This window comes from Ixodes scapularis, unplaced genomic scaffold (assembly GCF_016920785.2).
Source record: "Ixodes scapularis isolate PalLabHiFi unplaced genomic scaffold, ASM1692078v2 PGA_scaffold44__24_contigs__length_19508400, whole genome shotgun sequence".
In the NCBI taxonomy this organism is placed as follows: Eukaryota; Metazoa; Arthropoda; class Arachnida; order Ixodida; family Ixodidae; genus Ixodes; species Ixodes scapularis.
The window spans coordinates 4,691,538-4,960,815 of NW_024609873.1; the positions used below are offsets into that span (position 1 = coordinate 4,691,538).

At 47.0% G+C, this 269,278-nt stretch overlaps 2 protein-coding genes and 1 non-coding gene across 3 annotated transcripts; all 3 read right to left on the reverse strand.

The window, feature by feature from the left end:
- Window positions 1-10,443: 10,443 nt before the first annotated feature.
- LOC8030520 (protein unc-80 homolog) lies at window positions 10,444-242,336 on the reverse strand. Its single transcript, XM_042293095.1, has 55 exons — window positions 242,087-242,336; window positions 239,013-239,061; window positions 238,918-238,938; window positions 238,757-238,836; window positions 236,574-236,796; window positions 232,861-233,116; window positions 229,732-229,826; window positions 217,589-217,690; window positions 202,301-202,464; window positions 199,567-199,818; window positions 196,102-196,651; window positions 194,932-195,123; window positions 189,298-189,509; window positions 182,032-182,163; window positions 170,942-171,051; window positions 154,410-154,600; window positions 150,243-150,391; window positions 147,448-147,592; window positions 144,705-144,876; window positions 135,323-135,598; window positions 131,570-131,760; window positions 125,391-125,603; window positions 121,070-121,205; window positions 117,921-118,187; window positions 114,221-114,346; window positions 110,921-111,085; window positions 108,678-108,883; window positions 90,207-90,326; window positions 90,025-90,114; window positions 87,822-88,061; window positions 86,521-86,659; window positions 82,922-83,030; window positions 82,087-82,159; window positions 77,774-77,908; window positions 71,833-72,019; window positions 68,885-69,028; window positions 64,747-64,931; window positions 63,239-63,322; window positions 63,081-63,149; window positions 61,690-61,788; window positions 61,506-61,602; window positions 59,685-59,839; window positions 52,177-52,323; window positions 50,315-50,359; window positions 48,967-49,151; window positions 43,221-43,350; window positions 43,057-43,122; window positions 37,929-38,147; window positions 36,240-36,397; window positions 31,085-31,195; window positions 25,257-25,488; window positions 22,114-22,317; window positions 21,278-21,373; window positions 13,533-13,703; window positions 10,444-10,635 (listed from the first exon to the last, which is right to left on the reverse strand). Exons 1-55 carry the CDS (start codon window positions 242,176-242,178, stop codon window positions 10,444-10,446), a joined length of 8,649 nt encoding a protein of 2,882 aa, XP_042149029.1. The 5' UTR covers window positions 242,179-242,336.
- Window positions 77,029-77,110, reverse strand: Trnas-aga. The gene has a single exon. It is a non-coding gene; the product is annotated as a tRNA-Ser (tRNA).
- Window positions 242,337-259,173: 16,837 nt separating the features above from the next.
- Window positions 259,174-264,606, reverse strand: LOC115314396 (heparan-sulfate 6-O-sulfotransferase 3-B; the record flags this gene model as incomplete). Its single annotated transcript, XM_029973447.4, is given in 2 exon segments — window positions 259,174-261,867; window positions 264,072-264,606. Coding segments are annotated over 2 exon segments (1,161 nt in total). The 3' UTR covers window positions 259,174-261,200.
- Between the last annotated feature and the right edge of the window lie 4,672 nt (window positions 264,607-269,278).

The window sequence follows — 269,278 nt, forward strand, 5'->3', positions numbered from 1 at the left end:
CTCCCCACTCGTGTACAAGCTGACAAACTTGCAATCAAGAAAAGTCGGTGGGCCGGTACATGTGTGCGATCTGAAACCCTACCATGAGAGGGAAAACGGGGCCAACGAGCAAACTCAGCCCCCGCAAAAACATGCACCCGCAGCGCGAGATAACGCCGACGATGAACAACAGGCGTCTCGCTACAATCTGCGTAGACGGAGGAACTATTATCCGAAGTTTTCGTAGAGGCAGCCCCATTAAGTGGCGAAATGTCACATTAAGGGAAGTGCAAAGCACAATACACCTGCTGCCTTCGCGAACGCGCCAGACACCATTGTTTACTGGCAAGCAGTGACCTACATACGTCACCTCAGCGTTCGCTCCCGGATGAACCCGTAGGGGAATCCCCCAAACACGGCTTCCGAGGGAAAGGGTACGCGTAACTGCCATTGGTCAGTTATTGCCACCTACGCTCACGTGTGCCACATGTCAACGCAAGAGCGCGGTGCGAGCGTCGTCACAAGCGGTCGGAGACCAAGTGGTCATTCTACCGCAGCACGCTCCGCACCTACGAAGAGGACCTCCAGCCTTTGCTTCGCGCCGTTCGTGAGCTGCTGTCTCCTGGCTACGGCAGTTCAGCGGCGTCCAGGGACCACAGCTGCGCGTGACTCGTCAGGCGGCCCCGCTACCCCAGCCGGCCGCGGACCAAACCAGCAGCCCGTCGTTTTCGTGGGCCGTCGGGATCGTTTCCAGTGAGGGACTGCCGGCTCATCATCTTCGTGACGCCCGCCGCGGTCGGAAAGCTCGCCGACCAGGGACCGGCTGTTCCCGTTCGTCCGGAAACAAGTCCCAAGGGCCCCAGGGACCTGGCGCAGTTCGCCCAACAGGGCTCGTGGGCCACGCACTACATCGGCAGTCCACCGGGACCTGGCCGCCCTCAACGTGCTCGTCGACGAACACGGCTGCTACAAGGTCGCCGACTTCGGCCTCTCCAGGAGCATTACGGACTCCGAGACGGACGTGTACCACCAGTACACGTACCACCAGTGCGGTGGATGGCTCCGGAGTGCTTCTGCCTTCATGTATTCCCCTTCAAGTCCGACGCCTGGGCTGTCGGAATGCGGCTGTGGGACATTCGTCAGTTCGGGCTCGACGCCCTACCCCGGCTTGGGTGCTCAGGAGGTGACCCGCCACGTGCGCGGCGGTCACGGGATGACGCAACCGATCGACTGCAGCTGGGAGCTGTACCGCTGTACGAACTTTTGGACCATGGACCAATGAGCCGGGCTGTTGTGTCCCGTGGCGGCCTTTTTCTTTTTTTTTTTCTTATTTTAGTCTTGTTGTGTGTTTGTGTTGGTCCACCCGTTTGCGGGTGACTATTGGCTAAGGAGGGGGGAGTGTGGGGATTGTGATCCCTCAACATTCTGTCGCGTCAGCGTTTTGGCGCGCCTTGGCGGCCGCGCCGACGTAGCGAGAGGTGGCGCTGCTTACCACTGTGAGTGGTAAGCAGCGCCACCTCTCGAGTCTCTCGACTGAGTTGCGGTGAGCGGACGTGTTTCCTGGTTCTCCTCGAGCATCCGAAGCTAAGTGCCAGTTTTTCTTCTTTTCTCTCTCTTTTTTTGAGAGTTGATTGGAAGTGACTATGCGGTAGCAGTATTAGGTTTGAACAGCAGCAGTTAACGTTAGTTTCGCAAAGTAGGCTCTGTTTGAATTTTTGGCGGGAAGGGACGGTTTGTTCCCGGTCTAGACATGGGTCTAGATTTGGGTCGGCATGACAAGGGTGGGGACGAGTTGGTGCAGTGCGAGGGGTGTGGGAGGTGGTGTTACCTGGAGGAGACGGGTTTCGGGAGCCTGGAGGTGGCGGCGGAGGTGAGTTTCGAGTGTCGGCTTTGTGTGAAGCTTCAGCAGGTAACTGGGGAATGGGAGGGTAGAGTTCGGGAGATTGAGGCCCAGCTTAAGGCAGAAGGAGAGAAGCGGGTGGGTCTCGAGGCCCAGGTAGAGGAGCTGACTAGGCAGCTTAATCATGAGAGGGAGCAGCGGGTCGGCCTCGAGAAGCAGGCGGAAGAGCTGGGGGAAGTATGGAAGGCGGGTTTAGAGGAGCGTAAGAGGGAGTGTGACAGTAGGGTAGAGCGCCTGGAAGGGGTAATTCGAGCGAGTGAGAGTAGCGAGGGAAGAAAGGAGGAAGTGTCAGTTCTAGCGGGACGAACCACCAGTCTGCAGGCTGGGGTCCCTGGTGGTCGGGAGTCCGGCCTGTTGGCAGGCGGGCTCGACGACGCTGGAGAGCTGATTGAACCTCAGCTCAATGGCGCCTTCGAGCAGCAGGCGTCGGGCAGTCAGGTGACAGGAGATAAGTCGCAGGACAAAGGCGCGCAGGCACCAGGGGGATCTAGGGTACTGGTAGTGGGGAGCTCTAACGTAGCACGGGTTAGGAGGGGTGTACATAACAGGGTGAAGGGAGACCAGAGGGTAACCGTAGAGGTCCAGCCAGGGAAGTGTATGGTGGATGCTATGACCGCAGCACGTGAGGGGGTGTGGGATAACCGGGAGGGAAGGAACCTAGTAATAGTTCATGCGGGGCTTAATGATGTGCTGAAGGGTAGGAGCCAGAACCTCGGAAAGCAGCTAAACGTGGGAATACGTAAGCTGAGGGACGTGTCTGAGAATGTGCATGTGGTTGTGTGCACCATTCCAGAAGTTCGGGGGCAGTCCGGGTTAACGGAGAGGAGGGTTGTCGAAGCCAACGGAGTAATTAAGGGTATGAGTCGACAGCTTCGGTACGACGTAATGGAAGTAAACAGAGAAGTGTACGAGGCTGGCTCCCGCCCTTTTGCAGATGGCATTCACTACAGTGAGGCCACGGGTTACAGGGTGGGGGATAGGATGGGCCGCACGGTGACTGCTTTTTTGGGGGGACCGAGGGCCCTGGGGGCACTGAAGTAACTGAAAACCCAACAAAGTCAGGAGAGGCACCCAGGGTTAAAAAGAGGAGAAAACGTAAGAACAGGTATAAAAAATCAGCACAATCAGACATTGGATATATTAACATGCAGGGTGGTAGAAATAGGTTAAAATGGGAAGAGGTAGAGGAGCAACTAAGAAAGGAGGATTTAATGGTGTATGGGTTTGTGGAAACACATCTCAGAGACATGGAGCAGCCACCTTGCAACCCTGACTATGTGTGGGAAGAATGCAACAGAATGGAGGGAACAAGGAAGGGAGGTGGAATTGGAGCATTCATTAAGAAGAATATGAACTTTCAAAGGATCAGAAAGGAGTGCGCCGAACATTTGTGGCTGAAAGGAAAAGTCGCTGGGGAATCAACAGTCCTTGGAGTGGTTTACTTATGGACAGGGACAGGTGCTAAAGAGGAAAACAGAAAAATGATTGATTGCATATCAAGAGACATTAGTGAACTAGGGGAAGGCTCCGAAATAATTATTATGGGAGACATGAATGCCCATATTGAGGGTCTGGATGGGTATACGGACTCAACTGGAAGCATATTACTAGAACTGGTGGAAAAACATGACTTAGTTTTATGTAATACCAGTCAGAAGTGTGACGGGCACATAACTTGGGAAACTGGCAATCTGCATTCAACTATAGATTACGTACTCATGTCACACAAAATATATGGTAAGTTACAAGTAATGAAAATAGATGAAGAAGGTTCCAAAAGTCTTGGTAGTGATCACAAACGTATTAAGCTGAATTTTGCCAGAGAAGTAAATGCTGAAACTAGACAACATAATTCAAAGCAAACTTTCTGCAGTGACAAAGAGTTGGAAATAGTTGCTGAAAGAATAGAGGCAGCAGTTTCAGGGCAACGGCATACAGATTGGACCTATGAGGGCCTAACTAGGCTTTTTTCTCTAGAACTAGACAAAGTTAAGAGTAAACGAAAGGGGAAGCAAGGACATAGACCAAAAAGTTGGTGGGACAAAGAAGTGAAGCAAGCGATACAAAAACGTCAGGAAGCCTCTAGAGAACACAGGTATTCCAAGCGTAGTGGGGAGTCCGAAACGGAAGTAAAAAGAAAATGGGACAATTTTGTAACATGTCGCCGAGAGGCATCCAGTTTGATCAATGCGAAAATTCAGAGAAAGGGTGAGGAATGGATGAGTAATGTAAGTAAGAAAGATAGAAATGCTGCCAAGAAGTTTTGGGAGCACTTGAACTCACTCGGTGAAACAACGCAAGCTAGACAGAGGTTTATACTCTCGCATCAGGGAGATCAATTAGAGGGAGATGATGCGATACAATATATAGGAGCAGTGATGGAGGAGAAATTTCGGGAACGGGTACATGTGGAAGATAGGAGAACCGAAGGAAGTAGCAGTCCAGTTTGTGACATCGCGGATTTTAGACAAAGAGAATGGGAAAAGGCGGAACGAAGAGTCCCTAGTGGCACGTCGACAGGCACAGATGGTATCCCTATCAAGCTGGTGAAGAATTTGGGTCCTAAATCTAAGGCAAAACTAAGGGAGGTAGTGAGTACCATGATAACAAAAGGAAATATTCCAGATGAATGGAGGCTTAGTAGGATGAGTATGATATATAAGGGAAAGGGAGATAAGTCTGATATTAGGAATTATCGTCCTATAACCGTGACACCGGTTATTTACAGGTTGGTAATGCAGATTATAAAGAACAGACTGGAGGAATGGGTAGATTGCGAGGGCATACTGGGCGAGTTACAGAACGGGTTTCGAAAACAAAGAAGGTTGGAGGACAACTTATTTTCTCTAACACAGTGTATAGAAATAGCGCAAAAAGAAAACAGACAGCTCTGGCTGGCATTTCTGGATATCAAGGGTGCCTATGACAATGTGAAGCAAAGAAACCTGTGGGACATAATGGAGAACTTAAACCTAGATGAAGGACTAACAGCACTATTAAGGAACATTTACAAAGATAACAAGGTGATTATAACATGGGAAGGAAAGGCGACAGGGAAAATAGAGATAAGACGAGGCCTTAGGCAGGGGTGCCCGTTATCGCCTTTGCTGTTTATGTTGTATCTGAGAGGATTGGAGGATAGACTAGAGAAGAGTGGGCTTGGGTTCAACCTTTCTTACAGTAAGCTAGGCCAAAAAATTCAGCAATCCTTACCGGGATTGATGTATGCGGACGATATTGTACTAATGGCTAACAACAGGACAGAGTTGCAGGAATTAATGAGCATCTGTGGTAGGGAAGGAGAGGAATTAGGTTTAGAATTCAGTAGCGAAAAATCGGCAGTCATGATTTTTAACGAGGATGAAGTTGAGAGGCTGAAGATACAGAATATTACAGTTGAGAGAGCTAGTAAATACAAGTATCTAGGAGTATGGATATGTGATGGTGCAGAATATCTCAGAGACCATGAAAAGTATATAATAGGTAAGGGCAACAGAAATGCAGCTGTAATGAAAAATAGAGCACTTTGGAATTACAACAGGTATGAGGTGGTGAGAGAGGTTTGGAAAGGGGTCATGGTGCCTGGCTTGACTTTTGGAAACGCAGTGCTATGCATGAAATCCGAAGTGCATGCGAAACTAGAAATAAAACATCGCGGAGTAGGTAGACTGGCTTTGGGGGCGCATTGCAAAACGCCAAACCAGGGAGTACAAGGAGACATGGGATGGGCATCATTTGAGAGCAGGGAAGCGGTGAGCAAGGTAGAATTTGAGGATAGGTTGAGGCTAATGGATGGGGAGCAATGGGCACGAAAGGTTTTCAGCTATTTATACATGAGGAGTGTAGACACAAAGTGGAGACAGCGCACTAGGAAATTAAGAGGAAGGTTTTTGGGCTATAGCGAAGATACGGAAGAGCAAGTCTCAGTTAAGAAGAAAGTTAAGGCCACAGAAAGAGATCGGTGGCTAGAGGGAATGCAGACAAAGACTGCTCTGGAAAGCTATAGATTAAACAAAAGAGTTATTGCCAAAGAAAGCATTTATGACAATTCTAGGGGAAGCTCATTGCTGTTTGAGGCAAGAACTGGTGTTCTGCGAACCAGAACATACAGAGTGAAGTACCAGGAAATTGATACAGTGTGCACTGCTTGTGGAGAGGAGGACGAGACGGCTGAGCACTTGATACTCTACTGTAAAGGGCTTCACCCTATGCCTACCGAAGACAACATAGATTTAATAAAGTCATTGGGTTTTAGAGACAGCGAAGGGAGAGTGGATTTCAAGACTGTAGAGATTACCAAGCAAAGATTAAGTGAATGGTGGCAGAAATCGAGAGAAAACTAGGTATTTTCTTAATCACTGATGGCAAGGGGGTTTCATAGCCTCACTTTCTTTGCACTGCGGAGTGAATATAGATTTCACATTTAAATATTCTAAGCTTAAATGGTAAAACAAAATGGCTAGGTGGCGTAAGCTACCGCCCGATCCAAAGGGCTCAGCCGTATTCATCCATCATCCATCCATCCAGTGGCTTCCTCCTCTCCCCCTTGGGGCGATTTCCGTAACGAACCCCCGCACAAAGGAGATCGACGTGTCGCTCCTTGATTGGCCACTTCGCCCCCGCCGTTATCTTAAAACCAGCGGACAGCAGTCTCGCTTGTCTCTTCTTCCTGGGATTCGGCGGCGGCGACAACGGGGAGCCTTCCGGCGCACCGGTGAGCGTTTATACCCCGTACTTTGTACCTTTGTGAACGACCGTTCGGCCGTGGGCGATCTCCACACCGACGGCGTTCACCAGCTTATAGTCGCTGTTTTGTTGTTATTTTGTTTCATTGTAAATAAACAGAGTTTATCACCGTTACCAACGTGACTGGTGTCTGTCTGCGCTCAACGAGCAGCATGCCACGCGAGTACGAACCCGCTTCGCGGTAGAGCGTCTCGCCGCGAACGTGGAACTCCCAAAGGCAGTGGCCCAAAGGAGAACCACAACATCCAGGACCTTTCTACGCCTGCCGTTCGTCGGAGCCTCATCCCACTAGGCCTTTCTAATATGCGCCGTTTTTTCCGCCGCTTGGTGGCGGGTATGTCGACGGGCCATTTGAGAGCAGGGAAGCGGTGAGCAAGGTAGAATTTGAGGATAGGTTGAGGCTAATGGATGGGGAGCAATGGGCACGAAAGGTTTTCAGCTATTTATACGTGAGGAGTGTAGACACAAAGTGGAGACAGCGCACTAGGAAATTAAGAGGAAGGTTTTTGGGCTATAGCGAAGATACGGAAGAGCAAGTCTCAGTTAAGAAGAAAGTTAAGGCCACAGAAAGAGATCGGTGGCTAGAGGGAATGCAGACAAAGACTGCTCTGGAAAGCTATAGATTAAACAAAAGAGTTATTGCCAAAGAAAGCATTTATGACAATTCTAGGGGAAGCTCATTGCTGTTTGAGGCAAGAACGGGTGTTCTGCGAACCAGAACATACAGAGTGAAGTACCAGGAAATTGATACAGTGTGCACTGCTTGTGGAGAGGAGGACGAGACGGCTGAGCACTTGATACTCTACTGTAAAGGGCTTCACCCTATGCCTACCGAAGACAACATAGATTTAATAAAGTCATTGGGTTTTAGAGACAGCGAAGGGAGAGTGGATTTCAAGACTGTAGAGATTACCAAGCAAAGATTAAGTGAATGGTGGCAGAAATCGAGAGAAAACTAGGTATTTTCTTAATCACTGATGGCAAGGGGGTTTCATAGCCTCACTTTCTTTGCACTGCGGAGTGAATATAGATTTCACATTTAAATATTCTAAGCTTAAATGGTAAAACAAAATGGCTAGGTGGCGTAAGCTACCGCCCGATCCAAAGGGCTCAGCCGTATTCATCCATCCATCCATCCATTTCTTGTTTCCATACTTTATAAACTGCATTTGTTTCTTTTCTGATTTAAAATGCTGAACAAAAACTACTTTTATAAATAACAGAAAAGGCTTGCGCCACTTATAAGTTTATTAAGGTATTTCGGCACCGCAGGTTGCCCCTGTCGGTGGAGGAGGTTTCCGCGTTGTCTCGTTAAAATATGACGCACTGATATTTAGTTACTCTCTCCGTACCCGCTGGCTCGCCCGAACCCCAAGAGATGTGGAAACTGCAAAAAAGGTAGACGCTTAAATATGATTGCAGGGTTCTTTGAAGTGCATCAATACAAATATGTTGGTCTTTTAAAAAGTTGAGTATGGTTGGCAGTGTACAGTGTAGACCGCATATAACGTATGTCTCGGGAGTCGCGAAAATCCGCACTATAAGCGGTACCGCACTATAACCAAAACATCAATTTTTCAGGCCAAAATACATGCCATGAGACAACTTACCTTTGTAAAAGAATTTATTTTATGTTAGATGAAAAAGTAAGCTTAGTTTGAGGAAGGTCTTTATATCACCAGACTAGTACAGTTCTGTCTCAAGTGTGTCACACATTTTGAAAGAAATGAGCGGCTTTTGCCTGGCGCAGCCTTTTAACGGCGTCGCGGGTTGTGGACGGACGTTGCGAGCGTTCAGGATTGCCAACCCTAATCACTTTTCTCCTGAGATGAAAACACGTGAAAATTCGCATCCTTCATACGGTACGCGCCAGTAATACCTTGAACTTCAGTACACGCATGAAATGCGCCAAATAAGAAATCCGGGCGATGGTCGAGGACGCAAATGCTTAGAAATCACCACTGTAGTCGAAGTAAACAAACACGACGACACGGGCGTTTCTGCCGTCTTGAGAGCGCCGCCACGACGTCGCCGCACGAGTAGGTGGATCTTCCCTTCTAGTACGTGCTGGGTTATCAAAGCGACACAAAACGAAAATTCACAGTCAAGGATTGCGCTTTTACGCAGAACGACGAGATGCACGCCATCTACGACGACGATCACAACCGACGCCATGTTTGCGGAATAGAAGCAGCCGGTCCGCGACCGGCATGCAACGCGCGCGAACACTTCTCCTCGACCTGCGATTGGTCTGTCGTTGCGGTTGTTTGTTTCTTTGTTTCCAACGCAGCAGAGAGACGCACGCACGAGAACGCCTCGTGCGTGCGTCCCTCCGTCTCTATGGCAACTGAAGCCTCTCTCTTCGCTTCTCCCCACGTTTTCGAGCAACTTCCTTGCCCCGCGAGTGCAGCTTGTGGCTCGCGCCGTCAGCGCCGTTATCTAGTGTCGCACAGGGAAGCGAGCTCGCTGCTCCGGTCGTCGGCGCGGTCGGCGGGCTGTGCCAAAAACCGCACTATAACCGGTATTTCCCTTCGCGCGCCTGCATTTTAAGCGGTATGTAATTACATGGAGTTCTATGGGAGGTGAACCGGTGGTTTAAAAAAACCGCGTTATACCCGGTCCTGCACTATAAGCGGTTATGTTGTAAGTGGTCTATACTGTATACTGTAACATTTGAAGCCCACAGTTTGTTCTAGGACGAGGTACTCTCAGGGATCCGGCACTACGACTCCATATACCATATTTGTAACACTTGGGTCTAGAAAACTGCGGTAATGGGCGGTTAAAACATTTCAGGGATGCTGCGTATACTGTCACAAGTTGCAATATTCTGGTACTTTTATTACTTTATGCTTATCAAAAAAGTGGATCAGTGTGTCCGTAATAAGACGCATTGGCTATGACTCGGATTGCTTTCTTATGCAATAAAAAAAGTTTATTAAGGTTTGTACTAATCGTGGTTGCCCACACTAGGTGACAATAGGATATATGAGAATTGAACAATGCATTATAAATTAAGAGTTGAACACTAGATGGTAACATATGGAAATGTTTATATAGAAAACATATGATATTCGAGAGTTTAAGCGTAAGATTTTGAATATAGGAGTCCCATAACATATAATCATGAAAAATTACACAAAATTTTTTTAACGGTGTTTACAAATTCAATTTTTGAAGAGTTCAACATTAACTTTGCATTAGCATTGCACACTGTACCCTTTGATTTAAAGATAATCTCTTTTGTTTTGTTTGCGTTTATTTCTAAAGAATTTGAGACAGTCCATAAACTAAGTTTTTTCAGAGATGTTTGCATTGGCAACTAATCTATCAATGTTGTTTTCTGAAAAAAATATACTAGTATCGTCAGCATAAATGACAAATGAGGTGTTACTTGCAATAGCAACTATATCATTTATAAAAAAAATTAAAAAGCAATGCTCCTAAGGCACTACCTTGAGGTACCCCTGTTCGGACCGCTTTCAGAATTGGAGAAAATTCGCTGGTTCCAACTGTTTGCATCCGACAGCTCAAGTAGCTCTCAACTAGTACAAGAGAATGCCCTCGAATTCCACAAAAATTTAGTTTTTTTAATAGATTTTATGATTCAACCGGTCAAAAGCTTTTGAGAAATTTGTAAAAATTCCTGACTAGGTTACATGCTACACATTGAAAGCAACTGAGGTATCGTGCTTATCCCCAGGAACTCATTTTGTACATTGTTTCTTGTTACAGAACTACTATGTTTATGTGCAAAATACTACTATGTACAGATGAGTGGAGCTTATTTCTAAATGTAACAAGGAAAGACCTCTCCTTCAGTATGGCGAGTATAAGAGATTCAATTTTCTTTCTCCGAATGCATGCAGACAGCACATCAACCCACCTTTGACTCCGCTGCTGACCCGTATGCAGAGCGGAAGAATGAAATTCATCAAAAAAATTTCCGTCTTGTCTGTGCTTGACAGGATAGACGATCCTCCACAGATGCTTTCGAGAGAGAGCGACTCCTGCACCAAAACCGGCCCACATTAAGATCGGAATGCATATGTTGTGCCAAAAAATGAAAGACGTTTACAGATCGCTGTAATGCGAAACTGGAGGAGAAGGGGAGGGTACGGAGGGGAGGGTATGCCACTCCTTTTCCTCCATACCCTCCTCCTCCTCCCCTCCTTTTGTCTTAACTCCTCCTCCCACTAAATTTAGTGGGTGAAGTTTCCCCGCTAAATTTAGAGGGGGAAATTGACGTCACGTAACCTCAACACCAATTCAGTTTCCCCGCTATATTTTGTGGGGAAAATGATGTAATATGACTTTCTGTCACGTCACCCATGAGCAAATTCAGTTTCTTCGCTAGAATTAGCGGGGCAGTACAACACCAATTCAATTTCCTGACAAATTTAGCGGGGCAGTACATCGACATCGACGCCGCACAACGCCGAAACGGGCGCCCACGAGCTGCGCTCTAAAATGCTTAATTATAATGTGACCTTCAAATGATTTCATACCCTTCGCCCCTCATAATGAGATAATGATCAGACTCTGCAAAAAGTAGCACATTTTGAAAACCAGAGGCCTAGTACATTTTCAGACAATGCTTCACAAACTTTTATTAACGTTAACGGGCTGTAGCCAGCACTCAAACATCACCGAGGAATGCGCCATACCAAACTCTATAATCCATTGCCAGAGAAGTATATAGTTAAAATATATTAGCATGCCCAATATTCTTTGAACACTGCAAAGGAGCTTAGCCAGATGGGTAGTTCATGACACCACAGCATCATTCAATTAGCCGCCACTGGGAATTAAGAGCAGCACTCTTGGTCAGTATTAGCTAACCCAATAAGGAAGGCTAGAAATCCTTGTATCCCAACTACAAAGCATCGCATAAAAAAAGTACCTTTAACTGCACATGTTTTTACTTCGCTAGTTACACCTTTATGCATGGTGTGAATGGAACCCCCAGTTCATGACTGACACGCTTTCTAAAGAAGCACGTGCTATAGCAACAGTCCAAACTAGGTACAGTCGGGAGCAAAAGTTTGCGGGGCACGGGAGCGCGTGCCGAAATGCATCGCCGCGCCGTCCGACGGCGCGCCGCCGCATTAAGGAGCCGCGCTCTGCGCATGTGCGCCTTTCGTGCTCGCTATCATGTCTCTTTCGCTCGTTTCTTTCCAACGCACACCTGATAACACGAGTCGGCGCCAGGGGCGCGAGTTAGCGCTTCGCTGGCTGTCAGGCTGGGCGTCTGCTTCAGCCGCCTCAGCCGCCGCGCTTTGTGACGGAGCTCGCGGGGGGGGGGGGGGGGGGGGGGGGGGCTTGGGATTTTAACGCTTAGTCACCCAGCGCGGCTGCTGAGGCAGCTGAAGAGGACGCAAGGCATGACAGCCAGCGAAACGGCAACTTGCGCCCCTGGCGCCGATTCCGGTTATCACGAGTGAGTCGGACAGGAACGAGCGAAAGAGACATGGCTGCCAGCACCAAGGGTGCGCATGCTCAAAGCGCGGCTTTTTGATGCGGCGGCGCGCCGTTGCACGGCGCGGCGATGCATTTCGGCACGCGCTCCCGTGCCCCGCAAACTTTTGCTCTCGACTGTACAGCAATACGTGAAAACATCTTTGCGTTTAGCTCTGTGCCTCCCCATTCTCACCCACTCTTCGTTCGAGCCCTACACTGGTACCACGCCAGCCCTAGATTGGCAACATACTGGACATAGACCGGCTCAACAAAGAAAATACGACGGCCCTACATGGTTACCACAGCGGGCATACATTGGTTCTACACTGGCCCTGTAGTGACACTATGCCAGCCCTGCACTGGCATTACACTGGCCATACACTGATGTCACACTGGCACTAGACTGGCATTATAGCAGCCCTACACCGGTACCACATTGGTCCTGGTCCTAGAATGGTCCTGCCTGCGCACTACACTGGCATTATAGCAGCCCTACAGCGGTACCACACTGGTCCTAGAATGGTACTGCCTGGGCACTACACTGGCTCTACACCGGCCATAGATTGATGTCACACTGGCACTACACTGGCATTATAGCAGCCCTACAGCGGTACCACACTGGTCCTAGAATGTTCTTGCCTAGGCACTACACTGGCTTTACACCGGCCATACATTGATGTCACACTGGCACTACACTGGCATTATAGCAGCCCTACAGCGGTACCACACTGGTCTTAGAATGGTCTTGCCTGGGCACTACACTGGCATTATAGCAGCCCTACAGCGGTATCACACTGGTCCTAAAATGGTCTTGCCTGGGCACTTCACTGGCTTTACACCGGCCATACATTGATGTCACACTGGCACTACACTGGCATTATAGCAGCCCTATAGCGGTACCACACCGGTCTTAGAATGGTCCTGCCTGGGCACTACACTGGCATTATAGCAGCCCTACAGCGGTATCACACTGGTCCTAGAATGGTCTTGCCTGGGCACTACACTGGCTTTACACCGGCCATATATTGATGTCACACTGGCACTACACTGGCATTATAGCAGCCCTACAGCGGTACCACACTGGTCCTAGAATGGTCTTGCCTGGGCACTACACTGGCATTATAGCAGCCCTACAGCGGTACCACACTGGTCCTAGAATGGTCTTGCCTGGGCACTACACTGGCTTTACACCGGCCATACATTGATGTCACACTGGCACTACACTGGCATTATAGCAGCCCTACAGCGGTACCACACTGGTCCTAGAATGGTCTTGCCTGGGCACTACACTGGCATTACACCGGCCATACATTGATGCCACACTGGCATTATAGCAGCCCTACAGCGGTACCACACTGGTTCTAGAATGGTCCTGCCTGGGCACTACACTGGCTTCACACCGGCCAATATACCGCTCTACTGCACTGTGAGTGGGAAAGAGAGTCACCCCGAGGGCGATCATCTGCATGGTGACGAGGCGCACGGCCACCGAGCAGAAGCCCGGAGGCGGGGACTGAGCCAGGGCTGCGGCAGAGACCGACACGTTGCCGCTGCTCTCGGCTACCAGCGAGGCGTTCTGATCTCCCACGATGATGCTCTGGCAGATGGCGACCAGCGACTGCAAAGGAGCCAACACAGGCCGATCTTGTCCACGCCCAAGCCACTACTTGCAGATGTTCCGAAGCATGTTTGCAACTACGTCAAAGAAACATTCAAATTTCAAAAGAACAAGAAAATTGTTTGAGCTGTCACTTGACACAACAATGACTCCTTGGTTTGCACATGCATTGCTTGAACCCGCACAATCGGTTTGAATCTTTTCTTGCAGGAAAAGTGTGTGGCGTGTCTTTGTGTTCAGCACTCAGTAGCTTTGCCTCATTTGCTGTAAAAGCTTTGTTCAAATATCCTGGGTGATTATAACCTGTTGTGGTGGAAAACAGAAGTACAGTTGAACCTCAATTTAACGAAACCCGACTTTACGAATTTCCCGATTTGACGAACAAATTCGGATTCCCCATGCAGTCTATGCGCGAAGTCTTCCTTCCTCGATTTTACGAAGGTCCCGATTTAACGAAATAATTAGCGGGTCCCGGTGACTTTGTTAAATCGAGGTTCAATTGTACACGTAAAATTCTGGTCATAACCATGTTCAACATGACGAAAAAGAGCCTCAGATAAACAGGGATGAAAAACGGGTAAAGAACATGACAGGACAACGGCCTGTCCATGTTCCCTTCATAACCATGTTCCCTAAAAAACATTAAACTCCCCCAATTTTTTTTTAAAAATGTGCCTGGATAGAAAACGTTTGTCATAATGTATGTCACATACATCCTAATGCACATAACGTCATAATGTATGTATGTCGTAATGTACGTCAATTTCATGGTTCTATTTCGGGTCCACGTGCCAAAAGAGAAGCTGCATGTTCTGGAATCATCGCTCACTTAAAATGAGTCTCGTAACATTTCGCAGAAACTTTATTTTGTGACATATGTGCCCTAAACAGACACTTACGGTGACATGCGACATGACGTCACCCGCTACGCTTGCTTGGGGAAGGAAAAACAAACAAAAAGAGGCTGTAGAGTCACAGCTTTTAATACCTGACTCACACAAAAAGAAATACTTCGCGCTCTGAATGAAAACAATGGGCGCGCCACAGAACCAAGCACAGCGAGTGCGAGTTGCTCGTGCAGACTCTCGCTCTGGCTCGCTCAGTAGATCTCGGGAGCCGGTGAGACAACAATAAAAAGAAGAGATGCCTTTCGCCTAAGCTCCGGGCCGGACGTCTCAAATTCTTTTCTGGCAACTTCGAACACCGCCAACAAATTGGTGACCCGGACGTCCGACCAACATGGACCGGAACACAGACAGCTCTTCCAGCGGCGATAGAACCTTTTCCACCACCCAGCTCCGCCTTCCAGCTTTTTGGGTGAAGAATCCTCAGGCCTGGTTCTCGCTGCATAACCACACAGGAATCCCGTTACTATCATGCGGTTTCTGCCCTACCCCCCGAAGTGGCCAATGAGCTGGATGACGTCCTGGCGCTTCCTCCTCCGGAGAACGCCTACGACCACATCAAGGAAATTATCCTCGCCAGGAAGACAGCATTCGAGGCATCGCGGATACAACAGCTCCTGACCACCGAGGAACTGGGCGACCGGCGACCCTCCCAGTTGCTTCACCGCATGCGCCAACTTCTAGGTGAGCAAGCTCCTGATCAGAACCTCCCAATTCTACGGGAACTGTTCCTTCAACGCTTGCCTCAAGGGATCCGCATGACCCTTGCACCAGCTACGGACCTACCACTAGATCGCCTTGCCGAAATGGCGGACCGCGTTGCCGAATATGCTGCGCCAACCATGTCATGCGTTACGGACAACGACCACCAGTGCTGCTCCATCCGAGCCCTTGAGGCCCACGTTGACGCTCTAACAACCACCATCGCAGAACTCAGCACAACGCGTAGACACCCATATCGTCCGCCATGTCATAGTCCGTCTCGACGCCGCAGTTCTCCTCGACGACGCGATTCTTCGCAACAACGCGCTAGCGATTCCTGCTGGTACCACCAGAAATTCGGCAACCGAGCTTTGAAGTGCCAACAGCCATGCAATTGGCAGGGAAACGCCCCGGCCAGTCACTAGAAGTGGCGAGTGACGCTGGCCCAACAGCAAGCCATCTCTTTTTCATTACCGAGAAAATATCTGGAATACGCTTGCTAGTTGACACCGGAGCGGAAATGTCCATCCTTCCGCCAACGCCAGCTCAAAAACGACACCCATTATCCGGCCGCCACCTAGTTGCAGCAAATGGCTCAAACATCCCTACCTACGGAATGCGCTCTGTGACTTTGGACTTGGGGCTACGCAGAATTTTTCGGTGGATCTTCACCATCGCCGACGTGGATCTTCACCATGGCCGACGAGAGTAAGATTTGGGTTTTCGTTGGACGTGGAAGATTTGTTTTATTCTATTCCCCATGATAAACTGTATGCAGCAGTAAGCGATTGCATTGATGCCAACGGAAGGGTTAATTTTCAGAACAACTGCGGAACAACAGCAGAGGCATTCTTAGAACTCCTGAGATTCTACCTCTGTTCCAAAGCAGTCTCCTTCGATGGAAATTCCTACTTACAGAAGAGAGGAATCTGCATAGGTTCCTGCGTTGCACCTGTTTTATGCGACGTTTATCTGTCACATTGTGATCAGGCTATTGCTAAGAATATTTCAACCAACCAAGTCTCGCGTATCTTTCTATATGTCGACGATTACCTGGTTCTCCTCCCTTTTCGTCCCGATGAATGTGACAGTCATCCTATCGACAGTGTGCGTGCCACATTTCTGGAACAAGCTGAACAGCTCAACTTTACCATTGAGGTACCAACGGACGGCATCCTACAGTTTTTAGAACTGCAGATTACTTTCAACAAGAACCAGACCTGCTGCATGTACCACCCACGTTTAAAAAACGGCTATTGCGCTATGACTCATCCCATTCCAAACTTGTAAAGCGAGGCATAGTGTCTAATTGCTTAAGCATGGCGCTAAACAAGTCATGTGAGCACAGAGCAAAATCAAGCTTCGAATTACAAGTGGCTCGTTTGAAAGCTTCGGGGTACCCCTTTCCAGTTCTGACTGACATCGCCGAGAAGTTATTGACAACAAACAAAAGAAGAGAAAAAATAAAAGAGAAGAGACGCCGTCCGGCTGTGGTGCCTTACATCCACAAGATTTCGCACAACATGAAGAAGATAGCATCCACGTTAGAAGTCCAAGTCGTCCTGTCGGCACCGGATAAATTAAAGCGAATGTGCCCAAAAATCAACAATGTCAAGCAACAACATTATGAATGCAACATAAACCACAAGCACCAGTATGTCGACTGCAACAGCAGAGTGGTGTATGAAATCCCTTTCACATGCGGGAAAGTGTATATAGGACAGACTGGACGTTGCATAAACACACGACTGAGAGAACATGCCCTGATCCTGCAGTCAACACCTTCTGGACATTTAGCCATGCATGTGCGAGATTGCTCCTGCACACCTTTGCTTTCAAACACAAAAGTGATCAGACGTTTTAAAGAAAAGAGGAACAGGGAAATCTATGAAGCACAGACCATACAAGCCAATGGAGAAAAATGCGTCTCCGCACCATCTTCGGCGTTGACGGACAAAGAGGTTCAGTACTTGAACCACTATACATAATCACGTTTGCACGTGAGCGCGTGAGGTGGTGCACCGGGTGGGTCTATGCGCTCGCGCCGGTATAGCTTTGGCTGTGGTCCCTGTTGGATGTGAAAAGGTAAATAAGCTGTACGAGGCACTGATCGGCGGCCTTTGGACGATCACTCTTTCCTTTTTTTTTCTATTAATTTTATATCCAATTTTTTATTCTCAATTTGTCTCCCACGGTCCGGGGTTATTTTCTACGCCTTCAGAATAGTATCGTATAGAGTTCAAAATCATTACCTTTGTTTAATTTTTACTAATTTCGTTTTGGTCTGATGCGTTTTAATCTTTCTAGTCTAACAATCTTCTTAGAGCGCCCGGTTAGAAAAAGACCTATTTTTTCTTCTTTTTTCAACTCCAGACACTTCCCTCACCTTCTTCCTTAACGTTGTATATAAAACCGTCAGTTGTGAGTTAGCGCCTGTCCTGTCCACTTCTTCGTCTGTCCTCGTCCTAGCGCTATTTGTAATTTAATTATGTATAACCAACTAGCCCGCCAGAATATTTTAATTCTTGTCGCACTTCGACCTAGACGTCAGCGTGCACCACCGATGTCTCATTGACAACAAGACTCGTTTCGTTGTAAATGGTGTAGCCACAAACCAGACTTCCCTTGGGATCAAAAACATCCTCCCAGCTTCAGGATTCGCAGACATCCTCGGCGCATTCCCGGAAATTACAAAGACCTCCAACATGGCAAAGCCACCGCCACATGGGGTGACGCACCACATCATCACCTCTGGCCCGCCTACCTTTGCACGCCCTCGACGCCTATCTGGCGAATGCCTCAGGATAGCCCGCCAAGAATTCGAGCATATGCTCGAGTTAGGCATCATCCGGCCATCCAACAGCGCTTGGGCAATGCCTCTACACATGGTGCCCAAGAAAGATCCGGGCGACTGGAGACCCTGCGGGGATTACCGGGCACTCAACTCACAAACCCAACCTGACTGGTACCCACTACCCCATATCCATGACTTTACTGAACATCTTGCTGGAACATCCATCTACAGCAAGATCGATTTAGTCAAGGCGAACCATCACGTTCCAATCTAATCAGAGGACATCCCGAAGACGGCCATCACTACTCCCTTCGGCCTATTCGAGTACATCCGGATGCCTTTTGGATTGCGAAATTCCGCCCAGACATTTCAGGAGGTTCATCCACGAAGTTCTATCTGGGTTACCTTTCGTTGTTGCTTACGTGGATGACCTGTTGGTGGCGAGCAAGTCACACGAAGAACACAGCACACACCTGTGCTTGCTTTTTGAACGACTCCGCGACTGCGGTCTTACCATTAATGTGACGAAGCGCGTTTTTGGCGTGACATCCTTAGATTTTCTGGGGCACCGCATGACAACCACGGGCATCGAACCCCTTCATTCCAAGGTGCAAGTCATTCGTGACTACCCACAACCGCAATCTCTACACAAGCTGCGGGAGTTCCTAGGGCTCATCAACTTTCACAGGCACTTCATTCCACACTGCGCTCAACCATCAAGCCCCTACCGACTTGCTCCGCGGCCCCAAGAAATCTTCGACGCCAATACCATGGACGCCAGATGCGGAGGTTGCCTTCACCGCGGTCAAGAATGCCCTGGCTGAGGCCACACTCCTTGTGCACCCCATGCCAAACGCACCAACGCATGTCATGGTCGACGCGTCCGATGTCGCCGTAGGAGCAGTGCTTCAGCAATACGGCGATCATCAGTGGCTCCCACTGGGTTTCTTTTCCCAAAAACTCAACCCAGCCGAAACACGGTACAGCACGTCTGGACGCAAATTTTTTGCAATCTACGCAACCATCCGCCACTTCCGGTACTTCTTAGAAGGCTGAGCTTTCCACGTGCTCACCGACCACAAGTCACTGATCTACGCATTCGTCAGCAATCACCACTCCTACTCCACCAGAGAAATTCGTCACCTGGCCTACATATCGGAATTCACTACCGATCTCCGCCATGTCGTTGGAGCGCAAAACATGCCAGCAGATGCACTTTCCCGCATTGACGCCATCTCCTCGTCTCCTGTTGTCAATTTCCCGGAATTGGCCTTGGCACAACTGGAAGACACCGAGCTACAAGATCTACAGGCATCTTCCACATCCCTTCAACTACAACCCGTCAGATTACCACTGGCCACCTGCGAGATCATCTGCAATGTATCTACCTCCACACCACGACCCTATATTCCAGAAAAATTTCGGCAAGCCATCTTCCACACTATCCATGACCTAAATCATCCCGGTATCCGTGCTACGCAGCGTCTCGTTACATCACGGTACGTCTGGCCCCGAATGAACTCTGACATCCGTCTGTGGACGAAAACATGCAACAGATGTCAACAATCTAAAGTGCTTCGCCACACAAAAACACTAACGCACACATTTTGTCCACCGGATGCCAGATTCGATCATGAACACATTGACATAGTAGGCCCCCTACCATCATCAAACGAATTTCGATACATACTCTCATGTGTGGACAAATTTACACGATGGCCAGAGGCCGTTCCGCTCGCCGACATCACAGCGGAAACAGTCGCTCACGCCTTCATCTCCATCTGGATCGCGCGTTTCGGCTGTCCGTCGACCATTACAACCGACCGCGGCCGACAATTCCAATACGCCTTCTTCACAGCCCTCACCAAGATATTGGGTGTCAGACACGTGCACACAACAGCCTATCATCCTGCTGCCAATGGCCTGGTTGAAAGGCTGCATCGACAGCTCAAAGCAGCGCTAATGACAAAAGAAGATCGAACCCATTGGGTTAATCACCTTCCTCTTGTCCTTCTTGGAATTCGTGCCACTTTCAAAGCCGACATCGACTGCACCTCAGCTGAACTCGTTTATGAAACCACACTTCGATAACCTGGAGAATTTCTAACCTGCATACCCTCTGAACCGACGGACATCCCATCATACCTTCAGGACATGAAGACATTTTTCAATTCCCTGCGTCCAGTCTCACCTAGACACTCAAACTCTTGGCACATATTTATTAGTGACGATCTCAATACATGCAAACATGTACTCGTAAGAAGGGACGCAGTACGACCACCTCTTACGCCACCGTATGATGGTCCATTTGAGGTACTTTCACGAACGGACAAGACCTGCACCATCGACATCAACGGGCGCCACGTGTCATCACGCTGGACAGAGTCAAGCCAGCATACTTGGCCTCTACAGTGACAGCCCCCGTCATTATGCCCGTTCCACCACCTAGTGCAACAAACACCACCACCTCCCGTCCTCCACACCCGCCAAACAAAATCGTTACGTGGAGCTCAACGAAACTTTCTGCTCCACGCCACTAGGGGGGGGGGGGGGGGGATTCTGTAGAGTCGCAGCTCTTAATACCTGACTCAAACAAAAAGAAATACTTCGTGCTCTGAATGAAAACAATGGGCGCGCCACAGAACCGAGCACAGCGAGCGCGAGTTGCTCGTGCAGACTGTCGCTCTGGCTCGCTCAGTAGATCTCGGGAGCCGGTGTCACAACAATAAAAAGAAGAAGAGATGCCTTTCGCCTAAGCTCCGGGCCGGACGTCTCAAATTCTTTTCCGGCAACTTCGAACACCGCCGACAAGATGGTGATGACATTTGGCTCAATATTGGCGATGCCAACGCCATGGCCTTGACTGCACTCTTGGTTGCCCCTCGATTCGCCCGCTAGAGTCAGCTGATTTCGGCAGCTTGGCGCGTTGCAAAGTTTGCCAGACCGTTTAAGAAACATTTAGACAGAACTAGGTTGTAATATTTGACATGTTTGACATGATACTGAAGAGGCCTACATTGTTTGTTTTTTTTCAAAAACGAAAATGAAGTGGAGTTGCCCTTCAACAAGCAACTCTGAAGACCTGCAAGTGCACTGGGCTGAGGGTAAGGCCCTAGAGGAACAAAACGGCTAGACAAAATGTGTGAGCATTCAATTGCCAAAGCAGCCCTCACCTTGAGGTGTGGCAGATGGGCAATGTATGGGTGCTTGAACAGGGTCATGTAGACCCCCTTGAGAAGGTTGCGAGCTGCTTCCCAGTCAACCAGCCTCTGCAACGTTGGGACAGAGTGCTTCAGTATCCATCTTGTGTATTTCTAAGCATGAAATGCTCACGGCTGGCCTTTAGATCATCAACCTATGCACAACGCCTACATTCTTTTTCAAGTTCAAGCAGACATTAAAATAGAAGGCAGGAAGGCTAAACTCTGCTTATCTCTAAGTGATTTCAAAACCTGGATTTTAGTTTGAGAATTGGCTTCAGACGCTGCTCCAATCTGGACTTTGGCTTGCCTGGCTTTTAACCGAGACGCTTTGGCATCCAGTAACACTGACATGAAAAGGGACCACACAAATTTTCCAGTTTAACGAGATTCAACTACCATAGTACTTTTCTTTGCACGTCCCAGGAACCTGGAAGCAAGCATGAAAACCTTGCACCTAATATTACTTTGCAAGCAACTCGGAGGGTTGCTTGCAATATTCAGTGGGTCTGGTGCATTACCAGACCCACTGAACAATGCTTTGAATTTTCTTTTACCGCAGCCCCTGCTGCAACGCACGCTCTCTTCACTGAAGAAGGGGGAGGAATCGCCCTAGTAGAGAAGGCCCATGCATTATGTTATCATTTGTGTATCCCTGACGTGCCAGTGGCAGATGCATGCATCTGGTGCTGCTGCCTGCTACCGTGGCGCTCGTCGTGAGGCGCTGCAAGACGAGCTTGCGGCAACGCGTTTCACTCGTCACTTTACCCCCCTGACCAAGCCGGGCAGAGGCTGAATTGGGGCCGCACCCGTATGGCCGGCTTCTTGGCGATCTTGGTGAAGGTCTTGTCGAGCCGGCGTATGACCATAATGAGTGCCGGGCGCATGGCCTCCTGGGCCCACTCCGACTGCGGGAGCACCTCGTTGAGGTAGCGCCGCAGGCCCCGGCACGCCATCGTCTGGGGGTCGTAAGGGGCCATCTTGAGCAGGCTGTGGGCCACTTCGGCTAGTCGCTGCAAGATGCAGGGAAAAGCCAAGCCGGGGTGAGTTGGCTGATCGGTGCGGGTATCTCTCGACACAATTGACCGTTGGGCTACCTGGTTACCCATCACGAAAATCAAAAAGCGCAAAGCTTGTCTTTGTTATGGGGGCTTTGCCGCGCAACGTTGGCTCCAAGGAGACATTTTTTAGAACCAGCAAAGGCTGTACAACGGTGCTGCTATACCGTAGGGTTATCACAGGATTAGTTCCCTAGCACGGGCCATTAGCTCACGAAGGAGTGTCAGCAGACAGCACTGCTGTTGGCAGTTGAGAACTGTATGCACAGCACATTACTGTGAAGCCCAAAGCCCTCAGACGAGGAAGGTCTATCACAGCGAAAATAAGGCGAGGAAAAAAGTGTCTAGAGAGTCGGTATATATTTTGAAGTTCAACATTGCGTGACGTCCTGGCAGAATGATTGCGTACCTATTTGTGCTGACCTTATTTTGGTGGAGACGGACTTTGACCTTGCATCTTTGAACTTATGCTCCACGGTTACATTTGAGGATATGGGGTGTTCGCTGACCTTGAGAGATCTGAATGGGTTACTACTTTTGTTCTCGTTTAGATTTTTTTTGTCTGAACGAACTTTTTTGTAAGCAAAACAATTTTCTTTTGTTATTTCCATCGTTTTCCTTTCGCATGCCAGTACTTCGATTTTGGGGTTGCGGAAAGTGGGGAGGAAATATGTCAGCAAAGTGAGGTGTCTTTCCCTTCTTTGTTTTACTTTGTCATGGACGTCCTCCAACCATATGGTCCATGGCTGTGTCATGTTGGTAGGATGAGTAATGGAATAATGTTTGTGGATCGCAGAGTTCGCGTTGGGGCATTTTTAGGGGTGGGTGAACACTGTGTTTTTGTGGAAATCACTATCCGCCTCAAAAAGAGGTGGGCAATGACTCGGGAATGGAACATGGCCCTCAATATTACGGTAAATTTTAAAAAATATGATATGGACCAGGGATGGGCAAAATACATGCAAATATGTATTGAAATACAAATACAAAATACTTCGTCAAAAATGTATTAAATTACAAATCTAATTACATTTCCAAAAAAACATTTAAGTACAAGATACAAATACAACCAAATGTATTTGGTCTCCTCCAAATACTTTTCCGAATACATTCCTCAAAATTTGCGTCAGCGACTTAAGGGCACCTGCAACGGGTTTCTGGATATCTCATTTTAATTTTGCATCGCACACTCTGGAGTTAGTGTGCGAGGCTCTAGTAACGTGACAGAAACATAATCACAAAAAAATTTACTCAGCTTGGACGTAATAGGTGAAAAAAGTACAGAGCTTCAAGCAGCTTTTTTTGTCGATTACATTTTGGTATAGACAAACAAAGAACCGAGACGACCAAGACGCGCAGCACTAACCAGAGAATTTTTTATTGTTGCAACTCGCACCAGTTACAAAAATCTGGACGACCCGCGCATTTAGAATGTTCCAGGCAAAAGTATGGATGGAAATCAGGCTGGAAAGCATCACAAGTTGTCACAGGCACTTATTTAGTCAGTCTGCCTGTGAACGTCGATTTCGTCACTATTCTTGCCCTGGACTAGCACCGTAACCACGAAGTCACTAAACGCTTGTGCTTGATTTAGAGACACTGCATTCGGTGCAGAACATAGTTTTCTTCCTGCTCTGGACACGTCTTAGGATGAGCAAATTGAGTCGTGACAAAAAATTTGAGGGATGTATTTTTGCCAACAAAATTGTATTTTATTACAATTGTATTTGAAATACCCTCGTTTTAGTATTTAAATACACACGTCAAATACATTACCCAACTTGTAATTAAATACAAATGCAAAATACACAAAGTATCTGAAATACGCATTTCAAATACTTGTATTTGAAATACTGCCCATCCCTGATTTGGACCTTCATTGCACAATCTGACGTGAAAACAGCCTGTATAGACAAAAGCAAATAACAGCCTAACTTTATGCCGTACACCCAGGTAGGTAAGGAGCGCAAATTCACTCTTATTCGTAAAGCCACGATGTCAGTAACGCCAGGATAATGAGTGGAAGCGAATGGCTGGCATAGTATAATATGAATCCTCTTGAGGGGCATTTGCTGCTGAATTCTTAACCTCTCATTGACTACAGCATGGGTATTAAAACTGGGCTCCTAGAAGCCATAGGGTTCTCCGAGATCCCAGATTTCCTTGGTTGCCCCAGGCCTCCAAGTGTTCTCCCAGTTTAATCAAGCTGTCCACTGATGCATAACTATGTGCCCAGCATTCTCTAATATGTGCATTGTTCTTCCCAAAGACTATGGGCTTCTGCGGCATTCCATAGCATCAATGACAAGACTAGGAGGGGTTACTCGGCTACCGTGCGACAGAGATAAGAATTTCTCAAGATGAAAAAGTTTCAGAACTCCTCGGGCCTCAAACTCCTTAAACACAAAGTTGGGGACAGAGTTTACGGAGTGCACCGATCAAATCCTTGAGACAATTACGGCACACTTTTGTCTCCGAAGACCAATCGGCGCGCTACGCCAACTTTCGGCTTCAACTTCGTGTTTGATGAGTCTGGAGCCTCTGGGCTGTGGCAGCACCCCAAACATGCAAACCGAAAAGATACCCGGCAGCTGCGTCCATGTGACACCACCCAGGATGCAAGGCTTGCGCTTTCCCCCCAACATCTCCAGTTGAACCACGCAGCCCCGCCTAGCTTGCGTCAGCAACGCTGCCAGTGCGTCTCGTAACGAGCGTGACGCCAATGGGCAGCGACGCCAAGACGAAATTGACTGCCACTTTTCTGCATCTCTCGTCGAGCATTGGCGTGCCTGCCACTCGGGGCAAGTCGGCAGTCTGCTAATGATGATGTCGTGCAGAGGCCTCATCTTCCGGGTGGTATTGTGCCGCAAAGGAGGACCGAGCGGGCGACCCACCAGGTGACACTTGACGTCGAGCAACTCGGTGGCCTTGCTGGGCAGGTCCGGGATCTTCTTGCTGAGGTCGGCCAGGCGGGCCGAGCACTTGGTGAGGAACTCGGCCACCACGCACAGGAGAGTGTCCCTCGGCTGGCGGAACTCCAGTCGCACCAGGTCGCTGTCCTCGTCCTCCCCACGCTCGTAGCCCAGGGCGGGCTTGCGCGCCCCGTACAGTGTCTCGTTCACAAACCTGCAGGGGGGACCGAGCGTGGCCTCACCCTAAGTGTCCTAGATAACGAGAAGGTTGTACCAGATTTTTTATCTGACACACCACGGGCCAGCGCAGGGCAGGTAATGCAGAAGCTCGAAATGAAATGCATTGCAAATGTTTGTGTGCGACATTGGAGGAAGTCTTTATCTATCCATGTCTTTGCCCCAAACACAGCACCAAATGGTGGGGTTTTGGCTTACCCTATTTCGAGTGTCGACAGAGCTGCTTTCAGTAGTAAACACCAGAAAGCGTCGTTCCGTTATCTATATCATTTTTCAGGGGCGAAGCTCCTTAGGGTCTAGCCTTGTCTGTCCGGCGTCCATGCTCACATCGATTGCCATCCCATCTGTCTTCTTAAAAAAAGAAAAAATGTTTGCCCAGTCGACAGGATTCGAACCTGTGCGGGGAGACTCCAATGGATTTCTAGTCCATCGCCTTAAAGGGCAACTCCGCTTAATATCAAAAATTTTGAGATAGTGGCCGATTTTGCTTTTTGAAGCACTCAAAAACAATCCCCAATCCTTTGTTTCGCGAAAAATAAAATATTTTTCCTGTAATTTTACTCTAGCCATGATCACAAACCGAAACCAAAACGGTGGCAAAGCCGGACAACATTGTATATTCGGCATCACTAAGCATGTACACCCACGTGATATACAAGGGGAAGAAGAAGCTCCCCTCTTATCAGGATCCTCCTTTGTGCCTCCTGGATTAGCACAGGCGTCGCTATTCTCCTCCCAGAAGATTATAGAAGATTAACCTGTCACTCAAAATTCTTACAAAAGCAGCTTCCCTCTCCTCCTTTTACTTGGTGTTCAAAAGTATGCGACGTAACACAAGCCGCGCTCAACGAGGCGATCGGCTTATCAGTAGTATCAATAGACCTTTACTGCAAGTGCGCCGCCATCTTGAATTGACGTCACTTCCAGTATGGGCGAAAAAATTGTTTTGCCTTTGCCACGCCAATAGAAGGCATTTCGGATATAAGCGTAACCGTCACACTTTCTCTTTTTGCCTCCCCTTTATTTTTTTACTATTTGCAGGTTGAAACGTTGGATTATTTTTTCGTCGCCCATACCGGATACGCCTATTAGGAGGCTGGGGGCGAGAGTACACAAAAAAGGTCTATAGTCGAGCGCCGGGCCGGCCGAGCGCGTCACTCACGTCTTTCACGGCGCTGGCGCCACCCGTGCTCTCCCCGAGAAAAAAAACAAAATTGAAAAAAAAAAAAAAAGAAGCTGTACATGTTTGATGACGTCGCGGACGTGCCGGGAGAAGGAATTTAGAGGAAGCGGAAATGCAGCCGGGCAGTGTTGTTTGGCCCGCACGTCTCATCCAAAACCAGCGGATTCGTGCTTGTCAAACTTTGACAGCGATTTTAATGAACTTCTAGGCGGAATTCCGTCGTAATATTTGCCATGGGGGTTTTGTAGATGATAACAAAGAGAACTGTATAGTTTTGCACTACTGGAAAAGAAGCGGAGTTGCCCTTTAAGGGGAGACACCCCCTGGGAGGGTCAATTTTTGAACCCTTGGCTTAAAATTAATGAAATTTGCAGGGTAGGCTGGTGGTCATGCTAGAGGGTGCATAACAAAATTTTAGGTCTGTCGGACAATTGGGAAGGAAATTAGGGCAGCTTCTATCAGCAACACCCCTACACTGTTTAGTTAATCTATCGTCAGAAAACTATCACAATACAGTGTAGACCACTTACAACGTAACCGCTTATAGTGCAGGACCGGGTATAACGGAGTTTTTTTAAACCACCGGTTCGCCTCCCATAGAACTCCATGTAATTACATACCGCTTAAAACGCAGGCGCGCGACGGGAAATACCGGTTATAGTGCGGTTTCTGGCACAGCCCGCCGACCGCGCCGCCGACCGGAGCAGCGAGCACGCTTGCCTGTGCGACACTAGATAACGGCGCTGACGGCGCGAGCCGCAAGCGTTGCGCAAGCGGCACTCGCGGGGCAAGGAGGGTGCTCGAAGAAGCGGGAGAAGCGAGGAGAAAGGCTTCAGTTGCCCTAGCGACGGAGGGACGCACGCACGTGTCGTTCACGTGCGTGCGTCCCTCCACTGCGTTGGAAACCAACAACCGCAACGACAGGAGAAGTGTTCGCGCGCGTTGCATGCTTGTCGCGGGCCGGCTGCTTCTATCCGCGAACAAGGCGTCGGTTGTGATTAACTTTGTGATCGTCGTCGTAGACGGCGTTCATCTCATCGTTCCGCGTAAAAGCGCTATCCTTGAGTGTGAATTTTCGTCGTGTGTCGCTATGATAACCCGGCACGTATCCACCTACTCGAGCGGCGATGTCGTGGCGGCGCTCGAGTCGGCAGAAACGCCCGTGCCGTCGTGTTTGTTTACTTCGACTACAGTGGTGATTTCTAAGCATTTGTGTCCTCGAACATCGCCCGGATTTCTTATTTGGCGCATGAAATGCGTGTGCTCAAGCGCAAGGTATTACTGGCGCGTACCGTATGAAGGATGCGAATTTTCACGCGTTTTCATCTCCGGAGAAAAGTGATTAGGGTTAGCAATCCTGAACGCTCGCAACATCCGTCCGCAACCCGCGACGCCGCTAAGAGGCTGCGCCAGGCAAAAGCCGCTCATTTGTTTCAAAATGTGTGACACACTTGAGAGGCTTGAGAGAGAAGTGTACTAGTCTGGTGAAATAAAGACTTTCCTCAAACTAAGCTTTATTTTTCATCTAACGTAGAAATAAATTCTTTTACAAAGGTAAGTTGTCTGATGGCATGTATTTTGGCCTGAAAAATTGATGTTTTGGTTATAGTGCGGTACCGCTTATAGTGCGGATTTTCGCGACTCCCGCGACATACGTTATATGTAGAGCACTATATAGCTCCTACGGAGCAGAGTAGCGCAATCCTTTGAACCCCGTGTTTTGCCGACAACATGGCCGACAGAGCGGCTCGGCGCGAGTCACGTGGTACTCAGGGTTCCAGAAGGCAGCCCGCCCTATGGGAGAATACATGGAGATCGACATAACACGGCTGATTAAAAAACTAACGGCGAGTTCAAATTTTTCAAAACTAGCCTGTCGTGAAGTTAGTAAAGCGCTAAACACTTTATCAAAGTTTTAATAATATCGGATGCGTGTGCAAATTTTGAGAAGGCAATTTCCAAGGCAATGGCGTTTGAAGCAGACGATTTTTGCTCGCAGCGGAGATGGGCTTTTCGGGTTGGCCGGAGCGGGTCACGTGAATGGTGTGACGTCGCCGTGTCGTCTGCTGCATGATGCCGCTCAGGCAATTTTTTAAAAAAAGTTACGTCCTTGTATGGCACAAAACCTATCGCATATTATTCTAAAATGTTTCATTATTATGTCAAAAATGATTTCCATTCCGAAAATCCCCACAAAACTGAAGAAACAACGATTTTCTCACGTTCTCCATGCATTTCTGACCGCAGTTGGAACCTCCGGGCGTTCGCCGCTAGTCGCCGAGAGACGGCGTTCTAGATTGCGCTACTCTGCTCCGAAGGAGCTATATAGTGCTCTAGTTATATGCGGTCTACACTGTATTAAAGATTTTTATTCGCTAGGTATGTATCAGAATGCCTAAAGGGTGCGCCTATGGAAAGGTTTTTGTAAAAAGTAATTGATTTCTATCAATTGTCTCTTCTGCGAAATTGGTCAACTTTTTGGTCTTCTGTGTCTCCGACAAAATGTCAACATTTTTTTATAAAAGACATCCATAAAGTGAAAAACAAACTCCATAGGCGCATTCCTTATTAAATTTCAGTCTGGAAAAGTGAAGAATGAGCCTTGCTTGTATTTCCAGTCTCAAACGATAGATTGACTAAAATGGAATTTATACAAAAAAGTGGAATGGAGAAAAATGTGTTCAAAGTGCTTCAAACCCTACCTTTCCTTTAGCTTTGGTGGACAGAAAATAATTTATAAAAAATTAACTATGAAGTGTAAACTAGTGAAAATTTCTGGGAATACTCTCTGGGTGTAGATGGATGTAAATATGTAATTTTTCAAAATCAATGTTTTTTGAAGAATCTTTTTTTCTCCGGGTAGTGTCCCCCCTTAACCACTCGGCCACGACTGCGGGACGAGTTGGGGGCTCTGAGATGTGGTAGTAACTCAAGAGCTCGGGTTTCTGTCGTAGATGAAACGTTGCATGTAGTCGCTCAACGTCTATACAGGAGAGGGCGCTGCAGTCAAATGCGTATATAAATTGCATTAAACTTTGCGTGCATTGGCTCAACGTTTATAGACGAGAGGGCGCTGCGGTGAAATGTTCAACTGCGTATACAACCACGTTCCATACCACACACTCTCTTTCTGACATGGATGAAAACGAACGAAAAGCTCAGCATGCTGCAGCTCAGCGTATGAGCCCCACCAGAGCTTTGCTCCAATCAACATCATTCACCACGTGGAGATGCAGTCATTTTCTTGCTATTAACCCCTTTTGCTTAACATTCCACAGTCACATTCCTGGAGGTTGAGTGTTCGCTGCCGTCTCGATCCAAGAGTTGGTTACAGCTTGTGTGTTAGCAATTTTTCCTTTTCTTTGTTTTACTGAAAACGGACTTGCTCAAGTTTATTGACAAAACAAAGCTTTATTCTGTTATCTCTTATCACTCTTCTTTTGCACAGACGTCCTCCGACCTTGGGCTCGCCTTAATCAGGGAGGATGCATAGACAAAGTAAAGTTTCTTTGTCGTGGATGTCCACCAACCTTATGGTCTCCGATTTCAACGTCGGAAGAGAATGGGTGTTTGCAGATCACAAGGTTCACGAGGTATTTGAAGGGGTGGGCGATGACTCCAAGTCGTTTTGGAAACTAATTCATTTACTTTGCCCAGAAAGTCGGGTGCGTGATGAATTGGTGTTGGGCAATGACTGAAAATATTACAGTTATTTGTTCAGACTAATAAATCGGGATCCTAATAAAGCGAGTTACCCCGCACATTACCAGGCGATGGCCTTACGAAGCACGAGTGTTTAGCACCTTCTAGACAGCAAGGCCGTACCGCTAGATATTTTATGCTCTACCAAACGCTAGTACAGGGCACAAATCGAGCACAAGTGCTGCGTCAATGTTCGGCCAAGACTTGCGTTCAATCCCACGAGTCCCAGCTTAATGATGAAGCAGAAATTGTTTCCAATCTTTGTACCGAACTGACCCCACTATATGACATAAAAATTCAGCAGTATGGTCTTGCTGTCTAGGCTGTTGGTACATTGCGCAAACTGCTGGCATCAAATTATACCGGTTCCGAAATTTGAGTTTAAGTGTTATCAACTGCATTGGAACTGCTTGTGACCGCTTACAATGACAGAGTGCACTGGTACCACCTATCGGATTGCTCTGGAACACTTTCGATGTATGCATATTGTTGGTATATCATGTTGTGTTGTTAATGTACATCATGCTGGTACATCATGTGAACTAACACCATGATAGATGGTGTTAGTGTGTTCTCTCGTTGTAAGCTGTTGCAAGCAATTAAAACGGAATCGATCACACTCGAAAGCATTTGTGCGAGCCAGCCTGGAAGTAGGCACTGAGTCAGGCTTCGAGTGCAGCTGTCTCACCTGGACGGCAGGTCCTCCTCGACTTCGAAGGGAGGCGAACAAGCACCTCGTGAGGCATTCTTGATGCTAGAACCCCTCAGGTCAATCGCTTTCTGAGGCCCCGTATAGTTCCTGCAGAGAACAAGGTAAGAATTAAAACTGACAGGCTGCCTTTCGCCTTGGCTCCGGCTGTCTCAGCAAAATAAATCGCCGAGAATGGGCAATAAAACTTTGCAGTCGTATTTCAAACAATCGATTAAATCGCCATATGCGGAATTGTGTTTTATGATAGATGCAGTGGATGCTAAATCCAATCTTGGCCTTCCGGGCATGCAATGCCATGTCTAGCACTACTACGTCCCCCTTTTCTAATATTCATTTTCTTTTTTCTCGTTGCTTTTTGGAAGCTTTTGCAACTGCCAAACCTTCTCGAAGTGTCTCAAAGTCTTTTTTTCCTGCCGCTTCAATTATTTTTCTTTGCAGTTGTTTCGCGTGATTGGCAGAAGCTTAGGGTACAGTTGTTTGGCAGGTGGCTAAGAGTTAAATGATTCTAAACTTTTTTGTAGGCATGGGCGAATAGAGCATTTGGGGTCCGAATCGAATTCGAAGCGAATAGTGATTTTGATCAAATAATTTCGAATCAAATAGTTCAAATAGTACAAGCAAAAAATACCGCAAGATATGTTTAAACTATAGTTTTATATTTTCCCTTATTTGGCATTAGATATACTGTAATTGTTAATTCCAAGTGTATTGAGTTCGGTAGCACGAAAGAGTCAAAACGGTCAGAAGCTTGCGCCACCTGGTTGTAAATCCAAGCCAGAGTAAGTCAAACCCGTTTATATCCAACTCACAAAGATAAGTCTACCAGTTCGATATAGCAGGTAATTCTATATAAAAGTTTTAATGAATTTGACTCTCAAAAATCCACTTTCTGCTGAAATATTACACAATGAAGTAGTCTTGCATCTTCTGCTGCTTTTTCTTCATTGCAACCGCGATAACGATATTTTTCTACACTATCGACGGACTCCAAAATGCTGAGGCCGTTGCCTTCTTTATTCGCGCATTAGCGCCGAACTATGCCGAGAGCACGGAGCACGTCCAACGGGACCACCTTCTGCAGAGCGCCGCTTTGCTCTGCAAGTTGGCTTTACCCTAAAACAGGTGGTTGTGTTGGGGGAAGCCAACTAACAAAGCAAGCTGGCTTTTTTTTTTTTTTTCTTTTTTTTGGGCGGTTGCGTCAATTTGGAAGAAAAAATATGGAATTGTAGTAGACCGTTTTTTTCTCCTCCGCCCATGGCGGAGGAGAAAAACTGTGCAGATGAGGCTGGCGGCGCGCAGCTGCGCATGCGCGCCGCCAGCCTTATTGTCGAATACTTAAATTCGATTCGAAGTGAATGCCGAATAGAACAGAATTCGATTGGCTATTCGTAATAACCGAATATTCGCCTATTCCTACTTTTTTGCCTAAATTCTGTCTAGAATTTTACGCCCATTTGTTGTGTTACACAACAAAAATAAAACCACACTTAATTTGCGTCCCTCTGGAGTCATTAGAGGGGCCACAGCATGCTCAGTCCCCCCCGCTGTGCACGCCTATGGCTGCCAGATAGGTTAGTTGAGCTTCCCTCTGCTCACTAATTTTTTTTTATGAATTGATGTTATCATTGTTGCAACGAATTACTGTTACTGCTGAGCAGCGCTGTCTCGTTTTTGGTGGATGCGACAAGCTTCAATACACCTTAGTCCTATCAAAATACATTTAAGTTCAATGGTGAAGCAATGTCACTGTGATAATTTTTCATTGGTGAAGAGCTATCCGGTATAAATTGTTATCTGGACATACGACACACGATGTCAACGTGCAGTATGCATTCCCAAACTCGGAAAGTGGATGATGCAGCCCTGCGTTCATCGGCACTTACCTGGACGGAAGTGGAGTAAATTTAAGACGCCAGTATCATTGCGTTTTGTAAAGAGGATACCAATGTATGGAAGTTGGGATAACATCCACTTCAACTGAAGAAAACATGTTTTCAAAAGAGCGTTGGAGACCTTGCGGCGGCGTCTCACACCGTTAATGCCTCGCTGGCGAATGTTAGCTTGCATCGCCTGTGAAGCGGGTGCCTGAAGGCACGATCGAAGAGGCTCATCGTTAAAAATAATTTCTCAACAACAAAAAGTACTTTTTTAATATTTTAAATCTTAAAGGGATACTTCAACGAAACTTGAAATATTCCTGTCGTGTTCAAAAATAGGTTGAATATGATCCACAATATCCGTAAATGACAATCGCACGCTTGTATTTTGAGCCTGGTGGCTGTATTTTTCGTTATAAACGGCCAACTCTGGCAAGCGCTCGGAGAAGGCCCAGCGGAGACCACGTGACATCCAACGCAACCATGACGTAGGTCGTCTCAGGACGAGCAAAGCTAAGGCGAGGCTGACGACGAGAGGATGGCCTATTAGTTTCAGCCACCGAAGCGGCTGCTTTTGTACGAATTTTGAGTGACGGGATAATCTTCTGTAATCTTGTAGGGGGACAATAGCGACTTCTGCGACACACAAAAGGCATTCTCGGAAAGAGGGGGGTCCCCCCTGCCCCTCTTCTCTCGTCGTGGCCGGAGGCGAGACAACCTCCGTCACTAGCTGTCAAGGTTCCTGGACGGGCATTACAAGCGAGGCGTTAGCGACATCCACCAGATGATCTTTGCTAATCATTTCATTTGTTTCAAAATTCCTTTTCGTGACCTTTTTAAACAAGATATTGGTATGTTCGATGTGATGCTGCTCCTTTGAACACATATAGACCAAAAAATGAGCGCCGAAATTTCGTTGTAGTATCCCCTTAAACAGATGAGGTGGATTAAAATTTTGACGATTTTGAAAGTTCCGGGCAGTGATGCCCATATTACTTTTAATGCAAAAGCATTAACTGTTCCATGGAGTGAACGGACGCCATCAGCTTTGAAGCCACGCCAAACGTTGGCCAAACGGTACCTAAAATCCCCTTTCCCAAGTGAAGCCGAATTCTGATGGATTATGCTCCCATTGGCTGGCACGCATCATCAAGGAACCAAGCTCCCATTGGCTCTCGTGCAACGTAATTTAAAAAAAGGCCTCCATGGCGACGCAGCGCACGCAGCGGTGTGGCCGTCGGTAAGGGGAGGGAGCGGTGGCGGCAGAGCCAGAGCCTGTCCGGGCAGACTCCAGAGTGGCCGCACAGCCGAGCTCAGCGCGGCACAGCCACTTCAGAAAAGCGCGCGTTCGGCCATTCTACGACGACATGTGGCCGTCCACGCCACTACGCCACAGACGAACTAAGGGGGCGGAGTGCCTGGGTGTCCTCGGACTTTTTCTTCTACGATTTGATGTTATTGTTGTAAGCCTTTACCATTAATCTTGTTTTTTGATTTTTGCACTTGTCCTTTGCAATTTGTTTTTGCATATTTTCTTACGGCCCCCCTACTGTAATGCATCCTGGACATCATAGGTATCAAATAAATAAATAAATTGGGTGACAGCTTGGAACACATAGCCTGATGGTGGCCAGACGGACATATGCAAAAGAACCACAAAAAATAACAAAGTGAAAAACCTCAGTAAAAAGTGGGGAGGCGTGGCAGTTCTTGTTTTACTTTTCATCTCAGTTGGATCCCACGGCGAATTCCACTTGCAAAGTGATTGCTCATTGCCCTATGTCAAACTTGCTCGATTAGTCCAACACACGTATGATGGCACAAAGGTGGCAAAACACTGGCTGTCATTTATTTCTCAAACTTCTTGATCTTGAGGAATGCCCATTTAACTTGTTCAGAAGTCGGGGAACCCGTCTGGGTCTTGGCATTGATGCAGTAAAGCAGTGCAGGTGCTTACAGATCTTTTAACCAATAATTCACATACTAGGAAGCATTTGGCACATAGCTCAATGAAAGGGTCAGATTGTCTGCACTAGTGCTTAAATTGGAAGAACACTTTACTTAGGGGCAAGGACCGCCAAAGAAATTTGCGAGCTCGGGGAAGCCCCGAAGGTGCTCTGGGGAATCCCTGGGCTCCGAGGGACCCTCGCTATACATGGTTCCTTCTGAATGTGCGGGTGAGGGAGAGGAGGGCGTTTCGGTTATTAGGGGGCCTCGAGCTGCACGTGGACCCTCGATGAACCTCATGATGCTCGCAAACCGCAGCTTGGCCACCCATGACCAACCCACTGTATCGATTTTAGCAGGCTCCATAGCGGGAGGCAACATTTTTGGATCCAAGTCAGTCAACGGGCTTCCTAGAACGCCTGGCGCTTTTTCGTGCCGCGTCCACTTGGTGTAACTTGTTACGCTATCAGCACGGCCCATATGGAAAGGAGTGACGGAACCGGTGGAACGTTGGGATGCCCATTGCCTGCGGTGGAAGGTGGTTCTAGTGTGGTTTTTATGGCGAACACAAAGTTTGCACAAAAAGAGTGTCGTTCGAAAAAGGTTGTTTTCCGTTGTTCGGGAGGAGCTATGAATGCTATCTGCCCGTACCTGCTCACGTTCGAACAACAAAGAAGGACCGTTTTAAAGCGACAGCTGTTATGGGCTCTATCCACAACTGGAAATGACATCCGTTGTTGATGTTACAGTCATAATTGTTGCCGTTGTCGATGTTGTAGTCGGCCTAGTAGGGCGTCCGTAGATGTTACCAAATCCTTAAAGATCACCCGCCGCCTGTGGGAATCGAACCTGGGTCCACTGTGTGCAAAGAGGAGACGCCACCGCAGAGCTACGCCACAACGTTAACCACCCACTTTAAACTTGGGGTTCTTGTAGTACCCAGTGCCCACAGCACGTGCTCTCTGAAAAAATACTAAGAAAAAGCCGATAACAAAACGCCGTCGTAACACCATCAATGCCAAGACCTCGTGCCGGGAGACACGTTTTCACACGCTCCGGAACAAAAAAGAAATAAAAGCATTCGGAACAAAATGGTCAGATACCTATTTTGTTCCGAATGCTTTTGTTCACACATCCCATGGTGCGTGAACGTGAAGCTGATGCCCAACGACTTCGCCGTGACGTGTCCCAACTATCGTTGTGACTGCGCTGTCGATTAGCGCGGGACTGCTCAATGTTTTTTTAACATCGCTCTTCGTGGATCTTGTCATCCGACGGATTTAAGAGCGTCGATGGGAAGTGCCCACCTGGTGAGGGCTTCACAGTTGCTGATGAGTGTCTTCATGCAGACGGACACGCTGTGGATCATCTGCAGCTCCGTGCGGGGACCCCCAGGCGTTTCCTTCCTCGTCGTCAGTGACTGCAGATGGTGCAGGTAAAAGGGCAGCACCGCCTCCAGGATTGTCTGCGCATCCATTTCAGCACGGTGAAATAGAGGTGCCATCAGAACTTCCTGGGTGAACTTAAAGCAGTGATAAGATAAAACTTGCTGCTGCTCGACGTAACAAAAAGGCATAGAAATTAAGATTGAATGCATCGTATTATGTTTCGGTGTTACTAAATGTCTCCAATCTTCCAGTACCCCTAAGGTCTTCTACAAATCGTCCGCACGTGCAGACTATGATTTGTGAAGTAGATGGCATTTTTTCTGCCATAGTTACTCCTATAATTTCGTCACTTGATGGTCCACGAAATGTGCAGCTACAAGAAGCCGAGGAAAACTAACGAGTCTTTCAAAATGCCGACGGAACCCAACGACAGGTGTGTTAGCTGGCACCTGCCTTAAAACACTGAGCAAGTTCCCACCCACAATTTGGAGGCAATCTAAAAAAATTGGGGGATGGGAGCTTGTCAGGTCTACAAGCAAAAATCCAGAAGATGCACCGACAGGGCGAGCTTTGCCGCTTTGCACCAGGGTGCTTGGAGAAGCTGCCAACGAGGAGGAGCAACTCGGTTAGCTATGCTCCATTTCACCTTACGACCAACCGCAGCAATTGGTACGAGCTATCCCAGCCAATCGAGCGCTGCGAGCACACCCCGTGATTATGCACCCCCTCCGTCGTCACACCGCTCCCAAAGGTCAAGTGACACTTAGATGGAACCAAACCAGCTCCAACGGCTCGTAGCATCTGCTGCGAACAGTCATAAGGTAAAACAAAGGATAGAAGGACTAGGATGTCTGGGGTGGGTGCTCGATATGTCCTTCGGTCAGCTTTCAAACATTTTAAAAGTGGCAGCTGGGCACTATATTTCTGACGCGGGCGTCTGCTCAGTCTTTTATGGCATCACTATTTCGGCACTACGATGTTTGGAATGCGTCTTCGACCGGCGTGTTTTGCGACCTATACCGCCCGTGCATCCAAAAGGGATCCTGAAGTGGCAATGTATTACGTTGCAGGGGTCGACGTGTCATGCTGTCAGATGTCACAATCCTGGTGGTTGGGCTTTGCTCAACTGCACAGATTGAGACATCCAATGGCACATTCTGGTAAAAGGTACGAGCGAATGCGAGTACGTACCACTGTTGTCACAGAGTCTCAACTTTTGGCTGCTCAAGTTTCCACAAACTTCAGACCGGACTGCGACCTGCGGCGTAACTGGCGTTTGCCGTATACGCCTCCACTGGTCTGCCACCGCCAGGATGGTGGCAGGCAACGGCACGAAACTTCTACGCCGTCGTCGAGTGGAAATTGGAGGACCACATTCGAGAGCACGGTAAATTCACTGGTCCTCGCCATTAAATTGCAGATGCCCCCCGGTTTCAGTTCTTCCCTCCGTTCAATCCAGACTCTCTACCCCCTTTTAAGTTATAAAAAGAGCCGATTAAGCGTCAAAGGGCACTTCTCCACCTGAACTCGGCCGGTGCAGCCACTGTGCCCCAAAGCAGTTGGTACTCGTCAAAAACGCGAATGGTATCGAGAGCCTCCAATGCCCACCAGCATCTGGTGTCCCCGATGAGAGTCCGAGGCGTAGGACACGACGGTGACGCAGAGGGAGACGGCGTCCAGAATGGTCAGGGTGTCCGGGTCCATCTGGTAGCAGAAGTCCAGTGCCCGCAAGGGCTTCTCTGCATCCACCAGCTCCAGGATATCCAGGGGATCTACAATGTACTGGGCCAGGGACTGCAGCAGCTGGAACAGGGCCTTGGGCTGCATCTGCGCACAAAAGGGCACTCACTTCATTTCAATTTATTGCTCCTCAAGGCCCGAAGGCATTACAAAAGAGGAGCAGAGAAAAAATATTGGACAACAAAATACAAATTATAAGTTACCGTGTTTATTCAAATATGTCACCTTTTCTTTTTTTTCTTGGAAATGTCAAAAATTAAGGGATGACCTATAATTGCGACCAGAGAATTTCGACCTGCATTTGCGACCAAATTTCGCGACCCTGCCGAACGCATGGAGCTATCGAGTAACCGAGCCAGTGTTGCCGTAGCGCTGCTCGCGTTGCTTCTTGTTTCAAGAAGTTTATGGTGCACAAAAACAACCAAAACTGCAGCAGCCGGCGGCCCGTGGTCTGCCGTGGCTGCTAATCACGCGCATCCTTCGGGCATTGGGTTCCTTGCCTGTCCCCGGCTGGCGCAGCTCGCACATGCCCCTCGCGACGCAAAGGAGGAAGAAGAGGGAGGGGTACGTGACGCGCCCAATGGCCCAACACATGCCACGCTTGGCCACGCACTTTGCCCCCTCCCCTCCTTTTCACCTCCCTCCCCCTCACAGATGTGCAGCAAAACAAAATATGGAGGTTACTTTCGTTTCTTGCAGCTCGCAACGTCGCTCGCATCTTCGTATTTGGCCTTTCGTCGCTTTGCCGATTTCCACCTTCTTTCGTTTCTTGTTGTCGTCATTTTTCAACGGTGTCAGCACTTTAAAGCGCGTTCACACCAGCGATGCGATCAAGTCGCGCGATAACTTTAATCGCAAAAGTGACCATCGCGGAAAAAAAGCGACGCGATTTGAGCAGTCGCTACCTGACCTGACTTTTTGCGATGCGATCTAGTCGCGGAGCGGCTGAGCCAGTCAGCGGAGTTTGAAGCGAGAGTTTTCGAGAAGCAACCCGCCATCGAAGGTGTTGGACTCGCTGATTGCGCACGCCAGTGTGACCATCTAATTTTTTTTCGATGCGATCTAGTTGCATCGCGCGACTGATTTACATCACCGGTGTGACTGTGCCTTTAGACGAAGCTATAGACGACGATATGTCCAGAGCTTCTGATGGCAATGAAGTTTTCGGCATCACGCTGTGATTTAGCTGTAAGCGCTGTAAATAAAAGTTTGTTTGATTCTTTAGTCAAAACTTTCCTCTTTTTTTTAAAAAAAAAAAAAGGCAAATCTATGTTTGATTTTTTTTTTAGGTGATTCTAAGGCATTTATTTATATTTGGTGTCGACTTATATTGGAGTAATTACGGTTGGCAAAATCTACAAGAATATATAATTATTAATGGCAGTTCTAAAAAAACTTCATAATGGAGACAATTGTCCCAGTAATAAGGTTCCTGTTCTGGGACGTACGGGGGATGAAAGACGAATGAAACGTTGTTGTGATCGAACTTGGGATGCCGACCTTGTGCTGATGATCGGGACGAGAGAAAACATAAACAGGGCAGTCATCAATGGGTCGCATGGAATGGAATTACGAAAAGTAATTTTATGAAATAAAGAAAGGCGAGCAACTTTTCGGCAAAAGAACAAGGGTGACAGTGAGAGGGTGATTTTCATGCTGGTGACGCTAGCAGTGCAGTGGCAGTTTGTGAGAATAAAATGAGCAGATCTGTTCTGGGTGGCTTCCAATGCAAGAATGAGAGTGGCTCGCCCATTCGTACGGGGTTCGACTGCCACCGGCAGCACTGGCTGCCTCAAACTGCAAAATCAGGTTTAGTTTCATCTTTCAGAACTTAGGGTTGCACACCTTATAGCTAGGGTTTTGTTTGAGCATGGGCTTCCAAACTGGGTTCCTAGGAACCTAGGGATTCCCCATAGTACCCTCATGCAGGAATGTGCGATTATTCAAATTTTCTAATACAGTATAGACCACTTACAACGTAACCGCTTATAGTGCAGGACCGGGTATAACGCGGTTTTTTTAAACCACCGGTTCACCTCCCATAGAACTCCATGTAATTACATACCGCTTAAAATGCAGGCACGCGAAGGGAAATACCGGTTATAGTGCGGTTTCTGGCACAGCCCGCCGACCGCGCCGACGACTGGAGCAGCGAGCACGCTTCCCTGTGCAACACTAGATAACGGCGCTGACGGCGCGAGACGCAAGTTGGCCGCAAGCGGCACTGGCGGGGCAAGGAGGTTGCTCGAAGAAGCGGGAAGAAGCGAAGAGAGAGGTTTCAGTTGCCATAGCGACAGAGGGACGCACGCACGTGTTGTTCACGTGCGTGCGTCCCTCCGCTGTGTTGCAAACAAAGAAACAAACAACAGCAACGACAGACCAATCACAGGTCGAGGAAAAGTGTTCGCGCACGTTGCATGCCGGTCGCGGGCCGGCTGCTTCTATCCGCAAAGATGGCGTCAGTTGTGATCGTCGTCGTAGACGGCGTTCATCTCATCGTTCTGCGTAAAAGCGCTATCCTTGACTGTGAATTTTCGTTGTGTGTCGCTATGATAACCCAGCACGTACTAGAAGGGAAGATCCAACTACGCGTGCGGCGATGTCGTGGCGGTGCTCTCAAGACGGCAGAAATGCCCGTGTCGTCGTGTTTTACTTCGACTAGAGTGGTGATTTCTAAGCATTTGTGTCCTCGAACATCGCCCGAATTTCTTATTTGGCGCATTTCATGCGTGTGCTCAAGTTCAAGGTATTACTGGCGCGTACCGTATGAAGGATGCGAATTTTCACGCGTTTCAATCTCTGGAGAAAAGTGATTAGGGTTAGCAATCCTGAACACTCGCAACGTTTGTCCGAAACCCGTGACGCCGTTAAAAGGCTGCATTAGGCAAAAGCCGCTCATTTCTTTCAAAATGTGTGACACACTTCAGACAGAACTGTACTAGTCTGGTTAAATAAAGACTTCCATCAAACTAAGCTTTATTTTGCATCTAACATAAAATAAATTCTTTTACAAAGGTAAGTTGTCTCATGGCATGTATTTTGGCCTGAAAATTGATATTTTGGTTATAGCGCGGTACCGCTTGTAGTGCGGATTTTCGCGACTCCTGCGACATACGTTATATGCGGTCTACACTGTAGTAGTTTCGATTAAAACGCTGCTCAGTATCCGATTCAAGATGAACTGCTATATTGATATTTTTCTAAGTGTTGATTGCGGTGGGTTAGCCCCGTTGAGTGTGCTTCTTACAGAGCACTGGTGGGATGCGGAGAAGCAACATCTGCAGAGCTGGCGTCCGCAGGTGTTGCTTCTCCACAGTGCTCCAGTGCTCGATAAGAAGTGCGCTCAACAGGGCTAAACTGCCGCGATCAATGCTTAGAAAAATACCAATATCGCAGTTCATCTCGAACCGAATACTGAACACCATACTATTCTAAACTACTATTAGAAAATTAAACAGTGGCTATTATACAAGAGTATAGGTTAGGCAGAGATGTCCTGACAATTTGCACTCAATATTAATGACCATCTTTTTTTTTTCTTTTCTAAAATTCGAGATTTAATAAAGGATATTTGCATATAGCAAGAGGATTTATAAATCCTCGCAATTAGGTATAGCCGGACACCTCTATTGGTTTATTTGTAAGTCGAGTCTGTTGTTTACTTGCCATCCCAACGTAGGCTTTGGACTTTCTGAGCCATGTTTTATGAATCTAGTTCAATTAAAGTTAACTTAAAAATGGCCAAGTGGAAGGTTAGGGATAACCTTCACTGCTTCAACTGAGTTTTTTTAGGCATGTTGCAGTAGTGAAAGGCTTGGAAAAACTATTTGATATTCAATTCGAAAATACTCAGTCAGAACTACTATTCACTTCGAATCTGCTTCGAACTCAAAATCTACTATTCACACACGCCCTCACAGCTTCTTTGGCTTTCAAATTTCTAGTTTAAGTGTTAATTTAGCAGGCCTAAGCCACCAAGTGATGAACTATGAGTGAAAAGCTAATTAGTGTGTGCATTATTGCTTGCGAGTTCTGTAAGCTTCTGCAGTGCTATAGACAAACTCAACTCTGTTATGTCATGGCGCAGTGGTGGCACGTCGAGCACATTTCCGGTCTGGGGCTGTGGGCAGAAGTCACCATGCGAGACCTGCATCCCTTCGTTGTTTTGAAAGAAACCAGATAAAACCTGCCTTCTTGACAAAATGACGCAACTGAGGCTCTACCAAGAGTCAAGAAAGGTTTGAAGGTCAGTTTTCATGTGCTCGGTTCGTCCAAGAACGTGGATATGTGCCGTGCATTATCGGATCACGATTGCTTGGGCGGGAAGCACTTTGGGTTAAATTCACGAATACTTCTGGTCATCAGATTTATTTGTTTTGTTCCAACATGAATGCGGGAAAACCGTCAAGTTGTACGGACCACCTGCGGACTACGTTCAGCGCGTCTTTAAGTTCAAACGGCCACCTGATCGTTCGAACTGTCGTCTGCTCTTTCAAATGTGTCTGTTGGTCGTTTGCTCTTTCAGACGACACCGGCCCGTAGACCAAACGTTGGCCCGGTAATTGCGATAAAAGTGCAGGTCTCAGAAGACTTTTAAGTTTGAAGCAGGCTCGGTGTAAACAGTAGATACAAAGAGATGTTGATCAGTGTTACTAGTGGCCACCATCGACTTGTTATTTCTGATTCACTCGGTCCAATTCTGCTTGCGATTTTCAGTATCCACGTCGACCAACCCAGCTACGGTTTACGCTTTTGGAGCCCGAGCAACGTCGCGACTGAAAATTGCGAGTGGAATTCATGCGAATCAGGCTTTAGCGTCTAGCTCTTGTGCTCCAACCTGCTGCTACGCAGACTTCCACGCCTGCGACGCTCTGTTGTTATCTTCTGTATCCTTTTTGATTTGGCACAAGTTTGCCACATTAAATGTCAAGTTTCTTTCGTTATTGACCGCTTCATCAATCATCATTCGTGACGCGATGCTCTTTGAAGTACTTGCCTTGTTTGCATCTCCGAAGTTACTGTTAACATCAAGGTCCAACAGCGGTGCAACGCTACCAAACATCTGCAAAAGATGCAAGATACAAGGTCAAGAAGTGCAGAAATGCACATAAAACGAATCAATGCAAACATTTTTTTATAGCTTTGTGAAAAAATGCAAACCTGGAGAATGAAGGGTTTCCTGTGCATGATATAGAACTGCTTGCAGATGAACTCCACTGTCCTGCACAGCAGTCCATTGGTCTGATGGTTGGAGTAGATTTGGAGGATAGTCGGCATAATCAGCAAATAACTGCAAGGAAAGTGGACAATGTTTGATTATGCCTGTTATGTGCACCAGGTTAAACAAAAAAACACAAATGTGATGCGAAAATATCTTGGACACTTAAAGGTTTTGAAATAAAATATTTGTTACATCGGATGGGAAGGCTTTTATTTTTAATGTGAATTTCCACGTGAGCTTTCTTATAACAAAAAATTTTATTGCCAAAGGTGCATTCATGCAGTAAAAAGTGCCCCTCTTAAAGTGAAAAGCATATATTTGAATACCGTAAAATAGCGCGGAAGTACCTACTTCGTTCCAGACGCCCACTATTAACATTTCCCAAACTTTGGATTTCTTCAAATTATTTGCTAAGCGCCCATGATTTGACCAGGGTCTTAATGTAATGTAAATTAATTTTTATGTTAGGCCATAAGGTCACTATTGTATAAATGAAAGACTGCGTCACGCTTGTATATTCACATTCACGGGTGCAGCTGCATTTAACTCCTCATAACTCGCATTTATATATTTCTAACAGTTCACATAGAAGGTTAACGCTTCTGGGGTGTGCATACTCGATCAAGCTGAAACTTCTCATGAACATGAGCCCATATTTTAGTGTTGAGGGAATATTCTAATTTTTGAGTACAGTTGCCAACCGATTTTTCAGACTTTGCAGGGACCGAAGAAATGTCTGAATAATAGAGCAGTCCGAAGAATCAGCAGATTAAAAGCTTGTCTTTCTTACATCTAAGCGGGATTGAAAAAGCCGTTAATAGTGCCTTGTTTCAGGTTACGTTTGTGGGCCTTGTTTCAGGTTACGCCTGTTTGTGTTCGGTCTCTTTCTATCATCTTGAGAATTGCTGCCTTCTTTCCTAGCATTGTGGTCAAGCACTTTCCGCATTTCTTAGCGACACTTCGCAGTGGCAGAAGAACAGACGGGGCCATGACGTCCAAGCCTGCGTAGTTCGAAAACATAATTAATTCATCGAGACAAGATGAGAGGTGCAAGTCCATGACTGCAATGGCGAATGAACGAAGCGAAATGGTAACACTGATGTTGATAATGATGCACAGCTAGAGAAAAAGAAGCTGTATAGCATCACCTAGCAGAAGGACTTGGCAGTACTCAAGCAGCGCTGCCAAACCAAGCCAATCCATGTGCAGCCAACATAGAATCCAAAATGGTGGCTTCTCGGTGGTGTTTCCCGCTGATTGCTCGCAACGATTTTGTCAAAAAAATCGAACTTTCGGACTTTAAGCTGACCGAAACATTGGTTGTGAATATGCAATCTTTTTAGCGGGAAGGTCGCAGTTTCTCCTTTAGGTTCGAAATATCTATTAAGTCCGAATTATTGGCATCCGAAAAATAGGTCAGCGACTGTAGTAGTTTTGAATAATATGCTGTTCAGTATTTCAGTGGTGGTCCAGCCATTTTAGGTTTTGGAGCAATTTTTGGAGCAAGAAAAACCCAATTTTGGAGCAATTCGTATCCCATAAACTCCCCTTTTGGAGCAGGGAAAAGCTTGTTTTGGAGCACCTTGGTATCAGGAAAACTAAACATTTTGGAGCAGCATGAACATAGAGCAGTTCTGTGCCATGTCTTTATTATTATATATATATTACGGCTGCCGAAAGTCCGAAACTATAGCGATTTATTAAACATGTTTGTAAGCTCTATTCTGAGTTCGCACGCAGTGCGACAGTATGACAACCTAGGGGTGACCAATCGTTTACGGCATTTGACATGAAAAGGAACACGCAACAATTCGCAACAAGGAAATCAAGCAACGACCACGCGATCGAAAAGAGTACCACGTTCGGTATTGATGCCGCTGGTCTGCCGGTGAACGAGCGTCCGAGCAAATTTCTACTATGGGGTCTGTAACTTAAAACGCGCATGCAGAAAAAAAAACTACTCACGTTGGCTCCTCTTTAAGAGGACTTAGTAGTGGCGATGCAGAAATGAACAGCCACAACGCCGCATATCAAAACGGTCGCAACAAAACAATAATGCGCAATAATGCCACTGGGCCGGAAACCTGAATTGGATTGTGATGGCTATGGTAACGGCTCTACCCTTTATATCGGGGGGGCAGCTTGCACCTGCTTGCACCACCTAGAGCACTATATTGCTCTATGGTGCTCTAGCACCACCTAGCCTAGAAAATAAAACTCCCCCGGGTTGCCAGCCGAAAACGCCATTCTTCCAAAAAAGGATTCGTTCACGGACCGACTAGCCCTTTTTGGCGCAGTTTGGCGCCGTTTGGCGCAGTTTGGCGCAATTTGTGTCCTTAGGCGCAGCAAGGCGCAGGTAAAGGAGAATTTATCAAAATGGCGCAATTGGCGCAGCTGGACCACCCCTGGTATTTGCTTCGAGTTGAACTGCAATATTCATATTTTTCGAAGAGTTGGTCGCAGCGGGTTAGCCCCGTTGAGTGTGCTTCTCACCGAGCACCGGTGCGCTGCAAGAAAGCAATACCCGAAAAGCCCGTGAACTTCGCGGGTATGCACCGAGAAACTGAGGGGGAGGAGGAGACGAGAGTGCACAAGGACGTCGGAATGCAAAGCTCCGATTCGAATGAATAGTGGGCGAACCTAACGCCAGCAGCCTTTGCCTCCACCGCACTCGTCGAACGCATTCGCATTTGAGAGCCAGACGTCGGACGCCGGCGTTACACGTTCTAATGCGTTCGTTGAGGGCACTGGAGAGAAGGACCGCATTTGTCTGCACTGCACTCGTCGAACGCATTCTAATGCGAAAGCCGGCGTTCTGCGTTATAACGCATTCAAATTTGAAGTAGAAGTATGCATATAGCAAGCAGATTTATAAATTCCTTCGATTAGGACAACTGCGACTTTAGATGCCACAGTTCATATATACAGTGCAGTCCACGTATAACAATAATGACAAAACCAAACAATACAATCGTTATAACCGATTATCGTTGAATCTGGAATAGAAACTGAAAATACAGTTAGTGTGCAAGCGAGCTGGTGATAGTTAATCATGATGTTTAGAGGCCGAGACTGTGGTGAGGAAAAAATAGGAAATTTCGAAGTCAAAGAAAAAAGGCACAAAAGAAGAAAGGTACAGGAGAAAGGCACAGGAGAAGCTGAGCTTTTCTACTCTAGAAACTGATCGTTATATGCAGTTTATCGTTATATCTGGTATTATTATAAGCGGATTGCAGTGTCGTAGTTATATTAAAATAACTGAGCTCTGAAGTGGAAAAGTGGAAGGTTGAGAACATCCTTCATGAGTTCAACTGAACTTCCGTTTAAGCAAGGTGCATAGTAGTGATAGACAGAGAAACTATTCAATATTCAATTCGATTGACCAAAACCACTATTTGCTTCGAACTCAAAATTCACTATATTTGCAAATGATTGCCACATTTACATCAAACAAAATCCATAATGCAGATCCATAGGGAAGCATAAACACGGCATCCATTACTACAAGCATCACTGACGAGCAATGTGCCTCGTGAGAAAGCAGAATTTGCGAAGCCGAACTTGACAAGTAGTAGACAGTAGTAGAAATAGAAGACCCTCTGTATGAAACAGGGCAATCAGGGATGCAGACGAGGTACAACGGCGTAACACTACATATTAGCGCAAACAAGTGATCTCCACTCTTCCCTCTCTTCTCTTAGAAGTAAAAAGCTGCAACAAAAACTGTTTGTGTGGTGGGAAGTCCTCATTCAAGGCACTTACCTAAGCAGTAATCATTGGTGCCCACCAATACTCTGTCTGAGTGAAAAGCTGAGAAAAGTGCCGAAGTTGTGTTTGCAATAGCCGCGCCGCACAGTGCATTACATCCCTACAGCATAGGTTCCCAGACTCGGCTCCTAGGAACTTGGGGGTTCCTCGGAGTACCCTCATGAGTTCCCCGAACCCCCGAATTTCCTTGACCACCCCTGTCCCTAGCAAAGCATTCTTCCAGTTTATTCCCTATTTTAATGAATCTGATCTACTTACTGATAGATAACCATGAGCCAAACATTTCCCAGTGTGCACATTATTCTTCGCAAGGTCTGCAAGCTTCTGCACTGTGACCGTATGACTCGAGAGCGAACAACGTCAAAGCGCCAACGGGAAAGAGTGCGACACAAAAGCGTGTGCCATTGGAGAACATGACACGAGAGTGCGCAACCAGTCGAGTGTGCGTTTGAGAGCACATGGGCGCACTGTGGAAGGTTTCAAGGATGATATTTGCAATTATGCAGCTACCCAAGCCAGTGTACCTCAGAGCTTGCTATTCGATTAAAGATGGCAGCATCCAAGAGGTCGTGTTATGCCGGCTCGACAGAAGTGTTGGGACAGTTCTGTGTGGCTTTTGTTTTCAGAAACGGTGCTTTTAGAAACTCTTGGCACAATGATATCTTGTATAATAATAATAAAAAAACTATTCATGTACATTTATATTTAAAATTGATTTTGGATGTATTTTCTGCCAATTAGGTATGTATGAGCAAGAATTAAAAATGCCTCAAAGGTAACCTGATAGGGCAGAACGTAAGGGCGGGAGTGAGCTGGTGTATATTAAACATTTCAGTGATAAACTTGAGACTGAGGTATTGACAGACGACAAGGAAGAGAAGGAGAATGTCTCAAACACAGCTGTGTTTGAGACATTCTCCTTCTCTTCCTTGTTGTCGTCTGTCATTACCCCAGTCTCGGGTTCTTCACTAAAATGTTTAACCTCATAGGTTATGGCCACCACCAGATTTCGACGCCTATTACAAACAGATACCCCAGTTTGGCTAGTAATAACTCAATCTAACACCTTGTCACAGCACAGGCAAGGGTAGACAGATCCTGGCCAGAATGATCCCGTTCAAAATGATCCCGGACAAAATTACGCAACGACATGAATCTTAGTCTATAGCGGTGGTTCTCAAATGGGGTTCTGCAGAGCCGCTGGGGTCCGTGAAGCCATTTTAGGGGTTTGTCAAGCCCTCACCTCAACTACGCCCTTCCCTCTTTTCTTAAAAAAAAAAGTTATTTCCAAACACTGGCTAGGTGGTGCTAGTTACCACCCATTATAAAGGGTATGTCCTTACCATCTATCCATCCATTCATCCTTTTACTTGACAACTCTCACTTTTCCTGTCTATAAAAGTAAAGGATGGAATTTTTACACTGCAATCAGTTGTCTTATTTTACACCTCCCCCCCCTTTCCCCTTCCCCCGCTGGCATGGGGTCTCCCATAACTTCGGCAAGTCCCCAAGCTGTCTCCGACACATCCATGCTTGAGAACCACTGGTCTACAGGGTTAGATTCGGCCATTTTTCTAACACATCGTACGATTCCATCTTGCATGTAACTGCTGACACAAAAAAATTTTTTTTTTTTTTTTGCAATGTTACAATTTATTTATTGGCCCCATTAGTGCTCTCGTGACTCGAGCTCAACTAGTTGCGCTTTCTTGTTGTGCGCCCTTAAGCTAGCAGGGGTTTCCCAGTTGCCATTGAAGGCAGGTGGGGGTTCCTCGAGATCTAAAAGCTCGAGAACCCCTGCCCCACAGCACCCAGAAACAAGTAAGCAAGGTTTAGACTGTCTCCAGAGGACAGCATGGGATAAACCATGCAGACGAAACGCCCAGGCAGATGAAACGCTCAGAGAGCAGGCCTCACCCATTGGAGGCAAAGATGTTCCTAAACTGGTGTGCCGCGTTGATGTAGGTGGCCATGCAGAGGCGGAGGATGGTGGCATCCTCCGGGTGGAGCACCAGCGCCCCGTTGACCACGTTGAGAAACAGGTGGATGTCCGACGAGTGGGCGAAGAACCCCGCCATCGCCTCGAACATTCGAGCCATCAGCTGCAAGAAGGGTGCACGGCCATCGTCGTAGGGGCAAGCGAGGTGGAGAGAGCTTTGGTGGCCAACTGAGGCACACGTCTCTTGACCCGTCAAAACAAGGACCACCGAATGTTTCTGGAGTACCGCCTTGCATGGCGTCCCCTTGAGCTAATCGAGCTTTCTGATTGACGTATGCTGGCTATGTTGAGGTTGAGAAAAAAGTCGGAAACAAAGCATTTAGGAGAGAGCTCTGAACAGGTGTTGAATTTGAACAGCTCGGTATGAGACGCACGTGGTCGTTTCCGCTAGGGCTTTTTACATCGATGTCCACGCAACCTGGTCCGGATGTAGAAAACCCGAGACTGAGGTAAAAGCAGGGAAACTCGGTGGAAGAAAGAAGACAGGGGAAAAGAATGTCTCAGAGACATTTTTGAGACATTCTTTTCCCTGTCTTTGTTCTTCGACCCAGTTTCCCTGCTTTTACCACAGTTTCGGGTTTTCTACATCATGATCAACATCCACCAGCTCGCCTGCGCAGTCACTGTTTTTTCATTGATAACCTGGTCCGCCAAAAAAAAATGCCGCCCCAATTCAATTGCAAGGGGCCACCGTTTTGCAGCCCTCAAGCTCAGCTCCGAGATGTGGTTCTGAAACATATCTTGGAAATCTTTGGTACGCTGGAAACAATTAGTCGCCCCAGTTGACACCATACTTCGGACAATCCAAGTGACGACAGGAAACCGAACAAAGCGTGCAAGGGGGAGAGTGTTGACAAGAAAAAGTTAAATTTTGACTCGGCTTGTACGATACACTCCTCAACACCCAGCCAACAAAATAAAAGTATGGCATGTCTGTGAACCGAAGTACAGTTTTTCTAAACCATCAGCCAGGAAGGGGTAGTGTTCTTTAAAATAAGCAAGCCATAGGAGGGCTGCACTCTCATAAATTAATTTTTTCAATAAGTAAAAAAAAAACAGTTTCTCAAGAGTACTACTTGGGATTTTAGTGTTCACTGGAACACAAGGCACCTGATACTAGAAATAAAATATTTAAAGTATTGCTATGTTTCTATTTTCAATATTAAAACAAAATAATCTCTAATTAATTTCACGCTATCCAATAAGACAAATAAAACATAGTAAAGTGTCCTAAGAGTGCAAGAAATACAAACGCTTCATGCTCACTTTCACCCAGACCATCTTGTGCAGTGTATCCATTCCTAGAAGTTCCTGTTGGAGGCAGAAAAGAAAGAACCAATAAAAATAGGCTCCATCATTCTCACCAACCCTCCTCATTAACCATGACAGGAGCTTGATTTGTCCTTCTCGAGAAGAAGGGCTCAAACTTTAAAGCGAAGCAGAAATAATGTCCATTATGTCTACGCGCAAGGTGAGGATACAAAATGTTCAGCGTCTTTGGAGCTGCACTCAGCGTTTATTTTTTACGTTTTCGAAGCTCGGGAATGTCTCTCCCGACTTGTCCAGGTTCGATTCCTCTAGCAGGATGCATAGATTTCTCTCTTTGTAACTAATTATTATTATTAATTACGGACATCTACTTTATTAGCTCACATTGCCATAGTAACTGTGTGACTGTTTTTCGTATGCTAGCTACGCTCATCTCGGGATAAGGGGCATTCGTCGAAAGACAATCTATAATAGGGCAACTCACAGCAGGGCAATTCGTCACATGGGGCAATTCGTCACTGGGACAGCTTGTTGAGAAAAATGACTGCATCTCCACGTGGTGAATGATGTTGATTGGGGCCAAGTTCTGGTGGTGGTGACGATACTGATTTTGTTTATAGGTAGTGCTGATGTCAGGAAGAGAATGTGTGGTATGGAACGTGGTTATATACGCATTTTAGCATTTGACCGCAGCGCCCTCTCGTCTATAAACGTTGAGCCAACGCATGCAAAGTTTAACGCGATTATATACACATTTGACCGCAGCGCCCTCTCCTGTATAGATGTTGAGCGGCTACATGCACCGTTTCATCCATGACATCCCCAGCTCAATTACTGCCACATCTCGGAGCTTCCTACTCGTCCCGCAGTCGTGGCCGAGTGGTTAAGGTGATGGACTAGAAATCCATTGGGGCCTCCCCGCACAGGTTCGAATCCTGTCGACTACGCAAACATTTTTTCTTTTTTTAAGAAGACAGATGGGATGGCATTCGATGTGGGCACAGACGCCGGACGGACAAGGCTAGGCCCTAAAGAGCTTCGCCCTTAAAACCAGAAATAATGTTTGAAGCTCTTGTTGCTCCTAGCTTTTTTAGCGTTCAGTCTTTTTCGTTATTCAGCTTCAATGTAGTGTCATCTTTAGCCTTTTGTTTCCTTTTAAGTTGATAAACATTTTAATTGACTTTGAAAGCATAGAATATAAAACTTTCTGGTCTCCTTTGTTAACTACCTCCAAGTTTTCTCAGTGCATGCATGACACAGAGACTGCACACATGCAATACGGAAAGAATGTAGCTCGTCCACAGGCATGACACGGACCAACTGCGCATTCGCTACACGGAAAGAATGTTGCTTGTCTACGTGAGTGATACAGAACAGTGCATCTGTGACACGGAAAGAATGTAGCTTGTCCACATGAGCGACACAGACTGCACATGCCCGACCATTTGCCATCCATTTTTCCATTAGCGACTGAAAGAGGTGCCAAGATTGTGGTGGACAAGACATAATTAGTCAGTGTCTATTAGAAATTAGTAGAAGTCTCAAATCTTGTGTCGAAAAAAAAATAATTAAATCATGAAAGGGGGTCACTGGTTATTGTACTCACTTGGAAGAACTCAATAAACATCAGAAATGCTACAAAAATAATAAGTATCTGTTACTAGTTTGACAAATTATCATAGTGATAAACTGCCCTATGACGTATTGCCCTATGTGACGAATAGCCACAGCTTTCAGTTGACGTGCGAAAAATTGTCGTTCGACGAACGGTTCTACAGCCGCTCATCTCATAGGAACCAGCCCAATAACACATTCCAATTTAATAATGAGAGCCAGTCAGATAACGGAGGCAAGCTCACTTTTCCGAACTTGCCGGTGTAGAGCTCGAAGTCAGCCTCCAGGGCCTTCCGGGGAAACGAGGGCAGCTTGGTGAGCTCGTCATGCAGGAACAGGACCCTCGGCGCCAGCTGGTGGCTGGTCCTCAGGATGGCCAGGCTCATCAGAACCTGCCACACGAGACCAGAAGTTTAATAGGAAAGAAGACACATGCCTTGTGACCTCGCAAGCTGCAATCTCACGAGGCATGCACTGGTGTCTTCGTTGTGAGTCAAGCATGACCAAGACACCAGTGCACGGAGGAAGACACCAGCGCGTGCCTCGCAACTTCGCGAGGCATGCACTGGTGCTTTTGTCACAAAACGAGCGCAACAAAAATACCAGTGCATGGAGGAAGACGCCGGTGCATGCCTCGTGACCTTGCGAGCTGCAACCTCGTGAGGCATGCACTAGTGTCTTTGTTGTGAGGCAATCACAACCAAGACACCCTTGCAATCTCAAAGGGCATGTACTGCTGTCTTTGTTGCGAAGCAAGCGCAACAAAAACACCAGTGCACGGAGGAAGACACCAGTGCATGTTTCGTGACCTCGCAAACCACAACCTATTAAGGCATGCACTGGTGTCTTTGTAGCAGGCCAAGTGCCACCAAGACACCAGTGCGTGACTCACAACCTTACAGGGCATGTACTGGTGTCTTTGTTGCAAAGCAAGGCAAAGAAAATACCAGTGTATAGAAGAGACATAGAGTGGTGTCTTAGTCGAGGGGCAAGCGTGACAAAGAGACCAGTGTTTACTTTGTGGCAAGCACACACCTTATGCTTGCCTCATAACGAGCGTATGACAATCCATTGGCCATTTTGGGCCGAAAATACTGTCTTCTTTTACATTTTCGTGCAGCTGCCAAGCCTTCAGTATCCCTACCATGTCAGACTGTGATACTGTATGCTGCTAGCTAGCTATTGCAAACACAAATGTCTCAAAATCTGACCTACCATCCTATGGAGACGCAGTTGCAATCGTGTCTGCCACGAATAAAGCTGTGTTTTTGGCTGAGATTGAGGTTATCAGAAACAAATGCAGCCGGCCAAACACAGTGCTAGATGATAAGGCAGCGACTCACGCAAAACCTAAAAATGTGTGACAGTGCAGTATTTTATTAGAAAATGGCTAATGGCAAGCTGAAGTGCGAGCTGAAATGCAAAATTAAATGCCTCGGGAGATGGCCCCTAAGCAACTCGTCCAACATTGCCATGAAGTGTGCACCACCCTCAAATTTTCAAATTAAATGACCTTCCCTGGTTTGCACAAACTATAAATTTCCCAAAAGATTTAGTGAAACAAAATGCATTCAACCTGACTAATGACATTACCGTAAAATACCGTGAGAGTGCCCACCCCACTTTCATTGAAAACTGTCTTATTCTAGACATGGGCTCTTGTCCGGCCAAATCAATAAAAATCAAGACGGCCAATAAGACGCTTTGAAGGCAGGGTGAACGGAATTAGAACGAGCAAATTTATTGTCAAATATTATTCCCGCCACTGCTGTTGGTGGTCTCGTGGCTGCTGCAACAGAGTGGATATGTTCGACTTTGGAAGGGGTGGGCGCTTAACGTATGATTTTCAGAATTCCCAAGTTTGGGAAATATTAATAGTGGGCACTTGTACGAAGTGGGCGCTTCTGCCAGTATACACCTTTCCAAGAAACACTCGACCCCAAGGGCAACAAACCGTTTTTGAGCCGAGTCACTGGGTTTGAGGCTAGACTCTCACCGACGTCCCCGCTAACTCCAATTGAGTGGACTGTGATTTCGATAGGCGCAGTTTCAAACACTGCTGGCGGTTAAATTCTCGTCTTTTCCCACTGTACTTTGTGTTTCATGGTGTGTGTATTTTCCTGACGACATTAAGACAGCATTGCACCCCAATTGAAAAAACAAAAAAGCAAAAAAAAGACTAATCTATTTTTGTTGGGTATGCACGCGACAGAATGAATGCAAGTGGAATGTTAGTTGTAGTTTCTTTTTTTTTGTGATAAGTTTCGACAGCGCCGTCCGATCAGCCACTTGTCACACGACAAAGTGCTTAGCTGCTGAAAGTAATTTACAACAGGAGATAGCCGAAAGACATGCATTTTTCATGCTCACAACTAACGAGTTTACAGGTGGACAGGACATGGACATACAATTTAGCAAGTGTTAACATTTGAACAACATATTGATCGTACCACACGATGCAGCATTATCTGAAAAGAATTTATTTGAGAAAGATCTCAAATAACATAGTCACAGCCGACGACAGTCATATCTTGACGATCAGATCAAATCCAATACGACTCCATTTTGGGGCATGTTTTGGGGAGAGCTTCCTTTTTTCATACCAGCACCAAGGCAAAGGAATAGGCGCGACTGACTCCAATCCGAACATCTCTTTTTGGCAATGACTGAGAAGGACTCTACGTAGATTATTGCTGGGAGGGGGGAGAAAAGTTGCCATTGTTCACAAAATCGCATCGAGGGCCGTTCGACGTCCTTCACCTCCCTCGTTTCCCGTGAATGTAGAGCAGAAATCCATGAATGGCAGGCACTCACCAGCCCTAATTCTCACAGTGGAAAATAACCCAGAAAGAGTATGCAGCATGCATCAGAAAAATTAAGTGGAAACTTTAAAGAGGGGCCAGAAAACGTTGAATGCAAAAACGCAAAACATAGATCGAGAATCGCGCTGAGCGGATTTCCACAGTCCAAGAGAGTGGAAGGAAATTTCTAGCTGATAGAGGGTGCAAGAGTCCCACCAGCCACATCAGCAACATAGTGGCGGCCTAGGAGCGTTTTTTGGAAAGGTGTATACAGTCGCCGACCGATTTTTTGGCCACTCATAATTCGGACTTGTTCAATATTCTGGACCTAAGGGAGGAACCGTGACCTATTCGATAGAAATACAGTCGAACCCGGATATATCCAATTCAAAGGGGATCACAAAAATAGTTTGATATATCAATAATTTGATATACAAAAATATGTTAAATTAAGCACGAGTTGAAATTTCCTGGCATCTCGGCTAATACCGAAGGTCACAATAAGCGGTTGCTTACCCAACATCCAAGACCTGCTAAATACAGTAGAGTGTAGTTGGCAAAGACCGCAAACACCACCGCGCTTACACGCGCCTGGCCGGGACCCTCCACACAGCATAAACGGCTAAACACAAAAATAATTAAAAAAAAAAACAATGAAAGAAAAACGAAAAAGCAGGACACATAAAAAAAAGTTGAAAGTCACAAAAAGAAAGCTTACTAAATTCAGGCAGCAAAAACAGAAAAGAAAAAAAGAAGAAAAAAAAAATGGGTAAAGCAATAACTGCTACCTTCCGACTGTGGGCACTCCTTGCCCTCCCTACGTGCATGCATGTGCCCTTCCCCTTGCTTTTGCCATCCTCCACTTTTTTTTTTAGAGCGCAGCTCTTAGGGGCCTGTTTCCGGCTTGAGCGGCGTCGCCGTCGGCGTCGCCGTCGGCGTAACCGCGCGGTGCATTATGGGAAATGTCCCATAATGCACCGCGCGAGCCCCCCACCGGGGTCACGTGACCTCGTGGGGGCACGTGACCCCCCCCCCCCCCCCCCCCGAGGTCACGTGACCCCCGAGGCCACGTGACCTTGAGGGGGGTCACGTGACCCCCGAGGCCACGTGACTCCCCGAGGTCACGTGACCCCCCGCCGATGTCGCATGACCCCCGATGACGTCATCATCACTGATGACGTCATCATCACTGATGACGTCATCGTCATTGATGACGTCATTAGTGACGTCACCGGCATCCACATCGTCATCGTCATCATCACTGATGACGTCACCGGCATCCGCATCGTCATCATCACTGACGACCTCACCGACATCCGCATCGTCATCATCACTGATGACGTCATCAGTGACGTCACTGATGTCGTCACCGGCATCCACATCGTCATCATCACTGATGACGTCATCAGCGACGTCACTGATGACGTCACCGACATTCGCATCGTCATCATCACTGGTGAAGTCATCAGTGACGTCACTAATGACGTCATCGGTATCCGCATCGTCATCGTCACTGATGACGTCATCAGTGACGTCAGTGATGACATCTTCGGCATTGGGGGAGCGGGTCACGTGACCCCCAAGGTCACGTGACCCCCCCCTGGTTAGTTGAACCCCCCCCCCCCAGTACCCTTCCCTCCTCCTCCTCAAGAGCTGCGCTCTAATTCGGCGTTACATGGAGTTGTAAGCGGCTTTCACATTTTTTTTTTTATTTTTACAGTTCATTGTTTTTTTGTTTTTTTTTACAACTGCTCTTTCGCTGCGTATCTTACTGCATGTATACTGGCTTGGCGGTCTGCAAGCCCCGCAACGCAAGCGATGTGCTCGCCACCGGCGCCATTGGATCGCGGGAAAAGCCATGGGCAGCCGGGCTTCATTCGCTATATCGAGTGTCCCCGCCATGGGAGTTCAATACAAAAAGACAACGCTCCTATAGTTTTACATGTGATTTTGAAAGGGATGTTTGAACTGTTTGATATAAACAATTCAAAATACCCCAGTGTGATATAACTGGGCTCGACTGTAGTGCATAATCACAACCAGTGTTTCATAGAGCTTAAAGATCGATCAATAGTTAGATTTTTTGGACTTAATCGTCCCAAGCGATCAGCGGGAACCACCCCTGAGAAGCCGCCATTTTAGATTCTATGTTGGCTGTACATAGAATGGCTTGGTTTGGCTACGGTGGCTAGAAGGCCGCCGTAGTTCGGCAGTTTCTAGCCACCATAGTTTGGCAGCGCTATTTGAGTACTGCTAAGTCCTTCTGCTAGGTGACTCATTGCTAGAGATTTTTTTTCTTTAATTGCCATCATTATCGTTATCATTGTTACCATTTTGCATTGTTATTTCTCCATTCTGCAGCCATGGACTTGCACCTCTCATCTTGTCTCGGTAAATCATGTTTTCGGACTACGTTGACTTGGACATCATGGCCCTATCTGTTCTTCTGCCACCATGAAGTGTCGCTAAGAAGCGTGGAAAGTACTTGACCATAATGCTAGGAAAGAAGGCAGTGGTTCTCAAGCTAATAAGAAGTTGCCGAACACAAGACAACTTTTTTAAGCCCGCTTAGACATAATACAGTAAAACCTTGTTATAACAAAGTTGAAGGAGCGGACGTAATTATTTCATTATAACCATTAGTTTGTTATAGTCAACGTCCATTTTTTCCCACTATTAGCAAGCAAGGGGAATTATGATTGCTTTGTTATATCCATTAGTTTGTTATATCCCATTTTGTTATAACGAGGTTTTACTGTAAAGGGAAGCTTTTAATCTGCAGGTTTTTCGTACTGATCTATTATTCTGACATTTTTTCGGTCCCTGCAAAGTCCGAACAATCGGTCGGCGACAGTATTACGGTAATGCGAGACTAGGTCCACATTTTTATGCATAGCATTGAGGCACAGCAATGAAAAATATTTAGGCTATTACATCAGCATGCAAGTAGATAATATTGTTCTATCATACTGCTACTATCCTACCGACTTTGCTTATTCGTTGTCGTGTAAAACACTAGCAAGATGTTCAGCAATGTCTCCAAGTAGCATCTCATATTATTAAAACAATGCAAAGTTAGACAATCTTCACAACTGCCACAGTTCCGGGACTGTAGACCTAAGTGCATGTTGACATTGCAGCATACAGTCAAACCCAGATATATCGAATTCAAAGGGGATCGTAAAACAGTTCGATATATCGATAATTTGATATACAAAAATATGGTAACTTAAGCTCCCATTGAAATTTCCACGCGTCCCTGCAAATACCGAAGGCCGCGACAAGCGGGACCTTACCAAATAGAGCCTCTGAGCCGCTAAATACAGTAGAGCTTAGTCGGTGAAGATCACAAACACCGCCGCGTTTACGCGACGGTGTTTGTGATCGTTTACGCCTGGCCACGACCTCCTCGCAGACGCCAACAAAACACGAAAATAATTTAAAAACAAATAAAAAAACGGAAAAAGCGAGCAGCGAGCCGTATAAAAAAAAGAAACTCTCGATTCATAGAAGAAAGTTTAGCAAGCAACAAAAAAGGAACCTCACTAAATTCAGGCAGCAAAAAAAAAAAAAAAGCAAAAAATGGGCAAAGCAAAAACGGCAAAAGAAAAAGGTAAACAAAGATTAGGCATTCAAAGTGCGATTGTTCAACTGTTGTCGTTAACACACTCGACTTGACGAAAACTTCTTTTTTTTTGTCTATTTTATATTGGGGCTAAAGAGTCGTGCAGCGACAGCGGTGTTCGGGGAAAGAGTGCACGCTACCGTTCCAACAGCGAGCATTCTCTGCCCTCCCTACACGTACGCGTGCCCTTTACCTTAATTTTGACATCCTCCACCTTTTCTTTTTTTTTTTTTACGGTTGTTTGTCTTTTTTCTATAACCGCTCTTTCGCTGCATACCCGTGTGCGTATGCTGGCTTGGCGGTCTGCCAGCCCTGCAACGCCGAGCTGTGTGCTCGCCACCGACATAATCTGACTTCAGGAGAAGCGATAGGCGGCCGTGCTTTGTTCGCTACATTCAAACCCGTTTATAACGAAAAGCAGGGAACGCTATGATCAGTTCGATATAGCAAGTAATTCGATATAGCAAAAAAACATTTACAACGGATTTCCCCGATGCGTTTGTTTAAGGCGAGAGCTTCTTTCTCCTTTCTTCGCTTCCCCCTTGTAACAACACGCTGGAATAATTTTTCTGTTTTTTTTTTTTGCATGCATGCAGAGTATCCTTTTTAGCTCATCTTCCCTTCTGAATCGCTTCTCTTCGTGGGCAACCGTTTCGGGATGACAAGTTTTTTTTTTTTTTCTGCGCGTGCACGCAGATTGTGTTTTTTAGCTTTCTCCCCTTCTGAATCGCTCCGCTTCCCTTCGCTCAATTTTGTTCGCCATCCGAGTTTTTGGAATTTTCTTTCTTTCCTACTTTTTTTGAAGGTGGAGCGAAGGGACAGGCTAGAAGACGATTGTTTGCTCGTTTTTAGAAACATTGCCAGGGGGAAAAAGTTCAATATAGCCAATATGTTGTTCGTTATAAAAAGTAATTTTTACATTGATTTGTATTTAAATTTACCGTGAGTTCGATATCAACAGTAATTCGCTGTATGTGGGTTCGTTCTAAACAGGTTTCACTGTATATCGAGTGTCCTCGTCATGGGAGTTCGATACAGAAAAACAGCGCTCCTATACTATTACCTGTGATTTTCAAGGGGATGTTTGAACTGTTTGATATAAACAATAATTCGAAATACCCGGGTGTGATATAACCAGGCTCGACAGTATACACAACATAAAAAAAGTTGACTGAAGGTGATATAAACATAATATGCGCAACACTAGCAATGTTAGTAAAGCAAACAAGCTTCACAACTTTAGAATCAATTATGCAACAGAAAACTGCCAAGACCCTTTTTAAATAAGATCACTATCAGACGAACACTAAGAGCCAAGAAATTTTACCTTGCCAACTTCAACGAAATGCAGGTAAAATGCCTGCTGCTGCCCGGCCTGGAACGCTTCCTCCGGATCCATTTTGAGGAGGGTCAGTTGAGGATACTGCGACCGCTTGAAGAAGTAGAAGTCTCGGACAAAGGCGCTGGGGTTGTGCATCTGGTCTTCACGGGCAAGAGAAAGAATGCCGCAGAGACGGTAAATCTCGGTGCACATGGCAAGGCATGTCAGCAGGGTCAAACTACAGCCACCATGATCATGAACCGAATGAGAACTCGTCCCGTCAGCGACTGTAAATAAGGTACGCCTCACAGTAACAATGATTTGGCCATCTTATACCTCAAATAATACAGTATAGACCACTTACAACGTAACCGCTTATAGTGCAGGACCGGGTATAACGCGGTTTTTTTAAACCACCGGTTCGCCTCCCATAGAACTCCATGTAATTACATACCGCTTAAAATGCAGGCGCGCGACGGGAAATACCGGTTATAGTGCGGTTCCTGGCACAGCCCGCCGACCGCGCCGACGACCGGAGCAGCGAGCACGCTTCCCTGTGCGACACTATAGATAACGGCGCGAGCCGCAAACGGCACTCGCGGGGCAAGGAGGTTGCTCGGAGAAGCGAAGAGAGAGGCTTCATTTGCCATAGCGACGGAAGGACGCACTAGGGTGCCTACATGTTTCCGCTCCGCTAGCGGAGCGGCGGAAACATGTAGGCACCCTAGGACGCACGCACGTGTCATTCATGTGCGTGCCTCCCTCCGCTGCGTTGGAAACAAACAACCGAAACGACAGACCAATCGCGGGTCGAGAAGTGCTCGCGCGCGTTGCATGCCAATCGCGGGCCGGCGGCGGCTTCTGTCCGCAAACATGGCGTCGGTTGTGGCGTTCATCTCATCGTTCCGCGTAAAAACGCTATCCTTGACAGTGAATTTTCGTTGTGTGTCGCTATGATAACCCAGCACGTACTAGAAGGGAAGATCCACCTACTCGTGCGGCGATGTGGCGGCGCTCTCAAGACGGCAAAAACGCCCGTGTCGTCGTGTTTGTTTACTTCGGCTAAAGTGGTGCTTTCTAAGCATTTGTGTTTTCGAACATCGCCCGGATTTCTTATTTGGAGCATTTCCTGCCTGTGCTCAAGTTCAAGGTATTTTTCTGGCGTGTACCGTATGAAGGGTGCGAATTTTCACGCTTTTTCATCTCCGGAGAAAAGTGATTAGGGTTAGCACTCCTGAACGCTCGCAACGTCCGTCCGCAACCCGCGACGCCGTTAAAAGGCTGCGCCAGGCAAAAGCCGCTTATTTCTTTCAAAATGTGTGACACACTTGAGAGAGATGTGTACTAGTCTGGTGAAATAAAGACTTCTCAAACTAAGCTTTATTTTTCATCTAACATAAAATAAATTCTTTTACAAAGGTAGGCTGTCTCATGGCATGTATTGTGGCCTGAAAAATTGATGTTTTGGTTATAACGCGGTACCGCTTATAGTGCGGATTTTCGCGACTCCCGCGACATACGTTATATGCGGTCTACACTGTAGTACCAAGTTGTCAGAGGTTTCATCTGAAATGGCAGGAAACACTTTTTTAACCTCCAGAAATGTTACAACAGTCGACGACAGAGCTGAACAGTATCGTCCGAGCTCCCTGTCGTCATATCTGGAAGTCAGGAAATCGCATATTCGAATCTGAAGTAACAGCGAACTAACAAAATGGCGGCGCCCACAAGATTATCGGGAATTTGAGTTCCAACACTCTGGAGCGTAGCTCATCTAGTGCCTATAGGTCAAACCAGACTTTGTGCAGAGACCTTGCACCAACTTACTTGTCTTAGTGTCCACCAGAAAGAAACACTTGTGCTCGTTTTCTTCTATGCTGAAGAAGTCGAGGCTGTCTTGGAGGATGTGCAGAAACTGTGTGTCCTGCCAAGACCAAGAGCAGCGTTAAATCTTTGAGAGTGACTCTGCAGCGGCAAAAAGAGGCGGAAATACGGCCAAAAAAGTAGACACCTCGTGAATTGGGAACTGGGAAGGTATCCCGCCAACGTCGGGTCCATGGACGATGATCTTTTTGGCGCTCGGTACGTTGGCCGTGATGAGCAGGGTCGCCTGCAGTTGCAAAAATGCAAAAAATCAAGGATTCTAAAGTGCACCTAATAAAAGTAGTACACCGTGCACATTCCAAGGGCTTATTTCGAATAACTAAGAGAAATTGGTAGACTTATGGTAAAATACCGAGCATCCGCTCACTCCACAATAGGCGCCCAACCCTCAATTTTGTAACATTCGAATAATACACAAAGGACATGTCTTGACAAATTGTTGACCTACCTCCAGTTTTACCTAACTATCTCTATGAGTGGGTACTTGCTCAGAATTTTTTGTTATATATACATCAATCCAACATTAACTTGGACCTTTGTTTTGTGCATTGTTTCTAGTAGTTTTTGTTTGTTTGTTTTCACACTTTATGAAACTTTATGAAAGAATACCCCCAAATGTAAAAATGAAATGCCATTGTCACATTTTCTTTCAACATGTCAAAAAAGTGCTTAGCACCACTGCACAAGTTTCTCCTGTACAGCTTCGGCATAGGGATTCACAAACCTGCAGTGCAACATCATGTGCGCTCATGTTGGAGCAGTTTTCATCCCAGAAAACACACTATCTCTGCTAAATCAGCAGCCCATATCAAAACAAAAATCAGTTAACTGTCCAGAGCCATCTCAAAAGAAATCTCTAAACCTTTTGAGACAATGTTTGACCTCAAATTGAACTGTTGTTTCAGGATGCATCCTGGAAGCTGTTTCAGACATACAAACTTTTTGCAACAGTTGCAACACAGCAGCAATAAAAAATTACAAAGAATAAATACAAATTTTGATTGCAAATTTAACAGTGTTAATGCAAGCTCTTGCAGAATGTCAACCTTTTGATTGCAAGTTCAACAGTGTTAATGCAAGCTCTTGTAGAACGTCGACCTTGAGTGTCATGACTGCCAACATCAAAAACATTTATTAAAAATATTATATGTAATTGTTATTGACAATATATATTAAACTTTTTCAACCTCAAATATCAAGAGACTCCCACTGTCTATCGATTGAGGTATTCTGCTATTAATGATGCATTTGACCACTTGTCAAAAAGCACTGTCCATGCAAATGAACGGAAGCTAAGCAAAAAGGCAACTACCGTAAAATACCGGGTAAGCGCCCACACAAAATTTAGAGATAATCGGAAAAAAATAGGGGATGGGCGCTTGTCCGGTCACCAATTTTACATATGAATGTACTGTACATATTTTCTCAGATCTTACGAAATTGGGGGTGGGCGCTTAAATGTGGAATGGGCGGATGCGCGGTATTCTACGGTAAGTAGCTAGGGACTGCTGGACTCACGTCGCACTGCTCCTTCCTCAAGACTTGTTTGAGGTCTTTGAGGTACAATCCATGGACACTCGGCACAACCTACGATCGGAGAAAGTGGTGCAATCCTTGAACGAAGGTGGCGAGATTTCAAGTTCCAGAAAAGCATCCTGCACCAAAGGCTCACTCACCAGCCAGAGTATGGAAAGTGCGTTAGCAATGAGCTCTGTGCCACCTTCAATGGGAGCTCGGATGTAGAACATTATGTAGCCAACCTAGATCAACAACAAGAAAGAAAAAAAGCATGTATATTAAGGAATACCCGAAACCAATTTCAAACGTGTTTCCAGAGTCAAAAATACTAATTTCGTTACCACGTATAGATTTGATTATTTGCAAAGGTTAACCCCCAATGTGAAATCTCTGCTCAAATACATTTTACTCGTATATGTTTGAACCGTAATATACCTAAAAAGGAAGCGATAAATTGCAACCCGAGACTGTTTGGTTCTTTGAAGTAATATTAAGCGGTGACATCGGCAGTCTGAAGAGAACGAACAAGAAAGAGAGCAACGGAAAGCAAGAAAAAGAAAGCAAAAGAAAGGCTGGGCAAGTCTGTTTTGCCGCAACTTGTTCAGGTTGCTAGATTCGCTTTTCTTCGTAACAAGCCCGATGGGGGCGTTTTCTCGCAAAAGGAAGCTAAAAAAAGAAAACTAGATACCGATTTTGCAAGCGACATTTTGCCACTTCTTTGCGTTTATTAAGGGCCCGCCAGCAATCTGAGCCTGCCGGGACCACTGACACCTGCCTCTGCTATCAAGAGGTGACCAAAACGCACAGGGAAATGGTGGCCCTTTTCCTCTAGCTTTTGTGGGAACAATATGTTCCCCATCTCCCTGTCGAAACCTAGCATGTGCAGGCTGTGGGGACCGCTATGGCGGCGGGCGGTTTCCTGGATACGATGTGAGGTCACATTCTTCGAAAAGGGTGGTGTCTCCCTCGCTCTTTTGGGTGAACGTGCCTCTGGCACACTCTTGGGAATGATCACGGACGCAACCCATCTTCGAGATAAGCCAGACCACCTACCCCGGGTGCTTCCATCTCCCGCAGGCTAGACAAGCCGGCCCCGAATCGCTGGCCGAGTCTCTCGCTGGCGGAGGCTCGGTCCTCGGAGCCTCCACTTTCTTTTTATAGCTTTTCCCCTTCCCACGAATCTGCCTAGTACGGTATCATGGGCCCCTCTGGGTGAATCTGTCGAACACAACGGCGCCGACCTTTTAGTCGTTTTTTTCTTTGTTGGCCGACGGGCAAAACGAGCTGGCATATCTGTCAATAAAGACATCATTCTATGAATCCACGGACATCCTGCGCTCCTACGAGGTACCCATTAAAGAGGAATTCACACTTTACTGTACAAACTCTGTTGACGACTGAAGTGACATGGTCGTGGGGAGAGAGAGAGGCGGAAAAAGTGAAAGCCTTTTAGATAATGACGCCGTAGTGCTGGACTTCCTACATTAGCTGCTCGAGGCCAGCACGAGGCACAGACTGCATACGAATAAACATGGGTCCCAGCCGAATGCCGACACAGCATTCGCGTCTAATTTGCGCCCCTCGCTGGCCTCCGTTAAGTGTTGCAGAAAGTCTGGTGCTGCAGCTCTGCTCCACCCAGGGGGGATGTTGGAAAGGGCTCCCATACCAGGTAGTTGTAGAGGGTGTGGGCGGCCTGGGCGGGCAGCCGGGGAACGAAGCGCAGCAGGCGCCTCAGCACCTGGATCACCGTGTCCTGCTTCTCCCGGGTCAGCCGCTCCAGGAAGTGGCGCAGAAACAGCGCCGTGTCCTCCACCAGGCAGCGCCACACCACCTGGTAGGCCACCTCGTACACTGCGCAAGAATGAGGCCGCGGCAACCTTGTTCAGGCCTATTGGGGGGCACTAAGTTCCTTGCTGTGGGTGCTTGCCTCGGTTGGCTTGTCGCGTGGGGTCGTAATGATGCACCCCAGTAGAGTGTCCCAAATCCCGGAGCGAGCCACCTTAGTCTGGGATTTGGGACAATCCCGAAGCGAGCCACAATTCACGAGAGCGCGCGCTCGGCCGTCAGCCGCTACCTCACCAGTAGCGAAACATGGCTGTCCACGCCAGTACGCTAGAGACAAATAGAGGGAGCAGAAGAACGACATTCGTTCTTCTGCTCCCCCAGGCGCACCTTGCAATATTCAAATTCCAAATATTTATATCTGAAATCGGGCATGCAAACTTAGCTTCCTAAAAAGTGCTATGTCTATTTTTTTCACAGCTCGAGTCAGAGGTGATAAAATATTAAAAATAGAGCAAAAACGGTGGCAGTGTGGTTGCTATGCCCTATACCGGATGATCTTCTGTACATTGGCTCGTGAGCTTGCTCCCGGGTGGTCATTAGTCATATATTTCATTCAAGGTATTCAATATTGCGATTATCTTGCTCCTCACCAGCCTCCGCTATTGCTTTTTAGCATTTTTGCATCCAGCAAGCCACCCAGGAGCGAACTCATCTGCAGACGACAAACAGGCTAGTATAGGACATAAAAAATATATGGCCTCTGATTTTGCCATACTTTTATTATTTTACTACCTCAGAATCGAGCTCTAAATAAAATGGACATAAAACGTTTGGAGAAACTATGTTGGTGTGCCCAATTTCAGGTACGTACAATTAGAATTCGAGTTTCGCGAGACATGCCAATTGTGTTAGTCCTTACGGCTGTACTCCATTCCCCTTTGTTTCAGTAAACTATTTTTGTTAACTTCCCACATCCTACTGCAGCCCAACGTCTCGCAACATCCACTACCGTCTGCTGCAGACTGCAGTTTTCCTTCGTGGGTCAAGGGTACTCAAACCTTTTGCCCTGAGCAGAGCAGCCAAGGAAGCTTTCCTTTCCCACTGACATCCGTGCAACTAAGCAATTACAAGTCGTACAAACCATGCCGATTTGTAAGGGTGCATGGTATGGCACCTTTCAAAGAAACCAAGCGGGGTCCATTCAAAGAAGCGAAACTTTACCACAAAGTTGCTGCAGCAAAAACGGTTCGATACAAAGGTAGTTCAGTATGTTATCCACATCAAAAGTTAGGAGCAATTTCCCAAAGATCCTTGTTGAATGAAAGGCTGGCATCCTTGGTCAGCAACAGATGTAAAAGCTCGCTACTTGACCACCATGGCTCGTACAAGTGGCTCAATTCTGAATATTTATGACAAAAAAAAAGTATTGCAATGCTGAATTTTATATTGTCCTCTTCAATGACAGTGTCACAGTCATATACTTTGTTCCACCGTAACTTGGCAAAGAGCAAATTCTACGGCTCCTTCGAGCCAATTAGAGTGATAGATGCGATCCACCTGAAAATAGGGTTGTGCGAATATTTAAATTTCCAGATATGAATCGAATCTGATAATAACAAAAAATTATTATCGAATATGTTTGTACCATCAAGAAATAACAAAAGAAAATATGTGAATACTTTCTTCATTACCTTAAAAACTGAAAATGATGTTAACAAATTCAATTAAATGAAACTATCTGACTAGGCAGCATAGAAACAATGCAACAGCTATTATAACTTGACTAGTAATCACCTACAACGCTTACAACAACAAGAGTAAACAAAACTGCACGTCTAGATAGCATGTAAAAATGCAACCTGTTATTTTATCATACAAACTGGTAGTAACCTTTTTTAGGAAAATGATTGGAATTACACTTGACTAGCCAACAAGTCGGATATCAGCTGCTAATGCCAGTATTGCAAATTATCATGCAAGAAAATTAATTGTTCCGCATGTTCAGTACGTAAGGAGCTCCCTTTTCAGAGTGACTTCTCTTGCAGCAGAAAATAAAAGGTCATTAGAAAAGTGACACACTATGCAGGCTTGGCAAAAAAAAACAAAATAAACTGCATCCCTTGTCGTGAGCTAATAATGTAAACGGCAAGGATTCCGAATATGCAATTATCGAATCAAATACGAACTGAATAAGAAAATTCTCTGATTCGTGTTCGACATCTCGAATATTCGAACACACCTACTTGAAAGCCTTTACCAGAGGTACAGGGTCAACAGCATAACCCAAGCAGTTGGAGAAGAGAAGGAGGAACTCCCCCTTGCCCTCTTTTGTGTCCCAGATGTTGCTTTAGTCCCTCTCAGAAATTAGCCAGTTACTCAAAAATCGTACCAAAGTGGCATTGCTCTCCTCTCTCAGCCACGCCTTCGATAGTACTGGGCCAAATTAGTGACATAAAGTATATATCCGATGCACTGAACGGATCACTGGGAAGGTAGCTTTTGCCGTCTGCTAAGTTATGGCGAGATGGAGTATAGCCAATGTCTGCTGCCAACTGCGACTCAACACCATTCAGCCTAGGACCCTGTGCTGAATAACTGCAATGGCTGCGATTAGCCTGCTTTTGATCGGGCGGCAGCAGTAACAATCTCATAAGTTTTCTACGACTGCTGTGGCAAGTGTGGCCTTGGAAGGCAGAAACATCTACCTGATCCCATTTGATTGCCAATTGCCAAACTTATAGCCATGGCGGCTATAAGTTTAAGGCGCACTGTACATTGCAGTAAAATTTTCTAAATCAAACCGTGGCTAGTATGCAAGAGTATCTGTCTGGCAGAGATGCCCTCACAACCTGCATACATCAATAGTGATTGTCTTTTCTCTTTTAGATTCAAGATTGAAGAAAGGTTGTTTTCATATGGCGAGAAGATTTATAAATCCCCTCGATCAGATATGGCTGGGCATCTCTAGAGGTTGAATTATATGTCAAATGTTTCAATTACTTGTTATCCCAATGTGGGCATTGGACTTTCTGAGGCCACAGTCTATAACTATAGTTAGATCAAAATGAGCTTAGCTTATGGAAGCTTGGAAAGCATAAGGGGATACTATGGCATTTTGGACATAGTCCCCAATTTTTCTCAAAAATTTGCTAAACACACCAACAAACATCACTGAAATAGAAACCCAAATATTGAGCCCAAATAAATTTTTGTTTTCGAAGTTATTGAATTTACAGTTTTGGTCCTCACCATGTCTTTTAAAGTGGAGGTCTCTACTGGCAACAACGAAAGAGTGATGTTAGCAGAAGACAGGGGTTCATTCTTTGGACTATAGACTTTGTTCCCAACACATTACAAGCAGTTTCATGGTGTCAAAAAAATGCCTTGGAAGTTTGCTCCAGCACCCATGCACAGCACAAAACAAATGTTTGGCCATAGTCCATTTCTAGACTGCCCGCTCGACCTGCAAGCCTGCCCTCACCTGACGTCACGGCATTGTAAAGCGGGGGTATGTTTGAATGCTAATTTTGGCGTCATTTTCACTAGTCGATTTCCCAATAACTATTCTGAATTTCGCGATACTAAATAGCATACCAGAAAGGGTAAAGGCAGATGATTCTGAAAATATAGTTAGTTGGGGTAACTAAAAAAATTGCCGAAGTAAATAACAAGCGGAAGCTTGGGAAAAACCTTCACAAGTTCACATGGGCTTTCATTGAAGCAATGTGCAATGATGAAAGGCTTGGAAAAACTATTTGAAATTCAATTCTAAAATATTTGGCCAAAGCCACTATTTGCTTCGAATTCACTTCAAACTCAAAATCTGCTTGTCACACATGCCTAATATTCTCAGTGGATGTCAAAAACTTAAGAAAAGAGTAAAAGGAAACCGGCTTGCCAGAGTTTCGATTGGTAGAAATCAACCCTGGATCTACCCATGTCCCCCTCATCCCCTCAAGACACCAAACAATCCTCAAATTCATATAAAAGAAAAATAAACACAAAGAGAGATGCACTACCGGCAACGCCGTCCATGTTGACCTCGGCGTCGTTGAGGAGGTTGATGATGAAGACGGCTGCGGAACACAGGCAGGACGGGAACAAGGCGTGGGCCACGTGGATCGGATGGGCCGCACTGCGCTCCGCCAACTGGTCTTCGTCCCCTGGCAGGACCCGACAGTGGAGAACGTCAGGCACAAACACCCTAGCAGCCCCACCACTCACTGTTATGGCAAAACTAGCGCAACAACAGCCGTGCCTAGTGTGCGCTGTAGCGTAATTTTTTACGCAAAACATTCTTTGGCTAGGTGTTCGGCATTTCGTGAAGCCGAAAAGTGAAGCCTGGATAAAAGCGTGGCCGCGAGGCTCGACATTGATTGGTTGACAGGTGGGAGGAAGGAGTGAGGTGCTCGATTGGTCAAAGGGGCCCTGCAACAACTTTTTGACTGGTTTTTAATTTGCACCAAACCTGAGCGCACTGAACGTAGTAACTTAAAGAAACTTTTCTTTTCTCAAATTTCGCTTTATTTGAAAAGTTAGAGGCAAATTAAAATTACAAAAACAAGCAAAGAATAACCTCCTTCATGACTTCGTAGGTCCTGGCTTGAGTGGCCATGAACTAGAGGAGGAGTAGTGAGCCCATCGAGCGCTCACGGCTGCCGCACTCCGTGTCGACGGCTCGAGAGGGCGCCACTAAAGCACGTGTTGAATAGGCTGTATGAAGCGGGCGGCCAGGGCGGCTCGCATTGCATTTGCTGTGCGATTAAAGACTAATTCGGCATAACACATCATTGGCCACAAACGACAGCAAACACGGGGTAAAAATGAGTTCAGAACGGGAGCCGCATCGCACTGCCATACTGCCGAATGGCGAAATCGCCAGCCAAGCCCGCGCCGAAAGCCTTCGGAACGCTCGGAACCGTTCGGATGCTTGAGCCGGTATACGACCGCAGCACCGCCGCGTACATCCGAGACCTTTCTACGCTCGCTGTTCGTCGAAGCCTCATCCCACTAGCCCTTTCTAGTATGCGCCATTTTTTCCGCCGCTTGGTGGCAGGTTTGTCGATGGGTCTTTTTTTGTTTCCGTACATTATGAACTGCATTTATTTCTTTTCTGATCTAAAATACTGAACAAAAACTACTTTCATACATAATTAAACGGTTTGCGACACTTATATTTTGTGTCTCAACTAAAAAAAAAGCTTTTAGCGGCTCCGACCAGTAGTAAGCCCAGGACCCAAGACGTCACATATTGCGCGCTTTCGGCACCGCGGGTCGCCCCCGTCGGTGGAGGAGGTTTCCGCGCCGTCCGGTTAAAAAATGACGCACTGATATTTAGTGACTCTCTCCGTGCCCGCTGACTTGCCCGAACACCGAGGGACGTGGAAACCGCAAAAAAGGTAGACGCTTAAATATGATTGCAGGGCTCCTTTAATGGGGAGGTTACGTGACCAGAGGGGTAGGCGAGGAGGAGCTCGACCATCTATGCGCACTGAGGGAAAGGAGCTCGAGAGTCTGGATGGCTCTGGAAGATCGCCAGATTTATCAGCTTGATTAGCGGTAGCACTGCTTCCTTCTAGGAACAACTATCAAGTGTACACATGGTACGCTTTAAACTATCTGGTGAAGAGCGCCGTGAACGTAAGACTCTGAAAACTCGGAGCATCGCTAAATGTTTGTGATGCTAGAATGTTTCACATGTGCCATACAATTGCCTAGCAATTTCCCCTATTGTCTTTTTTAATCTAGAATGTTTTTATGGGCTGGCGCCAAAAGTTGCTATTGAAACATGATAGCATAAGCAGTGCGGATTGTTAAGCGAGTTGCTGCTGACTGGCGATCAGTTACTGACAAATAACGATCACATGACTGGTGCCACTCTGGCACTATGAATCACATGGTCACATGGCCACATGACGCCACTGCTACATCATGGTGTCATGTTACGTGGTCACATTAGCACGTGGCATCACAGTGCCAGAAGACGTCGCGTCACGTGATGCAGTGTAACGTGACACAACGTGACATGACGTAGTCGCAGGGTTGGCGTCACGTGACCTCTGTCGACCTGACAACATTGCGTGACCACTGTTCACTACACTTATTGGGAAAATATTGTATACCGCCCTGTAGAAGCACGTCGGTCCACATTCTGCGTAATTCTGACTTTACACATACATCAAGCCATCTTGGTAAGAATTAAAACGGGAACGTCTGGCATTTGTAAAAAATTTCCAAGATATCAAAGCTGTCTAAATATGCATGGAGCTGGATACAGAAGCATCATTTGTATTGCAAATAGACAGCATTCTGCATAATGCAGAGGAAGTGCCCATTTCCATACAAGCCAGGAAGTAAAGTTTCTAGTGCCTGCGCACATGCCATATTTAGAGAACATCTTTTTTAAGGGGAGGGCAAGGGACGAGGAGTTTTGGTGGGGGGTACCTGGCATACATTTTTATAGTGCCCGAGTGCTTCTGGGCCTGCCTGTCACTTGCCAAAGTCATCTTATCAATATGTCACACTTCACCAAGTATGACATTTGTCTTGTTTGTTTGAAAGGCAACCTACACGAGCGTGGACCGACAGCTTTCCAGCCAATACCACAGGGTAGGGTAGTTTGTCTATTTATTGAATAGAAAGCCCAATGCGAACCTCTATCCTGACTCACCCTTGTCTCGGTGAAACTCCAAGGGCACCACGTCACAAATCTACATGCTGCTTCCGGTGAAATAGAACAAGTTGATTGGTTGATTGATCAATCAATCAATCAGCCAATCAATTTGCTCTATTTTGCCACAAGCAGTATGTACATTTGCGATGTGGTCACCCCCGAAGTTTCACCGAGACAAGGGTGACTCGGGATAGAGGTACACGTTGGGCCTTCTAATCAATGCACACAAAAAAATATGTACTGATTGTTTGGTTTATTGATTGATTGATTGATTGACTGCTCAACCAAGCGCACCTTCCTCATGTTCCTCGACGGCGTGAAAGAGTGCCGGCTCGTAGGCCGAGAGCACGTTGACGGCCACGGCCGTGATGTGGAAGTTCTCCCGCTCATTGCACTTCTTCTCCTCCTCTGCCTGAAGTGCCCGATGAATCAGCTCCATCTGCTGCTTACGCCGTGTCTGGGTCGCCGTCACAAACGAACGCTGCAGGGAAGCAGAAAGAAAGGGTGGTCGGTACGAGTGTTGACATGGTGCCTGGAACGCGTCTCCGGCTGGTGTGTTTGCGGCATCCTCAAATATGGTCCCTCGTGACATCATAATCGTACAAGTGTTGCGCCGTGCCTGCTACAATCCTGAAGGTGGCATGGCAGCTGAGCTAGATGCAGCAGGCACCTGTTTTGCTGGAGATTGTGCTCCAGCGCAACAGTCCACGAAAGCTTCGGCAATAAAAAAGTTGGGACTCTGCAATGACGGCAACATTCGCGCTTGCTCGCAGTTTTTGCCGGTGGAACTTCGAAAGACCAACTGTCAGGATCGCAACATCCGACTACACAACGTGCCGTCTCCTGCGATCTCGTTAGTCGCCACTTTGGGCCCATTTCAATGCATTGGCAAGACTGGACGACAAACACATCAGCCAAAGACATGTTCCAGTACTGTAGTGCCACTATAAGAATGGTGGTTCCGACGAATAGTCTTCGAACTTCCTCTCTAGATAGGCCGCAATATAGGGCAATCCACTTATAACGATAATGAGAAAAAAAAAAAAAATTTAATCGTTAAAACCAATTATTATTGTATCAGGACAAGAAACTGATTGCTTCCACTCTAGAAACTCTAGAAATTGATTGTTATAAGCAGTACATTAAGTGGATTGCACTGTATTCATACTTTCCAGAGCTTTGGAAAGTCATGGTAGTGCTGGGTTAATTGCCGCAACGTGCACTCTTTTCGTCAAGCAGCAGTGCAATGCAGAGGGGCAATACTCGCAAGCGGACACTGCGATTTTCAAAGTTGTTCTTGGCCACGCTGTAGCCGTGAGACTAGGGGAAAAGCACGCCTTCAAAACTGGACGGTGCATGTGCACACCTGGTGTACTGTCGAGGCTGGTTATAAAGAAGTCAATGGGAATTGGAAATCGCTTTGCTAGACAATAAACTTTTGTTAGTTCGACTTTGGTTAATTCGACTTTTCGTTTAATTCGATCGTTTTCAAAAGTCCTGGCAAGGCCCATACATTTTTTTGGGAGGAAAAGTTCGATAGTTTGAACTCGGGAAGACTCTGCTTCAAATAATTCGTCCAGAGCGAATGCGCGTGGGCTCGCATTGGGTGGCACCACGGCAAAAACACCACCAACGTACGGCGAAACACGGGCACTTTCCTGCAAAGCCGAACGTGTGCAAATATGCGTCTGCTCCTCTACGCTGTTGAGATAGACCGCAGCGAGTGACACGAGCCAGCGCAACCAATCTGGCGTGGAGTAGCGCGGAGAACATAGCACGTGATCGGGCGCAGAGACAGTGCGCGCTCTCAAAATGCTTTTCTGTAGCACCATGAGTGGTTTATCTTGCACGCTGAAAGCACAAGTTCTCTTTTCCTTTTTTTTTTATTTATTTATTTTTTTTTTTTTTTTGTTGCCGACGGTCTGGTTGCTTGACGCCAAAGTCGGCTCGTAAAGCTTTCTTAGCACGTGCTCTCAAAGCGCTTTTCTGTAACATAGTGTACGGTCCACCTTGCGCATCACAAAAAAAAAGTTCTGTTTTCCTTTTTTTTTTTTTTTTTTTTTTTGCAGTTATTTTTTTTTTGTTGCCCACGGTCTGGCTGCCCGGCGCCAAAATCGGCTCGTCAAACTTACTTTTTTTTTTTGTAGTGCGCGATTTTCTGGGGACGTGACGTTTAGTTATGCTGCTCTCCGGAGCATGCTTTTGGACATGTGTGTTAAGCACAGATGGCACCAGACCATCCATGAGTACTTTGGACAATAAAAGAATGCCTGAACGTGGTTCAGGCATTCTTCCTCGACGATGGTGACTATTCCGTAAACATTCTCTTCCATCAAGGCCAAGAAAGTCCTGCTGTCACCGTTGGAGATGAGCGTTGCCTATCGCAGGTCATGCTTCTCAATGGATCACTTGAAAAGGGTCAAGCCTTCTTCCACTTCCATCTTCCCTGATCTGGTGCCGGTGTTCTCGCATATGTGATGCTGGTGCATGTTGTCATACCCTAGGTATCCAGGCTGCGGTCCCGTCTGACATCCAAGGTACAGGTTTGAGAGCACCACTGCATCCAAGATGAGGTCTGTGTGGTACTCGATCACTGATCCAACGCCAATGTGGGACATATGCCCACGCTTGTGACACGTCCCGTCGAACACCACAGTTATGTCCTTGCAAAAACTTGCCTCCATGTTCTCGTAGGCTACCTTTACAGCAGTATATAACTGACTTTGCATAAAACGCACACCCAAGCGCTGGGACTGTAACTCTCTGAAAAAATTCTTCCGGTGCTCCTCGAAAGTCTTGTGACGAATGCCTCTGTGAGGAACATTCATCGCTGCCCAGAAATCATTGAGAGCTGTCTGCCCCTTCCCGATCTTCTTGATGACCATTATGGCTCAAATGTCCTCTTCAAAAGCCATGGAGTCTTGCTGGCGTGGCAACTCCGAGCAGAAGAGAAAATACTAGGGGTGTGCGAATACTCGAATATACGAATTCGAATCGAATAGAAAGTTCCCGAATAATTCGATTCGCGGATCGAATTCCTAGTATTCGGTTACTCGACTATTCAATATATTCGGCCAAAGACGCACGGTGGACGTGGAGCAAACAAAAAAGCAGTTTTTTCTCCCGATGTAAGCGCCGTGTGACAGACCATGCGAGAAACACCTCTTGGTCCTACCATTCCACAAAAATCTAACGCACAGGTTAGAAAACAGAAAAGTAACGAACGCCACAAACTTTATAGCACGAAGATTTACTGACGATCATGACACAATCTACCCTTGAATCACAACTGAAACATCCCGCTTGCGCCGCTTCCAGAGAGGAATTGTTGGGAAGCCGGAATTCCGCGCCAAGCCTAATTCTTTTCACGAGTAAAGCCCCTCGTTTCAAACTGAAGCGCCGATGTAATACACACTTGGTCGCACTCGCAGAAATCGGCTACTGCACCACTGCACGATCCCAGAAAGAAAACCAACGTTACCACGCCGGCGAAACCAACCGAGTTATCGTCGTCGTTCTTTTGGAACCGCAAATTCTGATTCCGAATCAGAACGACAACTCGGTTGGTTTCGCCGACGTGGTAATGTTGGTTTTCTTTCTGTGATCGTGCAGTGGTGCAGTAGCCGATTTCTGCGAGTGCGGCCAAGTGTGTTTTACATCGGCGCTTCAATTTGAAACGAGGGGCTTTACTCGTGAAAAGAATTAGGCTTGGCGCGGAAGAAACGGAACAGAAAAATAGTGTGCCTAGATTTGAGAGGGTTTTTAACAGCTCGATAAGGTGCCGAAAAGACGAAAGCGTCGGTCGGGTTCGGGCAGGCAGGGCAGATGTCGTCGTTCTTCTGTTTGTTCGCCTTCTTTCCACGCGACAACACAACACATGCGCATTCACGATCAATCTGCGATGGAGCCGTCTCTGTGGTTTCAGTTTCGGTTGCTCCCTCTTTTAAATCAAGGCTCTCTAAAACAGGATAGATAAACGGAAAAATGGATGCGTAGCGGCAGTTGGACGCTGACTTGAACCACCTAACCACGTTTTTTTTTTCTTACTTTAGATTATATTGTTTAAGCCAGTTTACCTTGTTGCTGTTTACTCAGATTTAACACCTGTCTATTTATTTATGTGAAATCAAATCACAGGTGCCATTTTTTTTCCCCTTAAAATGGAGACCAACTATCGTAAAATGCCCCTTTTCTGAGATATACAAATATATTTTTAAAAAAAAGTTGCGGTGTTAAGTTGTGTTTTTAAAGAAAAAAAAAGGCACGCGTGGCTGTAACCTTTTTTTTTTGTGACGTTTAGGGTAGATAGATTATATTTGCACCATAAAATTGGATCTTTGATGCCCAGCGTTCAACAGCAACTGCTTTTTTTTTTTTCTTTCACCAAAACTTTTTTACATTTTGGCTTTTGTTTTGTACAAGACGTATATTATGCACCAGGCGCATACTCTGCGCACATACTAATCGCATTCGCAGCACACTTTGAAAAATTCCTACGAATAAAATCACTATTCGATATTCGATTCGATATTCAGCTTTATTTTCTTGATTCGATTCGGTATTCGATTCGAAAGCTACTATTCGGTATTCGCACACCCCTACAAAATGCCATAAATGGCACACACAACCTCCAGCTTTGTGGCCAGTCCCGGCTTGGTGCTCCCTTGGACTGTCAGGCTGGGTTCCAAACAATGCTTGCACAGTGTGGGGCAGAGTAGAGTGTTCAAAACATCCACCTGGATGAGGCAGAACTTCGCATCTGCATTTGTAGCAGATGAAGTAGTGGGGGCTGCTGAATCAGGCTGCATGGCCTGAAACTTCCTTTTGGTCGCCGACATAGCGCTAAGCTTAGCTTGAGCAGCAGCGCAATGTTTAACAGCCATTTTGATTTCTTCTTGCATCAGAAAATGTGTCAACAAACAAACAGTGGATGATATGCTCACACTCAAAGTGGTCGGCGTCGGCACTCCAGACGTTTCCGGAGTACGGTGATCTGGGGTGACGAATGCATCGTCGGCGATAGCCGATGGCACGAAAAAGTCCCCATTAGAAGCATTGACGTGACGCGCAGAGGTTTCCAACCTCGCCATCCAAAGAAGCTTCAAGAACTGCTTTCGCGCAACCAAAGCGTGCACCGTCTTGAACTTTGTTGCCGGTATCGTGAACGACCACGAAACACCAAAGAAAAATTATGCAAAACTGCTGAGAGAAAAGCATAGGAAACGATATTAGAAATGGCGAAAAGCGAAGTGGAGCTGATGAAAAAAAAGCAAGCAGACCACTGCCGTAGCAGACAGGAGCGGTAGACAGGAGAAATGGAGAGAGGGAGGCAGCAACGGGGAGGGGGAACACACGCGTCGAGAACAATGGCAGTAGGAGATTTCGTAATGAATTTTTAGGGGTGAAGTTCCTTAGGGTCTAGCCTTGTCCGGCATCCATGCTCACATCATTGCCATCCCATCTGTTTTCTTAAGAAAAAAAAAATGTTTGCGCAGTCGACAGGATTCGAACCTGTGCGGGGAGACCCCAATGGATTTCTAGTCCATCGCCTTAACCACTCGGCCACAACTGCAGGACAAGTAAGGGGCTCTGAGATGTGGTAGTAACTCAAGAGCTGGGGTTTCTGTCATGGATGAAATGTTGCATGTAGCCGCTCAACGTCTATACAGGAGAGGGCGCAGCGGTCAAATGCGTATATAATCGCGTTGAACTTTGCATGCATTGGCTCAACGTTTATAGACGAGAGGGCGCTGTGGTCAAATACTAAAAAAAATCAGTATCATCAGCACCAGCAGAGCTTCGCCCCAATCAACATCATTCACCACGTAGAGATGCGGTCATTTTTTTTATCATATTTTTTTTTATGAATTAGGGGTTGACAATTAAAAGGAAGATAGTCTATGTAATAAAGAACCCAAGAATGTAATTTTCTAAAAAAAACTTTTTTTTTTTTTGCAATTTTTCGTTTTTTAAGGCCTGCATCCCCCCTTAAAAAGACGGCATCTACAATCCACCATGATACATTCACATCTATGATCATTAACATGTTGCCAATGAAACTACCCATGCACATAGAAGTTGCATACACAAAAAATACTGAAAGTCTGAAATGAAGAGATCCGCCAATACAGACGATTCCCCAAGACTGTCCTGTCCAGGACAACCAAGACGCCAAAATATTTCAGGCTCTACCTCAAAGCAGGGACATCTGCTACAAATGAAGGATAGGACCTACCGACTGGTCCTGGTTGATGGTGACCTCCTCCACCTTGGTCTTGACCTGGGGCATCCAAGGCGGATCCGCCACCGGAGCGCAGTCCAGGGCAATGCGGGGGCTCGGCAGGGTGAACTCAATCGTGGGAGGGGGCACCTGGGAAGAACAGGTGACTGTCGTACGCCTATCCGGAGGCAGGAGTTCACAAACAGGGTCTCTAGCAAGCCAAGGGCAGATGTCAGTGAAAACGTAACCGATCAAGATTACATATCTTCAAGAAGGGGTCTAGGACATTTCGGTGTAGGACTTTTCAGCGTAGAAAGTTTCGGTACGGACTTTTTGGTGCACGGATATTTTGGTGCATGGACGTCTCGGTTTACAGACATTTCGGTGTACGGACTTTTCGATGTATAGACTTTTAAGTGTATCGCATAATATCTTGGTTAATTTTTATTGTCTAAACACACTGCACATAATTTATTACTCAAAGGTAGACTTTTTACAGCGAAGCTGTTATGCGCTAGGATGTGGGAAAAAATGTGTCCGCGGATGTTGACAGAAAACTCCCCATTGGTCGTGGCAAGTATGAATAAATAAAAATAAAAAAAGGGGGCAACCAGCTGACACCGTTGTAAAAGGGCAACAACAAGAAACGAAAAAAGGTGGAGACGGGCGAAGCGACGAAAGACCAAATCAGGGGACCAAATATAACAAAGAGAGCACCGCTGCGACCCGCTGTAAGCAGCTGCGAGTAAAGGCAACGCCGCAAACTGCCGTCAGCAGAAAGAAGCAAAACCTCTCTATTTTCTTTTGCTGTACATCCACGAGGGGGAGAGGGAAGAAAGGAAGAGGAGGGAAGGGGTGCATTGCAACCCTATCTCTCCCTTGCATTGCGAAAGGCATGTGCAAGCGGTGCCGGCCGCGGCAGCCACGGACAGGCGCAAAACCTGACACCCAAGGGACGCGCGCGAGCGGCGGCTTGCCAGCTGCTGGTGTTTCCATTGTTTTCGCGCACCAAAAGCTTTCTGAAACAAAAAGCGGCGCAGTGCTACGGCGACGCCGGGTCGGTGACTTGTTAGCTCCATGCACTCAGTAGGGTCGCAAAATTTGGTCACGAATGTAGGTCGAAATTCTCTGGTCATGATTGTGGGCCAAACCTTAATTTGTGACACCTCCGAAAAAAAAAAAAGGTTGACTTATATTTGAATACATCCGGTAAGACAAATCTGAAATCCCAATTGATACTTTTGTTTATCAATATAATAAAATATACAAATATCCACAATGCCTGCTGGGAGGTTCAACTATTCATTTCCAACTGCTGAAATGCCTGTGCACCGAAATGTTCATACACCAAAATGTCCGTGCACCGAAATGTCCGTGCACCAAAATATCCGTGCACCAAAAAATGCTCGTGCACCGAAATGTCCGTGCACCGAAATGTCCCTTCACCGAAATGTCCCTGCACCAAAAAATGTCCGTGCACCGAACCATACATGCACCGAACCGTCCATGCACCGAAAAGTCCTACACCGAAATGTCCTGATACCCTCAAGAAGTATGAAATGCATAGCATTTATAAGGCTAACTCTTAGCACTTCCATGTTTGTCCGTGGGATGTAGACTCGGTTACATTAAGGTGCAACGTGACGACCTTGACATGAGTGTAACAATCAAGCGACAACATGACATCCCATGACCCTGGCATCATGTGACACCATAATTTCATGTGGCATGCAGTCACGTGACGTAAGGTAATGTAACCATGTGCTTTCCTGATGGTCATGTGAGGTCACAATGTCGCTGTGATGATTTCAAATTTAAAAAATAGTCCAATTATTAAAAATCCACATTACAAAAAGTTTGTATCAGTTACAATTGAACCTCGATGTAACAAGATCCTGCTACAGAGGGCTCGAGGACACGATTACGTCGAGATTTTTTATTATCTAATAATAGTAAAAAAATTATAGAGTAAAGTTAGAACAGTGGTTGCCAAACTGCCACTTTCCTGGTTTGGAGAAACCATAGAGTTACTGTCGAGACCGGTTATAACGAAGTCGGTTATAACGAAATAGCGGCTACAGCGAAGTGATCACGATTTCCCATTCCCTTTTGCACAATTGGTTATAACCGAAGTCAGTTATAATGAAATAGCGCATATAGCGAAGCGATTTCCGATTCCCGTCGACTTTGTTGTAACTGGTCTCGACAGTATTATAATGTATGCTAGAGGTTCAACTGGCGCTAGTGTCCATGCAACTTCAGGGAAGCAAATTAAATTTACTTTTGCGATGCTTCTGTGCATTCCTATGGGAAAACGCGCATGCATTTTGTCTCTTCGCCAAAAAATACCATGGATCACTTTTGTTATTTTAGGTTGTACCGAATAGTATGTACCTTTATTAGCATTGTAAAAGTGTAATTGCTTGAGTTAGGGCGTTTTGCTTCATCAGTGAACAATGTTTAACTTCGCTATATTTCAGGCCCAAACCTCTGTTCCACAGCAAATGTGTAGAAACAAGCGACGATACTAAGCAAAGTAACAATTGAAAGGAATATACAGTGTGTTCAAGGGTCGCCAGCATTCCGGTGACGGTTATATATTGCTAATATGCCAGTCCTGTCATTATATAAAAATGACCTTGTCTTGCATATTTACGAGCGGTTCAAAAACATTCAAAACGTAAAGAATAAAGTTTGTCGGCTATGAAAGGTGTCTTTTTTTACTATTTTCTATGCCGAGCAGCTTTTATCAGGCACTTGTTCTCAAAGATTTCAAGTGTGCGGCGATTTTTTTTTAACGTAGAACAAGGATCTTCGTACAGAGCAGAAAAAATAAAGCCGTACTTACTATTGAAGATCAAACCATACTACGTGGCTCTCAATTATTTTTGATTGTACATGCACAGAGAGTTACTGATCCAGTGTTACTGCACAGATTCGGAGCTGCTTATGACCGAGTGCATTAAAACCGTGAAGGTTTTTCAAATGCTATTGCAAAACTTTCGCACTAATGAAGTGCAGTTTCAGGGCCAGCGCATTCTCTCGTCGTAAGAGATCGCGAGAACTCGGTCGTAAGCAACCGCAAGTGCATGGACCAGTCTTTAGAATCCTTTCAATCTGGATAAAACTAGGCTGAAGTTTTTTCCGAAAACTAGACTGAAGGTTTTTCAGGGACTGCGAGATCAAATCTATGCACTGTTTATGAGTAATGGTTGCTTTTAACCTTGTCCAAGTTATTTCAAGCTTGTGGTGAGCTGGATCTGTATAAAGTATTTGCAGATCTGAAGTGCTCCCGGGCCATCCAATAGACAGCAGCAGTGTGTAATCTCATTGTAAGCCCACGAGGGTCGTAGCGCGGGCAATTGCGATCAAATGCAATGTGCCGACCAAGCTCAAGGCTACCCTGGGGTGCCTCTCTGAAGATGATACAGTAAACCCCCATTAACTCGAAGTCATAAAAACCGGGAAAAATTTCGAGATAAGCGAAGTTTCGAGATAAGCGGAGTACCGAAATTTCCAAAGTATCGACCGCGGATTTAGAAAATCTAGCGCTTCCGAAAATCGTACCAATCACAGCTTCGTTTTAAGCAAGAAATCACTTACTAAAACGAGAAAAAAATGAATTAGAAACAAGCGTCCAGCGGTCCAGCGCACGCATATATTCCTCAAAGAGCGCCGCCGTCATCTATGTGGACGGGGTTGAACGAAGGCGACGCGACAACGGCTTGGCGGCGTGGCGACTACGGCGACCACGAGATCGGGAGAGCCGATAGAACGCCACAAGCCAGCACAAGCGTAGAGAAAAAGGGAGAAAGAAAAGTCCCGGGAGATGCGGAGAAAGCAAAAAGCAAGAAAACAAACGTCCTTGAACGCTCGTAGCGTTCTGTGCGCCCGGGACGGAGCTTCCTTGTTTTGTTTATTTTTCTCGGTGCTTCCTTCTTTTGTTTATTTTTCTCCGAAGACCCCCCCCCCCCCCCTCTCTCTCTCTCTCTCTCTTTGTTAGCGTTATTTTTAGGTCGCGGTTGCTTCGTCTGCGATGGAGATAAACTTTCTCCTTCGGGCCTCAGTGTCCTTTCAGGAATATTTCTTTTTTTTTTTTATATTTTTGCCAGGCGAAGTTTCGAGATATCCGATGCCCGTCCCGGAAACTTTTTGAGACAAGCGATGTCGAAATACATGGTGCCAATGGGGATTCATTTCGCAACGCACAAAAGTTTCAACTTAACCGATCTTTCGAGATATCCGTGTTCGAGTTAACGGGGGTTTACTGTATTGAGAAGCGTGCCACTAGAAAGTGGTCCGAGCCCGTGGCTGACGAAGGGACTTGCCTTGAAAACCAAATGTGCCGCCTCTTCCATCCTGAGCCAGCACTGGTAACGGAACTTCCACAGGGCTTGAAACCTGCCGGGTCGGAGAACATGTTTTTTCAGCCACAACTGTGCTGTCCAACGCCCACCTATACCGTGTTTTGTAATAACCAGAAAATCGTAGAAGCAATGGCCAGGTGAAAGCATTAGTGGGAAACACTTTGTTTTTTTTTATTCGAAGCACGTTTAATTGTAAGATTTTCGCAGATCCTGCGTGCCTTGAACTCTAGAGTCGGCTGCGATGGTTTCTTTCGAAAAATTGCTACACTCGCACGTACTCGTAATGAGCAGGATGAACAGTGCATTGAGATGAGAGCTGCAGTGGCCACAGCACTCACGCTATTTCTGCACCTCTCTTTTTGTTTTTAGCAATGTTGTTAATGATTTTGCAGTACCTCAGTGTTTTGACAGTAACGTTTTCTCTTTTTACATTGTTTTTTGTTATAGAGATTATTATATGTTACGTACAGCTTCCGAAGATGGCATTTGCGAGGGCAATTTCAACTCCACTTTAAACACTGCTCGGAGTAACTAGGGAACAGATATGTGGTGTCTGCTGAGGTCTGTTTTGTTGCATTGCAAAACGTTAAACTCACGCTTGATTTTTTATTGAGTGGGACTGCCCCCGCTGGGATGACTTGTGGGGCACCGCAGGTAACTTAGAAATAATTTGATAAAAAAGAGAATGCCAATAGTGTATTTGATTACATATAAAAAAAAAAAAAGAATTTTTTCTCTCGATGTGGAGACAAGGCAATGTAGGCTTAGCAACTTGCCAAGCAAAGGCCACACTAACCTGAGTAGGGCATTGACCCTCTGTGTTGTGTCCTCGCTCTTCAGTTCCCTGCTCACGAGTTCGGAGGCGTGTTCGGGTGCCTTGACGGCAGCCAGAATGAAGGTTACAGCTGCAATGCAAGATACACAAGCAGTCTGGGCATTCTCTTTGACTGGACATCTACCTAACCGCATGCAAAAAACCTGTACTGTAAAAATATTATCTCACAAAAAAAAGCAATAATGCTGCTGATTTTTTGCAAACGGGCCAATAACAAACATCAGAATGAGACTACAAACACCATTTATTATTTATTTATTTATTGTGTGATGTCCTAACTGCTTAAATTTTTCTCCGAGTGTGAATGGCGTCCCTTTGCAAGAAATTGCTTGCGGTCCATACTGCAGATCGCTGTGTCATCCAAGCGCTTGTGAATGGTGAATGATCAAAGAGAAGGACTTGAAGACTTAGGAAGACACGTATGCTGGGATTTGCCATCTTTTTAGAGCGCAGCTCTTAGGGGCCCGTTCCCGGCTTGAGCGGCGTCGGCGTCGGCGTAACCGCAACCCTCGTGAGGGTTACGAGGGTTAATCTCATGAGGGTTACCCTCACGAGGATCACGAGGGCCACGAGGGTTACTTACCCTTGTAACCCTCACGAGGGTTACGAGGGTTAGTTACCCTCAAAAGGGTTACCTTCACGAGAGTTACCCTCACGAGGGTTACTTACCCTCGTAACCCTCACGAGGGTTACGAGGGTTAGTAACCCTCATGAGGGTAACCTTCACGAGGGTTACCCTCACGAGAGTCACGAGGGTCATGAGAGTTACCCTCACGAGGGTCACAAGAGTTACCCTCACGAGGGTCACGAGAGTTACCCTCACGAGGGTCACGAGAGTTGCCCTCACAAGGGTTACTAGGGTTACCCTCACGAGGGTCACGATATTTACCCAGGTCACATGACCGCCCCTGGGGTAACGTGACCTGGGGATACCCCCGAGGTCACGTGACCCCCCGTTGACGTCATAGCCACTGATGACGTCATCAGTGACGTCACTGATTACGTCACCGGCATCCGCATCGTCATCGTCATCATCACTGATGACGTCATCAGTGACGTCACTGATGACGTCATCAGTGACGTCACTGATGACTTCACCGGCATCCGCATCGTCATCATCATCATCACTGATGGCGTCATCAGTGACGTCACTGATGACGTCATCGGCATCGTCACGTGGCCCCAGGTCACGTGACCCCCCCGACGTCACGTGACGTCCCAAGGTCACGTGACTCCCACAAGGTCACGTGACCCCCAAGGTCACGTGACCCCCGCCACCCGAGGTCACTTGACCCACCCCCTCAGTACCCTTCCCTCCTCCTCCTCAAGAGCTGCGCTCTAATTCGGCGTTACAGGGAGTTGTAAACGGCTTTCATTTTTTGCTTTCCAAAAGTAGGACGCGATTTTGTCCAAGACAAGCTGAGAGAGACGGAGAATGAAGATTGAAACCCTTTTCCAACCGACGATGGGTGAAGAGGTTGCACAGCCTCCTACAAGAGAGTGAGAATGTATTCTGGCACTGTTCGGTCCCAGCCATATCCAGCTCATTAAATCATGCCAAGAACGCAACAAAACGGCAATGTATGCGGGACATCTATAATCACCCGTCGTGTAATTCAAAATTTTAGTTCTTCACCTTCGTGGAGAGTTTGTTGGTTTCACCCGAAATTTTAGTCAAATGTGGGATGTCGCAAAAACTGGGAAGGTATAATCGGGGTTCCATCACAGCACCATCATCTTTCACCTACCGTAGAAGGGTGGGCGTAGTCATCGCCCACCCTTCTGCCGCCTGAAACTCATAAAAAAAAGTGGGGCAGGCCATGTCTCAATGGGTGAGCACAAAAAAATTTTAAAAATTGGAAAATAAACATTCATTTTTTTGTGTATCTAGCACAGCTGCAGAAGAGATACATTAAACTCAAAACTCGAATTAGTTTTATCGTTTTATACAAAAAAATGCTTCTCAAAGAACGCTTTACTATTGCAAAGTCCGTTGCTTGCATCTGCTCCATGAACACCGTCGACTGGCATATAGCGCGAACGTTTGTTCCGTGAAAGCACGTTACACCGCTGTGTTCTTGTTAGATTAAAAAAAAAAAAAAAAAGTCCACAAGAAAATAGAAAAACCAGGCAGGCGCAACGAGCGAGCGAGCGGATTAAAGGAGCGACGAAGAGCGATGCTGGGAAAGCGGGAAAGCCGGCGAATGCGTTGGCAAATACTTTGGCGTTGGGCCAAGTCGGGCACCTTGTCAATCACAAGCTCTTGCGTAACTTTCTTGTTTGGTGCACACATGCGTGCGTTTGTGCACGGCGTGCTATCAACGCGGGTTAGGGCGGCGTTGCTGCGTGGCGTGGACGGCACCATGAACACGGAGCTCGAAATGGGACGCTTTACAAACGTATGTGTGCGACGTTCCCGCGAATCTTTATTTACCCGCTGGCTTTGTCCTGAACATTGCAAAACTGCCGTCGCGACGTGCCGGGAGAAGAAGTGGGTTCATGGAGACCTTAACTTCGGTGGAGACAGACTTTGACCTTCCACTCGGCGGTTACTTTCCAGGATGTGGGGTGTTCGCTACCTCGCGATCCCTAAATGGGTTACTGCTTGTGTGGCACAGGTTGGAGGAACTTTATTTTTCGGATTTGTTTTGACTTTCTCCACTTAGAATTCTGCTTGTGTTATCTTTCCGACTTCCTTTTTTTCTTTTTTTTTGGACAATATTTTTGAAAGCAAAACAAACTTTTATTTTGTTATCCCCATCGTTTTCTTTTCGCATGGATACACTCTGACTTCGAGGTCGCTCGCCGAGCAAATGCATAAACAAAGAGACGCATCTTTCTCTCCTTCGTTTTACTTTGTCCTGGACGTCCTCAACTGAAAGGTCCGCGGCAGCGTCACTCGGGTAGGATGAATGTTTTCAAATTGCGGAGTCGGCATTGGGGTATTTTAAGGGGTGGGCAATGACTCGGTGTTTTTTTGGAAATCGATATTGGCCCAAAAAGTGGGGTGGGCGATGACTCGGGATATTACGGTAGTAGGGCCTGTGATGCTCTCCTGTGAAGGTCACTGTATGGCACTAATTTATACCGATAGGCATCGCACGAGTGTGCAAAAAATATTTTAAATGCAAGAAATATTTTCTTTTTACTTTCAGTCTAAAGGTTAGGGTCCATAAATTTTACGAGGGCAGAAGTTATGCGAGTGAGTAAGGCGTTTTCAAATTAAAATTTTAATTTCGTAACATATCTTTATTATGAGGGAAAAAAATAAAGCCTTTGTAGGCTTAAAATTGTCACCCTTTAGATAAGCCTTCCGTGGGTCCTTGCAGAAAATTTATCGCATTTTGAAACTGACTTTTGGCAAGGTGCTAACAGAACAAAAAAGAAGCTGAGCCGATCTAATCAGGAATGAGAAATAAAGAGCGTTATGAGTTTACATCGTGGTCCCCGATGTTCTCGTCGCTAACTCCAAACACAGCGAAATCGTGCCGATTTTCGATTGCCGCAAATAAGCATGTGCGATAAGTGGCCAACTGATCGATCAGAAACCGAGAGCAGACCCGAAACTGCAGCCAGCTGCTGATCGCCCTCAAGCAGGAGTTCCCAGGCGATTGGCATAGCTTCGACCAGGGTCTCTTCCGAAGCCACCACGATGCCCTTGATGAGCGTCGATAGGGGGCTGTGGAACAGGCCCATCACCTGCGCACGAGCACACTCTGCTGGAACCAGGTGCAAACATGCCCTTGTCTCGAGCAGAAGTAGAGCAAAGCCCATTTGTACTTCATCTTTTTATGAAAACAAAGAACAAAGACAAAAAAAAATAGCAGCTGCCCCAATACATTCGGGTGTTTTCATAACGAATTCCTCTTCCCCGAAAATGCCCATTTACTTGAGTAAAACAAGAGCAGTCTTGGGTAAGTTACTTTTAAAAAGTAATTTGTTACAGTTACTTTCAGAAAAAAGTAGCCAAGTTACCGTCACAGTTACCGCAACAAAAGAGTAACTCGTTACAGTTACAGCTAATTTTAAAAAGTAACGGCGTTACTTTTCAGTTACTTTTCAATAACAAAAAAAAATTAGAAAAAAAACTAGAAAATGCTCTCACAACGTTTTATTGCATAAAATTAATAAGTACGCTTTTTATTTCATATTGTAACTTAGCAGCAGTTGCTTCTCGAAGTTGGTGTTTGAAAGTTTTCAGGCCAGAGTAGTGGCGCGAATCACAATACGAAACATGCGCAGTGCGGAGTAGTGGCGCTAATCAAAATACGAGACATGCGCAGTGCCCTCCACGTGTATTGTTGTTTCACGGTTGATTCACCCGATTAAAACGCGTTAGCACAGAAAAAAGAAAAACCACAATATAGATAGTGCTTCAAGACACTAAGATGTAAGTGTTCAGTCACTAAGTACAAGCGCGTGCATAAAGATAACTAGATATTTTTTTCATATAATCTACACGTGGCTATATTCAAGTCGTGACTCGCGAGAAAGAACCTAATCACAACTTTGTGCAAGGCCAACTTAACACTCGAAATGTCGAAATAGCCTTTTTGGAAAGTGCAAGGAATGGATAAATTGCACTCGTTCAGTGATATATTATTCATAAAACACTGGAAAGTAACGACAAAAGTAACGTCGTTACTTTCATCGTTACCTCAGAAAAAAGTAATAGAACTACAGTTACAAGTTACATTTTTAAAAAGTAACTCGTTACAGTTACAAGTTACCAAAAAAAGTAACGAAATCACAGTAACGCGTTACTACTCAAGACTGAACAAGAGTCCCAGCCCATTTCTATATGGTTTCAACAGGAGCCAGCGAATAAAGCCTAAGCTTAGTTTATTGTCAGATGCCTTGCCTGAGTCCTGAGGTACTTGAGGGTGGGGTTGTCGTCCCTGGCCAGGGGGCGGGGCCTCTTTCTGGGCTCTGCCTTACCCTCTGCCCCTCCCCCGGCAGTCAGCCCTCCTTCCACGTCGTGCACCAGGCAGGTGGCGCTGCTGTGTAGGGACCGGGCTCCGTCCAGGGCGCGTTCCAGCTTCTCCAGGTTGTGGGCCAGGCTTGCCTTGCGTCGCAGCGGCGAGCTGGGGCCCGTGATGATCTGCAAGGCACCGGAACAATGCGAGTGCCCTGTTTTCCGGATTATGCACGTTGAAAAGTTAAAATTTTACTTGATGCAGACTATGCGACGATTTGTTTTTCAAGGTCGTTCATTATCAAGAGACGTCGTGAATTTTGTGAATGACAGGTTTTGTTAGTGGTGATTTTTGTATAAGAGCATTTTTGTGAATGAATTAAAAAAGCTGCCATTTTTTAAAGTGCGCCGCATATGAGAATTTTACGTGCAAGCTATGCACCCGGTCTGGACTGTGCACCGGATGTCTGGACTGTCTAAGAAATAAACTTTTATTTTTCAGTCGAACTTTACCCTGCGGACTATACGCCGGATGAGGAAAAATAGATTACTTGAAATGCTCATTGGTGGGAATGCCCAAAGCCTTTTGAAGCAGGTGTTGTAGCAAAAAAAGCCTACTTTAATTTTTTTTTTTTTTTCTGAGTTAAAGTTGAGTTATTTTTTCTTTATCTTTTTTCTAATTTTTTTTTTGTTTTGTTTTCCTTTTTTTCTTTGTGACTAAAGTGGTGTTTGCAGTGCGATGGGCATCATAAAATGTGTTATTGCTCATTGAAAAAACTGTGAATATCTGTCCTTCGTCCATTTCAGTGGTTTATTCTGTCTGTGTGAACTATACTTTATCCAACGTGCTCTGCTAAGTGTGCTTAATGGTGCAAAATTTGAAAAAGGGTCTACTGAGCTCTGCCTCTTGATGATCCCTGTTCATGCCAGAATGTCTCCTTGAGAAGATAAATTAGGTCCTCAGTCTCACAAACAAAGTGAAAAGGTTGAGGAGTGTCACTTTTTTTTTCAACAAGAACAAACGCCAATGTCCAGAGTGGTGCGGAGCATGCTTATCGTAGCGTGCCAAAGGCGATGAAAAGGGGGAAAATCCAGGCTCCCAGCACAAAATATGTTATACGGCCACGGCCCCTAACCATTTCCGGTTCTCACTCCAGCGATGAAACGAGAAACCCCAAGTGCCGGCCGAACGTTGACGCAGCGCTCGTTTCCTCACTACTTACAGATCGAAGGTCTCGCTCGAGTAGATACAAATCGCTCCCGTGAGTCACAACATGCGATCAAACATAAAGCAATGCCAGTGATGCACTCTACTCCTAACATGGGCTCAACGAGCAAGCTCCGGGCTTTCAGCATTGCTGCCAAACGAAAGCGCTCTTCTTTTTCTTTCTTTTTAATATTTTTTTCTCTCTTCGATGAGTTCTTTGGATGGGGTCGTTCACCAGGAAGCCATGACACAGCTCTTTCGAGTTCTCCATGTTGGCACGTCTCGTTCCCGGAGTTATGCTGCTGGCGTTTTGAACCTCGTGTTACTGTTTCCATAGAAGACCGTGCGTCTCTTTTCTCCTTTAGAATAGCGATTATTTTTTTAACAACATTCTCAATACATACTTGCACTGTCTGAAAGGCTGTCGATATAGCTGCGGACACACATCGACGTCCTCTGAGACCGAAAGAGAACTGATGAAACCCCAACATGGTCGTTCGAGCACTATTTCTCAACTATTGGTTGCTCAAAGGATGACGAGTCGGAAGCGAGGGTCGAATTAGTATTGATGTTTCCATGTGTGCGTCTTAAAAAAGCTGGAGGTAGAAACATTATAAGTAAGTTTCCCTTCAGAGTACCGACACTGCAGCCATCTTTTTGCTTAAAACCTTCGTTGCCAGTTAACCGAAGCTTTGTCCGAAATCGCAGGGAACACTTTTCCATCCCCCAGAAGCGTTCAAAGAGTCCGTGACAGAGCAAGTCGATATCACCAGAGCTTTTTAACACTGTATGTAAAGCTAGTCGCATTTTCTAATCATAACTATCGCCAGTTGCACCTGTTCTGCAATAGGCAACCAAATGGTGGCATACACAAGACAATAGGGGAATGGTGGATTGAGGTGGAGGAATCGTTTTAAAGCTCAATGCAGACACCTCTCTCACCTTCTTGAATTTCTTGTCCTTCTTTCCACCTTCCTTGTCTTCCTGCTGCTTCCCAATGTCTTGGATGAGTCCAAAGTCGTCTCCATAAACCTGGAAAAAGGAAGTGCCGCAGACGGGATCGGCGAAAAACCTTCGGCCGCCCGACCCAAAAAGTGCTGGCTTGCAAGGCCGTGCGGGCGTACCTTTCGCACACTCTTTGCGAGGCGGTTGCAAGCTCTCATCTGTCGCCGGTAACACGTAAAGTGGCAAAACTGCTGGTGCGTGCAGGTGAAGTTCAGGGTACCACACAGTTGGACTATGACCTGCAACGACGGCATGGGAAAACCGTGATAAAGTTGCGGGAACCGATATTTACGAGACTCCAACACCGGCGTCCGTAATAACGATCTTCAGATGGCCGAGAAAACTCTAAAGGCCGGTTCTCACAATTGCGTTTGAGTGTTATCGACAATGTTGCAGCCGTTTGTGACAGCTCAGGACGGGGAAACGCACTGACACAGTCTGTCTGGTAGCTCTATAGAACCTTCCGGATTTGCATATTACTAGACCGAAGGCTTCACAGTAGGTATTTGCAAGTTAAGATCCACCTACGAAAAATGGTCGGTTATAACACTGTCAAAATTATTTAAAGCACACGGTGAAGAAAATATGCGTAAAATATGTGCAGATCGGAAATGTTCCAGGGCTACCTGATAGGTGCTGCTAGTGTACCCTCTTGTCATAAGTGTCCTCAAGGGACTGAGTTACTAGTCCGAGCTGAGCTAGTTGGTACATGGTCACTGATGGTTGGAAAACAGCTTGAAATGATTACGCAAAGAGACGGGGCAAGACAAAATTTACTACAGTGGAATCTCATTAATTCAAACTCGCTTAAGTCAAACTAGCGGATAATTCAAACTAACATGCAGGTCCCGTCCCATATGTTTCTAAGAAGGAAACTCCCGGTAATTCAAACTTTGCATTATTCAAACAAAGTTCTGGTCCCCCTTGGGTTCAAATTATTGAGATTCCACTGTATATCAACTATTCTTTAGTATTTCATCTTCCTCGTGTAGTGTGAATGAGGAAGAAGGCCAGACCGAGGGATGAGGAAGATGAAATACTAAAGAACAGTTGAGAGTCGGCTTTGTCCTGTCTCTGTGTAGCCATTTAGTGTTCAAGCTGCTTCCCAACCATCAGTGGCCACAAGGGATCGCAACGCAGTCAATTACACCCAGATGCAAATCTGTGAAAGCTCGCACTGCAGAACCAAGAGCGTTCGGGTTGTGTTGCCGTCCAGCCAGTTTCAGCGTGGAAGGGCATCATACTGGCATGCGTTTGCGACATCACTACTGAGGTGATGCATGGTAACTGGAGATGGGCGAATATTTGGTTATTACGAATAGCCGATCGAATCCTGTTCAATTCGGCATTCGCTTCAAATCGAATCTAAGTATTCAACAATATTGAATTATTCGACAATATCGAAACATTCGGCAATATAGGATTATCAACTTTTCTAAATACAGTAAAACCCGACTATATCGAACCTGTTTACATCAAATTATTCTTTATATCAAACAATTTTTGTGCACAGTAATGTTACAGGGATAATATATAGCAAAAACTATGGTTATATCGAACAAAATGGCAGCTGCCACCGATATATCGAACTGCCAAGAGCGCCGTTTTGCTCTGCAAGCTGGCTTTCCCCCAACACGAGCGTTTGCATTGGGAGAAAGCCAGCTTGCAAAACACGCTAATTTCCTTTTTTTTCTTTTTTGGCGACCGCGTTGGGAACGGAAGAAGGTGCTTTGGTGCTCCCTCTCCGCTCCGTCCACAAAAGAAAAGAATATTATTTTTTTCTTCTAAACAATTGACGCGGCGGCCAAAAAAAAAAAAAAAAGCCAGCTTGTTTTGTTAGGTGGCTTCCCCCAACGCAGCCACCTGTTGTAGGGGAAAACTAACTTGCAGAGCAAAACAGCGCTGTGTGAGAGAAGGTGCTCCAGCTCGGACATGCTCCGTGCTCTCGGCATAGTTTGGCGCTAATGCACGAATATAGAAGGCAGCGGCCTCAGCATTTTGGAGTCCGTCGATAGCGTAGAAAAATATTGTTATCGCGGATGCAATGAAGAAAAAGCAACAGGAGATGCAAGACTATTTCATTGTGTAATATGTCAGCAGAAAGTGGATTTTCGAGAGTCAAAATCATTAAAACTTTTATATTGAAATACCCGCTATATCGAACTGGTAAACGTTTTCTTGCGAGTTCGATATAAACGGGTTTGATTTACTCTAGCTTGGATTTCCGACCAGGTGGCACAAGCTTCCGACCATTTGAACCATTTCGTGCTCCCGAACTCAATACACTTAAACTTAACAATGACAGTACTTTTAATACCAAATAAGGGCAAATATAAAACTATAGTTCAAACATATTTTGTGGTATTTGTTGCTTACACTATTCGAACTATTCGATCCGAAATTATTCGGCCAAAATCACTATTCACTTCGAATTTGATCCGGACTCAAAATCCTCTATTCGCCCATGCCTAATAGTAACCCTTTATCCGTTTTAGGAGCGAAGCTCCTTAGGGTCTAGCCTTGTCCATCCGGCGTCTGTGCTCACATCGATCTTGCTGGTGCTTGTGCTCGTGAGCTCACGTGCTTGTGTAGGGCAAAAAAAAATATAATAAATAAAAAATGATGAAAAAAAAAACGTTTGCGCAGTCGACAAGATTCGAACCTGAGCGGGGAGACCCCAATGGAGTCCATCGCCTTAACCACTCGGCTACGACTGCAGGACGAGTAGGGGGCTCTGAGATGTGGTAGTAACTCAAGGGCTGGGGTCTCTGTCATGGATGAAACGTTGCATTTAGCTGCTTAACGTCTATACAGCAGAGGGTTCTGCGGTCAAATGCTCAAATGCGTATATAACCACGTTCCACACCACACATTCTCTTTCTGACATGGATGAAAACGAAGGAAAGGCTCAGCATGCTGCGGCTCAGCGTCTACGCAGACAAGCACCACCAGAGCTTCATCCCAATCAACATCATTCACCACGTGGAGATGCGGTCAATTTTTTATTTTGGGGAATTTCTGATCCTTAACTGCTTAAGGGGGGACACTACCCAAAAAAGATAATGTTTGAACCACTTGTCTTATTCAAATGACATTTACAGGGCTTGTTTCTGTTGATGTTGAGAACACTTCTGCCAAAGTTTGTTAACCTGGGTGAAGTACAAAAACAATTGCAAATGATCAAAGATGAAAATAAGCGTCTTTCATTCATTTCATTCATTTATTATTCCTTAAGAATCCTCTCTCGAGGACATTACATAAGGAGGGGGCAACACAAGAAATTATACAAGAAATGAAAAAAACAACAACATAAAGATACATAACAACGCACACTCATGCAATGTAGCTAAAAAACAAGAGCGTCTCTGCATAGGAAAACTACAGTTCTGAAATTACTTATAAATTTGTTGCTTTCATGTGTTATCTATATTATACCATCTTTTATGACAAAAAAGACACATGAACACAAACACTGTTTTTAGATTTGCATTCTTTGTCCAAAATTTTAGTTCTTGAGCATGAAAAATGACAAAAATAAAAGATACAAGCTCATAGCTATATTCCCCTTCAAATTTCACCCCAGAACAACTCATAAAATTGAATCCAAGTTATGCAAAAACAATTTTCCTAAAGTGAACTTTATGCCAAAAAGTGAAATGGAGAAAAATGCGTTCAAAGTGTTCCAACCTCTACCTTTTCTTTAGCATCGGTGGGCCGAAAATAATTTATAAAGAAAAAAAACTATGCAGTGTAAACAAACGAAACTTCCTGGGAATACTCTCTAGATGTTGGTAGATGTAAATATGACATTTTTCAAAATCAACTTTTTTTGCAGAAATTGTTTTTTTCTGGGTAGGGTCCCCCTTTCAAGGGATACTCTGGCCGTTTTTTGGGCAGCCCAAACAAATTGCATTTTCTGATAACCCCGACTTTAGTCTTCATGGTATGCTATTTATTTTATCGAAATTCAAAATAGCAATTGAGAAAACCGTAAATGAAGATGAGGCCGAAACCAGCATTCATATTTCTGCGCGCTCTCCAGTGGTGTGACGTCACAAATGGTACAGACTTTCAGGTCGTGCAGGTAGTCTTAAAGAGAGTATGTCTAGTGTTTTTTGCATGCTTCTCAGTGAATCAGTTATTAAGCATTGTTTTCTTACCATCAAATGTTTTGTAATCAGTTAGGAACATGGCTTACTGCCCACTCTGTACCATTTCTGTCGTCACACTTCAATGTTGCCAGAGGGGCTCCCAGTTTGAGAAACACTATGAAAATGAAATTTGAAAATTCAATAACTTCGCGAAATGTGTTTCTTTTCACTCAATAATTGGGGGACTGGTAGAGCCGTGTCTATTGGTGTGTTGAGTCAATGTTGAGGCAAATCAGCGATCACGAAAAAATCGCTTAAGCTATACTCATCTTGAACAGTTTGGGGACGGCCCCACGTTGACAAGCTCTGCTTGTCCAAAACGGTTAAAGGGTTAAAGATCTCAGGAAAGCAGCCTTACTGCATTGAATAAGCCGCACCTCCACAGCATTTAACCAGTGACACCAAGCCTCAAAGGTGGATCGACCTCTCGTCGCATAACATTTGTAACATCCTATTTCCTTCGCTCTTACTTTAGTATACAGGTAAATAAAAACACCCTTGACTATGAGGAGCAGTGCCCTGAGCAATTTTAAGTGTGACAGACATCAAAACAAACTGTCTCGTCCATATAAGCATAATTCAGAAAAGCACTAGCCATGTTCGTGAGTCCATCGGAACCACAAAGCGAAGAATTTGGGAGACTCCCCAAGAGAGGAGCACATCCGACGGTATGCTGCTTCGTGCTTGGCTCTAAAGCTCTGAACTGTACACTGGGACTAACTTTTGACATCTGCAAGTTTTTAAAAAATGGTGTATACAGAGAGCAAAAAATGACCGCATCTCCACATGGTGAATTATGTTGATTGGGGCGAAGCTCTGGTGGTGCTGATTGTAGTATTTACATTTGTCGGTCTTTTCAGTTTTCTCAAAGATGGCATAACAACGGACATCAGTTTTGTAATAAAAGAAGGTGCCACAAGCTGGCGGCCTCAAGGCCAGCACTCGGTCAGACGTTTTGCCAACACCCGAACAAGACGGTTGTCTTTCCTCTTGCCACCGGGTAAACGAGACAGGGTTCACTCGAGAAGACGGCTTCTCCGGCTCAGCCATGGAACACCGGCACCTCCGTCTGATGAGTCCTTCATAGTTTTAGCGCCCCGTAGGCAGAATAGTACATTTTGGCAACGAGGATGGGATTTCTTTAGTTTGAGCTGAATTTTTGTAACCTTGTTCGAGTAGTTGGCAGCGCTCCGCGTCCCGGTCCAGCGGTTTGGAATACCGACGCGTAACAGATTTTCTTTCGTTCCCTGGTTCCATATTTATTTTCAGGTCTTTTTTTGGGTTTTCGAGATTTTCGCACGTTAAATGAATTTTGCGTTCTCCTCCTTTAGTGCGTTCAGTTCGCGTGGGACATTATCTTGTTAAATCTTAACTGGGGTTCTCAGTTTGTTCCAACCTTCGAGATGACTTCATCTTCCTCTTCCATTGTGGTTGGTTCGATGGCATTCCCACCGCCGGCCGTGTTTTTGGCTGTTCCTGGTCCACCGATAGTTTTTCGGCCAGCATGGAAGCATGGGTTTTTGACATACCTTGAAGCATCGGGTCTGCAGTGTGTCGAACCGCGTCGGAAAAAGGCGATTTTATTTTCACTATGGGGTACGGAAGCCCAGCGTATCGTAGACGCATTTCAATAGACCCTTTCCGAAATTCAGTCTGGCCACTTTGATCACTATCATCATCTTTGGAACGGCATCTGTGCCATACGAATGGCGGCCTTCTAGTGACTGATAAAGGAAGACGTTGAAGATGCTCCTAAGCGGATATTGCGAGGCCTGTACGTTCGGGGGGTCAGTACGAAGCGAAGTAGGGCTGGAACACAAGAGCTACGTAAGCGTTTATTTCTAATTGCTCAGATTCAGTCAATCTGTCGTGGCACACAATCGGCTTTAAAGCACTTTGGTGTATAGAATTTTCTCGAGGCATCTCAGTGGGTTGGAGCTTTGTTCTGAATGCACGTTCTTGGTCACCATCGACCTGAAAGTGATCGAGAAAGAACTCACACTGAACAATTCCTCGCGTGCCGTCGACTTGCGAAAGTGACGGTGCCGATACAAGTTCATTTCCGCCATTGATAGGGCAAAACCTAAACTGCTTTACGAACCACCAGATGGCACTGAATTTCTGAAAGGGTCTATTGTATGAGACTCCTTCTGCAGAAGGAACCGATGAGTTCCAGGTTTTCTTAGAGGCCGTTGGCAAGCATTTTGAATTTTCTGGTAGTGTTGCTCTTGAGCGCCAGAAACTGCGCGCCTTGGTACAGCGTCTTGGACAGTCAGTCACCGAGTTTCTTACCGAATTACGACATTCGTTCTCGTTCGTTCTGCGCTTATGGAAACTCTCTCGACGGAAGACTTTGTGAGGTGTTCTCGGAGGGTTTGGAAGGTTTGGAGGGCGGTCTTTGCCTACGACCGCAGACAATCGTCGTTTCCTGTCCAGGACCGAGGTTCTCGGCGAAGTTTCGCTGACCGACAGTCCCGAGGAGTCAGGTCCAACCTGGTGGGCATGGTCGACCCGCCGCCGGCTCCAGAGATGCTACCAAGTGTTACGTTAGCAGAGGATCCACTGCCCGTCGAGACAATTAAGTGAGAGAGGAGAGGGTGGCATCGTTCGTCGAGATGCATTCATGGCCGAAATCATGGTAAATGACACACCGCTTCGCATTCTTGTTGATAATGGTTCATTCGTATTAATTTTAAATGAGCGTACCTTTAAGGAAGTTAACGAGAATAACAAGATAAGGTTATACCCGCCATCGAGGACCCTCGTCCACTATATGCAAGACACCATCCCTGTGCTCGGATGTTTTGTGGGACAAGTAAACTTTAAGGATTGTTGGGCATCGCTGTAATTTTACGTAACCAGGATGGGACGTTCGTTGCTCGGAATCGACGCGGTCCGTAAAATGAAACTTGTGCTGAATGGTGCTAAATACGAATGTTTGTACGCTAATGCAGCTCACAGAGGAGGAGCACCGCAGCAGAATGTGAGGGCCACGCCCAATCCGCAGCGACAACCGTTCACCGTGTCGTTCCGTCAAGCATCGCAGCCACTTGGTTCATCCCCTGCGGCGAGTTCCAGTCTTCTTTCTGCTTGAAATAACATTCCTGACATATCCCCTGCTTCATCAATCTCTGGAGATACTATACCTAAAGCCATTCTGTACAAGTCAAGTCCTCAATGTCATTCTGAAAAGATGAGTACATCAACAAGTCATCATGGGACTCCTGCTTCCACAAAAACGGATACATCGAAGTTACCGCCTGGGTTCGAAGAGTTTGAACATCTCTTTAGCCCAGGTTTGGGTCTGGTGAAGAATCATACACACAAGGCTAAGGTGCGGCATACAGTTCAACCCGTCCAATCAAAACTCCGTCGTCTTCCGATGACATTGAGGGATCAAGTTTCTGAAGAAATTTTCAAGTTGGAGCGAGCGGGTATCATCGAACGTGTTCAAGCCTCTGAGTGGGTGTCGCCGATTGTTGTTGTCCGCAAGCCAGATGGCAACATTCGTATGTGTGTGGATCTACGAGCGCCGAATCAAGCCGTTGTTATTGATTCCTTTCTGCTGCCATGTATCAACAAACTTTTGAGTTCTTTGCGTGGAGCAGCGTTTTTCTCCAAACTGGATTTGGCTTCAGCCTATCATCAGGTCCGTCTCGACCCGGTGAGTGGTGACCTCACTTCTTTCATTACCCATGAGGGATTGTTCCACTTCAAAGGGCAACTCCGCTCAATTCCGAAAAATTTAGGCTTACATGTGATTCAAATTCACAAAGCACTACTAAACAACTCTACGTCTTCGGATTCACGGAATGTGGAATATTATTTGTGTAATCCTAATTTAAACATCAGCAGATACCGAAACCGAAACTTCGGTTGCGTCAGGCAACATTGGTCTCGGGTCCTCAGAGTCATGGGCACGTCACGTCGAACCATGTGGTCTTGTGACGTTCGGGAGGGAGCGAGAAACAGGACACGCGACGCGGGCAGTTCGCTTCGCGTGGCATGGACGGTGATGGCCCGGGGGAGGGGGGGAAGGGGAGAAGACGAAACAGGAGAAGGGGAGCGGAGAAACAGACCGATAAGCGCGCAGGGCAGCGCAAACTAGTGCATCCGCGTTACGGTGATCACGTGGACGCCCGGTCAGCCAACACCGGGAGGAGAAACTCGTGACATCATCGTTCAATTTCGCTCTGAGAAGTAAAAACAAACAAAATGTGAGAACGACGTAGTCATGCCTCTGACGTAGTGGCTCAATGTCGGCTGCTCCAACTCCGTGGCACTGACTGCGCTGATGATTGCGCCTCGCGCCGCACGCTAGAGTTGGCAGATTTCGGCGACTTGGCTCGCTTGAAGGTTTGCTGGCCAGTTTATTAAATATATAGACGGAATTAGATCGTAATATTTGACATGGGGTCTTCCTATATGATATTGAAGAGGGATACATAGTTTTCTAAATATCGAAAATGATGCGGAGTTGCTCTTTAAGCGAGTTTGTTTCGGGCTAAAATCCGCTCCCGCAGCTTTCCAACAAATAATGTCCAAAATCCTGAAGGATTGTCCAGGAGTCCAGTTTTACTTAGATGATGTCATTGTGTATGGATCCACTTTGAAAGAGCACGATGAGAATCTCCGTTGTGTCTTATCTAGAATTTCCCAAGCGGGAATGAAGTTAAACCGCAAAGGTGTTTTCCAAGTAGAGGAGCTCTCATTTTTGGGACAACATCTTTCCGTGAGAGGGTTATCACCCCTTTCATCTAAGGTAGATGCAGTCCTGAATTTTGAAACTCCCTCTGACTCAGTGAAGCTGAGAGCGTTTTTGGGACTTATTGAGTATTATAGTAAATTCATACCACATTGTTCTACGGTCGTAGAACCGATGCGTCGTCTCCTCCGTAAAGGAGTTCCTTTTAACTGGTCCCCGGAAGTTGAGGCCAGTTTTCAGAAAGTAAAGGCTTCCATTCAAGCAGCACCAATTTTAGCTATGTTCGACCCAACGTTGCCTATCGTTGTGGCAACAGATACTTCGCAGTATGGTCTTGGCGCTGTTCTTCAGCAGCAGTATGGGAATCGGCTCCGTCCTGTAGCCTTCGCGTCACGCTCGCTAACAGATGCCGAGCGAAGGTATTCTACTGGTGAGAAAGAAGCACTAGCATGTTTATGAGCATGCGAAAAGTGGCATGTCTATCTGTGGGGAAGGTCTTTTGTAATTCGGACAGACCATCAAGCGCTGGTTACGTTACTTTCAAACAAGGGATCTGGAATCCGTCCTCTTAGAATCGCCCGTTGGTCATCCAGACTTCTGAACTATAATTTTAAGATGGAGTTTCAGAAGGGCGCCACTAACGTCGTTGCTGACGCGTTTTCAAGGTTGCCAGTGCCTGACACGGAAGAGGGTATGCGATTTGACGAGGAGGTTGTTTCTGTTGTCATGGTTCCACTGTCTAAGGGTGGTTTGTAACAGGCTACGGCCAATGATGTAGTTCTGCCTTCCCCTATCCGATATACCACATCGTCTTGGCCTGAGGACAGCAAAATTAATCCAGACCTGCGACCCTACTACCAGGTACGAGATCAGCCCTCCCTATACGATGGCACCTTGTACAAAGGAGAGAAGCTAGTTGTTCCTATGCAGTTCCGAGACAGGATAATGGAAGTAGCGCACGAAGTACACCAAGGGATCACGAGAACTACAAGTGTGATCCGTGAGCATTACTGGTGACCTCTCATGAACCAACATATAAAGAACAAGATAGAAAACTGTACAGTGTGCCACTCAACTGACAAGACAGTGAAGGCTGCGCTGGCTCCTCTGCAGCCCGTCCAGTTTCCTAGTCAACCCTGGGAAAAGCTCGGCATTGACATTGTGGGTCCGATTGATTGTGCACCGCCCAGTCAAAGATTTTTCATTGTCCTAATAGACTACCACTCTAAGTGGCCAGAAGTTCAAGCCACGTCGTTGGTAACGTCAGCGACCGTCATCAGCTTTCTGAAGAATGTTTTTTCACGTGAAGGACTTCCCTGTGTGATTGTTTCTGACAATGGGGTCCAATTCACCTCTCGAGAGTTTCAGGATTTTCTACGACAGAATGGTATTAAACATAATAAACATTGTTGTATCATCCTCAAAGCAACGGGCAGATTGAAAGGTTTAATCGCGTTTTGAAATCTTGGCTTCAGTTGGTTGTTGTGCAAGGTCGTTCCCTTCCAGACGCCGTTCCGGACCACCTGGAAGCATATCGTCGTACGGTACGTCCAACAACAGGACTCGCACGTCTCTTCTTTTGCATGGAAGAATTCACAGGTCAAGACTAGATGTACAGGGTGTGCCAACCCGCGAAGTTCCTGCTGACCTTACAGAGAGACAGGCTCAACTCCAACAAAGTGTCGACAGGTATCTGTCACGATCTTTCTGGAACGTGGACGAAGGGGGCCGAAGCACCCGCCGAGAAGAGACGACACACAGCCTGGTTGAGGGTGGACGACGACTGACCGGAGCAGCGTGTGCTCAACGGTGTTTATTGGTGTGGTGAACAATGTTGCCCGCCGAGCCAGGCGGCCGCAGACGGGCGGACTGGAGGGGGGCGCTACCAACTTGTCACACTCCTCCCCCCCAGTTTGTTTGTTCTAAAACAAAATACATGAAAAAAACACACACGGCCGACACCAACTCGGCGTCTGCTCATGCAAAGTCCCGGCCTGTCGACGATGAAGGTCACCCCAGCGAGTAGCGGTCAGGTGGCCTCCGCTGTCGTGCACTCCGCCTGGGTACAGGTGTCGACGGGCCAGGTGTGGCAACGCCGGGCGCTGCCTGAACCGGTCGCGCTCCACCCGGTGGAGCTGCAGGGACCGGATTTGGGAGTGGCACTGGTGCCACGGGAGTGGCGATGCTTGTCTCCTCCGGGGTGGGTGGCGCTCCGCTGGCCACGACTGGTGCTGTTGGGCCCCCTGCAGGCTGGTCCTCTGAAGCGACGACCGAGGGTGGAAGCCAGGTCCCGAGGCGAGGCCTGACATGGTCGGCGTGCCGGTGCCAGGTGGTCCTGTCGGGCATGCGGACGAGCAGCGACGAGGCACTCGCTGGTGAAACCACACGCCCGGCAGACCAGGATGGGCCAGGACGAAAGTTCCTGGCGTAGACCGACGCTCCCGGCTTCGGCAAAGGCCCGGGACGGCACCCTCGGTCAGCAGCCAGCTTCTGCTTCAGCTGCTTCAGGAGCGCCGTGGACCGGAGGTCTGGATGCAAGACGTCCAGGGGGGTCTTGACCATCCGGCCCAGCAGAAGCTCGCAGGGGGCACGGCCAGTGACCTCATGGGGTGTGGTCCGGTACTGAAACAGTACCCGGGCCACCTGCGTCCGGAAATCCCCGGGCTGGCTCCTCTTCAGCTTGTTCTTGAGGGTCTGTACCACCCGCTCTGCTGCACCATTGGAAGCGGGGTGGTACGGCGGAACCAGCATCCGGCGGATTCCATTCCTCTGCAGCCAGTCCAGGTACTCGGCGCTGGCGAAAGCGGGACCATTGTCGGACACAATAATGTCCGGCAATCCCTGCGCCGCGAAGACTTGCCGCAGCGCCGCAATGGTCGCGCTTGCCGAGGGACTGGTGACTGGCAGTGCCTCCACCCACTTGGAGAAGGCGTCCACTACCACCAGGAAGTAGTGGCCCTTGAAGGGTCCCGCATAGTCCACGTGCAAGCGGGACCACGGCCTCTGTGGGAACGGCCAGGGGGTGATCTCCACGTGGCGCGAGGCTCGCTGGTTCTCCTGGCAGACCTGGCAGCTTTGCACCTGGTGCACGATGTCCTGGTCCAGGCCAGGCCACCAAACGTGCGACCGTGCCACCATCTTGGTCTTTTCGATGCCAGGGTGCCCCGCGTGCAGCAACTGCAGCACCTTGGCCCGGAGACTCTGTGGAATCACCACCCTGGAACCCCACAGCAGGCAGCCTTGCTCCAAGCTCAGCTCGGCGGTCTTGTGGCTGTAAGCCTGGTGACGCAGCTCCTCCCCTTGGGCAACCGCCTTGACCACCTGGGACAGCACCGGGTCCCGGCTGGTCGCCTGCGCCACCGCAGTCCTGGTAAGCACCCCCGGGTAGGCCCGCTCCAGCAGGAAAACGTCAGCTGGCTCTGGAACGGCAGCAGGCACCTCCGGCAGGGGCAGGCGGCTCAGGGCATCGGCAGGTCCCAGGTCCTTCCCAGGGCGGTAGACCAGTTTGTACCTGTAGGCTGCCAGCGTCAAGGCCCAGCGTACCACACGAGGCGATGCTTGCACTGGGACCGCCTTGTCAGGTCCCAGCAGCCCCAGCAGCAGCTTGTGGTCCGTGACTGCCTCGAACTGCCGGCCCCACAGGTACTGATGGAAGCGCTGGACCCCGAAGAGGAGGGCCAAGCCTTCCTTGTCGAGCTGGCTGTAGCGTTGCTCCGCCGCATGTAGTCGACGAGAAGCAAACGCCACAGGGCGTTCCTGACCATCCTGACCCCGGTGCGACAGGACGGCTCCTACCCCGTACGGCGACGCATCCACGGTGAGGACTACAGGCTTGGCCGGATCGAAGTGCGCCAGCACTGGAGCCTTAACAACGAGCTCCTTGCTGCGCTGGAAGGCCAAGTCCTGCTCCTTCTTCTAGGCCCACTGCTGCCCGTCACGAAGCAGGCGATGCAGCGGCTCTAGATGCATCGAAAGGTTGGGTAGGAACCTCCTGTAGAAGTTGATGAGGCCGAGGTAGCTCTGAAGCTCCTTCTTGCTCTTGGGCTTCGGCGCCTTGAGCACGGCCTCAATCTTGCGGGGAGCCGGGGCCAGGCCAGCCTGGGAGATGATGTGTCCCAGATACTCCACGCTGGGGGTCAGGAACACGCACTTGTCCAGCCTCAGCTTGAAACCGGCGTCCTGTAGTCGTGTCAGGACTTTGCGCAGGTTCTGCAGGTGGTCCGCGTCGTCAGTACCGGTAACCAGGATGTCGTCCAAGTACACCGCCACGTGCCTCATGCCCCTGAAGAGGTTGTCCATCTCTCTCTGGAAGATGGCTGGGGCTGAGGCCACGCCGAACGGTAGGCGCGTGTACTGGAAGAGTCCCATGGTAGTCGAAATGGTGACATACTTCCGGGCGGCATCCTGGAGCACCAGCTGCTGGTAGGCATCTCGAAGGTCGAGCTTGGTGAACTTCTGTCCCCCGGACAGAGCCGACCAGAGATCTTCTACCCGAGGCAGCGGGTACTTTTCGACGGTAGCGACGGGGTTGATGGTGACCTTGAAGTCCCCGCAGATCCTGACGCGGCCGTCTCGCTTGAGGACTGGCACAATCGGTGCGGCCCACTCGGAAGACTTGACGGGCACCAGGATTCCCTCTCGCTGCAGCCGTTGCAGCTCCTGGGTGACCCCGTCCTTCAGGGCGAACGGCAGCGGGCGCGGCTTGAAGAACCGAGGCCGGGTTCCCTCAGGTATGTGGATGCCGACCGTCGTGCCGGCAAAGGTGCCCACCCCCGGCTGGAACAGGGACTGGAAGTCGGTCAGGAGGCTCGGGACATCTTGCACCACGTGCAGCGCAGCTTCTTGGTACTCCGGCAGCCGAACACCCAGCGAGTGAATCCAGTTCCGGCCCAGCAGCGTCGGCGACGACCCCTTGGTTAAGTAAAGGGGAAGGATTGCCTCCCTGTCGCCAAGGCGAACGCTGACTTGGGCCCGACCCTGAACCTGGGAAAGCTGCCCGGAGTAGCTGCGCAGCATGACGTCAGACGCCTCGATGGACACGCCGGGGAATGTCCGCTTGAACTGCTTCCCGGCCATGACCGACACGCTGGCCCCTGTGTCCAGCTCCATGGTGATGGGGTGGCCGCAGATTTCGACAGACACCATGTAAGGTGGCACAGACGATGAAGGCTTACTCGTCTGCCACACGTCGAAAATCTGCGGGTCCTCGGCCACGACGTGGACCCTGGCTGAGGAGGTACCCGGACCTTGTACCGCTCGTCCCCGCCGCGTTCTTTTGCGACGACCACCCTGGCCGCGGGCTTGGCTGGAACCCGGGCTTGAACCAGGCTGCCGCCGCTGCTGCTGGCCGCCACTCGTCCTCCCCCCTCGGCAGACACGTGCGAGCTGCCCAGTTCTCCCACACGTAAAGCATTGTGCTTGGACGAACTGGCACTGTGAGGGGGAGTGGGCAGCACCGCAGCGGCTGCAGGCACCGCTCCTTGCCGCCATCTTGTTCACCGCCGCTTCCGTCGACGGTGAGCCGGCCGCACGTGCTATCTCGCTGGCGTCCTTCGCTGCTGCTTCCATCGCCAGCGCTGCCTTCACCGCGTCGTCCAGCGAGGGGTCGGGGAGCTCCAGGAGTCGCGTCTGCATGGCAGGGTTGTTGATGCCGCAGACGAACCGGTCCCGGAGTAGCGAGTCCAACTGGTCGCCGAAGGCGCAGGTGCTCGCTAACCCTCGTAGCGCAGCGACGAACTGCCCGAGGGTCTCCCCGTCCTGGCGGCTCCGGTTGTTGAAGCGGAACCGCTCCATAAGCGTGGACGGCGCCGGGTTGAAGTGCGAGCGCAGCGTGGCGAGCAGCTCACCCAGCGTTTTGACGTGCGGCGTGGCCGGCTTGAGGAGGTCGAGCAGGAGGCTGAAGACGCGGGTCCCGCAACTGGCCAGGAAGATGTCCCGTTGTTTCGCCTCCGGCGTGTCGTTCGCCCGGAAGAACACGTGGACTTGTTCTTCGTAGACTGGCCAGGCGGACCCATCTCCGTCGAACGGCTCGAGCCTCCCGTACAGCGGCATGGCGACAGGAGCGGGGGGCGGTGTTGCGACTCTCTCGGCGGCGTGGGCCGAACCGTGCACGTTGGTGGCCTCCAGTGCCACGGTTCCTCGTCGCCAGTGTCACGATCTTTCTGGAACGTGGACGAAGGGGGCCGAAGCACCCGCCGAGAAGAGACGACACGCAGCCTGGTTGAGGGTGGACGATGACTGACCGGAGCAGCGTGTGCTCAACGGTGTTTATTGGTGTGGTGAACAATGTTGCCCGCCGAGCCAGGCGGCCGCAGACGGGCGGACTGGAGGGGGGCGCTACCAACTTGTCACAGTATCAGCAACACATGAAATCTTACTTGGATCATCGCAGAGCGGTGCGAACACCTCAGTTTCACCCGGGCCAAGCTGTCCGTGTCTTCAAGCCCACTCATCAGAATAAACTTCACAGTAGATACACTGAACCACAAATGATACAAGCACAGCTAGGACCTGCAACATATCAACTAGCTGATGGTAGAAGATGGAATGCAGCGAAACTCACAAAAGCGGCACAACTGCCTTCGATACAAGTTTCTGACCAAGGCTGGGATGACGATGATGATGATGACGATAAAGGCTCTAGTGACCTCGCAGCGTCTGGTCTCTTGAGGAGACCCGGTTCTCCTGCTGCACGGGTGGCAGGTACAGCCCGCCATGCAACTCTGGGTTCTCCCAAGGGGCAAGATCTTCCTCCTGCATTCACTAGTGTCCATGGTCAGGGTCTTGCTGTGGACCCCGGGCATCTTGTGGCGCCCGGCAGCACTTCAGTGCCTGGGTCTCCTGCTACTGTTCCTGGGCCTGTCCTTCGGCATGTTCCTGTTCTTGGGCCTGTCCTCGGGCCTGCTTCCGTCCCTGGGCCTGTCCCCGGGCCTGTTTCAATTCTTGGGCCTGTCCCCAGGCTTATTCCTGTCCCTGGGCCTGTCCTCGGGCCTGCTTCCGTTCCTGCGCCTGTCCCCGGGCCTGTTCCAATTCTTGGGCCTGTCCCCATGCTTATTCCTGTTTCAGGGCTTGAACAGCCTGTGCATGTAAATATTGAATTGCCCATCCCCGATCTGGACGCTTTCCCAGATCCCCGTGAAGAACTTCTCAGTGTTCCTTTAACGAAGACGAGTACTCCTCTGGACGCTGGTTTCAGCACGCCATTGTCGACGCCTCCACCTGAAGACTCCGGTGACGAGACTACAACGGAATTACACGCACCGCCTTCGACCTCTGAGTCATCTAGAGCTCCTACTATATTTTCTCAGCCACGAACAGCACAAAGTCGACCAATACGCAAAAAAAGACTTCCACTGGAATTTAGGGACTACATCCTCGCAGTTAGTAATGGTAGTTTGGACTCGGACTCTGAATAATAATTAGAAAGGTTTTGTAGTTCTTGCTAGTTAGGTTTCCTGATAGTTGTCATTTGTTATGAGCTATGTTTACTTGCTATAGGAAATGAATCAGTCACTGTCATAGAAAATCCTTGGCCAAGGAGAAATGTCCATGACAAACACAAAACTACCAACATATAACACCACTAACAAAATAACGGCCAATACTGCACATGTGTCCTGGACATTTTTTAAATATAAGCGGAATGTGCGGGTGTACATATACGCATGGTGTTCTCTTTTTTTTTTTTTCAACAAAGGGGAAAAGTTTTATATGTAGACTTGATAAGATAATGAAACTGGTTGAACTTTTCAAAGTGTTGAGAAGTCGCAAGTGAGGGGTGGAACTCTTTTCATTTTCGTGTTAAAGTGCACAAGACTTTATATATAATGAACATTTTCCGCAAGGTAATTAACATTTTCACTTAGGACATTTTGTATATTCGTTAAGTTCGGAGACGTGTTAACTTTAGTAATTTGTTAAAAGGTCGCGAAGTGTTTAACGTACATTCTTATTCCACACCTCTCTCATAAATCGTTCAAGGAAGGGAGAGTGTAGTATTTACATTTGTCGGTCTTTTTAGTATTCTCAATGATGGCATAACAACGGACATCAGTTCTCTAATAAAAGAAGGTGCCACGCGCTGGCGGCCTCGAGGCCAGCGCTCGGTCAGACATTTTGCCAACACTCGAACAGGACGGTTGTCTTTCTTTTCGCCACCGGGTAAACCAGACAGGGTTCACTCAAGAAGACGGCTTCTCCGGCTCGGCCATGGAACACCGGCTTCTCCGTCCAATGAGTCCTTCATAGTTTTAGCGCCCCGTAGGCAGAATATTACACTGATGATGCTGATTTTATTTTTTATAGGTAGTGCTGATGGTGTTGATTTCTTTTTATTGCTCATAAATAGTGCTGAGTTCCGGGTTACGTTTCGACTTCATTATTACTGCTTTATGGTCAGTGAAATGCAAAGCCAGTGGTTCTTCTAGCGGATCAGCTTGGATCCGCTAGAAGCCGTGGGAACGCATCTCCATTGCTCAAGTCAACAATCCATGTCAGAAAGAGAGTGTGTGGTACGGATAGTGGTTATATACGCAGTTAAGCATTTGACCGCAGCGCCCTCTCGTCTATAAACGTTGAGCGGCTACATGCAACCTCTCATCCATGATATCCCCAGCTCTTGAGTTACTACCACATCTCAGAGCCCCCTACTCATCCCGCAGTCGTGGCCGAGTGGTTAAGGCGATGGACTAGAAATCCATTGGGGTCTCCCCGCACAGGTTCGAATCCTGTCGACTGTGCAAACATTTTTTGTTTTTTTAAGAAGGCAGATGGGATGGCAATCGATGTGAGCATGGACGCCGGACAAGGCTAGACCCTAAAGAGCTTCGCCCCTAAAAATATTCATCACAGAGCATGCTACAGTGGGTCTTTCTTTGAGCAATTCCCTGCAGAAAGGGGGGGGGGGGGGGTCCCTCTTTTTCAAATGAAAAGGCAGAATTGAGGGAAAGTCTACTCCTTTCTGCTTGTTGGTCGACCTTTAACACACTGCAGCTTGAAGCATGAAACAAAACCTCACGCTGCAGAACTTGGGTAACTACAACAAGGTGTGTAGTTGAGCTACCGTAGCTGGTTGGCCATGTAAAAATGGTATTAAAATGAAGCGAAAAGACGGATGACCAGTGGAAAGAGAATACAGACACAGCGTTGAACAGGGTAGGCAAAAAAAAAAATCAACCCAATAACACAGCCCTAACCCATCATGCCGACACACGCCTACACATACTTGCCTGACTTCCTGATAAAATCAACCTCGTCACTCACTAGGGCTAGGGATGCGCTTACACAAAAGCCCGCATCGTAGTTAGCAATAAAAAAGGCCTCATCAATTTCCCTGGCATTCCCGCTTCTGTGCCATGCTAAAATCTTAATGTCATCAAATAGCGGAGAACATGTACATCTATTACAATGGACCATCAGGTAGCCGAACCCAGGGGTCCTGGGTTCGGTCCCCACCCCCGACCGTCTCGATCTGGATGAGCAATGTACCAGCATGTGTGGTCGCGTTCCACTACTGCATGGTGCACCATTAAAGACCCCGAGCTAGCGGTCGTACCACACTGGCTAAATTCCTCGTCTACAGTGTAGACACCAGGCTAATTTCCTGATGTCTAAGCGCACATAGGACGCAGTCATTTTACAACAGGGCCGCACGAGGGTCGACGCTTTCCGGGGCCTGCCTGCCTCCCCCCCCCCCCCCCCCCCCCCCCCTTGCAACGAACAGAGGGGGCACTCGCCTTGAGCCAGGGCATCCTGGCGGCGATGGCGGCGGCGTCCTCTCCGTCTGCTGCGAGCAGGTCCACGGGGCTCTCTGGTGCTGGCTCGTCGCTGAGCACTCCCGGGCTCTCCTCCCCACTCACGTCCGCCCGCTCGCTCGTGTCGCTCCGGTCAGAGACCGCGCTCACCTTGCGCCGGGACTTGATGCTCTCCGTTCTCCTCAACCCTGTGGACACCCGAGCACGTCTCTAAATGCGGCTGAAACTGCTGAATGAGCTTAAAGTATCCACGCTCTGTTCCCCAGAATGTAACATAGAGTTAATAGAATAATCTGGATGGAAAAGTCCTGCAAATTTTGGCCACTTCGGACCGGCGGGACATAGACGTGGGCGTCGGTGGGCCCCAAGGGACCGTGTTGATGGCTACGCTTTGGTATACACAAAGAAGAAAAAAAGATCACTTGCATGGTCTGTATCTACGGCAGTGTTTTTCTGAATTTATTATGCAAAAAGCCGCCGGCGTCGCGCGTTGTATGACAATAAATGAGGTTGACAAGCACCCTAACAAGTTCCTCTTGTCACAACAAAACAGACATGCCAAACCTGTCGTCTGCTTTCTTTTCCCGGTTTTCTGTCGCTCTCTTTCTCGTTCTTCTATTTGGGACAACCGATGCCAGGCGCTTACAATTTGCCACTTTCTGCTCGTCTCTTTACCAGCCCCGTTTTGTTGCCTCGTGCAAAGCAGGAGGTGCAGATGGTGACAGTTATGATTCAAAAATGCAACTTCCTGGGCTTTACGTATGATGTCGAGAAGCTCAGACGACATTGTTTCAATCTGTCGCGGAATTCTTCGATATTTCTGAAGGGAAAAGCGTTTCTGTCACAGAGTGAGGCGTCGATTCTGTAGGTGTAACTTACTGAAGGGAAGCCGTAATTCTGCGGTGCCGAAAAATTCCTAAAAATTGTTTTTCAGGAATTATAGCGATCTTGAAATCTGCAACTATTTTTCTTCTGACCTGCCAAGTTTCTTAATTTGTGGATAAATATTTCAGACATAATATCAATTTATAATACCTAAGCCAGCTGATATTGCGCTGAAGTTGACGCTAAAACAGTGTTTTTGCAAAACACAAGCTGAGGATTTTGCAAAAACACTGTTTTAGCGTCAACTTCAGCGCAATATCAGCTGGCTCAGATATTATAAATTGATATTATGTCTTGCAAAACACAAGCTGTGGAGGGGGGATCGGTGGCCGAGTGGGCTAAAGCGCACACCCAGCTCGACGCGCGTGGAGCGAAAGCTCGCGCTGCAGAACCCAGGGATCCTGGGTTCGAGCCCCACCCCTACCCTTTTCGATCTGGATGAGCATCGTACCGGCGTGCGGTCGTGTATCACTACTGCGTGGTGCACGTTAAAGACCCCAGGCTAGCGGTTGTACTGCACTGGCTAAATTGCTCATCTACAGCGTGTGACTCGTCGCAACTTTAATGGCTGACCAACTACACGCTGTATAAATATCCCCACAACCCAATTATTACAAGCTGTGGACTTTTGCTAATGTCCAGTAAGGATATCTCATCATCTAGGGCAGATATAAATATGACTACTTCTGTAATACGTAGCTAACTGTGTGAACCATACTATGATGAAAGCTTGTCATTCAATATAGGCGTAATAAAAATTTTAAATGACCTGTTGTTTTATTGGTAGTCACACATTGAACACTGAACTTCAGTGAGTTGTAAAGTCACTAATAATGGTTCAATCTATAAAGTACTTCCAACACTGTGTTCTTAATACTTAGAGTATCTATAGTTTGTTGCAACTCAACAAGGTAGGGTGACGGAAAGGCAGGCCGGGGACGAAGAAGCAGACGCAACGCTGCAGAGAGGAGGTTTCCCCCGCTCCTTTCTAGCGTTTAGTCTGCTCCTTCCTCCCCGGCCTTCCTTTCCCTCGCCCTACCTTCTTGAGCGGTAACTTATTACAGCCATATGTTAGGACATTATTTTTATTGAATAGCTTTTCTCTATTGTGTTTGCAAACAAAGGCAGGCAAGTTAAATTATCCTGAAGACTGACATGATTTTAAAAAATTACCAGACATTTGAAAATGGCACAAACATCTGAACAGGCTTGTGCAGTTTCACTGGGCTTGGTAACAAAGTAAGCAAGAAAGCTCCGAGACCAGTGTTCATGCTTAGGCGGCTCTAGTCGACCCCACAAGGACGGCCACGGGAAAGATGTCATGGGCTCGGGGCACAAACCTCCCTCCTCCTCGTCTTCGGCGAACGTCGAGGAACGTGCCCGGGACTTGCGGTCGCCGGGCTTCTTCAGCTTGAGGCTGCAGCGCTTGAAGCTCGAGTTGTGGCCCGCACAGGAGCCCCCCGCCCTGCGCAGCAGGTGGGGACGCCCCTGGGCAATGCGCCGGCCTGCAGCGACATGGCTTTCGTCAGGGAACATTCTTTGACTTGTTCGGTCATTTCGAGAGTACTCCTTTTTATGGCGATAGATGTTATGGGCTCTTTTCTCCCGCCCCTCCTCGAAACGATGTTCGGTGCCCGTCGTGGTGTCACGGGACGGTGTGGTGTGACGTCATGGTATAACGTCACGGTGTAGCGCGACATAAAATTTAAAAGAACGTGAGGGCGCAATTTGGTGTGTACTGAACATTTTGAAGCAACTTGAGACTGAGGAAACACTAAAGTTGACACCAAAAGAAGAGGAGGAGAACGTTTTAAAGAGAGGAAGAACGTCTGTTTGAGATGTCCTCCTTCTCGTCTCTTGGTGTCACCTTTCGTATTTCCTGCCTCGGGTTGCTTCAAAATGTTAAGCTCCACAGAATTTCTATAGGCGCTCTATAAACCCCTTTTATTAAAAGCGGCGGAAGGGGGCGCTGTTGTCGACTGACATTCTGACAAACTTCCGGTCATACGAGGACAAACAATCCCCACCATAACGCCACTTTTGAGATGTTCGTGAAATATTTTACGACCAGGTGAATTACTAAAGGACCGGTTAGCGAGAGATTTGTTGGAGATTTTTTAATACACCCATAAAACAATCTATCCACTCTTACGCGTCTTATAGCGCAGCAGAGGGACATCGCTAGATCCCCAACTTCGCAATTTCTGTAGAATTTTATCGTCCCAGAAATTTTGACACCATCAGGCTTGGGAAGCTTGCCGAAATGGAGCGATCGAAGTCTCTGGGGGTCAAGAGATGGCTTGCGTTTATGAACAGTTAAGGTGTCCATAGACTTTATACGAAAACTTTAAAAATTAATATTAGAATTTCTACAAAATTTTATAGAAACAATCTATAGACATAAACACTCTATAGAAATTCTATATAAATCAAGTCTAGGGAAATTCTATATGAATCATCACTTGAGGTCATGATGTCATGTGACTAGCCACGCGACATCTCCTAGCAACCGTAAAGTTCCGAGAGAATGCCCGCCCCCGAGAAATCACCCATCCCGTTTTTCTGGCTAAATATCTGTAACGTAAAAATTTGAATACATCACCCACCCCCCCCCATTCCCGTCGGAGGTTACGCAATGTCCAAGGGGAATCGCAATAACCGAACGATTTGCTGTACCGGCACGTCTGACAAGCGAGTTCATAGCAGGTTCCCACGTTTTGCTTCAAGATCTGCATGCACGATATCGGCTTTCGTAACACGCGAGTTGTTCCCGCGTGTATGTTGCACCGTGAAATGCGAATCTTCTGCGTCCGCAATCTGCGGTATCCGTTCCCGTGACAACGTTTGTAGCGGATTCCCGCGTTTTTGTCCGCGATCTGCACGCGCAATCTCGATTCTTAGCGAGTTGGTCCCATGTGTATATTGCATCATAAAATATGATTCAGCTGCCTCTGCGATTTGCGGTATTCTTTCCCGTGAGATGAGAGTTCTCGGCGGGCTTCCGCGAGTCCTTCGCAACATGAAATGCGACCTGCGGTATCAGTTCCCACGTCACGTAGTTTGTGGCCGGTGCCAGGGTGTTCATCAATAATTTTTCATAAAGTTTTGCTGTGGCATCCGCAAAGATGGCCCAGCCCATGTTTTTCACCATTTATCTCTTCATTTTGGGTGGGCGTTCTTTCGGAACTTTACGGTAGATAGTTTCATAGTCATAGAAGAGTGTGTCACTTTCCGGGCAAATGTTGGCGATGGTTTCACCACGTAAGGTGCAACATACATGAGTATACAGTAGGGTTTAGTAAGCTGTCACAGTTGTCACTGTGACTGCACTGTGGATTCACGCAGGACTGCTCATTTTTTTTCAATTTGCAGTTGAAGAATGAAATTGACCATAGCACAGTAATACTGTTTAAATGGTTTCAAATTACTCATTTCTTAATATTTGATAAAGGAACGTGATTAATGCTTTCATTCCTATTTTATGAACTGCCTTTTCTTAATAGTCGAGTCTAATGGTTTTATATTTGTGCACAAACGTGCATTTCTGTGTACACAGGTAGAATGTATTTTCTTTTCCTTCATCATCATCATCATCATCATCATCATCATCATCATCATCATCATCATCATCATCATCATCATCATCATCATCATCATCATCATCATCATCATCATCATCATCCTCCTCGTCGTCGTCGTCGACGTTGACGAGCATGCATTGGGCATGAATGAATAAATAAAGCCATTCAGTTATTTCCAAAGGCCCACGAGTAGCTTGAAGCCTCTTTAATGGTGTGAAAAACAAAGAACCACCACAACACACGAGGCCTCCGAGAATTCATACTTGCCACCACTACTATTTCTTACCTGAAGACAGATAGATTAAACTAGCGGAAAGACAAAAACAGAGCTCCAGGATGTCTACCATAGAAATTATGCTTCTAAATTCCGTGACAATTTTACAATCTCCCTAACCTATTTGAAAAAAAATCATGACTCGAAAGCCAAAGACATCCAATGCACAGGAACAAAACATTCGGACATCCTGAGGCAGTCCGCGGAAGTATGAGTGCTGCCAAGGATCCCTAGTACAGAGCAAACAATTTTATTATAGACGAAATGAACTAAAACACACATAAAAAATCATCTGAGAGACTGTCTTACATGTTTCAAGCAAGGTCTCTCAATTGTAAAAAGCTCGCCCCCCCAAAAAATTTTTTTTTTCACCGCGAAGATAAACTAAGCATCACCAAATACTCGGTTATCTGGACCAGATGCCAAAGTTTCAGAATTTTAGCACTTATCACAAACTTATTCATAATTACGAGTGATTTTCTGAAACTTTCCATCAGAAAATGAAGCCCACTCCCGAAAGTTGACGTCATTCATCCCCACATATTCGTGGGCCTTGTCAGCCACGGTTTTGCCATCTAAAATTTCCGAAAATCGCTTTTAAATTTTTTCAATAAGACAACGGTTCATCTGGAAACCTTGGCACCTGGTTTTGACCGTTAGCGCTACAACTGGGTGGAAACCGAGTGCTCGACGACACATATTTTATTCTTGCGGTGAAAAAATATAATGTATGTTTTTGTTACGGGGACATCCTGTGTGTCGGTTTAACAAGAAGGGAGCCCCACCTCGTTTTTCGTCTGGAAGGACGAGTTCCTCTGGCACGTTGACCGTGTTGTTGCTGCTGTTCTCCGACTCTCCTTCGGCGTCTGCTTCGTGCAGCACAAAGCTGATCCTTCTCTCTCCTACCACAACTGCAACGAGACAGAAGACACACCCCAATGTCAGGAGGGGTCTACCAACACTGGCAGCCATGCTGGAAAAATGACATACCCCAAACATTAGGCTACGCTTTAGAGCAATGACCCTTTGGCCATTTTGGTGCATGGAATGACCAAAATGGTCACTTTATGCACCAAAACATACACGACGCATGCGACAGTTTTGGTGTAAGAGAGTAGAAAAGAAAACTGGAAAAGACGGGGTTTCGGATTCTGCAAATTGCAAGAAGAAGAAGAGAAATGAGAGCGTCAAAGTTTGGCAAGTGGTCATCCGCCTCGCTCCAGCACTGCTGGGACACTCCATCCTACCACCCAGACTGCCGCCAGTGCTGACGTCACGTGGACTGCCAGCCAGACGATTGGGGGGACGACGTGGGTTTAGGACTTGACACCGGGACAATGTTTAGTTTGGATGTCTGACCTTTCACTTAATTTCATTCTTCTTGCAATCATAGTCGTTTTCTTGATGCGTGTGTTGTAAATATCAGTGTTCCATTACCATCTATGTTTGTCTCGCCTCCACTGATTTCGTGTGTCGTTTTGGGCGAACGTGACAATTGGCGAGTTTGCCAGGATCCCTTCTTCATTCATAATGTGCCACTCTTGCCAGCACGTTTTCGTTTGAATACAATTATTTACTCTTCTAGAGCAGCTGCGGTATGCAACGTGACATTGTAGTTCCCGTAACCGCCACACACGGCTGCAGCTGAGCAAATAATTTGTTTTTTCTTTTGCAATTACGCAAAAACAGTCTCTCCGGGCAAGATGAAGCGTTTTTTTGCACAAATTTATTATAATGTAAGCTCGAGGTTCAACTGGCACTAGTGTGTTGTCGCAAATTGAAGCAGAGAGCAACAAGCCGGAAATTAACTTCCAGTAATGCACTTCCATGGAAAAAAGCGAGTGCATTTTCTCCCTGTAATTGATCATAAGAGCAAATATCACGAATAATTCATTTGTACTAGGTAACTTGAAACATTCCTCAGTCAAGCAAATGAAAGAATTGGCCAGTTGCAGTGTTTTTTTATTTCAAATTCATGGCATTAAAACGGTGCGAAAATGGCCTCAGACGTATTTATGTGCACTGTCGCACACTGTTAGCACGAACACGGCATCGGCGCTTTCTAGCATGGCGGATATACGAGCCAAATGAATGGAGGACATCTGGAAAACCAGGAGAGACGGCAAGCACTACGCAGTAACACTGGATCAGTAACTCCTTGTGCAGATGATCAAAATAAATTGAAGGCTACGTAATACAGTCCGATTTGCCATAAATAAGAGCTGCTTTATTCTTTCTGCTCATGAATATGTGCGAAGATCCTTGTTCTGCGTTTAAATTACGTCACCCGCACGCTCAAAATTTTCGAAAATATTGAGAAGCCAGAGGACAGGTTCCCAATAAAAGTCACCTGGCATAGGAAATAATAAAAAGACACACCTTTCATAGCCCACATACTTTATTTTTTTGCATTTACTTTACGTTAGTGACAGGACGTGCATACAAGAAATATATAAGCGTCACCGGAATGCTGGCAAATTTTGAACACACTCTACATTCCTTTCGGTTGTTATTAATGCGAAAGCAGTAACTGTCCCATGGAGCGAACCGACGTAATCAGCTTTGAAACCACGCCAAATGTTGGCCAAACGGTACCTAAAATCCCCTTTCTCAAGTGAAGCAGAATTCTGATGGATTATGCTCCCATTGGCTGGCGTGCGTCATTAAGGAACGAGGCTCCCTTTGGCTCTCGTGCGGCACAGTTCCATAAAAAGCCAGCAGAGAAGCCCTCTCCATGGCGGTGCAGCACACGCAGCGGCCCCGCCGCCGGTAAGAGCGGTGCGGCAGTGCGGGCCTGGTGGCAGAGCCCATTCGGGCGAACTCCAAGGAGGGTGCACGGCCAAGCTCAGCGCGGCGCAACCACTTCCAAGAACGCGCGCTCGGCCATTAGCCGGGCAAACGTGGCCGTCCCGTGCACTATGCCGCAGACAGACTAAGGGAGCGGAAGAACGACCTTCATGCTTTCGCATGCACAATTCATAAGAAGTGCTTAGGTGTCCTCGGATTTGTTTTTGCTTAAAATCGTCGCTCGTTTTTACATACCTGCTATGGAACCGAGGTTTGGGCCAGAAATATAACAAAGTTTAAACTCGTTCACATTTACAATGCTAATAAAAGTACATGCTATTCGGTACGACCAACATACCAAAGATGATCCTTGTTATTTTTCGGGTAAGAGACAAAATGCACGCTCATTTTTCCATAGAAATGCACAGAAACACTGCAAAAGTAGACTGGTTGCTGTCCGCTTCAATTTGCGTCCCGATAACAGCATAGACACTAGCGCCAGTTAAACCTCTAGTGTACATTGTAATAACTTTATGGATTATTGTCACTTGTGCCTAGATAAACAATATAAGAAATAGAAACTGCAAATTCTTTTGACATTAAAACGTTGCACTACACTTTTAAGGAAGGTATGATTTTATTCTTAAAAAAAGTAAAATGCCTGTCAAGTAGTTTTCGAACCAAGATAATCCATAACCCTTAACTGTCGCTCCCGGCGACCAGTGCGGCAGTGGTGTATGCCAGAGCCATATATTGGGAGAGTTTGGCCAGTGGGTGTGGCGATGAAGGCGCCGGAGAGGAGAAAGTAAATGAAAGGGAGGACAGCGCCGAAGGAGCGAGAGAGAAAGAAGGGAGCAGAGAGGAGACGACCGCCATTTTTTAGCAACGCTGTTGGAGACTGGTCGGAGAAGAGCACTGCTGAGGCTACGCGTCGTCTGCTACGGGCCGACTTCTTTTTCGCCAGAATAAAAGTTTGTGGCCATACGCCGAAAAATCTTCATTTATTAGCTTTTTGACCCAGCGAGGAATAACAGAATGTCCTTTTCTTGCCAGAGCCAGCGATATAAAAGGCAATAATCGAGATTTAGATGCCGATCCCACGCATTCCGCCGGGAGAATGATCGAACATGGCGGCCCTCCTAACTCAGGTAAGAGCAGCTGGGAGTTCACGCGCACGCGCTCATGCCTCTCGCTCTGCGCCGCGAGCTGATTGGCTCACTCGGGAGGAGAGCGTTACGGCGGCGAGATCTTAGACTGACAGAACTCTCCCCATATACTGCTCTGGTGCATGCATCATCAGTTTCACACGATATGACTGAAAGATGTGGTAACTTTGGATTTGAACGCTCTCTATTGCACAGTGTCTATGGAAAGTTCTGCAACTAAAGATTTGTAGTACTGTCGAGTTTTTAACGCCCTCCATCGTACAGCATCCATGAGAAGTTCCACAACTGAAGTCTTCTAGTAACGTTAAATGTCAAATTCTCTCTGTTAAACAGCATCTACAAAAAACTCCACAACTGAAGTCATTGAGTTTCGAACGCTATCCATTGTACAGCGTCCACAGGAAGTTTCGCAACTGAAGTTATCTGGTAATGATGTATTTGGTACCCTCCTCATGTAAGAGTCTAGGGGAAGCTTTGAAACTAAAGCGATCTATAGCAACGTTGGCAAGAGAGAGGGTGCAACCCAACAGACCTGGGTGGGTCTGCTCGGCGAGCGAGACCAGGCTGTGGGCCGAGGTCTGGCTCACGCCCAGAGTGCTGAGGGCCATGCTCCAGCGACGGTTGGCGTTCACACTACGAGGCTCCATCGGCGGGCGCTCCCGCGTGGACGTGCGCAGGCCGGCCTTGTGGGGCAGCAGCTGGTATGTCTCTCGCAGGAACGCCGTCACCTCCAGCAGCAGCTGGCACGCCGCCATCTTCAGGGCAAATGGGCACCCGCTGCCCGCCGGGTCGATGCTCGCTGCAAGCAGGTCATGTTTAAGACACCTCATTTTTTGTACGTACCAAGTTACCCCCAAAAGTAGCCTTTGAGTTGGTCAAACCGTAATCGAAAGACACAACAAAAACTCCCCAAACAGGTGTTATCAAAAATGGGGGGAAACCGACTAAACCACGAAAAATATAGGCCGGTTTAACCAATATCGGAGGAAACGGAAAACCCTTCCCAAAGTAACCTCCGAGCCGGTTTTGTCAGAATCTGATAAAACTGACAAACCCCAAAAGTAAACCCCTATTCGGTCTTGTCAAAATTATGAAAAGATGAAAAACCATGAAATTTTGTCAAAATGAGAAAAAAACGGAAAACTCTGATTAGAAGCTGTCCGTGCACAATAAAAGCACGAGCTTCATGGGAAGAAATTTTTACCTACGGTTTTATCTGTTGTTGACAAGAAACATCATCCCCCAACCACCCCATGAAATATCCACGAAGTATTCGAATCACCTATGTTCATTTGAAGGTTGGGGAACCTCAAGCCCCATCTTCTTATACGTAAGCACGATAAATGCCGATTTTTTTGTCCGACACCAAAGTCTGCTGCTGAAAAGCACCATATCTAGCTGTAGGAGGAAATAAACTCTACACCCCCCCCCCCCCCCCCCCCCCCCATTTAAAGAAAGCCAAACTCCAAAAACAGAAAACCCTTGAGAGCCATGTTTATCTTGGATCAGGAGAACCGCGGCACTGCATCCAACGATGTTGAGATGACACAAGATGAGCACAGAACGGGCTTCTCGAAAAATCACCCCAGTAGCCTTAACTCTCAACGGAAGATTCACCCCATACTTTAAAGAGTGCGCAAAACCCTGGCACTCTAAAAGAAGCCGAAAAAATAGGTGTCTGCACATAGAAAGGAAAGGTGGATATTACCTGGTCAAATATTAGTTAAATATTCGACTTACTGAGACAATGAGCCCCTTATATTATGTTCTCCGCCCATACACCTCACCTGTACAAACCGCATTATAATGTAGCTTTCACGGCTTTTTTTTTTAAACAAATCTGTAAAGCCTAAAAAAGAAATGAAAGCTGTTTACAACTAACTGAAACGCCAAATTAGAGTGCAGCTCTTGAGGAGGAGGAGGAGGGAAGGGTACTGAAGGGAGGGTATACCCCTTCTCCTCACCTCCTCATCCTACCTGCTACTCCCCGCCGAGCGGCGTCGCTGTCGCCGCCGGCATAACCGTGAGGTCACATGACCTTCGGGACGTCGCGTGACCCTCATGACCCCCTGAGGGGTCACGTGACCCCCCAAAGGGGTCCTGACGAACCCCTGAGGGGTCACGTGACTCCCCTCCAGGGAGTCACGCGACCCCCTTGAGGTCATGTGACCCCCTCAGGACCCCCTTCAGGGGGGTCACGTGACCCCTCGAGGGCGGTCATGAGGATGTTTCGGCACGGTGCCGAAACGTCATCACGCCGAAATGTCACCGCGATTACGCCGCGACGGTGCCGCCATTTACGGCGCAAACGGGCACCTAAGAGCTGCGCTCTGAAGTAACTCTTTGTATATGGGGGAGTACAGACTTGCCTGTGTATATGGAGGTATTCTAAAAGAAATATATTAATCCACGGTGCCGGATCTATTTGTAAGGTGCGGAGTCAATCTTCTCACAAAACTCTGTATTTACTTGAGTACTAGAAACACAACTCATGAACAAAAGCCTGCATGTCTATTTTTTGGTGTGGATTGCCAATCATCACACTGCATTCTTACTTCATGTGGACACACTTCACCGTGGCCAAAAGTAAGCACTTGCTTCTTGGTAGGCCACAATTCCTCCGCAAGTATGGTGGGCTAGTAGGTGAGGTGTGGCGATTGCCTGCTCCCAACGGCCGATGGCGGTCCCACACTTCAAGCTTTACATGTCACTATACCATGTTACCATCTGCAAGCTGGCAGCAACGCCACAATGGCACAAACCAGGTAATTCTTTACAAACTGGGTTATTCTTCAAAAGGAGCTAGACAAGAAATACAAAAGTCCGAGGACACCTAAGCGCTTCTATGAGTCGTGAATGCGAAAGCATGAATGTCATTCTTCCGCTCCCTTAGTTTGTTTGCGGCGTAGTGGCGTGGTCGGCCACATTTCGGCACTGCCGAGGTAGCGGCAGACGGTCGAGCGCACACTCTCGTGCAGTGGCTGCGCCGCGCTGAGCTCGGCCATGCAACCTCTGCAGAGTTTGCCCTAACGGGCTCTGGGGCCAGGCCCGCACCGCCGCACCTCGCCGAGCCGTTGCGTGCGCTGTGCCACCACGGAGGGGGCTTCTCTGGTGGCGGTTTTTGAAACTATACTGCACAAGAGCCAATGGGAGCCTCGTTCTTTGATGACTTGCGCCAGCCAATAGAAGCCTACCCATCAGAAATCGGCTTCCCTTCGCTCCCTTTGGAGAGGTGAATTTAGCTGTCGTTTTGCGTGGCTTTTTGCGCGGCTTCAAAGCTTGGAGGCTTCAGATGGCGGCTTCATTTCGCTTTATTGGAACAGGGAAATTTAGCAACCGTTTGGCGTCCCTTCAAAGCTGATGGCATTGGCTCGCTCTATGGGACAGTTAATGCTTTCGCATTAAAAACATAGAAGGGGTCAGTTCCAATTTTGCAGCTGAACTCTACAGAATGAGATAAAATGCTCGACCAGCCCATTTTTTTAGCACCTTCCTCTCCTCTTCTAGCCCTGGAGTGAAAGGTGGCACAGCTTCCTGCACACAGATGGTGCCACGCCCTCTAGGCTCGAATCGCGCCGCCCCGACTATAGCCGCAGCTCCCCCTTCTAGCCCACAGTACCAGGAGAAAAACCTGGCTAAGGCAAGAGGAGGGGGTAAAAAGAGGCCGGAGACGTAGCGTACCCTCGTCCAGAAAGTCTTCCTCCTCGTCCTCCATCCTGCACTGGCGACGCTTCTGTTCATCTGCAGCCAGGGCCGCCAGCTCCAGAGGGTCCAGCACCTCACTTTGGAGCATCTCCTCGAGCCTGGCCCCAATGGCCTGGACAACCGGAAGACAAGAAATCAACCAACCACCCCGAGTTCTTTTCTTCCGAGATGTGAGGTACCTCAATGCGACTAAAGACAAGTTCAAATTACCTGAATACTTTGCACGAAGCCAAATGATGCAGAATGTGCCATGTGTTTGTGTCGACCTGTTTGAATTTGTTTCACCTGCTTAGCCTGTTTTGCTTTTAAGGTTTGTGCCCCTATCGATCACATAGTCACATGACCACACAACGGGACTTCAGGCCAAGTCCCGTGATGGCAGTGTCACATGACACCTTGACATCACTGTGTCATGTGACATCAGCGTCGCATGACAGCTTGACATCACTGAGTCACACAACATCCCACGGCCTAATTTTGAAGAGAAAACCCAGGTTATCATGTTAACACAACAACTTCTCCCAATTCTCTTTGGAAAACAGCCTATAAAGGCATCCTGCTTTAACAGCTTTTGCAATTATTCCCCAGCATGAAGGCTACACTTTGCACGAGACAATGCTGTTGAACATGGGTACGACATTTCCATTTCTGCTCACGACTCGAAAACACAAGTACTCTACCGAACGTGTCTTTCTAGAGAGCCCCCCCCGCTCCTCACACGAGCACTAGCTTCGGCTGCTTTCCAAACTTCGTGGCATTGTGAAGATGTGCCTTGGTTCCCCTTTGCTTGCCGTCGGAGCAAGGGATCATTCAAATTGGTGTGCTTGTTAGGGATTACGGCCAGGGTACATGAAAAAAACTGGCAGAGGCAACTATGGAACACGTCATCTATGTCTTCTGTTCGCTCTTGCCATACGTAAGATGAGGATGGTAGTCAGTATGATCTCCATTTGAAAATGGACAAGAAATCGCCTCCTTAGGTCACAGATGGTCAGTGCTGTCTGTGCGACAAGGCCTAAAGCAGGGTGTAAGATAGGCAGGTGGGGAAACAACCACTGAAACCTGCTGCAGCAGTGTGACCAGATTGTGTTCTCCTGGTGGCTTCTGCTCGGCAAGTACCTCCAGTTTACAATAGATGGTGCCGCGGAATACGGAAGGCAATGGACTCGTGTTTGTATGGAACTCCGCAACAAAATGCACCCTGTCAGCGATATTCTTTAATTTAAATTACCATTCACTAAGTCCCGGCGAAATAAAATTACCGCACGTTTATCCATTGCCATTTTTCTGAACCTTAATGCACTTTTCAAGTCTCTTAAGTGTCTGGCAGCGTGAGGTTGTCTGCAAAACGTCTGACATGCTCTTTGCTATTCGTTTTGTTTGTTTTGCTCCCACAAGCACTAGGAGAAGATGAATTTGGTGGTAGCACACTAAATTGGCATTTCTCGTCGTGTTTCGGTGCCTGGATTCTCAAGATATGGGCCGCTACTGTTGTGTTCCAAACCGTCAAACGGGTTAAGGTGTGAAAAACAGAGCGGCGATATTTAACGCAGGCGACGTTGAGTTCGGGTGACTCTGTCGTGCTGGGTATACACTCCGTGCGGGAACTATAGGGGGCGCTTTGAAAAACGCGCGCAGCGCCGCTAGCGGAGGAGCTGGCGTTCGACTGTGAGGCGCGTTCAGCAGCCTGCGGCGCCTTTTCGCATGCCAAGCTGTGGCGGCGGAAGCGCACGGACGAAACATTTGCTTTTTGAGCCGATAAGTTGAGGGTGACGATGCATGAGTGCTGGGGCAGATGGGCATTTAGCTGTTCTCCACCTCTTATATATTGAGTTTAGTAATTAGGGGTAATTTCTCTAGTTGCGGCCGAAAAAGGAGTTGGAGTAATTTTCCGAAAAAGAAGACGGCCGCCACCTTAATTGCTCTGAGTGGGAAATTTATTTCGCTCGTCGCTGTAAACCTAGGACTGCTGGAACGATGATATTTGGAGGCGAGTGTTCACTAAGTTTGTGCACGAAGACTGCCAAGATTCTTTAAGACAGCAGGTGTGAAAGTTATGTTTCTATCGAATAAAGAAATAAACCTGTGCGGGATATCCAATATTGGACCCAAAATGTTGTGTTATAGCGGGCTGTGCAAAGTGCATATTTGGGCACACAGGTGCTTGGACTAGACAGTAACATGACACAGCACTTATTATACAAAAAAAGGTGGCATAGGGAAACCAGGAGAAAATTTGGTTTGGGCGGCGTAACTCAATGGGAACTGGTTTGGATCATGAAAAGGCTGCCAAGAGAATACCACTGGTCGGGGGAGGTGGAGACTTTAAAAGTAGGAAGGGACTAGTGGACTGTACTTCCAATTGAAACAACTTTAAGAAAGGTGGTTCCGAAGCCGAGAAAACAAAGTTGTCGGCCAACACACGGTTTGGCCGCCAAGGGCTTTTTGCGGTCAACTGTTGTGTAATAACCTGTTGTGCGAGGTGCTGATTTTCGGCGCACAGGTACTTTAACATGAGCGTCACTTGGCACAACACTTATTATAACAAAAAGAGTTGGCACAGCGAAACCAGGTGGAAATTTAGTTTGGGCGGCGTAACTAAACGGGAACTGGCTTTGACCGTCAAAGGCTGTCAGATAATACCACTCATCGTGGGAGGTGCATACCTTACAGGTAGGAAGGGACCAGTGGACGGTACTTCCAGTTCGAACCACTTTGCGATAGGTGGCTCTAAAGCCGAGAAAAAAAAAATGTTGTCTACAGAACTCGGGGTATCAACGTTTCCACAAGAAAGAAAGTACACCACATAAACTTCCATACTCAAACGTCGATTCTCCAGTGATTCCGAGTTTCATTGTTGTTTTCTTTAGATTTATATTCGTCACTTTTTTTACCTTTCGAATCTTTCTTCATGATGTACAGATTGCGTGCCATACTTCTCCGGAAATATCATCGACACGTACGATGGCGACGAAACTTCTTTGGAGGGCATTCCTCCAACGAAATTGGCACTGCATACCTGCGAGTGTGGGTTTGTCCCATCGGCGCTGACTCATGTAGGCGTTACTGGCACGAAAACAAACGCAGAGCGCAAAGCGGCAGTGTAGAATAAATCAGCCGTGCCGACACAGTGGCAGACATGATCGGGAGACCAAATTTCTCACGTCGTACGGCACGGCTCCATCGTTGTCGCTGTCCCACAAAACATCGGCGAGGTGAAAAACTGTGAAACTTTGTCTCCACGAGATACGACGCATAACTATTGAAGCACTTAATGACGCAGCACATACAGCACTTCATACTGTGAACCCAGCGCTACCGCACCACTCCGACTTCAATGCGTACCAACGTACGCCGGAGTGGTTTCGGTTTCGTTTTCTCTGTGGTTCTCGCTGCCTACCTTCGGTACCGGCCGCGCGGCGGCGCGCCAGTCGCGTCGCACGGAGTGTATAGTGTGACTGGAGTGTGGTGCAACGGTATACCGCTGGCTTCAAATCACGTCGAACTAGAACTGACCTCGCTTGCACGTAAACAGCGGAAACTTATACGCTAGACCACTCAACACATCTGCTGTCGGAGTGGAATCGACGCCGGCTGAGGCCATTCACAACACGCCTCGGCCGACTTCTCGGCTCGCCTTCATTTTGTTGCGCTGCGCTCCCCCTCGATTATTTTACCTGGTAAGCTAAAACTACGGGCAAAACGGAGCCTATATATTAAACACATTATTAGTTTACTCAATTAAACTTGCGTGGTTCACGCGCAGTTTACAAAATAAATTACCAGTGGGTCGCGTTGCCTGTAAACTTAAGGGGGATATTTTGTCGTTTCTTCTTTGCATGGCACCATCTATGCAGAGTGCTACGACGAACCTTCCCGAAGCAGGGCACATCGTCGGGTGGCCTAATCGGCCCTCGTTAACCTGCCTGCCCGTCTTACACCCTGGCCCAAAGCAACACGCAGTACGTTCAGGGTACGGTGCCTGCAGCGCGTCTTCGACTGGCGTGTTCGGTGTCCCATCCAGCCCGTAAATCAAGAGGGGTCCCGAAGAGGCAACAAATGACGTCACAAAAGCCGGCCTGTCGTGTTGCCAGATGTCACGATCCTGGTGGTTAGTACGATCAAAAAAAAAGCGTGAGGGAACAGGACTGCCTTGGCATCCCAACTCCAGGCTGCCGAAGCTTGCATCAACTGCCAAGCTGGAGAGCGATTCGAGGGACCACTTTCTAGGATGCGGTATGCAGCCAGCCGAAGAGGCACTCCGGGCACCGCCGGGGCGCTTTGAGGAGGGGCTCACCTCCGCCCACTGGAAGAAGAGCTTTCCCGCGGCCCTCTGCAGGATGTGGGTGCGATGCATGCCCGACGGGGTGCCCCGGTTGGCCAGGGGCCCCGAGGGGCGGAACACCGGCAGGTTCAGCTTCATCCAGGTGGGCCACTGGCCGCGGTTGCACCGGTGCACGAAGTGGGCGCACTCCAGGTACAGCGCTGCCCGGGACACCACGGGAGCCTTCTGCAAGACGACGGAGGGAGGCCAGATGGTGCGCACGCCGTCAGAGGGCACTTCGGTTTCTTCGAACTTGCACGTTTTTAGTCGCATTATTAGTGCATAATTTTTTAATTTTTTATGTGGCCTCGATGACGTCACAGTGTCACGTGCCACGTCACAGTGTCTTGTGACACTGGGATGTGATCGGAAAGACACCATAAATCAGCAGCATTGCGGAGCTATCACCTAACTGTCGAAGCAACCTTTTGTGTGTGTGCATTGTATGTGCCTTGTGTATATGTGCACGCCTGCCCTGTATAAATCTGTGTGTGTGTTGTGTATAAATGTGTGTGCACGAGCTTGAGTGTGTGTGTATGTGTGCCTGTCCATTTTCCCCATGTCCAACTTACAGCACCGCCTGGTCGATGTCAGGGGCGGTGCAACAAGTACGTGGGCGCAACGCCTTTCCCTGCTCACCCAGATACCGAGCAGCGCTATGCAATACGAAGTGCAATAAATTACAATTACAGTAAAACCTCGTTATAACAAAGTTGAAGGAGCGGTCGTAATTATTTCGTTATAACCATTAGTTCGTTATAGCCAGTGTCCATTTCTTCCCACTATTAGCAAGCAAGGGGAATTATGATTGCTTTGTTATATCCCATTTTGTTATAACGAGGTTTTACTGTACAATTGCATTTACCGTATTTACTCAAATATAAGTCAACCGCAAGTATAGGTTGATGCCTTTATATTAAACTCGTAGAATATAAAAAAAAAGAAAATTTGAATATAGGTGGCTCTGGCCCACGATAGGTGGCTCTGGCCCACGATTGTAGGTCGACCGTTAGTTTTTTACATTTCCGAAAAAAAAAGGTTGACTTATATTCAAATAAATACGGTAGACCTTTCCAAAAATAGCTTTCCGGCCGACGCCATTTTGCTAAAATCATGCTAAAATGAAGCGATTCTCGCGACCCCTATCAGCCACAAGTTTCTGCCACCCTCCTCTCCTGGGCCGTGCAAACCTGCTCATCACGGCTCACCACCTGCATTTTGCATCTTGATCTTGCTGGCTTCGGAAGTTTTTACTATATCTGCCATTTTCAGACTGTTTCCTCTTCGCGCTATCTTCCAAAGTGACAACCAGGGCTTGTATCCTGAATGCCTTCCGTTCAAAGATTTCTGCTCGGCCTTCGCGGGAGACAAACGCGGAGAAGAAAGTCAAACGACCCAGGACACGGGCCTTTCAACATTCTTCGAGGATTACCTTGTCTAAAATAATCACGGGAGCCTTCTCGGTTTTTGCCAAAAACAGCTAATCGGGTTGTGGAGGGGAACGAAACAGACGTGTTCATTCCTTTGCTTTGGTGCTGTGAAAAAACTAAGCTCTCTCCAAAATGACCCAAAACAAGTCAAAATTCTGTCCCACCATCGTAAAATGACTGTCGTTGACACTGTTGATTGGATGTGTTGTGTTATTTGAAATCTTTCTCAAATCAACCTCGTTGAAATTATGCAGCACCGTGGGGTACGTACAATATGTTGTTTGAAGGCTGAGACTTGTTTATTGAATTTCATGTTGTGAGCGGGGAACACCCAAGTCTTTCAGCTATCCAGTGGGGTCAAATATTTTCAACAGCTAAGAACTTCGTAGACTGACGCGGCCGCCTGTTTGGCGATGTGAAAAATCCGCGTAAATTGAAATAAATATTCCAGTTGTATTTGTTCTGAAGCATACGCACTCACCAAAAAAAAACTTTCAGCCTTTCCATTCTAGTGAAGAAGGAAGACCAGCGAAGCTGTACATGGTGGGAATGATGTAATGGCAGGCCGCAAGTCGGCAAGCAGTGGAAAGGCTCAAAAGGTTGACGCCATCTTTGAGCAACGGCTGCAACCAGACAACTAACAAGCCAGTTGTTTGGTTGCCGCCGTCGCTTATAGATGGCGGTAGCTGTTCAGAGTTCTTTGTCATCATTTGTTTGCTGACGGACATGATCCTGGGAAAACCAGCCCTTCACAGCTCCGATGTAAAAATAGCCTACATTTGTTTGGCTTTGTTCCCCAAGATGGTACAATATTTTTTCAAGGGCCTCAAGAAAGAACATTCGCCATACAACATAAAAGAGCAGCTATTTAACCGCTAGCTAGCAGTGTCCGAGATTGCCTCTATGCCGGCTGCTCACTAACGAGAAAACCTGGCAACGTCGAGCAACAATGACGTGAACTTTTAAAGTCAGGGATGGGCACTCATAGTCACATCACTCAAGACTGCAGCTGTAAAGGTGTATGGGTCCTCTGTGATGCCGTATATCACCAGGTCATGTGACATCACGTGATCTGGTGATGTCACGTGACATTGGCGTGACTCCACAATGTCATGTGACACTGTGACACTACGAAGTGACATTGTGAATTCATTTGACATAGCGACATGCTTGACACCATAATGCCATGTGACACTGTGATGCTACGACGTGACATTGTGAAGTCACTTGACATTGTGACATGCTTGACACTACGATGCCATGGGACAGTGTGACGCTACGACGTGACATTGTGAAGTCACTTGACATTGTGACATGCTTGACACAACAATGCTATGGGACAGTGTGATGCTACGACGTGACATTGTCAAGTCACTTGACATTGTGACATGCTTGACACCACGATGCCATGGGACAGTGACGCTACGACGTGACATTGCGAGGTCACTTGACATTGTGACATGCTTGACACCACGACGCCATGGGACAGTGTGAAGCTACGACGTGACATTGTGAGGTCACTTGACATTGTGACATGCTTGACACCACAATGCCATGTGACACTGTGATGCTACGACATGACATTGTGAAGTCACTTGACATTGTGACATGCTTGACACCACGATGCCATGGGACAGTGACGCTATGACGTGACATTGCGAGGTCACTTGGCATTGTGACATGCTTGACACCACGATGCCATGGGACAGTGTGACGCTACGACATGACATTGTGAAGTCACTTGACATAGTGACATGCTTGACACCACAATGCTATGTGACACGGTGATGCTACGACGTGACATTGTGAAGTCACTTGACATTTTGACATGCTTGACACCACGATGCCATGGGACAGTGTGACGCTACGACGTGACATTGTGACATGCTTGACACCACAATGCCATGTGACACTGTGATGCTACGACATGACATTGTGAAGTCACTTGACATTGTGACATGCTTGACGCCACGATGCCATGGGACAGTATGACGCTATGACGTGACATTGTGAAGTCACTTGACATTGTGACATGCTTGACACCACAATGCCATGTGACACTGTGACGCTACGACGTGACATTGTGAAGTCACTTGACATTGTGACATGCTTGACACCACAATGCTATGGGACAGAGATGCTACGACGTGACATTGTGAAGTGACTTGACATGGTGACATGCTTGTCACCACGATGCAATGGGACAGTGACGCTACGACGTGACATTGCGAGGTCACTTGACATTGTGACATGCTTGACACCACGATGCCATGGGACAGTGTGAAGCTACGACGTGACATTGTGAGGTCACTTGACATTGTGACATGCTTGACACCACAATGCCATGTGACACTGTGACGCTACGACGTGACATTGTGAAGTCACTTGACATTGTGACATGCTTGGCACCACGATGCCATGGGACAGTGTGACGCTACGACGTGACATTGTGAAGTCACTTGACATTGTGACATGCTTGACACCACAATGCCATGGGACAGTGTGACGCTACAACGTGACATTGTGAAGTCACTTGACATTGTGACATGGTTGACAGCACAATGCCATGTGACACTGTGACGCTACGACATGACATTGTGAGGTCACTTGACATTGTGACATGCTTGACACCACGATGCCATGGGACAGTATGATGCTACGACGTGACATTGTGAAGTCACTTGACATTGTGACATGCTTGACGCCACAATGCCATGTGACACTGTGACGCTACGACGTGACATTGTGAAGTCACTTGACATTGTGACATGCTTGACACCACAATGCTATGTGACACGGTGACGCTACGACGTGACATTGTGAAGTCACTTGACATTGTGACATGCTTGACACCACGATGCCATGGGACAGTGACGCTACGACGTGACATTGCGAGGTCACTTGACATTGTGACATGCTTGACACCACAATGCCATGGGACAGTGTGACGCTACGACGTGACATTGTGAGGTCACTTGACATTGTGACATGCTTGACACCACGATGTCATGCGACACTGTGACACCGTCAGGGTCGTTTGACGTCACGCGATGTGACGTCAAACGACCCTGACGGCTTAATCGGGACACAAATCTCTTACAATGTGGCCTTCAGTCTCCTGTTTACTCTGCCCACAAGAGGAATATGCCATGCATTTAGAATGCCTTTGAAGAATGCCAAAGAGGCAGCCCTTTTTTTTTATTTTTATTTATCTCAAACATACTGCCAGCTGTGAACGCAAAACAGGTGGATAGGCATGCCAAAAGCAAAAGCACCCTTAAGTATTAATAGGGCACCAAAGTGGATTTTGAGATGGTCTATTGGTGATGATAACTCAATCTACGAGCTTAAGCATCCTAAAAAATTTGTAATTACACTCATGGGCGACCAATTTCACTATTAAAAATCCAATGCAACATTGCGACAAGCCCCTCTTCCTACACTTGGAGCAGACACCACAGGGTGCCGTCAGACGGCATTTTCAAACAATAATTACTGCATTATGTCTCCTAAAGAGTTGATGCTTTTGTCAAGATATAAAGCACTTTACACCTAAAAAAGCAATAATAGTAAGGTTCGGAATCTCCGTGCAATTAACTTTTTTCATTGGTCAAATTTTATGGAGGTGGTGGGGACCCGGAGATGGTTCCCCCAAGACGAAATAGGGCCTGTGTATTTCTATTGCTGTGCGTTTCCTAGGACATCTTGCCATCTAAAACTACTTGTCATTTTTATTGACTAAAACCCAACAAACAATATGCCATCAAAAACAAGCTTCTACATTTGCTTGAGTGCCCTTTTAGAAGTAGTATCAAGAAAAGCAGACACAGTTGCACTATATACAGCGGTCGCCACCAGACAGTTCTATTTGTCAATATGTTTCGCAAAGAAAGAATTCCTAAACGAGTTTGTGTTAAAGTAGTAGGGCGTGAGAGATTTGTTATGTTCTGTTCTAGTTACATTATCACAGTTTGCCTATGTAACATGGTTCTGAATATCAATAAAAGTACTGCTTTAATGGTCCTTTTGTTCTACTTTGAAAACCAGTCAAGTAAAAATATTTTGAGTGTGTGTCTTTTAATTGTTTGTGTTGTTACCTGCTGTCTCGTTTTTTTTTAATCATGTTTAATGTACATCAGCTTGTTTGCACCCTTACATTTATTTCATATTTTACTGCTTGGTTTATTATGCTACAAAGCAAGAGTTCTCAAACCTTCCCCTCTCGGAAAACCTCTATTCATCTTGATTGAAAGCCAAGGAACCCCTCTCAGTCTCAGCACTGACACAATACTGCAGTGCAGAAGCCTACAGACCATGTAAGCGCAGGGAGTGTTTCGAACACAGTTAACCATTAATACTGTAAAATAGTGCTTAAACAGGAAACCCACTTCATTGAGGGGCAAGCAATGTTGAGAAGATTTGGGAGTTTGGGGAAACCTGAGGGTACTACCCATGCTATAAACTTAAAGGATTACAACAAAAAATTAGGTTTGCTAACTTAAAATGTTTTTGGCTGCTTCGAAGTTTAAAACCCACGTCCCCCTTGAGCCTCATCTCGCTTGCATTCTGAACTGCAAATAAAAAAGAATTTGTTGCATCACCCGGAGCATGTTGACATGCACCCAAACAATATTAAAAGTTTGTCTATGCTTAGCAGTGCCACCGGAAATGACAGAGAGTGGTGCCACTGGGTGGGGGGTCGCGAAGGGAAGGCGCACTTACCAGGTCGAGGGCTGCGGCCAGCAGCGGGGCATCTGGCACGGTGCCCGGCTGGCAGACCTCCTGGAGGAAGGCGAAGCGCAGCATGCCGTCCTGCACCAGCTGCATGTTCACCAGCTTGCTCTCCTTCAGCATCAGCATCTCCCCCTCCCGCTGGGCCGGGTCCAGGTCGAACGAGTTGCGGCGGCTCAGGTCTGCAAGAAAGGTCCAAACCATCTGCAAGGGGTGTCTCAACTGTCTAGAAGAAGGTTCAAGGCATAATGCTTCATGCCTTGAGGGTATTTATAAATAAATAAATAAAAACTGTCTGCAAGGTCGGTCCAAACTGTCTGCAAGGGTAGTTCAAACTGTCTGCAAGGTGGAACAAAACTGTCTACAAGTAAGGCAACTTCACCTGCCAGGGAGATTCAAACAGTCTTCAAAGAGTGCCCAAACTGTCTCTAAGGGGGATCTAAACTGCCTTCAAGAGGGTCCAAACCACTTGCTAGAAAAGTTCAAACTGTCTGCAAGAGTGCCCAAACTGTTTGCAAGGGTGATCAAACTGTCTACAAGTGGGCCCAAACAGTCTCCAAGATGATCAAACTGTCTACAAGTGGGCCCAAACAGTCTGCAAAGGTCTAACTGTCTACAACAGATGTCCAAACTGCCCGCCAGGAGGACCAAATTGTCTGCAAGAGTGCCCAAACTGTATGCAATAGTGCCCAAACTGTCTGTTTGGACAGATACCTTTAAACCGTCTGTTTAGAGGTATGTGTCTCTGGCACATACCTCCAAGTCAACACTTGGCAGCTTTCTGCCTGGACACACTTCTACAGACGTGATGTTTCCTTCAAAAGTATACTCGGGAATAGTAATATCGGAATGAAGAGAACTCACTTCATATGATATTAACAAGACAAACAGCTATAAAGACAAGAATTACATATTTGAATCAGGTTTCTGAGTCTAAAGCAATGTATTAGGCTAAAATAGAAGATTGTTCATTCAAAGTGAGAGAATTCATGCTTTTGGCTAATTGAGGAATTCTAAATATTTGGTGGATTGGTTATTAATCGATGGATCTACATGTCCCTTAGTTTGTACGTAAGTCAGTTATCAATCATTTTCCTGCATTAGGGTGGCTCCTCACAGCCACGAGAGCTGACCTTGCCGATGAATGAGTAAAGCCAGATTGTCGGTGCTACAGAGAAGCAGCAACTAACAAGCGTGCTGGGCCGTTCTCGAGGGGTCCAGAGAGCTCGGATGGTTGCTACACAAGGCCAGACAAGACTATGTGTTTGTACAGTTTGGTGTGTGTGTGTGTGTGCACTGAATGCACACACATCAAGAGCACCAGGATTGCGGCGTTCATTTTCGGCGGCCGCGGCACCGCCATCGGACAGTGGCATCTTCCCATCAACATGCACACATGCGGCCATACAATGTACACCCTTGCAGGTGTACACCATGTGTACATACGAGTGTGTGCATTCACAATATGGGTGAAACGGTTCCCCTCAAGGGTGCTTTTCCTAAACAACTTCTCACAGACCACCGCAGAAACGGCAGCCAAATTTTTAAATCTTTTTTTTTTTTTTTTTTAGTTGTACACAGCGGGATTTGGCAACTTAAAACTTTGCCCGTCAATTGTCCGAACCCGTTGCTACGTTGCCCTTCCTTTGCAACTTTGGCATATAGTTTTGTTTAGTGTTGCTTGCCATTTTTATTTTTCTGTATTTTTCTATACACGTGTTTGGTCGTGAAAAAGGCAATAGTGGTGATTTATTTTTCTTAGCGAGCTGCCTAGGCCTGCAGATTAATCCAACTAATAATAGCAACAACAAAAAAAAAAAATTATACTTATTCCAGTGACCATAGTCAACATGTATGGCAGTGGTAAGCGAGCTGCCACACATGCTGCCAAGCAATTTGTGAGCTATTCATATGGGCGAAAATTGAGCAGGCCTCAGCGGGCCCGTGAATATTAGTGTTGGGCCGGGCCGGGCAGGCTGTCAGAAATAATAGATAGCAGGCTGCGGGCAAGCCCAGGCCCAAGAGACAGCGGGCAGGGCTGGGCCGGGCTCCTAAATATCAGCCCATGCACACCTCTAGCTTGGTTAGCCACTAAAGGTTTGTCTCAATTTAAGGGGAAGCACTACTCCGGAAGGCTAACTTTTGAACCGTTTGTCTTATTTGCATGAAATTTGCAGGGTGTACTCATAGCACTGGACAAGGATGCTGTGGAAATTTGCAACCCTATAAATTTATCCCACGATGAGTTACATAAAAGTTCATAGTAAAAAAGTGTATCTGCTGGGGAAAGCTATCGTTGGGAAAGGGTAATCAAAATGGCCAGTTTTTTTGCTGGAACATACAGCAGAATACTTGCTTCAGACTATGAAAAGAAATTTCAAAAATTATAAAATTTATTCACAAAAAAATATAGAAAAGTTTTTTTGTGTGTACATTTGATTTAAAAGAAATATAAACTTTTTATAACAAAAGAGCATAAAAATGCAGAAAGTAAGTTCACAGTCATGTTCTCTAGAAAATTTCAATATAGAAAAACCAGAATATATCTGTACAAATAATTCGATTATGAAATGATAGCTTCCATGAACTGATATTTGACACTAAAAGTGAAGCTGAGATAAATGCACTTGAAGTTTCATGACGACGTTTTAAAAATTAATTTTTGCGTCTTAAATGTCAGAAATTCTTTCCAGCAGTGTAGGTGATGTCTTCTTCGAACTTCTTCTGATATACTGACATTGCTTTCAGCTATTTTCACTAGTAAATGACAAGTGCTACGCAGTGCAGCACGCCTCACCAACATATAAAGAATAATTATTTTTGACATGGTTTGTCAGTGCACACTGACAAGACTTTGTGAGAGTGTTCCTTGTTATCCATACATGCCAAAAACTTTGCAGTTCTGAATATGCATTTTTTTTAAAAAAGGTGCAATTCAAGGTAGTGTACCCCCTTAATAAGTGGCATCAACCTTTAATAAAAAAGAAGTATTGGTATATTGCCTTTCCATGTAGTCTGCAGTAAAGCATTGTGGAAACAGAACCCTATTTTTACCGAGACTATCTCCAAATTTTGAATAAGCGCTTGCTGGGTATTTTGCGTATTTACATACTTGCGTCAGTGTTTCCTCTGTACAACTCACTCTTCCGACGTGCTGGTGCCAATTCTTTTACAGCGGTAGCTCTCCAGCAGCTGATTGCGAAATACCCACGTGGTTGCGCTGTGCAGACACGCTCCCTCGCCTCCCCACTGCCAACACCCGGGTTCCGTTCTCGCGTGCTCTCCGCGCCTCTACAAAACAACTCGCGTACATACTTCCACTTCTTCCACTGCAGGTGCAGTCAAGGGCACCCTAGTTTTGAAAGAGTTTTTCAGCCAAAAACAAAAAGCATGTCTCTATGGCCCTCTCCAACACACACAACATCTCACACAATCGTTCCACCAAAGCACACATCTCCTACATCAATTCCACTGAAAGCAAAAGAACTCATTGCAAACATTGTACAGGACACTGAATGAAGACGAATCTTCTTCAAGGTGCCCTTCCACGACGTAGCAGCTACCGCCGTCAATCACAGCACACTTTTGTGCAGTGTTTTCAATTTTCATAGTTCAAACAGAACCAACGTGTCCTTCTGAGTGCGAAAGAACGAGGTCCGCCATAATCGCTACGACGAACGGGTTCCAAAGGCCCAGAAAGAGAGTGTCGCATACTCTCGCGACCCAAAAAGGGGCGACCCTGACCTGGGGGCTCCTCGAAGCTGCCGTGCTTGCTCTTGCTGCGCCCGAAGCCGAGCTTGCAGAGCTGGTCCTCCATGCGCCTGCGTGCCCGCAGCAGGGTCAGGCTCATGTGACTGGCCGACTTGGGCGGAGGCTTGGCCGGCATGCCCCGGTTCAGGGCGCTCGAGCGCCGGGGCACCCGGTCCACGGCGCCGGGTGAACTGTCGGCCGGAAGGCCTCCAGGGGAGGACGCCTCCTCCTCCCCCGTGTCCGTCCTGCGGTCCCCCCGCAGCCACCCCACTGCAGGAGAGACGGGTGCCCAAAGCAGTGATGTGATTAGTCCCGAGTCTTTTTGGAGCAGCTCTTGAAGCAGTCAAAAGTCAATTTGGGAGCAGCACGAATAACTTTTGTAGCATCACTGTTATTAGTACCAATGCAGACATTATGTTAAGATTAATGTCCAACTAAAAGGCAATGTCTACATCCACTTCTCACTTACGTGCAACTCTTTGTTAGAATCAATTGCACAACAGGAGTGAGTCCCTCAAACACAGAACTAGCGTTTAGTTGTGTGGAGAAGCACCAGAGAGGGCGATGAAGGACAGCACGAACTGCCGCGAGTGGTTTTTTTTTTAGGTACTGAATCCCACTGAAATAATACAATAATATTAGGCCCATAAATTAATGGTTTCTTCAAGTTCTAAAGGTTGTAATAAAACAGCAATTTGTATTTCAGATAAAAACAAAGCACTTGTCATTTGATTATGAATGTCAATTACATTTTATGTGCAGAACTTCATAACAAAGACGGCATGCAAACGAAACTTAAAAAGAATCCCGCCGAACTCTTTGAGGTTGTTCCCGAGCTCCCATCCACTGCTCCTGCCAACTTACCGTAAAATCCTAAAATAGCACCCACACTCGATAAATCGCCCACTCCGCTTTTATGTTCGAACACATGTTTCCCTCGAATACTGATAGGTCGCCCACCTTCCAAAAATAGCGATGCCCGAAGGTTGAGAAAGGTGCCGGAGGGTAGGGGAGAAGGTTTGGAAAGCCTAGGATTCCCTTCGCAAAAAGAAGAGGCCACACACAATAAGGGAGATAAGATAACGGAAGGAACCCGGAAAGCGGTCAAGGTCACTTATTGAATGCCATCAGGAAAGCGTTGAAGGTCACTTAGTGGTTGTCGTCAGATCGCCCGAGAACCCCAGAAAATCTTTCGACCAGCAAACTGTGAAGACGTTCCTTGTGTATACTCGGGATGAGGTCCAGCTATACCATCCAGAAGAAAGTGGAAGTCGTGGAATGGCACCGCAAGAATGGAGCTAACGTGAGCAAGACTGCGCGCCATTTCGAAGTTGACCGGAAGCGTGTACGGGAATGGAATACGAGCTACCAAGTACTTCTACAACAATGCCATGGAACGAACAAGTTGAAGAGAGCAATAGGTAGGGGACGACCCATTTTTAGTGAAGAAATCGACGACGCACTGATGGACTTCCTGGAGACTGAGAGATCCGCCGGTCGAGCAGTCAGCAATCGCCTGCTTCAAGAGCATGCGCGGAAACTGGCAGAACAGATGGGCCTAGGAAACTTCCAAGCGTCATGCCAGTACATAGCTAACTGGAAGAAGCGATTTAATGTGTCTATGCGGGTGGGGACCAACGAAAGTCAGAAGCTGCCTGCCGACTACTTTGAAGCAATTACGGTGTTCCAAAAGGCTGTGTCAACTCTGCGCCTGGAGCACAACTACTCGGACTACAACATAGCCAACATGGATCAGACTATGGTCCGGATGGATTGCCCTGCTGCGAGAACCAACAATGCTGTCGGCGAGTCGAGTATTCGCATCGCCAACACCGGCTGTGCTCGGCGAGGGATGACGGTGGCCTTGTGCGCGACGGCAGCGGGCATCAAGCTACCTGCTTTGATCGTACTGAAGGAGCAAACCGGCCGGATTCCCCCCCAGAGTACTCTTTTCTCTAAGGATTCCAGGTACGTTGTAATTAATCACCATTCAGTGTATAAATGTCGAAACAAAGCCTTAGAAATACGTAAAAATAAGGCTGACAGCATTTTTTTTTTTTTTTAAATAGAGCGACTGTTGCGTCATCCATTGACAAAACGCCACAGCCCGTTTTGTTTTGTATCGCCCCATTTCCGAAAGATGGCGTAGCCGTTCTGGCCGGCGCCATCATGAGCGCATGAGCAGTTGGCGCGTGACTTGCTGGCTTTCCGAAGCTTACTCACTTGCGCGTGCTTCGGCGCTCGGCCATAAAATCGGGCAGTTCGCATATCTTCACTCATCGGCGTAGCATGTGTAATGTGCGTTTGGGGCCCGAACTGTTATTTCATGTTATACTTGTTGTACTTGCAGCAAATGTGCGAGTTACTTCTTCCAAGAACGGTTGGATGACCTCTCCCGTCCTACTGGAGTGGACTAGGAGAGTTTGGGGCCCGAACGCCGACGACGTGAGGAGACTGCTCATACTGGACCAAGCACCCATACACAAGACAGAGGCAGCCCGAGAAGCGCTCGACGCAAAAGACACCGACGTCGTCTTGATACCGGGCGGTTGCACGTCCATTTTGCAACCCGCGGACGTCTCATGGATGAAGCCCTTCAAGGACACGCTGCGTGGAATTTGGGCATCGTTCTTCCGGAAAGGTTCGGTGACTCCAAAGGGCAACCTTCGCAAGCCGTCGCGTCAAGAGGTTGTGGACTTGGTGGCTCAGGCGTGGGCCTCCGTCTCCGAGGATACCGTGCGGAGTTCGTTCAAACGGAATATCCACAAGGCTCGATGGTTCCGAGGACGGCGAGCTCAACGACCGTTTGGCTTCGGTAACCAATGGACCCGAGGATCCCGAGAGCCTCATTGACGAGGCGTTAGATTTAATCTTGGATAGCAAAAGCAATGTGTCGTTTGACGGTTTCAGCGATGAGAGCTAGGGAAACCCACGCTGCTTTGGCGCACGCGTTACTCGATTTTTGTTTGTGATTTTGGTTATTAAATACTGAAAGATCGCCCACCCCACTTTTTTTGCCAATTATCTACGGCAAAAAGGGGGGCGTTAATTCAGGATTTTACGGTAGTTATAATTTACTCCCATCTATACACGCTTGCAAGTCCGGCTCCAGGGCACTGCCATCTTGCTTGGCTGGGGTGCGCTTGGACGCGTCCTAATCCGATTATGAAGCCCTGCTAAGGCGTCATAATTAGATTATGGCCACGCCCAAGTGCACCCCACTGGGCAAGATGGCGGCACTTTGAGACCGGACTTGCAAACGTGTATATAAAAGTGATAGCTAAACAAATAAGTTGGCATAAATAGATAAACATATGAAAGAATGCATATAATGTTCTTGCAATACCGAAGTATCCTAGCTAAATCTCGATTTGGAAAAAGGTACCGCCAGGATATCGTAGTCTATCATACATACGAGCCGAAGTTGTATCCAGGAATTGTGTCGCGTCTCAATCTGGAGGTGTGATCTCCCCTTAGCACAAGTGTGCACTGTGGCGAAGCAAGACACGCAAAATCGTGATGCTTACTCTGTGGTTTTCGCTTCCCTGCAGTAAAAGGGCAAGCACTTTGGCGCAGCAATCATATCACTGCCAAAGTCAAAACCTCACACCATGGGCACAATGCCAGAAACGCATCTACGACTGGAACGCTCGGTGTCCCGTCCCACCTGCACCTGAAAAGTGGTCCCGAAGCGTCAATAGATGACGTCACAAAAGCCATCGTGTGGCGCTCTGTCTGACATCGCAATTCTGGCAGTCGGTCATAAAAATGCTGGCAAAAATCCCAAACAAACGTGTCACCGTCGTCACTGCTGTACAAGGAAGCGCACATAAAAGATAGAAGATACGAGACCAAGTTCGAAGTATCAGCGCCATAAAAAATGGCACTCCAAGTTCCTCTCGGCTCCAAGTGTTGTTTGCGTGCCTTTCGGTAAGGTAGTTGCGACGTCCCAAATCCTACAGTTAAAGTTTGTGTGGACTGTCAAGATGCAGAGCAACCTGCGGCAGAACGGCCGTCTGCCACATCCACCACCACTGATGTGACACCGCAAGGATCTTGGCTGGTGACAACACGATCCTTGTACGAGGTTATGAGATGGACATCTGAGACACACCAGTCGGAGACGCATTCCAGGCTCCATACCTTCCAGGCTTTGTACCGGGGCCATCTGTGGCTAGACTTTTAGAGCGCAGCTCTTAGGCACCCGTTTTTGGCTTGAGCGACGTCGCCGTCAGCGCTACCGCACATTGCGTTATGGGACTTTTATCATAATGACATTACACGTGACGTCACGAGGGTCACGAGTGACGTCACGGAGGTCACTCGTGAAGGTCATGACCTTCAGTGATCTTCAGAAGGCCATCACGAGTGAGGTCACAAAGGTCACGACCTTCAAGAGGCCATCACGAAGGTCACAAGTGATATTACAAAGGTCACGACGAAGGTCACGCCCTTCACAGTGACCTTCACAAACGTCACAAGTGACATGAGGAGGAAGGGAGGAGGAGGAAGGCAGGAAGAGAGAAGGAAAGGAGGAAGAGGGGCACACCCTCCTCCTCGAGAGCTGCGCTCTAATTCAGCACTACAGGGAATTGTGAACGTCCTTTTTTTTTTCACGACGGCTTCCACGGGTTTGGCATGGAAGACCGCAAGAGACTGGAAGCTATGGCCACCAATGGGGTGAGAATATTAGGGAGGCGTTCTTGTAGGCCCCGACCTTCGCACGACGATCAGCTCGCAGCCTTTTCACTCAGTGCGCACGGGGCACTACTTGCCCCGACAAATGGGTTCTGCAAAATTTAACACGACATGAAAATCGCAAACATCATGAAGGCGAAATGATTGAAAATAAGAAAATACAGTATTTACATTGATAATGCAATTACTGCAAAGGTCCAAGCAAGCTGGACAAGAATGACGATAATAATCCCTGGAGAAGGAATTATTATAGTTCAGGGACCCCTCCACTGGAAATGGAGAGGTCCCTGGTTCGATACCAGGACCAGGCGGATTTTTTCGGTCGCGCACCAGTCACCTAGCTGTGTTTGAAGAATTGTGTTTGTCCTTCGTCCCCATGGTTCCCCTTCTCCAGCGATTATTATTGCCAGTATTTACGTGATCGTCAAATGTGACGTGTGGTGTGCTGTACTACCGACTGCTCATTGCAAATGCAACATCAACGAACGTAAACAAATTGTCTTGGTATGCAAACGCAAAAGGAGACAAGGGACACACAAAAACACGTCAGACAGGGACAGCGTCGCAGACAGGAACACTGTCAGTGTCTGACTTGTTTTTGTGTGTCCCTTGTCTCGTTTGGCGTTCACATGCCAAGGTGTTTAACCGACACGCCCTCCTAATTCCATCTATGTTAACAGATTGTTGGCGCTATCCGCTGGTAAGCTATGTGAAAAGCCAAAGCTGGCAACATGTTCCTGTTTTTTCTGCGTTGTTTCTATCATTTATATTTTATAAAACCTAACACAGTTTCATATATTGTCAGTGTGTACCTTTTCTCATACCATTGTGGTTTAAATTGCCTGCAATACACTTTATACTATTTAAAGCAACAACAACGTGTGGGAGACGAGGGTGGACGACGACAAAGCAGAGCGCACGTGAGAAGCGGTCGGCCGAAGACGCAAGAGCTAGTGCGTGACAGGGCGGGCTGCACGAGGCTGGGGCCGGGCAGGAACGACGCAGCCGGTCTGGCCCATGGCGATCCCTGGAGCGGTCTACCAGCGAGGTTCGGATCAGGACCGGCGGGAACGGCAAGCCCTGGCCATACCGGCCCAGGCCGTGATGATTTCAGAGTCGTTCCGAAGCAAGACTCGGGCTTTGATGGCTTGGAACAGCTAGCCTACGCAGTGCTGGCGTGGGAAAGCCGATCTGCAGGCACGGACTCCGACTGTGAGCTCTGAACGACGGGCAACAACCAGGATCGGCGGGCCCGGACTACCGCCTCTCGAGGACAAGCAACTGGGAAGTACAGTAAACCATTCGCTGTCTTTTTGTTGCGTCGTCTCACTCCTTGGGAGACGAGCGAAGCACAGGCCAATGGGGCGGCGATTGTTAGAGTGACCACACACATGGAACCCGATCCTAACGGCGGAGGCTAGAGTTGAACCCGGATATATTGAATTCAAAGGGGATCGTAAAATTGTTCGATATATCAATATATTGATGTATGTTAAATTAAGCTCGAGTTTAAATTTCCTAGCGTCTCTGCTAATGCCGAAGGTCGCGACAAACAAGGGCTTAACAAATAGAGCAATTAAGAGCCCCTAAATACAGTAGAGCGTAGTTGGCGGAGACCACAAACACCGCCAGCATAAGCGAAAAAACACAAAAATAATTAAATTAATGAAAGAAAAATGGAAAAGCGACTCATAAAAAGAAAGTCATAAAAAAAGTTAAGCAAGAAACAAAACAAAAGCAAGAACAAAACAAACAAAAAAGGCAAAAGAAAAGAAAATCAACAAAGCAATAACGGCAAAAGAAAAAGGTAAACAAAGATAAGGGGTTGGAAGTGTGATTGCACAACCCTTGTTGCCCACACTCGACTTGCCTTGCGAAAACCTTTTTTTCTTTCTTTTTTGATAATTTTATTTTGGGGCTGGGGAGTCCCGCAGCATCAGCAATGTTCAGGGAAAGGGCACAGGCTACGTTCTGACAGCAAGCACTCCCTGCTCTCCCTATGCACGCACCCACGTGCCCTTCCCCTTGCTTTTGCAATCCCTACTTTTTTTTTTTGTTTATTTTTAAAACTTTTTTTACAACTGCTCTTTGGCTGCATATCTTACCCCGTGTATTCTGGCTTGGCAGTCTGCCAGCCCCTCAACGCAAGGGATCCAAGCGATCCAACCAAACTTTGTTCCCTGTATCGAGTGTCACCCTTATGGTAGTTCAATACAAAAAGACAAGGCAATTATACTAGTATTACATGTGATTTTCAAGGGAATGTTTGGATTGTTTGATATAAACAATAATTCGAAATACCCGAGTGTGATATAATTGGGCTCGACTGTATGTGGAATCGAAACACAACCATGCTGGGCGGAGCAAGCGGAGCGTCCAGTTTTCTTTTCACCACTCTCTATAGAAGAGTGCAGTCTTCTTTTGGTCGCAGCAAGGCAATCATGCTCGATGGACAGTGGTGGTGTATATTGTTGCGGATGACAAAGGATCGACAAGCGTAAAACTGAAAACACAAGATTCAATCGGCCAACTTGTGACAGAAACAAAAGAAAGAGCGTCAAGAAAGCAGCAGCGAGCTTCGAGACGTCCGCTATGTCACCGATGGATGTGATGCTCAGAGACCGCTTGGTGTGCAGGGTGCAGGACGAGCGTCTGCAGCGACGGCTTTCCACAGAGAAAACGCTCACGTTTGACCGAGCCTATGACGAGGCAATAAGACCTGAGAGGGCGGTTCAGCAGCAGTAGGAGTTTACAGCCCCCAGGACAGATCTACCTAACAAAAAATTGGAGTCGGACTGCATCAGATCGGCATTGGACTGTGTCATATTGGAGTCGGACCATGTCATATTGGCGTCGGACCGTGTCATGTTGGCGTCAGAGCCGTATATTGGGAGAGTTTGGCCAGTGGGTGTGGCGACAAAGGTGCCGGAGAGGAGAAAAGTAAATGAAAGGGAAGAGAGGGCCGAAGGAGTGAGAGAGAAAGAAGGGAGCAGAGAAGAGACGACCGCCATTTTTTCGCAACGCTGTCGGAGACTATTCGGAGAAGAACACTGCTGAGGCTACGCGTCCGTCGTCTGCTACGAGCAGACTTATTTTTCGCCTGAATAAAAGTTTCAGGCCATACGCCGAAAAATCTTCATTTATTAGCTTTTTAACCCACCGAGGAATAACAGTACAGTATAGACCACTTACAACATAACCGCTTATAGTGCAGGATCGGGTATAACGCGGTTTTCTGAAACCACCGGTTCGCCTCCCATAGAACTCCATGTAATTACATACCACTTAAAATGCAGGCGCGCGAAGGGAAATACCGGTTATAGTGCGGTTTTTGGCACAGCCCGCCGACCGCGCCGACCAACCGGCACAGCGAGCACGCTTCCCTGTGCGACACTAGATAACGGCACTAGCCTCAAGCGGCACTCGCGGGGCAAGGAGGTTGCTCGAAGCGTGGCTCAAAGAAGCGGGAAGAAGCGAAGAGAGAGGCTTCAATTGCCATAGCGACAGAGGGACGCACGCACGTGCCGTTCACGTGCGTGCGTACCTCCGCTGCGTTGGAAAACAACCGCAACGACAGACCAATTGCAGGTCGAGGAGAAGTGTTCGCACGCGTTGCTTGCCGGTCACAGGCTGGCTTCTTCTAAATTTATCCGCAAACATGGCGTCGGTTGTGATCATCGTCGTAGACAGCGTGGTGGAAGCTCATCGTTCTGCGTAAGAGCGCTATCCTTGACTGTGAATTTTCGTTGTGTGTCGCTATGATAACCCAGCACGTGCTAGAAGGGAAGATCCACCTACTCGTGCGGCGATGTCGTGGCGGCGCTCTCAAGACGGCAGAAACGCCCGTGTCGTCGTGTTTGTTTACTTCGACTACAGTGGTGCTTTCTAAGCATTTGTGTCCTCGAACATCGCCCGGATTTCTTATTTGGCGCATTTCATGCGTGTGCTCAAGTTGAAGGTATTACTGGCGCGTACCGTATGAAGGATGCGAATTTTCACGCGTTTTCATCATCGGAGAAAAGTGATTAGGATTAGCAATCCTGAACGCTCGCAACGTCCGTCCGCAACCCGCGACGCCGTTAAAAGGCTGCGCCAGGCAAAAGCCGCTCATTTCTTTCAAAATGTGTGACACACTTGAGACAGAACTGTACTATAGTCTGGTGAAATAAAGACTTTCCTTAAACTAAGCTTTATTTTTCATCTAACATAAAATAAATTCTTTTACAAAGGTAAGTTGTCTCATGGCATGTATTTTGGCCTGAAAAATTGATGTTTTGGTTATAGCGCGGTACCGCTTATAGTGCGGATTTTCGCGACTCCCGCGACATACGTTATATGCAGTCTACACTGTATGTCATTTTCTTGCCCGAGCCAGCGATATAAAAGGAAATAATCGAGATTTAGATGCCGATCCCACGCATTCCGCTGGGAGAATGAGCGAAAATGGCGGCCCTCCCCGCTCAGCTGGGAGCAGCCGGGAGTTCACGCGCATGAGCTCATGCCTCTCGCTCTGCGCCGCGTGCTGATTGGCTCACTCCGGAGGAGAGCGTTACGGCGGAGATATCATAGACTGACCAAACTCTCCCCATACACGGCTCTGGTTGGCGTCAGACTATGTCCCATTGGCGTCGTACCGTGATCCAGGGACTGTCGGCAATCATGGACGAAAGAGACGCACCCAGGGGAAACTTGGAGCCCTTGCTGTGCTTGGGGGTGAGGGAAATGTTGTCTCCTTCCGAAACACTGAGCCTGGCGGACAGGGCCCGGTGTTGCCGGGGAAACGACGGGGTGGTCTGCCCCGGCAGGGGGCTCGGGCACGCAGAGACGTCCTCCTTCTCGTCCAGAATGCTCTGGAAGCAAAGAGGGCGTCCCAAAGAGTATATGCTTAGCTAGACCCTCTAAGTAAGCTATGACATAGAGCTAACATAATTATCTAGAGGGAAAGGTCCCACGCATTGGGGCTGCTTGGGAACGGCGGGGCATAGACGTGGACATCGGCGGTACCAGTTGGCGGTCCCGATAAGCCCGTATCAGTGGTGACGTCTTAATGTACACAAAGACGCAGCAAAACATCACCGTTAAGGTCTGTACCTTGTTCTTTTCTAGCTTACTTCGCAAAAAAAAAGCCGGAATTGCGCATTTTATTAAACGAAATAAAGTTGACAGGAACTCTGCAACTTCAACTTGCTGCGGCGAAAAAAACAAGCTTAACCTTTTGTCTGCTTTCTTTCTCTGCTCTTCTGTCACTCTTTCTCGTTCTTTCTCTCGGGACTGCCGACGTCAGCGCCCAGGGTTTGCCGCGTTCTGGTCCCACCTTTCCCCCCCCGGCTTCAATTCAGCAATCTTGGCGTTTATAACCACGGTTGCCAGTTGTCTGAAGCTTTGTCCGATATCGCAGGGAACGCTTTTCCCTTTGTCCTCTCAAAATCTTAAAACAGTCCGCAAAAGAATAAAAACAATATTGCCTGGCGGCACATCTCAAGCTCAGGAAGCTGCACATCTTCAAATGGTAACTATTGCCAATTGAGAGAGAATACTAGTTGTTTATTTACAGTCACAAAGAGGTCAACCTGCTGAACAACTGATTTGCTACTTCACAAAATTGGCAATTGCGCCCTCTCTGCGAAGAATGGAGTGCCGATACTACAAGCGTAGCTCATTTCGTGGCTATAGGCTTAACGAAAGCTAGGACGTGCAAGCCAGTTTCTTCCAACACCTCGTAGACGACAAAGCTGTAGTGCTGGACGGGACGGACGGAGTGTCAGCATCTCGTATCCGATCAGTCATGACACGAGTCCTAGCTGAATGCTGATGCACCAATCATGTGATGCTCTTCCATTAGGAGAGTGTGTAACTCTAAGTGGCTAGAAGCCAGCCATATAACACATTCTGCATTAATACATCACTGGTCTCAGGTCTACCGTAGTTTTCTAACTTAATTTCACGGACTATACAGTTTTAATATAGCAAATTGGTAGGCGACTCTGTTGCACACATCAAACGTTCTAGCATTACAAACGTTTAGAGATACTCCCGAGTTTCCAGATGCCAGATGTCTATGTCCACGGAGCCCTTCATCAGATAGTGAAGCAATACTACCGCTAATTGGGCTGATAAACCTGGCAATCTTCCAGAGCCTTCCATACTTGCGAGCTCCTCTCCCTCAGAAAGCACAGGTGGCCGAGCTCCTCTGGTCAATGACCTCCCCACCAATCAGCGTCGGGCACCTCACTCCTCCTCTTTCACCCATCAACAAATCAGTGTCGAACCTCGCGGCCACGCTTTTATCTGTGCTTCACGAGATGCCAAACACCTAGCCAAAGAATGTTTCACATTAAAGTTGTTTACGCGGTACAGACTACATACAGGTGCAAACTATAAAATAACTTGTTTTCAAGATTGTTCATTATGACGAGACATCATGAACTTTGTGAATGAGAGAGTATGTTAATGATGATTTCAGTACAATAGAGGCTTTTCTGTGCGCTAATAAAGTATATGTTTTCAAGGTGTTCTGGCAGCAGATTATGCATAAAAAGTATTTTTTTCTCTTTTTGCTCAAAATTTGTTTTTTCAGATTATACACTGGGTGTGGACTATAGTCCAAAAAATATTGTACTTTTTCTTTAGGAATATATTTCCAGTTTAACAAAAACAGCCTGTAGATGTTAAGTAAGTTAGCATTCAGTAGAGTTACCAGACACCCCATTTTGGCTGGGATAGTCCCACTTTAGAGGTTCACACTGGTCATTCCATCATTTTGTTCGAATAAAGCCATATGCCCAGTTTTCGTGGGAACTTCCAAAATCAGTACCACGCGAGTGGAAGAAAACAAACAATGCTTACTAGTGACAGTGTATCAGAATGAACATACCATAAAATATTGCGGATCCGCCCCATTCCACATTAAGTGCCCATTACCAAATTTGTAAGATCTGAGAAAATATGCACAGTACATTTATAGTATGTGACCGGACGAGTGCCCATCCCCCATTTTTTTACGATTATCTCCAATGTATGAGTGGGGACTTGCCCGGTATTTTACGGTAGTATAAAAATGTTGTCTCGACTAAAGTACTATTTTTAGCTTTTTCTGTGGCTCCACTTGCCAATAAGTTTTGTTCACACAGACATGTGCCTGGGGGCACTCTTCCATATTTCTAAATTTTCTATGCTGAGGATTTAAAGAATGAAGTAAGCGAGGTACTTCTGTACTCCCCCCGAGGAAAGCGAGCATTTTCACGGCGAATTGTATAGTAGCAAAGCTTTTTCTTTCTGTCTCGCTTTGCCTCTCCCCTCCTTTTTCCCCCTTGATGTCTTGTCTTCTACTTTGAGAAGCATGTTCGCCCTAGCATTGAGCGATGAGCCATGAGACTTCTGCCAATGATTCCAAAGAAAGCAGATGAAGCAGGGCTCAATACCTGGGCACTGGGCACCTTCCTCACACCTCTCTTGCGGAAGAAGGACTTTCGGCTGCTCTTTTCAACCGCAGTCTCGTCGATGATGAACACGTTCGACGAGAACAAAGGGTCTCTCATTTCCTCGTGCTCCAGAGACTTTGTGTGCCTGCAGAAACATGAAACTCAGTTTGATTCGAGCTAATTTCAACGAGCATTTGTGAGTTCGAGCACATACGCACACTCTTGCAACAAGTCAATGTTCAGCTAGAATCATCACAAAACAAAACAAGTTTTTCATGAACAGGATATGTCACGGTCACGCATCACTGAGCGTGGCCTTGGCCAATGGCCGCAGCCCTATGTTTGTCAATTTTTGATGCAAAGATTTTCGTTATAAAAACCAACTCATGAGCTAGCGTGTTAACGCAGCTAGGAGGGCACTTCTCCCTCCACCCATTTGCACGCCGCAGCAAATCAGAAGAACCACAAAGAGTATGCAAGAGACGCAAACTCTGGCCGGCACGCCTGGGGAGACTGTCGGTTTAAGATAGGGTAGAATCTGGTTGCTACGCTTTTGAGTGGACCGCGACAAAAGCGTAAGATCAGACAAAGCACAATAACCGATAATACTCTTGGCAGGAATAAATAAAGTGGAACACTCACACAGTAGTTTATCCTGCACGTATAGACTGGATCACACATCAGTGTTGGAGTGTGAGCCACTCTCTTGTAACCACGTTTCGCAAGAGTAAAACACTGAATACCCTCACTTATCCAAGTACTGCCATCGTTACATCGTGTTGCAGGCGCTCCTATCGGATGCCGGAAACGCGCCACCATTTTTGGCTCATGGCACATCCCACATGCGCATGCTCTTATTAATGTAATGTGCCACCGTTTGTGAGCGTGCTCCTATTGGTCTACTGTAAATGCCGGAGTTGTGCGGCCACGCCAAACTAGGTTGGCAGAGACGCTCTGCCTTTTTGGCTCAAGTACGTCCCAGCGTGCACCAGCTTGGCGGTATTTGTTCATAAAATTTATATGAACGACATTGTAACGATTAGCCCAAACACCACTTTCATCATTTACGCTGATGACACAACACTACTTTTTTCAGCTAACATTATCGACACACTTGCAGAAACGACTAACAATACATTGGAATATTTACATGAATGGAGCGAAGCAAACTCTCGACTAATTAATACATCGAAAACAAAAGCGATTATTTTTAAGCCACACAATAAATCGGTAAATAATGACTTGTGCCTTAAACTTGGCCCCTCTAGCACTGAAGTCGTCCCGAATGTAAAAACCTTAGGTGTAATGTTTAATGAAAACATGTCATGGGACTCCCACATTGAAATTGTAATAAAAACAATTTCAAGTGTTGTCGACATTCTCAACAAGTTCCGTTCTAGTTTATCAGTTAAAATTAAGCTTCTCATTTACAATTCTTTATTCATGTCACATTTGAATTATTGTCACTTGGTCTGGGGCACATCAACCACAACTAACTTAGACAAGCTAACGATCCTTCAAAAGAAGGCAATTCCAGCCATAATTAATGTACCACAATCAACCCACACGAAACTATTGCTTAAATCATTGAATGTTTTATCCTTAAACAAACTGTATGAGTACACTTTACTTATTCAATATATAGCAAGTATTAAACAAAAGACGCTTGACATTAGTAACATATCAGAATTAAGAATAAATATTAGACCTTATAAGGTATGTCACGAAGTATGGAAGATATTATTCAGTCGAACCACCTATGGAACTCAAATGCTAAAACATTGTCTTCCTTTTTTACTAAATCACTGAATTGAAAATAACATTATCATCGAACATTTACCATCTCATTCTTTGAAACTCATGTTTCTGTGAATATTGATGTCATACAATTGTGTTTTAGAATATAGAGTGCATTTGTTTTTCCTTGACATCGTAATGTTTAGCCCACTTTTAAACAAATATTTTGACTATTTCTACAGTAATTACTTTTCTTGAATATTTGACTTTTTTTTTTTTCGATTGCTTGCCGTTTGCTAAAAAAGGGGGCGTGAACATCGTCAAGCCGACATCTGTCGGCTTTTTGTTTATGCCTTCAGTGCCTGCATTATTGTACAGATGCAAATAAAAATTATTGATTGATTGAAAATTCAAATTCATCCAGTGCTTTAGGCAAGATGACAAGCTGGCATCACCAATCAGGTATCCCTGGAACTCTTCCAATCTATTGCATATTTTTATATTTTTTTACGTATCATGCTTTCATCTGGTGGAACTGAACTGGTGGAGCTGAACTTAACTGGTACAACTGAACTTAAACCTTTTTTCAATTATATAAGCTTGATCACGCCAACAAAGACTGCTGAGCACAAAATGTGCGATGGGCCTTCCAGGGAAGAGAAGGGAGTCCGAACAATGCCGCCTATTGAAGATTGGCTCTCATTTCTGACACACGCCTTGAGATGGCGCAGCATGACAAGCAAGGTGGCAAAGCGCGCGACCGCGCCTTTGCGCGCCGCGCCACCGAGTTTGCTTTTGCATGCGTTGACCATTGACCCCGGATAGCTCAGTAGGCAAAGCACTGGACTCACTCTCTCAAGATGATGAGTTAAAATCCTGCCAGAGGATCTCAGTCTTTTTATACGGGCATAACACTTTTCGGTGTTGGAATTTCATTCAAGTTAAATGCTACAAAACTGCATGAAAATCGGCTGATAAAACACATACTGTGTTACAAGCAACAGCCGTCTTGCAATATACTGGATGAAAAAATACAGGAACAAGTGAACGAGGGGCACCTGACAATCCTGGTGCCTGGGACGTAGTTCTTCTTCTTGTTGGGCCGGTCTGCACTGTCCAGCATCCCGCTCAGAGCCACTCTCCGAAAGATGCCGCCATGGTTGTCGTGAACGTAGCTCATGAGCTGGCGCAGGTCACAGTACAGCGACTGCACAAAGGATGCCGAGATTGGCCCCTGCCCCTCTCGACTGAGTGGAGGCAATTTGCCTCTAGTCGACCGCAAGAGTTGGCCAATGACCCAAGATGGATGCAAGTATTGTATTTTCCGGGCTATACCGTATTTACTCGCGTATAGGTCGACCTGTTTTTCAAAAATCGCCTCATCAAAACTGGGGGGTCGACCAATACGCGAATCCCGGTATTATATTTTTCAACTTTTTTTTTTTTTCGGGGGTCCCGAAGTTAGGGGGTCGACCTATACGACGTATCGACCAATATGCGAGTAAATACGGTAGTCTGTGGATTATCAGGGTGTCCAGCAAATTATTCATTTGAAAATCCCTAACTTTTCCAGGTTTTCCCTGACAATTTCAGGTGAAATTCCTTGATAACCCTAGAGGCAATTAATTATATATGACCATTACAACACAAGGCATTGAGCACACAATTATTTTGCACGGGCCTAATCTAACGTGCATATTCCGAAATATTTGGGTTCGTCCAGTCCCGATTAAACGAGCACTTTCTTGCCGCTGACATTGTCAGTGAAGAGGCCACTTCCGGAAACACGATGAAAACACGACGTTCAACCACACACAAGGAGAATAGAAGGGTAGGAGAGGGCATGACATCAGCCGCATAGCCTCTACAAGCCATACTCCCTTGACGCCTTGCCTCTTTCTCCTTTTTCCTCCTTACTCTCTTCATTTATCAGCCCAACACAAGCAGGTTATAAGTACTAGGAGGGGGCACGTTGCAATATTGGTGAAGCCTAGTCATAAAAAGTTTAAACTATATTGTGCCCAACGTGACCGCAGATCTCTCTGGAGATTGGTGCGCGTGACATGTCACGTGCGAGATGGGTGGTTGATTGTAGGATTCCTTGCAGGCTTGTGCGTGCTCCGTCCGGTAGGTTTTATCAGATCGAAGGCTAGACGAAGGCTAGCTACGGTCACGTGATGTGGTCATGTTGGGCTGATAAGTGAGGAGAGTAAGAAAAAAAATGAGAAAGAGGCGAGGCGTCAAGGGAGCATGGCTTGTAGAGGCTACGCGGCTAACGCATGCCCTCTCTTACCCTTCTATCCTCCTTGGCCCAACATGACCACATCACGTGACCGTAGCTAGCCTTCGATCTGATAACACCTACCGGACGGAGCACACAGAAGCCTGCAAGGAATCCTTCTACAATCAACCATCCATCTCGCACGTGACATGTCACGCGCACCAATCACCAGAGAGATCTGCGGTCACGTTGGCCACAATATTGTTTAAACTTTTTAGGGGCGAAGCTTCTTAGGGTCTAGTCTTGTCCGTCCGGCGTCCGTGCTCACATCAGTTGCCATCCCATCTGTCTTCTTAAAAAAATGAAAAATGTTTGCGCAGTCGACAGGATTCGAACCTCTGCGGGGAGACCCCAATGGATTTCTAGTCCATCGCCTTAACCCCTCGGCCACGACTGCAGGACGAGTAAGGGCCTCTGAGATGTGGTAGTAACTCAAGAGCTGGGGATGTCGTGGATGAAACGTTGCATGTAGCCGCTCAATGTCTATACAGGAGAGGGCGCTGCGATCAAATACGTATATAATCGCATTAAACTTTGCATGCATTGCATGCAAGACACAAACGCAAACTCAGCACTACCTATGAGCAATAAAATAAAATCAGCACCATCAGCACTACCTATGAACAAAATCAGTATCATCAGCACCACCAGAGCTTCGCCCCCATCAGCATCATTCACCACGTGGAGATGCGGTCATTTTTTTATGACTAGGCTTCACCAATATTGTAACGTGCCCCCTCCTAGTATTTATAACCTCCTTGATCACACACGTCAATAACCAAATGGCAACATGGCCGCCAGATGCACTTTTGGATACTTTCGGCTGAAGGCTTGGATTTGATTGGAGTCTGCGGCTTTCCCAATTGTTACTAAATGTAGCAGCTCTAACTGGATCTAGTTTAGAGTCGCGCTCTCAATCCAACCCAATCCACGGCTTGGACTGGATTTGTCGGTTGTTCTCTTTGGATCGGGTAGCACACTCTACATAGGGGGAGCAGAGCCCGCGCCTCACTCTAAGCAGAATTTATAGCCTATATTTCTGCCCCCAAGTCCTCAGTCTTTGCTCAGGGCACTCGATGGCGTTTCCGGCTCATTTTTCCTGACTGGGCTCGCTTTTTGACAATTCTTCTTACAATTCCCTGATTTTTTCCGCTAATTAAAATTTCCCTGACAATTCCCGGTTTTCCCGGTCGCTGGGCACCCTGATTATACATGTCTAAAAGTTGAAATTTTACTATAGGTGCGGGCAGTACAAGGATATGTTTTTTCTCTAAATCAGTCACCGTGGCAAGACGTGAAGGATTTTATTAATAATTTTATTAATATTATGTATGATACAAGCTTCTCTGTGAGCTAACACAACAGGCATTAGTCAAAGTATGCTGTGCATGATCATTTTTACATTCGGACTAGGCACGGCATGCGTACTATGCACCGGGTGCAGACTATCTAAGGAAGAATTTTTATTTTTGACCGTAACTTTTCTCCTGAGGACTATGCACCAGGTGAGGATTATAGTCCGGAAAATATGGTATTCAGAAAGGCTACCCTTCCCAATAAGCAAACCCTGTGTGAGGCAGTTTGGTGACTTGATCTTTACCCCTTTTCAAGGTTTGCACAAAAAGATCCCTTGTGATATCGCTTCGGAATTTGAGGTTTCGAACGCCTGGGAGCCGCTACTGGTAGCCACACAATGCCAGTCTCTTCTGGTTTTTACCAGTGTGACCGAAGGCTTTCGGAGAGCCGCATCCTGTAGCATACACTCGAAATTGAGAAATGAGCCAATTAAGCTTCCTGACCAGTTAGTGTCAGCCATTCTGATGCAAGAAGAGAAGAAAAAAGGATGTAAAATACAAATGCACGAAAGCTTGTTGGCTTTTGTTAAAGCTTTGTGCCAAAAAATCGCCCCACCCAGTATCAGATTCACGCGACGTCTGACAGCACTCCCTGTGCTGCCACCATACCGGTTAACAAAAAGTGTGCTAGGGTTGCAAACCGAGTAGATGGGAAGCAAACGATTGCAGTGCTTCTAGCAGGATTAGGTGATTTATTGCACTTTATGTTGCCACGACAACAGATTAAAGAGAGCAGGACAGAGAGTGTGGACGGTGCGATGAGCACACATTTTCTCAGAGTCAGGCTGTTTCCATCACTAGGGGAGGATTTGGTGCTGCAGGCAAGCTGTCCAATGCAAATGAGTGAACTGAATCTATTCTACCAGTAAAATATTGCATTTTCTAATGTTTAAGCTTAAGACTTTTTCGAAAGTTTTCGCTGGTATGTTTTATCAAACGGTGCAACTTATATACATATAATGCGATTAATGTAACCTTTGCATTAATTGCATTATCAAATCAAATCAAATCAGTTTATTTTCTGCCACAAAAATACATTCGTGACAAGGGCGCTGGAAAAAAAGCTGCACGTATGCACTTTTTATATGCACTTTTTTTCTTCTTTCTGTAAGCATAAAGTGGCCAAATTGGCCCCTTCATTTATTTACACGCCTGGAAGGAGTAGTAGCTAATCTGGGAGCTCTGCCGCTGATCAAAGGAGCCGGCTGGTATCGATGTTCCCTCTCGAGCTCGCCGGCCTCGAGTGCCCCCGCGGCGCGCGCTGCTAACGTGGCTTGTCTCACGAGCCACCTTATTATTGGTGTCGTTTCTTAGCAACTATAAGTATATACTCGATCTGCACATATTTACTACAAGGTTTCATGTTTCTTGCTTGACTCGTTGGCGAGAATAATGAAACTGGCTCTTGCTTGCACATATGTCGCAATCACAATAGACATATGCGGGATTATCAATGCTGATTCGCCACGCCGACCATATGAGTATATAGGTGCGATTTATGCAACAACATTTTTTTATGAAACGGCCGCTTATAGGAGGGTGAGACGACAGGCGACTAAGAGAAAGGAAACTGCTGTTTTCGGCCCCACCATGTTGTCCTGGTTCTTGAGGTCCTTCCCGCAGCGTGCCAGCCGGGTAACCAGGGCCTTGAAGGTGCAGGTGACCACGACCCCCTCGATGCCCTTGGACGAAGCGCCCCCGGGGCCAGCTCCAAAGTTGTTGGCATAGCCAGTGTGCGTGGCACCCTCCTGACTGCTCGTCGTGCTCGTACGCTTCTGGGCTGCACACCAGGGGGCGCCACGAGGCTGCAATGACTGCAGAGTCTGGAGCAACTTAAAAATGTTATGGCCGAAATAGCTGCGCAGATTGTCAATGAAATGCGACGGCATTTTGCACCAACTTGCACTGCGTGAACATTTTCTTCCGCTTAGGAAGTGCCGTGGAAATTCTAGGAATATTTATCAATGCCTTCCAAAAAGCTTTTTATTATGTTTAAAACCAATTTATATAATTTTCTGATTAACTGTATACTTCCTGCAGATGAGCCTCCCACAACTGACCAACTTTTGTTGTAGCATTACGGCAATTCAAACGTTTTTCTCTCACTATATGTATTTATACCCACATAATAAGACCCTTGCCAACTGTAGTCGCCAATAAGAAGCTAATATATCATATTACTTTCGTTGGGCACATTACCCTCTGTATGCATAATTGAAGTAGGTATACCGGGTGTTTCAGCGGAGACTGAAAAATTTCTTGAGATAGGGAATTTGAGAAAAAAAGAAACTCCTGGGAACACACTGACAGCCACAGTGGACGTCTGGGATAGCAGAAAACATACTAAATAGTTAAATAATTACATGAAATTTAAAAATTAACTTCCTAGTTAGTGCAAATAAGCCTATGGCTTCAATAAGAAACTTTCGAAGCTTCACTGAACACCACTCGATCAACTCATTTTGGCAAGTACAGCATTTTACAGCATTTCAAAAAGACGCTAACTTTGAATGCGTTTCTAGGTTTCAGTTTGCTGCTGAAGTGCACCTTTGTTCCAGCAGCCCTGCTCCCCGGTGGCCAAGGCACAAAGCTACCGCCTCGCCTCTCTCGTGGGATGGAAGAATAACGCACATGCTTTCCACGTCTCGGTCACCAGAAGGCAGGACCAAGGGTGGTGCAAAGATGCGTTTCAATAGAAAATCGAAACCCGAAAACGCGTCCCAATTTTGTGTTTTTTTGGAACGGCACAAAAAATATAAGGGACTCGAACCATAACCGTAACCTGAACCGAAAACCGTTTACAGTATAGACCACTTACAACGTAACCGCTTATAGTGCAGGACCGGGTATAACGCGGCTTTTTTAATCCACCAGTTCGCCCCCTATAGAACTCTATGGAATTACATACCACTTAAAATGCAGGTGCACAAAGAGAAATACCGGTTATAGTGCGGTTTTCGGAACAGCCCGGCGACCGCGCCGGCTGACCGACGCAGAGAGCACGCTTCCCTGTGCGACACTAGATAACGGCGCGAGCCGCAAGCTGCACTCGCGGGGCAAGGAGGTTGCTCGAAGAAGCGGGGAGAAGCGAAAAGAGAGGCTTCAGTTGCCATAGCGACGGAGGGACGCACGCACGTGTCGTTCACGAGCGTGCGTCCCTACGCTGCCTCCGCTACATTGGAAACGGTGGAAACAACCACAACGACAGACCAATCGCAGGTCAAGGAGAAGTGTTAGCGCGCACTGCATGCCGGTCGCGGGCCGGCCGGCCGGCTGCTTCTATCCGCAAACATAGCATCGGTTTTGATTGTCGACGGAGACGGCGTGGTAGAAGCTTATCGTTCCGCGTAAAAGCGCTATCCTTGACTGTGAATTTTCGTTGTGTGTCGCTACGATAACCCAACACGTACTAGAAGGGAAGATCCACCTACTCGTGCGGCGATGTTGTGGCGGCACTCTCAAGACGGCAGAAACGCCCGTGTCGTCGTGTTTGTTTACTTCGACTACAGTGTGTCGTGACTGAGCGTTCCAACGAAGGCTCCCAGCCCGGCGACACTACTTTGTGCCGGGTAGGAGACAGGATCGAGGAGCCGGGAGGCGACGAGCTCAGCAAAACAGAACACACTATATTTACATTAATTACAACATCCTTTGAGTGTTCGTACCACAACAACTTCACGGGTGTCCTTTCTTTATATATCCGCCTCCCATCTCGCCGTCCACTGGCTTGTCCAATCGCAGGGGCCTACGTGGTCCTCGGTAGCCAATGTGGAAGAAGTTTGTGTGCCTGGTGCCAGCCAATGCGGAAGAAGTGCGTGTGCCAACGGCCAGCCAATGCCGAAGAAGTTCGTGGCGGGTCTCTCGGCGTGGTGGCTCGCTCGCTGAAGAGTCATCCACACGCACACACACAGACACGGACACCCAGCTTGTAAAAAGGTTGTCTCGAGAGCCGACTTCTCCGAAGCTCCCGCATGAGCCGCCGGTCGGTGCGAGAGCATGCTTTGGTCGACGGGAGCCAGGGGCACGCGCCGCTCTCGTAAACGTGGTACGGGTGTGTCGTAGCCTTTTACAATAGCTCCTCCGGCAACGGGGAGAGCGTTTTGAGGTAGAGCAGTTAGCAACCGCTCTTCCGAGAGACGCGGTTTCGCTCTCGGGTTCTCGGCAGGAGTTCGGGCACTCGTTCATCCTGGGAAAAGGTAGACACACGGAACAACCACACCAGACCAAACCCCGGGCCGATGAACACCCAGCCCCCTCCCTCAGTCCACCAGACCATCACAAAATAAACAAGCAGCTCATCAGTTCTCCTCAAAGCCCTTGCGCTACGAAGATAAACTAGAGAGCTTAGAAATACTGTAAGCTGAAAAGCTGGATACAACCGACACCCGTGAAAAAAAAAAAACCAACAACGACAAAACAGATTAATTGCCCCCACTATAGCCGGCTCACCGAGATAGTCTGAACACGCCTTGCGATTCACAACAAAATTTTTTCCCCGGAGAATTTCGAAAATTCGCCGCAACTCATCAAGGCTCGCCCTTTTCGCTAGAAGCTACGGCTGAGCCCATCTGCGTTTCCATTAAGCTGTCCTTTTCTGTACTTTACTTCAAAATTGTATTGCTGAAGGATCAAGCTCCACCGAAGGAGGCGGCCATTTTTGGGCGACATGTTTTGTAGCCACTGCAATGGACAGTGATCTGTCTCAATGACAAACTTGGTGCCTGAGAGATAACATGAAAGCTTTTGAACGGCCCAAACAAGACATGCACATTCCTTCTCTGAGGCGCTATAAGCTTCTTCGCGTGTGGAGAGCTTTCGACTAATGTAGAGTACCGGCCGCTCGTTCCCCTCATCATCGGTCTGGCTCAGGATAGCTCCGACCCCGCGATTGCTGGCGTCACACTGCACTACGAATTCCGTCGCGTAATCTGGTGCCCTCAGCACCGGCCCCTTTGTTAGCGCTTCCTTGAACGAGTTGAACGCACGTTCCTTTGCTTCGTCCCATTGAACTATTTGCGGCTCGGATTTTCTGAGGGCATCGGTGAGCGGGCTTGCTATGTGCGAATAATTCTCTATGTAGTGCTGATAGTAACCAGAAAGCCCCAGAAATGCACGTATTTCTGTTTTCGTCTTGGGACGCCGGTGCTCTGCGACTGCAGCAGTCTTAACCTCAGAGGGCCGGCGACAACCTTGTCCGATCACATGGCCCAAATAGCTGACCTCAGCTCTCCCAAGCTGGCATTTTTTGGGCTTGACGCTAAGTCCCGCCTGGCGAAGCCGTTCTAGAACCGCGTGAAGGTTTTCCACGTGGGTTTCCCAGGAATCCGAAAAAATAGCCACGTCACCCAGATAGGGGAGGGCGAAGTCACGAAAGTCTCCAAGGACACGATCCATAAGGCTAGAAAAACAAAACGGCACGTTTTTCAGGCCGAAACTCAACATGATCGGCCGAAAGGTGCCAATGGGAGAGATAAACGCGGCGTACCGACTAGCCCGTTCGGTAAGAGGGACCTGCCAGTAGCCCCGCACTAGGTCTAACGTCGATATAAACCTAGCCCCGCTAACTACCTCTACCCTCTCCTCAATGTTCGGGATCGGGTAGGTTTGATCCCGGGTGATAGCATTTAGCTTTCTGTAATCGATACAGGGCCTAGGGTCTTTCCCTGGTGCTTCAACAAGGATCAGGGGCGATGTGAAGTCACTGTCCCCGGGTTCAATAACCCCGAGCTCCAACATGCGTTTGATCTCTCTTTCCATTATCTCCCAATTTGTCTTGGAGATACTCTGTACGGCCTAGAACGAACCGGTTGATTGACAGTTAGCTCGATGTCGTGGACCACCAAGGTCGTTTTTCCTGGCCTATCTGAAAAGGTCGCTCGAAACTCCCCGATTAACTGGGTTAGATCTGCAATCTGAGCGGGCTGGAGTTTCTCATGAATTATCATTTTTGCGCAGAGCTCTTCGACAGTGAAGCATCCGTCACCTTTGAGGAAGGGGATTTCATGCGGCATCTCCTCTGGCGCGTTCAGAGTTAAGTTTACAATAACCTCGCGTTCTTTGTAAGGCTTCATGAGGTTGCTGTGGTAAATTTGCGTGTTTCGCCGCCTCCCTTCTAGCTCAACTGCGTAGTTTGTGTCAGACAGCTTCTGCAGAACCCTAGGTGGGCCTTCCCATTGAACGTCAAGTTTGTTCTTTCTACAGGGAACAAGAAGCATGACCTTGTCGCCCACCTCAAAAGTATGCAGCCGGGCTGTTCGGTCATAATAGGCTTTTGTCCTGTTCTGTGCGGTCTTCGCGTTCCTTTCCACGATCCCCATTGCCTTATTTAGCCGATTCAACAACTCCAGAATGTACTCGACGACCGTTGGGTTTTCCTTTTGATCCTCCCAGGATTCTCGAAGCATACGCAGCGGTGTTCTCAAAGACTTCCCGTACACTAGCTCCGCGGGACTAAACCCCGTCGTCTCGTGAGGTGCGGTTCTAAGAGCGAACATAGCCGCTGGGAGGCAGGCTTCCCAATCCCTTCTGCGCTCCACACCAAGAGCGCGCAGGACGCGCTTCAGCACCGAGTGAAGCCTTTCCACGCTGTTCGATTGTGGGTGGTAGATGGAGCTGTGAACTAGCCTAATACCACACTTCTCGAAAAAGGTGGTAGTTAGTAAGCTAGTGAAGACGCTTCCCTGGTCGCTCTGAATTTCTGCTGGAAACCCCACCCTAGAAAAGATGGACAAAAGAGCGTCCACCACGTTAGCCGAGGACAGTTCCTTCAGTGGAACTGCCTCTGGAAACTTTGTGGCCGGACACAAAGCTGTCAAAATATACCGGTACCCCGACTGCGTCTGAGGAAGTGGTCCGACGGTGTCGATCACGAGACGGCGAAATGGCTCAGTAATTACTGGAACTAATGTCATAGGGGCTTTCTGCCTATCCGTAGATTTCCCGACACGCTGGCATGTGTCGCAGGTCTTCACAAATCCCTCGACGTCCTTCCAGCATCCCGGCCAGTAGTACTCCTGCGTCAGTCGCGCCTTGGTTTTTTTTATTCCAAGGTGTCCTGACCAGGAGCAATCGTGGGCGAGATGGAGCAAGTCCGCTCGGTACTTACGGGGAACGACAAGCTGGTCGAACGACTTTCCCTTTCGGTCTCAGTACTGCCGGTAGAGCACGCCTGATCTCGTTTGAAACGAGATGTTCTTCCTGGCTATGCCTTCCCTCTTACTCCCCTGGATATCTTTCAGGGATGGATCATTTTTTTGCTCCAAAATAAGCGTCGGCCTATCCAGTTTAGCTAAAGCCTGAAAGCTTTTGGAGGCCGGTGAGAGAAGTACGCCGTCTTCTTTCTCATGATCGGCAGTCTGCTCTCCCCGTTCCGTCCCTGGCTCGGTGTTCTGGTGCTGTGATTCGGCAAATTCCCCCGACACTCCAGGCTTGTCTCCCGACTCAGCGGAAGGGGAAGCCTCTTCGACGGAGTTATAGCTCAGCTGCCTCGCTAGAGCACGTGCCTTCGAGCGCGTCAGGGCCAACACTGTTTCGTTCGCGAAGCTCAACCCCCTCTGTTGCAACATCTCTTCAGACTTATTTGAAAAGAGGTACGGATACGGCAAGGGAAGTCTGCTGGAGACTGCCGCTTCCGTTTCTAGGACTCCAAAAGGTCCCGAGATAGAAACTTTAGCAATAGGCAAGCAAACACTTTGCTCTTCTACCACCTGTCGAATCCAAGCGCAGTCTCCCGTGTACTCCTCTGGTCGCACGTACGTAGGGTGTACGACGTCCATCGTTGCGGCTGAGTCTCGCAACACACGGTATTCTTTGCCATTTACTAGCATTTGTCGCGTGTAGGGCTCTAACAACCTCTCGTTGTCTTCGCTGTCACGGACATAGTGGAAAGCCACTTTCTTTGTGCAGCTGGCCGCAAAGTGGCCCGGCTCTTTGCAATTAAAACAAATAGATGGTCTCTTTTTTTCGAAGACCTTGCTGCCTTCGCTGTTTGGTTTCGGCTGGTAGCCAACTTTCCTGTTCGCTGCCTCGACTTCCTTTTCTTTAGGTTTCTGGAAAGACCCCTCGCTAGCGAACCGTCTTGGGAACGGCTTTCCCACCTCGTTCTTTTTCGACCAGAAAGCTTTCTTACCCTCTTTGTCCCTTTGCGCCTTGCCTGAGCTATCACCTTGCAGGCCTCTTCTCCTCGCGTGTTCCTCCGCGAGCTCTGCGGCCTTCATGAGATTAGGCTCGCTGAGCCTGTCCTGAACCCAGAACATCACGGCTTCAGGGAGCTCCCGGAAGAACTGCTTTGTTGCAACCAGGGTGTCGAACCGGAACCGAACCGAACCGAAAACCGGAACAGAACCGTTATTTTTAGCCGAACCAAAACTGAACCGAACCGAAATCTTCGCCGCCATCTTGGAACTGAACCGGAACCGAACCGGAAAAAATATAACGGTAACCGGTTCAAAACGGTTCAATGTAATATTTCTTTTTTTTTTCTTTTTTGTTAGTATCACAAAATGAACATATGGGAATAAAAACAATTGGAGGCTGTATTTCTATCTATGGATCAAATCGTCATATACAGAATTGAAAAGTATGGTAAGTTGTGGGTTTTCATGGCACTATGATTGACCATGTGCCACTTTGTCACGTGACGTCAAGGTGTCCATACATGTTGTCACGTGACCTCGTGACGTCACGTGACTCACTGCGTCAACTCGATTTAATTTGAGGAAGTCACTAGATTTATTAACATTTTTGACAGCATGACGTAACATGACATCACGATTTCGCACCGAGAGTCACGTAACACCATGACGTAAGCGATTTTCATAACCCCTAGTCGAGCGCTCGGGTTCATGACAATCAGCACCGCCAAACATTCGGGTAACTGCTCATGTCAATTACATATGATAATAACCCAACTCTAACAATACCTGAAGCTCAGTCCAAGCTTTTGCTTTCCGAACCCTAGCCGCCTAGAGCATGACTGTGATGAACACTGGTGGTATCCGATCACGTGGCCGCTTGTTTAAATTGCGAGTTGAGGAGATATCAACAGCTTTCTCTTTCCTTTATTTTTTCTGCATCTGCTATTAGGAGAAAGCTAATGAATGTTTGCGCAAAGCTATCAACGTTAGGGGTTATTTCTTAACACTATTTATTGAAATTACAAAAAAAATGGTGCAAGACCCATTTTACATTATTGAGGCACCCAAATATTTTTTCGTTGTTGCTGAACTGCATCCGAAAGATGTCCCTGAAAATATAAGTGCTGAAATTACTAAATGCAACTTATTAATATGGCGTTACATAGAACTACACGTGTGTACGGAAGGAATACTAAGAAATAAATATATATTTTAGTGAACTCAGAGTGACAGCCGAACGTTGGCAGTCGCTGTAAGTCTCACACGAGCGTCGTTCTCAAGTTATTGCCGAAGTTTCGACTCCCTCTCTACTTTGCTTAAAGGAGCTATAAAAATATTTCTATACATCACTAAATACTACTCAGGATCACTCCCTAACGTTAATGACTGCTTGAACTTGGCTTTGTTATTTTTTCTAGGCAATGGCAGTCGCCGAAAAATTAGAGAAATATGAGCATCGTTCATCCCCTCAACTCGGATCCAGAAATGGCCATGTGGCCTGGTGCCTATCTTATGTCGCCAACGTTAATCATACCCCCGCGCTGGGGTTTTAAAGGAAGAAAACACGTGCTCAGCTACAGGCATTGTTATAGTTCGACTATTCTCATCAACACAGTGGTTGGACACGAGCCACTACCCAAGTGTCCGCCGAGGCATTGATTGTTACGAGCCGATGTACGGTGCTCACACAGTTCTCCTGCCCAATCCATGAGTCGCGCTCAACTGTCGACAACCGGGTGGTTCTGATCCTACAATTGCGACATCAATCTTTGCGAAAGCAAGACTCAACTGTCGACAACCGGGTGGTTCTGATCCTACAATTGCGACATCAATCTTTGCGAAAGCAAGACTAACAGAAATAGTCTCATTTAATCCTCCCAATTTTACAGCGACAAAGAAGGTTCTTAATTAGTGGCGGCCTGTGCGAGTATACTTGGGCCAGAGGACCAGTTCGCCTCGGAAAAGTCATGAACGTTCCAACCCGATGTCGTTTTTATGACCCATCTAAACCTCACGGGGTGCAAACTAAAAGCAGTGAAGGGTTGCGGTTAACAAGTGTCAAATAAAATTGTCGAATGAACACAAACCAACGGAGGAGGCAATTCCTCAGGAATACCTCCAGCCTTTCCACTTTGGTGAAGAAGGAAGACAAGCGAAGCTGATACTATGGTGGGAAGGAAGTAATGGCCAGCCGCAAGTCGGCAAGCCAGAGTGGAAAGGCTGGAAAGGTTGCGCCATCTACGAGCGACGGCGGCAGCTGTCCAGAGTTTAGTGTCATCATTTGTTTGCTGACGGACACGACACTGGGGAAACTAGGCCTTAACAGCTCCGCTGTATAAAGAAGTGCGTGTGTGTGTGTGTGGGGGGGGGGGGAAGGGGAGGGAGGGGGGGAGGGGGGGAGTTGGAGAGTTTTAAAAACGTACTGTGTTGTAAAGGTTCCTCTTCACTCATCTTGGGCGCAGATCAAAAAGCGTGACTCCGGAAAATACTTAGCTTGCAAAAACGCTCTTACCCAAAAGCACGTTTTTGTCGTGCCAGACGCTCGCGCCGTTCCTAGTGAAAAGCGCCTGACTTGCAACTAAAGGGTCGTGGGTTCGAATCCCGCCTAAAATTCTTAATTTTTTTAAGGCAAAATAATTACTTTAAAAAGTGAAATCATTTGAGACATACGGCGACCTTTAATTCGCATTACATGTCATGTTTCAATCACTCTCATTCCATGCGTGATGTCACGTGTCACGTGAGCATTGTGGGTTGTTTGAACTTCTTGCGCGAGGGTATGTAGCTGTGACGTCATGAACCTATCGACCAATCAGGATTTTACAGTCACGCCACCGACATCGTCTTTTCTGCGACATGAGCTCCTTAACGCTATCGAGTTAAGATCATCAGTTAGCAAAGGTGATGCTCATTTGCAAATTAAATTGACCGGCATCTTGTCAAGAACAAACCTCAACAGTCAGGCTATGCCAGCTTATTCTGCATAAGAAAATGTTCATTTGGGCAAGCGCTATTTTGGGCCAGATTCGATCTGAATGCGAAGGTGCGTATAGATTAGAGTGAACAATTGCGATTACTTCGTGCTGCATGATTAGTGGCATGCATGCGGTGCTGAATGTAAACAATGTTTGGTTAGAACAACAAGCATTTGGATTGCCGCTCGGTGTTTCTATAAAAAATAGACTGAAAGGAATTATCCTAAAACTTTTGTTACTTTTGGAAATTTCATTGCTTTTAGCTCAGTTGTGAGGTCATCATATACATATATATTGTGAAGTGTATTTCGTAAACCTTATTTCGTAATTAGCATGAGCACGAGGTGCTCATTTCATAGTTTTATGTGATGTAAGTAATTCCTTAGTTCAAGGACACAACGATTTCATTTTTAACACTGCGACACAAAGTTGTACCAATCATGGGTATTTTAGGCGACCTACCAGGCTTTGCGACAGCATTTTATACCGTGTAGATAGATCAGCTTGAACTTTAGAATTTTACTTAAACACACAAAGAAATCGCAATAAAATACAGTATAGCTCTAAATTTGAAGCTGATCTATTTACAGGTATGTCCCAACCAGCTGAACTCTTTACTCTTGTACTTAAACATTTTGATCCAGGTAAAACATATGTTACTGGTAAACAAAGGGATGTGGAGTCGTATGAACACGACGTTGTGTATTTTAATGTAGATTTTTTTCTACTCTTGCGTCGAAATTAAATAACTGAATTTAATATTTTTGGTACCTAAAAACAAAAGTAAATTGCACGGACGATCGAAGAAACTATATAGTTAATAGTTTCACGGCGTAAATAGTGTATATTGCCAGAACAACGCGAAAAATACATTCTCAATTTAGCGGTTCAAACCGGTTCGAACCGGTTTGAACCGTTAATGTTTGCTCCCCGGAACTGAACCGGAACCGAACCGAAAGCTGTGAACCCGAACCGGAACCGAACCGATAAAAATTTCGGTTCAACACTCTGGTTGCAACACACTCGACCACCTTATCATGGTCTCCGTGTGCCCTGGCACTCTTTAGCCACTCTATCAAATCTGCCTTTAAGTTATATGCGAACTCTGGCCACGATTGAGATGGCTTCCTAGATGCTTGACGGAAGCGTTGGCGAAATGCTTCCGTGGACAAGCGATACTTCTTGAGAAGTGCGGCCTTTACTTGGTCGTAATTGTCGGCGTCCTCTCTTGTTAAGCGCACTATTACGTCCGCCGCTTCGCAAGGGAGTAGCGTCAGTAGCTTATGGGGCCATGTCTCGCGGAGAAAGTGCACTTTCTCGCACGTTCTTTCGAAATTTACGAGAAACAACCCGATGTCCTCGCCCAACTTATATGGCTGAAGAAGATCTTTCATCTTGAGCCTTTTTTCCGGTTGAAGGCTAGCTGCTGCCTGATTCGGAGACTCGGCCTCCAGTTTCTTAAGCTCAAGTTCCACTTTCTTTAGCTCTAGCTCCTGAGTTTGCTTTTCTCTCTCCCTCTCGTGTTCTCGTTCTCGTTCCTCTCTCTCGCGGCTCTCCCTCTCTCTCAGTGTTTGCAAACACTCCATCAGCTTCTCATCGTTAATCTCTGTGTCCCGAATGAGCTTGATGATATGTGGCTTTCGTTTGGCTTGTCCCAAATCGATTCCCAATTCGGTACAAACCTGCACCAGTTGTGGCACACGCAACGTCTCGAGATTCATGACTCTCTCTGTGTATCGGCACCCTTTTAGAACTCAGGAAAGCTCGCGTCCAACGGAAACACACTCGTTTAGACCGATACAATTTCCCCCAAACCCTAACAACAAATCGAATGGCTGTCAGGTCTGGCGGATCCAAGAAAGAGGGCCGGGCACTCACCCACACCGAGAGTCATGGTCCGGCGAAGTCGATCCGGCTTAGTCGAATTCCACAAAGTCGAGTCCCACGTAGTCGTATCCCACCGCTGCCACCAGTTGTCGTGATTGAGCGTTCCGACGAAGGCTCCCAGCCCAGCGACACTACTTTGTGCCGGGTAGGAGACAGGATCGAGGTGCCGGGAGGCGACGAGCTCAGCAAAACAGAACACACTATATTTACATTAATTACAACATCCTTTCAGTGTTCGTACCACAACAACTTCACGGGTGTCTTTTCTTTATATATCCGCCTCCCATCTCGCCGTCCACTGGCTTGTCCAATCGCAGGGGCCTACGTGGTCCTCGGTAGCCAATGTGGAAGAAGTTTGTGTGCCAGCGGCCAGCCAATGCGGAAGAAGTGCGTGTGCCAACAGCCAGCCAATGCTGAAGAAGTTTGTGGCGGGTCTCTCGGCATGGTGGCTCGCTCGCTGAAGAGTCATCCACACGCACACACACAGACACGGACACCCAGCTTGTACAAAGGTTGTCTCGAGAGCCGACTTCTCCGAAGCTCCCGCACGAGCCGCCGGTCGGTGCGAGAGCGTGCTTTGGTCGACGGGAGCCAGGGGCACGCGCCGCTTTCGTAAACGTGGTACGGGTGTGTCGTAGCCTTTCACAATAAGTGGTGCTTTCTAAGCATTTGTGTTTTTGAGCATCGCCCGCATTTCTTATTAAGACCATTTCATGCCTGTGCACAAGTTGAAGGTATTACTGGCACGTACCGTATAAAGGATGCGAATTTTCACGCGTTTTCATCGCCGGAGAAAAGTGATTAGGGTTAGCAATCCTGAACGCTCGCAACGTCCGTCCGCAATCCGCGACGCCGTTGAAAGGCTGCGCCAGGCAAAAGTCACTCATTTCTTTCAAAATGTGTGACACACTTGAGGGAGAAGTGTACTAGTCTGGTGAAATAAAGACTTTCCTCGAACTAAGCTTTATTTTTCATCTAACATAAAATAAATTCTTTTACAAAGGTAAGTTGTCTGATGGCATGCATTTTGGCCTGAAAAATTGATGTTTTGGTTATAGCGCGGTACCGCTTATAGTGCGGATTTTTGCGACTTTTGCGACATACGTTATATGCGGTCTACACTGTACAGTAAACTTGCATTAATTTGACCCTAGAGAGACTTTAAAATTAGAATCAAATTAACCAAAAGATCAAATTTAAAAAAAAAAGCGAAGAACGGCCAAAGTTGAACTTGCTTTTACTAAAAGTAGTTAGCGATGTTGTTCTGCCGTTTACACCTGAAATGCACACGAACAGTGTGCTTCGGAAGGTGCCAATATATTTCAATGCACATTCATTTGCACTCGGCTGCTCGGTTAAGATGCTCTCAACAGCCTCTTCCTCGCTTAGATCTCCTGCATCCATTCCACGGCCGGTCAGGTTGACTAAAATGTCATTGTTCGTAAGCGGTTCGCAGACTTCAACGCTGCTGTCCAGATTCACGAAGTCTTGAAACAAGATGCCAACCGGGGCAAGGAGCAAACTAGAGTCTTCAGTGAAAGACAGCACATGCATCGGCGAAACTCGTGTCCACAATGCGTTGGCATTTTCGGCCCTCTCCTTTCTTGATAAATAACCCTTGCCAACATCCTGAATAATGGCTGTCTTTGTATCGATGGACAGCAAGGTTTACTTCCTCCGTGATGTCATACACAGTCGATGCCGTGAAACACTTTAGCTTGACGATATAGAAGAGCTGCAGCCCGTGACGGGTCCAGTGAAAAACACAAGGACTACGCTCCACGCTCTCTCGTGTGGCCTTTGCACTTTCTGTTCAACATCCAAAAACATGCCTCAAAGATCCGGCGGCGCTTTCAATAAAACCACTACATAATCGAGCTAAGCAAACACAATAATGCATACTCCTGCCAATTTCACTCCATGCCATGGGCAACGAAGGGAGAGAGCAGGCTCCGTTGCGATTGTGCAGCTGCGTAAACAAAGCGAAAACGGTCCTTTACACAAGGACAAAAGAAATCTTAACCCAAACTAAAACAAAACAAAAAAAATTGTTGCAGCTTTGTTTATTTGACTAAATGCAATGAAATGCGGCAGCTTTACAGGAACATCATGAGTGAAAATGATGAGGAAAGGAAATGATATGTCTAGGACGGCGACGAGAACAACGTCAAGAACGACGTCTGGGACGACCTCAAAGACGACGTCTAGGATGGTATCAAGGACGACATCATAGAGGACGACTTCAAAGACGGCTTCGAGGACAACATCCTAGAGGACAATGTCAAGAATGACGTCCAGGACGACCTCTAGAACAACCTCTAGAATGACCTCAAGGACAACGTCCAGGACGACCTCGAGGACGACGTCAAAGACAACGTCTAGGACGGCCCCTATGACGATATCAAGGATCACCTCTAGGACGAGGTCAAGGACGTCAGGTCACTTCAGCTTCAACTACCGGCGCTTACAAGCTTATGCGACTGGCGCTTACATGACCAACACTAACAGCTTACGCGACCAGCGCTTCACCCAAAGGTGCTTGAGCTATGGGTGCTTCAGCCACTGGCGCTTCAGCCATATACACATCAGCCACCATCGCTTCAGCCATGAGCAATTCAGCCACGAGCACTTCAGCCACGGGTGTTTCGTGACTTTGATTACCGTAAAATCCCGTGAGGGCGCCCTCCTTTGAGAGATCGCCCATCCCATTTTTCTGGCTACGTATCTGTAACATAAAAATTCCGAAACATCGCCCACCCCTCGATTCCCGTTGGACGTCAGGCGATGTCCGACGGGAATCGCGCCGCGTCAGGAATCGCCTGCGACGGGAATCGCAGGCGGTATCGGTATGTCCGAGAAGAGAGTTCATAGCGGGTTCTTGCGTTTTCGTCTGCGATCTGCGCGCGATATCGGCTCGCGTAACGCGCTAGTTGTTCCCGCATGTATATTGCATTGTGAAATGCAAATCTGCTGTGTTCACGATTTGCGGTATTCGTTCCCGAGTTCGTAGCGGATTCCCGTGTGTTTGTCTGCGATCTGCGCACGCGATGTCGATTTCTAGCTGTAACACGCATGAGTTGTTTCCGCGTGTATAGTGCATCGTGAAATGCGATTTTGTTGCGTCCGCGGTCTGCAGTATTTGTTTCTGTGACGTGCGAGTTTGTAGCGTATTCCCGTGTTTTTGTCCGCGATCTGCGCATGCGATATCGGTTTCGTGACAGGCAAGATTGTAGCGGGTTCCCGCGTCTTTATTACACCATAAAACTTGAATCTGCTGCGTCCGCGATCTGCGGTATCCGTTCCCGTGAGATGCGAGTTCTCGGCGGAAAGAAAGAACACAGGAAAGAAAGGCTGCTCTGTCCTGTCTTCTCTTTCTTTCCTGTGTTCGTCCCCTGTCGCGCTAATTGTGTGTACTACGTTAGGCAAACTTTGTCCTCCTGACTACCAATGTCTTTAATGCAAAGTATAAAAATCTAGATAAATTGAGCTTCTTGCAGGTCTAGTGAACATTAAAATTTGGCATTAGATTACAAAAAAATACCACATCGGAATAAAATTTTAAAAAATCAAAATTATTCTAATTAAGTTTTGAAATATTTGGTCGTTTTTGACAAGGCACTAAACAATTTTTTTTTTGTCAGTGTCAAAAAATGTTGTGCACACTTTTGTCACAAGGCTATATGCTCACTATGATTGCTGGTTTCCTTCTCTCTACTTGCCTGCTTTGTGGGAGCAGCGTGTCCTGCTAACGTAACCCAGCTGCAACAGATTAAGACGCAAGTATTATCGTACCCTTTCACCAATAACAGTCGCGAAGAATTTCGTGCTTATCCTGCTTTTCTTAATGAGCAACAGACTACAGCTGGTGTAGCGAGGATAACTTGGAAGGACAGGGGCACCAACATGTAACAAACAAGTAGAAAAAACAAACGGCACTTGGTCTGCTTGTTTCTTCCATTTCTTTGCGCTGCGATCATTTCCAGTGAAACTGTCGAGTGGGGCTAGTGCCGCAAGGCCGACCAGAGACGGCGCCCGTCGTAGCAGGCACGGGAGGCAAGCTGCACTTGACTCGGTTTTAGCATAACCCAGCACGCACCAGAAGCTACGGGCGCCGAACGAGACACACAACGACACGCCAGAGGAGGCGATGTTAGGAGGGTGCTTCCGCCTGCCTCCCTTCGACGCTCAGATTGGTTCGTGTGAGGCCACACTCCGTGGCTTTAGGCGCTTGCCAAGTTAATGCGGGTGCCACGTGCACCTTGAGCTTGCCGTTATCTCAGCTGTGGTCGGACCTCCCCGGTCACCAAAGGCTCAAGAAACGCGGGGTGTGGCCAGTCCTCCATCTATATTATCGTCGCTCCATGGCCAATGAGACTGCGACATCGGACAGCTGATGAACGAATCACGAAGCAAGCAGTGTGATCACAATAGGCCGCACCCCGTGTTTCTTGCACAGTCAGGGACTATAATTGGCAGAGTATATGTTTTTTGCAGTCCCTGGCACTGGCTGTGGCTGGCAGTGTTTGTTCGTGGAAAGAGTTTCTTTCTTTTCTCAACCACCCTATTTTTAGAAATTTCTGAAAGTCTTCATTAAACCCCCCATAACAGATGCATGGTGCCTGCGTCACTGGTTGCAAATCGAGCCCCAGATGCAAAAGTGCATAGGGTTGGCTCAGAAATTATATGCATGTAATATAAACCTTGCATCAAATTATCCACACACTAGAGAAAATGCTTTGATTGGAGGTACTACATGGACTACACATGCTCGCCTTATCAGCATAAAAGATTCAAATTAAATAACTAAAATAAGGCGTTCACGATTACACACGGAAGGTGTCATTTGTTTTCGATTTTTGCTTTAAAAAAGCTACTGTTGCAGGCGCCAGCACGTGCAACGCATAAAACTACACTCGCAGAATGCTCCTTGGTGGTTCGGTAATTTAATAAGGTAGTATATTGGAAATTCATAGCATGGTCCCAGGGAAGATGGTGTCAGAAATGTGGTAATGCACCCGTTCACCGGAAAGGTGCAGCTCGTATTGCGAATCAACGCATTCGGGGCAAAGGGCCTCGCCCTTGCCGGGCTGACCGCAACGTGGGGGTCAAACGGGAAGCACTCACTCAGGGGCGAGAGCAGGGACGAGCCGGTCTCGGCGCAGAAGCCCATGAAGGCGTGGTAGACGTCCACCACTTCCGGCAACGAACGCTCACGCACCAGCTCCCGAAGGAACCTGCGGAGGCACGACCCTTTCAACAATGGGAATGAACACAACCCGCTTCGTTTTCCCTGTTTGTTTCAGCTTGTCCCCAAAGAGGTTCCACCATGGGGTCGAGCACAACTCAGAAATGAGTAGGTAAAACAAAAGCCTATAGTCCGTTGCAACTCAAGAAGGTAGGGCGAGGGAAAGGAAGGCCGGAGAGGAGGAAGCTTAAACGCTAAAGAGAGGAGAAGGCCTCTCCCTCTCCTCTCCAGCGTTCTGTCTGCTCCCACCTCCCCAACCTTCCTTTCCCTCGCCCTACCTCCTTGAGTCGCAACAGATTATAGTGCAAAATACCAAGCATGCACCAGTGTCACAATAAGTGCGCCCACCACCTACTTTCGAAACATTTCAGATGTAGGCAAAAAACATGTCGCCGTGTGCACACGTGGGAACCGCACGCAATCTATGTCATTCCATGACATTCCGGTACCCCACACATCTACCAAAGTGTCACAGATGAAAACGTAGGCTCGTGTAGAAGCTAAAAATTAACATTTAATAAGGTAAACGTGCGCCTACAAATTAAAACAGACAATAATGAGCATCCTGTGTCGGCAACGGTGGGCGATTGTTTCAATGTTGCCAGTCTCAGTTTCTTTTATACAGACCACGTAGTCTAGAACACTCTGAACAGGAAGAAACTATATGTTACAAGATGCTACTAGAAAATTCTAAAAGAGCTGCACGAAGGATTAGGCTGGCGGGATTCAAACCCCGTGCCTTCGTGTGAAAACTACGCACAATGCCAACTTGGCCGGGCACACGTGCTCCTCCGCATCAGCTGCCCCTCCAAGAAGTTGGTGCAAAGCAGTGAAGCCTCATGCATGTATGTCGGTGTGAAGAGGCAAAGCTTGACGAGACAGTGCCAGCGACAAGCAGGTTTGACAAGACTAACGAGGCTGCTTTAAAAATTAACACAGTTCCGTCAGACCAAACAAGGGCCCACCCTCCCGTGTGCACCTTCTGCTTTCAGGCTTATCACGTATTCATTCCCAGTTTCTTGTGGCTATCTCCAAGTTTTGGGTGAGCACTTGCTCGGTGATTTACAGCATGTTTTATGTCACGTTAAAAGGTTGCACTTTACCGGTTAAATGAAGCCCAGAAGCTGTGGCCTGTTTGTATGTGCCTGCTTATGTGCCTATTTGTATGTGCCATAGGGACCATTTGTACAGGCTTCATACAAACCTGCTAGTAGATACCAGACGAAAAAAACTAAAGGCAGTGACTATTTCGGCGACCACTGTCAAATGATTAAAATGTCATTTTGACGTCTGTGACATCACTTCAGTAAAACGTCAAAATGGTGGCTTTATTCGTTCGACGTCCCCCGTCAACGCAGTTGTTACAGTGGTAGCTGTTTCGTGGTTTCGTTTTATTTCTGATGGTGTTGTTGTCATTGTCTTGACGTGTTGACGGAGTCATGTGTCACTGTGTCGCATGCCTTAGAGGTTTCTGTCCTACTCGGCAATGGAAATGTATTTTTCAGCGTGTGTGTGCTCGACAGTTGATCCTTTTGGACGCGACACGCCCGGCGGCGAAGTTCTCAGTTCTCGCACGTCATTCCAGCACATGTCTCACTTAAAATTTGAAGCCAAAACAGAGCTGAGCTGGATATCCCTCTATCTTGCCTGCACATAACAAGTATAAGTGTGTATAGTATGTAACACTGAGAATTTGGAATGATTTTTGTGCCTCCATCCTTCCACTTTCGCGGGAGCGCGTCTTCGAACAACTGTTCTTCGCCAGGCGCTCAATATGATTGTTTATCCTTGGCCACCACACTGATACATTTGCCTGTGCTTTGCATTTTCCTATGCCCATGTAACCTTCATGAAGTTGTTGCAAGATATGTGGACGGCAGGATACTGGTACCACTATTCTAGAACCATTCATGAGAAGGCTGTTTTGCACAGCAATGTGATGACAGTACTCGTAGTACTCCTTGAATTCTTTTCCGAGATCTCGACAACTTTAGCTGGCAAGTCTTTGGCAAACATGGTCTTTTTTCTGTTCTGCCGTTAGCCGTTGAAGACTGGTTTGCATTGCGGGTAGGGACGTCTCTATGTGTCGAATGAAGCAATCGGTTTCTTCTTCCATCTCTCTGTCTTGCCGCTGTGGAAGCCCTCTTCTTGACAACGGGTCAGCTGCTTGGAGTTCCTTGCCCGGAACGTGGACAACTGCGAATGAGTAGCGCATTAGACGCATGCGCAGTCTCTGAAGACATGGGGTTAGGTCGTCCAATAACTTTGATCCGAACAGAGAAATGAGAGGTTTGTGGTCAGTTTCCAGTACAAAGTGCGTTCCCACGATGTAATCTCAGAATTTTTCGCATGCCCACGTGCGTGCCAAACTTTCTTTTTCGATTTGGGCATACCTCTTCTCTGTTTCGGTCAGTGTCCTGGACGCATAAGCAGTGACGCGATACGATTCATCCTCCTGCTCTTGACGCTGCACTGCTCCCAGGCCGTAGGATGACGCATCTGCCAATACAATCAATCGTTTGTTGGCATTGTAAATTCCGGTAACGGGGCAGGTTGAGAGGATTTCCTTCCACTAAGATATTGAGGTGGGCTAGCTGGATATTCATGATATAAAAATTAAATAGCGCAAAGGTTAGACAAAGGACAGAACATGTAGACAGGACAAGCGCCTGTCCTGCCTACATGTTCTGTTTTATGTCCTTTGTCTAACCTTTGCGCTATTTAATCCTCATTTCCTTCCACCTTGTGAAGGCTTTCTGCCGAGGATGATCCCACACAAAGTCCACTTTGGAACTGAGTAGTGACGATAATGGATGCAGTAGGTCAGACAGGTGTGGCATGAATCGTCCTAGGTATGTCACCATACCCATGATGCGCTCGAATTCTTGCTTTGAAGATGGTATGGGCATCTGTTGCACAGCGTTGACTATTGTCTCGTCTGGACGGACATCATCGCTGTCTACTTGATGACCTAGGAACTTGATACTTGTCATTCAAAAGACGCATTTATTGTCATTGGGCACGAGTCCTGCAGATGAGAGTTGCCTGAGGACTTCTCGCCGACGTTGCTCGTGCTGCTCGGGCGATGACGCGCATATCAAGACATCGTCCATGTGGCAAAGTACTCCTTCTGTTCCTTGAAGAAGTCGTGTAATAACCCTCTGGAAGTGTTCCGGAGCCGACGTGATTCCAATTGGTGGGTAATTAAAACAAAAACTTCCAAACGGAGTGATGAATGTCGTCAGGAGTCGTGACTTCTCTTCTAAAAGGAGCTGCCAGAACCTTGAATTCGAGTCCAGCTTTGAGAAGATTTTGGCTCCCGCTAGCCTTCCCAGCGTGTGCTCCACTGAAGGGATGGGGCGATATTTGCATTGAATGTGCTTGTTTAGTTGGATGAGATCAACACAAATGTGAATTTTGCCAGACGGTTTGGGGACGATGACCATCGGTGTGCACCATTCAGTAGGTTCTTTTACTGGAGAGATGACAACTTGCGACTGCATGTTTTCTAGTTCTTTCTCCGTTTTACGATACAGCGAAAGCGGTACTCTTCTCGGTGATACGATAGCAAACGGCGTCACGTTAGGTTTCAGCTTGAGAACGTGAGCACCTTCGAGAGCTCTCAGTCCTTGAAACAGGTGAGAGAACTCTTTCTTCGATTCGCAAGCTTTGTTTGCAGTCATGCAGATTTGAGGGCCAAGCCGATACTTTGCGATAGCTAGCCTACCCAAGAGAGGTTTGCAAAGTCCTTTCACAATGTAAATTTCTTTGAGTGCTTGTTGCCCACGGCAGTTGAGCTTCATCCAAGCTGATCCCATGACTTTGAGGGGTCGTCCGTCTGGACCATGAAGTCGGCGTTGGGGCTCGGAGAGCTTGTGGCACTTTGCAAAGACCTTTTGAAAGATGGCAGCTGGTAACACCGTTTCGTCTGCTCTAGTGTCTATTAGGAAAACAACAGGAGTTTTGTCGACAAATATGTAAATGTCCCATTTTGCTGTTTGAGGAAAAGCTACAGCTCCTACGAATCCTTGTTCGTGTACGAGGGAGTTCACAGTAGTTGAAGATTTGCAGACAGTAGCAAAATAACCCTTTTTCTTACACCTGTTGCAGCCTGCGTTCCTCGCCGGACACACGCTCCTCGGGTGAGCTTCTTGACCACACCAATGGCAAGGTTTTCCTCTCGGTTTGGGTATTGCGGTCTTCTTAGTAGGAGTTCGAACATTTGAACGTTTAGCTCCTCGCTGAGCAGGTCCTGATGCTCTCTCATTTTTGGCTGCTATACGATCAACGTTGGCATCCTTTTCTTTTGTTGGCTGGGGTTCCACTTGTTGCTTCTTAATCACTTCCAATTGTAGCGCAGCAGCGATGCCTTCTGCAGGTCCAGAACATGATCCAGTTGAAGTTTTTCCGAACTCCTGCCGTCCCGAAGACCAACAATCAGCCTGTCGCGGATCAATTCTTCTTCAGTGGTCCATAGTTGCACGTAGTGGCTAGTCCATGAAGAGCAGTGACGTACTCCTTGACAGTTTCCGTCTCCAGTCGACGGGGAATGAAGTAACGTTCGAAGTTCTCTATTATCTTGTCGAAGTCTTGAGCTTCGGTGTCGGACAGCTTGAAGGTCTGTAGACGTCTTCAGCTTGTGGTCCCACGACGTTAAATGAGAGCGTCGACCTGGTGTGATGATGGTTGAGATGCCAGGCCTGATGCACTGTGGAAGCGCTTGAATCTTTTCTTCCATGCCGGCCATTTGTTAGGTGTTGTAAAACTGAAGGCTTCGGGTGGCGAGATGCGAAAAGTTGCCATTACCGATTGTTGCGTAGCACCGATGTCGGCAAAAGTTGAGGGCTTGTTAACTGTTCCTTCGTTTGTAGTCAGTCCTGCGCTTTACTAATTATTAGTAGACTCGCGGAGCAATCTCACTTTGGCAAAGAGAACACACAAACAACCTTTTGTGGCGGAGTGAGGCTGAAGACTGAGGCCTTATTTATTACAGATGAAACGAAATAAAAAAAGACGAATCTGGTACGGGGCGCTCAGGTTACGCGTGAAGCGAGGGGACGGATGTTTATTTCTCAGGCTCCACGCGAACGGTGGTTCTCTCGGTCGCTTTGGACTTCGGAGATTGCGAGCGTTGATGTGTCGGCGACTCCATAACACTAACGGTTCTGACGCACCGAGCAAAAAATTTTCACATTGTCTGCACAGCGGTTTAATAAAAATACACCCCTTTTTCCGACAGCAAATCTCCCATTACCTGCAAATTTTATGACACAAAATTCAGCTTCTTTGTCTCCATAGAACACGTAAAATAAATAATGAAAAGCAACAATGCTGCATTAGTTACATTCTGTAATGTTCAGCAGAACCGAGCGCACAAGGCACTTTGGCAGCAGTAATCCGTTCAACAAGCACATAATAAACTTTTCGTCTGCTTTGCAGCACCGGCTATTGGCACTTTTGTGGCTCGCCATCCGTTGGCCCGCCAAGTCATCTTCATGTGGCCAAGCCCGAGGGACGCAAGGCACAAGCTGTCGGCACAAGTCATCACCGCATCATCATCCTAAGGATCACCACCAGTGGGCGCCTACAACCATCGCAGCCTTTAAAAGAAAAATGCAGAGCCAAACCAGCCGCAGATCAGCAGCAGACCTCCAATCAACAAGCGCATAATACTCTTGTCATCTGCTTTGCAGGTAAATTCTTTTATTTTTAATGCAAAAGCATTAACTGTCACATGGAGCGAGCCGACGTCATCAGTTTGAAGCGCGAAAATGGCGTTTAGTTTCCCTGATACCAAAGGTCCTATTGGCAGGCGCGTGGCGACGATGCTCCCATTGGCTGCTGCGCGCGTCAGTTTAAACAACCACCGCCAGATGGTGCTGCGTGTCCATGCCGCCTAGAGTTCCTGTATAGCTCCCTACAGAAGCCAGAGTTGCGCGTTCCCGCCCGTAGTGCCGGCTTTCCTGCACGGCATGCGGAGTCTACTCCTCACGTGACTGAATTTGGCCAATAGCGGTGCCGCGCGTTCCAGGCGCGTGGCGTGCTCAAATGCAGGGAAATGTATGCCGGGGCGTGCGCGACATCTTCTTTTCTGCGCGACACTTGATCTGGCTCCCCACGTGATTGGATCTCGGCGAATAGCGGCGCGGCGGCACGTGGAAAACAGACGCGCAACTCTGGCTCGCATAGGGAGCCTATACAGGAACTCTAGTGCAGCCTAAAGCCCCTTGATAAAGGTGTTTTTTACAAGTACCGCCAACCACTCTTGTTGAAACGCGCGAGATACGTGCCATGCGCAAGTGCTCTGCCACCATTCGCTTCCGAAGGCCGCTCATTTCAGTGCTGCACTGCCATTTGCTTCCAAGGGCCGCTCGAGACACGGGCCACATGCGCTCGCGCATTTGACGCAACTTGCAAAACAAGGGGCTTTAGTGCCGCCAGCGTGTTGATAAAACTAACCGCTGCAAGCCCATGCCACTACAGGCCCCGCGCCGGTTAAAACGGCACGTTAGCATGCGCTCGGAGGCTTCTGCTCGTCTCGTCACCGACCAACACGCTGTCCCCGCCATCATCCAGATCGTCAGCGGTGCTTCTGCTTGTCTCGCCGCCGATGAACATGGCGGCGACCCTAGCATCCACATCGTAAAAGGGGCTTCTATGCTTTCGTATTCACAGCTCATAAGAAGTGCTTAGGTGTACCTCGAGCTTTTCTTTCTCGTTAGTTTATACTGCTGCCGAATACAGCATGTTGCGTTTTCACTTGTAAACTGTATGGTTGTGTTTCACAGCAAAGCTGTTATGTGCTAGGATCTGGTAAAAAATGCAACCGCAGATGTTGACAGAAAACTCCCCACTGGTTGTCGCAAGTATGAATAAATAATAATAAAAAGAGAGGGCAACCAGCATGAATCAGCCTTCCTCGGCATTACTAGATAGTGAGGTCCTGATCCCTTGTTTAAAAACAAATACCTCCGACTTGCATAACAATACCAACAATTTATAAGAGTTTTCGTCTCGAGGTCATCCTAGAAGTCGTCCTCGAGGTCGTCCGAGAGATTGTCCAAGAGGTCATCCTCTAGGCGTTGTCTTCAAGGTTGTCGTAGAAGTTGTCCTTGAGGTCGTCCTTGAGGTTGTCCTAGACGTCGCCCTCAAGGTCATCCTGGACGTCGTCCTAGAGGTCGTCCCAAAAGTCATCCTCAAGATCGTCCAAGAAGTCGTCCTTGAGGTAATCCTAGGTCGTCCTAGACATTGTCCTCTAGGCGTCATCCTCGAGGTTGTCCTAGCAGTTGTCCTTGAGGTCGTCTTAGATGTCGTCCTCAAGGTCGTTCCAGAACTCATTCTTGAGGTCGTCCTAGAAGTCGTCCTTGAGGTTGTTCTAGATTTCGTCCTTTAGGAATTGTCCTCGACGTTGTAAAAATAACAGCTTCGCTGGTCCTCCATCTTCATGTGAAGTGGAAGGGCTCTACAATTTTTGTTTGTACTACAAGGTACATTACAAACCTTTGTTTGTAATTCAACAAATCAGTAGATGTCCTTTCTAAAATTTCATTCAGATAGGCTAGCCATAACATAGTGAGTTCCTCAGGGCAGCATTTTAGGCCCATTGTTATTTATTTTGTACATTAACGACATTGTAAACGTGGCTCAAAACAGTGGTGTAAAACTGATTAGTTACGTGGATAATACAAGTATTTTTTGTTCACATTACTATGTAAGTACTTCTATCGACACAATTCAAGAAGTTTTAAAGAAAATTACCGCCTGGACATCCAACAACAAATTGAAATTGAACTGTAGAAAAACCAAAGCTATTATTTTTAAACCTAGAAATAAAAGGATAAATGTTCCACTTTACCTTACAATAAACAATGAAAAAATTGAATTCGTAAATTCTTTTAAAATACTGGATGTGCGCTGCGGTCAAATACGTATATAATTGCGTTAAACTTTGCATGCATTGGCTCAACGTTTATACACGAGAGGGTGCTGTGGTCAAATGCCCAAATGCGTATATATCCACGTTCCATACCACACATTCTCTTTCTGACATGGATGAAAACGAACGAAAGGCTCGGCATGCTGCGGCTCACCGTCTACGCAGACAAGCACCACCAGAGCTTCGCCCCAATCAACACCATTCACCACGTAAAAATGCGGTAAATTTTTTTTTTTTTTTTTGTATTTTTTTTTTTTTTTTTTTGCTGTCACGAATGCGCTGAAGCTGGGACCTTCATCAAGCTGCTACTCAGCAGCTTTTTGTTTGAGTCCCTTGTTGTCATGTAAGATGATGCGACAACCAATAAATTTGATTTGAATAGATGTGGTCCAAGCAAACAATACTTGCAGCCTGATAGCTGAGGCTGCACTTTTAAGTTTTTTTGTTTCTTTTCATTCCCCATCACTTAAGAGGCGATGCAAGACATTTGTTTTCGGAAAGTGCCTGAGCCGCCTGCAAGCAAAATAATATCCACAAGTATCTTGCACACAAAGAATGCCATAACAGCAAAGCCATAACTGTATCTTAAAGTGTTACCGAATTAAAGACGTGACAGCGAAATTCAAAGTCCATTGCCCCAAACATTTCCAGAATCCCTGAACAAATACCGTAAAGTTCCAAAAGAACGCCCACCCAAAATGAACAGATAAATGGTGAAAAATATGGGGTGGGCTATCTTTGGGGACGCCACAGCAAAAGTTTATCAAAAACCGGCCACAAAACACGTGATGCGGGAACTGATACCGCAAATTAGCGTTTCACGATGCGATAAACACGTAGGAATTCGCTACAAACTCCTGTGTCACGGGAGAGGATACCGCAGGTTGCGGACGCAGCAGATTCGCGTTTCACGGTGCTAAGGACCCGCGAAAATCGGCCGAGAACTCGCATCTCACGGGAACAAATACCGCAAATCGCGGAAGCAGCAGATGCAAGTTTTATGGTGAAATAAACACGCGGGAACCCGCTACAAACTTGTCTGTCACGGGAACCGATATCGTGCACGCAGATCACAGACAAAAAGGCAAGAATCCGCTACAAACTCGTATGTTACGGGAACAAAAACCGCAGATCGCGAACGCAGCAGAATCATATTTTACGATGCAATATACACGCACGACCAACTTGCGTGGAATCGAGATCGCGCATGCAGATCGCGGACGAAAACACAAGAATCTGCTAAAAACTTTATGTCACGGGAACGGATACCACAGATTGCGGACACAGCAGATTCGCATTTCACAGTGCAACATACACATGGGAACAACTCGCATGTTACAGGAGTCGCTATTGCGTGCACAGATCGCGGACAAAAACGCGGGAACCCGCTATAAACTCGCTTGTCAGACGTGCCGGTACAGCAAATTGCGCGGTTGATGCTATTTCCGTCGAACATTGCGTGACATCCAACGGTAATTGGGGGGTGGGCGATGTTTCGGAATTTTCATGTTGCAGATACTTAGCCAGAAAAATGGGATGGGCAACCTCTCGGGTGTGGGCATTCTCTCGGTACTTTACGGTAGACTTTTTGCTGAATTACTAACTCCGAGAAGAACGCTGGGAAAAATAGGTACATGCACTGCATACGCTTACCATATCAGCATAAAAAATTTTATAATCTAAATAAGTTGTTGATGAATGCACGTGATCACGATGATGATGATTAGGAGCTTAGTAGCACAGCAGCAATGAAGGCTACAGTTCTCTAAGCTAAACATACTTGGATTATACTAAAAATATTATCAATTCGGTGCTAAAGAGGTATATAACGTTTGTAATATACCAAGTCATTGCCCACCCCCCTGCCGCCTGAAATTCATAAAAAAGGGGTGGGCCATGTCTCGGTGGGTAAGCGCAAGGAGTTTAGGAAAAGCTAAAAAAAACGCTCATTTTTCTGTACATATCTAGCATGGCTGCACAAGAGATCCATTAAGCAAAATGGAATTAGTTTTTGTTTTATGCAAGAAATACTCATGAAAGAACATTTTACTATCGCAAAGTTCATTTCTTCCATACGCACAATGAACACTATCCATCAGCATTCAGCGCGAACGTTTGTTCTGCAAAAGCACGTTTCTAAAACCGCTATGTTCTCTTTGTCTACAAGAAAAAAAAGACTACAAGAAAATAAAAAAATCAACCAGATGCAACAAGCGAGCAAGAAAGCCGGCGATCGCATTGGCAAATACTTTGACGTCGTGCCAAGTTGGGTGCCTTGTCAATCACAAGGAGGAGGCTCTTGCACAACTTTCTTGTTTGGTGCATACATGGCTGCGTCCGTGCACAGTATGCTATCGACGCGGGTTGGCGCGGTAAATGATCGACGTACTGTCGAGACCGGTTATAACGAAGTCAACGGGAATCCCAAATCACTTCGATATACCCACTATTTCGTTATAACCGACTTCAGTTAACGAAGTGCAAAAGGGAGTGGGAAATCGTGATCGCTTCGCTGTAGCCGCTATTTTGTTATAACCGACTTCGTTATAACCGGTCTCAACAGTAGTAGATGATAAGACATACAATGCCATAAAATGTGTAAGTAAGATAATCAAAAGTTCTCCACTTGGTAGCATAGCGTAACGTCTTCACCACTGCTTATTCTCAGCCGGCACAGGAGGACCTCCATGCGACATTCCCCGTTAAACACCTATCCTAAATTCCCAGACAGACTCGATAATGTGAAGACTGCAACTGCCATGTGTGAAAAAATAGCTTTCTTTAAAGGTGGTTTAAGACCCTGGTGGGGTGACAAACACATATGCAAACTGCTATTTGTTTTAGGCTTTTGCTTTGGAACAGCTACAGCTGCAGATGCCAGCAAGTGACACACTTATAACTGCAGTTGCAGCATGCACCTTGGCGTTCAAATAACTTAGTAAAAGATCTACAGGTTACTCGAACCAGGTTCGCAAGGAAGAGAGCCGCACAAGAAGGGTTTGGTACCAGCCAGCTGAAGAGCAGAGTACCCACCTGCGAAACTGGGCCTCGTCTGCTTTGTGCAGGCGCAGCAGGCAACCCTGGGCTTGTCGACGCACCGTCTCTGCGCTCGATGACCGGTGGCCCTCCCCGCAGCCGTGGGGGCAGCCCAGGTGCTTCATCACCCTGCGGGGGTACATCAGGGTCCCTTCGCTTCGGTGCACACCACCAGGATGTGGCAGAGCCAGCAATGTCAAAGGTGTGCAAACTCTAAGTCAGTGGCGTTCAAATGGGATCTGCGGACCGCTTGGGTTCCTGAGAGCCTTTTTGGGGTCCTTGAAGCCCTCAAGCGTTGGTCAAGCTGAGCAACAAAACTTTCTTTTTTATCGCTGCTGGCTGCCCCAAAAAGCCAAAAGATCAAACCATGAGCACCGAGCAAGTAGGGTAGATTATGCACCATTTCATAGTTAGCTTGTGCACATTTGGCTTTCTTCATTTATCATTTTGTCATTGTAATCCTCCAATACTCCCAGGGGGGGTAAAGACGGGAGCAGGATGCGACAAACCGCAAGCGCTGGCTTCGGTGGTCCCAAAAGAATGAACAAGAAAGAGAGTGAAAGAAGAGCAGACGATAGGTTAGGCGTGTTCGTTAGGCCATGACAAGTTGAAGTTGCTCGACTGCTTGCCAACTTTATTTTATTTTCAGCAATGCGCGACGCCGGTGCTTTCGTGCAAATTAAAGCTAGAAAAAATTAGGTGCAGAACTTGGAAGCAACGTTTTCCTGCTTCGTTGCATATATCAAAGCGTCGAAAGCAGTACACTCCCGTCAGGACCACCGAAGTCCGCGTCTATGCCCCGTTGCTCCGAAGCAGCATAAATGCATGGGACCTAACATTATGAATACCTTTCTCCCCCCTTGCTAGATGGGGTCCTCTATCACTTCCGCCTATCCAGAAGGGGTTCCCGAAACGTCAGTGGTTGAGAGCCACTGGAGTAAACGAACTGAACACTACATAATGTGCCAAGAGATGCCAAAGGTAGTAGATAAGGGAGAAGTTAGCTAGCTTTTTGTGTGCCACCCCCCCCCCCCCCCCCCCCCCTCCCCCCAAATCCCTGCTTGAAAGAAGCCGAGGAGAAATGTTTGACTTAATCTCTCGTTCGCTGATTTTTACATCCGCTGCCCCAGACTATGCCATAAGTATCATATTATTTACAAAAAGGCGACCTTTGCCTATTTAACTGCCTTCTGCATTACCGGAACAACACTCGTCGAAGCATTCCGACCCCGTTGCAGAAATCACCAATCCCAAGTAATCCGATTTCTAGGTAGGGGCTGACTTCTCGTGTAATTTTCTTTTCCAGGCGACAAAAATGCGGAAAAAACAGGGCTGAGCCATATCTGGAGGTTGGAGAATTCTACTGCCGAGTCTTGTTTTCTATATTTTAAGCCCCAATAAACAGACATCTTGCCGACATCGAAAGCAGGCCCCAAAAAACATGGAATCTGTGGGACAAAGTAAGCCACGAAAAAACCCACCCAAATTCAAAGCAAAAATTGGCTGCTGCATTTTAATCTACCAACAGAACCGTCATATGTAGAATTCCAATGCACAAGAAACAATAGGTTTTCATGACGTTTTTTTATTAACACACTTTGATTAACCATATGATGTGATGTGTTGTGCAATGTCATATTGTTGAGTTGTGATGTCTCGTTGCATGGCAGTGTCATGCGACGTCATGACTTTAAGTGATCCCACGTTACACGACATGGTCACGTGACATGACATCGCATTACACGTCTAGACACCCAAGGTTATTAGGTTCGATAACATTGCTGACACAGTGATGCAATGAGACACAACTTTGCAATGCAAGCAACGCGACGCCGTGACGTCACAGTCACATGATGTGCCATGCACGCCACAGAAGTATACAAATTCTCACTTAGCTTCTATTAGAATGCAATTCTGTATTAAAAATTACAGGACGCTTAAGCTTTGCCTTTAAGAGTGTAGAGTGGTAACTAAACATATAAAACCCTGCTCGTTCCAAAGCCATGCAAGCGTGTCTGCATGGCCTAGTGGGTAGTGTGTCTGGCTCGCAACCAATGGGTCGTGGGTTAATTCCACCTCCACCTAAAATTCTTCAAATATTTTTCGTCCAGGCAAATAAATTACTTTATAAGGTGAAATCATTTGAGGCATGCGGAGACCTTTAGTTTGCATTACATGTCATGTTTTAATCACTTTCATTCCACACGTGACGTCATGTTTCACGTGAGCGTTGCGAGTTGTTTGAAATTCCCGTGCGAGGTCATATGGCTGTGATGTCGTGACTGTGGCCAGTGGCATCGTCAGAAGCATGACCGACAAGCAGCGCCGCCAGCCCTCGGCAGTGGCAACCAAAAGCGCGCCAATAAACGCCATTGTTCTCTCAGCAATCACCGCGTTGGGTGGTCCCTACCCGCGGTCTACATCAACGAGGAGTAGGAGCTGTCATCCTGCAGAATGGACACCCCCTGGCCTACTCTTCTCGCTCACTGACTGAAGTGCAAGAGAGGTATGCACAAATTGAAAAGGAGATGTTAGCCATTGCGCATGGATGCACTCGCTTCCACGACTACGTCTTCGCTCAGCCGTGCATCCTGGTGGAAAGTGACCACCGCCCTCTTGAGGCGATCTTCAGGAAACCACTTCACCAGTGTCCGCTACGTCTGCAAAGAATGCGCCTGACTCTTCAGAAGTACTCACTTGAGATAAAATACAAGCCGGGAAACGAGATGTTCATTGCAGACGCCCTGTCTCGGTTCCCATCGAAAGAGAAGGTGCCAGAGGAAGAACACTTCCAAGTGAACGTCATCCAAGAGCTGACTGTCTCTGCAAAAAGACTTCAGCAGATCAAGCGGGCAACAAACCAAGATGAGAATATCCGTACCCTGAGGGAGTATGTAAGCACGAAGTGGCCAGAAGACAAAAATGCGGTCCCCGAACAAATCCGAGTCTACAGGCCGTACCATGATGAGATCCATTCGGAAGACGACCTCCTCTTCCAATCAAACAGGCTGATCATTCCAAGCACAATGAGGAACGAAGTCCTAGACCTCCTGCATGCAGCCCATGGGGGTACAGAAAAGATGAAACAACGTGCCAGAGACGTCATGTTTTGGCCTGGAATGTCAGCAGACATCCAAGCCCAGGCGAAAATTTCTAACTGGGACCAGTTGGCACCTCAACTGGTTTCAACTGGGACTAACTGGTCCCAACTGGGAATCAACTGGGACCAATAGGAGTCCAACTGGGACCAGCTGAGGGGTCAACTGGTTTGAACCATTCCCAGTTGGGAGTCAACTGGTTTGACTCCCAGTTGGGAATGGAGTGAACTGGAACCAGTTAGGAAAGTAACTGGTTGGAGCGATTCCCAGTCGGACTTCAAATGCCTTTCCCGTTCCCAGTTCACACTGGGCAACAATTTGGACAAGTTGGGGGTGTATTGACCTTTGCTAATGAAGAAAACTAAAAACACTAACATTTTTAGATTTATACAAATAGGAAATTTTTAATTACTGGGGTACATTTATATATTTATAAAAATAATATAAAAATTTTAATTAACTAAATAATTTTTAATTGGAAAATATAATTAGTGACAAAATGTGTTCACCTAAATGAACATTTAGTGCATTATTAAAATATATTAAAACATTTATTTAAATACCTACAGTATTTTTTTTTCTTTTAATAAATAAATTTATCTTTTGACTAATCAGAGCTAGCCGGCCGCCGTGGCACGCGGGTGCGGATTAGTGGTACGCGCTGTCGACAGATGGCGCTGCCTATGCTGACGCCAGAGTCGGACGGACGCGGTAGAGAAGGGTCGCCATCGCCCAAGTTGGCGTCGTTATGAAAATGTCATAACTACAGCTGTGCTTCTTTGTACCTAACTGTACACACACCACGGTGGCGGCGGTGAACTTCGAGGATGAAAAGATGCAGTTCAGCGATCGGAGGGCACCCAGGAAAGACCGGACGGAAGAGAACACGCCGCGGAGAGCACAATGGCGAAAATGGCGGGAGGTCTACCTCGAAAATGTTCGACTGTTGTGACAGAGATTGCAAGGTGGGAGCGCTACCGCATCTTATCAGGACTTCACCTGCGCAACGCAGGATCACGGGTGAGCACCTTTCTTCACGCGATGGGAAGAGAAGCTGAGGACGTCTTCACTAACAGACGCCAGCGGCCGATCTTCCTTCATCTCATGAACACCACCTCTGAAAAAGCGATTCAACCGTCGCAAGCAAGTGGCTAAACCCGGAGCGTGTACGTCACCGAACCTATTTAGTTTCATTCTCCAAGTTTTTGACAATAAAGTTTTGTCGACCTTCCATTTTGTGCCGTGTTTCATTGTTGCTGGAGTTGGTACCAACTCCAACTGGGACCAGTTGTAACTGGGACCAATTCCAGCTGGGACCAACTCCAACTGGGACCAGTTGCAACTGGGAATTGTTCCATAAACCAGTTGCAACTGGGACCAACTGGTCCCAGTTGGACGACTCCAACTGGGACCAGTTGCAACTGGGAATTGTTCCATAAACCAGTTGCAACTGGGACCAACTGGTCCCAGTTGAAAATTTTCGCCTGGGAGAGAAAGCGGAAAGATGTGCGCTCTGCAGACAACACAAGCCCAGGAACCAACGGCTGCCAATGATGAGCCATGATGTCCCAGAACTGCCCTGGCAGACAGTTGGCATGGACCTTTTCCACCAAGCAGGAGAAGAGTATGTGATCATTGTGGACTTTTATTTGTTTTATTTCGAACTTCGACACTTGAAACACACAACAACATACGTGATCATCGTGGACTTTTATTCGTTTTATTTCGAACTTCGACGCTTGAAACACACAACGGCAAATGCTGTCATAAAGTTCTGCCAAGAGGTCTTTGTTACGCATGGTCTTCCCCACAAGCTGATCAGTGATAATCGGCCACCGTTTAACAGCCACAAGTTTGCCGAATTCATGGAGCGCTGTGACATCATCCACGCGACGTCAAGTCCACACTACCCCTGTTCAAACGGAATGGCTGAGCGAGCCGTCCAAGAAGCAAAGAAGCTTCTGAGCAAGACTCCCTACGACACGACAGAATTCTACAGCGCCCTGTTGGAATGGAGGAACATGCCAAGAGACAAGCTCCTGCAGTCCCCAGTCCAGCGCCTGATGGGAAGAAGGACAAGGACACTGCTGCCGACGCGCCGCAAGCTTTTAGAGCCTGAGACAGTGTCACCCCAGCAGGTGACTGCAAAACTTAAGGAGGCAAGCACCAACAGACCTACTACAACCAAGGTACAAGAAGTCTGGAGCGTTTGCACCCTGGGTCGACGGTCTCAGTGTTTGACAGTCGGACCTCTCAGTGGTCGCCAGCAGTGGTAGTGACAGACGACCCTGCACCCAGATCGTACATCGTGGCAAACGAAGATGGGCAACAGCTTCGTCGCAACAGGGAGCACATCCGCTCTCATAGCCCCACAACGACGACGCCACAGCCTTCGGGACCCCAACCTATGGCACTACGGAGAAGCTCAAGACAGCCCCGCAAGCCATGTTGCTACATAGAGTGTGACTGAGCAAAGCTTTAGCTCCAGATTTGTTTTTCTTTTATTAAAGAAAGGGAGATGTGGCCAGCGGCATTGTCAGAAGCATGATTGACAAGCAGTGCCGCCAGCCCTCGGCAGTGGCAACCAAAAGCGCGCCAATAAACGCCATTGTTCTCTCGGCAATCACCGCGTTGGGTGGTCCCTGCCCGCGGTCTACAGTGACCCTATCAACCAATCAGGATTTTCCCGTCCTACCAACGCCAGCTTTTGTGTGAGACAAGCTTCTTAAAGCTCCTTAAAGCTGTCACTTTAAAAACTGATCAGTGACCCTTACTTTCAAAGTTCAACAATGCATGAAATGTAGTATTTAAGGAGAAATTGTTTTAAACTCCTTAAGAAACATTAAACAGTCATATCGGCAAGTGAAGAACATGTTTACTAAATTACCCGCTCAACTTAACAACAGAGAAACAATGTGACCGCAGGTTACGTGATGTCACATGATCTGACGTCACATGACGTTATAGTGTCACATGACACCAGAACTTGACAATGTGACGTCACAAAGTTATGGTGTCACATGACATCAGGACTTCACAATGTGATGTCACATGACGTTATGTTGTCACATGACACCAGTACTTTGCAATGTGACATCACAATAAGACATTGTGATGTCAAATGACACCAGGAGTCGACAATGCGACGTCACATTACGTTGGGTCATGTGACATCACTTTTCCCACTAAATCTGGTGGGAACCTGATGTCACAGTATCAAGTCGTTGTGTCGTGTGATATCCTGACATCATGTGATGTCAATTTCCCTGCTAAATTTAGCGGGGAAATGCCTGGACAAATGGACAAACAGATGAAGAGAAGGACGGACGGACACGTTTTTTGGATTAGGGGGTAGTATAATAGTATTTTCCGGACTTGCTTGAGGACTATACACGTCTAAATGTTGAAAACTGATGCGATGAAGACTATTTGCAGGTGCGGACTATGCAAGGATTTTCTTTTCAAGGTCGCTCATTATGACAAGACAAGACGGATTTCGTGATCGACAGATTATAATGATGGTTTCTGTATGCTAAAAGCTTCTTTGTGCGCTAATAACGCAAGTATTTTTTTAGGTGTGCTGTGTATGAGAGTGTTCTTATGTGCAAGCTATGCATCAGGTACAGAGAGTCTAAGGAGAAGCCTTTTCTTTTCAACCAAAATTTTTCTTTGCAAACTACACACTGGGTGTGGACTAGCATAATCCAGAAAATAGAGTGCGTGCACTTTTCTTCAGTGTGAGAATAGACGTGCCCTCTCCCCCTGTAATGCCCTACAGCAACGGTTCTCAAGCATAGATATGTCGGGGACACCCAGGGGACCCGCCGAAGTGATGGGGGACCCCATGCCAGTGGGGGAAGAGGGGTATGAAATAAGACAACTGATTGCAGTGGGAAAAGAGCATCCTCTACTGTTATAGACAGATGTGAGAAGCACCAAGTAAAAAGATGAATGGATGGATAGATGGTAACGGCTATACCATTTACAACGGGCGGTAGCTTGCGCCACCTCGCTAGGGTCAACAAAAAAGTTATTTAAAAAAAAAAGGGGGGGGGGAGGGGGTTGAGGGTTGAAATGAAGGCTTCACGGACTCCAGAAAGTCTAAATTAATCAATGAACTCCAAACAAAGGGAACCCTAGCAAAGGGAAGCAGCCGTGAGGTCACCTGACGATGCTGTCGACGAACAGGTTGTGGGTGGAGAGCTGGTCGGAGCGTCGGTCAGCGTCCGGGCGTGGTGCCAGCAGGTCCTCCCAGGGGTCGTCGCTCCTCCGCCGGGGCAGCACGTCCATTCCCAAGAGCAGCTCCAGGATGGACACGAGGGCCCCGCACACCCGCAGGGAGCAGCTCGTCTCCCGCAGCGTCACCGCGTGCACCGCCTGCGTCGAAGGTGGCCGGAGACAGACGGTTCAACTAGTGCCCGTATCCGCAGCCTCGCACCCATTTTTCTCCAGGTGGCGGCCACGACGACGATGCCCCATTTCAGTTTCTTCTTTTCTTCTCTTCTTGTCCTTGTTCTTGGTTGCGCTATGGTGCGATTTGTTATGACGCACTCTGGTTTACGGTATGATGCAACTTGTTACGACATGCTTCTGCTTACACTATGATGCAATACCTTAAGATGCGCTCTTGTTTCTTTTGTAATGCGATTTGTTAAGACACACTCATATTTACACTACAAACTAATTTTCTTAAGCTGCACCTTGTTTACACTATGATATAATTTTTTTATTCACTCTTCTTTACACCATGATGCTATTTGTTAAAGGGGAGCTCCGGCATCAATTTAAATGTTTTCAACTAAGCATGTTTTCTGAACGAGTGCAAGAAACTGAGCCCAAATCAGCAAATAAATTTTCCCAAAATTTTTAAAATTTTTAATAGTAAAAATATGATTACTGGTCCACCATCTTGTTGCGACATCAGATGTTGTATAAGCATCAGCACGTGGGCAGCTTGGGCCTGTTTCGCCCAGCATCAGAAGCAGTCAAATTGCCATTCGCGATTGTCCGCGGGAAATAACGGACTCTGATTCATCAAGCTTCTTTGAGCCAAGCAAGGGCCAGCAAACGTCATAAGACTTTCTGCACAAAATTTCAGACAATTCATCATTCACCTTCGATCTGCTGACATCGCCTCTGAGGGGACCATCCATGGTGGCTGCATTTGCAACCAGCCAACATAAGTCCAGACGCTGCTTCAGAAGCAGAATGGTACGGAAGGTTTTGTCTGCTAGCACGGTGCACACTGTTTTCTAGCACGATGCAAACGCTAGGAGCCAACACTCGCTTCGAAATGCTTAAGCCCATTTCTGTCCCAGAGACCTCTCGGTCGTAAACCGATGAGATGTCGCTCTGCCGCATTTCTTGATGGTGTTGTTGCACCCTACGGCACGTCACCAATTCTCCCCATTTTCCGTCGCATGCCGCAAATAGCCTAAACCGGACACAACCCACAACACCAAAGATGCTCACTGCCATTACGACACACAACGCCGTGGAGGAGGGATCGTCGTCTGCTTTCGGATACATCTGACGTCATGAGCGCGCCTGCTCGTTGTTGCCAGTAGAGCGGCGGCCAGTGATACGGAAGTGTATGCGTAAGCTTCTCGAAAAAGAAGGATTATGTCGATTAGATATTTAGTAGACATACTAAGCGTGTATTTAGTGCAAGGGGGAAGTTTTCTCAACATCGGTGACCATCAAAATTTCACCCCAAAACATTTTTAATGCGAAAGCATTAACTGTCTAATGGCATGTCCAACGTCATCAGCTTTGAAACCATGCAAAACGGCACCTTAATGAAACTACGCGTAAAGCTAGCCAACGGCACCTTTTGCACTTCAATCCCATTGGCTGGCACGCATCGACGAGGCTCCCATTGGCCACTGCGCGTCAGTTTGTGTGTTGTCATCCTGACCGTGTTATCACACTGTTGCATTATCAGTGATCAGGGCCGTAACCAGGGGGGGGGGATAGGGGGTTCTGACCCCCCCGAAATTTTTTTCTGGGTATGGCCCTGGTCGGTGCACTGGCAGCCAGCCGATTTTAATCTCCACCTCTGCGACCGCGCAGTGGCGCCGGTCGGCTACCGGGTACCAAACCGGGACCGGTTCGCCGGTTTGCTGTAACTCTCCATTATATGCCACCGATGCACATGATTCATAGGCGAAAATAAGACAATAGACACTTTCAAAATGGCCGGCGTTGTCCCCGAAAACCCCCCCCGAAATTTTGTTCTGGGTACGGCCCTGTCAGTGATCACCACGTTTGTTTTAGTTTGAGCATCATAAAATGTTGTAATGAAAACTATGAAACATGGCCAGTTGGCCATGATATCATAACCCCTATCCCCTATGCTAGCAAAGCGGCTTTGATTAGCATGGCAATAGTGGTGATATATGTATTCATGTTGCCACTGAAAACATTTTCCCCTAATGGTGGGATGACTTCAAAACACGCTGCGTATTCTGCGTCTCCCAACTTTACCCATAGGGTTAAGGATACATTTAAATTGCTGTCCGATGTCACGATGAGTACCACAAAAAAACATGGTCCAATTTCGTTCTCGTCTTCTTCTTCAACCTCTGCCTGGTAGTTCCAATTTCAAGAGAGTGGTATTTGAAATATGTTTTCAAGAAGTCTGGGTAGATGAAGCTTAAGGGAGGATGTGGGGAAGAAAAAAAACTTTTTTGTTTTTAAAGTTATTGGCATGAAACTTGCAGACTAGGTTGGTACAGGGGCCCTAACAACCACTGCAATGTTTCACTCAATTATGCCTGTTGGATTTCGAGAAACACGAGTTTCTATGTTTCTTTGTTTTGCCAATCCCGAGATATTTTTGGAGCGCAGTAGCAAAGTGAAATTAACTGGACAAGTGCTTGAATATATACCAAAGGGGGAGACAGAGCTCTTTTTATAAATTTCCTTCTGGAACGGCTTTAGTGAAAGTTTGAATGTTCATGTTACCAAATTCGCAAATAAATACAAAGACATTTTATAACTTTAAAAAACATTTTACACTTTATTGCAGAAACTGAGATTGTCATGCCCTTCTAGCACTCTCTGGCACCAAAATAAAAAAGACTGCATACAAATCGAGCCACTAGTTAAGAAAATATCAATGGCAGAAACAGTCACGGCTCAAGAAAATGCGTTCCTGAGAAAAAGAGTCCGAAAGTTTGAGGCACGGCAATAGTGTCAGAAGGAACCCGCAGCATAGTCTTGTGTGCTGCGTTGCAACGTCCTCTTCTGGCGTGCTTCGGTTTTTGCACTGTGGCGTTTGGTGGCCTTGTGTAAGCGGAGGGAGTCCTTCTCCGAAGCCCGCCGGAGAGCCAGGTGCGCAGGCTGCAGGTTCATGGCACTGGACATCTCTAGGTGTGCCCTAGCGCACCCAGCATTAAACCTGACGACTGCCTCGTGCAGCGCAGTCTGTACCGACACCAGTGAGGCGTGCTGCTCCTTCGGCATCAAGGCCCACAATACGGAGTGGAAACTCTCTGCAGCATTTTGCGTCTTGGCTCCCAAGCAGCGTTCAAGAAGCGATGTCTGCGACAGACGCTCATATACAGGCAACATGGCTTCTGCAACGTAGTTGGGGAGGCTGTACTTGTGTTTGGGTTGTGGCTGTCCCTTTGCCTCGGCGACCTTGTTCCGGCACCAAGACTCCGGCCCTCCTGGACAAAGGTTGTGCTTTGGATCTTCATCCGTCGAAGTCACATGGTAATATGTGGCCATCACGGCTCGCTTCATGGCTTCCACATCGTTACTATGGCTTCTGATGGCCCATCCGTATTACCCAGTCAGCCTCTCAATGAGCACCTTTGTGAGGCGGCCCTTTCCTCCAAGAGGCTTGTTGCTGTTCTGCAAGAGCTTCCGCAGAGCAGTCCCCATACGCTTTTGTACATGGTTGAGGCACTCCTCTTTCTTTATGGGGAGAAACCCGTAGGTCTTGTCTTCAACTAGAGCACAGAAAGTTCTGCTGTCCCCGTCAGATATTAGTGTTGTGTAGCGCAAGTCACGTTTCTCCAGAGAGCGGCCAAAAATGGCGAGTGCCGCATCAACCTCCATTCTTCCCGAGTTTGCGTCGGTGTTTTTCTGACACTCGTGGTTCTGATGCCACTCAGAGTACCTCTCTTCTCCCGGCTTGGGTCCAGTCTGGCAGCCGTGACACAGATTGGAGAGAACCTCAGCATCTAGGATGAGGCCAGTGTCATACTCGATCACGCTCCCGACACCAACATGGGAGCTGTAGCCTCTCTTGAGCCATGTGCCATCGTAGACGACAGCAACATCTTTGGTGAAGTTGGGGTTCATTTCCCTGTATGTGCTTTTCACAGCAGCGGCTGACTCAGTGTAGATCTTCTCAGCAGTAGCTGCAGCCGACTTACTAACGATGTTTTTCAAGTGATCTTGGTAGGTCTTGTGGTGGAGCCCTCTATGTGATACATTCATTACTGCCCAGAAATCATTCAGGGCAGTCTGACCCTTGCCAATGCTTCTGATTGCCGAAATCGCTCTCAAATTCACATCAAATGCGTTGGAGTCGACCTTGCGCGGAGATGACCACGTGTGAGTCATGACTTCGCAGACGGGGCACACAAGTTCAAGCTTGACGGCAAGTCCCAGAGCGGTCGATTCCTGAATTCTTACGCCCGTCGCCGAACAGCTTTGGCAGACTGTATAGCCAAGAAGCTCATTTATAGCGTCAAGCTGCACAATCGTGAACTTCGCCGATGAGCTTGTCGCGATAGCGGGGGCTTGCTGAAGCAGCTCAAACTTCCTTTGCGTCGCGGAAACGGAGGCAAGCTTCGCACGGACGGCATTGCGATGTTCGGTTGTCGCATCAGCTTCCTCCTGTGACACGTACTGCGTCTCTAGATGAACAGTCGTGTTCTCTATCGTGGTTTGAGACGCACAAAAAACGATGTTTTCTTCGGCGGCGGCAGTCGATGAACACGCAGGCGCGGTGATCTCGGGCTCACTCCTCGCGGCGATCGCCGGGTCGAGGCTCGATTTCGCCGCTCTGACTTGTTTCATCCGGCGCTTACACGCTCCATACGCATATCGAGTCTTGCTCTTATACTTGCTCCTCCACATCGCAGAAAAAGAAGCGTGAAAAATACGCGACGCGATCGATCGAAAAATGTAAACAAAGGAGACGAGAGCAATGGAGGAAACTTGCGGATAGCAGACGACAAAAAGCGGAGCGAACAAGGAGGAACGCCGGAGAAACCGAGCGCGGAGAAAGAGAACGAGCGAGCGGGAGAGGAGGAACTTGCTCGGAACTGTCCGGAGCCTCTCGGCGCCAATAGTACAGCCCGATTTTCCGAACGCGCGCATCGGCCAATCACGGCGCCGCGCTCCTTTGGCGGGAAACCTCACGAAACGGCGTTGCCTCGAGCGTGACGCCAGTTTGAAAGGTTGCGAAAGAGAGAGCAAGAATTCACGAACAAAACAAGACCAAGATGGCTGCCGTCCGGTAAACGGTTCGGAAACTAGGCGCGCGCGAATCTGAACTCGATTTGGTTGATCGATCAGCATTTCGCGACCGCGGAAGCATCGAAAATGCGTTATTATAGGTATTTATTTGGCGTTTTGGGATTCAATACGTACAGCAGAGATGGAAAAAGGCATGAACAATCCAAATATTCAATTTTTGAAAAAGTGATTTTTTCGCGATTTTTTGCTTTTCAAGACCCGCGTCCTCCCTTAAGATACCACAACAACGAACATACTTTCCGGGTCAAACTATGGACATTTACCCATTTTCAGGAAAAGCGGTCAAAGGTCGTTGCAGTACCTTGAGGACGACGAAAAGGTTGATACGTCCGTCCAGAGTGATGTAGTGGGTGGACCCAGAGGCCTCGTTGAAGTCGTCGATGCTGTACAAGATGTTCGAGTCCGTCTGGCTGCGTGTGATGGACAGCTGGTGGCAGGGGGGCACAAACACCGCACTGGGCGGAGTCTCTTCCTTTGGGCTCTCTGCAGAGTCCTGCCGAAAGGGGAGAATTGGGCGGTATGGAATGCCAAACACTGTTCATAGACTAAAGTCATCGGATCCTGGGAAAGCGGTGCCATTGCTTTCCCTGCCTGCTAGCAGAACACACAGATGCTGACATTCAGAAGACCAAAACCTCGCAAGATAATTGGCTAATCGGTATCTGGTGCCGTGGCAATCGCCATTTCGGCCCCTTCAAGTCTTTGAAACCAGTTGCACCAAGTTCGCACTGAAGCACCATCGTACTGAAAGCATTCCTCGCCATCACAAGCGTCTTTGGCACTGTGTGTGCAATCAACTTATCAATCATGCTTATTTCCACGGAACTCTTAGAACTGTATTATTTTTCTCCGTATTTTGAGACAAAAAAAAATATATTTTTAAAGCCGCCAAAGCATTGATGCCACACGTGGTGGCAAGGCAAAGACATTCTCTTCTTTCACCAATGCGTGGATAACAAAATCTTGGTATACAAGGAATGTCTTTATAAAGACAATTCTTGTAAGCTTTTGCACAACCACACGTGGTGGGGGTGCAAAAACATTCTCGAATCCGTTCACCTGTGTGTGGATAACAAAAATTTCGGTATGCAAGAATTGTCTTTATAAAGCAACTCAATTGTCACCGCAAATTTGGATCGGCTCACCAAGAATGGAGAGGTTAGAGAGAAACTGCTCATTCCGTGGATCAAAATGGCAACTAAACGGCCAGCTTGGTGCCACATTTCCAGAAAGCCAAGTTTGCGGGTTTTACGTGTCAAACCGACGAAGGGCATCTGGCACAGCCCGGCAGAGGACTGAGGATTAATTTGGACCATTCAGGGATCTTTACATGCACAACCGAAATCCCAGTCACATGAAGCCTTCTCCGCAATGAGCCTCCATCAGATTGTGGACCCCCTGGCCGGGATTTGAACCTGCCAACCGGGAATCCGTAGTCCCGGCCCCCCGGCCGGAGGGAGGAGCCCCCCACCTGGTTGATGAAAAACTGGATGGAGGCGACGGGCGAGTGCTCCGTGACCGTGATGATGGGGTTGGGCACGCTGTGTGTGTGCACGGCCGGCAGCTTGCGCGCCGCCTCCGTGCCCCCCTTGGGTGCGGGGAGTGCTGCGGAAGGAGCCGCCTCCTCCTCGGGCCCTGGGGGGGCGGGCTCCTCGATGTGGATGCTGGGCAGGCTCTTGCCCCGGACCATCTCGCCCCTGGGAAATGCGTCCGTCGGCCCCCCCATGTCCCTGAGCAGGCCCAGCGCGGACTTGGGGCGCTGCAAGGGAGGCGCGGGCACGCGGCCCACGCGCTCAAAGGTCGACGGCGGCGGCGGTGGCGGTGGCGCCGCCTCGGGCGGTAGAGGCTGCGACTCGACCGCGGCGAGTGCGGGGCCCTCGGGCGGGGCGTCGGGGGCCGGGGCGGGTCGGTGCAGCGCCACGTCGTCGTCGTCGCGTCCCAGGCGGTCCAGGATGCGCTCCGAGAGGCGCAGCCTTTCCTCCACGAAGGCGCGCAGGTCTCCCCGGTTCAGACGCCGGTGCCTGAGACGGGGGTGGCCAGGGATGTTGTGAACTCCCGCCAAAAAGCGGCAAAAGTTGCGTGAATCGTTTGGAAGCTGCCATGCAACGAGGACAACAAAGTATTTTTTACAGTGACAACTGTTATAGAGGCTTTCCGGCTGCATCAGTGTCACATGACCGTGTAGCTCAAACGGACAATGAAGGCAATTTCGGATATTTTTTTGACGAATGAACTGGGTTCCAGGCACGTCTCAGGCCACGTTGCCCTAATTTCAGCCAAAACCGGCGCTTGTGTGCCGTGCAAATCAATTAAACAGTCGCAGTAATAATCATACCGGGATCGACTGGGGCGATGCCCCGAGAGTTGCGGGAGAGGCCAGAAGAAGCGGAGCTCACGTGACCGATGCGGGGCCAAGAAGTGCAACATCACAAGAGACGCGTCAACGATTGGTTGGAACGAGAGACATGCCCTCGGTCACGTTTTGGTTCGCAGTTCGCAGTTTTTCTAATTTTCGCTTTAATAACCATGAAAAGTATAAATCGGACCGGAGTTGATTACTAAACCGTAAATAAAACAGCACACTTATTTTTTTTCTTTGCTACGCTGGACGCGAAACGGACAACAAGCAAATATGCTCAAACGAAATAAATGAAAAAGAACACAGAGCAGAGCACGCTGGAGATGTCAATGTTGTGTTTACTTTGGGAACATGGTACTCGAAGGATTCTGCAAAGTGGTAGTCATGCCAAATTTATGCGCCGTAGATGGCAGTTCAAACGCTCGACTGAAGATGTACCAGTAATCGTTCTTGTTCTTTGACGACGAAATGAGTGGACGTCCGACTCTGGTAAAAACAAAAATCGTGCTGTTTACTTTCTCCTTCTTGGGGAGCGTCCCCTGCGGAGGAACCGGTTCCTGGGTCGCTGCCGCTTTCCCCTCGGCATTTCCCCCGCGTCCCTGTTGGACAGGGACAGGGCCTGTCCTTCAGCAACGCGCCGCTCTTGTCTCGCCCGTGCGAATGTTGCTCACAGCTTTGCTGCTCAAAGCCAGCGGACCGCTTGTTGTCGGCTGGGCGGTCACCGTCGGCCTCGGGTGATAACGAAGAACGCCAGACACATACTCCCGTTCCGTTCGTGTTAGGTCACTGAACGGAAGCCCGAACCAAACTCGCTCACAAGAGAGGCATTATCGTCCATGTAGAAAGATCCGACGAAACGATCGCGCCACCGCGGTGCATCAGCTACGACGGTAACCAGTCTCGATCTCTTAAATACTACTGATACCGACTATTCACGCTTGGTGTCACTCCCTACGTCACCTACGTTTTTGGAGGCCCAGAAATGAGAATGGAGATAGTTTAGTTTCGGTTTCTTCAGTTCTTTTGTAGGCACAGAAATACGTGTCACAAATGTCTACAAAAAACTGGGCAGCGTGCTAGGTTCCCAAAAAGCCTAAAAACACCATTTAAAAAAATTAAATAAAATCGCCATCATTGTCCCTTTAACGTCACACTGCACCGTGACCACATACCATGTCACAATGTCGCGTGAGCACGCAACAAAATGTCACAGTGTCACGTGACCACTTAACTTGACGTCACGGTGTCGAGTTTCAATATAACTTGATGCCATAGTGTCATATTACACTGTGACATCAGGACATCACATGACATTGTGGTGTTTGGTGACATTGTGCGACATCAGTGTCACATTACACACAACGAAGCAACTGATATGACGTGATCACAGGATTGGTGTCACGGGACTACCGTCTGCTAAATTCGGAAGGTTGGCCTCACGAGATTGTTGTCACGGGACTACCACCTGCTAAAGCGGTAAGGGTGCAGCGACCACGGTGGCAACGCTCCCATTCGCCCCTACTTTTCGTCAGAACTTTCTGCGATCGACCACCGGGATGGCAACGTCCTACGTTCCCGTTCCCGTGACGCAATTTGCTGCCGCTTCAGGCCGCTGGACGGCATGGGACGCTAAACGCACCAGTCGGAGACGCGTCCCAAAAACCATAATACCGGCAGGAGAGGGAGCCCTCACCCAACACGTCCTAGATGACGGAACCTTAGTGCTAATTTTCTGTGTCCCCTAGAAAAGGCCAATGTAGAGCGCAGACTGGAGTGCTGCATTGGTGTTCAGTCGAGAGTTGTGTTCTATCAACAGTGACGCAAGTCCTAGCTGAACGTTGACGCTGCACTTGTGCCCAATCTGTACCCAGCATTGGCATTCTCCGAGTGAGGCTGACAATTCAGCACTATGGCTCTGTTGTTTAGGATGGAGGTTCTCAACTCTGCAATGTAAATGGCAGCCGAGCAACCCTTCCTGTTCTCGGCACTGATGAGATGAGGCGATGCAGGAGCCTGCAGACCTTGTAGGCAATGATGCACATCCTAGGGAGTGTGTGGTTCGTAGTTATGCATATATGGATGGCTCAGATCTGTCTAGATAGCGTATAAACTGGAAAGACACTTTACTTGGTGCGAGGACAGTCGAGGAAATATGGAGGCTAGGGGGAGCCTACAAGGGTGTTCTGGTGATCCCCTGGTTTCTTAAAAGGAGCACTAAAGTGGATATGATATTCAGTATGTCTTTTTTTATAGCGGAAACTGAATTAATGCCCCCTATCATCTCAGAAATCCCAAAAACGAAATCATGCGGGACCCCCTTTCTGAGACAGGCCTCAGAAAAGAGGCACGTCGGGATGTTTGGTTGTGTTTTTAAAACGAAAAAATGGTCACACATGATTGTAATGCTGTTTTTTTTAAGACACTCGGAAAGCATTGATTGAGTTTGCATCGTATAGCATGATTGTAAGTCTGTTTTTTTTTAAGACCCTCGGGGAGCATAGATTGAGTTTGCATCGTGAAAAAAACTATTTTAAAATTCCCATCCGAGAACCTCAGAACTGGGAGGTGTCGGCTCACCGGCGCAGGTCGGGGGAGGGCATGTCGCGGTGGGGGAGGGGCTGCTGCCTCAGCTCCTGCATGCTGGCGTGGTGGCTTGGGGGTCCGCAGGGGGGACCCAGGGGCGGCAGGGGCCGCGCCGCAACGGGGGACGGCTGCGGGGGTTGTTTGGGGGAGGGCGGGGGGGGCGCCTCCGCCCGGGCCACGGGCAGCGAGCTGCTGCGTCTGCGCGGACGCACCTCCCGGGACTGCTCTTCTGCCACGGCACGCAGTCTGCACGCCGCAAGAGAACGGGCTTGGTCCAGCGGAACGCAGGAGTATACAAGGAGGTGCCGCATCTCAGGGACAATTTACCTCCGCCATTTATCTCGGATGAAGCCATTTATCGTGGCTAAGACCATTTTCTCTTGGCCATTTACCTCAGCTGAAGTCCATTTTATGTTGGAACAAGACCTCTTATCTCGTGTAAACATTTCATCATGGCTACAGGACAATTTATTTTGGTCAAGTATCTTTGATCAAGGCCATTCTATCTTTGCAGGTCATTTATCTTGACCGAAGGCCATTTTATCTTGGCTGAAGGCCTTTTATCTCGGGTGAAGTCATTTCATGATGGCCATTTATCCCTGCTGAAGGCCTTCTATCTCAGCCATTTATGTCTTCCGAAGGCTTTTATTTCAGTATTTTATCTTGGCTGAAGGATTCCTGCCATTTATCTTAGCTGAAGGCCTTTCATCTTGACTAAAAGCCTTTTATCTCGGCTGAAGGCCATTTTACCGCAGCCATTCGTTTCGGAAGAAGGCCTTTTATCTCGGCTGAGGGAATTTTATATCTGCCATTTATTTCGCCCAAAAGCCTTTTACCTCGGCCGAAGGACATTTTATCTTGGCCATTTATCTCAGAGAACAGCCTTTTAACCCTGAAGGCCATTTATCTTGGTTGAAAACCATTTTATCTCGACTGAAGGTAATTTTATCTCTGCCATTTACCTTTGATAAAGGCCATTTATCTAAGTTAAAGGCAATTTTATTTCTGCTATTTATCTCAGCTGATGTCTACTTTACTCTAGGATCAGAAGAGACAATTAAATGTTTTTCAACCGCTTCTAATAATGTTTCTAATAACTAATACCAAAACATATTGCCAGACTTACAAAACCAAAAAAACAAATATTCGAGAAAATTGTCTGCCATAATTTTCACTCCTCAATGGCATTTGCAATGTAGGAACTGAGCAAGAAGGCCAATAGTCGGTGATGAGTTAGGAACCCAGCAGAAACTCTGCCTCCAGTACACGCTCGTTGCCTTACACCGGGCCTTGGCTGCATGTGCAACCAAGTGTTTGGCTTCAAGGTTGCAATAATACTAAGAAAAAAGCATAGCATTTACCATGTTTTCTGTAATGTCACGATACAGTGGAACCCTGATTATACGACTTTTGCGGGACCGCGCGAAAGCGTTGTATAATCCATGACATATCATCCGAAAAAACAATAATTCTGGATGCAGTGATCGGCCTTGCGTGAAAAAGGACAAGCGGAGGATTTAAATGATGTCTAAGCTCATAATCTGCTGTACTTTAAAGAAGCAAAAGCTGTAAAAACAAATTGAAATGCAACCGTAAAATTCTGTGGTAAAGGCGCGAGTAGTAACTTCATTCTCACCTCAAAAGAAATCAGTAATCGCCTGTTGGACTTTCTTTCGGTCGCGCAACATCAGCTTTCTTTCGAAGGCTGCAAGCTTGAAAAAAAGTTGTCACGCTTTCCGAAATCAAGGCCATCGGGGGTACGAACAAACTGTCACGCTTTCTGAAAGCGAGAACGGCAGAAACCAGCGAAAGCGTGCTCAATCCTGGGAAAACAAGAAGTTGGAGAAAGTGGTGTGCAGAGGAGTGAGAGTAAATCAGAGATGAGACAATGATGGGATGGACGGAGCACGGACGCAACGCGAAAACGCCGAGACATTTCACAACCCGGGGAGGAGAAGAGAAAGCGCTGTCTCCCAGTTCCTCCCGGCACTGCAGCTGTCTCGGTTTGCTGGTGGCGTGTTTTTGGACCCTCTGAAACTGCGCGCAGAACTCTTCCGCATTGCCGGGCTGCCACCCTCCCTTCTCACGCAGGCATCGAATTTGTTGCGTGTTTCTTACCGGAACATCGTCTGACACGGGATGCGTAGAATCACGCGTCGTGTAAACCAAACCAAACTTTTAATACATTTCAATGGGGAGTTCGTCAGGACTGGGCAAATTCGTCGTAAAGTGCAAAATGTTGCATAAACCGTGGACGCATAATCAAGGTTCCACTGTACCATGAGATGTCACGTCTCATTACCTCAAAATGGTAGTTATATCATGGTGTCACGTGACTAGGGAAAGCATGTCGTCACGTGACCTTACGTCATATGGCCATGTGACATTGCAGCGTCACACTCCATCGTGATGCAAGTGTAACGTAATGTTACGACGTCACGTAACATTACACTTTCATGCGACGTCACAGTGTCACATTAAGTTACGATGTTATGTAATGTCGGCAGCATGATGGTCGTTGCCGCTAAATTTAGCAAGAAGCGTCCCTTTCACCGAGTCTCATGCCCTCTCTCCTGCATCGAGGCTACACCCCATGGGCACGAAAACGCTTAGAACTGGCGCTATAAATGGTACGCATTGAATCGGAGACGCCGGTCTCGGCTTCCGCAACCCCCGTTCGAGAGACGAGTGTGCAGCCCGACAGAGACGTGAGCGAGAGGTAGGGCACCGGTTGAGGAGGAACTGGAGTGCCCAGTGGACGCCCTCCTCCAGCCACTGGGAGATGAAGAGACAGCGCAGCACAGAGACGTCCAGGTAGGTGGCCATGCAGGGGTCCGCCAGGATCGCCTCCTTGCGGTCGGCAGAACGCTCGGGACGTGCGCCCAGCTCGCCCTGCACAAGACCCCGAGGTCACGCTAGAGTCACCATACTCAGTTCACCCCTAAGCTGAATGTACGGCGGTGCGACGCACTTACCGGGCAAATAAAACGCCTCCTTTTCATCACCTTGTATCGTACTGTCAAGTCGAGGGTAAACAGATTATTGAAAACTAGGCTCAGAGTATCGGCATTCTTTTCCCTCATCGTCCGATGCCGCCACGATAGTCATTCATCCATTCGCGTCGCATGACATTTGTTTATGTGCCAGTGGCGCACGTGTTTGGTGCCTCGAGCCACACAGGCACCGTTTGCGAGTTATCGTTCTCAGATGCACCTTTTTGAGCGGTACGTACAGTCTTTGGAGATCACCGCGATACTGCTTTGCTTCGTTGCGAACTCTTTTAGTGAGCAGGATGACAAAAAACGCTTTTTGCATCTACCGTCAGGCACGTCGGCAAAAAGTTGGTGACAAGCAGCAGTGTTGATCATATGCACCAATATGGCGGATTTGTCGTTATACTCTAAAGCGGGGCTCGGCAACTGGTGACCCGCAAAGCAATACCAAACCGCCCCTGGCATGCTACCAGAGAAGCCCCCTCCCCACAGACATGGTTTTGCAAATCGGACTAATAACTCCAAGACAGCATGCCTGGGGTCAGTATCCCTTTCACGTCCCTTATGTGTCATCTATCAGCAATTGTTGTGCACCAAGGTGAAGCAAATCACAGCTTGTACCATCATGAATTTCAACCATTTTTGTCACACACGGTGTCTCACTGTGGTTCAGTTGTACGCACGAGTTCGAATGACAAAAAAGCGAGAGTTTAGCCGCTCTGCCGAGCTTCATAAAAATGTTGCCGTTTTTTCTGTGAAAAGAAGTCTTTTCAGGATCTCGCTGATCCTCACCCAGGGTGTGCGACTTGAAGAGCCAAGGCGAGGACACTCTCAAATGTGAATATTTTCAAGCCGAAGCTCGAGCTCTTGCAAAATAAGGAGTCTCTATCAACGAGGGATATCTCCCTCATTTCCTTTTGTGAAGAATCTTTGTAGAAGAAACAAACACACCACTTCACAAAGAGTGTATCTGCAAGACCGTACCTGACTTGAACAGAGAGTTGGAAGTCGGGTTTGCTGATTTTCAAGAGTGCTCGAACGACACTCGCATTTTCAATAATGTATTTATAGCAGACCACGGCCAGGTTGAGAAGATTTACAACATAAAACTTGCTGATCACCGAACAGGCATTATGCCGACGAATGTATATGCAGTGAACTAATTCCTTAACTTTTAGGTCAGTTCCTTTGAGTCAAGGTTTTCAAGTATATGAAAGTTTGCTGCAGCCTTCATCTGAGCGTCTGCTAGAGCATGTATAACTGCAAACAGGCCTTCTCAGAACGAAAACCATAAAATCAAGCATGCAATTTAGAATGACAGATAAGTACCTCCACAAAGTTTTACACAACTTTCAGTGGGTAATATGAATGTTCAAATTCTGGAAAGCAATACAGTCGAACTCGGACATACTGAATTCAAAGGGGATAGTAAAATAGATAGATATATCGATAATTTGATATACAAAAATATGTTAACTTAAGCTCCAGTTGAAATTTCTGCGTATCTCTGCTAATACCGAAGGCCATGACAAACGGGACCTTACCAAATAAAGCAGTTAAGAACCGCCAAACACAGTAGAGCTTAGTTGGTAAAAATCACAAATACCACCGCGTTTACGCGACGGTGTTTGCTATTGTTTATGCCTGGCCATGACCTCCACACAGCACCGGCAAACAACAAAAAAATAATTTAAAAAATAAATTTAAAAAATGAAAAAAGCGAGCTGCAAAAATACAATGCTCTCGATTCATAGAATAAAGTTAAGCAAGTAACAGAAAAAAAACCTTACTATAAAGTCAGGCAGAAAAAAAAGGCAAAGAAAGAAAAAACGGGCCAAGCAAAAGGTAAACAAAGATATAAGGCGTTCAAAGTGGGATTGCTCGACCGTTGTTGTCAACACACTCATCTTGATGAAGACTTTTTTTTTTTTTTTTTTTCTTGCTTATTTTATTTTTGGGTAAAGGAGTCTCGCAGCGACAGTGGTGTTCGGGGAAAGAGCGCACGCTACTGTTCCAACAGCGGGCACTCGCTGCTCTCCCTACGCGCGTGCGTGCCCTTCCCCTTGTTTTTGCCATCCTCCACTTTTTTTTACGGTTGCTCTTTTTTTTCACAACTGCTCCTTGGTTGCGTGTCCCCGTGCACGTATGCTGGCTTGGCGGTCTGCCAGCCTTGCAACGCGAGCTGTGTGCTTATGTGCTCGCCACCAGCGCAATCCGACCACAGGAGAAGCGAGGGGCGGCGGTACTTCGTTCGCTATATCGAGTGTCCCCGCCATGGGAGTTGGATACAGAAAAACAACGCTCCTATAGTATTACATGTGATTTTCAAGGGCACAATTGGAGTGTTCGATAGAAACAATAATTATAAATACTCGGGTGAGATATAACCGGGCTCGACTGTATTGAACACCAAAAAACTTACTGAGAGGTGGTCTCGAGCCATGTCCCGTCCATAGAGTTATTATAATGTATGCTAGAGGTTCAACTGGCGCAAGTGTCTATGCAACTTTCTGGATGTTAATTGAAGCACACAGGAACCAGTCTACTTTTGTGGTACTCCTGTGCTATCCTATGGAAAAATGTGTGTGCATTTTGTCTCTTTGGCGGAAAATAACATACCGTAAAATCCCGTAAGGGCGCTTTCCCCCGAGAGATCGCCTATCCTGTTTTTCTGGCTAAATATTTGTAACATAAAAATTCCAATACATCGCCCACCCCCCGATTTCCGTTGGACGTCAAGCGATGTTTGACGGGAATCGCGCATCAACGGCGCGATCTGCGGTACCGGTGCGTCCGAGAAGCAAGTTCCATAGCGGGTTCCCACGTTTTTGTCTACGAGCTGCACGCATGATATCGGCTCCCGTAACATGCTAGTTGTTCCCGTCTGTATATTGCACTGTGAAATGCGAATCTGCTGCTTTCGCGATTTGCGGTATCCGTTTCCGAGTTCGTAACGGATTTCCGTGCTTTTGTCCGTGATCTGCGCACACGATATCGATTTTTAGCTATAACACGCACGAGTTGTTCCCACGCATATATTGCATCGTGAAATGCGATTCTGTTGCGTCTGCGATTTGCGGAATTTGTTTCTGTGCCATGCGAGTTTGTAGCGTACTCCCGTGTTTTTGTTCGCGATATGCGCGCGCGATATCAGTTTCCGTGACAGGTAAGATTGTAGCAGGTTCTCGCAACTTTATTGCACCATGAAACTTGAATCTGCTGCGTCCGCGATCTGCGGTATCCTTTCCCGTGACACAGGAGTTTGTAGCGAATTCTTGCGTGTTTATCGCATTGTGACACGTGCTTTGCCGTGTCTGCAATATCAGTTCCCGCGTCACATGGTTTGTAGCGGGTGCCCCGGCGCTTATCATTAATGTTTGATAGAGTTTTGCTGTGGCATCCCCAAAGATAGCCCACCCCATGTTTCTCACCATTTATCTCTTCGTTTTGGGATTTGACGGTAGGTAACTTTTGTTATTAGCGTCGTCCCGCATAGTATGTACCTTTATTAACATTGTAAAGGTGTAATTTTACACTTTTACAATGTTAATAGAGGTACATAGACTCGGCGCTTAGCGGTGTCCGCATGATTGGCGTGACACGCTTGCACAGGGCGCATCTTGGGAGCCGACCGGCCATCTTGCCAAGGTCCCTCTGTTAACGCCCTCTCCCGCATCAACCGTCATCGTCTCACCATTTGTGATTAGTGTCTCTCGGAGTTTCGTTCAGACTACAGACAATGAGTGCAGTTGTGCCAACGTTGCCAAATTTCGTAGACACCAAAACGTGGTGAAGGGTGTGGTGCAGACGACACCTGCGCGTGACACACTCCCGCCCCAATTACGCTCGCCATTGTGCAGAGGATCACGTGACATCTCATATTACGCAATAGCCACATTCCTGGCGGCCTGAAGCCAATGTTGCCGGACGGAGCCGAAGTTTCAAATTCAATTTCTATTTTTCACGAAGCAAATACAGTAATACCTCATTAACTCGAAGTCATAAAAACCGTAAAAAATTCGAGATAAGCGGAATTTCGAGATAAGCAAAGTACCGCAATTTTTACCTCTGACCGCGCAATGTGCTAAATAAAACTTCTAAGAATCCCGGCAGCAGCACAGGTTCTATTAAAGAAAGGGAAAATAGAGCCTGTTTGGGGTGCGCCATGTTCACAGTCAATCAAGTCACGAGCCAACATCAGAAAACTCACAACCGATGACCGAATTGAACACTTGACCCTTGCTCGTTTGGCGCCCCGAGAGGATCGAAACACCCGGGAAAAAATTGGAGGGACAAGCAATAAAGACCAGCAACACTCTCGAAACGAACGAGACACCTCCGACACCTCCGCGAAACACAAGACTGAGGAGATGACGACCAGGCCGAGAAGGTAAGAGAAGAGTCATTCCATGCCAAACGTCCCAGGCGTGATGCTCGACCATTGCCGATTCCTTTGAAAAAAATCACAGCGGTTCTTTATGTGTTGAATAGTCACTTGGCTAAATATTTTCGTAAACAAAAATATTTTGTCCGCGCTAGTGCTGCTTGAAATTCCCGAAAAGGCGCGAAACTAGGCACAAGTAAAAAAATTGCCAAAAGTACAGATCCTTAGTTATCAACGCACAATTTTTTCGGTCCAATTCTACTTGCATTATTGCTTGATATGAGGCCAATTTTTAATAATATAGTTGTTTTTTTGTTTGTTTTTAATTGAAGACAAAATGGTGAATTTGTGCCGTTTTCGGGATTTTTATTGTTTAAATTTGTGAGTCTGTATACCCGTACTAGGAGTGTTTTCTGCTTCTATTGTAGATATACGTTTTGTATAAAATAGCTTGCTACCGTTAACAAAACGGTAGCAAGCTGTGTTTATGTGCTGTGTGGAGAAGCTGCCGCATGGAACCACTTCGCGCGGTGTCGCTGGAGCTCAACTTCAAAAATTATTTTCTCGCTTAAAAAAAATATTACTTTGTTTAAATTTTATAAATCACAAGTTCGTATGGCGCTTTATCGCGTGAGTGGTCTTGCATATTTTTAGCTAGACCACCTCACTGCGAAATTTGCGGTTTATTTTAAACCAAAATGCTGTTTTACGCAACTTTAAGCTTTAATATAACGAAAACCTTTTTGTCAACGGTAGCAAACTATTTCATACAAAACGTATATCTACAATAGAAGCAGGAAACTCTCCTAGACTCCCAAATTTAAACAAAAAAATCCCGAAAACGGCACAAATTCACCATTTTTTTTTTTTATTATTTTTTATTTAAGAATACTGTCAGCCTTCACTTGAAGGCTATTACAGGAGAGGTAACAACAATATATATATAGTCATATCAAAAATTTGAACTCTATACATATGTAAGTAATAGAAGAAGACTGTTATACAATTTTTAATTGAAGACAATGTGAACCATATCGCCACACTTTGTAAAAAGAAGTGAAATAGAAAAAAAGGAAAAACGCCCTTTTTATTTATTACTGGGTAAATATCTTTTCTAAAGAAGACTCGAATTGGGACATATTTGCAGAATTAATGACATAATCTGGAAGTTGGTTCCAGTCTTCAATTGTTTGCACAAAGAATGAATATTTAGAAACGTCTATCCTACTATTATACGGTTGGATTGTTTTATTGTGATTTAATCTGCGCGATCGTTTATGTGTTTCATTTAAATATAGTTCAGGTTCAATGTTTAAGTGATTGTTATACAACGCACATAAGAACTTTAGCCGCGCTATTCTCTGTCTAGTTTCTAATGATTGAAGTCCACACTGGCTAAGCATTTCAGTCACAGAGTCTGTTCGTTTGTATTTATTAAGAATGAAACGTGCAGCCTGCCTTTGAATTTTTTCTAGTCTATTGATGTCTACTTTTTTGTTTGGACTCCATACAATGCTGGCGTACTCTAAAATAGGATGGATCATTGTCTTATAAGCTGCGATTTTGGCATTACTAGTTGCATGTTTTAACTTTCGTTTAAGAAAGCACAAACTTCGATAGGCAGAGGAGTAGACATTATCTATATGGGTGCGCCATTGCAAATCGTGTGAGATCAACACACCAAGGTACTTAAAACTGTTTACAACACTCAAATTAACATTGCCTATATTATAACAAAATTTCAAAATGCTTTTTTTGTTCGTTATATGAATATATGTCGACTTACGAAAATTTATTTGCATTTGCCAGTCCTCACACCATTGCCTTAGATTTTCCAGGTTCCTATTCAGAGCTAATTGATCATTAGTATTGTTTATGACAGAGTAAAGAAGGCAATCATCTGCAAAAAGTTTTAGTTTTACTGGTTCTGCAATATGCGTAGCTATATCATTTATATATATCAAAAACAATAATGGTCCTAAGACTGAGCCCTGCGGGACTCCTGAGGTTACAGATAGAGGTGGAGATATGTTTCCATTTATCTCAACTTTTTGACTCCGATTTGACAGGTATGCTTCTATCCAGTTAACGATTTTATCACACAACCCTATCTTTTTTAATTTGAATAATAATTTTTTGTGAGGTATGCGGTCGAATGCTTTTGAAAAGTCTATACAAATTACATCGATCTGTTCCTTATTATTTACAGATAAAGAAAAATCATGAAACGTTTCAACAAGCTGCGTTACGGTTGACAAACCATTTCGAAAGCCATGCTGATGAGAGTATAACGTCTTTCGCTCCTCTAAAAAAGTAAATATATATTTTGAAATGACCTGCTCCATCACTTTACAGCAAACGCTGGTCAATGAAATAGGCCGGTAGTTTTCTATCGTAAAGCGGCTTCCTCCTTTAAACACAGGGACGACACGTGCGGATAACCAATCTTGCGGGAGTGACTCCGTCTGTAATGATTTGTCGAAGATAATTTTTAAATAAAAAGATAGCCACTCTGCATATCACTTTAAGAATTCATTCGGTATTTTATCCGGGCCTGTTGATTTTTTTGTATCCAGTGACAATAGCTTAGCAAATATTCCGGACTGGCTTATCTCTATTTCTGGCGTACTCGTTTCAATATCAGAATGAAAGGCCTCATCGAGATTTTGTACCTCGTGGGCTGAAAAGACTGATTGGAAAAACACGTTAAACCGATCTGCCATTTCTGCACTGTCAGTAATGACCACATCGTTTTCAACAATCTGCTCGATCATTTCTTTCTTTCCTCTTAAGAAACCCCCAAATTTTTGAGGGGCAGTTTTTATAAAGTTGTGAAGAGTCACTGAAAAGAATCTCTCTTTGGCTTGTTTGAGTGATGTTTTTAATTTAATTTTTAGAGCATTTATATGTTCTTTAAAACCTTTTCTGTGCCTTTTGATTTGACGTTTTAGGTGGATAACTTCACGCGTTATCCAGGGATTTGTGCGATATGTCTTTTTAGTTTTATTGGGAACAAAGGAATTAATGCAAAAAGAAGTAGTAGTTTTAAAAAAATTCCACAGATCATCTACTGTACTTGTAATGCTTAGTTGGTCTAATGTTTCTAAGGATGTCTCTAAGTAATCTATAATACTTGTATCGTCTGCGCGAGTAAAGTCTTCAACAATTAGGGGCCTAGCAACCCTGCAATGACCCTGTCGTGGTAGTGGAATCGTAAACAAAATCATTTTATGGTCTGAAATTCCTTCTACAATTGAAATCTCGTAATCCGATATGTTTTCTGTAATAAAGACAAGGTCTAATGTTGACTGAGACTGGTCGGTGATTCTAGTGTATTCCTTGACTATTTGGGTAAGGTTGTGATTAAACGTTATGTCAATTATTTTTTCTTTGTTAAGGATATCAATGCCACCAGCTGTCAAAAGAGCCCAATTTACATGGGGCAAATTAAAATCTCCAGTCATGATTACCTTGGTTGTATCATTTACATATTTGCACAAAAACTCATTCAAGCCCTCCAAAAATTCTACTGGTGCGTTTGGCGTTCTATAAACCACTCCGAAAAGGAACGTTCGACTGTAATAAGAAATTCGGCACCAAACAGTTTCATCACAGTCGCATTCAAGCACCACACAATCAATGTCATTTCTCAAACAAATAGCCACACACCCGCCTCTGGTAGTTCTATCACACCTAACTAATTTATAATTGGGGGGAACAATGCAATCGCTTTCTATATTGGAGTTTAGCCATGTTTCTGTAATAGCCACCACATGGGGACTGTGGGCAAGAAACAAAATTTCTAGAGCTTCAATTTTATTAACCACACTTCGGGCGTTTAGGCTAATAACTCTCAATTCAGGTGGATCGTTTTCAGCCGCCCTTGCATCGCGTCAGTTGTACGCTGCCCCACTGGGTTGAACGCGACGTCGCTGGTTTAGATTAAGATCCCACACAAATGTTTCACCATTAATCTTCAGCTTGTCATGTACAAGTGATTTTGTCTTCAATTAAAAACAAACAAAAAACCAACTATATTATTAAAAATTGGCCTCATATCAAGCAATAATGCAAGTAGAATCGGACCGAAAAAATTGTGCGTTGATAACTAGAGATCTCTACTTTTGGCAATTTTTTTACTTGTGCCTAGTTTCGCGCCTTTTCAGGAATTTCAAGCAGCGCAAGCGCGGCCAAAATATTTTTGTTTACGAAAATATTTAGGCAAGTGACTATTCAACACATAAAGAACCCCTGTGATTTTTTTCAAAAGAATCGGCGATGGTCGAGCGTCACGCCTGGGACGTTTGGCATGGAATGACCCAGAAACAGATGGATCCAGAAGCAAAGAGAAAACGTAAGACAGAGCGGCACAAAACGATCGAGGGAGAGGGGCACCGAACGCCAGGCATTCCGGCTTGCCATTGGCTTGTTCAAGTGGAGAAGAGGAAAAAATTTAAGACAACGTGTTTGAGGCGCACGTCTCGCCGCGTCTCCGTGCACCACACCCACGGTTATCTTTTTCCTTTTTTTTTCTTGCGCTGCGCATTTTTTTTTTTTTTGGTGCACACATTTTTTTAGCCAGTTTTTGTTGTTTATTGTGGTTTTCTTTTGCAATTTTCGGTGACGAGATTTCAAGATATCCAAAGTCCGTCCTGAAGACCTTTTGTTATAAGCAAGGACAAAATGCATTGTGCCTATAAGAGCTCATTCCATGTCAAGGAAATTTGAAGAGTTAACCACTATTTTGCGATAGCTGTGTTCGAGTTAACGAGGTACAGTATTACTGTACCGTAGTGCCTTTAACTAGTGCTTTCACGGCGACGCTGTTATACGCTGGGATCTGGGAAAAAAATGTGTCCGCGGATGTTGACAGAAAACTCCCCAATGGCCGTGCAAAATATGAATAAATAAAAATAAAAAAGGGGACAACCAGCATGAGTCAGCTTTCCTTGGCATTATTAGATAGTGAGGTCCTGATCCCTTGTTATCATTTCTAGGCATCGTCCTCGAGGTTGTCCTAGAAGTCGTCGGAGAGGTCATCGGAGAGGTCGTCCTAGGCGTCGTCTTCAAGGTGTCGTCCTTGTTGTCGTCCTCGAGGTCATCCTAGAAGTCGTCCTTGAGGTCATCCTAAACGTTGTCTTCGAGGTAGTCCTAGAAGTCGTCCTTGAGGTCGTCCTCTAGGCGTCATCCCCAAGGTCGTCCTAGAAGTCGTCCATGAGGTTGTTCTCTAGGCATTGCCCTAGACGTCGTCCTCCATCTTCACGTGAAGTGGAAGGGCCCTACAATTTTTTTTAAGGGGGGACACGGGCTTTGAAAACCGAAAAATCGCGAAAAAGTTGATTTTTAGAAAACTTCATTTTTTGGTTGTATATCTCAAACTACCTTCTCTGTAATTATTAGCACCAAATACAATGGGGAAATATTTAAGAACAATTATTTATGAGGCCTGGGTAGCATCCAAGTGATGGTCAAACGCCAAAATCAACCCCAACTTCGCGCGCTCGCCATTTTCAACGCGTTTGGCCGACGGCCGCCATCTTAGTCTTGTTATGAACGTGAATTCTTTCTCTTTTTTTTGCCAGCTCCCAAAATGGCGTCGGCCGCGTGGCTACGGCGTGGTCGCCGTTCTTCCATGTCGCAATCGCAAGAACGCGATTGGACAGACCGCGCACGACTGCTATTGGCTGGGACACGATTTCTCCACGCGCGGAGCGCTCTCTTCCTCCTCTGTTTCTCCTGCTGTTGCCGCTTGCGTCGTCTGCTCTCGGTAGTGGTCTGCTTGCACGCGCTCTTGCTTTGTCAGCTCTGCTTCGTTTTTTGCCATCTTTACGATCGTTTTCCGAACTTTCTTTGAGTAGTTTCGTGTAGCGTGTCCTCCTGTTTCGTGGTCGCACACGATGCGGGGCTCGAAGTACAAGACGGTGCGCGCGCTTGGCGCGCGGAAGCGGTCCATGAAGTTAGTGCGGATGGCGAAGTTAGAAGTTTCCGCGCGGCGTGCCGTCAATGATGATCGCGTCAACACTTCCAGTGATGGAGTTTCTGTGCCATCAGTTGTCGTCGAGGAAGAACATATCGCCCCGCTCACGCCTCGAGTTCCGAGCATGCCGACCGCTGTGGTTCCTCCCGAGATTGCGGGTCCCAGCACCCGTCTTCCGCCTGCCGCGACAAGTGGGAGCGCGTCTTCCAGCACCCATCTGCGGATGCATTTCCTGACACGTGAGGAGATCGAAGCAGAAGCTAGACATTGTGATACCGTTCAAGCCGAACTTGGAGCTATGTCAGCAACCCAGAGGAAGTTTGAAGCCATGCTGCCCAATCCCACGCCTGCCTCTGCTACAAACCAAGGTGAGAAGTTCTGCCTTGTTCAGATCGACGTTTTGAGCAACCTGCTCTGCTGCACAGTGTGCAAGCATTGCTCGGGGACTGGATTGACTGACCAAGAAGGCACCAAACTCAGACTGGCAGCAAAACTCGAGGTCGTATGCCCCCACTGCGGCATTATTGCAAGTTCCTGGACTTCGCCACGCCAACAAGACTCGAGGGCCTTCGAAGTCAACATCCGCTTCATCATGGCGATCAAGCAGATAGGAAAGGGGCAGACAGCTCTCAATGACTTTTGGGCAGCTATGAACGTCTCCCACAGAGGTCTCCACCACAAAACGTTCCAGGAGCACCTGAAGAAGACCTTCAGAGAGCCAGAGGCCCTGTGCGTGGAAAAGTTTTATGCCGAGTCAGCTGTCGCGGTGAAGACAGCCTGTAAGAAGATGGACCCGGGGTTCTGCAAGGATATCACCGTGATGTATGACGGCACATGGCACAAGAGAAGGCACACATCTCACATCGGAGTAAGGTCAGTCATAGAATACCACAGAGGCCTCATCTTGGACGCCGTGGTTTTATCCAACCTGTGCCTTGGGTGCCAAACAGGACCCAAGCCTGGAGATCAAGGGTATGACAGCTGGCACATGCATAATGTCTGCCAGAAAAACACGGACGCCAAATCTGGGAGGATGGAGGTCGAGGCGGCCCTGACCCTCTTCAAGCGCTCTATCTCCATGCACGACCTGCGGTATACAGCACTTGTCTCCGACAGGGACAGCAGGACCTTCTCTGCCCTTACAGAAGAGAATGTCTACGGGCTAGTCCCCATCGTGAAGGAAGAGTGTTTGAACCATGTTCAGAAGAGGATGGGAACGGCACTGCGCAACCTTGTTCAAAAGAGCGACAAGCCGTTGAGCAGTAAGGGCAGGTTGACGAAGGCCCTCATCGACAAGGTTACGGACTACTATGGCTGGGCCCTCCGAAACAACCCCAAGGACATGGCAGCGATGCAGCGTGCTGTTATGGCCACCTACCATTATGTCACGTCGACTGACCAGGAGCCTCACCATGAACTCTGCCCGGAGGGAGCTCAATCATGGTGCCGTCATAGAGTTGCCGAGGCAAAAGGTGAGCCACAGCCCCAGCACAAGCACAAACTCCCGGCCTACGTCGCTGCAGCAATGCTGCCCGGCTACCAACGCCTGTCGCAGGTTTCTCTGCTTCAACGCTGCTTGGGAGCAAAGACTCGGAATGCATCTGAGTCTTTCCACTCTGTCCTGTGGTCTTTGATGCCTAAGGAACAGCATGCATCGCTGATCACTGTCGAAACTGCACTGCATAAAGCGGTGTTGAGGTTCAACGCCGGTTGCTACAAGGCAACTGCAGAAATATCGGTTGCAGTGGGACTCCAGCCGGCCCATCTAGCCCTCCAACGAGCTGCCAAGAAAGATGCCCTACGTCTGCACAAGGCCAGCAAACGACATCAAGAGAAGTTGGAAAGGCGGAACAAGAAGAAAGTGCGCAAGAACACTTCTGACTATTCTGCAGGGTCATTCTAAAGCTGAAAATCTGTGTGCAACTTTCAAGTACTGTTTTCTCAGAATGGATTTTTTCACTGCCGTGGCTGCTCGTCCCAGCGATATCTCAGGAACTGATGAATGGATTTTTGTGCTGTCTTTTTTATTCTGTTCCTAAATAACTTTGTGAGGGCATAACAGAGCCCTTTTTTTTTAGAAAACTGTGCTAAATATTTATAATAAAGAAATTAAATTTGACGAATGTGGGTTTCATTGACTACACAAAATTCAAAGTTGCATTAAAATTGTTCAACAAAGAAATTTAAAAAAAGGGCTCTGTTATGCCCTAGGGAACCTATCCAGGGGTCATCATAACAAATCTTACGCCGCTACTACCTTTTTCAAATTCTCCAGGCCTGGGATAAGGAATGCATATGGACGATTTTGATAAATCTTTGTAACTTGAGAAATAATATGCACAGCTCCATGAAACTTTGCAGTTACTCTTATGTCTGTGCTATAAACACACCCTGTAAATTTCGTTCAGACATATCTAGAAATAAGAAAGTTATATTTAGTCCCCACCTCCTCCCTTAATGCGAAATCACTCCTTATCATGAAATCTTCAGAATTGAGGAGAGTTGTCCTTTAAATTCTAGTCCCGCGCTAATGTCCCTAGGTCTATTGATTCCCTGACATTTCCCTTTCCAGGCGGAATAAGTTCCCCTTTTACATGGGTTGGGTTTCCAAGAAAAGTTTGCATACTTTTACACACTATGTAAAGAAATCGCATGTCACAAACTGGTGGAACTGTCCCTAGAATTTAGCTGTCGTGCTGATTGTACAACAAAGTTGCAACCTGTATTCTTACCCTATCATATTGGCTAATTATAATTGCACCACTACCGAAACACCAATGAAAAAAACTTTCGGCCTTTCTACTCTGGTGAAGAAAGAAGACCAGTGAAGCTGTACTATGGTGGAACGACCTCAAGGACGACCTCTTGGACGACCTCGAGGACGACGTCTAGGACGACCTCAAGGACGACGTCTAAAATGACCTCAAGGATGACTTCTAGGACGACCTAGAGGACGACGCCTAGAGGATGGCGCCTAGGAAGGCCTCAGGGACAACATCTAGGACGACCTCAAACACGACGCCTAGGACGACCTCAAGGACGAAGTATAGGATGACCTCAAGGACGACGTCCAGGTCGACGTCCAGGACGACCTGAAGGACGACTTCTAGGACAACCTTGAGGACAATGTCTAAGATGACCGAAGGGCGACTCTAGGACGACCTCGACGACGACGTCTAGGATGACCTCAAGGATAACTTCTAGGACGACCTCAAGGACAACCTCTCGAACGATCTCAAGGACGACGTCTAGGACGACCTCGAAGACGACTTCTAGGACGACGCCTAGAGAAATTCAGCCTTTTCACTCTGGTGAAACCCAGAGTGGAAAAGCTGGAAAACTTGCCGCTGCCGCACATAGATGGCGGCAGTTGTCCAGAGTTTTGTGTCGACATTTATTTGGCGACGGACACGAAACTGGGAAACCAGCCCTTAACAGCCCCGCTGTAAGACGCGTCACATCTAACCAACTTTGTACATCGCCACAAAATATCTACTATTTGCCTTTTTGACAAAAATGGTCTAGTGAGCTAATAACTTCACCATCATTTGTATTCACACATCTTAATCACTGTAACAAAGTAGGCACCCCATTTTGCCACAACAAATTTTTCACATCTCATTCGTAGAGTTTCAAATGACTGGAATCATTTACCTGCATCCCTTAGACCAATCATTGACCATACTCTCTTTTCTTCAAGTGTTAGCAATCCTGCTTTCCCTGCTGTTTAGGTGTTGTACAGTATCATGTTTTCGCTCGGTAATTTTTTTTAACCATTCCTATCAGTAACGTCACTAGCCATACGAAGCGGACGCCTGGAGGCATGGTCGGAGAGGCTCACCTTTAAAAAGCAATTTCTCAACAACGACAAAAAGTAATTTTCTGATTTCTTTTATATGGTAAACAAATAAAGTGAATTGAGCTTTTGGCTATTTAGAAAGTTCCGGGCACTGCTGCCAACATTGCTTTTTATGGCTCTCAATATGGTCATTTCTCCATAAACTGGAGATTTTGGCATTTAATTGAGACAAAACAAAACGAGCCTGTGAAAATTTAGTACAAGCAATTCAATTATTAGTCTTAGGAGAACAAAGCAAAAAAGTATTGTAGCTAGCACCCAAATCCAAGTTGACTAAAAAAAATAAAGAAATCTCATAAACTATTTGTATTTTAATGTAAGATAAAGAAATATTATTAAGTAATTAAGCAGCCATCTAAATTTGTACATAATAAGCAACCGTTTTTTTTTTACAATGTTTTTCTTAACTACATGGGTTCTATGCAAATTCCAGAAATTTAGAGCATATTATCAGCAAAAATAAAATTAAGTTTGTTGCAAGTTTTTTTTTTTTTTTTTTTTTGAGGTTAGAGGCTTCTTTATTCAAATTATTTTTAGTACACATCCCAGACATGAAAAGAATGTTGTGTCTCCTTTGACATGGAAGGACTACGCTTAACGTGTGCTTAGATGGTCATGGTGACCCCCGGACTTCTAGACACTATCCTTGTAGCTAGTCTTGTCCCTCGGCAAAGTTGACAACTTCCAAAAATGTTTACTGCAACTGAGCAGGGAGTCATATTTAGAGCAAAGAACAACTCCCAAGGTCCCCACAGATCGCGCAGCTGAAGTGGTCCTAGCTCGATACAGCAGCAAGTGCCTACCTGAGATTTGGAAGGACTTGGACGACAGCCTTCCAAGATGGCCGCTCTCATCTCGGTGTCCTTGCTCAAAGGGACGTTGATTTCGGAGTCCATCCCTTCTTTCTGCACAGGGGTACAAACGAGAGAGAGGTTGAAGAAGATTCCCGACGAGCGAGCTCACACAGCTGCTATCCCACCTCACGGTCGACCATGTCGAAAAGAGGCATGTGAAAGCTTCTGAGAGTAAGTGTGCAAATTAAACATGACAAAGAACACTAAGACTGCAAATAGAAAACGACACAAACGAGACCTTTCAGTGTTTGTGTCATTCTTTACCTGCAGTTTCTGGATCTTTGTCATGAGAAACGCGTCATTCATACTTATCGAGGGCCCTTCGGATCATAAAATGATACTTTGGAAGTTACCCCAAATGTCCATGCATAGTTACTCGCAAAAAATGGTTCTAAATTTCGGGGCTGCCGATGATGTCAGCGTACTTGATTATCTTGAAGAGTCATTGGATGACTTTGTTTCTTTTCCAATCCAATGCCAGTACTGACTTGCTATGGGACTTATTTACGAATATGACTAAGCAATGCTTTGAGTGGTTTATTCCAAAGCGTTTTAGAATGATTAGGAACAAAAGCCCCAATAGGAAAATAATACATGCAAACAGAAAACTCAAACTCAAGCGAGCGCGTTCAAATGGTTTGAATATCGAAGATAAACCATTTATTCACCGCATGAGTCAGGAATTAAAACGGCTAGTGAACGAGTCTAAAGAGAGATTTTACAATGCAACACTTAAAAGATTTCTCACTCCAGATAAGTTTTGACGGTATGTTAATCCCTCAGTCAACTAGTCGCACTAGCGATGAAACCAATGACCAAAAGCGCACGGAACAATTTAACACCTTCTTTTCGTCCGTATTTACTGAGGACGATGAAATTTGCCAGATTTGTTGACTTTTCAGAGAGCCCTCCTATTAAAGATATAGAAATAAATATAGAAATAAACGAGGAAGGAGTTTTGAAGCTTTTACTTAATATCAACACAAAAAAGAGCCCCAAGCCTGACGGAATCCCAAATGAGTTTTTGAAAAGGTACGCAGACTGGGCCTCCAAATATCTATCCATGACTTTCCCTCAGGCAAAGGAGGTGGAATTGGGATCTTTATAAGGGATGATTGGATGATCACCGAGGTACCGGTTTACTTCAGTCATGCTGAAGCTTTGGCTTCTGAGCTTAGCAGGGCTGAGTTTGTGGTATCCTTGCTGGCAAAATATAAGCCACCCTTTGGTGATAGTGATACTGACACCATAAAAGATAATTCCCCTTTGGTATGCGACTACTTGGATCTACTCGCAGGCTCTGGATTTGAAAACACAATACTTGCTCCCACAAGAGTTGAATTTCTTGGGGATAAGTTAGTCATGTCGTGCATTGACCACATTAATGTGAGAGTCCTTGATACTTTATTGGTGAAGTCGTTTGTAGTCTCGCGTAGGTTAGCTGATCATCACTTTATTTACACTCGGTTCTCGTCACTTACACAAGGGATAATGATTAAGCCAGAGTCTAGAAGCATTGATATTATTAATCATATCACTTTTAACAACCTGGTTTCGTCCTACGATTGGGTATCTTTAGGTGCTAAGTTGCACCGTCCGAAGTATATGTGAAACTTGTAGCGATTATACAATCTTTTAAAAGACTCAGCACTGTAATTGTTCAGGTTTAAAAATGAAGACCAGAGCTAGTATGGCTGACTTGGCGCTATGAAAACTAAAGAGCGGCGATGAACGGTTGAGAGTGGAGGGACTCACATAATAGGGTAAATGCTCTCATAAGCTCTGCGAAACGAAACTACTTTTCAGAGAAAATATTCAAAGCTCATATCAACTCTAAGGAAACTTGGCCTATAATTAGCAAGTTGCGTGGTAGCTCGCGAAAGAGCGAGCTAACATGCTAATAATTAATAAATATTTCGCCACTCCCATCTATGATAGCAACTGTGATGGTGCAATGTACGCCAACGGCGGGAATGTAACTGCAACTTCTGCATTTCTTCCTACATTATCATAGACTGACCTACAATCCATTTTATCTGGCCTAAAATGAAACATGTCTTCAGGACTTGGCGGCATATCTGTGAGGGATTTTCGTGATAATTTCAAGTCACTCGAGAACCTGCTTTTATCTCTTATACACAAAATCATATAATCGGGATTGGTGCCAGACGACCTTGAAACTGCAATCGTAGTACCAAATCTATAAAGGCGGCCCGCGTAATCAGTTTTCCTCGTATTGACCCGTTTCGACTCTGCCGTGTACTTCTAAAATCCTCGAAAAACATTTTGTGTTTTGTATGACGAGTTTTCTAAATGAGTACAATATCATATCACCCTCACAGTACGGCTTTGTTTCTAGTCGAGGCACGTCATCTCTGCTGGACGTGTTTTCAGATTCTTTGTATTCGTCGTCTGACAACCACTTTTGTGTCTGTGCACTTTCTGTTGATGTTGCAAAAGCATTGATTCAGTGAACCATGACATTTTATTAGATAAGCTGTTTCACCTTGGGTTCAGGGGTCCTTTTGATCATTTGCTTAGGAATATTTTGTGCGCAAGTTTTCAACTCCTGTCTGTTGGAGAAGTTCATATAGCACAAAGGTCACACTCAGCTCTGGAGTCCCCACAAGGTTCCGTTTTATCCCCTCTTTTATTTAACGTATATGTTAATGACCTTTCTCAAGTGGTTACGTGTAACGTATTGCAATGTGCAGATGACACTCTGCTTTTTTCTTGCAATACTAATACCAAACATGCCATCCTGGACCTGCAGAAAAATGTCATTACTGTCACGAATTGGTTTAGAAAGAACAAAATAAGTGTAAACGCCTCTAAAACAAAGCTGGTATGCTTCCGCAGCCCGTGAAAAAAAAATCACATTGTTTCCGCCTTTATTTTTGCACAACTCCAATTGCATATCATGCTGTTTCAACCCTGTTCAATATGTCTCTTCTGTTAAGTATCTAGAAATATACTTTGATTCTGACCTGTCTTAAACTATGCACCTCTCTTTTGTGTCGAAACGTCTAAGAAGTGTATCTTGTCAGCTCTATAACGTAAAAGTGTTCCTTCCGTTCGCAAGTAGAAAAATGCTCATGCACTCTTTGGCGTACAGTGTCCTTAGGTACACTATTCGTCTTTAGGTACACTGGAACGCCAGAATTGATAGCATTCTGAGGGGGATGTTAAAAAGTGCTGCTTATAGTTCAACACCTTCCTCAAGTGATAACATATTTAGTTTACTCAAACTGCTTTGTTCTTATTCATTGTTTATTCAGACGGTCGTTTGTCGTCACTTTTGGTGCAGCGAATTTAAAACTGAGAGGGCGGCCGCACATACATTTAGGAACACTACTCGCTATGAAATTCCCGGCATCTATACTCACTATGAGGAAAGCATTAGGTCATTTTAAGTACCACAGATTTTCAATGAACTATTAGATAACTTATTTTTTAATACTTCTAACCAGGGGCTCAAAAAGAGTCTGAAAAAGTTATTTTATGATACTACCAAGTGATAGATCTAGAGTTGACATTTAGTGACTTACATTGTGACCTGCTATTTCTGCAAGGAATGGGCTGTACTGCCAGGTCATGCCACACAAGCCTCCCTAGCTTAGGCAGACCTGTATATGTATTTGTTTATTCCTATGAATAAAGGTTTATTATTATTATTAGTCATCCATCAATAATTGTTCCTTTCCTAGTGCTTGGAAATGCGTGAAAGTAGTTCCTATCCACAAAGATGGCAGTGTGTCTGACGTGAGCAACTATCGCCCCATTTCGCTTGTTAGTACATGCTCGAAGCTGCTTGAACATATTGTTACGTTGATTATGAGGTGATTTAATTTACATTGAAGGGGACATCGAAAAAATAAGAGTTCTTGTAGGAAATCAAGCGAGCCGCTCTCGTGTCTTCGTCTTCCTTGGTCCGCAAATCTCGAAATGCCTTTTTTTCCTCTTCGCATCATTACTCGCCCGCCGGGGGAAACGGCGTCTCGCCGTTTTGAGGAGCGTGGTATGGCTTGAGTCGTAGGACATGAACCGTCTGTGGTTGGAGATCAACGTCTGCGTTGATTTTGGCGGGGTCCGTAAGGCTCGACAACATAATTGACGTGGGAGGTTTGGTGAATTATTTTGTATGGACCGCGATAATGTGGAAGGAGCTTTTGAGCGAGGCCGATGCGACGCTGAGGTGTCCAGAGCAACACCAAATCTCCGGGAGAGTAAATGGCGACGTTGCGTTCGTGATCGTAGCGAACACATCGCCGCTCTTGCGAATCTAGAGTCCGAAAGCGTGCTAATTGGCGTGCCTCCTCAGCACGACACATGGCGTCGAGCGTGTGGTCTGTGAGCGTAGTGTCATGTTGCAAGGGAAGCAGGGAATGAAGCATGAGGGAGGGTTCACGGCCGAATAGAAGATAGAAAGGCGAATAGCCTGTGGTGTCGTGGCGCGAGGAGTTGTAGGCGAAAGTAACGTATGGAAGGACAGTGTCCCAATTGCGGTGGTCGGTGGATATATACATAGAAAGCATCTCGGAGATTGTTCTATTGAGTCGTTCAACCAGGCCGTTTGTTTGGGGATGATAGGCCGTTGTCTGTTTGTGGACAATGGAGCAGTTTCGTAAAACTTCACTGACGACTCTGGATATAAAGGGGTGACCTCGGTCGGAGAGGAGTTCTCTTGGTGCACCATGCTTGAGGATTACATCTTCAAGGAGGAAATAGGCGACGTCGACAGCAGTGCCAGTGAAAAGGGACCTTGTAATCGCGTACCGTGTGGCATAATCTACGGCAACCGCAACCCAGCGTTTGCCAGTGCAGGACTCAGGAAATGGGCTGAGAAGGTCTACTCCCACTCGATGAAACGGGTGGTCAGGAGGAGCCAAAGGCTGAAGTAGTCCCGAGGGCCGCGTAGATGGTGTTTTGCGACGTTGGCAGGAGTCACAGGACGAGACATATCGTTTGACTGTGCGGTACATGTTTGCCCAGTAGAATCGCTGTATGACGCAGGCATAGGTTCGAATGACACCTAAATGGCCCGAACACGGTGAGTCATGCAGCTCGGCGAGCACTGTGGTCTGAAGATGCTTAGGAATGACGATAAGTAAAGGAGCACCGTCTGGCCAAAAGTTTTGGCGATAGAGGATGCCGTCATTAATTCTGTAGAGACTGGAAGATGAGCGATTTGTTCCGGCTGTGACCTGATTGATAATGGTTTGGAGAGTGCTATCACGACGCTGTTCCCGTGCGATGTTAAGAAACGCGGATATGGAAAGAAGCGGGAGTGTCGCACTATCGGGCGTGGAGTCCGCTGGGTCTACTGGGTGCCGAGAAAGGCAGTCGGCATCCTTGTGCAGTTTTCCTGATTTGTGAATGACCGTATAGTCATATTCCTGGAGATGGAGGGCCCAGCATCCAAGGCGGCCTACAGGATCTTTAAGTGATGAGATCCAGCAGAGTGCGTGGTGATCTGTGACGATAGAAAATGGGCGTCCGAAGAGGTAGGGGCGGAACTTCGTAATGGACCAGATTACAGCCAGGCACTTACGTTCAGAGATGGTGTAGTTTTGTTCAGCCGGTGAAAGTGTGCGGCTGGCGTAGGCAATGACACGTTCTTGGCCTAGTTGGTGCTGGGCCAATATTGCTCCAATGCCGTGGCCGCTGGCGTCAGTACGTAGCTCGGTAGGAGTGGATTGATCAAAATGGCCTAAAATGGGGCTGGACGTCAAAGCTGTCTTCAAAGCTTCGAAAGCTGCCTGTTGGTCGGCAGTCCACAAAAATGATTGGTTTTTCTTTAGGAGGTTTGTAAGAGGACGCGCAATGTGAGCAAACTGGCAAATGAATCGACGAAAGTACGAACATAGTCCGAGGAAACTGCGGACGTCTTTAGGTGAGGCTGGTGTTGGGAATTCTTGGACAGCTTTTGTTTTGTCAGGGTCAGGTCTGATGCCGTTTTTGTCCACAAGGTGACCGAGCACTTTGATTTGAGAGCTTCCAAACACGCATTTGGAGGAATTCAATTGAAGGTTTGCCTTTCGGAAGAGAGCGAGTACCTGATCGAGTCTCTCTAGATGTGATGGAAATGCTGTGGAGAAAATTATTACATCATCTAAGTAACATAAGCATGTGGTCCATTTGAGCCCTCGCAAAAGTCGGTCTATCATCCGTTCGAAAGTCGCTGGGGCATTGCATAAGCCGAATGGCATTACTTTGAATTCGTAGAGACCGTCTGGAGTTATGAACGCAGTTTTTTCTCTGTCTGACTCGTTGACGTTGATCTGCCAATATCCGGTGCGAAGATCGATTGAAGAAAAGTACTGGGCACCATGTAGACGATCAAGTGTGTCGTCAATACGTGGCAGTGGGTATACGTTCCTTTTTGTGATCTTGTTGAGCCGACGATAGTCAATGCAGAATCGCCACGTCCCATCCTTTTTTTTGACAAGGACAACTGGGGAGGACCACGGGCTAGAGGATGGTTGAACAATATCTTGCGACATCATCTTGTCAACTTCTGTTTGAATAAGGTGGCGTTCACTGGCAGAGACTCGGTAAGGACGGTGATGTAGGGGTGGTTGAGTCCCTGTATCGATGTGGTGTGTGGTTGCGGTGGTCCTACCGAGAGGGCGACTCCCTAGATCAAATACGTCATGGCGTTTGTAAAGGAGATTTTGAACATCCTGTTTTTGTCGCTCGTCCAGTGTGGGGTCAATCATGCTCTTGAGTTTATCGAGGAGGGAACTCGCCAGAGGACTTCGAGGAGGAGATGGCGACATGTCCACGGCTATAGCAGATACACTTCGCGTTATAAAGGACGATGTTTCGGCTAGTGAAGTTCCACTGGGCAAAACTTGTGTAGTCTGGCTGAAATTAACCACCCATAGATAGGTTTTGCCAGCCGTGATTGAAACAAGAGAATGGGGGACAGCAAGTTGTTTCGTTAAAAAAATGTTGACTCTTGGAGATGCAATATAATCGCCATCAGCTGTAGGGTCGTTTGATGCGACTCTGACTGCGACGGCGACTAGTGGCAGAACGCGGTGGCTGTCCGTAGAACGTAGCTTTGAAAGTACTGGTTGCGGAATATCTGTTGGAGCGGCGACGTCAAGTTCGATTTCTCTTTTTGCGCAGTCAATGAGGGCAGAGTGGGCAGAAAGAAAATCCCATCCGAGTATTAATGGGTGGGGACAGCTAGGAATGACCGTAAACAAGACGAAGGTCGTTTGGTGATCAAAAGTTATACGGGAGGCGCACATGCCAATGGAACGTATAACGTGGCCGTCTGCGCCGATCAGTAGTTTGGAGTCTGGTGGTGTCAACGGTTTGTGTAGCTGTCGTCTCAAATCTTCCCTAATTATAGATATGGCAGCTCCAGTGTCTATAAGGGCGAATATACTGGTACCGTCGATTGTAATGGGCAATTGATTGTGGACAGTGGCGCATACGTCGTTTGGAGGATTTGTGGGCAGTGACAGTGATGCAGCTTCACCTCTTGAAGCTGCATGAATTAGTTTTCCGAGCTTCGGGGAGCGCCAGCTGGCGAAATAGGGCGACGAGGGGCGGGTGACAAGAGACTGGCGGCGACGTGGAGAGGAGGAGTGGTGGTAGAGGGGGCGCGATACGAAGCCTTCGTCTTGGAGATGAACAGGGAGCGGGGGTGGGGAGAAACGATCATCGAAGAAGCGGCGGTAACTAAGAGAAGAGAAGGTGCGTGGTCGGTTATTCCATCGGCTACGGCAGTAGCGGGCGATGTGACCAACGGCATAGCAATGGAAGGAGATCGGTTTGTTGTCTGGTGTCCTCCACGCTGCAGGGTCTCGTCGCAGAACTTGACCCTCCGGATTAGTTGCTGTATAAGCTGGGCGGTTGGAGGAAGCCCAGGCTCCACGTGTTGGTGCTGGAACATGAAGTTTATCGATCTCTTGGCGGATCACGGTTTGAACTGTAGATATGGAAATCGGTTCTAGTTCTGCAGCAGACTGGGAAAAAGCATTGGGCGGGAGCATCGCTTCTAGCTCACGACGTACAATTTTAGCGATTTGTTTGTCTGATGTTGGAGTTTCCTCACACGAGGAAGTGGCTGTCGTGTTAGGGAGCCGGGTGAAGTTGGAAGTTATCCGGCGCTTATTGACCTCCTCAAATCGCCGGCATTCCTTCACTAGGGTTTCGACGGCGGAGCAGTCCTTAAAAACAAGAAGTTGAAACGCGTCATCCGCTATGCCCTTGAGGATGTGTGAAATTCGTTCGGAGTCAGCCATGCCCACGTCGGCTTTGTGGCAAAGCGACAAGATGTCTTGCACGTACGCAATGTACGACTCGGTCGAGGTTTGGACGCGGGATGCAAGTTTTCGTTTTGAAGATAGTTTCCGGCCGGTAGGATCGCCAAAGAGGTGTTGAAGTTGTTCCTTAAACATATCCCACGAAGTGATGGTTTCTTCATGGGTCAGGAACCAGGTTCGTTCCGTGTCCTTCAGATAAAAAAATGATGTTGGCCAGCATGATTGTAGGGTCCCATCTGTTGTGGGTACTGATGCGCTCATAGAGGTGGAGCCACTCCTCGACATCTTGGTCTCCGGTTCCGGTGAAATTTCCAGGGTCTCGCGGCTGGGAGAGGATCAGTGGTGGTGTAGGTGTTGTCGGAGTACCTTCGGGTGGGGTACCGGTATTGGGCATTTCGGTCTGCAGTGGGCGGCGGCGGTTTCAAAAGTCCAGGTTGGGCGAGGCATAGAGGTAGGGGGAAAATATTCACCTCCACCAAAATGCTACGTTGATTATGAGATGATTTAATTTACATTGAAGGGGACATAGAAAAAATAAGAATTCTTGTAGGAAATCAAGCGAGCCGCTCTCCTGTCTTCGTCTTCCTTGGTCCACAAATCTCGAGATGCCTTTTTTTCCTCTTCGCATCAATATTGTACCAAAACATTTAATGGACTACCTTGAAGATTATGAATTATTGTTCTGATCCCAACATGATTTTCGTAAAGGACTTTTCACCACAACTTAACTTGTCGAAACTGTCCATGACCTCTCTTATACGATTAATTGTTGCGGTCAAACTGATATGGTATTTTCAGACTTCGCGAAAGCGTTTTGCGAAGTGTCGGAATCTAACCTATTGCTAAAGGTTAACGCCATTTTTTAAAAATCTAGTCATTACACAGTGGTTTTCATCATACCTTTCTTCTAGGGAACAGTTTGTCGAAGTTAAGGGGCATAAGTTTAGCCTTTTACCGGTACAGTGGTGGTCCAGCCATTTTAGGTTTTGGAGCAATTTTTGGAGCAAGAAAAACCCAATTTTGGAGCAATTCGTATCACATAAACTCCCCTTTTGGAGCAGGGAAAAGCTCGTTTTGGAGCACCTTGGTATCAGGAAAACTAAACATTTTGGAGCAGCATGAACATAGAGCAGTTCTGTGCCATGTCTTTATTATTATATATATATTACGGCTGCCCTTGTCAATCTTACCTCACCCCCCATATATATATATATGTCTGTGTGTGTCACGAACATCTGAATTTCATATAGTAATTCACAAAGAAAAGAACTCACCATAAGAAAACCATTTTATTTATGACAGAATATTCTTGCAGCTAAAGCTTAACTATGTAACAAAATATCACAGATGAAAACTAAAACTACTAAGTCCGAGCAAATTTCTACTATGGGGTCTGTAACTTAAAACGCGCATGCAGAAAAAAAAGTACTCACGTTGGCTCATCTTCAAGAGGACTTAGTAGTGGCGATGCAGAAATGAACAGCCACAACGCCGCATATCAAAACGGTCGCAACAAAACAATAATGCCACTGGGCCGGAAACCTGAATTGGATTGTGATGGCTATGGTAACGGCCCTACCCTTTATATCGGGCGGCAGCTTGCGCCATCTAGCCTAGAAAATAAAACTCCCACCGGGTTGCCAGCCGAAAACGCCATTCTTCCAAAAAAGGATTCGTTCACAAACCGACTAGCCCTTTTTGGCGCAGTTTGGCGCGGTTTGGCGCAATTTGTGTCTTTAGGCGCAGCAAGGCGCAGGTAAAGGAGAATTTATCAAAATGGCGCAATTGGCGCAGCTGGACCACCCCTGCCGGTATCTTCAGGGGTTCTCTAGGGGATTTTATTGGGCCCCCCTTTTGTTTTTAATACGTAATCATAAATTACCTGCATAACGACATATCCGTTCCAATCAGACTATCTGCAGATGACTGTGTGATATACCATAAGACAGAAACTCCAGATGACCAGGAAGAACTAAACCGTAACCTACAAAAAATTCAACACTGGTGATAATTGGCAGACGGAGTTCAATCTTGAAAAATCAGTCTTCAGATCAGTATCTAAAAAAAAATATATATATTTTAGCATACAACTATCACATTGACAACGTCGGGCTTGCAAGAGTAAAAGATCATAAGTATCTATAGTCCGTTGCAACTCAAGAAGGTAGGGCGAGGGTAAGACGGGCCAGGGAGGAGGAAGCAGATGGAACGCTAAAGAGAGAAGAAGGTTTCCCCGTCTCTCCAGCGTTCCGTCTGCTTCCTCCTCCTCCTCCTCCTCCTCCTCCTCCTCCTCCTCCTCCTCCTCCTCCTCCCCCCCCCCCCCCCCCCCCGGATCGTCTTACCCTTGCCCTACCTTCTTGAGTTGCAACGGACAATAGGTTTAGTATTAGCACCTGACCTACGTTAGAATACCCACATTGGTAAAGTCTGCCCCAAGGCCAACAAAGCACTTTAAAGTCTCAGGCAAAACGTTCCTAGGGCAACTCCAGAAATAAGAAGCCTGACTTATACGGCCCTGGTAAGACCGATTATTGAGTTTGTGAAAATTGTGTGGTATCCACACACCGTGACCAACTCAAAAAAATTCAGCGACTTGCTTCCAGGTTCATCTTGAACAAATTCGGCCAAGCGTTTTCACTCACAAAACTATGTGAACTCGCAATCTCCCAACTTTGGAATCGAGGACCAAATACGAAAGGTTGAAATTCCTTTTCCAAATTATACATCACTGTATAAAGATCAAAAAATCAAATTACTTCAAAATCAGACCTAGCGAATTCTCAAGGCATCGCCATAGCATGTTCATTCGTAATCCATCCGTATAAAATGATTGTTTTAAATTCATTTTTTTTCCTAGAACCATCGAAAAGTAGAATATGCTGCCTGATTCTGCTATTTCGTCAACATCCCTTAATGCCTTTTTAGAAAGTATAGATAATATTGTCGAGTGTGACAGTCGTGAAAAGCCGTAATTGTACAAATATGTACCAAGTTTCTGTTTTCTTGTGAAATGTTCATACTTGTGCTGCTTTCAGTTTTGTGACTTTTCTTGTTCACTTTTAAGTGTATGAAGCGGTCTTGTGCAATTCATTGTCTAGGTTAATTACTCTATGTATCGTGGTTACTTTTATCTTTCTATTTCTTAATACCCACTCCTCCCTCAAGAACTGAAAAAAATGTTACTATGGTCTGTTGCAACATAAGAAGATGAGGAGAAGACCCTCCCAAAAAGCTCTCCGCTTGCTTTTTCTCCACCATTCACTCTGCTAAATTAGAAAGGGTGGAAGGCCTTGCGGGACGAACTCGTCCTGCGATTCTTAACCTGCAACAAACTATAGAACAGTTTCGCTGCGCTCGGAAAAAAGTTGTATGTGAACATACATGCGATGACTGCGTTCGCTTTCTTTCTGCAATCGTAAAAATGTTTGAAAAACTTTCAGAGAGTTATTTAGAGATCTGATTTCACCAGAAGATATGATCGCATCTTCGTAATCCATGATCAAGAAGGAGAAACGACCAAAATAAAGCGCATTTCAGCTACCTTCCGTTCGGACCTGAGCTAACGGTGAAATGGCGGCTTGAAATGGTTACTTAAAATAGTGCAAGCTCTGCATTTCACAAGCACCATCATGCGATAAAAAAAAAGGTGTCTTTTTGGACAATAATGTACAAAGGATTAAAAGCGATAGATGTAACACGTATGCGCACCCCGCACCAGCCAACCGCAACCGTCTGATACGGAAACCCAGGGAAGGACGTCAGAGGGCGACGTAGCATTCCCGGTGCCCGTCTGCAGCCTTTGGCACTAACCATGGCAGATGCCGAGGAAGCCCTGCTGGTAGGAATTGGGTCAGGAGAAGTGCGGCCGCTGCCCTCGTTTTCGTCAGTCCCAGTCTTGGAAGACTCTGCGGAAGAAGCGGCCGAAGTCAATCGAAGCGGGGATTACTCTGAGTGAGAGCGGAGGTGAGAACAGCTTCGACGTCTCGTGTACTTCCAGCAAGCACACGTAGCCAAAGCGAGGCGAAAACAGCGAGCGCGTGCTGGAGTAAGGGCATTCGAGAGGCACGCCCTGCCCTTCTCATTCTGATATCAAATATACATGCTGATGGTTCTTAGCTCAGTTCCTAAGAACCAATGTGCTTCTCAGAGTAGCTCCCGTGGTTCCACGCACAACCGAAAAACTTCCCACAGCCTTATCTCGTGGCAGTGCGGCACACCATGGATATGCTGCATTATAGAAAAAAAATGCGCAGTCAATCCATGTTACCTCACTTCAAAAATGAATTATTAAAAATCCATACCTTGTCACGAAAAGCGGGGCAGAATAAAAGGGGACATTAAAGAAGCCTTCGCCGGGGCAGCACAATGCGAGCTTAATGCTGCTGAGCATTGGCTGACAAGCTATAGTGGAAGGAAACGGGAAGTGCACGGAGGTAGATTACACTTAGGTGTCTGGTGCCACATCTTAAAAGTATGTATTTCTGTGACCACAGTTTCTCACAAAATGTGCATACCACACACGTAATCTCAACCTGCAAAGTTCAACGACAAACTTTGCCAACCTCCAAAGATGCAACCTCAAGAGAGAATATTTATGCACTTTCAACATTTCATTGACTGAACCACCCCAACATTTACCGTAAACAACTTTATTTTCGTGGGCTCAATATTTCGCGAATGACTTAATTTCAAGAACAATTTGAGGCTACTAAATTCCGCGATTACGAGTGCTACGCCATAAATTCGTTACTACGGAGCGATATATTGGTAAGATAAATTTTTTTTCCAATATTTGCAGGTTGCGAAATTACTGAAAACGAGGTCACCGCGATAATTAAGTCATTCACGTACGGTAATCATAAGCAAAATTTCGCCATGCCCAGATTTAAAGAGTCCTGGGGATCTGTGAGCAAGCAGGATATGTACTATGCGGTGGTGACATAAAGGCAGAAGAGCCCGAGAGAAAGCTCCAAGTGTGAGGCGAGCGGCTATGCCCCAACACTTAGGCACCTGGAACACATCTCCGCCTTCATTGTCTTATACCACCCGTGCACCTATAATGATCCCAAAATGCAATTTCAACCCCACGACGTCGGACTTGCGTCGTGCCGCTGCTCGCCGTAACCTGGAGGAGGCAGAGCAGCAGGTTGAATATAGTAAGAATATTTACAAATCCCCTCGATTAGGTATAGCTGTGCATCTCTATAAGTTTAATTATATGTTCAATGTGCTGTTTACTTAGAATCCAAAAGCATGCATTGGACTTCTTGAGGCCACAGTCAATATATATTATGCATCATTTTTCCACTTTCTGTCTATTAACCTGACTATGATTATGATCAGTGTGACCATAAGTGACATTCTCGAGCCTCCATACATTCTCCGGCCTCCATTGGGATTGGGAAATAAATGCAGAAATGGACAAGTGGAAGTTTGGAAACAACCTTTATCAGTTCAGCTGGGTTTTTGCTGAAGCATGGTTTAGTAGTGAAAGGTTTAGAAAAAGTATTCAATATTCGATTCGAAAATTCTATGAAAACCACTATTCGCTTTTATACCGTATTTACTTGCAGAATGAACACTTTTTTTTTCCCGAAAAATCGATGCAAAGTTGGGGGGGGGGGGGGGGGGGGGGGCGTTCATTACGCGAAGTAAAATTTTTGCATCCGTATTTACTCGCATAATGAACGGACTTTTTATCCTGAAAAAACGAAATAACTTCTTATCCCTTTGCGCGCGGCGCCCGACCCCGTAACCAAACTAAGCTGTGCAAAAAAAAAAAAAAAAAACTCGTTTTCTTTTTTTCTTAATTCCTTAAGTTTTTTTGTTTTTTTTTGCCCCCTTCGCAAGCTGTTTTGTTTGCTTAGGCGTTGCTTAGGCAAGGGCACTCCGCTTATTTTTCTTATCTCCTTGCGCGCGGCCCACGACCTCCGGTAACCAAACTGCGCTGTGCAAAAAAAAAAAAGAAAAAAAGCTCCTCTTTTTTTGTTTTTTTTTTCTCAGTTCCGTCTTTTTCTTTTTTTTTTCTTTTTTTTTTTGCCGTTTTTTACAAGCTGTTTTGTTTGCTCGCTCCTCTTTCTTGCTTGCGCGCGGCGTGCGACCCCCCCCCCCCCCCCCCCCTAACCAAACTGCGCTGTGCAAAAAGAAAAGAAAAAAAGCTCCTCTTTGTTTTTGGTTTCTTTTAGTTCCGTAATTTTTTTTCTTTCCTTTTTTTTTTGCCGCCTTTCGCAAGCCGTTTTGTTCGCTTAGAGCGCTTCTACGCTTCTCTTTCTTACCTCCTTGCACGCGGCGGCGCGCGAACCCAAAGACCAGACTGCCCTAAGCAAAAAAAAAAAAAAAAAAAAAGCCCCTCTTTATGTTTTCTTTTTTTTTTTTTGCTTCCTTGGATCTTTGCGAATTTTTTTAACGCCTTTTGCAAGGCGTTTTGTTCGCCCACGCTGCCCATGCATTCGCGACCTCGCTGCACCAGGATAGAAAAGTGCGTTCATTTCGCACGTGGGGGGAGGGGGTCAAAATTTTGAGATCTGAGTTGGGGGTGCGTTTATTACGCGAGTGAAAAAAAAAAGTCGAAATTTTGAGAGCCGACTTGGGGGGTGCGTTCATCACGCGAGTGCGTTCATTGTGCGAGTAAATACGGTATTTGCTTCAAACTCAAAATCCACTATTTGCACATGTCTACCCTGAACGTTTTGTATAGTGCCGTGCTCAGGCACGGCCGCTCGATGAGAGGACCATCAAGCGGCCATGGCACAGGTAAGCTGACATCGATTAGAAAGGTTGGCAGCTACACAGGATTTCTATGCCAGTCTGGTTGTAGCCTATGTGAAATGCTTGTGCTGCGAGCCACACCACGGTGCCACTGTCTCGTAGCACGCTTCTAAGAGGTAATTATCTCCATAAGCCATGGTCCCCTGCGAGAGTGCAAAAAGGGGACCTCACCCTGCTTCCTGAGCTTGGCCCCCGGGGCCCCCCCGAGGAAGACGTCCCCGTAATGGGGCCTGCGCAGCTCCAGGTCTCCCCGAGATCCCGCCCTGGCCCCGTGGGGCTGCACGGGGGCCGTGAAGCAGGGCACACTGGGGTGCCGGAACTCCCAGAGGGGCTCCCAAATGCGCACCCCATTCTCCAGCCGGAAGCTGCCCACAAAGTCCGACTGCTTCAGGAACGGGATCAGTGGCGCAAACAGGTACACAAACACCTGCGAGCGAAAGGAGAGGGGGATCGGCGGCCAAGAGTGTCAGCGCGATCGGAGCAAGTGGAGGGAAAGCTTCACTGCAGAACCCAGGGATCCTGGGCTCAATCCCTACCCCTGCCCATTTTGATCCGGATGAGCACCGCACCGGCGTGCGGTCGTGCATCACTACTCTGTGATGCACGTTACAGACACCGGGCCGACAGTCGCACTGCACTGAATAAATTTCACATCTAGGGCGTAAACCAACTCCTTCCTTCGCCAGCCTCAAGAAAGTCGCCATTAGTTTGGTACAGATGCCATACACTGAGATGATGATAATAGTGATCAAAGTTGCCAGACTGAATTTTAAAAGGGTTCGTAAAGCAGAGCAGAAGTTTACGAACCTTGTAAATAATGCGTATACTAAACAGTGTTTAGCCTATGCGGAGCGCAAGTTCTTTTCCTCTTTTTCAGGGGTTACGGTGATGCAGAACGTCGAGCTCTGATTGGCTCCTCTGATTGAGGTATAGTGGGTAGACCTCAATCAGAGCCAATCGCAGCTCGGTGTTCAGACGGACGTCACCCCAACCTCTTTGAAAGAAGCAGACAAACTTGCGCTTTGCATAGTTATACACTAATGGGTGGCTCGGGCCTCCTAAAGCACAGTCGAGACTGGTTATAACAAAGTCAACGGGAATCTAAAATCACATCGCTATATCCGCTTCTTCGTTGTATCTAAACTCTATAAAAGTAACACACAAAAAAATAAAAACAAAGATGATAAAGGCCATTGCGGGCACATGTTTATCGTGCTTGCAGAAAGCGGTCGAGGCTTCCCTGCACGCGCTCTCTGCTAGATCGGAGCCGCTTCTCACTAAATGCGAGAAGCTCCAATCGAGAGAAGATCCCGCAGGTATGTACGGATTGTGTCATCAGCTGTGATGGCCGCCCGCTTAGGATGCCTGCAGTGGACGGCACTCTTTACGTTTATGCGCACCTTGTCGAGGATGGCGGCACGCTTGTGTTTTAAGGAGATTGCCTTTGTCGTTCTCGTCAAGGTGCCGGCGGAGCCAAGACTCGTCGCCGTTGAGTGGCGGTAAGTCACCGAATCGGTGCTCGTGCGAAGCTAGACTTTTGCGAAAAGAGCGACCTCACAAACTAGCGACGCCGACACAGAACATGAAGCGCGCACAGCACCAAGCTTGCACTCAAGTTTGTGTTTCATCGGTATAGAGAGCCTAGATTTAAGAGAGGGAGCAACTGCTTGATCGGGCTCGCGTGGTTTGTGGGCCGTATTTGCAAAACGAGCTGCAGTCTGCTAGGTGTCGAAAGCATTCACCATTGTGGGAGCCACTGGTTTCCATCCCCCGTAAAGGCGTAGGCCGCAGATGCTGTGGGCAAAGTCGTCTGGCTTCGAGCCTGGTCTCTCCGTATCGTGGTGGGGAGAGTATGCCACCATGTTGGCCTACCCTCTTGCAGCTAAAGCTTAACTATCTAACAAAATATCACAGATGAAAACTAAAACTACTAAGTCCGAGCAGCGTCTCCCATTTTCGAGGGGTCAGCGAGATCGCAGGGACAGTCGGGCCTGCCCTCCTTCGAGTGGACGGCCGTCTGGTCGAGGAGTCCTGGATTGGACTCCGGGTAACGGGTCAAGTCGCGGCGCGAGCACGTCTAACCGGCGACGACTCAATGCTAGCGTTTCCCCTGGCTCTGACAGTCGGCGTCCGCTCCCCCTAGTGGACCTCCGTCTGCCGAGAGCCCTGGCCTGAACTCCTGCGACGTAAGCTCGGCCTACCGGCGATGACTCCGCTTGCAATTACCCCCTTCGGCTCTCAGGTCGGCACCTGCTGCAGGCACTGTGTCTACGGCCCGATTGACCGCAGCGTCTTGTTGGGGACCCCTGGTTCTCAGCTGTTGGATACTGGGATCATTGTTGTTAGCATGGCGTTGGCGAACCCGGCGTGGCGACCACCCTCGCTGGTAGCCGTCAGCCACGCGGTGGGACGGGCATTAGGTTCCACCTTTGAGCACTGGTCCCCGAATGTAAAGGTACATAATACAGTAAAACCTCGTTATAACAAAATGGGATATAACGAACTAATGGATATAACAAAGCATTCATAATTCCCCTTGCTTGCTAATAGGGAAGAAATGGACATTGGCTATAACAAACTAATGGTTATAACGAAATAATTACGATCGCTCCTTCAACTTTGTTATAACGAGGTTTTACTGTACTTCCATTCCCCACCCCATCTGCAAATGTGTCCACCTCTCTGCCCGGTTGCCTTGCCACACTATCCACAAAGAACCAAATGCAGGCGCCTTTGCAGCAATCTGCCCAGGAACCGTCCATTATTATATTGCAAATGCTCTCCCTGGTTGGGGTTGCTCCCTCTCTTAAATCTAGGCTTATCTTCGTCGTGTCCGTTGGTATGTATCGGTACGTTGTCGCTAGCGCTCCGAATGCCCCACCAGCATGCCAGGAAGGCTTCTCCACCTGCAACGCGGAAAAGTTGCTTTCCAGATAAGGAGTGGGAGCAGACAATGATGCAGAGGCTGCCGCCAGCAGCCTTTGCAGGTCACGTCTGCAGCCCGTTCTGAATGGCTGCTCGGTCACGGCAGCAAGTGTGGCGGTCTGCAACTTGGTAAATTTTTCGAATTTGATTAAATCTCTTAGATTATAGGAAATTTCTTTTCGCTATTTATGCGGAAGCTGCTCATTTTCTTTCGCTAAAAACAGACACGAATAAATTAAAAAGTGCAAACGGGAATAAGTAATCATGATCACTTCACTATAGCCACTATGTTGTTGTAACTGGCTGCGTTATAAACTGTCTCGACAGTAGTGCTTAAAAGCAGACAAACAAGTAAAAATGAGGGAGACGCCGCCGATTACTTTTTTTCTTTCAGAAAAAGCAAACCATATCTCTCTGCAAGAAATATCCCAGACCCGCTTTTTTTGGGGGTGAGGGGGAAAGAGAGTGAGCAGAAATGAAGGGAAGGACATTGGGGAAGTGTTTTCTTCCTGGCAGAAAACACTGCTTGCACGTCAGCCTTCAACTTAAAAAATGCTTCGCTTAGAGTTGTTGGTGAATTCGTGAGTTTATCCAAGAACGCCAGCCCCTCATGTATGTTGCTGTTGAAAAGACGTAGTGAGTTCATAAATTTGGTCGGTTCATGAGCTTGTTGAGTTTATGACTTCAGGGAATTCATGACTTTGGTGAGTTCACGAGTTGGTAGATTTGTGAATTCATGAGTTGATCTGATGATGCTGACCCCACCTGTATGATGCTGTTTAGAAGACATAGTGTGTTCATGAATTCAATGAGTTTATCAGATCGGTGAGTTCATGAGTTTTGGTTAGATCATGAATTGGGTAAATTTGCGAGTTTGGTGAAATTGGGAGTTTGGTGAAATTGGGAGTCCGATGAATTCGTAAGTTTGGTGAATTTGTAAGCTGATCCAAGGAGGGCACCTGTATAACGCTGATGGGGAAGACGTAGCGAGCGGGGTCGGGGCCCCCGGCGTGCTCGGCGTCGCTACACTCCTCAGCCGCATCCAGCAGGATCCAGTGGAGAGTGTAGAGCAGCTTGGTTTCGGCCGAGCCCAGCTTCTCCAGGCAGCTTTCCTTGCGCGCATGCAGCAGCGCAGCGCAGCAGTGCATCACGTGCGGCAGGGCTGCGCGCACCAGGCGCCACCTGCGTCCGAACGGCGCTAAGCAAGGCCCCGGCACCCCGAATGCCTCGGCCGCAACGACGTCAAACCCAAGCCTACTGTTACAGGGCCCCCGGAACGCGTCTCCAAGTGGTGTCTTTAGCGCGATATTCTGCCCACACGTCCGAAGTGGTACCGAAGTGGCAACAAATGACGACACAAAAGCCGGAGTGTCAGGCTGCCGGATGTCGCAATCCTGGCAGTGGGAAGTAGAAGTTCCGGAAAAAAAGTGTGAGAAAACATGAATGTCACGGTTGTCGCAGTGTCTTGGACGCTATTCTCGAGAAAGCAGTTGACAATACTAGGATTCTGCGAATATTTGAATATTTGAACAGAAGTTTTTAATAATACGCCATTTGATATTTGCTTTCGAGATTTGCGAGTTTTGTAAGTTTTGTCAACTGATCCAAGGATGCCAGCCCCACCTGTATAATGCTGAAGGGGAAGGCACAGTGAGTGAGTTCAATAAGTTCATGAGTTGGCAAGTTCATGGGTTTGATAAATTTTAGTGAACAATCATATTTTTTTTAAGCGTTTATCGCGGCAGGTTAGCTTGTTGAGCATGCTTCTTACTGAGCACCCATGCGCTGCGGAGAAGCAACACCCAAAAAGCTCGCTTTCGCGAATGCTGCTTTTCCGCAGTGCACCGGTGTTCAGTAAGAAGCACACTCAACAGGACGAACCCGCCGCAAGACAGTCGATAAATATAGCAGTTGGATTAAAACTAACTTCCTTTAGAAGTGGAGAAGGGCAATCTTGGGAACAAGCTTCACGACTTTGCTGGGTTTTTGTTTTAAGCATGGTGCAGCGGTGACAGGCTCAAAGAAATTATTCAATATTCGATTTGAAAATATTCGGCCAAAACCACAATTCGCTTTGAATTTGCTTTTAACTCAAAATCCACTATTCACACATGCCTAAACAAGACACAGGTATATGGCTGGTTCGAGTCACTTTGAAGCACCTTTTGAAGAAGCTCCTTTTGAAGCAGCAAAATTAACTTTTGGAGCACACAGATGCAGTTTATTCTCATTCATCTGACCGCAAATACTTTGTCGGCCAGTCAATCCCAAAAAGGAAATGCCTTCTTGTTTCGTTCATAAGATGACTCAGCAAAAAGAGAAGTGGGGTAACCCAGAGAAATGAAGTCTCAGTTTGCATGTTCAAAAAGCTTGATTTGGAGTTCTCCAAAATTTGTTGTCATAGTTTGACTTTTGTAAGCTGTTTCTAAAATCTCGACATGCACAAATGCATTTCAGAGGCCCTTTCATTCGCATTATTTTCTATGTTCATTCAAAGTATGATGCTCAGACAAGACAGGTGCTGATCAGAAAATCTGTAGGGGTCCCAGAGCATTTCTTACGCAGTAAACCAAACCATAAAAATCAGTGCTTGCACATAGAAAGCTCGAACTTTCACCAAATGTGCATTTAGGTGGCGGATCTTACCTCGTGAAATTTAAAGGCGTAGCTTTTTTTTCTGGAAAAAATTAGACCAACAATCTCGCAAAAGCCAATGTCAGACGTCTCCGCAGACGACCGAGTTAGCGATGATAGTAACTCGAGGCGCCATACCCTGTTAGGTGCAGCAAGCAGACAACTGAATGTGTCGTCTGCTCGCTGCACCTACTGGAAAATGGTGCCACAAGTTACATGCCACACTGACTCGGTCGTCTGCAAACACAACCGCCCATGGCTTTGGCAAGTCAGTTGGTCTCAATTTTTTACAGGAAGAGAACTATACCCTGAAATTTCACAAGGTGAAATCCACCACCTAAATGAACATTTGGTCTGAGCTTTCCATGCTCAGGAACCGATTTTTCCAGTTTGTTTTACAGCGTCAGAAACACTGCGGCCAGCCTACAGAAGCATACCTATACAGGGTCAATTCGTGGTTTCATCATTCATACGTGGGTGGTGGTACTAAAAATGGCTGGGTACAAACCTTCTGATGCTTTTGATGGCAACAGTCAGACTGGGTGATAGGCCAAACTGAATGTTTTGCACCAGAACTTTCTCAAACGACTGAAAAAACGAAGATGTAATGTTACAAAACGATTCTGCGTGGTTATATAAAATGCAAAAGCTAACAATGAATATATATACCTTGCATGCTTCTCGTTGTTCCTGTAAGCAAAAAAAAAAAAAACAAATTATTGAACACCTAGGCACACTTGTTGACAAAAGACACCTTGACTCACCATCGCCGATGCATCGTGGGTCTTGCCAATTTTCGGGCGTATAAAGGGACTGCATTGCCAAAAGAAATCAAAACCAATTACATGCCTCTATCTGTAACAATACAGCCTACTGTTATGGTACAATGAAAACAAAAAAAAATGTCCTATTGATTCATGGGCGTCGGCAGGATTTTTTCCTGGTGGGGGCAAAACTTTTGCACCCGACGTTCTTTTTTTTTTCTTAACTTGGGGGGGGGGGGGGGGGGGGGATTGGGGGTGCAACCGATACATTGCCGCAACAATTTTACAACGTATTATACGTATAAGGTTTTAAAACAAATGTTGGCATAAACAGTGTTTAGTTCGCAGTCACAATCGCTTATGTAAAAAGGCCCCTGACATCCCCGGACGTAAAACTCGTGAATAGTGAACGGGGCATGAACATATCAGGACCCTTCTGTTATCGCTGATGAAGGGACCACCAGTCATTTATTAATTTATTAGATTCTGCAACACAACAACTCAATAAAAAGTAAAATATATATTCTTGAATGCCCATTCATATACTTTCAAAACACGAGGAAATATGCGAGCAAGGAAGCTTGTGTACAACGTTTCGAGCCTTCGAATAAAATCCAGTTCAAAGATCCCATCGACGAACTACAAGACATTTTAGTTTCCCCATTGAAGAGCCTGTCTTTTCATAATACCCAAAATATGAAGAGAGAGAAAGCTAGATAACACCAAAATGAGTGTGCGAGCTTTTAAGCTACACCAAAAAAACCCATCATTCAACTTTTGATAATACGAAGTCATAAAAGCTCAAGATTTATAATAGAGAACCACACCGAAAAGAACCAATACCCTAAATACAAAGTCCACAAATGCAGATACCCCAATTATAATTTGTTTCCGGGCGCCTGGTATCACTAACGTTTTTAAAAAGCTTTTTTTTTAACAAATGTAGTTGTTTATTTATATATTTTTTTTCAATAAGTCTCTCCTTTATCACCTCAACTGAAAATTACAGTTAAGGGAATTTACATAAATAAATGGGGCTCCTCCTGTTTCATTTGAGAATAAAAAAAAAACAAAAAACATGATGTTATAGCGCCGTGTGCTATCTTTGCGCGGATCTTGTATTTATCTGGTCAACTTTAGTTATGCCTGGAAATCTCTCTAGGCGTACCTGTAACAGATGAGTTGAGGGCGAATCCCATTTCAAGCTGAAGTTTGGAGGGCAGAGGTTGCTTAGGACTGACTGGGACAAGGATTGCCTCAATCGAATCTGACTCCGAGTCCCGGCAGGGGTCAGAGGTGACTGCTTTCTTCGTCCCACAATATGGAAAGCAGTGATCGATGTGATCTTTTGGTAAGACGAAGACACCGATGGAGAAATCCAGAGCTGGCAAAATAGTGACTCTCGCTACAAACTTTCGGAAAGAAAAACAACCGTACGGTTGCGATTGTGGACTGGGCTGTCTCTGACGCGCCTTTCTCTGGTTTCAAACGGTGAGACAGTAAATTATGGCCCGAGGGTCAGTTGCGTTGACGACTTGGTGCGAACATGGTTTCGAGCAAACGCGGATGCCCGACGCCCTCCCCCCAACCTGCTCTAAAGGTCATGTTCACAGTCGCTCATGGCTTGCTCTTCATGGAATCGTCTCGAAAACACAGGCTTTATTACCCAGGCTGGAGAGCCCCGTCCTCGAGGCCAAAACTTGTCATTGATGTGTCAGCTATGCGGCACTCGGCGCGGCTTTTGCAAAAGTAACCTGAACCCCTGCGTCCTCAGCACATGGCGCGTGGAGTTGGAAAAACACAGTTGAAATTGCCGTTGAAATGTCACGTGAGCTAGGCTAGCGAAGTTGAAAAAACGGGGTGCGTTTGGTATTTGCTCCGCGAAGATAGTTATCGTTATTTTCCTTTTCCCTTGTCACGACTTTTTCCAACCACCCTATGATGTCTGCACGGCCCCCGGCACACGACGATATTGAGGGAATATTTCCGCGGACAAATGAATGCGGATGTACGAGTGTGCAAAAATGAAAGGGCCCAAAGGGAAGTTGAAAACTTGTTTTTCGGGCCGTTTCACTAACTTTTTACTCGGGGCTGGAGTCATTTTACTCGGGGCTGGAGTCACTTCATCACCACTGGGTGTTCATTGCGGGGGATCGCGGTGTTCTCAGAAATGGGTGCGCCCTCAGCGAGGTGTGGTGTCGCAGAGGCAAAAGTAGGGCTTGGTTGCCCTTTTCTTTCCAATTGTTTCTTCCACGGAATGCGGGGCAAGACATCGCCTTTTTTTTTTTATGTTTCGATAGTTACTCTCGATTTTATTTTTAAATTGTTCTCGGTTGTTGTTTTCGCTTGTCAGTCACCCGCTTGCTTGTAGGAAAAGGGGGGGGGGGGGGGGGGGGGGTAGTCTGGCTTAGGGGTGGCAACTGTACCTTTTGCACCCCCCTGCCGACGCCCATGTATTGATTTAAACAGCTAGAATTCTTGGAGATCACTGGTTGGCATTGTACAAAAATAAGGCAGCACCTATTCCGCTGCCAACCCGGAGAAGAACAGCTAGTTACCAAAACTTTTGCTCGCAGTCACACCTCATTGGCTACCCAAGACCATGTGACAACGAAAAACATAAGGGCCCCGGATACGCCGCTGATTTATCGCGAGTGTTTGTTTTTGTTGCTTTTTCTGACGGCTAGCGCGGAATTTTCTGCTTAACAGGATGATTTATTTTGCTGCGCCGCAATGACAGGCAAGCTTACGTTTTTACACGATACGTTACTCTTTTTATTTACGTTACCGTTAACTTGCAAAATGTACCACCTTCATAAACCACACGTATGTAGCACTTCTGTCTTCTTTTTCTTTTCAATAAGTGCGAAGCATAAAAATGTGCAAAACATGTCATTCGGTTTCTATTTTATGCCGGATATCTTTGAGAAGAAACTGATAGCTCCTCACAAAGGGTTAAAGACTTGACTGGCTCAAATGTTCATCTACAGCAATGACACCACTCCCGCTGTCTCAAGGTGCACAAGAGAGAATTGCTAGGACATGCGGCGCACACGAAAGCGGCGCTCCCTGACCTGGTCTGTCGCCACAGGAAGGTCTGGATGGGCAGCGGCACGGCCAGCTCGTCGGGCTCGCTCTGGTCGTCCTCGAGCTTGCGCTTCGGCATCCCGGCTGCGTGCTCATGGAACCGCTCGGTTCACTCTCTGTCGTCGAACGGGTCGTCGTGATGCGGCCGACAGGGAGAACGGCGGCGGGAGTTGAGGGAAAGGCATCGGAGGAAGCCCGCTCCGCCGCTTCACCTGTCGTCATCCATCTTGGCTATCTCTCGGCGCGGAGGCGCGGAGGCGGAGGCGCGGAGCGGATGGGGAGCTAAAGGATCAACCAAAGTAAAAAAAAAAAAAAAAAAAAAAAAAAAAAAAAAAAACGCCGCTATGCTTTCGTTTTTTGCGATGATGATAGAACTGATAGAACTCTGTTCGAGATAAGAGCGAGTGACGAGTCGCAAAAAACTTACATGAGGCCGGAAATAAAAATTTATTAGTGCCTAAATTAATAATAATAATGTTTTATTCGGTTTCTAAAACCCGGGTGACAGTGAGAAGGCTATTGCCCATGCCATAGGGGCTCACTGTACCCACTACACACACACACACACAGATACAAAAAAAGAAAGAAAGAAATGTTTGTACACTGGGATTTGGGTCTGATTGAGTGTAACTGGTGTCACATCACAGTTCTTTGAGGTGGACGGTTGCACATTTGCACAGTTCTTTTAAAGGGATACTACAACGAAATTTCGGCATTCATTTTTTGATCTATGTGTGTTCAAAAAAGCAGCATCAGATCGAACATACCAATATCTTGTTAAAAAAGTCACGAAAAGGAATTTTAAAGCGAATTAAATGATTAGCAAAGAGCACCTGGTGGATGTCGCTAACGCCTCGCTTGTAATGCCCGTCTAGGAACCTTGACAGCTAGTGACGGAGGTTGTCTCGTCTCCAGCCACGACAAGAAAAGAGGGGCAGGAGGAACTCCCCTCTTCCCGAGAACGTCTTTTGTGTTCGCAGAAGTCGCTATTGTCCCCCTACAGGATTAGAGAAGATTAACCCGTCACATCAAAATTCGTACAAAAGCAGCCGCTTCGGTGACTGGAACGACTAGGCCATCCTCTCGACGTCAGCCTCGCCGTAGCTTTGCTCATCCCGAGACGACCTACGTCACGATTGCGTCGGATGTCACGTGGTCTCCGCTGGGCCTTCTCCGAGCGCTTGCCAGAGTGGGCCGTTTATAACGAAAAATACAGCCACCAAGCTAAAAATACAAACATGCGATTGTCATTTACGGATATTGTGGATCATATTCAACCTATTTTTGAACACAACGGGAATATTTCGAATTTCGTTGAACCATTTCTTTAAGTCCTCTTTGCTTTCGAATGTCCCTTGTGTGACCTCACTCGGGAGGGAGCGCCAGAGCTCGATGGTTCTCGGAAGGAGTGTGCTTCTGTGACGCTCCGTCCGTCCAAGGAGGGGTTGTGCTTGTCGACGCGGTTCTTCCTCACATACTCTATAGTCCGCGACAACTTTTCTTGGCAATGCAGTGGAAGGTACAGGCCCGCGTCCCCTCTCCCATTTTCAGTGTGCGCAGGCTCTCCTCTTCCCCCATTTTCGGGGGGAGGAGGAGAGCCTGTGTACACTCAAAATGGGAGAGGGGACGCGGGCCTCTACCTTCCACTGCATTGCCAAAAAAAGTTGTCACGGAGTTTAGAAGAGGTGTAGGAGGGCCACCCAGCGTGCAGGCTAGGAGGCGAAGCGAAGCCACCTGCCTACGGACAGACAGGTAGTTCCACCCCACACTTCTGAGAAGTTCATTAGAGAGTTTTTTAGTAATACGTATCGCCTCAGCTGTGGTGGTGATTGGCGACGCAGGATAGCGTAGGCCGCGTGCCGTTGTACACTCGACCTGTCTGGGGCTCCACACTGACGAGCAGAACTCAAGCTGCGGGAGCACTAGTGCAGTGTATAAACTCCGCAGTGCTTTTGGGTTGACTCCCCTTGACACTCGTTGTATGAAGCCCCAGCGTGTGTCGCGCTCGTGAGACGCACGCTGGGCTTTGTAAAATACAGTGATGTTTGTTTATGGTTGTAGTTAGAGTCTAGTTGTGGTAATGTACAATTTTGCTACACCGTGGTCACGGCAGCAGCTGCGACCGGCTGCGACGCCGGCACCGTAGCCTGCTGTGGTTTCCACCAACGTTAGTTTCCACCGCACTTGTTTTGCTGCAGAAGCAGCGTCACAACCGTAAAATCGCAAAAATTTGCTTGCGATTTCCCCGATACGACGGTCAGCCAGTTGGGCACCGAAATGCCGAAATCCCAAAATTTTCACCATGCAGTTTTTGTAACTGAAAAATCGCAAGTAAAATCGCAGCGTATGTCTCAAGCAAGAATTAAAAATATCCCAAAAGCTACAAAAGTAAGCCACCAAATTTCGATGCCATCTTCAACAAAAAAGTGGCCCACTAATCTGGTAACACCGGTGCTGTGTCAAAGGGAAAAGTATGTGGACATGAATATGCGGTGTGCCCAACTATAGAGGTGGCCACGTTGCAATATTGGTGAAGCCTAGTCCTAAAAAGTCTAAACGATTTTGTGCCCAGCGTGACCGCAGATCTGTCTGGTGATTGGTGCGCGTGACATGTCACGTGTGAGACGGATGGTTGATTGTAGGACTCCTTGCAGGCTTGTGCGCGCTCCGTCCGGTAGGTTTTATCAGATCGAAGGCTAGACTGTGGTGTATTCTAGTACCCCATAGCAAGACGAAGGCTAGCTACGGTCACGTGATGTGGTCACGTTGGCATGGTAAGCGAGGAGAGTAAGGAGGAAAATAAGAAAGCGAGGCGTCAAGGGAGCATGGCTTGTGGGGGCTACGTGGCCGACGTCATGCCCTCTCCTACCCTTCTATCCTCCTTGGGTGTGCCACATGCCAAGGGGAAGACCAGACAGTAATACATGTGGTGTTGCACAGGGCTTGCTCCCGCTGTCCCGGAGGGGTCGACGAATTTAGCTGGAGAACTGGGGCTTGCAGACGAGAATGGAATAATGAATAACTGCACTTTAATATCGACGAAGAGATTGGAAAACTGGTAAAATTATCTAGGTAGAATTGAATGACGTACATCTAGCACAGCTGGGAACAGGCGGGCAGAGGAAAATTGGGACTCCCTCCCACGTGGCTCCAGCCCAAAGTCTCAACCCTGTCTCCCAGTGGGCCCAGTGTTGACGTAATGCCGACTTGACCAGAGGAAAATCGACGACCCACCTCGTTGGGGGCAGGAGGCGGGGGGTGGCGTTTTTAGTTTTTTTTGTCCAATTCCCCAAAGATTATCCTGGGGATATTCCACACCAGCTGCAGTGGTTATATTTACAAAATTGCAGAGTGGAAGCAAACTGGCTTAGAAGGGCGAGGAGACAAATCATACTTTGGGTTTTTAGTTTCCAGGCTAAGTGACTTAAACTACAGTAAAACCCGTTTAGAACCGATCCACGTACAGCGAATTATTGTCGATATCGAACTCACGGAAAATTTAAATAAAAATGCATGTAAGAAGTAATTTCTATAACACACGACATATTGGCTATATCAAACTTTTTGCCCCCGGGAAGGCTTCCAAAAACGCGCAAAGAATCGTCTTATAACCTGTCTTACCCCCCCCCCAAAAAAAAAAGTACTAGGAAAGAAAGAGAATTCCAAAAGCTTAAGTTGTGAACAAAATTAAGCGAAGAGAAGCGATTCAGAAGGGGAGAAAGATAAAAAATATTCTGTACGCATGCGCAGGAAAAAGAAACTTAATATCAAAACGGTTGCCTACGAAGAGAAGCTCTCGCCTTACAACGAACGCATCGTGGAAGTTTGTTCTAAATGGTTTTTGCTATATCGAACTGATCGAAGCGTTTCCTGCTGTTTGTTTGAATCGGTTTGACCGTACTGCCCATTATAAAGCGTACTGCAGCTATTAGCATTCATCCATCCATCTGTCACAGCACTCCTTTAGCAGCTAAGCTATTTATTCTAAGGTAAGGCAACCATATAAAGAACTTGAACAAAACTGTTTATAGTTAGACAAAGATTAATATCAGGAAAAGAATGAATACAATAGGGATTGATTAAGTAGCGCAGTTAAAAGCACGACAGATGTTGTGGTGCACAAGAACTTCAAAAAGAGCTGTAGCCGCTGAAGTGGCCCAGCTCCACGTCAGACTGCAGCCAACAGTTCTCCGCTTCTTCTGTGTCCTGGAGGTAACCTTCCAGCTGCCGGAGCTCTTTCAGGACCCTTTGCGCATCGGCTGGTCCCACTCTCTTCAGCGTGGCAGCGGGACGAGGACTCTTGCCGTCTGCCTTCATGGACTTCTTCAGGTGATGCAAGACTTTCTCCGACGTAATCAAATCCGGGGGCGGTGCAACGCCAATGACGCTCGAACTGTGGACATGTGAACTGTGGACTGTCGTGACCAGAACTGCTGCCGGGAAAGGAAGTGAGGCGAGGTGTGCTATACAGATCGCGTCCTCTTGTTTTTCGTCACTGTCCGTAAGGAGTAACACGGGCGGTATGGCCCGGCTCTTTGTCAAAAAGGAGGGCCCAAAGATGTCATCCGAGGCAGCTGCAGCGGCGGCAATTGCCTTGTTTTCTTTTCGCACCTGAACGCGTCGCTTGAAGGTTTTCTTCTTTGCAGTGATTACGACGGGCGGTGTGGCACTTAACTCTTGTTGCAAGTTGGCATCTTTCAATGGTCTCTGTCATTCCTGCTTGACTGTGTCTTTTTTACCTTGACATGCTCTCATGTTATCCCCAGTTGTAGACACCTCAGTCCTGGCACTGCTCTTGCCCCGTCTATTGGGTTCGGCACGACAGCTTTCCATGTGATTCAATTCCATCGCAATTTTGTTTCTACGCTCTCCGTTGGCTGCAGCAGTTCTTTTTCTAGTGATTAGGTTGCCTTGGCTTGCTGCCTTCCTTTCCGTCTTCTTAGAGCTGGCCTTTTTCTTCTTCACGCCAGTGCAGTTTTCATCCGTTGTGCATAAAGAAATCGAAGCACCACCAATAGAGCATGCTTTGTCCGACTGCTTGCCATACTGTTCTGTGGATGCGAGATCCAGTCTATCCAACATCACAACAGGAACTCGGAATGGGTCGCATAGATTTACCATGACCTCGCCATTGCATCTCTTTCTACCACCAGTCAGGTTAATGCATCGGTCCTTATAGGCTTGCCTCTCATTTCCTTCTGCCAAATGCTTCTCCCACAGTACCTTTTCATTTAAATTTTGCCTCAGGAACGGTACACCAAATGAAGTTGACTTGTCAGACTGCTTGCCATACACCTGTATGCATGCAGGATCCAGTCTGTCCAGTGTCACAGTTGGAACTTGAAAAGCGCACAGGTTTGCTACGATCTCGCTACTGGACGCCCTGCTACCACCAGTCCAGTTAGTAAAACTTCCTTTTGACAAATGCTCCTGCGATACTGGATCATTTGAAATTTGTCGAGGCAGTGATACACCAAGAGAAGATGCTCTGCGCGACTGCTTGTCATACGCCTGTTTGGGTGTAAGGTTAAGTCTCTCCACCACCACAACAGGAACTCGCAAAGGATCGCACATGTTTGCTACAATCTCACTAGTGGGTGCCTTGATACCACCAGTCCAGTTAGTAAAACTTCCGTCTGCCAAATGCTCCGCCATTACTGTTTCATTTGAATTTTGCCATAAAAGTAGTACACCAAGAGAAGATGCTTTGTCTGACTGCTTGGATGTAAGATTCAGTCTCTCTAGCACCACAACAGGAACTCGTAAAGGGTCACACACATTCTTTACGATTCCGCTACTGCTTGGCTTGCTACCAGCAGTCACGTTAATGATTTGGGCCATATAGACTTGCCTCTCATTTTGTTCTGCTAAGTGCTTCTCCCGCATTGGTGAAGGGACATCGTCTTGAGACCAGGCCCTTTGTCTGCTGCCTTGCTTCTCATGTTGAGGATGCCCACACTCTCGAGGTACTTGATTTGGGTAGTTGTCATCACATTCCCAGGGACGCAAACCCTTTGGACGCGGCAGAGGATTCTGGTTGTCTTTAACACTCTTGGTTTCGCTACTGTGCAGAAATGAAGTTCCGATTTTTTTAGCCTGTTCGATGTTCTGAGGGTGAGTCCTTTCTTGGTCCAGCACTCTGCGTTCTTCAGCTTTCTGTGTGTTCTTGACTGCACTACGCCCAAGACTGCTCGCCTGCCGCTCTGCCCTGGTTGTCTCGACCGAAGAACGGACGCTACTGTTGTAGGTGGCGGGCAACCCAGCTTCGAACCTACGCGTGATGTTTTTAAGCATATTTTCCACGAAGCTGTCCAAAATCCTGGAGAGAAGTTTGTGTTCTCCGCCGCTGTTGTAGTTTATAACAGGTAGGTACACACTTTACCGTCACTGTACGCGGGTAGCGTCGATGAGTCGCTTGACGTTTGCGGTTGCGAAAAAAAAACTTGCTTCTCGTTGTTCTGTTTCAAACGTGAATCTCGATTTGCAGGGTAGGCACACTTGAGAGATTGATAGCCCAATCCACAGAACGTATTGTTACTTTCCGCTCCATTTCACAGCGGTACCCTTCCAAGTTCCAGCCCACCAAAAAAAAAGTTTGAGGTTTTCAAATGTTCAAATGCGTTCTGCCTCGGCTTTGGCTTGCCTTGGCTACAATCCCTGCAGCGCGAGTGCGCAAGTGCGGCCACCGGGCGGCCATCTTGCATGTGGCATAATCACGTTTTCGCTAGCGTTGCAGAGGCTGGCGGCGGCGTGCTGAAGGCGCGTTTTCTAGTCGTTCGTCGTCATTCGCCTAAGAAGGTTTTCAAACCTTCTATAAGCGGCGAGACTTTCCGTTGAGGATATGTGGAAATTTTTACAAAAGCGCAGTGCCGCAGGAAAAAAGGCACAACTCGCCTAGAACAAGTTTCGCCGGTCTCACGGCGTGATCAAAGCTTCCTTATGCTTGGATACCGATCAAGAATCGACGCCGTATGGATCTGTCTTGTTTTTTTGGAAAAAAAAAAACAACAAAAAAAAACATGCCTTCACAAAAACAATAAATAAATAAAGCCTTAAAGGGGTTATGACACGCCAAAAATAAAATATTACATAACGATACTGCTAGGACCCATTGTATGTTCCTATAATCCTGCTAAATTTGTTTTGAAAAAGGCGCGATAGTTTCGTGGATAAATCGATTTATATGCGGGCCCCTCGGAGGGGCAGATCCGGGCGGACCTGGAGGCTGATGACGTAGCCAGCCTCCAGCGCGGTGTCTACTTGCACGCACTCACAGACTGGGCTCTCTTGGCACATCAACTCTCAGCTTCCTCGTTTACCTTCCACGTTTCCAGCATCCGGTCTGTGACGATTACGGCTACGGCATCGATCGCCTTGTCGAAGTGTTCGACATTGATCGCAGCAGCGATGAGAGTGATTGCTATCAAGAGATGTTGGAAGCTGTTCATTTTGATTGCGGCCCGCTGGCGACCAGCTACAGCGACGACGAGTTCGCCGTGGTCACCGTCGTCCGGGAATATCTCGCAGGCGCATGCAGGGTGGAAAGCCAACCGGCCGGGGGGCGAGAGCGAGAATAGCTTTCAGTTTACCGAGCTGTTTGAGCGGTTTTGTTCGTACCGCGAGGAGAAGAGCTTGGGCGATCATGGGGGCGCCTAGAATGAGAGAGTGTTCATGGTCACGTGGTTTATGGACACCATGGTGTGACTAACTTGAGCAGTGTTGCCTGGTCGCCAGATGAAAATGATGAAAATTCGTAAATTGAATATTGCAATTACCAGAGCTCTAAAAATTGCGTAACTTGGTGTATATACTAAGTAGCCTATGAGCCTTCCATTTCAAGAATAATCTATCCGTTTAATTTTCGTGTCATAACCCCTTTAAAGGGGTACTCCGCCGATTTTTTAATGGTCCCCGATTTGCTTGAAATTTTGCTAAACTCGCCAAACAACATCGCCAAAATAGTATCCCAAATATTGGGTCAAAATAATTTTTTTTCACGAAGTTATTGAATTTACATTCCTCACCGTGTTTTTCAAACTGAAAGTCTCTACTGGCAACAGCGAAAAAGTGACGTCAGTGGAAGTGTAGGGGTTCACCACTGGGGTTCACTCTTTGGACTGTAGAATTTGTTCCCAACTGATTCGAAGCAGTTTCATGGTGTCAAATGAATGCTTTGGAAGCTCGCTCCAGGACCCGCGCTTCAGCGCGGAACAAATGATTGGCATATTCTATTTTTTAGACTGCTCGCCCGACTGACAAGCTGACCTTCCACTGACGTCACGGCACTGAAAAGGGCGGGTATATTTGAATGTTGGTTTTTGCATCATTTTCATTTGCCGATTTCGCAATAACTATTATGAATTTCACGATACTAAATAGCATACCAGAAAGGGTAAAGGCCGGGGAGTCAGAAAATATAGTTAGTTGAGGTAGCTCAAAAATCGGCGGAGTACCCCTTTAAGCTTGGCGGAAAAAAACTATTTTATTGTTTTCGGGTTTCGACTAGTTCGAACCAGTTTAACGAACTCTCAAACAATTAAAGGGATGGTGAACCAAAATTTGGATTTAAAAAAAAAACAAAAAAAAACAACAATGCAGAGATGTAGGCGAACCGCTACAATTCCTACAACACTACTCGTAAGGCGATATCTCGAACGGGTCATATTTTTGGAAAAAAAAGTCGAGATTGAACCAGGCCGACGAGGCACGTGATGTAGAGATATCTCGTTTTCTCCTCTCTTCGCTCCGCTCCCTCAAGGCAGCGAGGCGGAGAAGACGCGAGGCCATTCCTTCTCCTTCTCGAAGATACATGATGTAACATTTCTGTCAAATGCATCTCCTTTTTTTGAAAAATACGGTCATTCGTTCGAGATATTGCTGTACGAATGATGTTTTGGTGTTTGTAGCATCCCGTTGCATGCTTTTGCCGCGTGTTATATGAAATCCAGATTTCGGTTCAGCATCCCCTGAAAGACCGACGAACAGTTTGCGCTTTCCACTTTTTCCTCGCTTCTTCCTCTCCCCCTTCTAACCTGTCCACTGTTGCCTGGTTTCTCCTCCCCCATGGTGAGGAGGATCTTTTGCCTTGTCGAATCTCGAGTCCAACTTTGTGGACAGTGTGGCAAGACCAAGACATTGATAAATGCATGTCTAGGTTTGGAGAATTTTCTTTTTATGCAAAGGGTTACTTTAATTTTATGAACAGTTGCAATAAAAATAAACTAATTCTAAACACCGAAGAAGTTAATAACTTCATCTTTTTGTACTGTAACTAATAGCGAGTTCGTTTCACGGCACTCGTGTCCACGCGTGCCCACTTGCGCCGTAAAGCGAGTTCGTTTCGGCAGGCACTCCACGAGTGGTTGCACTTTCCGAGTTCTTTTCAGCGGCGGCACCCCACGCGTGCATGCACTCGCTGCACCGAGAAAATCGGGCGTGCGCCAAAATGCAATCCCGCCATGCCTCGCTCCGGCGAGGCCGGCGAGGAGCGGGAGCAGACGACGGAGGGTTCGTCTGCTACGATGTGTCGCGGAACCTACTACCTCGTTGCGCGGAACCGAAACAAAAAAAAAGTATATCTTCTGATAGAAATCGCGTCCCGCGGGCAACATAATCAAACGCGAGCTTGAATTATGAGCGTCTGCTATTTCATGAAAGAAGCAATTAACAACCCGTGCTTTATTTGCACGTCTTAAGTCGGTCTGTTGCCGTACAGACGCTGAAATATACCAGTGTGTCAAGAAATGCTCAGAACAAACGCATCGGCGGCCCCCGAGATGTTTATCCTCATCCGTGTGCGGGTGAAAAATTGAACATTTGTCGACAAAACTCTCCCAGCAGAAACCTCTGACTGCCCAATAGGCATACGAGAAAGCTAAACATAGTGACTTTACTCGAGGCTTGGGCAACATCATCATGTTTAATATTTACCTACGTCAGCTAACTTGCCCCGTCGTATTTTGTTCGAAAAAGCTCTCGTTCTCGACGTCCTCACCAAGGCTAATACCTGATCCACCAGCTGTAATGACGACCAAAATCGAAAGTCCACGAAAAGTTTTGCTATATTCCAACAGACTAGTTTAAGCAATACCACTTCAGTGGTTCACACAGAATACCATGCTCGAACGGATCAAGCTTCTGCTCGGACAGCATCATCAGTTTTCTTCAGTGTAAACGGTTATAAGAATTGAAAGATCGCAACCAGCTGCTTTGTAGACAGCTGGATGCAGAAATTTACGCCGTGTGTAACTAACTCTCTTTACGGCAGCCGAGTTGCTTGAAGTCATTGAAACTATAAACCACAGGTTGCAGCGTTCAACGTTTGTAGATAAACGTTGGTAGTGACTGCACTCCCGCATTCCCACCCATCAAACAGAAAGGCCAAAGTTTCGGTTTGAGGTCGGTACTCTTTATACAACATAGATGGCGGCAGCATCAGTCTTTTGCACTCGGTGCATTGGGCGAGTTCGTTTGAGTCCAGTTTTCCGTGCAACACTCTGCGAGTGCGATGCATTCTGGGAGAGAACTCCAACAGTGCCAGTGCGTGTGAAACGAACTCGCTATAACTAACCAATCAGTGCTGCCCTTAATTCATCCCTTAGCCATCACCATCCAATCCGAAGCCAACTGGTCAGCCTGTCGCGCTTGCGCATAGCAGTCGTACCCAAGTGAAATCTTCGTCTAACTTTTCACAAGTTCGAAAAAGTCAAACCTCGACCGGTTTGTGACATCCCTAGCTATGTCTGCGGATGCAGACAGAAAAGTCTGCAGATTCAAATCGGATACAAAGTTTGCAGATGCAGATGCTCAAACTGTTTTCTGCGCAGGGCTCTAAAGATAACAATAGAATATTTAAATATTTACCTCAGGACAACACCTATCACGGGGAACAGGATGCACTTTTTATTTTATCCAGAAGGGAAGGAACTGAGAAAGGAAAATAGCTCATCAAGCTGTAAACGGGCAAGCCAAACTCGGAAACCTATTCGTGGTGTGTGCCCACTACAGGGGGCGCTTCTCTAGCTATCATCATCATTGTTTGCGACGTCACAGGTAGGACAGACTGGGACGGACCGCGCGAATCTTAGATCCCTCGGCTCGTCAGCTCGCCTCATGCGCTGTTTGGGCAACATGCGGCAAAGCTGTTTTACTCATTGTCTTTATTTGGTGAAATGATATTGGCAGTGGGATATTTTAGAAAAGCTTGAAACTGCGACACCATAGTCGTGCTAACAAACACCTTTGGTGCTGAGGTGCCGAAGTGCTCGGGTGGTGGTGTGCTGTTCTCTACCCCGTAAAAAAAGTTGGATGATGAAGGAGAGAATATCCAATGCTTTATCCCACATCTACCACAGAAAATAGGGTGTATTTTTTTATTATGATTCAGACAAAATAAAACTAAGAAAGGAAGGTCTCTTCAAATTGAAAATAGGAGAGCGAACATCGAGAACCTCTCGTCTGTGTAATAAACACTTCAGTGAAATCGACTCCGTGTACCCTGTTGGTTCCAATGTGCTCTGTGATTGCTGGTCTCTTATTAGTTCTAAATTTATTCCTTTTTGAAATTTGTACGTAAACTACTAGTAAACAAACATTTCCTCAAAATAACTGGCAGGAAGAAGCGGTGGCTGGCTTCTGAAGTCAACGAAATCTTTGCTCATTCACCCGGGCAACGCAAAACGTGCGAGACCCCCTCGCGATCTAAGCATCCCAAATAGTAAGCAATACACCTGCTATGAATTGCTACTGTTTGTACGTTTAATTTCTGCAAACCCAAAGGCACGTAATGCGTGAAGCGCTTCTCAGAGAGCGATTTTAAATTTGTAAACAATTCTTAATAAAAATAGAATATAAAATATGAATAAATTGTCTGAATTTGCACGGCCATGACCGAGAATTTAACAATTTATGAAATTTTCTGCTTTTCTTTCGAGCAGAAATCGCAATCTGACAAACTTCTTTGCAACATATTCGATGCGGGAGGAGTTAAGTGTCAGTTTTACACAAGCATTTGCTCGTCAGCAACTGTCGAGTCACACTTGGATAGAAGCGTTGGTGTTGGCAAGTTCAATGTAGCCAAAACAAGTGTGCGGCACTTTGCAGCACGACTATGCGTGCGTGAACAGCTAAGACAGCACGTCATTTACTCTGGGGAATGCAAACCCTTTTGCTACAGCAAACCCCCACAGATAAAAAAAAACAAAAAAAACTCGAGTACACTTAAGCATTTCTTACAAGTTATGAATGCGAAAGCATGCAAGCCGCTCGTCCACTCCCTTGTTCGTCTGCTGCATACTTTTCATCGCCGGTCAGCACGCGTGCTCCCCCAGGCATGCTGACCTTGGACGCTCCGCGTTAGTGGTGTGCTGATGGACACGCAGCGCCATGGGGTGAGCGGTCGTGCTAACTGACGAGCGCAGTGGCCGATGAGAGCCCCGTCGGCGCGTGCCAGCCAATGGAACCGAAGACAAAATCTATCAGCTTTACTTCGCTCCTATTGGGATCGTGGAAACTAGGTGCTGTTTTCGTGCTTTAAACTGATGACGTCAGCTCGCTCCATAAAACAGTTAATGCTTTCGCATTAAAAAATAAAAAGAGTCAGTGGCTGTGAATAGCCCTGGCGCACGCCGCGGAAGCTGTAACGTGAAGCTTCAGGCTTGTCTCGGGGCATTTTAATGTTTTTTTTTTAATATCAAAAGCAACTTCGAGGTGCAGTTATTCATTAGAAATATATCGCTTACAAAAACGTTAAACAAGTTTCTTTATTAAATAAAGTGTTTTTAATCTGCAGAGATTCGAACTAACATAGCCTTTCTATGCGTTAACGTAGCGCATCGTCAGCTCGCATCCTGCCAGCTTCATCACAGGAGGCCGCCCGCGAGGTGGCACCAATACATCTTGTTGTGTATAATAACGAGCAACCTTCCGCCGCTTTGTGGAACTCCCTACGGCGCCACTCCGGCGATCACGTAGTGCTGCCGTTCCGCCGCCGCGGCATCCGGAGATCGGGTTACCCGAGCCGCCCGTGACGCGAGCAGGCTTGGCTGTACGAATATCGTGGGAATAAAAGCAGTTCATACTCGGCCACCGATGGAAGCAGTCTCCCTCCATATACGGGCCGAGATGCCCAACTTAACATTGGCGAAGAGGAGCTGGATCCGAACCTACGAAGCCCGACTTCTACGGTGGGACACCGGGCCACAAGTCATGACGACGGAGTGGACAATCAAAGTTTTCACGGGCAAGTGCTGGTCTTCCTGGAGCGAGCGGCTGAGCTTCGACTTTGTGGCCAACTCGATCACCAATTTGGTGAAGAAACGTGCACTTTTACTAACCTTGTGTGGCGTGGAGACGTTCGTGCTCTAGTTGCACCAAGAACACCAGGAGATGTCAGTTTTGAAGAACTGGTCTCAACCCCGAGAACACATTTCGATCCTCGACTATGTGAACTCTACAGTCGCTACCAATTCCAGCGTCGAGATCAGCAGCAAGGCGAGTCGATTAGCAGCTACGTCGCGGCACTAAGGAAACTTGCAGCCGACTGCAATTTTGGAATAGTGACAACAGCGACCACAACTGCCGTATCGACAATGGGTTCGTCGGGTCAAGCAGCCACGATGACGCCCATACATACCACCAAACTGCCACTAGACGTCATGCTACGTGACAGGTTTGTTTGTGGTGTAAAGGACGAGTTCCTGCAGCAGCGCCTGTTCGCAGAAAGGGATCTCACTTTCGAGAAGGCTTTCGAGCTCGCAACCAGAGTCGAAAGCGCTTCAAAACAGCAACAGAGCATCAAGCATAAGACTGACCTCCCCTAGTTCACAAGACATCGAAGAGAAAAGCTGAGAACTCCGAGTGATCGTCTACTCGACCTTGTTTTCGATGTGAAGGCCAGCACAGTCCTTCGACTTGCAGATTTCACAACGAGGAGTGCCGTTACTGTCACAAGCGTGGACACATCGAGAAAGCCTGCATCACGAAGAGAAAGCAAGCTAAAAGTGCAAGCCACAAAAGCAGTCAGCAAAATGTGGACTTCACGCCCACAGCAGTCAATTGGCAGCGAGAGGTACATGGAGATTTTTACCATGAGCTCAACAGGCTGACACCGCACAGTCCGCGTCCAAAATTCCATGCGACATTGAAGATTGAAGGCAAACCACTAGAATTTGAAGTGGATTTCGGTGCCTCGTGTACCCTGATCAGCGAGGAAACGTACTGCAAGGTGTGGCCCCATAACCCTCCTCAGCTGTGCGCCTGGACTGGAGAAGGCACTTCTCGGTTCAGCGCAAGTGTTTGTTCGCTTCAAGACCAAAGACTTCTTGCTGCCACAACTCATCACAAACTGCATGGGTAGTAAATACTTCAATTAAAGGGATTTTGTGTACACTGTTGGTTCCACTGTGATAGGGGCGGATCCAACGGAAGGGGGGGGGGGGGGGGGGGGGCGACGGAGGCAGTCACCTCCCCAAACAAAGTCGACCGCCCCCCCCTTCCCCCCTTCTCGGAGGGCAATTTGACATGGATGGACCCCCCAGGTGCACAAGAAACAATGAGAGAACAGTATCCTTACAAATTTTCCTGCCCCCCTTCTAAAATGGATTTCTGGATCCGCCCCTGCACTGTGATACATGCAAGGGCTGGTTTTTATTAGTTTGTTTTTGCATTTTGCAAACTAACACACATATGTTCCCCAAAACAGCTGGCTGGAAGAGATGGTGAACTCCCAGAGTCGCTTATGCCTGCTCATGTGCTCGTTCAACGCAACATACGAAACCAACTCCGCGATCGACGCCTGTAAGATATCTATCGGCGGTACTTGGGCATCCTAAAAAGGAGTTATACACCTGTTATGGTTCCCCCACGGCTTCCCTGTTTGTATTTGCAAACGCAAAAAATATTTCTTCAGAATGTGTGATGCACTCCTCAGCAAGAACCTTTAATTTATAATTCATCCTAAAAAAAAATTGGATAGAGAAAGTTACGGGAATTTCAGCTTTTTCTTTCGAGCAGAAGTCTCGATGCCGGAAACTTCCTTGCCACACATTCATTTCAAAAAAGAAAGAGGCCACTTAATAAGAAAAGAAAAAAAAAAACAATCACTGAGACTGGTTTTGCACGATATTTTGTACAAATAGTCGCCAGCGACAGTGAAATCGTGACGGAGGCGTCGGTGGCCGCAAGCTCCACAGCAGCCAAAACATGTGCTGTGCCATGCAACACAACAGGGTGCACCTGCACAGCTAAGGTGACAGCACGTCCCACTCTGGTGATGGCAAAACAAAATTTTTGACTATAATCTCCACAGATCTAACAAAAAAAGAATCGGACGCGGTGACGCACGCCGTGCTGACACGTCAAGCTTCAGACATATTTTTGAGTATTTTAAAGATTGTATATTTTAAAAGAGGCTCGAAGATACGATAATTCAGTAGGAAAAAAACTCCTAGACACTTCACATATGCTTTAAAAAATAAGTTAGAGTTATCAATCGACATGGAAGAGAACCAACATAATTACTTTGTGTGATTACTTGGCGCGTCGTCTGCTTGAATCGCACTCGCTATATCGCAGGAGATTGCCCGTGAGGTGGTGCCACGGAGACATCTCGTTGCTAGAGGCTCTCTACTTGTCGCCAATAGCACTGATGCGAGAGTCTGGCCGACTGGACCAAATCTGCAACCCAAATCCAGACTGATTCAGTACAGAGCCACTAGGTAAGGTATCGGCACTCTATCCTGATTACCTTGTGGGCTATAAGGAGAGCAAGTGTTCTAAATGGGTCTTTGGCACATTAGAACGCAGGAAGGGGCACCCCTACCAAAAGGCAACATAGAGAATGTGCTACAAGGAGGCAGGCAAGCAGGCACCGTCATTGGTCGAGGTCAGGGGGAAACAAAAGCATGTGCGCGCATCTGGGGCGTAAACGAAAGTATGAGGTGCAGAAAGAGCAGACGAACTTGCACGCCGTACAGCCGGTGACGGGCTAAAAATTCACTGTGCTTGTATTCACCTCAAGAACTGCAGTAAAAAAAAAGTCGGGCTCCCCGCGGAAGGTTTTCTCCCTTCATAGGTTGAATTACGATATAATGTAGGAGTATCTTAAATTAGAGTTGCATCATTCTATCAAGACATACACGTTCCTAATGACCAAAACATTGTTCCTTCCTCCGACTACCAAATGTAAGTACTTCGTGCAGTGCACGTGCGATCCGTAAAACCTCCTTTTTCTCTTGATGCACTAAAAAGTGAAGAAGCCGGTAGAAGCTGTTCCTATATGTACTAGTTGTCTTCCGCCAGGCTTTGACTACTCATGCAACAAAGAGAAGGCACAAGGATTGTGCTATGAACAGGCAGAATTGGCAAACAACTGAAAAATGTGATTTGATCTGCGATTTGCGACATGAAAAATGGCAATAGCATTTTTCTCTGTTGCAAACTGTTTTAAGGGTTCCGGAATCGGAAAAGCGTGTCCGGCGGTTTCAAAGAAAGCTTCGGACCACCAGCAACAATGATTTCAACCACCAAGAGATGGCTGAAGTGGCTCTAACTCGACCACAAGTAGAGAAGGTAAAGTAACTTTTTCTAAAAATGGAGAGATGTACGTCCCATTCTGCCGTGGCAACAATCCAAAATCACAAAATCTGCGCAGGCGTCGTCGTGGAATTGGGAGCAGCAGTGCTTGCCCATTATCCAAGAAGAGGGAGTTGGAAAATTTCACCAATTTATTACAGGTAAATCAACATCAAGAGTGATTTTCCAGTTATAGTTAGGCCCAGAAAGTTTGTAGCCTAATGACGAGTAGTTACAACATGGGTTTATCCATTGACAACCCGCGCCCTCAGCCCGAGCACTGTGATGTCGGACGCGACTTGCAGCATAGCCAAGGCTGGAACACACAGTGCTGGACCAACCAACGCTCCGTCAAACAGGGTAAAGAATAATAAATTAACTTGTGTATACAGACCCATTAACGCATAGGGCTAGATTGAATGCAGGTAACAATGTAAGAGTAGAGGTGTGCAAATATCAGTTTTTTCTTTTTACTTTGAATCAAATATGAATTTTTTTTAAAATTTAGTGCCAATCAAATGAGATATTTTGAAATATATTTTGCGTAAATCGAGCCTGGATAGTGTAATACACTGTGGCTGAAATTTGTTTTGCCAATAGTACCTTGGGGCCTTGAGGCTTCTAAGCGCACGCTATGTACAACCGTAGTTAAACAACGGTGTGGTTGGCTCGTCTCACTGTTATATTCCGTTTCTCTTTAAAGGCTGACATACAACCTCGGTTTTCTGCAGGGAAGATAATCTTCTTAGCACTCCCCTCTCCTAAGCTACGAGGGGGAAACAAGTTGGGCAAGGTAAAGTGTGGAGAGGATATCAGAAGGAAGCGGGCAAAACGGGAAAGTGCAGTGTACGTCAGCCTTTAAGCGCTAGCGTGGCAGAAGCAACAAGTGTGAGCTCCGAGCTTTCGACATCCCAGCCAAGCTTGCGCGCTCGTGCGGTGAAAGCACTGTATAGGGCAACATGCTCATGCTTGTAGCTTCAGCTTCGCTCGCGCATGAAGTAAAACCAACTATAGATTGATACATTCAAATCAATCTACAATAGTAAGAAAATTTTCCAAGATCATCGAGCTAATCAAGATGCGCTTCCATGTGAGCCGCTTCTCCGACCACGCCGGTGCAAGGCAATGAAGCTTGATGGACAAGCGCCAGTGCAAAGCCCGACGTGACAGCACTGGTCCAAACGGTGAAGCTCGATTCGAGAAATAAGTGGAGTTTTGAAGACATTAATTAAAATTTTCAAATATTCAATATTTGAAAATATAATCCAACAGCCTTGAAAATATAATCCAGCAGCCCTGCAAATCCAACAGCCTTACGAATTATTCTGTTCCAAATATTCGCACACCTCTACATAAGAGGGTAAAAATATACTAGTATAAGTGGCCAGAAATGCATTGCTGGCATATTTACAAAACAACCATCTTTGATGCACCCACACAAATCGGGAGCCCTAAATACGTGTCTACAAATGCCATATATAAAAACACATGCATGTGTTTGCCAGCTACCTATCAGGAGTCTTGCTGAAAGTTTGAAGGCGTGGGCAGGTGCACACTTCGTACGAGCAAAACACAGCGATCCTCACCATCACACTGGGAAGTCCGATCGCACACACATAAATGGGGGAATCAGCGTGCCACAACAAATTAGACTATCAATCTTGCAAATAGCGTAAGAAATGCGCAAAAAAAGTTGCCCATTTCTCGAGTGCACCAATGGAGGCCCAGCTCAACTCAACCTCGTTCCTCCTCTTCACCGTACGACACACTTTGACCACTCGCCCAATAGGGAGCGTTGACACCGGACGTGGCGTGGGGACGATGCGGGTTCGAGACGACACCTTCTCAATTTGCAGCGGCCTCGCAAAAGCTCGTATACTGCAAAAAATACACCGGGAGGCCGATTAAAAAAAAACAACCCAAGCCAACTATCGAAACTTGCAAAGATATAACTTAGCAATTCCCTTCTTTAGAAAAGGCACTGTTAGAAGACATCGGAGAGGGCAAATATGACAACAAACCAACGAACGGGCGGGCCCAGGAGTGAACGGGAGGCGAGAGGGGCCATGGAAAGCGTCCCCCTCTTTCCACGGTGGGCTACGATGCAAGGATCACGTCTTGGACTGGTACGTTTGGCGTCCTACATCACCCACCACACGCCGAAAGTGGTCCCAAAGTGGCAGCAAATGGTGTCACAAAGGCTGGCATGCGACGTCGTTGTGATCCTGGCAGTTGGTCACAGAAGTCGTGGCAAAAAGTATGAGCGAATGCGAGTCGCCATCGTCATGGCGCCCCAACTTCTGGCTGCCAAAGCATCCGTGCACTGTCAAGTTAGAGAGCATCCTACGGCTAAAACGGCGCCTGCCACATCCCCTTTCGCTGCCGTACTACTGCCAGGATCCTGGTGGGGGTCAGTGCAACGCTCGTACGACGCTGCCGGGCCGAAGTCGAGGGACCACATTCGAGGACGCAGTATGCAAACCGGTCGGAGACGCTTTACGAACGCCGTAGTGAGGCACTCGGCCGCACCTAAAGGTTGTCGAAGAAGTCTTCTTCCTCGGCCCAGTTCCCTTCGCCCGCCGCTTTGTCCTCCTCCGCGTCGGGGTTAGACTCCTTGAGGGCACGGAACCGTGAGAAGAGCAGTTCCTTGGCGTAGCCATACAATCGCACGTCCAGGACGTTGGCAGACGCGACGGCCTCTGCATCCCCACGGGGACCCCGCGGCCGCCCCTTCCAGCGGCTCCGTAGGAACCCCCGCTGCCGCACTGTTGTCCGCCGAAACCGGACGCCAAAGGTGGCCTCGAAGAGGCTCTGCGAGAGCCGGGGAAACTCGGCCAGGCCAAAGAAGGCCATGCGGCGCAGGTTGCGCTTGGCGCTGGCCAGCAAGACCGTGTCGCGGTCGCCGCCGGCCAGCGGCTCATCCACGGAGCCGTTGCGGGTGCAGCCGTCAACCAGGCCGTGGTCAGCGAGCATGTGCGTCTGCCGGTTGAGGGCCGGGTTGGCCGGGCACGCCAGGAACTCGGCCCAGGAGACGTTGTCCGGCCGGCGGGCCTCGAAGCATGTGGGGGCGTCCGCTGGCGAGTCGTCGGAACAGGGGTGCGGCCGTGCCCCGTGCCAGCCCCGGTTCTGGTGGAAGCGGCGCCACTCGCTGCGGAACCGAGTCACGGGGTCCCGCAGCACCGTGATGTAGAAGTACCTGGAAAGACGCAAAGTTCGGGTCATATTCGACAGGTGTGTCGCAGCATGACAAAACATGACGAGCTCGTTCTGCAAAGGCTCGATGCCAATCAAGGGACGGATCTCTGTAGTCGCTGTACACATAGAGTTAAAACAATAATTTAGAGAGAAAGGTCCCTTGCACTTCAGTCGCATCAAAACGGCGCGGCATAAAGTGGACATCGGCCGTCCCAGTGGGTGGTCCCAATGTGCCCATATCGCTGGCAATGCCTTAATAGTACACACAAAGCAGCAGCAAAACATCCCCTGTAGGGTCTGTGCTTAACTTCTTTCTAATTTACTTTGAAAGAAAAAAAAACAAAAACAATGGGATAGCGCATTACATAAGAATAAATGGAACTGACAAGCACTGCAATGTTTATATTCGCGTTGACTTAACTAAACAACTCGATTGTCATGGAGATATTTACAATGTGTGTTTCTGCCACAAGCTGACAACAAAATAACAATTAGAAAAAACAAAAGGCAAGCAATTTTTAAATTCTTATAACTGTCTACACAAGAGAAAACACTGATGACACAAATCGTGCGGAAGCTTAATCAGTTTTAAGCGTGAACCACTGAAAGAATACGGTTTCAATCTAGTCCGCTCAAATCTCCAGCGAGAACATATCGCGGTATTTTCAATTTCAATCCTTGGTCGCATACAGCGGGGTCAGCTTTTATGTCTAATGAGATTGGTTAGATTAAGAGCTTTCTCGAACGAAAAACGAGGCTGCAAAATAACTGGTGCAGGTAAATGTTAAACATGATGACTTTACCCAAGCATTGCTTAAAATCCCGATGTTTAGCTTCCTCGATTGCGCGAGCTTCATCGACAAATGTTGTCCCCTCGTGACTCCACAACTGGTCATGTTTTGGAGATAGCTTTTCACTCTTACACCCACGAGAGAGATCTCGCGGTTGCTGGTGCGTTTGCCCTGAGCCTACTTTTAGTGATAAGTGGACCAGTGGCTGCACAGCAACAAAATTTGCAAGAGTGTGGGCTGTCGATTGCTTCCATCATGAAATAGTAGAAAGTCACAATTCAAGCTCGAGTTCGATCCCGTCTCTCGCAGAACACAATTTCTAACAAAAATTCCACTTTTTCTCCTGTTCCGCTTTGTGCGAATGGTGACTCGTAGCAGTAACAGACAAACCCCCGTCGTCCGCTCTTGCTCCTTCCTTGACTGATGCAAGACAAAATTGCATTCTGGTGCACGCTAGATTCTCTCGGTGTGGCAAACGGAAGCACGCGTAGAGTGCCGGCGCCAAAACATACTCAGAAACTGCAGCAACTCGTGGAGTGCCAGCCAAAAAGAACTCTCTCCACGCCGCGAGTGAACGCATGTGGGCACAAGTGAAGTGAAATGAACTCGCTATATGACGAACGAAGAACCCTCGACAAAGATATTGTTCGCAAACCACCGAAGTGAATGGCGTCTGTGGTAGAACTTTGTTGCACACGCGATTCCTCACCTTTTCATGCCTCGTCTTCTGCGTAGAGAGGCACCTTGCTCTTTTGTACCTCGCATCTGACGCGTGCGAAGGGACGATTTGAATCGACTTGCTCGCCATATAAAAGTATGATAAGCTCCACAATGGGCTGCAGAGGACGCCACAAGCCACCGAAGCCAGTTCAGTGCTGCGTGAATATCACGTGACCCTCAAGAAGGCGCAGGGGAGCGTGGGGCGCATAGTTACGGGATGTGTTCACTATGCTGGATAGGCTGGTATAGCTCGTAGCAGTTGCTACGGTCCATTTTAAGTTTGAAACGGAGTTCACGCAGCATCGTTAAAGGAGACACAGAAAAGAAACGCTCATTACCGCCTGCCCGCCCACTGGCTGCTCCGTGCTGGAGCGTGTTCTTCCACTTAACGCTTGTGTGGAGGGTTCCACCCAGCAGCGGTTGAGATGTCACGGACCAAAGATAACTGCCATTTTACCAAAAACAACACATTTCTTGCTAAAAAAAAAATGAGATGTATGCTTTTTCTGCAATAAAAAAAAAAGTAGCCCGTGTGTGTGTGTGTGTGTGTGTGTGTGTGTGTGTGTGTGTGTGTGAGGGGGGGGGAGAAGGAAAAGGGGGGGGGAGGGGCTCTCCGCAAGCTAAAAGGTAGAGAGGGAAGTGAGGAAAAGTGGAAAGCGCCAAGCGTGGCCTTTAAATCGGCTCCCAGTCTCACCTCCGCTTAACGGGGCTCCCTTCGTCCTCGTCGAGCACCCGGTCGACGCAGCCGACGAGCTCGGTCCAGTCCGGGTGCACTCCGCACTTCCAGCCCAGCGTGTAGCGGCTGAAGAGCCACGAGCCCGCCCTGTGGGGCCGGCGGCAGCGGCACAGCTTCCTGCCCCTGCGGCAGACGCACGGCCGCGCTAGGTCCAGGTCTTCGATGAGCCGGCGCTCCAAGAAGTTGGCGCCGGCGTTCTGGATCTGCAGGAACACGATCACGTCCGAGCCGTCCATGTCGAAGACGCGTGCCGTGCTGCCGTTGGCGGGCCGGGCCTGGGGCGCAGTCCGGCGAGCGGAAGGCTGCAGGCGCACCCAGCGGTACGAGAGGCGCGTCGACGAGCCGCCGCCGAAGTAGCTCACCAGGATGAAGGCGAAGGCGGCCACAAACGCCACAACAGCAAGAGCAGTCCGACACAGGGTTGATGCGGGCAGCTTGGAGGCGAGGTGCATGCCAGTGTCTCGCGCGGGCTCCTCACTGCTGCATTTGACGGCCGCTCGGTTCACGACAAAGCCTAGAAGCCTGGCTGGCCTGGCTTCCAAGGCGCCTGTCAGACCGTCGCCTGCACTCAGCTTGCGATGCCATTGTTGCACGGGATCAGGCAGACTGTTGCTCTACGATTGGGCACAGTACCTGCGGAAGGCGTTGGCAGCGCGACGCACAGCAGTGGACAACATTACAGTGCATAGCAGTAGCACTAGTTATAACCACTGTGGTTATAACCTTCTTAATTGCACAGCACATTCCATTAAACCTTAGAGTACCGCTGGTATCGCTGCGTACAGTCAACCTTAGAACTTGGAATACCTATCAACACTGCGCTCACTGGCTCTGCTCACTCAGACTGTGCTCACTGATCTCTGCTGCTACGAACGAGTGTAAACGGATAAACCATTTGAATCAGGTGGCGGCTTGTGCCATCTATCCACCGTAGTTAATCTTGACGGTAATAAAAACATTAAGAAGTTTAGGCCTTTTAATTCTAGTATTATGGTGGGATAAAATAGGACCTGTGATCATCAGGTGGGGAACAAGCGACATATTTCAAACAAAACTGAATATTATTCGACTGGACAAATGAATGCGGCTGAACCAATTCATTTAGACGATGTCTTGCGCCACCTGTACGGTGTACCTGTTTTCGCCTCAAGAACCGTAGTAAAAAAAGAGAAAAAGTCCGGCTCCTGGCGGAGCATTACTAATTTCCCCCTTTATATAGGGTGAACAGACGTCCCGTTTTGGCCGGGACAGTCCCGTCTTTGAGGTCCACTTGTCCCGTTTTCACAGGACTCGGGAGTACATAGTTTCGAAATCGGCACCAAGCGAGGAGAAGCAAACCGAAACTGAGCCTATTCGTTACAAGTAGGGGTGTCGCGAACTTTTGTCGAACCAGATTTTTTGGTCGAACTTTGGGGGTTCGACTGGGTCGAACCGGTTCGACGAACCTTCGAACTTTTCACCAAGTTCGACCGGTTCGACTTTGTGGACAGTGTGGCCAGACCTTGATACAAGCATGTCTAGGTTTGGAGAAATTGTTTTTTATGCAAAGGGTTATTTTATTTTGTGAACAGCTGCAATTGAAAGAAACTAATTCTATTCACTGAAGAAGTTAATAACTTAAATTTTAGTACTGTATTGACTGAAATAGCGGATCAGCGCTGCACTTAATTCATCTCTTAGCCATTACCATCCAATCCGAAGCCAACTGGCCAGCCTGTCGCGCATGCGCACACGAGTCGAACCTCAATACAAGGTTCGACGAACTTTCCACTAAAAGTCCGAAAAAGTCGAACCTGGTCGAACTCGAACCGCGGCCGGTTCGCGACACCCCTAGTTACAAGTATATTTTACAAAAAATAACCGTAGGTACTTTAAAATATTTACCCAGAGATTAAAATTTAGAACTGTTCTTTCCCACAATTACATTTTCTCTCGCAAAGACGCGTGAGTGGAATTTTTTTTTATTGGATATACGCCTCGCAAGTGGGCTCATTTTCGTCTTCTGCGCATGAGAAAGGAAGTAGCGGTGACGTCAGAACGCCGAACCCTGATTGGCTGATCGCGACCCCCTATCTGAGCGTCGTCTGCTCCTTTGCAACGTCACGTTGCAACGCTACCCCCTGCGCAAGAAGCAGACGAACTTGCCCTCCGCATAGCACGGATGCAGAATCGTGTAGATATAGCACGCATGTAGAATTTTATTAATTTTTTTCTCCCAATCTTAAATTTTAGTACGCCCCCCCCCCCCCCCCCTCTCCTTTCCCCCTTTCTCACCCTCCTCCCCCCTCTTCTGCTGGGATGTCCCGTTTCTACCTTGAGGAATTTGGCCACTCTATTTTTATGTGGATACCGAAGATGCGTGTAGGTGAATTTTAGGTTAGATATATGTTATCTAATGAAGAAGTACGCATTCTAAACGCCAAAAGCACCGCTTTTTCTTCCGGCAACTGAATCTCGCAAAAATTACTTTGCGCCGCGTATATACAATGCAAAAAAAAAATAATTTTTTTTTTTGTTTTTTGAGGTTAAAACGGGTAATATTGACATGCAATCAACGCCACGTCCCAACTACTTCATGACCCTTTGCTTTAGTAAGGTCGTTTGAAGTACATCTCACTGACCCCTTTACTCTATTTTTTTTAGCATTCATTCCCATCCATAGTCATACCAAATCAAGAAGTGTTCGATAACAAGCTAAGTTATCTGGGAGTCCTCACTATTCAGCACATTCCTATCTTGCCCATTACCAAACAAACTTTTCTAATAAAGGGTCGAATCCGATTCCTTCCTCCTTTCTTTCACTGGTACTCTAAAGAACACTCCAGTCCCACGCATAGCAAGGATTAGAGATGCCACAAACTTTTTGCCAAGGGGTCGAAAGGTTTGCAAAGTTTCAAAACGTCAAACTTATTACATAAAAAATTCAACGATTTTCGTAATCTTGAATTTTTGGCGCTGAGAAATTCTATTGTTTTTGTCTTCAGACTTTTCACGCTATGAAATTAAACATTTTCAATACTTATTACGTTAAGAAATTAGACAATTTTCGAGCTTTCGAATCTGCCGAGTTTAAAAGTTTTATGAACTTCGAACTTCTGAAGAGGGTTCGACGAAGTTTGAACGAAGTTGACTCCCATAGGTCCCGGGCAATAAATATAAATAACACAAAATGTCAATGTGTGAAGTGCAGTTGATATTGCACTCAGTTTTGCTGTCAGCTGATCGTGCCACAAACGACGCGCTTGTAAAGCGCCGAATGATCGCTTTGGGTTGGCTTCGGCCTCAATTACCTCACACCTTCTTCTTTCGACTTGAAATTCAACCGAGGCGCTTCGCTGGGAGCATCCTTCATAGCATTACCATAATATCCCACGGGAAACCCTACATAAAAGCGAAAGCAAATTGGGTGAAATTGAGGAGTAAGCTAACTTTCGGTGTACAATTAAGACATTTTTTTTACGAATGCTGCTTCTATATATTGTGACCTGCCATGCTTGTTTTCACATTGAGGGGCAATGGAGCACAGAAAACAGTCCTTCTCAATTTTCAATGTTAGCTTAGCTCCCGCTGTGGCCATGGACCAGAGCCCTGGAATTATTAGAGGTGGGCTACTTTTTGGTGTTGTTAAGAAAGAATAGCAAAACGTGCCAACACTAGGGGTGGGTTATCTTTTGGGGGTATTACGGTCGTGTTTCTTGAAAGCAACTCTCTCAATTTCTTTGCGTCAAGGAAAGGCGTGTGCGGCGAGCAACGCCAATGCGCTACAGCGAATGCTGAATCAGTGCTTCATTATAATCAGTAACCGGCTGCACTTCAGAGTGGCCAACATCTCCATTCATCAAAGAAAAGTTCCAGGCAGCAGCAATATGGTTAGCCCGATAATAACCGGTCGTGACATGATCAGCTGTATTAGGCCAGGTGGTTCCCTAATCTAGTCTGGTTGCATTCTCCTTAACCTGGACTTGTGTCGGGTGCTGTGCCTGTGCTCAGTGTTTTCTCCATCCCAAGGGTCATCCCGCCAAATATAAATGCCCAGGGCCACTAAAATTTTCAGAAAGCTTGGACGCCTTTATGGGAATGCGTTGTCCTGCATATTTAGTTGCCTTATGCCAGCATTGCTTTTAGGCGATGTTTGATAGGATTGCTACTAGTTTGCAAATAAGTAGGAAGTACCTTCACCCTCAGCACTTTTCAATGAACTGTTCAACCAGTTCAATGCTTGTTTCATAACATACAATATAAGGAGCAATATGGGTAGTATCATCAGTACCACAGCACTGAGAAGGAAGGAGTATATTCACTGCATAAGAGAGATGGGTAACATTCTCAGTAAAATTTGTAGCACATTTTACAATTTTTTTTAGATTCATTTATGAAAACTTAATATGAAACTGCGAAAGTTGATTTCCATCCGTGAAAATCAGACTTGGGACTTAAAATCGCAACTTTCGAACTTGTACCTCGAAAAAATTCTAAATATTTGATTTTTCGAACTTGGATCTTGCATAAATTCGAAATGTTCGAATTTTTTAAACTACATATAAAAAATTTGATATCTTCGAACTCAAACTTTCAGAAACCCTAACATTTTCAAATTATCCGATTTCGAACCTCAGCGGGGTTCTAAAGTAGCCAACTTTTCAAATTCGAACCTTGGCGAGGTTCAAACATTTTGAAACCTTTTGAACATGAACTTCGGGAAGTTCGCAACATCCCTAGCAAGGATTACAAAGTCACGCGGCAGGCTCCAAGATGCATATCGACAAACCCATAGATCACAAAATCCTTCAACCATAGTTGCTCTCCTATACACGTTTGCAAGTCCGGTCTCAGGGCGTCGCCATCTTCCTCAGTGGGGTGCGCTCTCGGGAGCGGCCATAATCCGATTACGACGCCTTAGCAAGGCTTCGTAATCGGATTATGACTGGTCCAAGCGCACCCCAGACAGGCGAGATGGCAGCGCCCTGAAGCCGGACTTGCAAACGTGTATTGCCTCATTTCAATCTGTTTTTGCCACCCTGCATCGACATGCATCCTTTAATCCTATGCCGTTTTTACATTTTTTTTTTGTCCCTCATCCTTAGATGCCAGCTTATGTGCCAGCCAGCCCCAACCCCCCAAAGGGCAGTCACCTGGCAAGTCACTGTGTACCTCACACTATGTTT

Bases quoted from the DNA above. Each gene is read 5' to 3' on its own strand.
- LOC8030520 (XM_042293095.1), bottom strand. From the start codon at position 242,178: ATGCCGAAGCGCAAGCTCGAGGACGACCAGAGCGAGCCCGACGAGCTG. The intron at 239,062-242,086 runs GTCAGGGAGCGC...TTGGCAATGCAG, and splicing joins TTCCTGTGGCGACAGACCAG to TCCCTTTATACGCCCGAAAA. The intron at 36,398-37,928 runs GTGGGCATTGGA...ATGGATGCGCAG, and splicing joins ATCGGGGACACCAGATGCTG to ACAATCCTGGAGGCGGTGCT.